Source organism: Aquarana catesbeiana, linkage group LG01 (assembly GCF_042186555.1).
Source record: "Aquarana catesbeiana isolate 2022-GZ linkage group LG01, ASM4218655v1, whole genome shotgun sequence".
NCBI classification, from domain to species: Eukaryota; Metazoa; Chordata; class Amphibia; order Anura; family Ranidae; genus Aquarana; species Aquarana catesbeiana.
Window position 1 is genome coordinate 37924423 of NC_133324.1, and position 243804 is coordinate 38168226.

Here is a 243804-nt window from a genome sequence, read left to right on the forward strand (position 1 = left end):
TATTCTATTCTGCAATGTTTTATTGTTATTATGTTTTACCATGTTTCCTTTTCAGATTTTTCATACTTTACCGTTTACTTTGTTTTGTTGGTAACCATTTTATTGTTTTCAGGTACACCATTCAGTTGCAGCGCGGATTTATTTATCTTGACAGCAACAGCGTTTGCTCCCACGATATCTAAAGCCGTGACTCCAGCGCTGTCGGAGGTGATTTCACCACCACAGTTACATACTTCAGCATATATGCCGAAGCGTGGGGGCAGCAGTGGGTGGAGGAGCAATTTGCTCCTGCCTTTTGCGGGAGGATGCCCCCATGCTTCGGCATATATATATATTTTAGGCACAGGTTGCGTTAAATGTTTTATTTTTTACTATGGTTTTTTTTTGTATTTGCTTTGCAGGTATGGTAAGTCTTACTGTTATACTGTAATGTTACTTTGTTTTATTGTTAACCATCATTTGCTTAGCAGGTACGCCATTCAGTTGCAGCGCGGATTTATTTATCTTGACAGCAACAGCGTTTGCTCCCACGATATATAAAGCCGTGACTCCAGCGCTGTCGGAGGTGATTTCACCACCACAGTTACATACTTCAGCATATATGCCGAAGCGTGGGGGCAGCAGTGGGTGGAGGAGCAATTTGCTCCTGCCTTTTGCGGGAGGATGCCCCCATGCTTCGGCATATATATATATTTTAGGCACAGGTTGCGTTAAATGTTTTATTTTTTACTATGGTTTTTTTTTGTATTTGCTTTGCAGGTATGGTAAGTCTTACTGTTATACTGTAATGTTACTTTGTTTTATTGTTAACCATCATTTGCTTAGCAGGTACGCCATTCAGTTGCAGCGCGGATTTATTTATCTTGACAGCAACAGCGTTTGCTCCCACGATATATAAAGCCGTGACTCCAGCGCTGTCGGAGGTGATTTCACCACCACAGTTACATACTTCAGCATATATGCCGAAGCGTGGGGGCAGCAGTGGGTGGAGGAGCAATTTGCTCCTGCCTTTTGCGGGAGGATGCCCCCATGCTTCGGCATATATAAATGGTGCATGTATGCCCATCATTAGAAGTGGGTGGATGAAGGGAGGTATTCTAATGGTGGGCATACCCACCGATCAATATCTTTTTTTCGTTCAGCCCACAGGCTGCATGAAAAAAAAGTTTACAATATATGCCTAACAAGGACCAGCAACGTACTGGTATGTTGCTGGACTTTGAGTGGTTATACCAGAATGATGCCTGCAGGTTTAGGTATCATCTTGGTATCATTCTTTTCAGCCAGCGGTCGGCTTTCATGTAAAAGCAATCCTAGCGGCTAATTAGCCTCTAGACTGCTTTTGCAAGCAGTGGGAGGGAATGCCCCCCCCTCCCCCACCGTCTTCCATGTTTTTCTCTGGCTTTCCTGTCCCAACAGGGAACCTGAAAATGCAGCCGGTCATTCAGCCAGCTGACCATAGAGCTGATCAGAGACCAGAATGGCTCCAAACATCTCTATGGCCTAAGAAACCGGAAGCTACGAGCATTTTATGACTTAGATTTCGCCGAATGTAAACAGCGCCATTGGGAAATTGGGAAAGCATTTTATCACACCGATCTTGGTGTGATCAGATGCTTTGAGGGCAGAGGAGAGATCTAGGGTCTAATAGAGCCCAATTTTTTAAAAAAAGAGTACCTGTCACTACCTATTGCTATCATAGGGGATATTTACATTCCCTGAGATAACAATAAAATTAATTTTAAAAAAATAAAAATGAAAGGAACAGTTTAAAAATAAGATAAAAAAGCAAAAAAATAATAAAGAAAAAAAAAAAAAAAGCACCCCTGTCCCCCCCTGCTCTCGCGCAAAGGCGAACGCAAGCGTCGGTCTGGCGTCAAATGTAAACAGCAATTGCACCATGCATGTGAGGTATCACCGCGAAGGACAGAACAAGGGCAGTAATTTTAGCAGTAGACCTCCTCTGTAAATCTAAAGTGGTAACCTGTAAAGGCTTTTAAAGGCTTTTAAAAATGTATTTATTTTGTCGCCGCTGCGCGTTTGTGCGCAATTTTAAAGCATGTCATGTTTGGTATCCATGTACTCGGCCTAAGATCATCTTTTTTATTTCATCAAACATTTGGGCAATATAGTGTGTTTTAGTGCATTAAAATTTAAAAAAGTGTGTTTTTTCCCCAAAAAATGCGTTTGAAAAATCGCTGCGCAAATACTGTGTGAAAAAAAAATATAAAACACCCACCATTTTAATCTGTAGGGCATTTGCTTTAAAAAAAATATATAATGTTTGGGGGTTCAAAGTAATTTTCTTGCAAAAAAAAATTATTGTTTCATGTAATCAAAAAGTGTCAGAAAGGGCTTTGTCTTCAAGTGGTTAGAAGAGTGGGTGATGTGTGACATAAGCTTCTAAATGTTGTGCATAAAATGCCAGGACAGTTCAAACCCCCCCCAAATGACCCCATTTTGGAAAGTAGACACCCCAAGCTATTTGCTGAGAGGCATGTCGAGTCCATGGAATATTTTATATTGTGACACAAGCTGCGGGAAAGAGACAAATATTTTTTTTTTTTTTTTTTTTTTTGCACAAAGATGTCACTAAATGATATATTGCTCAAACATGCCATGGGAATATGTGAAATTACACCCCAAAATACATTCTGTTGCTTCTCCTGAGTATGGGGATACCACATGTGTGGGACTTTTTGGGAGCCTAGCCGCGCACGGGACCCCGAAAAACAAGCCCCGCCTTCAGGCTTTCTAAGGGCGTAAATTTTTGATTTCACTCTTCACTGCCTAGCACAGTTTCGGAGGCCATGGAATGCCCAGATAGCACAACCCCCCCCAAATGACCCCATTTTGGAAAATAGACACCCCAAGCTATTTGCTGAGAGGTATAGTGAGTATTTTGCAGACCTCACTTTTTGTCACAAACTTTCGAAAATTGAAAAAAGAAAAAAAAAATACATTTTTTTTGTCTTTCTTCATTTTCAAAAACAAATGAGAGCTGCAAAATACTCACCATGCCTCTCAGCAAATAGCTTGGGGTGTCTACTTTCCAAAATGGGGTCATTTGGGGGGGTTTTGTGCCATCTTGGCATTTTATGGCCTTCAAAACTGTTATAGGAAGTGAGGAGTGAAATCAAAAATTTATGCCCTTAGAAATCCTGAAGGCGGTGCTTGGTTTTCGGGGCCCCGTACGCGGCTAGGCTCCCAAAAAGTCCTAAACATGTGGTATCCCCATACTCAGGAGAAGCAGCAGAATGTATTTTGGGGTGTAATTCCACATATGCCCATGGCATGTTTGAGCAATATATCATTTAGTGACAACTTTGTGCAAAAAAAAAAAAAAAAAAAAAAAAAAGTGTTACTTTCCCGCAACTTGTGTCAAAATATAAAATATTCCATGGACTCAACATGCCTCTCAGCAAATAGTTTGGGGTGTCTACTTTCCAAAATGGGGTCATTTGGGGGGGGTTTGTGCCATCTTGGCATTTTATGGCCTTCAAAACTGTGATAGGTAGTGAGGAGTCAAATCACAACATTACGCCCTTAGAAATCCTGAAGGCGGTGCTTGGTTTTCGGGGCCCCGTATGCGGCTAGGCTCCCAAAAAGTCCCACACATGTGGTATCCCCATACTCAGGAGAAGCAGCTAAATGTATTTTGGGGTGCAATTCCACATATGCCCATGGCCTGTGTGAGAAATATATCATTTAGTGACAACTTTGTGCAAAAAAAAAAAAAATTGTCACTTTCCCGCAACTTGTGTCAAAAAATAAAATATTCCATGGACTCAACATGCCTCTCAGCAATTACCTTGGGGTGTCTACTTTCCAAAATGGGGTCATTTGGGGGGGTTTTGTGCCATCTTGGCATTTTATGGCCTTCAAAACTGTGATAGGAAGTGAGGAGTGAAATCAAAAATTTATGCCCTTAGAAATCCTGAAGGCGGTGCTTGGTTTTCGGGGCCCCGTACGCGGATAGGCTCCCAAAAAGTCCTAAACATGTGGTATCCCCATACTCAGGAGAAGCAGCAGAATGTATTTTGGGGTGTAATTCCACATATGCCCATGGCATGTTTGAGCAATATATCATTTAGTGACAACTTTGTGCAAAAAAAAAAAAAAAAAAAAAAAAAAGTGTTACTTTCCCGCAACTTGTGTCAAAATATAAAATATTCCATGGACTCAACATGCCTCTCAGCAAATAGTTTGGGGTGTCTACTTTCCAAAATGGGGTCATTTGGGGGGGTTTTGTGCCATCTTGGCATTTTATGGCCTTCAAAACTGTGATAGGTAGTGAGGAGTCAAATCACAACATTACGCCCTTAGAAATCCTGAAGGCGGTGCTTGGTTTTCGGGGCCCCGTATGCGGCTAGGCTCCCAAAAAGTCCCACACATGTGGTATCCCCATACTCAGGAGAAGCAGCTAAATGTATTTTGGGGTGCAATTCCACATATGCCCATGTCCTGTGTGAGAAATATATCATTTAGTGACAACTTTGTGCAAAAAAAAAAAAAATTGTCACTTTCCCGCAACTTGTGTCAAAAAAGAAAGTATTCCATGGACTCAACATGCCTCTCAGCAAATAGCTTGGGGTGTCTACTTTCCAAAATGGGGTCATTTGGGGGGGTTTTGTGCCATCTGGGCATTTTATGGCCTTCAAAACTGTGATAGGTAGTGAGGAATGAAATCAAAAATTTATGCCCTTAGAAATCCTGAAGGCGGTGATTGGTTTTCGGGGCCCCGTACGCGGCTAGGCTCCCAAAAAGTCCCACACATGTGGTATCCCCATACTCAGGAGAAGCAGCTGAATGTATTTTGGGGTGCAATTCCACATAGGCCCATGGCCTGTGTGAGCAATATATCATTTAGTGACAACTTTTTGTAAATATTTTTTTTTTTTTTTTTTTTGTCATTATTCAATCACTTGGGACAAAAAAAATAAATATTCAATGGGTTCAACATGCCTCTCAGCAATTTCCTTGGGGTGTCTACTTTCCAAAATGGGGTCATTTGGGGGGGTTTTGTACTGCCCTGCCATTTTAGCACCTCATGAAATGACATAGGCAGTCATAAACTAAAAGCTGTGTAAATTCCAGAAAATGTACCCTAGTTTGTAGACGCTATAACTTTTGCGCAAACCAATGAATATACGCTTATTAACTTTTTTTTTACCAAAGACATGTGGCCGAATAAATTTTGGCCTAAATGTATGACTAAAATTGAGTTTATTGGATTTTTTTTATAACAAAAAGTAGAAAATATCATTTTTTTTCAAAATTTTCGGTCTTTTTCCGTTTATAGCGCAAAAAATAAAAACGGCAGAGGTGATCAAATGCCATCAAAAGAAAGCTCTATTTGTGGGAAGAAAAGGACGCAAATTTCGTTTGGGTACAGCATTGCATGACCGCGCAATTAAAAGTTAAAGTGATGCAGTGCCAAATTGGAAAAAGACCTCTGGTCCTTAGGCAGCATAATGGTCCGGGGCTCAAGTGGTTAAACAGTACAATTTGAAAGTATACAGGCAGGCTCTTGCACTACATGCTTTGGGGAATTCATCCACACATCTGACCACAAAAGAGATGGGTATAGTGTGTGTGGGTTTGGCAAAGTCAGCAGATAGATGATTGAGGATAGATAGAGAATTGGTATCAGCTGACTTAGCAGTTGGGGGAGGGAGGGTTCCAAATGATTTGGGGAACCCCCCAAAAAAAGCCTATGGCACTCTGCCTGAATTTAAAGCACAAATCACCTTTAAAAACATTTTAGGGGTGTTTGGGGTAAAGCACTACTATGGAGCTGATAAAATACATTGTTAAGTGACTACATGAGGTGAATATAGGGCCAGGAGAGCATGCTGGGGAGGTAAGTGAAGGCAAATATGTATGAAGTACAAAAAAATAATTACATAAAAAATCCAACATGCATGAGGACAAAGGGGACATTCACAGCATATTACAATCATGGTAATTAGGGAATGAGGAAAGAAATACAATACATTATCAAACATTAAATACAATAAAATGTGATGTTAAAGGATAAATCTTACCTTAATATACTCCTTCTGCAGGACCTGGATGATGGCAGAACAGGTCTCTGGGATAATGATCCCCAGAGCCTGGGGGGAGATGCCTGTCGAGAACTTCAAGTCCTGCAGACTTCTCCCCGTCGCCAAGTACCGCAGGGTGGCGACGAGCCTCTGCTCCGGAGTGATGGCTTGCCTCATGCAGGTATCCTGCCTGCTGATATAAGGGGTGAGCAAAGCCAACAAATGGTGAAATACGGGGTCCGTCATCCGGAGAAAGTTCCTGAAATCATCAGGATTATTCTCACGGATCTCACGGAGCAAAGGCATATGACAGAACTGGTCACGCTGAAGCAACCAATTCTTGGTCCATGAACTCCTCCCCACCCTGTTCATGGACTGGACTTGTGTCAAGGTCAGGACCCCAACACCAAGGCCCCGCACAGCACGAACTCTACGAGGAGTACGTATACGCAACATGGTTAGAAAAGGGTAGGCTGCTCAGAACGGAATGCACTGAAGAACAGCAAGGCCTGTGAAGAGTGACCTGAAAAACAGTAACGAACGAACAAGAACACAATGACTAATCAAAGTCACACATAGCTTGCTTGCACGCACTGAAGAGCAGATACAAACCCACAAGCACAAACTGAACAGCAGAAAACGATCTGAAAACCACAAGTCTGAAAAAGCGCAAATCGTCTCTCACCAAACTTTTACTAACACGAGATTAGCAAAAGGAGCCCAAAGGGTGCCACGCTTGGTTCTGAACTGGCCTTTTCTAGTCTTGTTGTACGTGGTTGACGTCACCGTGTTCTTGGCGATCGGAAATTCCGTCAACTTTGTGCGACCGTGTGTACGCAAGACAAGTTTGAGCCAACATCCGTCGGAAAAAATCCTAGGATTTTGTTGTCGGAATGTCCGATCAATGTCCGACCGTGTGTACGGGGCATTAGATGCATCACTATGAACTTCAGCTCCATGATTATCAAGATATAGTGATTTGATTAAACGCCTTGCGATAAAGATAGGAACCCATAAACAAAAAATTGTATTCCTTTGATCATCACTCAAGTTGAAACGATCACAAAAAGACATCCTGTTGACAAACACATCTGCTCTTAAATCATAATGCAGGAAATTTTCATCAACTGATCATGTATTTGCAAGTTAAGCTTAGACGCTCTATCTAATAATTTTTGCTTGAGTACGTCTGCGTCAGTCGCATCCGCTTCGTCTACTTCAATAGAAACATCTGGTATACAAGATGCCTTTGCTGTCTCTGACTGTTTTTTAATATCCCGCTTTGTAACCACCGAGATATGTTTGTTTTTTAAAATTGTAACAACCTGCATTTCTATTTCACTCTCCAAATGCTCAATCTAGTTACAAAAAATGTCACAGTTTGAACAACTATTCAAAGTTAAAAAGGAAGTTGGGACTTTAAATGAAGCAACTGGATAGTGGGGGTATATGCACACTATCAAAATGTATTTGAATAACATTTAAAATACATAGTTCATCTTGTATATGTAACATAGAGCATGCATAGGACCTGAACATGATGTATAAAAAAGATGTATAGAAAAAGTACATGCAAACAACGTATGATCAAAGTAATAGACATATAAATATTAATGGCAGAAAGCCCGATGCTGGTACATGCGTCCACATGATATATATATGCATTCATCAATGAGTATATAAGTAAGGTCATAAAGTAAAATGGTTATAAATAAGTAAGTATCAGTCCATATGGGGTGTAGTTGTGGCATCAAGTGTAGCTCGACGCGTTTCGTGGGTTAGCCCACTCGTCAGGAGCAGATGCGATAGACATACCTATGGAGTATATATATATAAAGATGGAGTAAATCATACTCTAACAGAATTTATTTGTAATATTTTTGATGTATAAGGCTGGTTAACCATCCACACTCACCCACTCAGACAGCAAATGCAATGCGAGGCAGCCAGCACAGGGTTGGCCGAGGACATAGCTCCACCACGGGAGCTGAGGTGGCATAATTCAAAGATGCAACATCAGGCAGGGTGAGGGCGTGTATGGTGTGGCTGGAATCTCCATGTAACAAACAATAGTGTATATTCCATAAAAGAGGGCCATCTGGGACAAATATTAAATGTATGTATAGTTATAAAACAAAAATATTAAAAATAATAATGGTATTTTTTAATAATAGACCCAGTGTGTGCCATAGAAAATGAATGTTAGGTTTGCTGCTAGGAGTTTAGTAAAAAGGGGGCTATATCTATGAATAATAAATAATTATATAGATGTGAAGGGATTGTTTAGGACTAAAAGAGTTGCCACGTGAAAAAGATTGAGCAAAATAATAGTGTAAAAGCTGCACCATCAAACGACAAGAAAAAGGAGAGAAAAAAGTCAGAACTGGAATGGAGACAGGTGAATACCTTACCCCAACGTTGCATCAAGACACCATCCAGCAAGCCAATGTAGCTGGTGTGTGATGACCCCAGAGGGAGACTGGTCAAAATGAGCAGCTGACTTCACTGGGGAAGTGAAAATATGCCGCCATATGCGGCATATTTTCACTTCCCCAGTGAAGTCAGCTGCTCATTTTGATGCAGTTGCTTCCCAGGAATTCCCAACTTCCTTTTTAACTTTGAATCATTATCGGGATGGAGTCACCTTTGGGTGCTTCATTTAAAGTCCCAAACTCCCCCCTCCATTTACAGTTTGAACAACTAGGTTCACTAGATACATTCTCATGTGTTTGTGTAATTTCTGAAACGTTTTTACACCCTGATTTGTTCACTACACAAATCATAAGTTTTCCTGGCACATCATAAACCATTGAATTAAAAACCAAAACCAACTTCATTACGTTTTGTAATTTTCTTTTTGTTTTAGCTAATAAGAATCTAGCCTTATCAATTTTAGCATTCGCCTGTAAACATTGCTCATACATTGATTTCCACAAAATAGTGTCAGACACATGATTGGGCATGTTGGGACTGTGACGTCATAAGGGGACGTGGTCAACATCACCCGGTGACCATGCCCCCTTATGACGTCACAGTCCCAACATGCCCCGGGACTTTGACGCCATAAGGGCGTGGGGTCACCGCCTATATAAGTCATTGAGGAGCACTCACACAGCATTACAGCGGGAGAGAGTGCTGTGTCAACATCGGAAGAAGAGAAGAGGGAAGAAGACGACGCAGATGTCCGGGCTACCGCTAGCAAAAGAGCAGCAGAAGATAGCGGAAGAGCTGGCAGAAGAACTGGACACCGGGAGAAGAGGCCGAACACCGGGAGAAGAGGCTGGAGAGCGGAAGAAGAACCCCGAAGTCAGAAGAAGTTCCCCGGAGCTGTCTAATAAATTACTTTAAAAACCTGTGTTTTTCCCTAGGCGAATGGGTAGGGGTACGATGTATCCCATACTTATTCACATAGGGTGGGGGGCCAGGATCTGGGGGCCCCCTTATTAAAGGGGTCTCCTGGATTCCGATAAGCCCCCTGCCCGCAGACCCCGACAACCAACGGCCAGGGTTGTTGGGAAGAGGCCTTTGTCCTCATCAACATGGGGACAAGGTGCTTTGGGGTGGGGGGGCCGCAGGGCCCTCCTCCCCTAAAGCACCCACCCCCCATGTTGAGGGCATGCGGCCTGGTACGGTTTAGGAGGGGGGGCGCTCGCTCGTCCCCACACCCTTTCCTGACCGGCCGGGCTGTGTGCTCGGATAGGGGTCTGGTATGGATTTTGGGGGGACCCCACGCTGTTTTTTCGGTGTAGGGGGTTCCCCTTAAAATCCATACCAGACCAAAGGGACATCGTCGCCTCCCCCTCGCGCTCGCTGGAATAAGAAAATTTGTTTTTTCTATTGTAGCGAGCGCGAGATGTAGTACCCTGCCCTTGTGTCATATCTGGTCCGTTGGACCAGCATACAGATGAAGGGGTTTCCGTTAGGAACTGAGTCCAGTGTAGTTAAAACGTAAAGATTTGAAGCAAGTATCAAATCTAAAGTCCATCAGATTTCCGACCGAAACGGTCCATCGGAAGTCCAATGCAGCCCACACACGGTCGAATTGTCTGCCGGATTCGGTCCGTCGGACCAGTCCGGTCAGAAAGTCCGCCCGTGTGTACACGGCATAAGAGCCCTTCACTTAAATAAACTTGATCCCTTTGTTCAATTTCGTACCAAACTAACCACTCCCATATTACCAGCGCCTCCCTCAGGGGGATACAGCCGTTACAACTATAAGGGGCCCCGGGGCCCAAGGGGAAGGCAGGACGGGTGAAGGGGAGCCATGCTGTACATTACAGAAACAATCTCACAGCGCATGCTCTCTGTGGCATTGAGCTCAGACATCAAGCTCCATACTGCCACCTCTGGCTACTATGTGCATGTGCACCCCTCGTGTACAGGGCTTCTCTGTGCCAGCAAAATGTCAGCTTTGTGAAAATGAGCTGGGACCAGGTAGGAAGAAATTCTTTACAAGTATGGGCTGTGAAAGGGAGGGGGGCCGTTTGTGTACAACAGGGAGTGGCCAGAGCCTTGTGTGTTTACAGATTTGTGTATGTGTGGGGCTGACATATATATATATATATATATATATATATATATATATATATATATATATATATATATATATATAGTATCTCACAAAAGTGAGTACACCCCTCACATTTTTGTAAATATATTATATCTTTTCATATGACAGCACTGAAAAAATTATATTTTGCTACAATGTAAAGTAATGAGTGTACAGCTTGTATAACAGTGTACATTTGCTTTCCCCTCAAAATAGCTCAACACACAGCCATTAATGTCTTAACCGCTGGCAACAAAAGTGAGTACACCCCTAAATGAAAATGTCCAAATTGGGCCCAATTAGCAATTTTCCCTCCCAGGTGTCATGTAACTCATTAGTGTTACAAGGTCTCAGGTGTGAATGGGGACTTGGTGTGTTAAATTTAGTGTTATCGCTCTCACTCTCGCATACTGGTCACTGGAAGTTCAACATGGCACCTCATGGCAAACAACTCTCTGAGGATCTGAAAAAGAACTGTTGCTCTACATAAAGATGGCCTAGGCTATAAGAAGATTGCCAAGACCCTGAAACTGAGCTGCAGCGAGGTGGTCAAGACCATACATCGGTTTAACAGGACAGGTTCCACTCAGAATAGGCCTCACCATGGTCGACCAAAGGAGTTGAGTGCACAGCATCATGCTCAGCGTCATATCCAGAGGTTGTCTTTGGGAAATAGACGTATGAGTGCTGTCAGCATCTCTGCAGAGGTTGAAGGGGTGGGGGGGTCAGCCTGTCAGTGCTCAGACCATACGCCGCACACTGCATCAAATTTGTCTGCATTGCTGTAATCCCAGAAGGAAGCCTCTTCTAAAGATGATGCACAAGAAAGCCCGAAAACAGTGTGCTGAAGACAAGCAGACTAACGACATGGAGTACAGGAACCATGTCCAGTGGTCTGATGAGACCAAGATAAACTTATTTGGTTCAGATGGTGTCAAGTGTGTGTCATGGCAAACAGGTGAGGAGTACAAAGACAAGTGTGTCTTGCCTACAGTCAAGCATGGTGGTGGGAGTGTCCTAGTCTGGGTCTGCATGAGTGCTGCCGGCACTGGGAAGCTACAGTTCATTGAGGGAGCCATGAATGCCAACATGAACTGTGACATACTGAAGCAGAGCATGATCCCCTCCCTTCAGAGACTGGGCCACAGGGCATTATTCCAACATGATAACGACCCCAAACACACATCCAAGACGACCACTGCCTTGTTAAAGAAGCTAAGGGTAAAGGTGATGGACTGGCCAAGCATGTCTTCAGACCTAAACCCTACTGAGCATCTGTGGGGCATCCTCAAACAGAAGGTGGAGGAGCGCAAGGTCTCTAATATCCACCACCTCAGTGTCATCATGGAGGAGTGGACGAGGACTCCAGTGGCAACCTGTGAAGCTCTGGTGAACTCCATGCCCAAGAGGGTTAAGGCAGTGCTGGAAAATAATGGTGGCCACACAAAATATTGACACTTTGGCCCAATTTGGACATTTTCACTTAGGGGTGTACTCACTTTTTTTTGCCAGCAGTTTAGACATTATTGGCTGTGTATTGAGTTATTTTGGCGGGGGGGCAGCAAATTTACACTGTTATACAAGCTGTACACTCACTACTTTACATTGTAGCAAAGTGTCATTTCTTCGGGTGTTTTCACATGAAAAGGTATAATAAAATATTTAGAAATATGTGAGGGGTGTAATCACTTTTGTGAGATACTGTGTGTGCATGTATATATATATATATATATATATATATATATATATATATATATATACAGGTGTGTGTGGGGGGCTGGCATATATACAGGCAGCCGGCGCCGCCCCCCTCTCTCCAGCCAACCCCCTCTATGTATCATGGATAGATTCATGCATTGCATTGCATGAATCTATCCATGGAAACAGTAGCCACCCCCTATGTAGGCGTCCGGCCCCTTTTTGAAAGCTGGGCACCTGAATTACAGGGCATGTATTTTTGAAGCACCTTATTAGAGCCATAGGCTCTAATAGGCTTTAAAAAAAGGTGAACTGGAATGCAGAGCATTGCGCTCGCAGTTCACCCAGGTGTGTTAGAACAGCAAATGAATATTCGCTTTTCTAACACTGAACCGCCTCTCCACCATTCAGGAAGCACAGGTGTGTTACCTGTCACCTGATTGGCTAAAATGACAGGCGCTGTGATTGAACACCTATCACACCACTGTATACAGGTGTATGTGTGTGGGGGGGGGCTGGCATTTATACAGGTGTGTGGGCGGCTGACATATATACAGGGGTGAGGGGGGCTGACATATATACATGTGCGTGGGGGGACTGACATATATACAGGTGTGTGTGTGTGTGTGGGGGGGGCTAACATATATACAGGTGTGTGTGTGGGGGGCTGACATATATACAGGTGTGTGTGGGGGGCTGACAAATATACAGGTGTGAGGGGGCTGACATATATACAGGTGTGTGTGGGGGGCTGGCATATATACAGATGTGTGTGGGGGGCTTACATATATACAGGTGTGAGAAAGGCTGACATATATACAGGATTGAGGGGGGCTGAGTGCATACAGGTGGGGTGGCCGGTGTGTGGATTCGGTAGGATGGCCCATGGGCAAGCCCTGGGGAATGTTGGTGGTCAGGCTGGGGGGGAGACAGGCCTAAAGCTGTGTAAGGGGCCCAAAAATTTCTGATGGCTGCCCTGCATATTACTCCCATTATCACCTCCCATCTACTCCCCACGAGGGTGGGGGTTAGGAGTAAGAACTCCATTTGACCTGCATGTCTAATCAATACCAGACACAGGAAATGAGGGATGATAATCTTCCTGCCACAGAATGAGTATACACATAATTTCTCAAACAGAATATCAGTTACAGAGGAATACCTTCATGGAAAAAACTTAGAATATCAATCAAAAATGATTTGACAGCTTCTTGAAATTGAGAACTCAGTTCAAATGTCACATCTGTAAGCTATTAGAAAGTCCTCTCATATACACAGAATTCCAGGGGATCTTATAACCTCAGTTATACTTATATGACCAAATGAAAATTTAGATATAAAGAATATAACAGCTGGCGAGTCTCTGCGAGCACGGCTCGTGTACAGTACGAGGAGGAGAGGGAGGGGGGATTTCCCCTACAGCTACTGACAGGCACGCTCTTCCTGCAGAGAGCCTGTTAGTGCATATGTCAATCCTGGCGGTGGCCGGCGAGAGGTGCGGGGCCGTGGGGGAGAACATCCTGATGCACTGATGGCTTATCTCATTTCTTGAGACTGTAAACTACCAGGACAGTACAAATTCCTCTCAAATTATCCCGTTTTGGAAAGTAGACAGTCTAAAGCAGGGATATGCAATTAGCGGACCTTCAGCTTTAAAATGTTAAAAATGACAAGAGACAGTTTTTGACAATTCCTTTATGTAAATGCTTCTTCTTTCTTCTATTAAGGGGGGGATGAGGCCCTTGTCCTCATCAACTACCCCCAAAGCACCCTCCCAATGTTGAGGGCATGTGGCCTGGTACGGTTCAGGAGGGGGGGCGCTCTCTCATCCCCCCCTTCTTTTCCTGCGGCCTGCCAGGTTGCGTGCTCGGATAAGGGTCTGGTATGGATTTTTGGGGGTACCTCACGCCATTTAAAAAAAAAAAATTTGGCACGGGGTTCCCCTTAAAATCCATACCAGACCTGAAGGGTCTGGTATAGATTTTGAGGGGGACCCCACGCCAATTTTTTTTTTAATTTTGGCCGGGGTTCCCCTTAATATCCATACCAGACCTGAAGGGCCTGGTATGGAATTTAGGGGGACCCCCCACGTCATTTTTTAAAATTTTGGTTCGGGGTTCCCCTGTGGGGAACTCCCGTGCCGTTTTTATCAATGAACTTTTATGTGTATTGTCGGGCCGGCAATTCAGTATAGCCGCGAGTAGTTTTAAATGACTTTTTTCCTTTGAAATGTCATTTTGCTGTCAGACTGTTCTAAACACGGGAAACATGCGCCCCTTTACAGGCATACTATAGACACCCCCCAGGTACAAAATTTAAAGGAATATTACACTTTTATTGTTTGACTTTAAGCATTATTAAAATCACTGCTCCCGAAAAAACAGCTGTTTTTAAAACTTTTTTTGCATTGATACTTGTCCCCTGGGGCAGGACCCAGGTCCCCAGACACTTTTTAGGACAATACCATGCAAATTAGCCTTTAAAATGAACACTTTTGAGTTCGAACGTTCGAGTCCCATAGACTTCAATGGGGTTCTAACGTTCGTGCAAAGTTTTGGTCTGTTCGCAAGTTCTGGTGCGAACCGAACCGGGGGGTGTTCGACTCATCCTTAGTTGTGATCTGTCATTGGCTACAACTTATCACATGGTAAAGGGTGCCAGGCACCATGTGACTGATGTGGCCCAATCACAAATCAAAACAGTAAGAAAGCTGTTCATGAATGGAATGCCATTCATGACAGGTCGTTTGCATTGCTATCATGCAATTGCTATGACCAATCATAGTGATCACATGATACCCAGTTATGGGTAACAGTAATCCACTGTGTCCAGTGGACACATCGATCATAGGAGGGGTGCTCCTAACCCAAAGCGGGATGGATGACGTACATGTGCATGATCCTTCCTGCTCAAGTCAACCCCCCGCAGTATATATTACAGTGAGAGGCCGATAAGTGGTTAAGGATGACCCACACCATGTTCTTTTTGAACAGACCATATACAATGTTTGTAAATAGCATGTACTTTTCCTTTACAATAGATAATGGACTGGTTTGGATCTTGAGGGGAACAATAAGCAGGGAAATTAGAGGTTGTTTAGAATCACTTTTTCATAAGTGCATCATACTGGTACACAATTTCACATGCAGCTTTAAGGCATCCCACAGAGATGTTTTTTTTTTTTTTTTTAAAGATTGGTGTATTTTTAATGTTGCCCTTTAACCTGCAATAAAAGACCCACTCCTCACTGAATGGTATTTTATTTTTCATTGGTACATGTCTGGATTTTACAACCAGTCAGCACCATATGATCCCCAATTCATTCTCTGGGCACTGGAGGTAGGTAGAATAGAAGCCCTTGTTCTTCAACATTAGGAAAAGGCTACTTTACAAGGAGGGGAAGACATTGCTGCCCTCCTTTAAAAGGCCACCCAATGTGGAAAGGCAGGTGGTCTGGTCTGGTCTAGGAAGAGGGGGCTGCATTCTTGATGTTCTTCCTTTCCTGACCACCCAGGATTCATGCCTGGATAAGGGTCTGGTTGGAGGATTAAGGGGAATCCCACATTATTTCCCCTTAGGGAAACTACTGTGTATAATAGGGGTGGCATACAGTATTGTGGGGTATTGCAGAGTATTGTGGGGTATTGCAGAGTATTGCGGGGTATTGCAGAGTATTGCACAGTATTGTGGGGTATTGCAGAGTATTGCAGAGCATTGCAGAGTAGTGCAGGGTATTGCAGAGCATTGAGGGATGGCTGAGCATGGATGGATGGATGGCAGTGGTCACTGAACAGCGCACAGCACTGCTGCCATCCGATCCCTCCCCCTCTCCGCTCACAGTGTACCGATCAGTACACAGAGGGGAGGAGAGGAACCAGCGTCATGAGATGACGCTGGTTTGTTTACATGTGATCGCTCCGTCATTTGACAGAGCGATCACATGGTAAACGGCCATGATTAGCGGCCATTTACCGGGATCTGTGATGTGCCGGGCCCCCAGGGGGAGCGCGAGAGCGGAATTCTGGGAGAACGTCACTGTATGCCCTCCCAGAGTTAAGCAACCGCCCTGTAGCCTTCATTTGGCTATGGGCCGGTTGTTAAGTGGTTAATGTAGTTTTAAAGCAGTGGGAGCAGCTGTCAGACAGCTAGGGGGAGGAGGACACAGGGAGACACAGGGAGAGGGAGAGCTGCAGATAGCAGCGGGTGACGGAGGCACACAAACTGACCACAGCACCAGGGCTCAGCAGCCATGATATACCGTGGTCAGTTTACAGAGGGGAGGGCATAGCCAGGCAGTATCAGCCAGGTATTTCAGGTGATACAGAGGGCCAAATTACACAGCCCAAGCACTGTGCTGTATAACATGCTTTAAGGGAACAGGATCCATTTTATTTTATTTTTTAGAGTAACAAACACTTTAAAAATAGCAAGAATGTAATATCAACATTCATCTCCCATAGACTTCACTAATGTTGGAGTTTGCCAACCTCTCGAAAACTGAACCTGGACAATATCTTTTTGCTATTGTACAAAAAATAAAATGATTTTTGTAAGACAATATTCCAAAAAGATAGCCTATTTATTAATAAAGAAGACTGTAAAAAAATAATGTGTAAAAAGCCATATGTGGAGCATATTGAACTGTTAATGCATGTACTGTATATTTATGCTATACACTGTAAGCACTCATACATTTGTTGTTTTTTTTTTCTATAACAACAAAGTGTACTGGATATTTTTTGATATGTCATTTACTGTAGCTTAGTGCATGCACAATTTACGACACAGAAAGCCACTCACATTATTTTATTTGTTAATGTATTGTTGTAATAAATTCATCTTAAGTGAAGTATTGATCAGCATTATGTGCTGCAACTTATAGGATTGGATAATTGGATGTTCGACATTATCAAACTAGGGCTGCAATGTACACATTAAACATCACTGTACAATTGTATCAATACTTTGCATAATGCTAGTTATAAAATAATAACATTGCTTTTACTATTATTTTATGTATTAATTTCTATCGTATTACTATTTATCTAAAGTAAACTAAATGGGTCAATGAATAGTTAATGTGAAGGAGACATAGTAAGACTTGTATGATGACAGTCTGTATTGGAAAGCAGATGGTGATCAGTAAATTCAGCATCTGTTTCCTGGGGGAATCCGGCAGAAACTTTCATCCAATAAAATATCAGGTTTGTTGTTCTTTTGTTCTATTGTAAATGGAGCGGTCCCACCACTGTAATCATGTGGGGGTCTTGTGGTGTCTCTATTGAGCGCTCAGCTCAGGTGTCAGTAGTCCCGGGAGAATGGGACACAGAAGGTTTACAATCACTCTATTAATGAAGAATTATGTCACCGGCTTTACTATTCTCTACAATCTGCTGCAATGTGTGAAATATTGTCATCATATGGTAACCAGCCTCTAGAATATCACCTATCAGGAGAATACAACTCAACAGTGATATTAAAAGTTTTTACTGCTTAGTTAAGACACAGAAGAAGTACAAAATGTATCTCTAAACTTTCATCCAATAAAACAAACTCCGGCTGTTCTCTGGAGAAGATGTAAAAGAATGTTTTACTGAAGAACTGATTTACAGTATCAGCAATGCCCAGAGAAATAAAAGTTAAAAGTGCAAGGTGAGGGTTCTGTTAGACCAAGGGGCTCAAATCCAAGGGAACCCCAGCCCAATAAACGGTGCATAAAAAGGAGAACATAGTCATATGTAGGGGGTGGGGCTTTTAAATGGTTGTTCCCATAGGTATTTTCCTTGTCAAAAGAAGTTTATTGAGTATACAATGTTATAAGGATACATAAAGTTAGTTTACAAGGATCTATAAAGTAAGCTCATTGTTTTACAGTAGGGTTTATATAGGTAAATATCATGAAATTTCAAATATTAAACATTGGGTTCACGTAAACCTAAATTAAAGATATATATCATTTCCTTAGTTACTTTTGTAGGTATTTAAATGATTTATACCTACTATACATATTGTTTACAAGTAGAGTGTATATAGGTCAAATAAATTCTGATAATGAGCTTTAATCGTAAGGTGGAGAAAAGGAAAGAGAAAGAAGAAAAAGGGTTGAAAGGTAGAGGTATGGTCCACAAGGTTGTCCCGCTCGTCAGTTTATTATTCTTTTTAGTTCTCTTTGAAGCCTTAGAATGGGTGTCTCTGTAAGTCATTTAATCTGTTACCATGGCAACAGGACAGAGTCATTGAAGTTTGACAGGAACTGTTGTTTTATCCAAGGATGCCAAAGTTTTTCAAATTTTGGAATTTGATTTTGATCGATGGCTACCATCTTAGCATGGGACATTGTCTTATTCATTCTGTGAATTGTTTCTGCTAGTACCAATGTAGGAGATTTCCATGCCTTGGCCACTGTTTGTTTTGCAGCCGTTATTAGTTGGATCATAAGTTTGAATTGAGAGAGTGTTAACCATTCCGGTTTTAGATTAAGTAAAGTTAAATATGGATCTGGTTGTATTATTTTTTAAATATTTTAGATGCAATCACGAAGACTTCCTTCCAGAAGGTTTGGATTACTGGGCACGTCCACCATATGTGTAAATATGTGCCTATTTCTGGGCATCCTCGAAAACAAAGAGTTGAGGTATTAGGTGAATATTTGCCACTCTAGCTGGTACAAGGTACCAGCGAGTTAGGACTTTATAATTTGTCTCCAGTGCTAAGATGTTGGGTGAAGATGACTTAGATGTGAGCCATATGTTAGACCAGTCCGTGTCTTCTAAAGTTCGTCCCAGGTCCTCCTGCCACCTCTGAACGTAAGAGGGTCTATTAAGATTTGCTACTCCATATAATTGATTATAAAGTGATGAAATTGTACCTTTAGCAAATGGATCTTTTGTACAGATTGATTCAAAAATGGATAATTGGGATAATGGTGTATCCCCCTTTAGGAATGGTGTACAGAAATTTTTGATTTGGAGATATCTAAATATCTCAGAGTTTGGTAGATCATATTTTTCTCTAAGCGATGGGAATGAAAGGAATGATTTAGATGCTATGAAGTCATTTAGTGTCTGAATGCCTGATGTTGTCCAAGCTTTAAAAGAATTTGGGTAGATCCATGCCGGATAAAAGGCCGGATTTCTGATAAAAGAAAGGAGAGGATTGTGTGGAGATTGTAACTGATATTTGGTTTTTAGTTTATCCCAGAGAGATAAGAAGTGTTTAGTTATGGGATTATGAATTTTAAAGCGGTCTTTAGGATCAAGCCATAATAAATTTGATATTAATAGAGGGTCATTTTCTGAAGCCTCTATAAATACCCATAATGGGATTTCCTGTTTTGCGTGGTATTTGGACAGACTGGCCAAATGTGCTGCTCTGTAGTAGTTAGTAAAATTAGGGTATCCCAGGCCTCCTTTATTTTTGGGAAGATGTAGTGTGTGTATAGGTATACGTGGTTTAGAAGAGCCCCATATAAACGAAGTTGCTCTTTTTTGTACTATTCTCAAAAAATAGGAAGGAATTGGAATAGGGAGGACTCTGAATAGATAAAGCAATTTGGGTAGAATAGTCATTTTGATTGCATTAATCTTCCCTATCCAGGATAAAGGAAGTTGCGACCATTGTTTTATTAGATTTGTGATCTGTCTTAATACAGGAGGATAATTGGTTGAGAATAAGTCAGAATGAGATGCTGTTAAATGAATTCCAAGATATGGGATTGATTTTTCTGCCCATGTGAATGGGAGTGCAGCCCTAGCCGGGATCAATTCCATGTTTGTGAGTGAAATATTAAGCACTAGACATTTCTTAGGATTAATCATAAGGCCGGATAGGGCTGCAAATCCATCAAGAGCTGGTATTAAGTTAGGACCAGAGACCTGTGGTGATGATAGAAAAAGTAATATATCGTCTGCAAATATACATAATTTGTGTGTAATACCTCCTACTTCAATGCCAGTTATAGTTTGGTTTGTTCTGATGTATTGGGCCATGGGTTCGAGTATAAGGGCAAATAATAAGGGAGATAATGGGCAACCCTGTCGGGTACCTCTTTCGATATTAAAGGCTTCAGATTTGTATCCAGCATATTTTATATAGGCTTTGGGTTTATTATATAATGCTTTGATCCATGTTAAAAAGTGGGGTCCAAAACCCCATTTTTGTAATGAATATTGCATATATTGCCAGGATACTGTGTCAAATGCCCTCTTAATATCGAGAGATAGAAAACATAAAGGGATTTTCCGTTTTTTAGCAATATGTGCCAATAACACTGCCCTGCATATATTATCGCCTGCCTGTCTATTTGGCATGAAGCCTACTTGATCTCTATGTATTAATTTTCCTATAATGCTATTGAGGCGTTTTGCTATTATTTTTGCTAATAATTTAATATCAAGGTTTAACAGAGAGATAGGCCGATAATTCACACAGGAAGTATCATCAGAAAGGGGTTTTGGGATCATACAAACAATTGCCATTAGTGTTTCTTGCCTAAAAGAATGTCCATCTAGAAGTTTGTTAAAAGTTTCAGTGAGAATGGGAGAGAGTATTTCTGAGAATGTTTTATAGTATAAAGCCGAGTAGCCGTCTGGGCCTGGTCTTTTGTTAAGTTTTAGGTCTTTTATGGCGTTAGCAACTTCATCTATAGTTATAGGCTCATCCAAACTGCTTTTTTGATTCTGAGATAACTCAGGTAAGGTTATTTTTGAGAAGAAGGATTCAGCTTCTGTAGGATTAAATTCATTGTTTGTCTTGTATAAAGTTGCGAGATGTGAGTGAAATTTATGGACTATTTTAACTGGATTACAAGTGTAAACATTTTTTGATAATTTCAAACGTATTGGTTTGAAAGATTTGTTAGTTGAATTTAATGCCCGAGCCAAATATGTACCTGGTTTGTTTGTATTCATGTAGAAATTGTGTTTGGAGCGTTTGAGGGATTTATCAACTGACTCAGTGAGAAATAGATCGTATTCCAATCTAGATTTTTCCAGATGAGATTTTGTACTCTGAGATGGATTATCTTGAAATGATATGTAGGCTGCATTAAAATTGAGTTCTAGTTTTTTTGCTAGATTTTTGCGTTCCCGTTTAAATAGTGCCATTTGTCTTTGTATTGTACCACGCAAGACAGGCTTATGAGCTTCCCACAGTGTTATTGGGCAGATGTCTGTTGTATTATTAATTGATATGTATTCCTTTAAAGCTTGTTCAATGGCCATCTGATGTAGTGGGTGTTTGAGCATTATGTCCGGTAAGTACCACGTTGGGTCATGCGCTTTTGGTATGGCTGAGGCTATAGTAGTGTATACTGCATTATGGTCAGACCACGGAATCGGAATTATATCTGATGCAATAATTTCTGGTATCATTCCTATTGTTAGAAAAATATGATCTATTCTGGTGAAGGTTTGATGAAGGTGCGAGAAATAAGTGCATTTCTTTTTCATTGGGTTACTTTCTCTCCACGAATCTACCAGATTGTATTTGGAAAGAAGTTGAGAAAAAGGTAATCTAGAGGTTATTTTGGATGGTGTAAAAGGTGATTTATCTAGAAATGGGAGGAGGACCTGGTTCGAATCCCCACACATTATCACTGTTCCTATTTTGTGTGTATTAATCACTTGTAATATATGTGAGAGGAATGGTGTAGGTTGTTTGTTAGGAGCGTAGTAGGAAATCACCGTGATTGCTGTATCCATTATATAACCCATGAGTATCAGGTATCTACCTTCTGGGTCTTTAATTTCTGATGATAAGGTGAATGGTGTGGATCGGTGAAATGCAATTAGAGTTCCCCTTTGCTTGGTACAGGCAGAAGCCCTGTAAATTTGTTGATAAAAAGGAGAAATATATTTTGGAGTAGAATCTTTGGTGAAGTGTGTTTCTTGGAGGCATACTATGTGAGCCTTCTTGTTATGGAAAATACGGAAGGCTTTGGTCCTTTTTTGAGGGACATTTATTCCCTGAACATTCAGGGAAAGTATATTCAGTGGTGCCATGGCAACAGATCAAATAGTTTTGACTTACTTTTTGTTATGCAGAGCTGACTGCGCAGATCAACCTGTGTGGACTGAAGAGATGAATAGATAGAAAAGAAACCAGTGAATTCTGGAGTAAAGAGTAAACAAAAAACATATGAGATTAGATGATACATTGTATAAATTATTTTTTGCAAGTAATCACAATTTACCAGTGAAAGAGAATAAATATCTCTCTCAGGGGAATAAGTGCCTTCGTCACACTCCCACATAATATGGTTGGGAGAATGAGGAGGGCTAATGGGGGTACACGGATCTTCTGCTTACAGGAGAGAAGTGCTATGTCAAAAGACATCAAAATGATGTTTCATTAATTGGAGTGCAGAATATAGTTTTTGTTGAAATTATTTATTCCAGGGTGGTTGTATATGGTTAGTCTTGCCCTAGGCTAAATAATTCAGTTAGAAAGGTACTGTTAATAACTTTGGTATTGATGAAGATAGTTTGAATTATTTTGGGATTTTAACCCTTTTAGAGTAAACAATTACATATTTTATTCATATGTAACTGTTTAGATATGTTAACTCATAAAATTGAGGTTGTATTGCTTCAGATTAGAATAAACAAAAACATAATTCTAGGAACTAGTTAGGTAATACTATATTTGTTTTAAGAAAAGAAAGAAAAAGCTTCCATTACTTCTGGATTATTGAACATATTTGTCCTAAAAAGTAATAAATCTATTGTTATTACCTGATAATATATAACTGAACAAGAATTTCCTTATTTCACTTATATATTCTAAGGCTATATGAATCAGAAGTAATAAGAAATATAACTGGAATGTAACATGATCCCATACAGTGTGTGACTATCAGAATGCAGTTACATTCAGTTATAAATATAGGTTTTTTTATAGAGAATCATCTCTTAGTATAATAAATGAAGCGATATCAGGAATTAGGATGTCAGTCCATTGAATCTTCTTGGTCCATGGATGATGTGGCATAACGGCCTCTTTTGTGAGAATGATGATTCCCATTTTGTTCTGAAATTTTCTGGGTGCTGCCTGAAGGTGAAGGTGACGCCATTCTTCTGCGTGTGGGAGTGTTGCTGCTTGTGGGTTCTGTCAGATTTAATTTTAAAAGGGTTTGTTGTAGTTCATCTGCTGATCTGCTTCTGTAAATTGTACCTTGGTAGTTAAATCTGACTGAAAAGGGGAAGCCCCATTGATACATAATGTTGTGGCGTTGCAGTTCCATTAGTTGGGGTTTCATGGATCGTCTTTTAGTAATAGTAAGTTGGGATAGGTCAGCAAAAATTTGATAATTGTGTCCTTGAAAATTAAGTTCCTTTTTTTCTCTTGCAGCAATTAGTATTTGTTCTTTCGTTCTGTAATAATGAAATTTTGTGATTATATCACGTGGGGGTCCATCTTTCTTTTTGGCTGTGAGGGCTCTGTGTACTCTGTCCAGTTCTAAACGTTCAATAGGGATATCTGGCTTTAGTTCTTGTAATAGAGCAGTAATAGTAGATTGCAGGTCTGTCACAGTTTCAGGTATTCCCCTTATGCGCAAGTTTGAACGTCTGGCTCTATTTTCGTAATCTTCGAGCTTACTTTGAAGTATTAAATTCTCTTTTTTTAATTGTTCCAATTCTGTTATATTTTCTTGGGTTGTAATTTCAACTTCATCCATTTTTATTTCTAAGGCTGCGGTGCAGTTTCCCAGCTCTCTTATTTCTTTGGTTAGGCTTTTTGTTATTTGGTCTGAGGTTTGTTTTAAAGCCTTATGAAGCATCTTTTCAAATTATAATAATATTACTGGGGATATTGAGGAGGCTTGTGGAGAAGATTGTGAGAGGATTTGTTCTGTATCTGACTCAAATGGAGAGTCTTGCTGTGACATTTTCTGTCTGTGAGGGCGCCCTGATGCTGTATCTTGTGAGGTGACTGGAGCTGCTTCAGCTGCAGTGAGTGCCTGTGAGCTCTTTGTGAGGTGATTTTTATTTCTGCCACGGTTTCCTCCCAGTACCATATTTCCTGCCCAAACTTTCACAGTTTGTTCCCTGGAGCAAAAAGGTTCAAATGGATACCTTTTGAGCCTGCAGGCTCCGCTTTGTCCTTCTCTTCTCTCCTCAGCGGTGTGGAGCTCTAACAATGCATGTCTGCTCCGCTAGGCTCCGCCTCCTGCCCCCCCCATAGGTATTTTAATATGTCACAAGAATAATCAATATCACATATGCTTAAAAATGATAACACACAAACAGTTTCAAGTGATTACACCCTGTGACAGGTGAGTCCGTATAAAACTTTTTCCTGCTGAGTGTTTCTTTGGGGATTAATCGGGTGTATATATATATATATATATATGTAAGAAAACCTTCACCACACTTCATGATACCACTCCCCTCAAAATTTGCACTCACCATATATGCAAAGTAAATACGCCTTTTGGTGATAACTTTCACATCATCATGTCAATCGAGATCAGAGTCTTCCACCAGTCTCAGTATCTCATAACAAAGGGAAACAGACATCATAGTATGATCCTGTTAAGGCTTTTAATCCCATAAAAACACCCATTTTTGCATTTCACTTACAATGAAATAATTAAAAACCAGCATTTGAATATATATAAGACGCTGTCTTTTGGCTTTGACAGCTGTTATATAGGCAAGGGCGGGGCCACCTGCTGACGTAACCGGATGACCCCTCCCCACTCTGACATCACATGAAATCATAAGGAGGTCGCTCAGTTACATCACCGGGTGGCCCTGCCCTTGCCTATATAACAGCTGTCAAAGCCAAAAGACAGTAGTTCCCAGGAGGCCTCCCATGGAGGCGGAACGTTTTAATTTATTTCTATTTTTCGGGTCCGTCAGGCAGGGACCCTTTTTTTTTAATAAAGGAATAATCAAAAACTGTCTGTTGTGGTTTTTACTTTTTGACACTTTTTTTGGTGAATTGGTAGGGGTACAATGTACCAGATACCCATTCACATAGGGGGGCAGAATCTGGGGGCCCTCTTCTTAAAGGGGGCTTACAGATTCCGATAATCTCCCTGCCCGCAGACCCCAACAACCACCAGCCAGGGATGTCGGGAAGAGGCCCTTGTCCCCATCAACATGGGGACAAGTGCTTTGGGGGCACCCCAAAGCACGCTCCCCATGTTGAAGTAAAGCGGCCTGGTATGGTTCAGGAGGGGGGGCACTCCACTCGCTCATCGCCTCCCTTTCCTGGCCTGCCAGGCTGCATATTCGGATAAGGATTTGGTATGGATACCCATACCATTTTTGTTCTTAATTCTGTCATGGTGTTCCCCTTAACCACTTCAATACACTGTATTATATACTCTGCAATGCACTATACACCCTGCACTGTATTATATATACTACACTGACTGCACTTTATATTCTCCACTGTATTATATATACTACACTGACTACGCTATATATTCCCCACTGTATTATATATACTACACTGACTGCACTATATACTCTGCAATGTATTATATATACTACACAGACTGCACTATTTACTCTGAACTGTATTATATATACAACACTGACTACACTATAATGTATACTCTGAAGTCTATTATATATACTACACAAACTGCACTATATACTCTGAAGTGTATTATATATACTACACGGACTGCACTATGTACTCTGAACTGTATTATCCATACTACACTGATTATACTATACTGTATACTCTGGACTGTAATATATATACTACACTAACTGCACTATATACACTGAATAGTATTATATATAATACACTAACTACACTATATACTCTAAACTGTATTTTATATACTACACGGACTGCACTATATACTCTGAACTGTAATATACTACACTACACTACACTGACTGACTAAACACTACACTAACTACCTGCCTAATCTCCATTATTTCACTATATCCAGCTGCCGTGTAAGCAGCAGCCTTTTATAGTGTGGGGCGTGGACTTGCGTGGGGCACCCTGCCTTTGACCAATCATGGCTCTCACAGCACATCGCGCTGTGATTGGCCAAAGCATGCAGGTCAGGTGCATGCTTTGGCCAATCAGCAGCATCAATGCACTGAAATCTCGCAGTGCATTATGGGACGCTCCATATGTTTGTTCGTTCAATGAACAAATGAACAGCTGATGTTCGAGTCAAAATTACGTTCGTCTCAAACATCAAGCCCATATCTAGTGCTGTGATTCAATCCATGCACGCAGCTCCTTACATTTTTTCCAGTGGCCCGCGATGATACCTGGGGAGCCATTCGACTGTGAGAGCTGATGGGGTTAACACCTCAAGTTGCTATAAATATACTCACCTGTGTCATGTAGCCATGCCTATTGACAAAGACGGAATGACGAAACGCATCTGGGCGTGACCACACGGCTTGTGAGACTGCCAGCAGCTATGAACTCTACCCGGCAATCACCGCAAGGATTTCTAAGGATCAGTGAGAGAGATTTTGCTGCAAAGTGTCTTATATACATTCAAATGATGTTTTTTAATTATTTTATTGTAAGTGCAATGCAAAAAAGGGAGTTCTTATGGGAATAATGAGATAATGAGACTGGTGGAAGACCCTGATCTCGAGTGACATGATGATGTGAAAGTTATCACCAAAAGTGAAAAAGTTTTATATGGACTCACCTGTCACAGGGTGTAATCACTTTGAACCGTTTGGAAGCAAGGTGTGCAATACATCGGATAACTGTGTGTTATCGTTTTTAAGCATATGTGATATTGATTGTTTTGTATATAATAGCAGCTGCTTATATAGTTACATAGTTACATAGTTACATAGTAGGTGAGGTTGAAAAAAGACACAAGTCCATCAAATCCAACCTATGTGTGATTATGTGTTAGTATTACATTGTATATCCCTGTATGTTGCTGTCATTCAGGTGCTTATCTAATAGTTTCTTGAAGCTATCGATGCTCCCCGCTGAGACCACTGCCTGTGGAAGGGAATTCCACATCCTTGCCGCTCTTACAGTAAAGAACCCTCTACGTGGTTTAAGGTTAAACCTCTTTTCTTCTAATTTTAATGAGTGGCCACGAGTCTTGTTAAACTTTCTTCTGCAAAAAAGTTTTATTTCTATTGTAGGGTCACCAGTACGGTATTTGTATATTGAAATCATATCAACTCTCAAGCGTCTCTTCTCCAGAGAGAATAGGTTTAGTGCTCGCAACCTTTCCTCATAACTAAGATCCTCCAGCCCCTTTATTAGCTGTGTTGCCCTTCTTTGTACTCGCTCCATTTCCAGTACATCCTTCCTGAGGACTGGTGCCCAGAACTGGACAGCATACTCCAGGTGCGGCCGGCCCAGAGTCTTGTAGAGTGGGAGAATTATCGTTTTATCTCTGGAGTTGATCCCCTTTTTAATGCATGCCAATATTCTGTTTGCTTTGTTAGCAGCAGCTTGGCATTGCATGCCATTGCTGAGCCTATCATCTACTAGGACCCCCAGGTCCTTTCCCATCCTAGATTCCCCCAGAGGTTTTGCCCCCAGTGTATAGATTGCATTCATATTTTTGCCACCCAAATGCATTATTTTACATTTTTCTACATTGAACCTCATTTGCCATGTAGTTGCCCACCCCATTAATTTGTTCAGATCTTTTTGCAAGGTTTCCACATTCTGCAGAGAAGTTATTGCCCTGCTTATCTTAGTATCGTCTGCAAATACAGAGATTGAACTGTTTATCCCATCCTCCAGGTCATTTATGAACAAACTAAATAGGATTGGTTCCAGCACAGAACCCTGGGGAACCCCACTACCCACCCCTGACCATTCCGAGTACTCCCCATTTATCACCACCCTCTGAACTCGCCCTTGTAGCCAGTTTTCAATCCATGTACTCACCCTATGGTCCATGCCAACGGACCTTATTTTGTACAGTAAACGTTTATGGGGAACTGTGTCAAATGCTTTTGCAAAATCCAGATACACCACGTCTACGGGCCTTCCTTTATCTAGATGGCAACTCACCTCCTCATAGAAGGTTAGTAGATTGGTTTGGCAAGAACGATTCTTCATGAATCCATGCTGATTACTGCTAATGATACCGTTCTCATTACTAAAATCTTGTATATAGTCCCTTATCATCCCCTCCAAGAGTTTACATACTATTGATGTTAGGCTAACTCGTCTGTAATTCCCAGGGATGTATTTTGGGCCCTTTTTAAATATTGGTGCTACATTGGCTTTTTTCCAATCAGCTGGTACCATTCCGGTCAGTAGACTGTCTTTAAAAATTATGGAACAACGGTCTGGCAATCACTTGACTGAGTTCCCTAAGTACCCTCGGATGCAAGCCACCCGGTCCCTGTGATTTATTAATGTTAAGTTTCTCAAGTCTAATTTTAATTTTGTCCTCTGTTACCATGGAGGTGCTTCCTGTGTTGTGTCATGAGGATAAACACTGCAGTTTTGGTTACTGAAGCCCCTCGATTCACTCGTGAAGATTGAGGAGAAGAATCAATTCAATACCTTCGCCATCTCCCCATCCTTTGTAACCAGATGTCCTCCCTCAGTCTTTATGGGGCCAATATGGTCTGTCCTCCCTTTTTAATGCCCTGTACACACGGTCGGACATTGATCGGACATTCTGACAACAAAATCCATGGATTTTTTCCGACGGATGTTGGCTAAAACTTGTCTTGCATACACACGGTCACACAAAGTTGTCGGAAAATCCGATCGTTCTGAACGTGGTGAAGTAAAACACGTACGTCGGGACTATAAATGGGCAGTAGCCAATAGCTTTCATCTCAAGCTTTCATCTCAATTTATTCTGAGCATGCATGGCACTTTGTGCGTCGGATTTGTGTACACACGATCGGAATTTCCGACAACGGATTTTGTTGTTGGAAAATTTTATAGCAAGCTCTCAAACTTTGTGTGTCGGAAATTCCTATGGAAAATGTGTGATGGAGCCTACACACGGTCGGAATTTCCGACAACAAGGTCCTATCACACATTTTCCATCGGAAAATCCTACCGTGTGTACAGGGCATTACTGTTTACATACTTTCTTTCTTGGGATTTTTTATGCTCTCCTCCGCTATGTGTCTTTCATGTTCTATCTTAGCCGTCCTAATTGCACCCTTACATTTCTTGTTGCATTCTTTATAAAGTCTTAATGCTGCGGATGATCCCTCAACCTTGTATTTTTTGAAGGCCTTCTCCTTTGCTTTTATATGCATTTTTACATTGGAGTTAAGCCATCCAGGACTTTTGTTCGCTCTTTTAAATTTATTACCCAATGGGATACATTGGCTAATGTCCTTATTTAATATGCTCTTAAAGCAAACCCATCTCTCCTCCTTATTCTTTGTTCTTAATAGGGATGAGCTTCGAGTTCGAGTCGAACTCATGTTCGACTCGAACATTGGCTGTTCGCAAGTTCGCCGAACAGCGAACAATTTGGGGTGTTCGCGGCAAATTCGAATGCCGCGGAACACCCTTTAAAAGTCTATGGGAGAAATCAAAAGTGCTAATTTTAAAGGCTAATATGCAAGTTATTGTCATAAAAAGTGTTTGGGGACCCGGGTCCTGCCCCAGGGGACATGGATCAATGCAAAAAAAAGTTTTAAAAACGGCCGTTTTTTCAGGAGCAGTGATTTTAATAATGCTTAAAGTCAAACAATAAAAGTGTAATATCCCTTTAAATTTCATACCTGGGGGGTGTCTATAGTATGCCTGTAAAGGGGCGCATGTTTCCTGTGTTTAGAACAGTCTGACAGCAAAATGACATTTTGAAGGAAAAAACTCATTTAAAACTACCCGCGGCTATTGCATTGCCGACAATACACATAGAAGTTCATTGATAAAAACGGCATGGGAATTCCCCAAAGGGGAACCCCGAACCAAAATTAAAAAAAAAAATGACGTGGGAGTCCCCCTAAATTCCATACCAGGCCCTTCAGGTCTGGTATGGATATTAAGGGGAACCCCGGCCAAAATTAAAAAAAAAAATGACGTGGGGTTCCCCCTAAATTCCATACCAGACCCTTCAGGTCTGGTATGGATTTTAAGGGGAACCCCGCGCCAAAAAAAAAAAAAAAAAACGGCGTGGGGTCCCCCCAAAAATCCATACCAGACCCTTATCCGAGCACGCAACCTGGCAGGCCGCAGGAAAAGAGGGGGGGACGAGAGTGCGGCCCCCCCCTCCTGAACCGTACCAGGCCACATGCCCTCAACATTGGGAGGGTGCTTTGGGGTAGCCCCCCAAAACACCTTGTCCCCATGTTGATGAGGACAAGGGCCTCATCCCCACAACCCTGGCCGGTGGTTGTGGGGGTCTGCGGGCGGGGGGCTTATCGGAATCTGGAAGCCCCCTTTAACAAGGGGACCCCCAGATCCCGGCCCCCCCCTGTGTGAAATGGTAAGGGGGTACAAAAGTACCCCTACCATTTCACTAAAAAACTGTCAAAAATGTTAAAAATGACAAGAGACAGTTTTTGACAATTCCTTTATTTAAATACTTCTTCTTTCTTCTATCTTCCTTCATCTTCTGGTTCTTCTGGCTCTTCTGGTTCTTCCTCCGGCGTTCTCGTCCAGCATCTCCTCCGCGGCGTCTTCTATCTTCTTCTCCTCGGGCCGCTCCGCACCCATGGCATGGGGGGAGGCTCCCGCTCTTCTCTTCATCTTCTTCATCTTCTTCTCTTCTTCTCTTCTTTTCTTCTCTTCTTCATTTTCTTCTCCGGGCCGCTCCGCAATCCATGCTGGCATGGTGGGAGGCTCCCGCTGTGTGACGGCGCTCCTCGTCTGACAGTTCTTAAATAACGGGGGGCAGGGCCACCCGGTGACCCCACCCCCCTCTGACGCACGGTGACTTGACTGGACTTCCCTGTGACGTCACGGGGAATGCCACAGGGAAGTCCCGTCATGTCCCATGCGTCAGAGGGGGGCGGGGTCACTGGGTGGCCCCGCCCCCCGTTATTTAAGAACTGTCAGACGAGGAGCGCCGTCACACAGCGGGAGCCTCCCGCCATGCTAGCATGTGTGCGGAGCGGCCCGGAGAAGAAAATGAAGAGAAGAAGAGAAGAAGAGAAGAAAAGAAGAAGAGAAGAAGATGAAGAAGATGAAGAGAAGAGCGGGAGCCTCCCCCCCATGCCATGGGTGCGGAGCGGCCCGAGGAGAAGATAGAAGACGCCGCCGAGGAGATGCTGGACGAGAACGCTGGAGGAAGAACCAGAAGAGCCAGAAGAACCAGAAGATGAAGGAAAATAGAAGAAAGAAGTATTTAAATAAAGGAATTGTCAAAAACTGTCTCTTGTCATTTTTAACATTTTTGACAGTTTTTTAGTGAAATGGTACCCCCTTACCATTTCACACAGGGGGGGGGCCGGGATCTGGGGGTCCCCTTGTTAAAGGGGGCTTCCAGATTCCGATAAGCCCCCCGCCCACAGACCCCCACAACCACCGGCCAGGGTTGTGGGGATGAGGCCCTTGTCCTCATCAACATGGGGACAAGGTGTTTTGGGGGGCTACCCCAAAGCACCCTCCCAATGTTGAGGGCATGTGGCCTGGTACGGTTCAGGAGGGAGGGGGGCCTCACTCTCGTCCCCCCCTCTTTTCCTGCGGCCTGCCAGGTTGCGTGCTCGGATAAGGGTCTGGTATGGATTTTTGGGGGGACCCCACGCCGTTTTTTTTTTTTTTTTTTTTGGCGCGGGGTTCCCCTTAAAATCCATACCAGACCTGAAGGGTCTGGTATGGAATTTAGGGGGAACCCCACGTCATTTTTTTTTTTTTAATTTTGGCCGGGGTTCCCCTTAATATCCATACCAGACCTGAAGGGCCTGGTATGGAATTTAGGGGGACTCCCACGTCATTTTTTTTTTTAATTTGGGTTCGGGGTTCCCCTTTGGGGAATTCCCATGCCGTTTTTATCAATGAACTTCTATGTGTATTGTCGGCAATGCAATAGCCGCGGGTAGTTTTAAATGAGTTTTTTCCTTCAAAATGTCATTTTGCTGTCAGACTGTTCTAAACACAGGAAACATGCGCCCCTTTACAGGCATACTATAGACACCCCCCAGGTACGAAATTTAAAGGGATATTACACTTTTATTGTTTGACTTTAAGCATTATTAAAATCACTGCTCCTGAAAAAACGGCCCTTTTTAAAACTTTTTTTTGCATTGATCCATGTCCCCTGGGGTAGGACCCGGGTCCCCAAACACTTTTTATGACAATAACTTGCATATTAGCCTTTAAAATGAGCACTTTTGATTATTCATGTTCGTGTCCCATAGACTTTAACGGTGTTCGCGTGTTCGAACGAACTTTTTTCCTGTTCGCATGTTCTGGTGCGAACCGAACAGGGGGGTGTTCGGCTCATCCCTAGTTCCAATATTTTATCCCAATTTATGCCTTTTAGCAAGGTTTGTATTATAGGGAAGTTGTTTTTTTTTAAATTCAGTGTCTTTGTATTCCTTTTATGTTTCCTATTTGTGTGATTTATACTGAAACTAATTGACCTGTGATCGCTGTTACCTAAATTGCCCCGTATTTCCACATCCGTGATCAGGTCTGTATTGTTGGTAATCAGTAGATCCAGTAATGTTTTATTTCTAGTTGGTGCGTCTACCATTTGACCCATAAAATTGTCCTGCAAGACAATAAGGAAGTGGCGAGCCTTATATGAATGTGTGGTTCCCTCCGCCCAGTCTATGTCTGGATAATTAAAATTCCCCATTATGATAACACTTCCCATCCTTGCTGCTAATCCAAATCATGATAGGAGATCTGTCTCCACTTCCTCCCTCAGGTTAGGGGGCCTATAGCATACTCCCAGTATTATTTTCCCCTTAGCTTCATCCCTTTGGAGCTCTACCCATAAGGATTCCACCTCCTCCCTAGCTGCCTCAGTGATGTCATCTCTCACATTCACTTGTACATTATTCTTGATATATAGGCATACCCCTCCCCCTTTTTTACCCTCTCTATCCTTGCGGTAAAGGGTATAACCTTGAATGTTTGCCAGCCAATCATGAGAGCTGTTGAACCAGGTCTCTGAAATTCCCACAAAATCCAAATCCTCCTCGTACAACAGTATCTCTAGTCCACCCATCTTGTCCGCCAGGCTCCTGGCATTGGTGAACATGCCACATAGTTTAGACCGGTCGCATATTGTCCTCGTATTGGGTGTTTCGAGATTGCAACTAGAACTTGCTACTATACTTACCTTGTGTTTTTGTGCTTTGGTCAACCTACCACTAATGCCCCCAATACTACCCTCTGGAATATCTTCCACACTGACTATCTCTACCTCTGGACCTTCCCCCCCATCGCCTAGTTTAAAAACCCCTCTAACTTTTTGGCCATCTTCATTCCCAGCAGATCTGCACCCTCCTCATTTAGGTGCAGTCCGTCCCTTCTATAGTACTGGTCATCGACTGAGAAGTTGGCCCAGTCCAGGAACCCAAACCCCTCCTTACTACACCAGCTCTTCAGCCACTTGTTTACTTCCCTAATTATCCTATGCCTTTCTGGTGTGGCTCGATGTACAGGTAGTATTCCTGAGAATACTACCTTGGAGATCCTTTTCCTCAAGTTTGCTCGTAAGTCCCTAAAATCATTCTTTAGGACACTCCATCTGCCTCTGACTTTGTCATTGGTGCCAATGTGCACCATGACAGCTGGGTCTTCCCCAGCCCCTCCCAGTAATCTGTCCACAAGATCCATGATGTGCCGAACCCGAGCGCCCGGTAGACAACATACTGTTTGGCGCTTCAGGTCTTGGTTACAGATTGCCCTCTCTGTCCTTCTAAGAATTGAGTCCCCTACCACCAGAATCTGTCTTTCCTTTCCCTTCGCTGCCCCCCCACTCTCACTGGAGGAGTTCTTCCCCCGGCAGCTAGGAGAGTCCCTCAGCTCCAGCAGTGCTGGTCCCTGACTGGTTTCACCAATGTCACTCAATAGAGCGTACTTATTGGGAAGCTCCAGTCCTGGATCGGCCTCCCTGGCACTTCCCCCTCTACCCTTCCAGACTGTCACCCATCTACTCTTTGCTAGTGCCTGCACCTCTTTGTCTCCACCCCCCTCTGTGCTGGCCCCTGCCGTGTATGTTCCTGGCTCTCCTTTAGTATGGAGGGACTTCTCAGTGCTGACAGTTGCTTCCCCAGATTCAGAACCTGGGTTTCCAGGTAAACAATGTGCTTACATTTTGCATAGCAGTATTCGCCCTCGATTGGATGATCAAGGAATGCATACATGCAGCAAGATGTACAAAGAGTCGCCTCTCCACACCTGCCGGGCATTGTACCTATTAAATTTAGTGAGGATTGGGGATTATACCTAACAGCTAGCTTCCTGGCACTAATACTCAAGACAATACACAGGTACACCACAAGACAATACACAGGTACTCACAGACCTACGTGCACTCGCAGAACAGTCGCAGACCTATGTGCACTCGGAGACTTACGTACACTCGCAGGCCACTCGCAGACCTACGTGCACTCGCAGACCTACGTGCACTCGCAGGCCACTCGCAGACCTACGTGCACTCGCAGACCTATGTGCACTCGCAGACTTACATGCAGTCGCAGGCCACTCGCAGACCTACATGCACTCGCAGACCTACGTGCACTCGCAGGCCACTCACAGACCTACGTGCACTCGCAGGCCACTCGCAGACCTACATGCACTATGTGAATATGTTTTTTATCTATGTCAATTTATTTTCCACAAGCGCTGGATTAATGATTTATTTTGCTTTTAGGTTTATTGTATATCACAAGAATACATATAAGTTACTTTACAAGTATAAAAAAGATTTTTATTACTACATAAAAAATAGCATATAAACACGCTAAGGGCACATATATAAAAACACTGATACTGTAATATATGTTATACAGAAACTGCCAAGAAATAAAAGCTGTACAGTTTAATAGTTTCTTTTGCTAGATATTCAGTATTTTTCTTTAGAAATGTCATTTTTTTTGCTACAGCATGCTATGGATGCGCCACTTTACAGGCAGAATAAGGGAACCCCCATGCACTATATTTAAATAAATTTTTTTTATTTTTATTGTTTCACTTAAAGTGGGGTTCTGTGGCATGTATAGAATATGCTGTATCTCATCATTTATTTATTTGATCTGCTATAGAGTGGTGCACTTTAGCACCTGGAAGATGTAAGTACCCAGATTGATGTTTTATAAATAAAATATGTTTTTTAACGATAAAACACCATTTAAACTTAATTTTTATATATGGACGGAGGAACTTACTGCTGGACATCTCAGGATCCCAAAGAGCTTCATTCACATAGAACCTAGGGGTGGTTCACAGGCGTTTTTTGATCAAACTTAGGTGTGCGGTCAAATGCCCTGAGGTGATAAGATGTGAACGGCGGGGGGGCACAAGTTTGTTGTCACCTTGTCAACTTTGGAGCACTATCACAGGATTTTGCTTTGCCAGCACAATGGACATTTTTTATTTTATTATTTAATATGTTTGATATTATGCAGGTTTTGCACTCAAGTCATTCATGCACATTATTTATACTGTATGTGTCATATCACATTGGTTACTTCAACATAGTGCGGCACTTTTCATGTGTTATTGTTTTAATTTGCCAGCACAATGGACATTTTATATATTATATGTTACTTTGTTTAACCACTTGCAGACCGCCTAATGCAGATATACTGCTGCAGAATGGCACGGGCAGGCAAAATCACGTATGTGATACGTGATTTGCCTCCCGCGGTGCCTGAGGCAGTCAGCTTCGTTCCAGGAGTGATCTGTGATGAGGGGGAGGCCATTGATTCATGGCCATACCCTCGCGATTGCTCCCGGTGAATGAGAATCTTCCTCTGCCTCTGTAATGTAAACAGAGGCAGAGGAAGTGATGCCATCTCTCCTCGTGTCGGTCTTTTCGTTCCGGCGCTGAGGAGAGAAGACATCAAGTAAGTCTGCACAACACTAAACGAAGAGTAGAACACTCAGGCACACTTTTCACCCCACAATCACCCCCCTCCCCGATCACCCCCTGATCACCCCCCTGCACCCCTTGTCACAGTGACACCAATAGCAGTTTTTTTTTTTACTGATTATTGCATTGGTGTCATTTGCGACCGTTTCAAGTGGTAGGGCAGTTAGTGGTAAGCCCCTTTAGGTCTAGGGTACCCCCCTAACCCCCTAATAAAGGCTTAACCCCTTGATCACCCCTACGTCGCCAGTGTCACTAAGCGAACCATAGGTCCCTCGTATGAAGCAGAGCAGTACTAGCACAGCTATTCCTTCTGGTGAACTGGCAAGCACCAGCGGCCTAATACACCCTGGTCGTACATCCAGCACTGCATTATCACGTGGTGATGTGGTGAGTCCCATAAGTGCAGTTCAAGCTGGTGAGGTTGCAAGCACAAGTAGTGTCCCGCTGCCACGAAGAAGACGAACACAGGCCCGTTGTGCCCATAGTGCCCTTCCTGCTGCATTCGCCAATCCTAATTGGGAACCCACCACTTCTGCGGCATCCGTACTTCCCCCATTCACTGGCCAACCCGGCATTCAGGTGGAAACAGTTGATTTTAAGTCACTTGATTTTTATTCGCTGTTTTTCACCGAAGATCTTTATAGATCTATTGTGGACCAAAGCAATTTGTATGCTGGTCAACAAATCGCCACTATTCCCCAGTCCTCCCTTGCCAGAGATTGGAGACCAATTACGGTTTCCAAGTTTAAGCTCTTTCTGGGCCTATCTCTCAACATGGGAATAACTAAAAAGAGTGAGTTGCGGTCATATTGGTCCACTGACCCAATTCACCATATGCCTTTGTTCTCTGCCTCCATGACCAGGGCACGATACGAGCAGATCTCGCGGTTCATGCATTTCAACAACAATGAACTCTGTCGTCCTCGTGGAAACCCTGGATACGATCGGCTCTACAAAATTCAACCCCTCGTAAACCACTTCAACCAACGTTTTGCAGACGTGTTTACTCCCAATCAAGTTGTCTACATTGATGAGTCCCTGATTAAGTTTTCTGGCCACTTGTCATTCAAACAATACCTTCCCAGCAAGCGTGCCAGATACGGGGGAAAGATGTATAATCTCTGTGACAGGGCCACAGGCTATACATGTAGTTTTATGGTTTACGAGGGCAAAGATAGTCACGTAGAGCCGACAAACTGCCCTGACTATATAGGAAGCACTAGCAAGATTGTGTGGGACTTTGTGTCGCCCTTATGCAGAAAGAGGTACCACTTGTACATGGACAATTATTACATGAGGGTGCCACTTTTTTGTCACTTGTTTGATCATCAGATTGGAGCATGTGGCACCGTGCGATCTAATCGCCGGGGCTTTTTCCAGTGGCTTGTAGATTCCCGTCTTAGGCTGGGGGAGAGAGCCTGCTTGAAGTGTAATAACTTGCTCACTATGAAGTGGAGGGATAATAAGAATGTTTTCGTTCTCACCTCCCTTCATGCAGACACGACTGTCCAAATTACTGCGGCGACTGGTGTTGTGGAGAAACCCCTCTGTGTCCATGAATATAACCAAAATATGGGAGGGGTGGACCTCAACGACTAGTTGTTGGCACTGTACCTAGTTGCCCGTAAGGCCAGACGCTGTTATAAAAAATTGTCTGTATACTTATTTCAATTGGCTTTGCTGAACGCTCATGTGCTATACAGAGCTTAAGGATGGACTGGATCCTTCCTTTAATTTCAGGAAGCGATCATCAGAGCCCTTCTGTTTCCAGACGGTGCTCCACCTCTCCTTCCCCAACCAAATGCAGTAAGCCGGCTGCATGAGAGGCATTTTCCTTATGTCCTCCCGAGTACCCCTACCCAACGAGCCCCCCAAAGAAAATGTTGTGTCTGTAGAAAGCGTGGATATAGGCGTGACACCCGCTATTATTGTCCCTCCTGTCCTGACAATCCTTGTCTTTGCATTGGTGAAAATTTTGAATGCTACCATACACTAGTTGAGTATTAGCGTAGGGTACAGCATTGCACAGACTAGGCACACTTTCACAGGGTCTCCCAAGATGCCATCACATTTTGAGAGACCCGAACCTGGAACCGGTTACAGTTACAAAAGATATACTTTACTGTTTACTGTGTTTTATTGTTAACCGTTTTTTTGTTTTCAGGTATGCCATTCAGCTGCAGCGCAGATTTATTTATCTTGACAGCAACAGCGAAGCATGGGGACAGCAGGGGCGGAGGAGCGATTTGCTCCTAACTTTTGGGGCGGATGCCCCCATGCTTTGGCATATATAAATGGTGCATGTACGTCCATCATTAGAAGTGGGTGGATGAAGGGAGGTATTCTAATGGTGGGCATACCCACCGATCAATATCTTTTTTTCGTTCAGCCCACAGGCTGCATGAAAAAAAAAGATTACAATATATGCCCAACAAGGACCAGCAACGTACTGTTATGTTGCTGGATTTTGAGTGGTTATACCAGAATGATGCCTGCAGGTTTAGGCATTATCTTGGTATCATTCTTTTCAGTCATCGGTTGGCTGTCATGTAAAAGCAATCCTAGCAGCTAATTAGCCTCTAGACTGCTTTTACAGGCAGGGGAATGCCTCCTCCTCCCACCGTCTTCCATGTTTTTCTCTGGCTCTCCTGTCCCAACAGGGAACCTGAGAATGCAGTCGGTGATTCGGCCAGCTGACCATAGAGCTGATCAGAGACCAGAATGGCTCCAATAATCTCTATGGCCTAAGAAACCGGAAGCTGACTTAGATTTCGCCGAATGTAAACAGGGCCATTGGGAAATTTGGAATGCATTTTATCACACAGATCTTGGTGTAGCCAGATGCTTTGAGGGCAGAGGAGAGATCCAGGGTCTAATGGACCCCAATTTTTTCAAAAAAAGAGTACCTGTCACTACCTATTGCTATCATAGGGGATATTTACATTCCCTGACATAACAAAATATGATTTAAAAAAATGAAAGGAACAGTTTAAAAATAAGATAAAAAAGCAAAAAAAATAATTAAAAAAAAAAAAGCACCCCTGTCCCCCCCTGCTCTGGCAATTGCACCATGCATGTGAGGTATGACCGCAAAGGTCAGATCAAGGGCAGTAATTTTAGCAGTAGACCTCCTCTGTAAATCTAAAGTGGTAACCTGTAAGACTTTTAAAGGCTTTTAAAAATGTATGTAGTTTGTCTCCACTGCACGTTTGTGCGCAATTTTAAAGCATGTCGTGTTTGGTATCTATGTGCTTGGCCTAAGATCATCTTTTTTATTAAATCAAACATTTTGGCAATATAGTGTGTTTTAGTGCATTAAAATGAAAAAAAGTGTGTTTTTTCCCCAAAAAATGCGTTTGAAAAATCGATACGCAAATAATGTTTGAAAAAAAAATGAAACACCCACCATTTTAATCTGTAGGGCCTTTGCTTTAAAAAAATCTATAATGTGAGGGGGCGTGGCGACCGAGCTCCAACATGGACGCATGAGCTGAGAGCTCCGCTCGGCCACCGGAGAGAATCGGCATACATTCGAGCCCATCGGCACAATCCACACACCCGCTAGCTGGCAAACTACATCCAGACTCCGCTGCATGCACGCATGCTGAGGCACCGCAAAAACCCACAGCAGCCCCAGAAGATGGACAGCTTCTTCTCGGCCCGCGGCCTACAGAAAAATGGCGGCGGAGCGCACATGAAGAAGCTGGAGTACAAGGCCGCAATGCAGCACAAGGGGCAGCTGAATCACTCCACGCTGGCCAACAAGCTCGCATCCTGCAGCGGATCCTCCTCTGGGACCTCTAGTCCCACAACCGGCCGGCCAAGCAAAAGCAGAGGATTAACTCACCAGAAAGGCTGCTGGAAGATCCTACTATGGAGGTAAGCGGGCCCTCTGATAAGGACAGCTCCACAGCACAGCCCCTGCAGGATCCTATAGTATCATTCCCCACAGCAGACAGGCCTGTTTCTGACACAGTCCTAAAAGAAATGCTTCTATCACTAAAAGCATCTCTAAAAGCTGACATGACTGCAGAAATCAGGAACTGCCAAAGAGAAGTGCAGGCCTTAGGCGGCAGGGTAAATCACATAGAGTATAAAATGGATGACTATTCAACGTTTTTCAATACACTAGTGGATGCTCACAACACACAAAATGAAGAGATAACATGGCTTAAGAACAAGGTGGCAGATTTAGAAGATAGATCCAGGAGGAACAACCTCAAAATTTGGGGAATACCTGAAGACATACCTGCCCCCCAACTTCTACAATATGCCCAAACGCTATTCTCCATTCTGATACCCACCCTGTCACCACAGGACCTCCTAGTGGACCGAATACACAGGATCCCCAAGCCTACTTTCCTCCCAGATCATATCCCCAGAGACGTACTTCTCAGGGTACATTATTACCATGTGAAAGAGCAGTTCCTCATGGCCTCCCGCAAAGAGGTAATCAAACACCCGCCATATGCGGCTATTCAGCTGCTGCCAGATTTATCCCGACACACCCTGCAACAACGCCGCAACTTGGCAACGATCACTAAAGCCCTAAGGAACAACAAGATACTCCACAAATGGAGATACCCTGCAAAGTTGTATGTCACCCACAATGGGGTCTCCACCCTTATTTCCACTCTGGAGGAGGGCATTGTGGCCCTACGCCAATGGGGTATTCTACCTGAACCAACAGTTCATAACACACCTCATCCACAACCGTCTCCACTACAGGAAGACTGGCAGGTGGTCTCAAGGAAAAGATCCAAGAAAAATACTGATGGGACTCGTATACATAATGCTTAATCAGTAATCATATCTCTCTGGATACAGGGGTTCATTGTTACAACCCTTGTCTTATCCCTCCATTTAGTACGCAGCAGTTACGCCTGCAAATTGATCAGTTTAAAGATCTTGTTCTTAAAGTTCTACTTATACCTTTTTCTTTCTTTATGTTTATTTTTTATTGTTCTTTATGCACCATGTATACCGCGCATCATCTTGAAGACATCGTACAATATTCTTTGCCTGCGAAGATGCCTTTTACCTTGGCTCCACTGAACATAAGACCGGCCCCTATGATGGACAGTCAAGGCCACAGTGAGTACACAAGTATGACAACAACCCACATTACATTCACCCTCGCCCATGGTTTTCAAATGCCTATCTATTAATGCCAGGGGCCTGAAACACCCCACAAAAAGATTTTCAATGTGGGCGGAGGCGAAAAAACACAAAGCGGACATATTATGTGTACAAGAGACCCACTTCCAAGTCTCAAAGACTCCCAAATGTACACACAAAGTATTCCCCCATGTCTTCTGAGCCTGCACACCTGGTCAGAAAAAAGTGCGGAGTGCTGCTGGCAATCAGAAATACTCTGACCTTTCAATTGAAGGAAACCACTGTGGATGACAACGGCCGTTCTATTATAGTCAAAGGAGACATCAACTCTAAACCCAATACACTCGTAACGTTATATGCTCCCAATTCCCATCAGACACGTTTCATAAACAGATTGCTCAAGAAGGTTCAATCTCAAATATATGGTAATCTCCTCATCTGTGGAGACTCACTGTAGATCCACTTTTGGACTCCTCAGTTCAAAAAGGGAACCATCACAACTGTTTGAACAACGTATTACAAAAAACTGATCTATTTGATGTATGGAGATGTCACCATGCAAATGAACGAGACTACATCTTTTTCTCATACAGGCACTGCTCCTACTCCCGCATTGACTTATTTCTAGTTGATAAATGGTTGTTACAAAAAACAGTGCTGTCTCAGATCCACGACATTACGTGGTCAGACCACGCAGCTATCACATTGTCTATTAATGATCGGGCTGTCTCCTCCTCAGCACCCATCTGGCGTAGTAACACTAGATTAATGCAAGACCCCCTAATATCAACAGAAATCTCACAACACCTCCAAAACTTCTTTCAGGAAAATGCACTTTCAGTAGAGGACCCATACAGTATATGGAACGCCCACAAGGTATACATGAGAGGCATTGTAAGGTACCTGGTAGGAGAGCCTGACTGTAGGAGAAGACCTCTCATACAACGCTGGTTCAGGGGCCACTGGAGTGGGGACAGTGGTCTCCTGAGCACAGTGGGGTAGGAGTGCCTGTGTAGTCTCTGATGTGGAGGCAGAGATCCCTCCTGGGATGGTAGAGCTGCAGGTGAGTGGAGACTGGAACAGCAGTAACTAGACTCACTGGGTTTGCAGGTGAGAGGAGACTTGAACGGCAGCAGGCTGGTCACACTGGATAGCTGAGTTGCAGGTGAGAGGAGACTGGAACAACAGCAGGCTTGACACGCTGGAGGGAGAGATCACTGAAGCTGAAGCTGAAGGTGCAACAGCAAGTGGACACAGGCACAAGCAGAGTCAGACAGTCCGGGTCGGCAGGTAGCTGGCACAGGTAATAACGGCAGGCAAGGCAGAGTCGGTGGACAGGCAGGGTTCGGCAACGGTAGCAGATATAGACAGGAGAGTAGTCAGACAAGCCGGATCGGGATTGGAGCAGGTCGGATGGTCAAACAAGCCGGGTCAGGATCAGGTAGCAGACAATCAGAATACGGGTCAACAGGTTCACAGAGCTGAGACGAAGCAGCGATGTTCTCATGGAACAGGGGAACTTTTATGTGCAAAAATGGCGCCAAACCGGCGCTAACGCTCACGCGCGCGCGCCCGTGCGCGTGCACGCGCGCACCCGTGCCGCGCACCCGCGCGCGCCCGAGCGCCGCGCTGATGCACAGTAGTTTGATGCCGTGTCCGAATGGAAGTGCGCCGGCGCATAGGCGACTGCAAGTGCCCTGGACTGGTGCTGGTAGGTCCCTGACATTGCCCCCCCCAAGGGGCAGCCTCCGGATGCCCAACAACCTCTTCTTCTCAGGATGAGTAGAAAAATAAGCGCGCACTAGACGCCTGGCATGCACATTACTGTCCGGTTCCCATGAGTTACTTTCTGGGCCGTAGCCTTTCCACTTGATTAAGAATTGGTTTTGCCCTTGCCTTTTTCTACAATCAAGGATAGCCTCGACCTCAAATTCCTCGCTGCCATTAACTACAACAGGTTCAGGGGGTCTTGTGCCCCTAGCAGGAAAGGGATCAGGTACAGCAGGTTTAAGCAGAGAAACGTGGAATACTGGATGAATTTTAAATGAATCAGGTAACGTCAACTCATAAGATACTTCATTGATTTTCCTTTTGACTGGGAAAGGTCCCATGAATCTAGGTGCCAACTTCTTGGAAGGACATGCTAATTTGATATTAACAGTAGAAAGCCATACCTGATCGCCAATTTGCAAGTCCAGCTCCCCCCTTCTTTTCCGGTCGAAGAATCTCTTACCATCAGCCTGGGCCTTGGACACCGTTTCCTGTAACAACCGGCTGTTGTGACTGAGGAACTCCACTGTACATTGTACTGCTGGAACCGAAGACTCTGAAAGGAAATCAGGTAGAAAGGTTAGGTGAAAGCCATAGTTGGCGAAAAAGGGGGATTGACCGGTGGCAGAATGTTTGGCGTTGTTATAGGCAAATTCTGCTAGGGGTAGTAGAGACACCCAATCATCTTGTGAGAATGAAGTGAAGCATCTGATGTATTGTTCCAGGGTCTGATTAGTCCTCTCTGTCTGGCCGTTTGTCTGAGGATGGTATGCCGAGGACAAGGCCAATTCAATCTTCAGGGTTTCACACAGGGATCTCCAGAACCGTGAAGTGAATTGAACCCCTCTATCAGAGACTATGTTTGCAGGTACTCCATGAAGTCTGATGATCTCCTTGATAAATATGCGAGCAGTTTCGGAGGCAGACGGGGTTCCCCTTAACGGTAGAAAATGAGCCATTTTGGTTAAACGGTCCACAACTACGAAGATAGCCGAACATCCTTCGGAACATGGAAGTTCCACAATAAAGTCCATAGAGATCATTTTCCATGGTCTGTCAGGTACAGGCAATGGTTTCAATAAGCCCCAAGCTCGATTCCTGGATGACTTATTCTGGATACAGATGGGACAGGAATTAACATACTTTTCACAAAAGTCCTTCAGATTGGGCCACCAAAAAGTACGCTGCACTAGTTCCAGGGTCTTGCGGACTCCGAAGTGGCCTGCCAATGGGTGGTCGTGGAGAAGTGTTAAAACCTTGACCCGAATGTCTTCAGGCACAAAAACTTGGCTTCCTTTCCAAAACAGACCATCTCTTCTTACTAGAGCAATCCCAGTAGGCCTGGCTGATTCAGAGGATGCTTCCTTAATCAGGGAAAGTAAATCTTTTTGTAGCAGTAAAAAACTGTTTGAGGGTAAGATGGTGTCCGGAGTGGATAAGTCCTTAGGATTGTCATGCATACGTGATAATGCGTCTGGTTTGATATTTTTAGAGCCTGGACGGTACGTGATGTGGAAGGAGAAGCGTGAGAAAAACAGAGCCCAGCGGGCTTGTCGAGGCTTCAGACGTTTGGCAGATCGTAGATACTCCAGGTTCTTATGGTCAGTATAAATTAGTACTGGATGCATAGCTCCTTCCAACAGGTACCTCCATTCTTCTAGAGCAGCTTTAATAGCGAGAAGTTCACGGTCACCAACGTCATAATTCCTCTCCGCAGGGGAGAGTTTGCGGGAGAAGAACCCTACAGGATGCATTATCTCTTTGCCACCTTTGCGCTGTGAAAGAATCGCACCTACCGCAATCTCAGAGGCATCAACCTCTAAAATAAACGGTAGGGATGGTTCAGGGTGACTGAGGATAGGTGCTGAAGTAAACAATTTCTTGAGATTTTCGAAGGCATCTTGAGCAGGTTGATTCCAGGAGAAACGGACATTTTGTTTGGTTAACTGCGTGATGGGTGCAATTATGGCTGAGAACCCCCTGATAAATTTCCTGTAGAAGTTTGCAAACCCCACAAACCGTTGAACTCCTTTCTTGTCCAAGGGTACCGGCCAGTCCAGCACAGCGGACACCTTCTGTGGGTCCATCTTGATGCCTGTTGCGGAGATGATTAACCCCAAGAATTGGATGCTCTGTTGTTCAAACTCACATTTCTCCGCTTTTGCGTACAGACTGTGTAAGCGGAGACGACCCAACACCCTGCGGACATGTTCCTGATGCAATTCACGGGATTCAGAAAAAATCAAAATATCGTCCAGGTATGCAATTACAAATACATCTAGAAAGTCCCTGAGGACGTCGTTAATCAAGTGTTGAAAAGTTGCAGGGGCATTGCAGAGTCCAAAGGGCATGACCAGGTATTCATAATGCCCGAATCGGGTTCGGAATGCTGTCTTCCACTCATGTCCAGCCCGGATGCGGACTAGATTATAAGCCCCTCTTAGGTCAAGCTTGGTGAAGATGACGGCAGTCCTTAATTTTTGAAAAAGTTCAGGTATCAAGGGTAGGGGATACCGATTTTTGACCGTGATCTTGTTTAGCTCACGATAATCGATACACGGCCGGAGCGACTTGTCCTTTTTGGTCACAAAAAATATTCCGGCACCAGCTGGAGAGGTAGAGTGACGTATAAAACCTTTGGCCAGATTCTCATCTATATATGTTTTTAGTACTTCCTGTTCTTTCTCGGATAAAGGAAAAATGCGTCCGAATGGTATCTCGGATCCAGGCAGCAAATCAATGGGGCAATCGTAGGGCCGATGAGGTGGAAGAGAGTCTGCCCCCTTTTTACTAAAAACATCGATGAATTCATGGTATTGTTTAGGTATGACCTGGCAAAGTTTCTGGTCGGTGTCTAGGCAAAGTAAAGTGGATGAAGAATCCGAATCTTCCTTAAAACAGTGCTCAAGACAGTAAGTAGATGAGAATTTCACTTCTCCAGATGTCCAATGAATGTAAGGGTTGTGGGCCTGTAGCCAAGGAATGCCCAGGATGATAGGAAACATAGGGGAGGAGATGACATCAAGGGTCAGTAGTTCCTTATGTTGGGAGGAAGTAGAAGCAGGCAGAGGCAGGGTTTCTTGGGTTACTTGTCCCGATCTGATGCGGGAACCATCAGCTAGAAACACAGCAAGTCCATGGGTCTTGGTTTGTAAAGGGATGTTGTGCTGGCTGGCGAAGTTTGAATCAACAAAGCAACTGCATGCTCCGGAATCAATGATGGCGTTGATCGTTATTATCCCTTCTTGCAGCTGTAAAGACAGAGGAATGGCAATGTGGGTAGAGTTCGCAGACAGCGCAGACAGACTGGTATACACAGAGGATGGGCACTTACTTAATTTGACTGGACAGTTCAGGACATAGTGCCCATTCCCTCCGCAGTAGAGGCACAGATTGAGTTGCCGGCGCCGGGCCCGTTCTTCAGGCGATAAGGCAGGTCGCATCAGTCCCAATTGCATAGGTTCGGCAGAGTCGGGCATATCATTAGCTGGATTTGAACTGGATGGGGGTACGTAGCGTGCTGCCGGAAGTGGTGCTCTGGCTGTCGTCCACATCGGGCGAGGTTGTAAGGTGGATCGTTCGGAACGACGTTCCCGGATTCGCCGATCAATTTGGATAGTTAGATTAATTAGTGCTTCAAGAGTGTCTGGTACACCCACTCGGGCAAGTTCGTCCTTTAAACCTTCAGACAGACCTAAGCGGAACTGATGACGCAGGGCCGCGTCATTCCACTGAGTGTCCGCACTCCAACGTCTAAAGTTCATGACATAATCTTCCGCAGGTCTGCGCCCTTGCTGGAGCGTGAGCAGTGCAGATTCAGCTGTTGCAGTCTGTTGAGGGTCCTCATAAATTTGAGCCATGGCTTCAAAGAAGGAGGATAAAGACTGGGTTACGACTGAGTCTCCTTCAAGTAGCCGATGAGCCCAGATCTGGGGTTCCCCTTGTAGGAGGGAGATCACAAACCCCACTTTGGTGGCCTCCAGTGAAAAGGTTCGAGGCTGTAACGCAAAGAAGAGCTTGCAGGCGTTACGAAAGGCCCGGAATTTGGACCGGTCTCCAGAGAATCTATCAGGAGTGGGAACCTTTGGTTCAGGTGGAAGCATGACAACAGAAGGTCCAGGAGCCGTCTGTGCTGGGGTTGTGGCAGAAGAGGAGGCCAAGGGGTTAGGCCCTGCTAGGTTCTGGACTTGTCCCTCCAATCGGTTGTAGTTATCCTGAAGGGATTGTACGGCTTGAGTGAGGGCCGCAAGGTGGGTGCATATTTCTTTCAAAGGAGAGGTATCTCCAGCAGGCTCAGTCATGGCTGCTTCGTACTGTAAGGTACCTGGTAGGAGAGCCTGACTGTAGGAGAAGACCTCTCATACAACGCTGGTTCAGGAGCCACTGGAGTGGGGACAGTGGTCTCCTGAGCACAGTGGGGTAGGAGTGCCTGTGTAGTCTCTGATGTGGAGGCAGAGATCCCTCCTGGGATGGTAGAGCTGCAGGTGAGTGGAGACTGGAACAGCAGTAACTAGACTCACTGGGTTTGCAGGTGAGAGGAGACTTGAACGGCAGCAGGCTGGTCACACTGGATAGCTGAGTTGCAGGTGAGAGGAGACTGGAACAACAGCAGGCTTGACACGCTGGAGGGAGAGATCACTGAAGCTGAAGCTGAAGGTGCAACAGCAAGTGGACACAGGCACAAGCAGAGTCAGACAGTCCGGGTCGGCAGGTAGCTGGCACAGGTAATAACGGCAGGCAAGGCAGAGTCGGTGGACAGGCAGGGTTCGGCAACGGTAGCAGATATAGACAGGAGAGTAGTCAGACAAGCCGGATCGGGATTGGAGCAGGTCGGATGGTCAAACAAGCCGGGTCAGGATCAGGTAGCAGACAATCAGAATACGGGTCAACAGGTTCACAGAGCTGAGACGAAGCAGCGATGTTCTCATGGAACAGGGGAACTTTTATGTGCAAAAATGGCGCCAAACCGGCGCTAACGCGAACGCGCGCGCGCCCGTGCGCGTGCACGCGCGCTCACGCGCGCGCACCCGCGCCGCGCACCCGCGCGCGCCCGAGCGCCGCGCTGATGCACAGTAGTTTGATGCCGTGTCCGAATGGAAGCGCGCCGGCGCATAGGCGACTGCAAGTGCCCTGGACTGGTGCTGGTAGGTCCCTGACAGGCATATTCATACAATTAGGCGCACATGAAAAAAAAACGTCATACCGCTAACCTTAATGCTATTCTAACTGAAATACACAACATAGAAACACTCAACAAAGCCTCCCCCAACCTGAACCATGCTCAGTCACTCTCGCAGTTGAGAGAAAAACTGAGAGAGTTACTGTTACAGAAATATGACACATATCTCAGGAGGTTAAACTTAAACTCATACGCTAATGCAAACAGAGCGGGAAAATACCTGGTTAACAGAATCAAAGGTATTACTTATAAAACAAGGATAGCACATCTGATCCACCCTACCCTTAAACATAAGATCACCAACCCACAAGACATCGCAAATCAGTTCGCCAACTACTACAGTGCACTTTATAACTTACATGAGGACACATCCACTACTTAACCCACAAAGGACAACATACAACAATTCCTGAACGCCTTACATTTACCGTCTCTATCGGAAACGCAACTACACTCTCTAAATTCTCCCTTTACTACACTTGAAATCCAGAAGGTTATTAATACCTTACCCAATGGCAAATCGCCAGGACCCGATGGATTCACGAACGAGTACTTTAAACTATTCAGCAACTTACTAGCACCACATATGCAACCGGTATTTACTAAGGCTGCAACCACAGCTACATTACCCCTGGAAATGTTGAAGGCATTTATAGTCACAATACCAAAACCTGTAAAAGAACCCAATACGCCTCCAAACTTCCGTCCGATATCCCTGTTAAATACTGACATTAAAATCTACGCTAAATTATTAGCCAAACGCCTAGCTGAATTCATGCCATCCCTCATCAAAAGAGATCAGATGGGCTTTGTGAGGGGAAGACAAGCCTCAGACGCCACCCGTAGAATTATTAATATTTTACACTATGTTGAAAAAACCAAAACGCCTTCTCTGCTGCTCTCTATAGATGCAGAGAAGGCGTTTGATAGAGTCCACTGGACTTATATGTCAATGACACTCTCTAAGTTTGGTCTAGGTGGACACATTCTGAATGCAGTTCTCGCCTTATACTCCAGCCCTTCGGCTCAAGTATATATGTCCAGCATGCTGTCAACCCCATTCCACATAACTAATGGCACTCGCCAGGGATGCCCTCTGTCCCCAACAATTTTCAACTTGATGATTGAACCACTGGCGGAGGCCATTAGAACGCATCCTTCAATCTCTGGTTTCAGATTCGGTGAAAGCTCCCATGTCATCAATCTATTCGCAGACAATGTCATTTTGCGTTTAACAAAACCACAGATCTCATTACCTATAGCGCATGAGATATTGCAAAAATTTGGTGAGATCTTGTACTACAAGGTAAACTTCACCAAATCCTTAGTTTTAAATCTCGGAATACCACCCACAGATACTACCTCACTACAACGCTCCCTTCTGTACAGCTGGTGTAAAAATGGGATACCTTATCTAGGCATAACTCTGACCGACTCCACAAAACTGTTGGTGGAATCTAATGTCAAACCCCTGCTGGCCAATCTGGATAGTCAAACCAAACACATAGCAAAACAGGAATTTTCCTGGTTAGGAAGGCTAGCCGCATTTAAAATGTCAATCTTGCCACAAATTTTATATATCCTAAGAGTACGTCCTATAAACATCCCCTCATACCTCCTTAAATCCCTATCTAAGCTCCTATGGAAATTCCTATGGGGGAATAAGAAGGCTAGGTGCTCACAGAACAAACTAATCCCACACAAAAGTGCAGGAGGGGCGGGTTTAGTTGACATATATGACTACATGTGGGCAACTAGACTAGATCAACTCCACTATTGGTTCGCCAAATCAGATACACCACGCTGGGTAGAAATCGAACAATATCTAGCCCCGATACCTGATCTTGCGGCACTGCTAATGGGAGACGCCTGGGTTCCATGGGAACTGAATAAACTTCCTCCAACTATACAAATATCGCTCAAGGCTTGGAGATTCCTTCTCAACCAACACCATACAGATGGTCGTATAATAAATTATACCTTTCCTCTAACTATACTAGCGGCTAAAATTCCATTTTTATCCCTGAAACACCTTCTAGAACATGGGATCACAACTGTCCAAAATCTAGCCATAAACAATGTACCCAAATCAGTCAAGAGTATAATGAAAGAATTGAATTTACCTAGCCATACCCTTTTCACCTGTCTTAGAATCACACATTTTCTATGCACATACCCCGTCCCCACCATTCAATTGCCCCCCAAAGTATGGCATCACCTCACACAGCAAAAAAACAGATGTAAAGGTATATCACTTTACTACAACATTCTGCAGGACAAACTAAACTTCAGGAAAAAAGAGGCACTTAAGAAATGGGAAGTGGACCTAGGCACCACGTTTACAGACGATCAATGGAAATCTGCAATTCAGATTGTCCACAAATCGTCACATTGTGTAGGACATTGGGAAATGACGTTCAAAATATGTATGACTAGCAAAAATGTTCCCAAACACTTCTCCTCTCTGTTGGTGCAATTGCGGACATAAAGGTCACCTTATGCATGTGTTCTGGGAATGCCCATGCCTAACTAGCTTCTGGAACCAAATATTTTGATTAATATCCTCAATCACGGGCATATATATCCAACCTAACCCAGCATTACTGTAGCAATACTGCATGTAGGAGTAGACGACTTTCCATACACACTGAGACAAGTTATAACACACATTCTCCTGGTGGCTAGATCACTGGTGCTTAGATCCTGGAAAAATGCTCCCACTGCAAACATTTCTGAGGTAATAAAGATAGTACAAAAACACTACTTACTTGAAAGAATGTTGGCAGTGAACTCTCTTAAATGCAAATCATTCGACAACAACTGGTTAATTTGGACATCCAAATATAAAAAACTTTGATATTTGATGACAATGTTTATTACTGAATAGTTTATATCGTATAAGCAACCTTGCCATTCCAAGATTGTACTCTTCACATGACAAACATGCGTGCATACCCATTTGTTTTGTTTTAATGTATTTACCTTTTTATTATTTGTAATGTCTATATTACATTTCTGTATTGATAAAAAACTTAAATAAACACTAAATGAAAAAAAACAAAAAAAAACATATATATATATATATATATATATATATATATATATATATATATATATATATATATATATATATATATATATATATATATATATATATATATATATATATAATGTTTGGGGGTTCAAAGTAATTTTCTTGCAAAATTTTTTTTTTTTTTTTTCATGTAAACAAAAAGTGTCAGAAAGGGCTTTGTCTTCAAGTGGTTAGAAGAGTGGGTGATGTGTGACATAAGCTTCTAAATGTTGTGCATAAAATGCCAGGACAGTTCAAACCCCCCCAAATGACCCCATTTTGGAAAGTAGACACCCCAAGCTATTTGCTGAGAGGTATGTCGAGTCCATGGAATATTTTATATTTTGACACAATTTGCGGGAAAAAGACAATTTTTTTTTTGCACAAAGTTGTCACTAAATCATATATTGCTCAAACATGCCATGGGCATATGTGAAATTACTCCCCAAAATACATTCTGTTGCTGCTCCTGAGTACGGGGATACCACATGTGTGAGAGCCTAGCCGTGTACAGGACCCCGAAAACCAAGCACCGCCTTGGTTTCTAAGGGTGTAAATTTTTGATTTCACTCCTCACTGCCTATCACAGTTTTGGAGGCCATGGAATGCCCAGATGGCACAACCCCCCCCCCCCCCAAATGACCCCATTTTGGAAAGTAGACACCCCAAGCTATTTTCTGAGAGGTATGGAGAGGTACCATCTTTACAGTGTTAATCATAGGGGTCCCATAGTAGATATTCAATTAAAGACACTGGCTCTTAATCCTTTTCCTGGTTTTATTGAAAGTACAAAATATGCAATAGCAGGGTAGATGGGTGGTAAGGATTCAGGTACCTTGAATATTGCGGTTAGAGGTAATTTCTATATCCAGCGAGCAGCAACTCCACAGCTGGATTTAGCAACCATTGGATAGGTCTCTCTCACCAACCTAGCAGCTGATGCAATGCTCAGACATGGTCTCTGCCACAGACCTGACAATCTTGAATAAACTGATGGTTATACTTGATCCCAGATGCATCTCCGACTGAGTTCCCAGGCTCTTCTCAAGATACCAGCCTTATGCTTGGTCCTCTCCTGAAGAGTCCTCCCTTGGTTGCTACAGTCCCTTGCTTCTTCCTGCAGGCCAGACAGCAAAGAGACCATCCTATGGACCAATAGGTTACTAAAACTTTGGGCCTTTTTCAAGTAACTGGGCCTTGGGTCCACCGACCTTAAAGCAGAATTTTAGGCAACAGCAATTCCCCCCCCCCCCCAGGCCAGGAGGGCCATGAGGTCAGGAAGCACGAACCACCCTCTCCTTCCTAAAAAACTGGTGTCTGCCCCTTAAATACCCCTAACCAGAATGCACGGCGGATAAACCACTCCCACCGAACTATCTCTGGGCAAAGAGTATTCAATATGTGCAACCAGACTGTATTTACAACATCCACCAATGGTAACAGCACCACCTATGATCGGATGGAAATTTGCACAGTCCAGCCAAACTAGTACAGAAACCCAGTAACTCTTGATAACAATAAGCTGAGACAAACTGTAGCTTCAACTAAACTTAAATTTGAAAAAAATAGTGTCTGCCCTTCAGGAGCAGGGCGCTACAGTACCAATCCATGATCTTCTTCTTTCTTGAAGAAGAATTCCAGGTATGGCATTTTTTACATAGTTTGGACCAATCTAACTCTGCGTATACCATACCGGAGGTTGTGACATAATCGCCCCACCTCTCCACCTCATCCAATCAGACAATGCTTGAAAATGCAATGCAAAGCATTCTCTCAATGAGATTCATGCTGAGCGGCAGACTGCTGTTCAGTATGCAACTGGGCAGCCATTCAGCACAGGACCCAGAAGCTAGTGTAGATCACTGTAGTAAACACTGCTAACAAAAGTGATCTGCACTAGCATTCTGGTTACGTGCTTCAGCTTCTAGAGCAGTGGTCTCCAAACTGTAGCCCAGGGGCCAGATGTGGCCCTTGCTTGCTTTTATCCAGCCTTTTGGGCATTATTTTCTCCACTGTCAGGAACGGTGGGGCATAGTTCCTGCCACTGACATGGCCAATAGGACACTATTCCTCCCACTGACACCAATGATGGGACACTATTTCTCCCACTAAATAAAGTAGATATTTGCCAGCACACCATGGATCGACACAAAGTAGCATCCAAATGGATAGTTTATTGCATGGTCACAACATAAGGAGAGTGCAACATTTCGGAGTCATGCAGGACCCCTTCATCCAGGAGCGTGTGCGATGGGAATATAAAGTATTCCTCCCACTGTCACCAACGATGAGGCACTATTCCTCCCCCTAATAGAAAAGAGGGGATACTATTTACTTACACTAACCTCAGGACATTTTCTAATTGTGCTGGCCACAGTCTGCCCCCCCCTAAATTTTGAAGAACAGTAACCTAGCCCTTTGTTTAGAAAGTGTGGGGACCCATGTTCTAGAGGGATCCCACAGGGTATGGTATATGCATAGTACATGGTCCAAGTTGCCATACCTGGAATTTATCTTTAAGGACATATATCAATCAATACTTGGGATAGTAATTGACTGTTATCCTGCTCCACAAGGGTGCATATCAGTCATTTTTGGATTACTCAAAGTTCAAGCCAGTGCTATTATTTTGCACAAAAGGCCATTGCCTGTCCTCTATCAGCATATGGAATACCATAAGGCAGCAGGAGGAAAACGGTGGAATATTATGTGGAGAAACGTTGGAGTGTTAAAGGTTAGGAGGAGAAGTGTTGGAGTGCTGAAGGTTAGCAGAAGTGTTGGGTGATGAAGGTTGGGAGGAGAAGTGTTGGGGTGCTGAAAGTTAGGAAGAGAAGTGTTGGGGTGCTGAAGGTTAGAAGTATTAGAGTGTTGGCAACAGCAGGAAATATAGTGTGAAGTTTCAAGGGAGATGTGTCACCCCTTCTTAATACAAGGGGAATGTTCTAGTACATCTACACCCACCATTGCAGAGGGAGCCCAAGTAGAAGAATGACTGTAGGAAAAGGAAAAACACAAAGCCATTACTATTTCACGAGTGTTAATACAGAAGACATGGAGAAGTAGGTATTCACACACTTGGACACATTTGAAGGCAATGGCCAACTCAAAGGTAAGTAACAATGTGCTTCTTTTACAAGTCGAGCTTAGTTTACAGAGTCACTTTAAGATAATAAAACAGTCATATAGAACAGTTATGTGCATTGTTATTGTAAGTGGAAGAATCATTATAATATTATCTGGTACTACCTGTGTATTTCAATTGTATAATTTATTTGGCATAAAAAAATATTTAGCACTGATCCTTGCTGAATAGAGTTATTTTTTAAAGAAACTCTGTGTCTTGGTTTAGAGTTGTTAAAATAATATGAATAATAGAGGACTAAACTTAACAACTCACAAATAAACTACCTGTACAAACAACTAAAAGTAGACAGAAGATGATGTCAGTATATTGAGAACAAAGAGAGATGTATGGTATTGAACTGTATAAAAGGAGGGGAGAGAAGCCATCTCATTGTATTGTCATTGTGATACCCATGCTGCAGAGGTCTGTGTCACAATGGAGAATTATAGGCTTTAATTAAAGAAGAACCCAGTGATCGGAGCTATGGTCATATCATATATCTACATCTTCCAGTTCTATGTGATCCTGCAATGTATGACACTCTGGAGATCAGGAATGCAGAGTCCGGGCTGTGCCCTTCATTTTACTGATGTATTTGATGATTTCCAATATTTTCAGGATGGAGATTTGGTCATTGGAGGAGTGTTCACTGTGAGGTCAAAAGAAGATGATGTCAAATTACCTGAAGAAAAGATATACAGGTATGTAACTTACTTGCTAGGAAGAGAAAATGTGATCAGGGTGACAAAGAACAACAAATAGGACTTTACAAAATGATTGGAAGAAATACATGTGATGGAAATATTATAAGAATGTACATAGAATGTCTTCTCATTTACATGCAAACCAAGCTGTCCAGAAAGTGACAGGGGGTAGGTGACAGGGATGGGTGACAGGGGGTGGGTGACAGTGACAGGGTTGGTTGACAGTGACAAAGAGTGGGTGATGGTGACCGGGGGTGGGGGACAGTGACAGGGGGTGGGTGATGGTGACAGGGGATGGGTGACAGTGACAGGGGGTGGGTGACAGTGACAGGGGGGGTGACAATGACAGAAAGTAGGTGACGGTGACCGGGGATGGGTGACGGTGACAGGGTAAGTGATGGTATCAGGGGTGGGTTACGGTGACAGGGGTGGGTGACGGTGACAGGGGGTGGGTGATGGTGACAGGGGGTGGGTGACAGTAACAGGGGGTGGGTGAAAGTGACAAAACTTGTAACAGTATATAACAGTGTCAGGGTGTTAGAGAAGTTGCTGGAAGAGTCTTTTCTTTAAAGCTGAAAATTGGGAGGATTCCTCCATCCGCTCTGTTTGTGTGGATGGAGCATTCATGTACTTTTTTTTGTTGTAAAAGAGATCACTTTAAATCCTCCCCATTGAAACATTGTATTCTGGCAGCGAGACTCTCCACTTTCAGAATACACAGATTTGTGTTCTACTAAGCCTCTGCTTTCAGAAAATATATTATGTTCCAGGGGGCTTTGAAATAATTTTATAACTAAAAATTAAGATTTTTTTATGTGTGCAAAAAAAATTAAAATAAAAAGATCTAGAGGGGACAAGGTTAAATTCAGGGGGGAGTTTGTGGAAAGTGTTAAGTGAGCTCACACTTTAATTCAAATTGTTCTGTCACCATTCTTTATACATACCTCAAAAACTAATTAAATTAATTGAATTAATACACCACGCTAAAGACTGTATCCTTACTAATAATAAAATATTAATAATATTAATAAATGCTGCTACTTAAAAAAACAAACAACTATCATCAATTGTGCTAATAAAATTATTGTATAAATCAATAATTAATCACACCGTAGCGTATAATACTACATGTAAATGTTAAAATCACTTAAACTTTGCATAAAAATAAATTAACAAATCAATGAAATGAGAAGAAAACTAAATTAAAATGAACAATGTGCAAAATGTAGTGCCTGTAACAGACAATTACAAGAGTTTTAAATGTGAGTGGTATAATTTTTAATAAATAACATTTTATTGAATTAATGCACTATTGGAAGCCTTCCTTCTTTTCTTGCACACATATGCAGTGTGATGAGATTCGTCCATCAGAGGGTGTTATAATCAAGTGATAACTGATTAACAATTAAGCACTTTTGTCTTTTCATGAGAATGAAAGGCAATAGGATCTGGTGAGTGCAATCCCATAGGGAGCTGGTGTCACTGAATCACATTGGTGGTGGAACATATGGTGTCATTATTCACATGGTGGAGAAATTATCAGTTTGATGGACTCATTGTGAAGTTTTGAGTTACCTTAAAGGCTGTCTGTTACACGCACAAAATTATGCACATTGTTTATTTTAATTTAGTTTTTTCTAATTTTATTGATTTGTCAATATATTTTATGTAAAGTTTAGGTGATTTTGACATTATTTACATGTAGTGTTATGTGCTATGGTGTGATTAATTATTGGTTTGTATACTAATATAAACCACTTCAGCCTGGGAAGGTTTTACGCACTTCCTGACCAGGCCATTTTTTGCGATACTATTTTTCAATTAAAAAAAAAAAACTTAAATATTCAACTAGGTGGATGCAGCATCTGTCCCTCGCTGCCTCCAAGACCAAGGAACGGGAGAAGACCACTGATCACTCAGTTCTTGGAATATTGAGGACTGAAGATGCAGTGGTCAGTCAGGGAAACGTAAAGGCTAAGTTCACCTTTTTTTTTTTTTTCTAAGTTCCAGCTCCTCTATGTACCAATATAGCATTAATGTACGTCTTTTGAAAAAATAAAATACCTTTACATTAATTCTACACACACTTACCTCACTGTCTTCGTGGCTGTTTCAAAACACTTTTTCCATGACTTCTGCCTTACTTCCTGGACAAACTACAGTTCATGACACAGGAAAGAGTTACATAGTAGGTGGGGCGAGGTTAAAAAAAGACACAAGTCCATCAAGTCCAACCTATGTGTGATTATGTGTCAGTATTAAATTGTATATCCCTGTATGTTGCGGTCATTCAGGTGCTTATCTAATAGTTTCTTGAAGCTATCGATGCTCCCCGCTGAGACCACCGCCTGTGGAAGGGAATTTCACATCCTTGCCGCTCTTACAGTAAAGAACCCTCTACTTAGTTTAAGGTTAAACCTCTTTTCTTCTAATTTTAATGAGTGGCCATGAGTCTTGTTAAACTCTCTTCTGCGAAAAAGTTTTATTTCTATTGTAGGGTCACCAGTAGGGATGAGCCGAACACCCCCCGGTTCGGTTCACACCAGAACCTGCGAACGGACCGAAAATTTGCACGAACGTTAGAACCCCATTGACGTCTATGGGACTCGAACATTCAAAATCAAAAGTGTTCATTTTAAAGGCTAATTTGCATGGTATTGTCCTAAAAAGGGTTTGGGGACTCGGGTCCTGCCCCAGGGGACATGTATCAATGCAAAAAAAACTTTTAAAAATGGACGTTTTTTCGGGAGCAGTGATTTTAATGATGCTTAAAGTTAAAAAAAAAAAAAAGTGAAATATTCCTTTAAATATCATACCTGGGGGGTGTCTATAGTATGCCTGTAAAGTGGCGCGTGTTTCCCGTGCTTAGAACAGTCCCTGCACAAAATGTCATTTTTAAAGGAAAAAAAGTCATTTAAAACTGCTTGCGGCTTTAATGTAATGTCGGGTCCTGGCAATATGGATGAAAATCAGTGAGACAAACGGCATGGGTACCCCCCAGTCCATTACCAGGCCCTTTGGGTCTTGTATGGATATTAAGGGGAACCCCGCACCTAAATTAAAAAAAGGAAAGGTGTGGGGCCCCCAGGCCCTATATACTCTGAACAGCAGTATACAGGTGGTGCAAACAAGATAGGGACTGTAGGTTTGTTGTTAAGTAGAATCTGTTTGTAATTTTGAACTGGTACATTTTTAACGTGTTTAGCTCCAGCCAAAAAATCTATTTTAAGCTTTTTGGAAAACATAGGGAAGGGTTATCACCCCTGTGACATTTGTTTTGCTGTCTGTCCTCCTCTTCAGAAGATTTCACCTCATTTTTTATCCCAATGATAAATGTTCTTTGAAAATTTGTTTTTTTTTGTGAAACAAGGATTGGTGATAAAGCATCAGTGAAAAGGAAAAATGTTTTTCCCATATTAACTCTTACAGGAGAGAATTTCCCTTCCTAGGGGTAGATTTCATCTCACTTCCTGTTGTCTCCTTCCGTTTGCAAGTAGGAGTCGTTTGTAAGTTGGATGTTTGAAAGTAGGGGCCTGCCTATTACCTTGCTGCTAGACTAACCCAGCTTTCCCAATGGTTCACCCCTACACATGAGACCCCGTGGAAAAAAATTGAAATCACCTCTATTAAACCTCTGTACCTACAGGGAATATTATGGTCTAACATTACATCTTATAGTAATCTTTCCAAATTAAATATTATAGTCACCCAATTTCTCCAACTTTGGAATAAACACAAAGACACCTTCAAACTTTCCTCTAACACACCACCCTTAGCATCCTTTTTAGGCGACCCCAGATTTCCACACGCATATAACAACGAAAGACCCTTCATAAACTGAATTAACAAAAATCTTACTACACTTAGATCTCTACAACTAAAATGGAACTTTACCCCATTCCCCTCACTACAATCTATACATGGCCTCCCTTCCTCAGAACTCCACCATTACCAAATAATTAGGAGATTCTATGCTGAGTGTTTTGCACTTTCAACAAATCCCTCCAACACAGTCTTTGAACAGATCTGTATCTCCTTTTCTAGAGACAGAGGTTTGATCTCAAAACTATATAATTTCTTAAACAGTGTTGGAGTCCCGGAAAAATCCTCACAGATGATTAAATGGGAGACAAATTTGGGTATCACATTCAGCATTGAAGATTGGATGTCTATGTCAACTAATCTACGTAAGAGTAACAAAGCCATATCATTCAGGGAAACCCCAATTAAAGTATTCTCAAGATAGTACTTAACCCCAGAGAAATTACATTCATACTACCCTTCGGTGTCTCCTAATTGTTTCAGAGGTTGTTCTGTTCCTGGCACATTCATACACATATTCTGATCCTGCTTCCACCTAGACCTAATTTGGCGTAAAGCCTTTGAGATCATTGAATCTTCCTCTAAACAAAAAATCACACCTACACCACAAATTTGTCTATTATTTGCTAATATCCCTAATGTCCCCCTTCCATGTACCAGATTAATTCACTCTTTATGCAGCTCCATTCTCTGGATGATTGCTTACAACTGGAAATCCAACAATCTCCCATGGCAACAAGTTGTTTCTAGAATGGAATCAATCAAACTTGCAGAATGGATACACCACACCCTCAATGATACTATACATATACACAAAAATAAATCGTCTTTTTGGATTACAGATTAGCACTTATAAGTTTCTATTCACTTTATTTTTTTTATGACTTTTGTACCTGCAAGCTAATGTATACATAATTTTCATAATCACATGTCTCTACCTTGAAATTATGGTCTAGAAACGCATTCCAGATTTTTACTTTTACAATAACTCTGTAACATTGTGACATACTTTGTTAAAACTCCTATTTGTTTTTGTATTTCTGTGAAACTTCCAAATAAATCTTTTGTAAACAAAAGAAAGTAGGGGCCTGCCCTATATACTCAGCAGAAATGTGGGCCTTAGGTGTTGTTGTGGCCACAAAACTGTAAGCCCTCACAGGGCCCTGCTGTGAAATATTAGATCAAGAATTGTAATTACATGCCCCTGTTGAACAGGGGCAGAAAAATTGGGCCTTTGGTGGTGGTGGTGCTAGTGCCACAACACTGTAAGTCCTCACTCGCTCTTGGTGGGCGCAGAAACGGGCCCTGCTGTGAAATATTAGATCACGAATTGTAATTACATGCCCCTGTTGAACAGGGGCTGAAAAATTGGGCCTTAGGCACTGGTGCTGGTGCCACAACACTGCAACCCCTCACAGATACTCTAGTTGGAACGCAGGAACGAACCCTGCTGCAAAGTATTGCATCAAAAATTGTAATTACACGCCCCTGTTAAACAGAGGCCTGAAAAATTGGGTCCTAGGCACTGGTGCTGGTGCCACAACACTGCAACCCCTCACAGATACTCTAGTTGGAACGCAGAAACGAGCCCTGCTGCAAAGTATTGCATCAAAAATTGTAATTACACGCCCCTGTTAAACAGAACCCAGAACCAAAAATGTTCTTACAAGCTATCAGCGTGATCATTGAGGAGGAAGAGCATAATTACTCAGGATAGTCACTCAGCATCAGCATAGGCAGTCTTTGAAGGGATCTGAGATTTCAAAAAAAATTATTCGGTTACATTAGCATCAGGTGCTTGGTAGCTGGTGGTGATCCAAAATGAATTCATTTTTATGAAGGTCAGTCGATCGACCGAGTCGGTGGACAGACACACCCTGTGATCAGTTACAAAGCCTCCAGCAGCACTGAATGTGCGTTCCGAAAGAACGCTGGATGCAGGACAGGCCAGTAGCTAAATTGCATACTGTGCAAGCTCTGGCCAGTGATCCATCCTCAAGACCCAGTAACCCAAAGGATTTTCGGTGGGAAAGGTGTCGAAGTCAGCTCTTGCCCCTAGTTATTACTGCACCATGTAAAACAGACGCTGGCGATGCTTGCTGGAACCGATCATACCTTGGGCTGCGGACCAAAAAATTGTCTGAACGCATCGGTCAGATGGCCACCTTCTCCACCACTCCTTCTTTGACTGACTGAAGCCTCAGCAACACGTTGTCCAGAAACAGGAGTTTGTAACCTCCCAGTCTCTGGGGAATGCGTTGCACAGACCTTTCTGCAAGGCCTCCCAAAGATGTTTCATCCTCTGCTCCCTCTGCGATGGCAAGATAAGGTCCGCAACCTTACCCTTGTAACCTGGATCAAGGAGGGTTGCTAGCCAGTATTGGTCCTTCTCCTTGATACCACGAATACGAGGATCCTTACGCAGGCTTTGCAGGATCAGGGAGGCCATGCAGCGTAGGTTTGCTGAGGCATTCGGTCCGGAGTCCTCTGGGTCACTAAGGATGACACGGTCCGCAGCCACCTCCTCCCAGCCACGTACAAGTCCATGTTTTTCTTGGGACTGATCCCTTAAAGACTGCTGCTGATGCTGAGTGCCAGGCTCCACCTCCATACTGACACAGTCCTCCTCCTCCTCATCCTCGTCCTCTTCCTGTGTGATCGGCGGGCACGCAGGAACACTGTCTGGATAAAGGGAGCCTTGAGAGCTAAGGAAGTCCTCCTCTTCCTTCCTTTGTTCTGCCTCAAGTGCCCTGTCCTTTATTCCACACAGCGTGTGCTCCAACAGGTGGACAAGGGGGACAGTGTCACTGATGCATGCACTGTCACTGCTCACCATCCTATGGCCTCCTCAAATGGTGACAGGACAGTGCATGCATCCCTGATCATGGCCCACTGGCGTGGGGAAAAAAAAAAAGTTCCCCTGACCCTGTCCTGGTGCCATAGTCGCACAGGTACTCATTGATGGCTCTCTGCTGCATGTGCAGCCACTGCAGCATGGCCAATGTTGAGTTCCACCTGGTGGGCATGTCACAGATTAGGCGGTTCTTGGGCAGGTTAAACTCCTTTTGGAGGTCTGCCAGCTGAGCACTGGCATTATATGACCGGCGGAAAAGCACACAGACTTTCCTGGCCTGCCTCAGGACATCCTGTAAGCCCGGGTACCTGCCCAAGAACCGCTGCACCACCAAGTTAAGGACGTGAGCCAAACAGGGCACATATGTCATTTGTCCCTGTCGGAGGGCAGAGAGGTGGTTGGTGCCATTGTCGCAAACCACCATTCCTGCCTTAAGTTGGCGTGGCGTCAACCACCTCTGAACCTGCCCCTGCAGAGCTGACAGAACCTCTGCCCCAGTGTGGCTCCTGTCCCCCAAGCACACCAGCTCAAGCACCACATGGCATCTTTTGGCCTGCATACTTGTGTAGCCCCTTGAACGGCTACGGAGCACCACTGGTTCCGAGGACAAAGCACAGGAAGAGGCCATGGAGGAAGAAGAAGAGGAGGGGGTGGAGGAGAGAGGTGTGTTGCAATCGTTAGTAGTGGCATTTTGGAGGCGTGGTGGCAGAACAACCTCCAACACTACTGCACCTTGTCCTGCATCCTTCCCAGCTGCCAGCAGAGTCACCCAATGCGCCGTGAAACTTAGGTAACGTCCCTGTCCATGCCTGCTGGACCATGAATCAGTAGTAATATGCACCTTACAGCTGACCGCCCTGTCCAGCTAGGCCAAGACATTGCCTTCCACATGCCGGTAGAGAGCCGGAATCACCTTCCGTGAGAAAAAGTGGCATTTGGGTACCTGCCACTAAGGAACCGCACATTCCACAAACTCACGGAAGGGGGCAGAGTCTACCAACTGAAAAGGCAGCAGTTAAAGTGCTAGCAATTTTGCCAAGCTAGCATTCAACCGTTGGGCATGTGGATGGCTGGGAGCGAACTTCTTTCGGCGGTGCAGCTGCTGGGGTAGGGAAATTTGCCTGGTATAATCTGACATTGGTGTACCGAAAGCAGATTGCCCACAAGTACTTGGCTGTGAAACACCTAATTCTACACCTTCATTCATCTCAGTGCAGGTCTCAGAGAGGACTGAAGGTATAGTGGGGTTGGAGATCTCAGATGATGAGGAGCAAGGAGAGGGCCTCTTTGTTCTTTGGTGTGGGCCTTTTAGATACGCTTGCCAACAAACTGCATGGCAGGTCAACAAATGTCTGGTCAAGCATGTGGTGCCCAAGCGGGAGATGTTTTGGCCACGCGAGATACGCTTGAGACATATGTTGCAAATAGCAGCGGTGCAATCTGATGCACTCGTCTCAAAAAAGGCCCACACCAAAGAACTTTTTGAATAATGCGCAGAGACTGCAGCGCCCTGCACATGTGAAGCTTTGGGGTGTGATGCCCTTAGGCTGGCCCCTGGAGGGCATTCTGCCTCATTGGTGATGTGCCACCTCCTCCTTCTCCTACTCTCTCCTATCAGGCACCCACATTGAGTAAGTGACCTCATCATCCCCTCCCTCCTCATCACTGGAGCAAACCTGGCAGTATGCTGCAGCAGGGGGAGCATGACTGCCAGATTGCTGTCCTTCTTGGGCACCCCCTCTGTCCGTGCTCACGTTACTGCCTTCATCTAGCTCAGTATCATCATCAGAGCCTTCCAAACGCTGAGCATCCTCCTGGAGCATGTACCCAACACTGTGATCAAACAGTTCGAGGGACTCCTCAGGAGGACATGGTGGGGCTAGGGAAGGAGTCACTGATGACATTGAGCCGAGGGAAAAGGCCGCTGCTTTGCCAGACAAAGTACTCTGAGCATGGGTGAGAGAGAATGAGGAGGATGAGGACGGCTTGGTCATCCACTCGACCAATTCTTCCGCATGTTGCGGCTCAACACGGCCAGCTGCCGAAAAAAAGGCCTCCACGACCAGCACTGTTGCCTCTAGACAAAGATCTTGCTTGCCCTCTTTTATTGGCTTGTGACTGTCTGCCTCTCCTTGTTGGCCTTCCAGACATACTAATGGCCTGTAGCTGCACTAAGCTGGGATATATATATATATATATATATATATATATGTACTGATACTGCAGCTAGCAATATCAACTGCCTGCCTGTAGTATGAGAACACCACCAACCTTCTACAGGTAGCTTTAGGTGAACACTGCACAGCTCGCAAAAAACTAACTTGTAGCTTATTTAGCTGCCTGCGGTAGTGATAGGATCAGGAAAACACCACCAACCTTCTACAGGTAGCTTTAGGTGAACACTGCACAGCTCGCAAAAAACTAACTTGTAGCTTATTTAGCTGCCTGCGGTAGTGATAGGATCAGGAAAACACCACCAACCTTCTACAGGTAGCTTTAGGTGAACACTGTGCAGAGCTCGCACTACACTAACTTGTAGCTTATTTAGCTGCCTGCGGTAGTGATAGGATCAGGAAAACACCACCAACCTTCTACAGGTAGCTTTAGGTGAACACTGTGCAAAGCTCGCACTACACTAACTTGTAGCTTATTTAGCTGCCTGCGGTAGTAATAGGATCAGGAAAACACCACCAACCTTCTACAGGTAGCTTTAGGTGAACACTGTGCAGAGCTCACCAAAAAATAACTTGTAGCTTATTTAGCTGCCTGCGGTAGTGATAGGATCAGGAAAGCACCACCAACCTTCTACAGGTAGCTTTAGGTGAACACTGTGCAGAGCTTGCACTACACTAACTTGTAGCTTATTTAGCTGCCAGCGGTAGTGATAGGATCAGGAAAACACCACAAACATTCTACAGGTAGCTTTAGGTGAACAGTGTGCAGAGCTCGCACTACACTAACTTGTAGCTTATTTATCTGCCTGCGGTAGTGATAGGATCAGGAAAACACCACCAACCTTCTACAGGTAGCTTTAGCTGAACACTGTGCAGAGCTCGCAAAAAAATAACTTGTAGGTTTAGCTGAACACTGTGAGGAGGATGCACTACACTAACTTGTAGCTTTAGCTGAACACTATGCAGAGGTCGCACTACACTAACTTGTAGTTTTAGCTGAACACTGTGAGGAAGATGCACTACACTAACTTGTAGCTTTAACTGAACACTGTGCAGAGGTCGCATTACACTAACTTGTAGTTTTCGCTGAACAATGTGAGGAGGACACACTACACCAACTTGTAGCTTTAGCTGAACACTGTGAGGAGGACGCACTACCCTAACTTGTAGCTTTAGCTGAACACTGTGCAGAGGTCACACTACACTAACTTGTAGTTTTAGATGAACACTGTGAGGAGGATGCACTACACTAACTTGTAGCTTTAGCTAAACACTGTGCAGAGGTCGCACTACACTAACTTGTAGTTTTCGCTGAACACTGTGAGGAGGACACACTACACCAACTTGTAGCTTTAGCTGAACACTGTGAGGAGGATGCACTACCCTAACTTGTAGCTTTAGAGGAGGACGCACTACACTAACTTGTAGCTTTAGCTGAACACTGTGAGGAGGACGCACTACCCTAACTTGTAGCTTTAGCTGAACACTGTGCAGAGGTCACACTACACTAACTTGTAGTTTTAGCTGAACACTGTGAGGAGGACGCACTACACTAACTTGTAGCTTTAGCTAAACACTGTGCAGAGGTCGCACTACACTAACTTGTAGTTTTCGCTGAACACTGTGAGGAGGACACACTAAACCAACTTGTAGCTTTAGCTGAACACTGTGAGGAGGATGCACTACCCTAACTTGTAGCTTTAGAGGAGGACGCACTACACTAACTTGTAGCTTTAGCTGAACACTGTGCAGAGGTCGCACTACACTAACTTGTAGTTTTTGCTGAACACTGTGAGGAGGACACACTACACCAACTTGTAGCTTTAGCTGAACTCTGTGCAGAGGTCACATTAAACTAACTTGTAGCTTTAGCTGAACACTGTGAGGAGGACGCACTATACTAACTTGTAACTTTAGCTAAACACTTTGCAGAGGTCTCACTACACTAACTTGTAGTTTTAGCTGAACACTGTGAGCAGGACGCACTACACTAACTTGTAGCTTTAGCTGAACACTGTGCAGAGGTCTCACTACACTAACTTGTAGCTTTAGCTGAACACTGTGCAGAGGTCGCACTACACTAACTTATAGTTTTAGCTGAACACTGTGAGCAGGACGCACTACACTAACCTGTAGCTTTAGCTGAACACTGTGCAGAGGTCACACTAAACTAACTTGTAGCTTTAACTGAACACTGTGAGGAGGACGCACTACACTAACTGTAAATAGTCTAGCTGCCTGACTGTGGTACTAATAGGATCAAAAGAACACCAGCAATTTTCTTCAGGTAGCTGTAAATACTGTAACAAGACAAGCCTACCTGTCAGTAGGAAGATAACAGGAACGGATCTAGCTAAACTGAATACAGTGTGTATATATATATATATATATATATATATATATATATATATATATATATATATATATATGCAACACCTGCGATGCATATATATACACAATACACTGTAAGTGCAGCTAACTCACTGACTGTCCTGCCTAATCTAGCTAACTCAAATGAAATGACACTGTCTCTCTCTCTATCTCTCAGCGTGCCGGAACACACTACACAGAGGCCCGCCATGCAGGTGGCCTTATATATTGTGGGACGTGTGCTAAACCCCCTGAGCCATAATTGGCCAAAGCCACCCTGGCTTTGGCCAATTACAGCTCTCTCTAGCAATGGCGCTGTGATTGACCAAGCATGCGGGTCATAGTGCATGCTTGGCCAATCATCAGCCAGCACTGCGATGCGGCAGTGAATTATGGGCCGTGACGCGCCACACAAATTTGGCGCAAACGGCCCATAACGTTCGCAATTCGGCGAACGATCGAACAGCTGATGTTCGATTTGAACATGGGTTTGACACGAACGCGAAGTTCATCCCTAGTCACCAGTACGGTATTTGTATATTGAAATCATATCCCCTCTGAAGCGTCTCTTCTCCAGAGAGAATAAGTTCAGTGCTCGCAACCTTTCCTCATAACTAAGATCCTCCAGACCCTTTATTAGCTTTGTTGCCCTTCTTTTTACTCGCTCCATTTCCAGTACATGCTTCCTGAGGACTGGTGCCCAGAACTGGACAGCATACTCCAGGTGCGGCCAGACCAGAGTCTTGTAGAGCAGGAGAATTATTGTTTTATCTCTGGAGTTGATCCCCTTTTTAATGCATGCCAATATTCTGTTTGCTTTGTTAGCAGCAGCTTGGCATTGCATGCCATTGCTGAGCCTATCATCTACTAGGACCCCCAGGTCCTTTTCCATCCTAGATTCCCCCAGAGGTATAGATTTCATTCATATTTTTGCCACCCAAATGCATTATTTTACATTTTTCTACATTGAACCTTATTTGCCATGTAGTTGCCCACTCCATTAATTTGTTCAGATCTTTTTGCAAGGTTTCCACATCCTGCAGAGAACTTATTGCCCTGCTTAACTTAGTATCATCTGCAAATACAGAGATTGAACTGTTTATCCCATCCTCCAGGTCGTTTATGAACAAATAATAGGATTGGTCCCAGCACAGAACCCTGGGGAACCCCACTACCCACCCCTGACCATTCCGAGTACTCCCCATTTATCACCACCCTCTGAACTCGCCCTTGTAGCCAGATTTCAATCCATGTACTCACCCTATGGTCCATGCCAATGGACCTTATTTTGTACAGTAAACAGTAAAATGCTTTTGCAAAATCCAGATACACCATGTCTACAGGCCTTCCTTTATCTAGATGGCAATTCACCTCCTCATAGAAGGTTAGTAGATTGGTTTGGCAAGAGCGATTCTTCATGAATCCATGCTGATTACTGCCAATGATACCGTTCTTATTACTAACATCTTGTATATAGTCCCTTATCATCCCCTCCAAGAGTTTACATACTATTGATGTTAGGCTAACTGGTCTGTAATTCCCAGGGATGTATTTTGGGCCCTTTTTAAATATTGGTACTACATTGTGCTATATTGGGCTTTTTTCCAATCAGCTGGTACCATTCCAGTCAGTAGACTGTCCGTAAAAATTAGGAACAATGGTCTGGCAATCACTTGACTGAGTTCCCTAAGTACCCTCGGATGCAAGCCATCTGGTCCCGGTGATTTATTAATGTTAAGGTTCTCAAGTCTAATTTTTTTTCTGTCCTCTGTTAACCATGGAGGTGCTTCCTGTGTTGTGTCATGAGGATAAACACTGCAGTTTTGGTTACTGAAGCCCCCCGATTCACTCGTGAAGACTGAGGAGAAGAATAAATTCAATACCTTTCGCCATCTCCCCATCCTTTGTAACCAGATGTCCTTCCTCATTCTTTATGGAGCCAATATGGTCTGTCCTTCCTTTTTTACTGTTTACATACTTAAAGAATTTCTCGTGATTTTTTTTGCTTTCCTCCGCTATGTGTCTTTCATGTTCTATCTTAGCCGTCCTAATTGCACCCTTACATTTCTTGTTCTTTCTTCTTTATAAAGTCTGAATGCTGAGGATGATCCCTCAACCTTGTATTTTTTTAAGGCATTTTCCTTTGCTTTTATATGCATTGTTACATTGGAGTTAAGCCATCCAGGACTTTTGTTCGCTCTTTTAAATGTATTACCCAATGGGATACTTTGGCTAATGCCCTTATTTAATAAGCTCTTAAAGCAAACCCATCTCTCCTCCGTATTCTTTGTTCCTAATATTTTATCCCAATTTATGCATTTTAGCAAGGTTTGTAGTTTAGGGAAGTTGGCTCTTTTGAAATTCAGTGTCTTTGTATTCCCTTTATGTTTCCTATTTGTGTGATTTATACTGAAACTAATTGACCTGTGATCGCTGTTACCTAAATTGCCCCATATTTCCACATCCGTGATCAGTTCTGTATTGTTAGTAATCAGTAGATCCAGTAATGATTTATTTCTAGTTGGTGCGTCTACCATCTGACCCATAAAATTGTCCTGCAAGACATTAACGAAATGGCGAGCCTTAAATGAATGTGCGGTTCCCTCCGCCCAGTCTATGTCTGGATAATTAAAATCCCCCATTATGATAACATTTCCCATCCTTGCTGCTAATCCAAATTGTGATAGGAGATCTGTCTCCACTTCCTCCCTCAGGTTAGGGGGCCTATAGCATACTCCCAGTATTATTTTCCCCTTAGCTTCATCCCTTTGGAGCTCTACCCATAAGGCTTCCCTCTCCTCCCTAGCTCCCTCAGTGATGTCATCTCTAACATTCACTTGTACATTATTCTTGATATATAGGCATACCCTTCCCCCTTTTTTACCCTCTCTATCCTTGCGGTAAAGGGTATACTCTTGAATGTTTGCCAGCCAATCATGAGAGCTGTTGAACCAGGTCTCTGAAAATTCCACAAAATCCAAATCCTCCTCGTACAACAGTATCTCTAGTTCACCCATTTTGTTCGCCATGCTCCTGGCATTGGTGAACATGCCACATAGTTTAGATTGGTCACATAGTGTCCTCGTATTGGGTGTTTCGAGATTGCAACTAGGACCTGCTACTATACTTACCTTGTGTTTTGTGCTTCAGTCAACCTACCACTAATGCCCCCAAAACTACCCTCTGGAATATCTTCCACGCTGACTATTTCTACCTCTGGACCCTCCCCCCCATCGCCTAGTTTAAAAACCCTTCTAACTTTTTGGCCATCTTCATTCCCAGCAGATCTGCATCCTCCTCATTTAGTTGCAGTCTGTCCCTTCTATAGTACCGGTTATTGACTGAGAAGTTGGCCCAGTCCTCCAGGAACCCAAACCCTTTCTTACTACACCAGCTCTTCAGCCACTTGTTTACTTCCCTAATCTCCCTCTGCCTTTCTGGTGTGGCTCGATGTACCGGTAGTATTCCTGAGAATACTACCTTGGAGGTCCTTTTCCTCAATTTACACCTAAGTCCCTAAAATCGTTCTTTAGGACAAAATCAGCTGACCAGCTGACCTCATTAGCACACACCCTGCCTCCTCTACCCTCCTAACCACCCTCCCACTTTCAGGTGCACGTTTTTTAAATGAAATGCAATTAATCAGTAATCACCCTTCTCACTAAATACAGAGGCAGCATTTTTTTCCTACCTTAACTTTCAACTTTCATCCTTGCCATGAAAAGGTTCACCCGTTGGTGGTGCTATCGGTCTCTTGGATCACAGTACCAGTATCCACCAGCGGGTGTTTTCCAACACCAAGGACCTGTAATAGGAGGACTTACCTGCTGGTGGCACTGTTGCATCCTTGGGCCGTAGTACGGGTTTCTACTAGCGGGTGTATTCCGGCAGTGTGGAGCAGACAGCACCCTCTGTGCTCAGGTGTAACATGAGGTCAAATCACTGCGGTCTGATAAATACCCGGCAAGGCCTCACAACCTTGCCTTGGTGTCTCTCTACCTGTGCCATGATCTTGCTGCCTGTGATCTTGAGCTTGAGCATGCATCTGTCCTGACCTGATCCGATCCCTATCCTGAGCCCATCCTGGACCTGTCCCTCCTTTTTCCTGATTTCCCTGGATCCCTGCCCTGCAGCCTATCCATCCATCCTCTCCCTGTCCTGTTGGTTCCCCGTCCTTTCCCATCTGACTGACCTCCTTGTGTATGACCTCAGCCTGGCTTTTGTTACGATTATGGTATTTCCCATCCATTTGTATATACCATTTGTTTGTGGGTCTGTGGATGGTTTGCACTGTTTATATTTCATTTATTTGTCACCCATTTAATAAACACCATTACTTTTCACTTACCTGTGTTTCTGGTTTCTTCTGTGCAGTCCACACAATCTGGTCTACTAAATTCTCTGACAATCTTTCATTAAACTTTCGTTTAGATTTACCAGAACTATGGATTAGGAATACTCACCTAGCTATCCATTCACTCTTTATCCAATCAGACGGGTCCTTGCACTACAGAGTTGATGGTAGAGCTAAAGGAGATTATACAATCAGATTGTATAGTGTATGTTGAGCTTTACAGAACCCAGGACACTCTTCTCCTGTTTTCAATACTACAGCTCTTCTCCACATAGGCTGTTATCTCATCTCTCATTTCCTGCACACTTCAAAATATCAAATGAACCATCTATGCAAGATGAAAGTTAAGGTAGGAAAAAAATTAGATGCCTGTGTATTTAGTAGAGAAGGATGATCACTGATCGATTACATTTCATTAAAAAAACATGCACCTGGAAGTGGGAGGGTAGGTAGAAGGGTAGAGATTGCAGGGTGTGTGCTAATGAGGTCAGCTGGTCAACTCCTTCCTGTGTCATGACCTGTAGTCTGTCCAGGAAGTAAGGCAGAAGTAATGGAAAAGTGTTTTGAAACAGCCATGAAGACAGCGAGGAAAACGTGTGTAGAATAAATGGAAAGTTGTTTTATTTTTGCAAAGGCAGTACATTAATGCTATATTGGTACATAGGAGAGCTGGAATTTAGAAAAAAAATAAAGAAGGTGAACAATGGTGGACGTATCCTTTAATGAAGCAGATGAAAGACACATCATGCTTACTTCTCTTTGTCATCGGAAGATGTCCCGCAGTGCCATGAGCACAGAACTGTCAGAAACTAGTGGGACCCAGGTATACCTCCGACATGGAAACAAGGCTAAGCGACTCAACTATAAAGGAAAACATTGGAACTGGGGTGCAAAAAAATGGCAGCATGTGCTCTGAGTGAAAATTTGAAATATTTGGCTGTAGCAGGAGGCAGTTTGTTCATGAAGGACTGGGGAGTGGCACAATAATGAATGTCTGCAGGCAATAATGAAGCATGGTAGAGGTTCCTTGCAGGTTTGGGGCTGCATTTCCACAAATGGAGTTGGAGTTCAGGTCAGGATCAATGGTGTCCTCAATGAGAAATACAGACAGATGCACTATATTACCAAAAGTATTTGGACACCTGCCTTTACACACACATTACCTTTAATGGCATCCCAGTCTTAGTCCATAGGGTTCATTATTGAGTTGGCCCACCCTTTGCAGCTATAAAAGTTTCAACTCTTCTGGGAAGGCTGTCTGCAAATTTTAGGTGTGTGTCTATGGAAATGTTTTACCATTCTTCCAGAAGTGCATTTGTGAGGTCAGGCACTGATGTGGACAAGAAGTCTTGGCTCACAGTTTATACCCCACTCTAATTCATCTCAAAGGTGTTCTGTTGGGTTGAGGTCAGGAATATGTGAATACTAGTCAAGTTCCTCCACCCCAAATGCACTCATCCATGTCTTTATGGACCTTGTTTGTGTATATTTGTGCATATATGTGTACCACAATGTAACTAGAGCTGTGCCAAGTGTATGGGCCCTGGGCGGTCCCAGCCAGTTACCGTGGCTGACCATATTTGATGAATTACATTGACTTTCTTTTTGCTATGGCTTATATTCTTTATTTACATGTTAAATTATGATGTTTTCCAGATAGCACTGGATGTTTCCATCCGTTATAGAATTGCATTGTTAAAAGTAACACATTTTAGAAAAATTGATTTGCTAAGGGTTTCCTACAGGTAGTGTGTAATGTACATTCTACTTGTTTCATCCCGAAACAGGTATTTCTCATTTCTATTATTTTTATTGGATTTTGACAGAGTACAAAGGAAGAATCATGTACATATAATAAGGAGCCACAGCTCCTAAAATATCGAAGTGTTGTACAACATAGGACAATAGGGGAAGAAAATAGAACTGATCCATGCTACACAACACCATGGATATTCATTAAGGATGAGCCGAACACCCCAGTTCGGTTTGCACCAGAACCTGCGAACGGACCGAAAATTCGCACGAATGTTAGAACCCCATTGACGTTTGTGGGACTCGAACATTCGAAATCAAAAGTGCTCATTTTAAAGGCTAATTTGCATGGTATTGTCCTAAAAAGGGTTTGGGGACCCGGGTCCTGCCCCAGGGGACATGTATCAATGCAAAAAAAACTTTTAAAAACGGCCGTTTTTTCGGGAGCAGTGATTTTAATGATGCTTAAAGTAAAAAAATCTCATTTAAAACTGCTTGCGGGTTTAATGTAATGTCGGGTCCTGGCAATATGGATGAAAATCAGTGAGACAAACGGCATGGGTACCCCCCAGTCCATTACCAGGCCCTTTGGGTCTTGTATGGATATTAAGGGGAACCCCGCACCCAAATTAAAATAAGGAAAGGTGTGGGGCCACCAGGCCCTATATACTCTGAACAGCAGTATACAGGCGGTGCAAACAAGACAGGGACTGTAGGTTTGTTGTTAAGTAGAATCTGTTTGTAATTTTGAACGGGTACATTTTTAACGTGTTTAGCTCCAGCCAAAAAATCTTTTTTAAGCTTTTTGGAAAACATAGGGAAGGGTTATCACCCCTGTGACATTTGTTTTGCTGTCTGTCCTCCTCTTCAGGAGATTTCACCTCACTTTTTGTCCCAATGACAAATGTTTTTTGAAAATGTGTTTTTTTTTGTGGAACAAGGATTGGAAAGCATCAGTGGAAAGGAGAAATGTTTTTCCCATATTAACTCTTACAGGAGAGAATTTCCCTTCCTAGGGGTAGATTTCATCTCACTTCCTTTTGTCTACTTCCGTTTGCAAGTAGGAGTCATTTGTAAGTTAGATGTTTGAAAGTAGGGGCCTGCCCTATATACTCAGCAGAAATTTGGGCCTTAGGTGTTGTTGTGGCCACAACACTGTAAGCCCTCACAGGGCCCTGCTGTGAAATATTAGATCAAGAATTGTAATTACATGCCCCTGTTGAACAGGGGCAGAAAAATTGGGACTTTGGTGGTGGTGGTGGTGCTGGTGCCACAACACTGTAAGTCCTCACTCGCTCTTGGTGGGTGCAGAAATGGGCCCTGCTGTGAAATATTAGATCAAGAATTGAAATTACATGCCCCTGTTAAACAAGGGCAGAAAAATTGGGCATTTGGTGGTGGTTGTGGTGCTGGTGCCACAACACTGTAAGTCCTCACTCGCTCTTGGTGGGTGCAGAAATGGGCCCTGCTGTGAAATATTAGATCAAGAATTGAAATTACATGCCCCTGTTGAACAAGAGCAGAAAAATTGGGCCTTTGGTGGTGGTGGTTGTGGTGCTGGTGCCACAACACTGTAAGTCCGCAGTCGCTCTTGGTGGGTGCAGAAATGGGCCCTGCTGTGAAATATTAGATCAAGAATTGTAATTACATGCCCCTGTTGCACAGGGGCTGAAAATTAGGCCTTAGGCACTGGTGCTGGTGCCACAACACTGCAACCCCTCACAGATACTCTAGTTGTAACGCAGAAACGAGCCCTGCTGCAAAGTATTGCATCAAAAATTGTAATTACACGCCCCTGTTAAACAGGGGCTGAAAAATTGGGCCTTAGGCACTGGTGGTGGCGCCCAGAACCAAAAATGTTCTTACAAACTATCAGCGTGATCATTGAGGAGGAAGAGGATAATTACTCAGCGATAGTCACTCAGCATCAGCATAGGCAGTCTTTAAAGGGATCTGAGATTTAAAAAAAAAATATTCGGTTACATCAGCATCAGGTGCTTGGTAGCTGGTGGTGATCCAAGACTGATTCATTTTTATGAAGGTCAGTCGATCGATTGAGTCAGTGGACAGACGCACCCTGTGATCGGTTACAAAGCCTCCCGCAGCACTGAATGTGCGTTCCGAAAGAACGCTGGATGCAGGACAGGCCAGTAGCTCAATTGCATACTGTGCAAGCTCTGGCCAGTGATCCATCCTCAAGACCCAGTAACCCAGAGGATTTTCGTTGGGAAAGGTGTCCAAGTCAGATCTTGCCCCTAGGTATTCCTGCACCATGTAAAACAGACACTGATGATGGTTGCTGGAACCGATCATACCTTGGGGCTGCGGACCAAAAAATTGTCTGAACGCATCGGTCAGATGGCCACCTTCTCCACCGCTCCTTCTTTGACTGACCGAAGCCTCAGCAACACGTTGTCCAGAAACAGGAGTTTGTAACCTCCCAGTCTCTGGGAACGCGTTGCACAGACCTTTCTGCAAGGCCTCCCGAAGATGTTTCATTCTCTGCTCCCTCTGCGATCACAAGATAAGGTCCGCAACCTTACCCTTGTAACGTGGATCAAGGAGGGTTGCCAGCCATTATTGGTCCTTCTCCTTGATACCACGAAAACGAGGATCAGGGAGGCCATGCAGCGTAGGTTTGCTCAGGCATTCGGTCCGGAGTCCTCTGGGTCACTAAGGAAGACATGGTCCGCAGCCACCTCCTCCCAGCCACGTACAAGTCCATGTTTTTCTTGGGACTGATCCCTTAAAGACTGCTGCTGATGCTGAGTGCCAGGCTCCACCTCCATACTGACACAGTCCTCCTCCACCTCATCCTCGTCCTCTTCCTGTGTGATCGGCGGGCACGCAGGAACACTGTCTGGATAAAGGGGGCCTTGAGAGCTAAGGAAGTCCTCCTCTTCCTGCCTCTGTTCTGCCTCAAGTGCCCTGTCCATTATTCCACGCAGTGTGTGCTCCAACAGGTGGACAAGGGGGACAGTGTCACTGATGCATGCACTGTCACTGCTCACCATCCTCGTGGCCTCCTCAAATGGTGACAGGACAGTGCATGCATCCCTGATCATGGCCCACTGGCGTGTGGAAAAAAAAACAAGCTCCCCTGACCCTGTCCTGGTGCCATAGTCGCACAGGTACTCATTGATGGCCCTCTGCTGCGTGTGCAGCCACTGCAGCATGGCCAACGTTGAGTTCCACCTGGTGGGCATGTCACAGATTAGGCGGTTCTTGGGCAGGTTAAACTCCTTTTGGAGGTCTGCCAGCTGAGCACTGGCATTATATGACCGGCGGAAATGCACACAGACTTTCCTGGCCTGCCTCAGGACATCCTGTAAGCCCGGGTACCTGCCCAAGAACCGCTGCACCACCAAGTTAAGGACGTGAGCCAAACAGGGCACATGGGTCATTTGTCCCTGTCGGAGGGCAGAGAGGAGGTTGGTGCCATTGTCGCAAACCACCATTCCTGCCTTAAGTTGGCGTGGCGTCAACCACCTCTGAACCTGCCCCTGCAGAGTTGACAGAACCTCTGCCCCAGTGTGGCTCCTGTCCCCCAAGCACACCAGCTCAAGCACCGCATGGCATCTTTTGGCCTGTGTACTTGCGTAGCCCCTTGAACGGCTACGGAGCACCGCTGGTTCCGGGGAAAAAGCACAGGAAGAGGCCATGGAGGAAGAAGAAGAGGAGGGGTGGAGGAGAGAGGTGTGTCACAATCATTAGTAGTGGCATTTTTAGGCGTGGTGGCGGAACAACCTCCAACACTACTGCACCTTGTCCTGCATCCTTCCCAGCTGCCAGCAGAGTGACCCAATGCGCCGTGAAACTTACGTAACGTCCCTGTCCATGCTTGCTGGACCATGAGTCAGCGATAATATGCACCTTACCGCTGACCGCCCTGTCCAGCGAGGCATGGACATTGCCTTCCACATGCCGGTAGAGAGCCGGAATCGCCTTCCGTGAGAAAAAGTGGCATTTGGGTACCTGCCACTGAGGAACCGCACATTCCACAAACTCACGGAAGGGGGCAGAGTCTACCAACTGAAAAGGCAGCAGTTGAAGTGCTAGCAATTTTGCCAAGCTAGCATTCAACCGCTGGGCATGTGGATGGCTGGGAGCAAACTTCTTTTGGTGGTGCAGCAGCTGGGGCAGGGAAATTTGCCTGGTACAATCTGACGTCGGTGTACCAAAAGCAGATTGCCCACAAGTACGTGGCTGTGACACACCTAATTCCACACCTTCATTCCTCCCAGTGCAGGTCTCAGAGAGGACTGAAGGTATAGTGGGGTTGGAGATCTCAGCTGATGAGAAGCAAGGAGAGGTCCTCTTTGTTCTTTGGTGTGGGTCTTTTAGATACGCTTGCCAACGAACTGCATGGCAGGTTAACATATGTCTGGTCAAGCATGTGGTACCCAAGCGGGAGATGTTTTGGCCACGCGAGATACGCTTGAGACATATGTTGCAAATAGCAGCGGTGCGATCTGATGCACTCGTCTCAAAAAAGGCCCACACCAAAGAACTTTTTGAATAACGCGCAGAGACTGCAGCGCCCTGCACATGTGGAGCTTTGGGGTGTGATGCAGTCAATGTGCTGCCCTTAGGCTGGCCCCTGGAGGGCATCCTGCCTCGTTGGTGATGTGCCGCCTCCTCCTCCTCCTCCTCTCTCCTATCAGGCACCCACGTTGAGTCAGTGACCTCATCATCCCCTCCCTCCTCATCACTGGAGCAAACCTGGCAGTATGCTGCAGCAGGGGGAGCATGACTGCCAGATTGCTGTCCTTGGGCACCCCCTCTGTCCGTGCTCATGTTACTGCCTTCATTGAGCTCAGTATTATCATCAGAGCCTTCCAAACGCTGGGCATCCTCCTGGAGCATGTACCCAACACTGTGGTCAAACAGTTCGAGGGACTCCTCAGGAGGACATGGTGAGGCTAGGGAAGGAGTCACTGATGACATTGAGCTGAGGGAAGAGGCCGCTGCTTTGCCAGACAAAGTACCCTGGGCATGGGTGAGAGAGGATGAGGAGGATGAGGACGGCTTGGTCATCCACTCGACCAAGTCTTCCGCATGTTGCTGCTCAACACGGCCAGCTGCCGAAAAAAAGGCCAAGCGTGTCCCACGGCCACATGCTGATGAGGATGCACTGCCTCCACGACCAACACCAGACACAGAGCCTGCTTGCCCTCTCTTATTGGCTTGTGACTGTCTGCCTCTCCTTCTTGGCCTTCCAGACATACTAATGGCCTGTAGCTGCACTAAGCTGGGATATATCTATATCTATATCTATATATAGATATATATATATAGATATAGATATAGATATATATATATATATAGATATATATATAGATATATATATATATAAGAACACCACCAACCTTCTACAGGTAGCTTTAGCTGAACACTGTGCAGAGCTCGCAAAAAAATATCTTGTAGGTTTAGCTGAACACTGTGAGGAGGACGCACCACACTAACTTGTAGTTTTAGCTAAACACCGTGAGCACGTCTCACTACACTAACTTGTAGTTTTAGCTGAACACTGTGAGCAGGACGCACTGCACTAACTTGTAGCTTTAGATGAACACTGTGCAGAGGTCTCACTACACTAACCTGTAGGTTTAGCTGAACACTGTGAGGTGGACGCACCACACTAACTTGTAGTTTTAGCTGAACACTGTGAGCAGAACGTACTGCACTAACTTGTAGCTTTAGATGAACACTGTGCAGAGGTCTCACTACACTAACTTGTAGTTTTAGCTGAACACTGTGAGCAGGATGCACCGCACTAACTTGTAGTTTTAGCTGAACACTGTGAGCAGGATGCACCCCACTAACTTGTAGTTTTAGCTGAACACTGTGAGCAGGATGCACCGCACTAACTTGTAGTTTTAGCTGAACACTGTGAGCAGGACGCACCCCACTAACTTGTAGTTTTAGCTGAACACTGTGAGCAGGACGCACCGCACTAACTTGTAGTTTTAGCTGAACACTGTGAGCAGGACGCACCGCACTAACTTGTAGTTTTAGCTGAACACTGTGAGCAGGACGCACCGCACTAACTTGTAGTTTTAGCTGAACACTGTGAGCAGGACGAACCCCACTAACTTGTAGTTTTAGCTGAACACTGTGAGCAGGACGCACTGCACTAACTTGTAGCTTTAGATGAACACTGTGCAGAGGTCTCACTACACTAACTTGTAGTTTTAGCTGAACACTGTGAGCAGGACGCACCGCACTAACTTGTAGTTTTAGCTGAACACTGTGAGCAGGATGCACTGCATTAACTTGTAGCTTTAGATGAACACTGTGAGCAGGATGCACCCCACTAACTTGTAGTTTCAGCTGAACACTGTGAGCAGGATGCACCGCACTAACTTGTAGTTTTAGCTGAACACTGTGAGCAGGACGCACCCCACTAACTTGTAGTTTTAGCTGAACACTGTGAGCAGGACGCACCGCACTAACTTGTAGTTTTAGCTGAACACTGTGAGCAGGACGCACCGCACTAACTTGTAGTTTTAGCTGAACACTGTGAGCAGGACGCACCGCACTAACTTGTAGTTTTAGCTGAACACTGTGAGCAGGACGAACCCCACTAACTTGTAGTTTTAGCTGAACACTGTGAGCAGGACGCACTGCACTAACTTGTAGCTTTAGATGAACACTGTGCAGAGGTCTCACTACACTAACTTGTAGTTTTAGCTGAACACTGTGAGCAGGACGCACCGCACTAACTTGTAGTTTTAGCTGAACACTGTGAGCAGGATGCACTGCATTAACTTGTAGCTTTAGATGAACACTGTGCAGAGGTCTCACTACACTAACTTGTAGATTTAGCTGAACGCTGTGAGCAGGACGCACCTCACTAACTTGTAGTTTTAGCTGAACGCTGTGACAGGACGCACCGCACTAACTTGTAGTTTTAGCTGAACGCTGTGAGCAGGACGCACTGCACTAACTTGTAGCTTTAGATGAACACTGTGCAGAGGTCTCACTACACTAACTTGTAGTTTTAGCTAAACACTGTGAGCACGTCTCACTACACTAACTTGTAGTTTTAGCTGAACACTGTGAGCAGGACGCACTGCACTAACTTGTAGCTTTAGATGAACACTGTGCAGAGGTTTCACTACACTAACTTGTAGTTTTAGCTGAACACTGTGAGCAGGACACATCGCACTAACTTGTAGTTTTAGCTGAACACTGTGAGCAGGACGCACCCCACTAACTTGTAGCTTTAGATAAACACTGTGCAGAGGTCTCACTACACTAACTTGTAGTTTTAGCTGAACACTGTGAGCAGGACACACTGCACTAACTTGTAGCTTTAGATGAACACTGTGCAGAGGTTTCACTACACTAACTTGTAGTTTTAGCTGAACACTGTGAGCAGGACGCACCGCACTAACTTGTAGTTTTAGCTGAACACTGTGAGCAGGACGCACTGCACTAACTTGTAGCTTTAGATGAACACTGTGCAGAGGTCTCACTACACTAACTTGTAGTTTTAGCTGAACACTGTGAGCAGGATGCACCACACTAACTTGTAGTTTTAGCTGAACACGGTGAGCAGGACGCACCCCACTAACTTGTAGTTTTAGCTGAACACTGTGAGCAGGACACACTGCACTAACTGTAAATAGTCTAGCTGCCTGACTGTGGTACTAATAGGATCAAAAGAACACCTGCAATTTTCTTCAGGTAGCTGTAAATACTGTAACAAGACAAGCCTGCCTGTCAGTAAGAAGATAACAGGAACGGATCTAGCTAAACTGAATACAGTGTATATATATATATATATATATATATATATATATATATATATATATATGCAACACCTGGGATGCATATATATACACAATACACTGTAAGTGCAGCTAACTCACTGATTGTCCTGCCTAATCTAGCTAACTCAAATGAAATGACACTGTCTCTCTGTCTATCTATCTCTCTTTCAACGCCAGAACACACACTACACAGGGCCGCCGTGCAGGCTGCCTTATATAGTGTGGGGCGTGTTCTAAACCCCCTGAGCCATGATTGGCCAAAGCCACCCTGGCTTTGGCCAATTACAGCTCTCTCTACTGACGGCGCTGTGATTGGCCAAGCTTGCGGGTCATAGTGCATGCTTGGCCAATCATCAGTCAGCAATGCACTGCGATGTCGCAGTGAATTATGGGCCGTGACGCGCCACACGAATTTGGCGCGAACAGCCCATATCGTTCGCAATTCGGCAAACGGGCGAACAGACGATGTTCGAGTCGAACATGGGTTCGACTCGAACACGAAGCTCATCCCTAATATTCACAAGACAGATTAAAGCATAACTGTCGTAAAACCAGTGAACATCAAGTAAAAGTTCATATATCAGAATTTGTGACCTGAACTCCACTCTATCCAAGGCTGCCAGATAGTTAAGAAGGTTGAGTAGGAATTATTACTAGCAGCTATAGATGTGACCCATCTATAACTCCCCGTTTGGTTTACAGCAGAACTCAAATCAAAAGTCCCCATTTTGAAGGCTTATATGCAGGTATTTGGCCATAAAAAGGGTATGGGGATCCGGGTACTATGCAAAGTGAGTGGTGTGTTAGTTAGTGTTAGTAATAAGTAAAAGAAAGTACAAATAGGTGGAAGGTGTTGTTGTAAACACCAATAGATAACAATAAATATAACACGTGGAAGAATCCAAACAGTGTATAAACAAATAGCATAATTGCTAAGGTCATATACAGGAGTGGATGGAGTGCTGGGTTCCCTCTCACACTCTGTGCAAATTAAAGGAATGAAGGTAAGTGTCTTTTTCTCTCCTGTGCAGTGACACTTCAGTCCAGGGTTGCCTCTTACCTTACAGCTGTAAGGTAACAGCATAAGAAGATAACAGAGAAGATCCTGGGCATAGGCGTGCACAGCCTATTGCATTAGGGTGTGCACCCCAAAGCTCAAACACACATGCATATATATATATATATATATATATATATATATATATATATATATATATATATATATATATATATATATATATATATATATATTTACTGTATAAACATATATAGTGTATTACCTGAAGTATGAACTTTAATGGCATCCCAGTCTTAGTCCGTAGGGTTCAATATTGGGTTGGCCCACTCTTTGCAGCTATAACAGCTTCAACTCTTCTGGGAAGACTGTACACAAGGTTTAGGAGTGTGTCTTTGTGAATGTTCGACCATTCTTCTTGGAGAGCATTTGTGAGGCCAGGCATTGATGTTGGATGAGAAGGCCTGGCTCGCAGTCTCCACTTTAATGTGAAGGCCAGTCAAGTTCCTCCACCCCAAACTCATCCATGTCTTTATGGACCTTGCTTTGTGCACTGGTCCAAATCATTTGGTAGAGGGAGGATTATGGTGTGGGGTTGTTTTTCAGGGGTTGGGCTTTGCCCCTTAGTTCCAGTGAAGGGAACTCTTAAGACATCAGCATACCAAGACATTTTGGATAATTTTATGCTCCCAAGGTTGTGGGAACAGTTTGAGGATGGCCCCTTCCTGTTCTAACATGACTGCACACCAATTCACAAAGCAAGGTCCATAAAGACATGGACTGAGCAAGGGTGGTGGAAAATTAACTTCAAGCACAAAAATTCATATTATAATAGTAACTAAAACATATAAAATTAAGTGTAACAATCTAAACAATAAAAATTCCAAAGTGCTATAATGGTGTGAACCTTCCAACTAAAAAGTTGTTGCACTTGAAGTTAATTTGTATTGCAATTATCTGTAGAGAGGTTTCCACCATCGCTGCTAAGTTAAAAAAAAAAAGTCTTAATTATCATTTTGATGTATATTACATGTGAAATCACATATCACTTGAATTATTGTACTTGTAGTTAATCTGTATGGCAAATATCCATAGGAGGGGTTTCCACCACCCCTGCTAAGTTTTATTTATTTTTATTTTTTTTCAGGTTGATGTGTATTATATGTGACATTACATATCACCGGTATTGTGGTAATATTAACATTTATTGAGATTTCCATACATTAGAGGGTTCCACAAGTATTGTTAAATTATTGATTAGTAAGTTAGCGCTGCACTTTTTTTTTTGTGATGTGGGAACACATAACAGTGCTTAGTGGCAGGCCTTTTACTGACACTTTTTTAATTTACCTCCAGTAGTTTATTGTGTGGTGATTACATATTATACTAAAGATCGGCATGTGGCATTAATAAACAGATGGATTTCAGTTGGGCCCCACCAGGCCAGCCCCCATAGACAATGTGCCTAGCTGCAGAGTTCAACTGCCCATCCCTGAACTCAGTGCACTTATGGGCACTGATTGGAAGCACTGATAGCCAGCACTGATTGGCACTGATAGGTGACACTGATTGGCAGCACTCATGGGCACTGATAGGCAGGACTGATTGGCCGCACTGATGGTTACTGATGGGCGGTACTGGTTGACAGCACTGATTGGCAGCACTGATAGGCACTGAATGGTGGCACTGATAGGTGACACTGATTGGCACTAATTGGCAGCACTGATTGGCACTGATAGGCAGCACTGATGGGCGGCACTGATTGCCACTTATATGCAGTACTGATAGGTGGCACTGATGGGCATTGATAGACAGCACTGATGGACACTGATAGGCTGCACTGATAGGCAGCACTGATGGACACTGATTGTCACTGATAGATGGCACTGCTAGGCAGCACTGATGGGCACTGATAGGCAACACTGATAGGTGGTACTGATTGGAAGCACTGATAGGCAGCACTGATTGGCACTGATATGCAGCACTGACTGGCACTGATAGGTGGCATTGGTTGGCACTAATAGGCTTCACTGATTGGCAGCACAGGTGGGCACTGATAGGCAGCACTGGTGGGCACTGATTTATGGCATTGGTTGGCACTAATAGGAGTAAAGTGATAGGCAGCACTGATGGGCACTCATTGGCAGCACTGATGGGCACTGATAGACAGCACTGATGGGCACTGATAAGTGGCACTGATTGGAAGCACTGTTGGGCACTGATTGGCACTGATAGGTGGCATTGGTTGGCACTGACTGGCAGCACTAATTGGCACTGACAAGTGGCACAGATTGTCTTTGATAGATGGCACTGATGGGCACTGATAAGCAACACTGATGGGCACTGATAGGTGGCACTGATTGGAAGCACTAATAGGCAGCACTGATTGGCACTGATAGGCAGCACTGATTGGCACTGATAGGTGGCATTGGTTGGTACTAGGCTTTACTGATTGACGACACGGGTGGGCACTGATAGGCAGCACTGATGGGCACTGATTTATGGCATTGGTTGGCACTGATAGGTGGCACTGATAGGCAGCACTGATAGGCACTCATTGGCAGCACTGACGGGCACTGATAGGCAAAACTGATGGGTACTGATAGGCAGCACTGATGGGCACTGATAGGCAGCATTGATAGGTGCCACTGATTGGAAGCACTGTTGGGCACCGATTGGTACTGATAGGTGGCATTGGTTGGCACTGATGGGCAGCACTGATTGGCACTGACAGGTGGCACGGATTGTCTCTGATAGGTGGCACTGATGGGCACTGACGGTTGGCACTGGTGGGCACTGATTGGCACTAACAGGTGGAACTGATGAGCAATGATTGGCACTGACGGGTGGCACTGGTGGGCACTGATGGTCACTGACATGTGGCACTGGTGAGCACTGATTGGCACTGACAGGTGGCACTGTTGGGCACTGATTGGCACTGACAGGTGGCACTGGTGGGCACTGACATGTGGCACTGATCGGCACTGACAGGTGGCACTGGTGGGCACTGATTGGCACTGACAGGTGGCACTGTTGGGCACTGATTGACACTGACAGGTGGCACTGGTGGGCACTGACATTTGGCACTGATGGGCACTGACAGGTGGCACTGATTGGTGACACTGATAGGTGGCATTGGTTGGCAATGATAGGTGGCATTGGTGGGCACTGATAGGCAGCACTAATTGACACTGATCTAGGAGGGAGGAAGTTTCCCATTGAGCAGTCAGCTAGGCATGTAAGAGCCGCTCAGTGCGTGAAACTGTAATGTAATGTCACTGCTTGCAGAGAGGAGCTGTCAGAACTCTGAGCTGATGTCGGGGGTGGGTGGAACAGAACAGCTTGGGCCAAGCAAAAGTTTGGCCCGAACATCGCCTGTTCGGCTTGTCACCCGAATTTGCAGGGTGTTCTAGACCCCAATTTGGCAAAAGCTTAGCCCAATCAAGGAACAGTGAATAGCTGGTTGTTAAGGAGGTGGGCCAGGAAGCCAGCCACAGTGTCCTTAACAACTAATAGCAAAGGCCTTTTCATAGTAGGAGTTAATTTTTACCAAGGAGAATACCTCTGAGGGGTTTGGGGACATCTAGAACCTCCATTTCTTTACTATTACAGTTCTGGCCACCATGGGAATATTTGTAATAACTGTGCGGAACTCTTTTGGTCATTGATCCACTCCTAGGTTGAGGAGTGCAAGTGCAGGGGTAATGGGAGTTAAGATACCTGTAATATCTGATAAAACTTGAGAGATTTTGACCTTGTAGTATGAAACCTTACTAAACTGAGTGATGATTTAATGGGCTCTAGGCAGGGAGGTTTGGGTTTGTGTTACAAGTAGGGATGGGCGAACGGTTTGGCCCGAGCATAAGTTTAGGCCGAAACTTTGGTTGTTTGGACGTTCAGCGAACAATGAACATTATGTGGTGTTTGCGGCAAATTCGAAAGCCACGGAACCCCATTAAAGTCTATGAGACACTAACATGAAAAAAACAAAAGTGCTCATTTTAAAGGCTTATATGCACGTTATTGTCATAAAACGTGTTTGGGGACCTGGGTTCTGTCCCAGAGGACATGTATCAATGCAAAAAAGAGTTTCAAAAACTGACCATTTTTCAGGAGCAGTGATTTTAATAATGCTTAAAGTGAAACGATAAAAATGAAATATTCCTTTAAATATCGTGCCTGGGGGGTGTCTATAATATGCCTGTAAAGTGGCGCAGTTTTCCTGTGTTTAGAACAATACGAAAGCAAAATGACATTTCTAAAGGAAAAAAAAGGCATTTAAAACTGATCGCAGCTGCAATAAATTGTCGGGTCTTGGCAATATAGATAGAACTCATTGAAAAAAACAGCATGGGTCCCCCCCAGTTCATTACCAGGCCCTTTGGGTCTGGTATGGATTTTAAGGGAAACCCTGCACCAAAATTTTAAAAAAACGGTGACGTAAACAGGCAACCCCGCCTTCCTCTGATGTGACGTGGTGTCAGGGGGGCGGGGTCACCCGTTTAACATCACCGGGTGGACCCATCCTCACTATATAACAGCTGTCACCGAGAAGAAGTGTCACTCTGTGGGAGCCTCCCATGGAGGCGGGGCTGTTGTGGCTTTTTTTGCCTTTTTTTGGTCCGTCGGGTGGCGTGAGATGGATTTACATTGTGGGACATTTTTATTTTTTCATTTTTTTATAAAGTGTCTCCTGTTTTTTTACTATTTTTGACACTTTTTTTTGTGAATTGGCAGAGGTACAATGTACCCATTACCAATTCACATAGGGGGGAGGCCGGGATCTGGGGGTACCCTTGTTAAAGGGGCTTTCAGATTCTTATAAGCCCCCCGCCCACAGTCCCCCACAACCACCAGGCAAGGGTTGTGGGGATGAGGCCCTTGTCCCCATCAACATTTGGGGGGCTACTCCAAAGCATCCTCCCTATGTTGAGGGCATGTGGCTTGGTATGGTTTAAGAGGGGGGGCGCTCTCTCGTTCCCCCTGTTTTCCTGTGACCTGCCAGGTTGGATAAGGGTCTAGTATGGATTTGGGGGGGACCCCTGCGCCATTTTTTTTTTTTTTAAATTGGCGCAGGGTTCTGCTTAATATCCATACCAGAAAAGTAGGAAAATGCAGCGCTGAGTGAATATTCAAAAGTAAACAAAAGTGAAATCAAGTCCATAAATCTTTAAACTTGATAGTGCATATTGTGATAGGTGAATCATAAAGTCTCAAACTGAAGAAATGTAAATGATGAAGTGTCCAATTGTGTCAGAACACTGAAGGGGCCATTCATGGATGGTGGATACCCGAAAGGAGCTGACAGAGGTGGTATAGATCCGTGGATGGAACCAACATCAATAATGCTCAACATCAGTGGATAAGAAAAGATGGGTACTCTTACCAAATCTGGTGGACTCCCCTGTCAGCGACATGGAGTCAGTCAGGCAGTGAGCCCAGCCGGGCAGATGGAAGGGTTTCAGGATGGTGGAGCTGGCTAGGTGGACTTCAACCAAACCTCAAGAGGTCATCAACCGAACCTCCAAGGATCATCAAGGCAGGTCATCGAGGTAAGAATTCCAAATACAAGACTCTGGAGGCACGATGTGCCACAAATGGCCCAATGTGGGCAATCGCTCTCATCCGGATAATATGTAAGAGAAAAATTAAAACTTCCACATGGTGCAGGTAAAAAGGGGAGATTTTTATTTCTAAAAAACTAAACAAATAAAATAGTGATCACTTAAATAGTAAAGACAGCATGGAGAGGGGGTAACCGTCTGACGCGTTTCGACCAAATGGTCATCTACTGGGGCAGTAGATGACCATAATTTTCTTCTGTTGTTTTTGTCACAACGTATGTAGCTGCTTCTTTGTTTTGTTATTTTAGTGAGCGCAGTGTTTTTGTACATTTTTATTAATATCCATACCAGACCTGTATGGATTTTGAGGGGACCCCCACAATTTTTTTTTTAATTTTTGGTTCGGGGTTTCCCTTAATATTCATACCAGACACAAAGGGCCTGGTAATGGACTTGGGGGAACCCATGCCATTTTTTTCAATGAGTTTTATCTATATTGCCGAGACCCGACAATTCATTACAGCCTCAATCAGTTTTAAATGACTTTTTTTTCCTTTAGAAACTTAATTTTGCTGTGGTACTGTTCTGAACACGGGAAAACTGCTCCACTTTACAGGCATACTATAGACCCCCCCCCCAGGCACGAAATTTAAAGGAATATTTCAATTTTATTGTTTCACTTTAAGCATTATTAAATCACTGCTCCCGAAAAAACTGCAGTTTTTAAAACTTTTTTTGCATTGATACATGTTCCCTGGGGCAGGACCCGGGTCCCCAAGCACTTTTTATGACAATAACTTGCATATAAGCCTTTAAAATGAGCACTTTTGATTTTTCATGTTCGTGTCCCATAGACTTTAATGGTGTTTGTGTGTGCATCCAAATTTTTTGCTTGTTCACAAGTTCTGGTGCGAACCGAACAGGGGTGTTTGGCTCATCCTTAGTTAGAAGTAGGGATAAGCTTCGAGTTCGACTCATGTTCGACTCGAACATCGGCTGTTCGCAAATTCGACTGCCACGGAACACCCTTTAAAAGTCTATGGGAGAAATCAAAAGTGCTAATTTTAAAGGCTTATATGCAAGTTATTGTCATAAAAAGTGTTTGGGGACCTTGGTCCTGCCCCAGGGGACATAGATCAATGCAAAAAAAGTTTTAAAAACGGACGTTTTTTCAGGAGTAGTGATTTTAATAATGCTTAAAGTCAAACAATAAAAGTGTAATATCCCTTTAAATTTCATAGCTGGGGGGTGTCTATAGTATGCCTGTAAAGGGGCGCATGTTTCCCGTGTTTAGAACAGTCTGACAGCAAAATGATATTTCAAAGGAAAAAAAGTCATTTAAAACTACTCGCGGCTATTGCATTGCCGGTCCGACAATACACATAAAAGTTCATTGATAAAAACGGCATGGGAATTCCCCACGGGGAACCCCGAACCAAAATTTAAAAAAAAAATGACGTGGGGGTCCCCCTAAATTCCATACCAGGCCCTTCAGTTCTGGTATGGATATTAAGGGGAACCCCGGCCAAAATAAAAAAAAAATGACGTGGGGGTCCCCCTAAATTCCATACCAGACCCTTATCTGAGCACGCAACCTGGCAGGCCGCAGGAAAAGAGGGGGGATGAGAGAGCACCCCCCCTCCTGAACCGTACCAGGCCACATGCCCTGAACATTGGGAGGGTGCTTTGGGGTAGCCCCCCAAAACACCTTGTCCCCATGTTGATAAGGACAAGGGCCTCATCCCCACAACCCTGGCCGGTGGTTGTGGGGGTCTGCGGGCGGGGGGCTTATCGGAATCTGGAAGCCCCCTTTAACAAGGGGACCCCCAGATCCCGACCCCCCCCTGTGTGAAATGGTAAGGGGGTACAAAAGTACCCCTACCATTTCACTAAAAAACTGTCAAAAATGTTAAAAATGACAAGAGACAGTTTTTGACAATTCCTTTATTTAAATGCTTCTTCTTTCTTCTTTCTTCTATCTTCCTTCATCTTCTTCTTCTGGCTCTTCTGATTCTTCCTCCGGTGTTCTCGTCCAGCATCTCCTTCACGGCGTCTTCATGCTCTGAGGTGAGCATACTAGCCTAAGGGGACCACTGAAGTGCACCGGAGCATGGTTTGCAACACCTAGGATATTTCAGCATGATGATTGATATCACATTTGGACATCACCTGCACGCACTGATTTGGAGTGTTATATAGAACTTTTTTATCTATTACTTTGCAATTATATATTAGGGCACTCATGATGCCTTGTATGAAGCACTAAGCACTTTTTGTATTCATTTATGCACTTTACTGTTTGGATTGATATAATTGATGTTTTTATACCAATCCAACGTTCGCACTTTGCACTTTTATATGTAAGTAATATGTACAGTAATATGCATTTCTAGATTTATACGCACATAATTGAAGTTTATTTGATTTATTATTTGTTTGTTTGGTTCACTCGAGAGCAGCGCATATTTTCCAAATGCAGGATCTTATACCTATTAGTGATGGTGAGAAGGTTGAGAAGGCAGAGATGAAGAGTGTGCTTGGAGAAGTCAGGTAGGACTGGAGTTGAAGCTTGGAGAATTGGTCGTGAATATGATCTGCTTTACGGAACGCCATCAGGAATTGCTCCTTAAGCTAATAGAAATGCACCCAGAGGATGACATCCCTAGGAACTTGGGATAGGAGTTAGCTGGGTCTAGGGAACCCTGTGAATTCGATCAACGGTCAAATCTGTTGACGTAAGAGTAGGTATAATTGCCAGGAAGAGATCTTGCGCAATTGTGGTAGTTGGGATTGCTGGACCATTTCCGGGACCCTCCGAATCTTCAAGTTATTATGATGAGACCTGTCCTCCAATCCACCACTTTACACTTCAGCCATGCAATTTCATCCTCATATGTGCTGAGTGTGCATCGACTAGCGTATTGAAAGATTCTGCATAATCACACAATTTGTCCTCTATATGATTCACCCTATCTCTCAGGACTTGTATGTCAGTTTGCATGCAGTGGAAGTATGATTTCATATAGATTTGGAGAGACTCCCTGAGGGAAGTTAGCATGTTTAAGCACAGTCTCTAAGACTGGGTGGTCTGAGGTGGTGATCACAACAAAGAGGTCTGTGTGTGGTTGTGAGGCCTCTGGTTCAGTAGGCTGTGCTCTCACCTCCATGTTCAGAGATCCTGGGGCATCATCTGAGGAGTCCCTCCAAAGCCTGGAATTCGTTGGACTTCTTGTGGAGGCCCCTGAAGGATGGGAACTAGCTTGTAAACCCATGTGGCTGAGCCCCCTGTGGAGGGCAGGGGCCTGCGCCATGTCTTGAGGAGGCTCCATTCTCCCTCTGAGAGCCGCCGCAGGCACCATTTTGATGAGCACCAGTGGGGAGTTTGCAGAAGAAGCCATATAGCTTGACAGGCCGCTGCACTTCCCTCTTTCTATGGGGTATAGCTGAGGGTTGCCTGAGGTGGAGCGAGCAAAAACCTCTGCTCTGATGTCTGCAGGGGCCCAGGAATCATTGATTGTCTCATCGCTTGAGTGTCAGGCGGCCATTCAGCAGCGCGTTCACTATGCCCCCTGACATTGACTATCACCCTTTACCTTATATAGGTAATGACAGCTCAGGGAGCAGCTATTCGGCTAGTGTTACCATTGGGATCAACTGCATGTGTCAGGTCTTCTGTTTTTTTTTCCAGCAATTAAGCAGGTGTCAGGCATCATGACTGATGATGGATTTACAATGAGGAATATTTTTTGAGGATTTATATTTTTTTTAAATAAAGGATTTGCCAAATATTTGAGTATAGTTATTTATTTTTAAAAAATTTTTTGTGAATGAGTAGGGCTACTCGTGGGAGGCAGGTATCTACAGACCCCCTTATTATAAAAGGGGGCATTCAGATTCTGCTAAGATCCTCATGTGCAAACCACCAGGCAAGATATGTGGGGAAGAGGCCCTTGATCTCATTAACAGGGGGACAGGCTGCTTTACCAGGGGGTCGCCCCCCGGCAAGGTACCCCTCCTGATCAGGGCATGTAGCCTGATATGGTTCAGGAGGGGAGGCACATGCTCAGTCTCCCTTTCCCAATCCAGCCTGGCTGCATGCTTGGATTAACGGTCTTGTATAGATTTTTAGGAGGAACTCACTGTTTTGTTATGTTTTTTACGTGGAGGCCCATTAAAATCTGTGCCAGAATCAAAGGGTCTGGTATGTATTTTCTGAGGGACCTCATGCATTTTTTTTGTGCGAAGTACCTCCTTAAAATCCATACGAGACTTAAAGGGTTTCACTTTAAGCATTTAAAAAAATCACTACTTTGGACAGAATGGTTTCTTAATGTATTTTATTTTTTTGCATTGGTACATGTTCCCTAGGTAAATGCCCACCACCTTTTGACACCCCTTTGCCTATTAGGGCAGAAAATTAGCAGGTTTAATTAAAGTGGTTTTAGTGAAGTTGACCAAATTTCCTGATGAACTGAACCCAAGGCAGTTTGGCTCATCACTACCTGCCAGACCTGTGCAGATTATACCAAAACAGTCCACAAGTAGATCAAAAGGCCACATGACTGGTTTAAACACCTAGTGGTGAGACTTTAATTTACAGACATGCTGTGAAAAACTTAGCAATAACTCAACATGGTTTTTGCTGTTTTATATATTTCCCAGGAAGCATTGCCTAAAAGTCTTTCCCTCTGTATTTAATGTTAACCTGATCACATATATGAATATTTTAAAAATATTTTTACAAATATATAGAAATTAATAACTTACTGTTTTGGAAAAAAAAAACTTTTTGTAGACCTTCTTTCGAGCATCACTTGAACCTCCTAGCTTTCCTTTCCGCAATTGATAATATTAACCAGGATCCAGACATCTTACCCAATATCACTCTCGGCTTCCATCTATATGATTCATGGTTGGAACCCAGGAAGGCTGTACAGAGTGTTCTGCAGATCTTATCTGGACCAAATGGGACAATTCCTAGTTATTCATGTAAAGGACAAGGCAAGCTGGCTGGTGTTATTGGAGATCGCTATTCATCCACTACAATCCCAATTGCCCAAATCCTCAGATTGTACAGATACACACAGGTGAGTGAAAACTACTTGTATATTTGTAATACTGTTCTATGTCAACAGAGACAATAATATACATTTTACAAAAACATGCCAGTCTATGAAAGTTAAAGTGTATGTAAACTCAGTTAAAATTAATGATTACACAGCTGGCACCATCACTAAGGATTTTGCCTTATTTTCCATAATTACAATCCAATCCAATTAAAATCCAATCAATGTGCTGCGCTTCTAAACCAACCTTAAAACATCCTTCTAAACAGATCCTATGTATCACTCTATATATACTGTATAACATCAAGTGCTTATGTAATAAATCCCTGCGTGCAAATAACAAAACAAAAAAAATAAAAATATATAAAAAAATATATATACAATATTGTCAACTTCTTATCTCACATTCAATCACAACAATCCCAATATCATAACTAAATTTTGATTTATCAAGCGAGGTCAGAGTGGTGCACTACAAGCACCCTAAATATGTGAGTAGTGATTTGTTGACATTTTAATAAAGTGTTGGTTTTAAATGATATAAGTACTATGGAAGTATTTTTTCTTGCATACGTAAATCTTATGGTAAGAGACATTACCACAGCCAAAGAGGATTGAAGGTAGACAGAACACCCTTACTCATTAGTCCGCTGGTGACTAAAAGGTGAGCACTGATCAAACTTAATTGTGGGGTCACTAGCATAGAGTTGAGAGCACACCCAGAAGGGGAGCACGAGTGGGGTGTTCCCTAGAAGTTTTTACTCCCTTAATGATCAGTCCATTTTTTGCAATACGGCACTGTGTTATTTTAACTGACAATTGCTTGGTCGTGCGACACTGTACCAAAATAAAATTATCTCCTTTTTTTCCCTCAAACAGAGCTTTCTTTTGCCAGTATTTGATCACCTCTGTGTTTTTTTATTGTTTGCGTTATAAACAAAAAAAGACCAACAATTTTGAAAAAATAACAATATTTTTTATTTTATGCTATAAAACACATCCAATAAAAAAAATTGAAAAAAGCTAATTTCTTCATAAGTTTAGGCCAATATGTATTCTGCTACATATTTTTGGTTATAGCATCTACAAACTAGGGGATATTTTTATGGAATTTTTGTTTAATTATTTTTTTTTACTAGTAATGTCGGCCATCATTAATGGTACTGCAACATTGTGGTGGACAAATCAGACACCTAACTGACTCTTTTTGGGGACAAGTGACATTATTACAGTGATAAGTGCTAAATAATATGCACTGGGAGGGGGCGTGGCTTGCCGGCGGAGTGCATGGAAGCCTGAATTCTCACCTCCGCAAACCTACCCAGCTAAGAGCGACTCCTAGCCTGCAAACCGAGGGCAAAATCATCCTGCATAACTCCCAGAGCCTCCTGCTACCTCCGGGTGCAATGTTGAAGCCTAGGAAGCATCTGAAGGGGCCGCAGAAGCTGACAAACTTCTTCCCTATAACGGACACCACCGAGGGCAAGATGGTGCCGACAGCCTCCTCAAGCACACAGCGCGGCTCCTCTCTCCACACACTGGCTTCACCTTCACACAACAGAAGCACCTCTCCTCCTCTCCAGTGGCGGACTGTGAGTCATCTCCCCCTGCTTCTCCCTCCACAGCTAGTCCAGCTAACTCAAAGCCCCACAGGGATGACACAGACCTTAACCAGCCCAGCAATTCCTCCTTCACCCTGCCAATTACTTATCCCCAGCAACCCTCAACAATAGACGCATTCCCTGCCACAAACCAACCAATCTCTGAGATGACAACGAAGAACATGCTCATCTCACTGAAACACACTCTGTATACAGATCTTTCTGCCTCAGTATCCTCCTTAGCTACTGTAGTACAAGCACAAGACCAGCATTTACTACATGTAGAAACCAAAATGACAGATCTCTACACTGCGCACAATGAGCTGATTGATGTATATACAGAACAGGAGTATGAATTACACTTGATTAAACTTAAACTGGCAGATTTAGCAGACCGTTCCCGTCGGAACAATATAAAATTCCGCAACATACCAGAGTCAATACAGCAATCTGACCTGGTTCAATACCTACAGAAGCTAATGAGGTCCATAGTACCTGACCTGACCGACCGGGATTTGGAAATAGATCGGGCACATAGACTCCCAAAAACACCTCACCTTCCTGAATCAAAACCCAGTGATGTACTCACCCGCATTCACTTTTTCACTGCAAAAGGGAAAGTGATGTATGCTGCAAAGTGCTCACCTGCCCTTCCAGAACCATTTGCCACTATCAAATTGTATGCAGATCTCTCAAAAACAACAATGGATACCCGGCGACAATTGGCCACTATCACAAAATCATTACAGAACCACCAAATCCCCTACAAGTGGGGCTTTCCTGTTAAGTTGCTAATAACCGACCAAAGCAAAACGTATACCATTAGATCACTTGCTGGGGTCCTCAAACTCCTAAGAGACTGGCGTCTCATCACTGAGGAATCCACTCTCCCTGACGACCCTTCAGCTTCACAAATGGACGTGGAATGGTCCCTTCAGGATGCTTTGGGAAACCTGAATGCCCTCCACCCACCATCTTACTATCCAGCTGGGTAGTAGCGGTTCACTCTGCAGAAGCCAAGTTCCATTCTCGCAGACCCGTCTGTGACGGCAACCGCTGAGAATCACTGTTCTCCCCCCAGTTAGCACCAGCAGTAGTTACTGCACATTGAGCTCAATAGATAAAGAGCTCCCATTTTTTTATTCCCTCTATACCCCTGGGCTCACCAGCCCCTCATTGAGACTACCAATACCCTGAATTATATAACTATCTAACCCACCTTGAGACCACAGTTGCAGCCGCTAAGGCTGGAGAACTTTTCTCTAACACTACCCACACAAATCCTAACTATCTCCTAGCACAACAAAGATTCAGAATATTATACAAACCTGAAGCACAACATGCCTATCAAGATCGTCTCTCTAAATGTCAGAGGCTTAAATAGCCCACAGAAAAGAATGACACTGCAAAAAGAAACTACAAAACAGCAAGCTGACATAATCTTTGAACAAGGGATGTACTTTGCTTCAGCAAAAACCCCGACAATCAAAATTAATTTATATAACCAACTTTTTCTTGCCTCAGGCCCAAAAAAGAAAAGCGGTATCCTAATAGCGAATAAAGACAGCCTCCAGTTCAAACTTCACCAAACTTATGAAGACCCCCAAGGTTGGTATCTAAATTTGATTTGTGATATAAGACAGTCCACCTACACTCTGGTCAATCTATATGGGCCAAATACTAAACAACTCAGCTTCCACAGACGCCTGTATAGAAAACTCGAAAACATGCGAAGAGGATGCCTTATCCTAGGGGGTGATTTCAACATAGTTGGGGACCCCTCAATGGACACTTCTACACACAAACAATGGCAGCGAGAGGCACTAAACCCCTTTCTTCGAACAACAAACCTCTTTGATGTATAGAGATGCCAGCATGGGTCCGAAAAAGACTACACATACTTCTCCCCTTCACAGAAGACCTACTCACGCATAGATATGTTAGTGGTTGACAAATGAACTCTACAAAATATCAAGAGCTCTGAGATAGATACCATTTCCTGGTTGGACCACACCCCAATATCTATAACTGTGGACGATCACCAAAGAGGTCCTCCACGAATATGGAGACTCAACCCCACCCTACTAGCGGACAAAGAAATTTGTCAGGAACTCATTCAAGAACATCATGCCTTCTTCGAACTGAACGCTCTCCCCAAAACTAATACCTGTACGCTTTGGTCAACATACAAGGCTTATATGCGTGGAATTATTATTAAGCTAAATAAGAGACTGAAGAACCAGACGAACAGACAAATTGACGAGATCATGCTACAAATTGAAAATTTAGGAAGCAAAACAAAACTCATCCTTTTCACAAACTATCCAGTGAACTTGAGCTGAGACAGACACTCAGGTCATTACACCTGTACAAATATGAAAACAACCTTAAAAACACTAAAGCCAACCATTATGCACTCAGTAACAAATCAGGAGCTCTATTGGCTTGAACAGTCAAAGTGCAACGTTTGAAAACTAAAATCTCCTCTCTCCTCCACCCCACCTCTAGACAACTCCTAACAGACCCGCAAGACATTGCAAATGCATTTAGCAAATATTACTCCTCTTTATATAATTTAAAGAGAACCTATTGATGTACCACCACCTGAATCTGCTATTCAAAATTTTTTAAATTCTACAACCCTACCCACTATCTTAGCCTCCCAACTTGAGTCTCTGTCTCAGCCCTTCGCCATAGAGGAAATAACCGAAGCCATCTAAGAACTACCCCTACATAAGTCCCCTGGAGAAGATGGGTTTTCAAATGAATTTTATAAGCAAAGACATACTAGCACCCCAATTAATGACCCTATTCAACTTTGCTGGTTCGTCTGGGTCCCTATCAATAGACTTGCTATGTTCAACTATTGTAACCATACCAAAACCAGATAAAGATCCTTCCTCAACTGCAAATTATAGGCCAATTTCTCTTTTAAACACTGGCATAAAAATACTAGCCAAGGTCCTTGCCAAAAGATTAATCACATACCTCCCATCTTTAGTGCACCCCTACCAAGTCGGGTTTATCCCCGGCCGCCAGGCACCGGATGCCACGAGAAGGGTAATGAACCTTATACACCATGCAACCCAAACACAAATGCCTTCTCTGATCCTATCTCTGGATGCAGAGAAGGCGTTTGATAGAATACAGTGGGGTTTTCTCAAAGAGGTCCTAGTCAAATTTGGAATCACAGGATGGTTCTAAAATGCAATACTTTCTCTCTACTCTAATCCCTCAGCAAGAGAACTCACAGGAGGAGCCCTATCCACCCCATTCACCATAACGAACAGCACACACCAGGGATGTTCCCTCTCTCCACTTATTTTTGCCCTGTAATGGAACCCCTAGAGACCAAAATCAGAACTGATAAACAAATCTCAGGAATTAAAAGCAATAACACAAACCATAAAATAAGTTTATTCGCAGATGATGTGATACTAATGATTACTAAACCAAAACAGTCCCTCCAGAAAATACAAGAAATTATAATTCAATTTAGCAAGGTCTCCTTTTATAAGCAAAATGTATCAAAATCTGTAATAATGCCCACACAATTAGAATCCCACCTTCGGAAAATAACTCCATTCACTTGGGTAAAATACTCTATTCCCTACCTAGGAATACAAATAGCACCATCTCTAAAACAATTTTTTACACTTAACTACCAGATTTTTCTCCAAAAACTCCTCCTCAATTGTTGCTCTCACTATGCTCAACAGGACTCTCCAAAATAGGTAGGATCACTACCCTTAAGATGATAATACTACCAAAACTCTTGTACCTATTCCGCACACTGATAATACCCTTCCCTCAATCCTTCTTAACCTCCGTCCAAAGGCAAATCTCAAAATGTATATGGGGAGAAAGACCTCCTAGATGTGCCAACTAGATCTTAACCAGACCGTATAAAAAGGGAGGAGTTGGCCTCCCTTACATTAGCAGTTACTACCATGCCTCCATCTTAGACCAAATATACTACTGGGGGCTAGGGATGAGCTTCGAGTTCGAGTCGAACTCATGTTCGACTCAAACATTGGCTGTTCACAAGTTCGCCGAACAGCGAACAATTTGGGGTGTTCGCGGCAAATTCGAATGCCGCGGAACACCCTTTAAAAGTCTATGGGAGAAATCAAAAGTGCTAATTTTAAAGGCTTATATGCAAGTTATTGTCATAAAAAGTGTTTGGGGACCTGGGTCCTGCCCCAGGGGACATGAATCAATACAAAAAAAAGTTTTAAAAATGGCTGTTTTTTCAGGAGCAGTGATTTTAATAATGCTTAAAGTCAAACAATAAAAGTGTAATATCCCTTTAAATTTCGTAGCTGGGGGGTGTCTATAGTATGCCTGTAAAGGGGCGCATGTTTCCTGTGTTTATAACAGTCTGACAGCAAAATTACATTTCGAAGGAAAAAACCCATTTAAAACTACTCGCGGCTATTGCGTTGCCGGTCCGACAATACACATAGAAGTTCATTGATAAAAACGGCATGGGAATTCCCCACGGGGAACCCCGAACCAAAATTTAAAAAAAAAATGACGTGGGGTCCCCCTAAATTCCATACCAGACCCTTCAGGTCTGGTATGGATTTTAAGGGGAACCCCGCGCCAAAAAAAAAAAAAAACGGAGTGGGGTCCCCCAAAAATCCATACCAGACCCTTATCCGAGCACGCAACCTGGCAGGCCGCAGGAAAAGAGGGGGGGACGAGAGTGCGCCCCCCCTCCTGAACTGTACCAGGCCACATGCCCTCAACATTTGGAGGGTGCTTTGGGGTAGCCCCCAAAACACCTTGTCCCCATGTTAATGAGGACAAGGGCCTCATCCCCACAACCCTGGCCAGTGGTTGTGGGGGTCTGCGGGCGGGGGGCTTATCGGAATCTGGAAGCTCCCTTTAACAAGGGGAACCCCAGATCCCGGCCCCCCCCTGTGTGAAATGGTAAGGGGGTACTTACCCCTACCATTTCACTAAAAAACTGTCAAAAATGTTAAAAATGACAAGAGACAGTTTTTGACAATTCCTTTATTTAAATACTTCTTCTTTCTTCTATCTTCCTTCATCTTCTTCTTCTGGTTCTTCTGGCCCTTGTTCTCATCAACATGGGGACAAGGTTTTTTGGGGGACTACCCCAAAGCACCCTCCCAATGTTGAGGGCATGTGGCCTGGTACAGTTCAGAAGGGGGGGCGCTCTCTCGTCCCCCCTCTTTTTCTCTGTCCTGCCATCCTGCCAGGTTGCGTGCTCGGATAAGGGTCTGGTATGGATTTTTTGGGGGACTCCACGCCGTTTTTTTTTTTTTTTTGGGGGCGGGGTTCCCCTCAAAATCCGTACCAGACCTGAAGGGTCTGGTATGGAATTTAGGGGGACCCCCACTTCATTTTTTTTTAAATTTTGGCTGGGGTTCCCCTTAATATCCATACCAGACCTGAAGGGCCTGGTATGGAATTTAGGGGGACCCCCACGTCATTTTTTTTTTAAATTTTGGTTCCGGGTTCCCCTGTGGGGAATTCACATGCTGTTTTTATCAATGAACTTCTATGTGTATTGTCGGACCGGCAATGCAATAGCCGCGAGTAGCTTTAAATGGGTTTTTTCCTTTGAAATGTCATTTTGCTGTCAGACTATTCTGAACATGGGAAACATGCGCCCCTTTACAGGCATACTATAGACACCCCCCAGCTACGAAATTTAAAGGGATACTACACTTTTATTGTTTGACTTTAAGCATTATTAAAATCACTGCTCCTGAAAAAACGTCCGTTTTAAAAACTTTTTTTTGCATTGTCCCCTGGGGCAGGACCCAGGTCCCCAAACACTTTTTATGACAATAACTTGCATATAAGCCTTTAAAATTAGCACTTTTGATTATTCATGTTCGTGTCCCATAGACTTTAACGGTGTTCGTGTGTTCGAACGAACTTTTTTCCTGTTCGCATGTTCTGGTGCGAACCGAACAGGGGGGTGTTCGGCTCATCCCTACTGGTGACTAGGGATGAGCCGAACACCCCCCTGTTCAGTTCACACCAGAACATGCGAACAGGCAAAAAATTATTTCGAACACGTGAACACCGTTAAAGTCTATGGGACTCGAACATGAATAATCAAAAGTGCTAATTTTAAAGGCTTATATGCAAGTTATTGTCATAAAAAGTGTTTGGGGACCTGGGTCCTGCCCCAGGGGACATGGATCAATGAAAAAAAAAGTTTTAAAAATGGCCGTTTTTTCGAGAGCAGTGATTTTAATAATGCTTAAAGTCAAACAACAAAAATGTAATATTACTTTAAATTTCGTACCTGGGGGGTGTCTATAGTATGCCTGTAAAGGGGTGCATGTTTCCTGTGTTTAGAACAGTCTGACAGCAAAATGACATTTCAAAGGTAAAAAAGTCATTTAAAACTACTCACAGCTATTAATGAATTGTCAGTCTGACAATACACATAAAAGTTCATTGATAAAAACGGCATGGGAATTATCCACAGGGAACCCCGAACTAAATTTTTTTTTAAAAATGGAGTGGGGGTCCCCCTAAATTCCATACCAGGCTCTTTAGGTCTGGTATGGATATTAAGGGGAACCCCACCAAATTTTTTTTTAAAATGGCATGGGGTCCCCCCAAAAATCCATACCGGACCCTTATTCGAGCACACAACCTGGCAAGCCACAGGAAAAGAGGGGGGAATGAGAGAGCTCCCCCCCTCCTGAACCGTACCAGGCCACATGCCCTCAACATTGGGATGGTGCTTTGGGGAAGCCCCCCAAAACACCTTGTCCCCATGTTGATGGGGACAAGGGCCTCATCCCCACAACCCTTGCCCGGTGGTTGTGGGGGTCTGCGGGCGGGGGGCTTATCGGAATCTGGAAGCCCCTTTTAACAAGGGGACCCCAAGATCCCGACCCCCCCCTGTGTGAAATGGTAAGGGGGTACAAAAAAACCCTACCATTTCACAAAAAAAGTGTCAAAAATGTTAAAAATGACAAGAGACAGTTTTTGACAATTCCTTTAGTTAAATGCTTCTTCTTTCTATCGTCTTTCTTCTATCTTCTTTCTTCTAACTTCCTTTGGTTTCTTCCTCCATCTTCTTCTTCCTCTGGTTCTTCCTTCGATCCTCTGTGTTCTCGTCCGACATCTTCCTCCGCGGCGTCTTCTTCCCTTCTTCGTTCTTGGGCTGCTCTGAATCCATGATCCCGCTGTGTGACGCTTCTCGTCTTCTGACACGTCTTAAATAACAGAGGGCGGGGCCACCCATTGACCCTGCCCCCCTCTGACGCATGGGGACTTGACGGGGACTTCCCTATGGGTTTCCCCATGACGTCAGAGGGGGGCAGGGTCACCCGGTTACGTAAACCCCAAAGCAACCTCCCAATGTTGAGGGCATGTGGCCTGGTACGGTTCAGGAGGGGGCTGCTCTCTCGTCCCCCTCTTTTCCTGCAGCCTGCCAGGTTGCATGCTCAGATAAGGGTCTGATATGGATTTTTGGGGAGACCCCACACCATTTTTTTTTTAATTTTTGGTGTGGGGTTTCCCTTAAAATCCATGTCAGACCTGAAGGGTCTGGTATGGATTTTGAGGGGGACGCCTATGCCATTTTTTTTTTAATTTTGGTGCAGGGTTCCCCTTAATATCCATACCAGACGTGAAGTGCCTGGTATGGAATTTAGGGGGACCCCACGCCATTTTTAAAAAAAAATTTGGTTTGGGGTTCCCCTGTGGGGAAATCCCATGCTGTTTTTATCAATGAACTTTTATGTGTATTGTCGGACCAACAATTCATTAATAGCCGTGAGTAGGTATAAGCCGAACACCCCCTGGTTCGGTTCACACCAGAACCTGCGAACGGACCGAAAATTCGCATGAACGTTAGAACCCCATTGACGTCTATGGGACTTGAACATTTGAAATCAAAAGTGCTAATTTTAAAAGGCTAATTTGCATGGTATTGTCCTAAAAAGGGTTTGGGGACCTGGGTCCTGCCCCAGGGGACATGTATCAATGCAAAAAAAAGTTTTAAAAACGGCCGTTTTTTCGGGAGCAGTGATTTTAATGATGCTTAAAGTAAAAAAAAAAAAAAGTGAAATATTCCTTTAAATATCGTACCTGGGGGGTGTCTATAGTATGCGGCATGTGTTTCCCGTGCCTAGAACAGTCCCTGCACAAAATTACATTTTTAAAGGAATAAAAGTCATTTAATACTGCTTGCGGCTTTAATGTAATGTCGGGTCCTGGCAATATGGATGAAAATCAGTGAGACAAACGGTATGGGTACCCCCCAGTCCATTACTAGGCCCTTTGGGGCTTGTATGGATAGTAAGGGGAACCCCGCACACGAATTAAAAAAAGGAAAGGTGTCGGGCCACCAGGCCCTATATACTCTGAACAGCAGTATACAGGCGGTGCAAACAAGACAGGGACTGTAGGTTTGTTGTTAAGTAGAATCTATTTGTAATTTTGAACTGGTACATTTTTAACATGTTTAGCTCCAGCCAAAAAATCTATTTTAAGCTTTTTGAAAAACATAGGGAAGGGTTATCACCCCTGTGACATTTGTTCAGGAGATTTCACCTCACTTTCTGTCCCAATGACAAATGTTTTTAGAAAATTTGGGGTTTTTAGTGAAACAAGGATTGGTGATAAAGCATCAGTGGAAAGGAGAAATGTTTTTCCCATATTAACTCTTATGCCCCATACACATGGTCGGACATTGATCGGACATTCCAACAACAAAATCCTAGGATTTTTTCCGACGGATGTTGGCTCAAACTTGTCTTGCATACACACGGTCACACAAAGTTGTCGGAAAATCCGATCATTCTGAGCGCGGTGACGTAAAAAACGTACGTCGGAATTATAAATGGGGCAGTAGCCAATAGCTTTCATCTCTTTATTTATTCTGAGCATGCGTGGCACTTTGTGCGTCAGATTTGTGTACACACGATCGGAATTTCCGACAACGGATTTTGTTGTCGGAAAATTTTATAGCCTGCTCTCAAACTTTGTGTGTCAGAAAATCCGATGGAAAATGTGTGATGGAGCCCACACACGGTCGGAATTTCCGACAACAAGGTCCTATCACGCATTTTCCATCGAAAAATCCGACCGTGTGTACAGGGCATTACAGGAGAGAATTTCCCTTCCTAGGGGTAGATTTCATCTCACTTCCTGTTGTCTCCTTCCGCTTGCAAGTAGGTGTCGTTTGTAAGTTGGATATTTTTAATTAGGGGCCTGCCCTATATACTCTGCAGAAATTGTGGCCTTAGGTGTTGGTGTAGCCATAACACTGTAAGCCCTCACAGGGCCCTGCTATGAAATATTAGATCAAGAATTGTAATTACATGCCCCTGTTGAACAGGGGCAGAAAAATTGGGCCTTTGGTGGTGGTGCTGGTGCCACAACACTGTAAGTCCCTACAGTTACTCTTGGTGGGCGCAGAAACGGGCGCTGCTGTGAAATATTAGATCAAGAATTGTAATTACATGTCCCTGTTAAACAACGGCTGAAAAATTGGGCTTTAGGCACTTGTGCTGGTGCCACAACACTGCAACCCCTCACAGATACTCAAGTTGGAGCGCAGGAACGAGCCCTGCTGCAAAGTATTGCATCAAAAATTGTAATTACACGCCCCTGTTAAACAGGGGCTGAAAAATTGGGCCTTAGGCACTGGTACCGGTGCCACAACACTGCAACCCCTCACAGATACTCTAGTTGGAGTTCAGGAACGAGCCCTGCTGCAAAGTATAGCATCGAAAATTGTAATGACACGCCCCTGTTAAACAGGGGCTGAAAAATTGGGCCCTAGCCACTGGTGGCGGTGCCCAGAACCAAAAATTTTCTTACAAGCTATTAGCATGATCATTGAGGAGGAAGAGGATAATCTTTCAGCATAACAGGATAGTCACTCAGCATCAGCATAGGCAGTCTTGAAGGGATCTGACATTTCAAAAAAAATTATTCGGTTACATCAGCATCAGGTGCTTGGTAGCTGGTAGTGATCCAAGACTGATTCATTTTTATGAAGGTCAGTCAAGTGACCGAGTCGGTGGACAGATGCACCCTGTGATCGGTTACAAAGCCTCCAGCTGCACTGAATGTGCGTTCCAAAGGAACGCTGGATGCAGTCCAGGCCAGTAGCTCAATTGCATACTGTGCAAGCTCTGGCCAGTATTCCATCCTCAAGACCCAGTAACCCAGAGGATTTTCGGTGGGAAAGGTGTCCAAGTCAGATCTTGCCCTAGGTATTCCTGCACCATGTAAAACAGACGCTGGCGATGGTTGCTGGAACCGATCATACCTTGGGGCTGCGGACTAAAAATTGTCTGAACGCATCGGTCAGACGGCCACCTTCTCCACCGCTCCTTCTTTGACTGACCGAAGCCTCAACAACACGTTGTCCAGGAACAGGAGTTTGTAACCTCCCAGTCTCTGGGAACGCGTTGCACAGACCTTTCTGCAAGGCCTCCCGAAGATGTTTCATCCTCTGCTACCTCTGCGACGGCAAGATAAGGTCTGCAACCTTACCCTTGTAATGTGGATCAAGGAGGGTTGCCAGCCAGTATTGATCCCTCTCCTTGATACCACGAATACGAGGATCCTTCCGCAGGTTTTGCAGGATCAGGGAGGCCATGCAGCATAGGTTTGCTGAAGCATTGGGTCCGGAGTCCTCTGGGTCACTAAGGACGACATGATCCACAACCACCTCCTCCAAACCACATACAAGTCCATGGGTTTCTTGGGACTATAAATGATCCCTTAGAGACTGCTGCTGATGCTGAGTGCCAGGCTCCACCTTCATGATGACACAATCCTCCTCCTCCTCCTCTTCCTGTGTGATCGGCGGGCATGCAGGAACACTGTCTGGATAAAGGGGGCCTTGAGAGCTAAGGAAGTCCTCCTCTTCCTTCCTCTGTTCTGCCTCAAGTGCCCTGTCCATTATTCCACGCAGCGTGTGCTCCAACAGGTGGACAAGGGGGACAGTGTCACTGATGCATGCACTGTCACTGCTCACCATCCCCGTGGCCTCCTCAAATGGTGACAGGACAGTGCATGCATCCCTGATCATGGCCCACTGGCGTGATGAAAGAAAAAACAAGCTCCCCTGACCCTGTCCTGGTGCCATAGTCGCACAGGTACTCATTAATGGTCCTCTGCTGCGTGTGCCAACGTTGAGTTCCACCTGGTGGGCATGTCACAGATTAGGCGGTTCTTGGGCAGGTTAAATTCATTTTGGAGGTCTGCCAGCCGAGCACTGGCATTATATGACCGGCGTAAATGCACACAGACTTTCCTGGCCTGCCTCAGGACATCCTGTAAGCCCAGGTACCTGCCCAAGAACTGCTGCACCACCAAGTTAAGGACGTGAGCCAAACAGGGCACATGGGTCAGTTGTCCCTGTTGGAGGGCGGAGAGGAGGTTGGTGCCATTGTCGCAAACCACCATGAATGCCTTAGGTTGGCATGGTGTCAACCACCTCTGAACCTGCCCCTGCAGAGCTGACGGAATCTCTGCCCCAGTGTGGCTCCTGTCCCCCAAGCACACCAGCTCAAGCACCACATGGCATCTTTTTTGGAAGAGGCCATGGAGGAAGAAGAAGAGGAGGGGGTAGAGGAGAGAGGTGTGTCAGAATCACCAGTAGTGGCTTTTGGAGGCGTGGTGGTGGAACAACCTCCAACACTACTGCACCTTGTCCTGCATCCTTCCCAGATGCCAGCAGAGTCACCCAATGCACTCTGAAACTTAGGTAACGTCCCTGTCCATGCCTGCTGGACCATGAGTCAGCGGTAATATGCACCTTACCGCTGACTGCCCTGTCCAGCGAGGCCAAGACATTGCCTTCCACATGCCGGTAGAGAGCCGGAATCACCAGTCATCAGTGACCTCATCATCCCCTCCCTCCTCATCATATATATATACCGATTATATTGCAGCTAGCAGAATCAACTGCCTGCCTGTAGCATTATTAGTATGATAACACCTGCACTTGTTTTCAGGTAGCTATACTGTAGGTGCAACTGTGCAGGGTACACAGTACAGTAACTGGAAATACGTCAAGAGCCTACACAAGCACCTGGCTGCAGGTAGCTATACTGTAGGTGAGACTGTGCGGGGTACACAGTACAGTAACTGGAAATAATTCAAAGAGCCTACACAAGCACATGGCTGCAGGTAGCTATACTGTAGGTGAGACTGTACAGGGTACACAGCACAGTAACTGGAAATACTTCAAAGAGCCTACACAAGCACCTGGCTGCAGGTAGTTATACTGTAGGTGAGACTGTGCAGGGTACACAGTACAGTAACTGGAAATACTGTAAAAAACACCTGCCTGCATGTTAGTATATTAGGAAGAGAAGAACAGGATCTAGCTAAACTGAATACAGTGTATATTTATATATATATATATATATATATATATATATATATATATATATATATATATATATATACACAACACCTGGGATGCATATATATATATATATGCAATACACTGTAACTGCAGCTAACTGACTCGACCTGCCTACTCTATGTTACTTAAATAAAATGACACTGTCTCTCTCTCTCTCTCTCTCTCTATCTCTGTTAAAATGCCGGAACACACTACACAGGGCCGACGTGCAGGCGGCCTTATATAGTGTGGGGCATGTACTAAAACCCCTGAGCCATAATTGGCCAATTATGGCTCTCTGTACACACAGCGCTGTAATTGGCCAAGCATGCGGTCACAGTGCATGCTTGGCCAATCATCAGCCAACAATGCACTGCAATGCCGCAGTGAATTATGGGCCGTGACGCACCACTCGAATTTGTTGCAAACTGACCATATCGTTCGTAATTCAGTGAATGACCGAACACACGATGTTCAAGTCAAACATGGGATCGACTCAAACATGAAGCTTATTCCTAGCCGCGAGTAGTTTTAAATGACTTTTTTCCTTTGAAATGTCATTTTGCTGTCAGACTGTTCTAAACATGGGAAGCATGCGCCCCTTTACAGGCATACTATAGACACTCACCAGGTACAAAATTGAAAGGAATATTACACTTTTATTGTTTCACTGTAAGCATTATTAAAATCACTGCTCACGAAAAACGTCCGTTTTTAAAACATTTCTTGCATTGATACATGTCCCCTGGGGCAGGACCCAGGTCCCCAAACACTGTTTATGACAATACCATGCATATAAGCCTTTAAAATTAGCACTTTTGATTTCTCCCATAGACTTTTAAAGGGTGTTCCGCGTCATTCGAATTTGCCACGAACACCCCAAATTGTTCGCTGTTCGGCGAACTTGTGAACAGCCAATGTTCGAGTCGAACATGAGTTCGACTCAAACTCGAAGCTCATCCCTAGCCCCTACTCACAAATTCCCACCTTAACCAAATGGGCCAAGGAACTGAGGGTCCATATTACCCCTGATAGGTGGCAACGAGCCTTTAGGTCCACCTCCACTCCCGTGACGTCAGAGGGGGGCAGGGTCACCCGTTATGTAACGGGTGACCCCCTCTGACGTCACAGGGAATGCCACAGGGAAGTCCCCGTCAAGTCCCCGTGAATCAGAGGGGGGCGGGGTCACCGGGTGGGCCTTCCCCTCTGTTATTTAAGAAGTGTCAGAAGACAAGAAGTGTCACACAGCGGGAGCCTCCCATCATGGAATGCGGAGTGGCCTGAGAACGAAGAAGTGGAGAAGACGCTGTGCAGGAAGATGCCAGACGAGAACACCGGAGCAAGAAGCAGAGGATCCAAGGAAGAACCAGAGGAAGAAGAAGATGGAGGAAGAAACCGAAGGAAGATAGAAGAAAGATGATAGAAGAAAGAAGATGGAAAGAAGAAGCATTTAAATAAAGGAATTGTCAAAAACTGTCTCTTGTCATTTTTACATTTTTGACAGTTTTTTTGTGAAATGGTAGGGGTACTTTTGTACCCCCTTACCATTTCACACAGGGGGGTGGGATCTGGGGGTCCCCTTGTTAAAGGGGGCTTCCAGATTCCGATAAGCCCCCCTCCTGCAGACCCCCCACAACCACCGGCCAAGGGTTGTGGGGATGAGGCCCTTGTCCTCATCAACATGGGGACAAGGTGCTTTGGGGGGCTACCCCAAAGCACCCTCCCAATGTTGAGGGCATGTGGCCTGGTACGGTTCAGGAGGGGGGTGCTCTCTCATCCCCCCTCTTTTCCTGTGGCCTGCCAGGTTGCATGCTCGGATAAGGGTCTGGTATGGATTTTTGGGGGGACCCCACGCCATTTTTTAAAAACATTTTGGTGTGGGGTTCCCCTTAAAATCCATACCAGACCTGGAGGGTCTGGTATGAATTATGAGGGGGACCCCTACGTAATTTTTTTTACATTTTGGCGTGGGGTTCCCCTTAATATCCATACCAGACCTGAAGGGCCTGGTATCGAATTTAGGGGGACCCCCACGCCAGTTTTTTTTTAATTTTGGTTCGGAGTTCCCCTGTGAGGAAATCCCATGCAGTTTTTATCAATGAACTTTTATGTGTATTGTCGGACCGGCAATTCATTAATAGCCGCGAGTAATTTTAAAAGACTTTTTTCCTTTGAAATGTCATTTTGCTGTCAGACTGTTCTAAACACGGGAAGCATGCGCCCCTTTACATGCATACTATAGACACTCCCCAGGTACAAAATTGAAAGGAATATTACACTTTTATTGTTTCACTTTAAGCATTATTAAAATCACTGCTCCCGAAAAAACGTCTGTTTTTAAAACATTTCTTGCATTGATAGATGTCCCCTGGGGCAGGACCCAGGTCCCCAAACACTGTTTATGACAATACCATGCATATAAGCCTTTAAAATTGGCACTTTTGATTTCTCCCATACACTTTTAAAGGGTGTTCCACGGCTTTTGAATTTGCCGCGAATACCCCAAATTGTTCGCCGTTTGGCGAACTGGCGAACAGCCGATGTTCGAGTCGAACATGAGTTCGACTCAAACTCGAAGCTCATCCCTAGCCCCTACTCACAAATTCCCACCTTAACCAAATGGGCCAAGGAACTGAGGGTCCATATTACCCCTGATAGGTGGCAACGAGCCTTTAGGTCCACCTCCACTCCCGTGACGTCAGAGGGGGGCGGGGTCACCCGTTACGTAATGGGTGACCCCCTCTGACGTCACGGGGAATGCCACAGGGAAGTCCCAGTCAAGTCCCCGTGCATCAGAGGGGGGCGGGGTCACCGGGTGGGCCTTCCCCTCTGTTATTTAAGAAGTGTCAGAAGACGAGAAGTGTCACACAGCGGGAGCCTCCCATCACGGAATGCGGAGTGGCCTGAGAACGAAGAAGGGGAGAAGACGCCGTGCAGGAAGATGCCGGACGAGAACACCGGAGCAAGAAGCAGAGGATCCAAGGAAGAACCAGAGGAAGAAGAAGATGGAGGAAGAAACCGAAGGAAGATAGAAGAAAGATGATAGAAGAAAGAAGATGGAAAGAAGAAGCATTTAAATAGAGGAATTGTCAAAACTGTCTCTTGTCATTTTTAACATTTTTGACAGTTTTTTGTGAAATGGTAGGAGTACTTTTGTACCCCCTTACCATTTCACACAGGGGGGGCGGGATCTGGGGGTCCCCTTGTTAAAGGGGGCTTCCAGATTCAGATAAGCCCCCCTCCTGCAGACCCCCCACAACCACCGGCCAAGGGTTGTGGGGATGAGGCCCTTGTCCTCATCAACATGGGGACAAGGTGCTTTGGGGGGCTACCCCAAAGCACCCTCCCAATGTTGAGGGCATGTGGCCTGGTACGGTTCAGGAAGGGGGCGCTCTCTCGTCCCCCCTCTTTTCCTGTGGCCTGCCAGGTTGCGTGCTCGGATAAGGGTCTGGTATGGATTTTTGGGGGTACCCCACGCCATTTTTTTTTTTAATTTTGGCGTGGGGTTCCCCTTAAAATCCATACCAGACCTGAAGGGTCTGGTTTGAATTATGAGGGGGACCCCTACGTCATTTTTTTTTACATTTTGGCGCAGGGTTCCCCTTAATATCCATACCAGACCTGAAGGGCCTGGTATCGAATTTAGGGGGACCCCCATGCCAGTTTTTTTTTAAATTTTGGTTCGGGGTTCCCCTGTGGGGAAATCCCATGCCATTTTTATCAATGAACTTTTATGTGTATTATTGGACCGACAATTCATTAATAGCCACGAGCAGTTTTAAATGACTTTTTTCCTTTGAAATGTCATTTTGCTGTCAGACTGTTCTAATCACGGGAAGCATGCACCCCTTTACAGGCATGCTATAGACACCCCCCAGGTACAAAATTTAAAGGAATATTATACTTTTATTGTTTCACTTTAAGCATTATTAAAATCACTGCTCCCAAAAAAACGGCCATTTTTAAAAAAAATTTTGCATTGATACATGTCCCCAGGGGCAGGACCCAGGTCCCCAAACACTTTTTATGACAATACCATGCATATAAGCCTTTAAAATTAGCACTTTTGATTTCTCCCATAGACTTTGAAAGGGTGTTCCGCGGCTATCGAATTTGCTGCGAACACCCCAAATTGTTCGCCGTTCGGCGAACTGGCGAACAGCCGATGTTCGAGTCGAACATGAGTTCGACTCAAACTCGAAGTTCATCCCTAGCCCCTACTCACAAATTCCCACCTTAACCAAATGGGCCAAGGAACTGAGGGTCCATATTACCCCTTGTATGTGGCAACGAGCCTTTAGGTCCACCTCCACTGCATCTCACTGTTCCAACCACTGGGAGACATACCAAAAAACCCTACAAAGGTGGTATCTAACACCCTACCAGCTATCGAAAATATACTCAGGAAGCCCACCATGTTGTTGGAGGTATTGAGGCAGCATAGGTTCCATAGCCCACATACTATGGTACTGTAAATCCCTTACTTCACTCTGGAGGCAAGTATTCACAATAATCTCTGCTATCTCCAGTCTGCCTTCTACTCCTACCCCTGCATTAGCGCTGCTCCATGTAGGACTAGAAAATACCCCTCAAACACTAGAACTGTCATAACACATCTCCTGCTAGCAGCTAAGCTAAATAACATTAGGCTATGGAAAACCACAGAGACACCATCCATAGCTAATACAATCGCAGATCTCAATCAACAATGTGAATTGGAAAAGATAATAGCTAGGAAAAATATGCAAATAAATACATTTTCTGTACAATGGTCCCAATGGCTGACACATCCAAAATGTAAAGTACACACGTGAAATGCTATGTAATAGACTGTTCAATAGCTCATGTTCTATGCTGATCTGAAAATTCCCCACTTGATGTGCTGGTGACCCTCCCCCCCACTTTGTATCCTCACTTTCCCTACTCCACAGTCCCCCCCCCTCATTTCGCGCAGGAGGGCCGCCCTGCCACAGTATATCTGTGTGGGGTGTTCCTTAAGTAGTTAATATAATTTTTCTTTTGAGGATATACCATGTAACAAGGACTGTACTCACGTGTCACTTTATTTATGAACACTGATATTGTAGCAAAGCAACATGGAGAAAAGGTGCTTTTGGGTGGGAGGGCATGTTGAAGCCATGTGGCCCTCGGGGGGGGCAAGCTCTGGGGCCCATACCAGACCCGCAGGACCTGGTATGGGCTGGGGGGAAACAGACCGCACACTGTTTTTTTTCTTTATTTTTTAGCCGACACTTTTTTTTAATTATTATACAGCTGTTAGCGGTGAAACCCATTGACAGCTGATGATTGATTGGTTTTTACGGATGCCATGGCCTGCTTCCCATCCCCGCTCCTTAACAACCAGCTTACACTGTGCCCTGATTGGACAAAGCTTTGCCCAATCAGGGAGCGGAATGCACTGTGCATTGCAGAGTGTTCATAGGGACAAACACCGGGCGAACACCCTGCAAATCCGGGTGTTCAGGAAATGGACAAACAGGCAAATGTTCGGCCTGAACTCATGCTCGGGCCAAACAATTCACCCATCCCTATTTTATTCTATAGGTACAAAAAATACCTGTTGATCCTGTGTGGGGACAAATCTAGTCATTACCTGTGCACTGGATCTCTCCCTCTTTTTGTTTCCAGGCTCTTGACTGGTGTATGCTGATATATGGTTTTCCAACCTATAAACCACCCCACTCTCGTATTACTTACTTTTACCTTCCCAATAAAACACACCACACCTTCTGGATTAAATGGCCATCTGGCCCCTTTATTAACAACCATAACAAAATTCCATAAATCAACTTCCATTTAAATATATATATATATAAAACAACTTTTAACATATATATATACTGACTGTTATGTCTGAGGTTCATGAAGGAAGGTATTCTATCGCATCGGCAGTATCACCACCACTTCCACATTTAGGCCCCTAGCCGTGATCCCACCAGCTCAGGGACGACTATGGCCACCTTCTTGCCCAACACAGCCCGATGAACGATAGCCCATGATTACCATAAAGGGAAGGTACCCATACCGAGATAGGCCCAACCCATTCCACACCATATACTGTATACCTTCCACCATTCCGACCTTCACGAACCAGAGACTAGGGATGAGCTTCGAGTTCGAGCCGAACCCATGTTCGCCTCGAACATCGCATGTTCGACAATTCGTCGAATTTTGAAAGTTATGGGCCGTTTACACCAAATTCGATTGGCGCGTCATGGCACATAATTCACTGCGGCATCGCAGTGCATTGCTGGCAGATGATTGGCCAAGCATGCACTATGACCCACATGCTTGGCCAATCACAGTGCCATCTGTACAGAGAGCCGTAATTGGCCAAAGCCAGGGTGGCGTTGGCCAGTTATGGCTCAGAGGGTTTAGTACACGCCCCACACTATATAAGGCTGCCTGCGTGGCTACCTGAGGACAATTGCTGTTGTTCTGATCCTATTAATACCACAGGCAGGCAGCTACAGTATTTACAGTTAGTGTACTGTGTCCTCTGCACAGTGTGCACCTAAAGCTACCTGAAGAAAATTGGTGGTGTTCATCTGATCCTATTAGTACCACAGGCAGGCAGCTGCAATATTTACAGTTAGTGCACTGCATCCTCTGCACAGTGTGCACCTAAAGCTACCTGAAGACAATTGCTCTTGTTCTGATCCTATTATTACCACAGACAGGCAGCTACAGTATTTACAGTTAGTGTATTGTGTCCTCTGCACAGTGTGCACCTAAAGCTACCTGAAGAAAATTGCTGTTGTTCTGATCCTATTAATACCACAGGCAGGCAGCTGCAGTATTTACAGTTAGTGTACTGTGTCCTCTGCACAGTGTGCACATAACGCTACCTGAAGACAATTGCTGTTGTTCTGATCCTATTAATACCACAGGCAGACAGCTGCAGTATTTATAGTTAGTGTACTGTGCCCTCTGCACAGTGTGCACCTAAAGCTACCTGAAGAAAATTGGTGGTGTTCTTCTGATCCTATTAGTACCACAGGCAGGCAGCTACAGTATTTACAGTTAGTGTACTGTGTCCTCTGCACAGTGTGCACCTAAAGCTACCTGAAGAAATTTGGTGGTGTTCTTCTGATCCTATTAGTACCACAGGCAGGCAGCTGCAGTATTTACAGTTAGTGTACTGCGTCCTCTGCACAGTGTGCACCTAAAGCTCCTGAAGACAATTGCTCTTGTTCTGATCCTAATATTACCACAGGCAGGCAGCTACAGTATTTACAGTTAGTGTATTGTGTCCTCTGCACAGTGTGCACCTAAAGCTACCTGAAGAAAATTGCTGTTGTTCTGATCCTATTAATACCACAGGCAGGCAGCTGCAGTATTTACAGTTAGTGTACTGTGTCCTCTGCACAGTGTGCACATAACACTACCTGAAGACAATTGCTGTTATTCTGATCCTATTAATACCACAGGCAGCAAACTGCAGTATTTACAGTTAGTGTACTGAGCCCTCTGCACAGTGTGCACCTAAAGCTACCTGAAGAAAATTGGTGGTGTTCTTCTGATCCTATTAGTACCACAGGCAGGCAGCTACAGTATTTACAGTTAGTGTACTGTGTCCTTTGAAACGTGGGCACCTAAAGCTACCTGAAGACAATTGCTGTTCTTCTTAACCTATTAGTACCACAGGCAGGCAGCTACAGTATTTACAGTTAGTGTACTGTGTCTTCTGCACAGTGTGCACCTAAAGCTACCTGAAGAAAATTGGTGGTGTTCTGATCCTATTAAAAAAAAAGGCAGGCAGCTGCAGTATTCACAGTTAGTGTACTGTGTCCTCTGCACAGTGTGCACCTAAAGTTAAATGAAGAAAATTGTTGGTGTTCTTCTGATCCTATTAGTACTGCAGGCACCTGCAGTATTTGCAGTTAATGTAGTGAGTCCTCTGCACAGTGTGCACCTAAAGCTACCTGAAGAAAATTGGTAATGTTCCTCTGATCCTATTAGTACCACAGGCAGGCAGCTACAGTATTTACAGTTAGTGTACTGTGTCCTCTGCACAGTGTGCACCTAAAGCTACCTGAAGAAAATTGGTGGTGTTCTTCTGATCCTATTAGTACCGCAGGCAGAAGCAGTATTTACAGTTAGTGTAGTGCGTCCTCTGCACAGTGTGCACCTAAAGCTACCTGAAGACAATTGCTGTTGTTCTGATCCTATTAGTACCACAGGCAAGCAGCTGCAGTATTTACAGTTAGTGTAATGCGTCCTCTGCACAGTGTGCACCTAAAGCTACCTGAAGAGATTTGCTGTTGTTCTGATCCTATTAGTACCATAGGCAGGCAGCTACAGTATTTACAGTTAGTGTACTGTGTCTTCTGCACAGTGTGCACCTAAAGCTACCTGAAGAAATTTGGTGGTGTTCTTCTGAACCTATTAGTACCACAGGCAGGCAGCTGCAATATTTACAGTTAGTGTACTGCATCTTCTGCATAGTGTGCACCTAAAGCTACCTGAAGACAATTGCTGTTGTTCTGATCCTATTAAAAAAAACAGACAGCCAGCTGCAGTATTCACAGTTAGTGTACTGTGTCCTCTGCACAGTGTGCACCTAAAGTTAAATAAAAAAAATTGTTGGTGTTCTTCTGATCCTATTAGTACTGCAGGCAGCTGCAGTATTTGCATTTAATGTAGTGAGTCCTCTGCACAGTGTGCACCTAAAGCTACCTGAAGAAAATTGGTAATGTTCTTCTGATCCTATTAGTACCGCAGGCAGCTGCAGTATTTACAGTTAGTGTAGTGCATCCTCTGCACAGTGTGCACCTAAAGCTCCTGAAGACAATTGCTGTTGTTCTGATCCTATTAAAAAAACAGGCAGACAGCTGTAGTATTCACAGTTAGTGTACTGTGTCCTCTGCACAGTGTGCACCTAAAGTTAAATGAAGAAAATTGTTGGTGTTCTTCTGATCCTATTAGTACTGCAGGCAGCTGCAGTATTTGCAGTTAATGTAGTGAGTCCTCTGCACAGTGTGCACCTAAAGCTACCTGAAGAAAATTGGTGGTGTTCTTCTGATCCTATTAGTACCGCAGGCAGCTGCAGTATTTACAGTTAGTGTACTGCGTCCTCTGCACAGTGTGCACCTAAAGCTCCTGAAGACAATTGCTCTTGTTCTGATCCTAATATTACCACATGTAGGCAGCTACAGTATTTACAGTTAGTGTATTGTGTCCTCTGCACAGTGTGCACCTAAATCTACCTGAAGAAAATTGCTGTTGTTCTGATCCTATTAATACCACAGGCAGGCAGCTGCAGTATTTACAGTTAGTGTACTGTGTCCTCTGCACAGTGTGCACATAACGCTACCTGAAGACAATTGCTGTTGTTCTGATCCTATTAATACCACAGGCAGCAAACTGCAGTATTTACAGTTAGTGTACTGAGCCCTCTGCACAGTGTGCACCTAAAGCTACCTGAAGAAAATTGGTGGTGTTCTTCTGATCCTATTAGTACCACAGGCAGGCAGCTACAGTATTTACAGTTAGTGTACTGTGTCCTTTGAAACATGTGCACCTAAAGCTACCTGAAGACAATTGCTGTTCTTCTTAACCTATTAGTACCACAGGCAGGCAGCTACAGTATTTACAGTTAGTGTACTGTGTCTTCTGCACAGTGTGCACCTAAAGCTACCTGAAGAAAATTGGTGGTGTTCTTCTGAACCTATTAGTACCACAGGCAGGCAGCTGCAATATTTAAAGTTAGTGTACTGCGTCCTCTGCATAGTGTGCACCTAAAGCTACCTGAAGACAATTGCTGTTGTTCTGATCCTATTAAAAAAACAGGCAGGGAGCTGCAGTATTCACAGTTAGTGTACTGTGTCCTCTGCACAGTGTGCACCTAAAGTTAAATGAAGAAAAATGTTGGTGTTCTTCTGATCCTATTAGTACTGCAGGCAGCTGCAGTATTTGCAGTTAATGTAGTGTGTCCTCTGCACAATGTGAACCTAAAGCTACCTGAAGAAAATTGGTGGTGTTCTTCTGATCCTATTAGTACCGCAGGCAGCTGCTGTATTTACAGTTAGTGTAGTGTGTCCTCTGCACAGTGTGCACCTAAAACTACCTGAAGACAATTGCTGTTGTTCTGATCCTATTATTACCACAGGCAAGCAGCTGCAGTATTTACAGTTAGTGTAGAGCGTACTCTGCACAGTGTGCACCTAAAGCTACATGAAGACAAATGCTGTTGTTCTGATCCTATTAATACCACAGGCAGGCAGCTGCAGTATTTACAGTTAGTTTACTGTGTCCTCTGCACAGTGTGCACCTACAGCTACCTGAAGAAAATTGGTGGTGTTCTACTGATCCTATTAGTTCCGCAGGCAGAAGCAGTATTTACAGTTAGTGTAGTGTGTCCTCTGCACAGTGTGCAGCTAAATCTACCTGAAGACAATTGCTGTTGTTCTGATCCTATTAGTATCACAGGCAAGCAGCTGCAGTATTTACAGTTAGTGTAATGCGTCCTCTGCACAGTGTGCACCTAAAGCTACCTGAAGACAATTGCTGTTGTTCTGATCCTATTAGTACCACAGGCATGCAGCTGCAGTATTTACAGTTAGTGTACTGTGTCCTCTGCACAGTATGCATCTAAAGCTACCTGAAGAAATTTGGTGGTGTTCTTCTGATCCTATTAGTACCACAGGCAGGCATCTGAAGTATTTACAGTTAGTGTACTGCGTTCTCTGCACAGTGTGCACCTAAAGCTACCTGAAGACAATTGGTCTTGTTCTGATCCTATTATTACCATAGGCAGGCAGCTACAGTATTTACAGTTAGTGTATTGTGTACTCTGCACAGTGTGCACCTAAATCTACCTGAAGAAAATTGCTGTTGTTCTGATCCTATTAATACCACAGGCAGGCAGCTGCAGTATTTACAGTTAGTGTACTGTGTCCTCTGCACAGTGTGCACATAACGCTACCTGAAGACAATTGCTGTTGTTCTGATCCTATTAATACCACAGGCAGACAGCTGCAGTATTTACAGTTAGTGTACTGTGCCCTCTGCACAGTGTGCACCTAAACTACCTGAAGAAAATTGGTGGTGTTCTTCTGATCCTATAAGTACCACAGGCAGGCAGCTACAGTATTTACAGTTAGTGTACTGTGCCCTCTGCACAGTGTGCACCTAAAGCTACCTGAAGAAATTTGGTGGTGTTCCTCTGATCCTATTAGAACCACAGGCAAGCAGCTGCAGTATTTACAGTTAGTGTACTGCGTCCTCTGCACAGTGTGCACATAACGCTACCTGAAGAAAATTTATGTTGTTCTTATCCTATTAATAACACAGGCAGAAAGCTGCAGTATTTACAGTTAGTGTACTGCGCCCTCTGCACAGTGTGAACCTAAACCTACCTGAAGAAAATTGGTGGTGTTCTTCTGATCCTATTAGTACCACAGGCAGGCAGCTGCAGTATTTACATTTAGTGTATTGTGTCCTCTGCACAGTGTGCACATAAAGCTACCTGAAGAAAATTTATGTTGTTCTTATCCTATTAATAACACAGGCAGAAAGCTACAGTATTTACAGTTAGTAAACTGTGTCCTCAGCACAGTGTGCACCTAAAGCTACCTGAAGAAAATTGGTGGTGTTCTTCTGATCCTATTAGTACCACAGGCAGGCAGCTGCAGTATTAACAGTTAGTGAACTGTGTCCTCTGCACAGTGTGCATCTAAAGCTACCTGAAAAAATTTGGTGGTGTTCTTCTGATCCTATTAGTACCACAGGCAGGCAGCTGCAGTATTTACAGTTAGTGTACTGCGTCCTCTGCACAGTGTGCACCTAAAGCTCCTGAAGACAATTGCTCTTGTTCTGATCCTAATATTACCACAGGCAGGCAGCTACAGTATTTACAGTTAGTGTATTGTGTCCTCTGCACAGTGTGCATTTAAAGCTACCTGAAGAAAATTGCTGTTGTTCTGATCCTATTAATACCACAGGCAGGCAGCTGCAGTATTTGCAGTTAATGTAGTGAGTCCTCTGCACAGTGTGCACCTAAAGCTACCTGAAGAAAATTGGTAATGTTCTTCTGATCCTATTAGTACCGCAGGCAGCTGCAGTATTTACAGTTAGTGTACTGTGTCCTCTGCACAGTGTGCACCTAAAGCTACCTGAAGAAAATTGGTGGTGTTCTTCTGATCCTATTAGTACCGCAGGCAGAAGCAATATTTACAGTTAGTGTAGTGCGTCCTCTGCACAGTGTGCACCTAAAGCTACCTGAAGACAATTGCTGTTGTTCTGATCCTATTAGTACCACAGGCAAGCAGCTGCAGTATTTACAGTTAGTGTAATGCGTCCTCTGCACAGTGTGCACCTAAAGCTACCTGAAGAGATTTGCTGTTGTTCTGATCCTATTAGTACCATAGGCAGGCAGCTACAGTATTTACAGTTAGTGTACTGTGTCTTCTGCACAGTGTGCACCTAAAGCTACCTGAAGAAATTTGGTGGTGTTCTTCTGAACCTATTAGTACCACAGGCAGGCAGCTGCAATATTTACAGTTAGTGTACTGCATCTTCTGCATAGTGTGCACCTAAAGCTACCTGAAGACAATTGCTGTTGTTCTGATCCTATTAAAAAAACAGACAGCCAGCTGCAGTATTCACAGTTAGTGTACTGTGTCCTCTGCACAGTGTGCACCTAAAGTTAAATAAAGAAAATTGTTGGTGTTCTTCTGATCCTATTAGTACTGCAGGCAGCTGCAGTATTTGCATTTAATGTAGTGAGTCCTCTGCACAGTGTGCACCTAAAGCTACCTGAAGAAAATTGGTAATGTTCTTCTGATCCTATTAGTACCGCAGGCAGCTGCAGTATTTACAGTTAGTGTAGTGCATCCTCTGCACAGTGTGCACCTAAAGCTCCTGAAGACAATTGCTGTTGTTCTGATCCTATTAAAAAAACAGGCAGACAGCTGCAGTATTCACAGTTAGTGTACTGTGTCCTCTGCACAGTGTGCACCTAAAGTTAAATGAAGAAAATTGTTGGTGTTCTTCTGATCCTATTAGTACTGCAGGCAGCTGCAGTATTTGCAGTTAATGTAGTGAGTCCTCTGCACAGTGTGCACCTAAAGCTACCTGAAGAAAATTGGTGGTGTTTTTCTGATCCTATTAGTACCGCAGGCAGCTGCAGTATTTACAGTTAGTGTACTGCGTCCTCTGCACAGTGTGCACCTAAAGCTCCTGAAGACAATTGCTCTTGTTCTGATCCTAATATTACCACATGTAGGCAGCTACAGTATTTACAGTTAGTGTATTGTGTCCTCTGCACAGTGTGCACCTAAATCTACCTGAAGAAAATTGCTGTTGTTCTGATCCTATTAATACCACAGGCAGGCAGCTGCAGTATTTACAGTTAGTGTACTGTGTCCTCTGCACAGTGTGCACATAACGCTACCTGAAGACAATTGCTGTTGTTCTGATCCTATTAATACCACAGGCAGCAAACTGCAGTATTTACAGTTAGTGTACTGAGCCCTCTGCACAGTGTGCACCTAAAGCTACCTGAAGAAAATTGGTGGTGTTCTTCTGATCCTATTAGTACCACAGGCAGGCAGCTACAGTATTTACAGTTAGTGTACTGTGTCCTTTGAAACATGTGCACCTAAAGCTACCTGAAGACAATTGCTGTTCTTCTTAACCTATTAGTACCACAGGCAGGCAGCTACAGTATTTACAGTTAGTGTACTGTGTCTTCTGCACAGTGTGCACCTAAAGCTACCTGAAGAAAATTGGTGGTGTTCTTCTGAACCTATTAGTACCACAGGCAGGCAGCTGCAATATTTAAAGTTAGTGTACTGCGTCCTCTGCATAGTGTGCACCTAAAGCTACCTGAAGACAATTGCTGTTGTTCTGATCCTATTAAAAAAACAGGCAGGGAGCTGCAGTATTCACAGTTAGTGTACTGTGTCCTCTGCACAGTGTGCACCTAAAGTTAAATGAAGAAAAATGTTGGTGTTCTTCTGATCCTATTAGTACTGCAGGCAGCTGCAGTATTTGCAGTTAATGTAGTGCGTCCTCTGCACAATGTGAACCTAAAGCTACCTGAAGAAAATTGGTGGTGTTCTTCTGATCCTATTAGTACCGCAGGCAGCTGCTGTATTTACAGTTAGTGTAGTGTGTCCTCTGCACAGTGTGCACCTAAAACTACCTGAAGACAATTGCTGTTGTTCTGATCCTATTATTACCACAGGCAAGCAGCTGCAGTATTTACAGTTAGTGTAGAGCGTACTCTGCACAGTGTGCACCTAAAGCTACATGAAGACAAATGCTGTTGTTCTGATCCTATTAATACCACAGGCAGGCAGCTGCAGTATTTACAGTTAGTTTACTGTGTCCTCTGCACAGTGTGCACCTACAGCTACCTGAAGAAAATTGGTGGTGTTCTACTGATCCTATTAGTTCCGCAGGCAGAAGCAGTATTTACAGTTAGTGTAGTGTGTCCTCTGCACAGTGTGCAGCTAAATCTACCTGAAGACAATTGCTGTTGTTCTGATCCTATTAGTATCACAGGCAAGCAGCTGCAGTATTTACAGTTAGTGTAATGCGTCCTCTGCACAGTGTGCACCTAAAGCTACCTGAAGACAATTGCTGTTGTTCTGATCCTATTAGTACCACAGGCATGCAGCTGCAGTATTTACAGTTAGTGTACTGTGTCCTCTGCACAGTATGCATCTAAAGCTACCTGAAGAAATTTGGTGGTGTTCTTCTGATCCTATTAGTACCACAGGCAGGCATCTGAAGTATTTACAGTTAGTGTACTGCGTTCTCTGCACAGTGTGCACCTAAAGCTACCTGAAGACAATTGGTCTTGTTCTGATCCTATTATTACCATAGGCAGGCAGCTACAGTATTTACAGTTAGTGTATTGTGTACTCTGCACAGTGTGCACCTAAATCTACCTGAAGAAAATTGCTGTTGTTCTGATCCTATTAATACCACAGGCAGGCAGCTGCAGTATTTACAGTTAGTGTACTGTGTCCTCTGCACAGTGTGCACATAACGCTACCTGAAGACAATTGCTGTTGTTCTGATCCTATTAATACCACAGGCAGACAGCTGCAGTATTTACAGTTAGTGTACTGTGCCCTCTGCACAGTGTGCACCTAAACTACCTGAAGAAAATTGGTGGTGTTCTTCTGATCCTATAAGTACCACAGGCAGGCAGCTACAGTATTTACAGTTAGTGTACTGTGCCCTCTGCACAGTGTGCACCTAAAGCTACCTGAAGAAATTTGGTGGTGTTCCTCTGATCCTATTAGAACCACAGGCAAGCAGCTGCAGTATTTACAGTTAGTGTACTGCGTCCTCTGCACAGTGTGCACCTAAAACTCCTGAAGACAATAGCTCTTGTTCTGATCCTATTATTACCAAAGGCAGGCAGGTACAGTATTTACATTTAGTGTATTGTGTCCTCTGCACAGTGTGCACATAACGCTACCTGAAGAAAATTTATGTTGTTCTTATCCTATTAATAACACAGGCAGAAAGCTGCAGTATTTACAGTTAGTGTACTGCGCCCTCTGCACAGTGTGAACCTAAACCTACCTGAAGAAAATTGGTGGTGTTCTTCTGATCCTATTAGTACCACAGGCAGGCAGCTGCAGTATTTACATTTAGTGTATTGTGTCCTCTGCACAGTGTGCACATAAAGCTACCTGAAGAAAATTTATGTTGTTCTTATCCTATTAATAACACAGGCAGAAAGCTACAGTATTTACAGTTAGTAAACTGTGTCCTCAGCACAGTGTGCACCTAAAGCTACCTGAAGAAAATTGGTGGTGTTCTTCTGATCCTATTAGTACCACAGGCAGGCAGCTGCAGTATTAACAGTTAGTGAACTGTGTCCTCTGCACAGTGTGCATCTAAAGCTACCTGAAAAAATTTGGTGGTGTTCTTCTGATCCTATTAGTACCACAGGCAGGCAGCTGCAGTATTTACAGTTAGTGTACTGCGTCCTCTGCACAGTGTGCACCTAAAGCTCCTGAAGACAATTGCTCTTGTTCTGATCCTAATATTACCACAGGCAGGCAGCTACAGTATTTACAGTTAGTGTATTGTGTCCTCTGCACAGTGTGCACTTAAAGCTACCTGAAGAAAATTGCTGTTGTTCTGATCCTATTAATACCACAGGCAGGCAGCTGCAGTATTTGCAGTTAATGTAGTGAGTCCTCTGCACAGTGTGCACCTAAAGCTACCTGAAGAAAATTGGTAATGTTCTTCTGATCCTATTAGTACCGCAGGCAGCTGCAGTATTTACAGTTAGTGTAGTGCGTCCTCTGCACAGTGTGCACCTAAAGCTACCTGAAGAAAATTGGTGGTGTTCTTCTGATCCTATTAGTACCGCAGGCAGCTGCAGTATTTACAGTTAGTGTACTGCGTCCTCTGCACAGTGTGCACCTAAAGCTACCTGAAGACAGTTGCTCTTGTTCTGATCCTATTAATACCACAGGCAGGCAGCTACAGTATTTACAGTTAGTGTACTGTGTCCTCTGCACAGTGTGCACCTAAAACTACCTGAAGAAAATTGGTGGTGTTCTTCTGATCCTATTAGTACCACAGGCAGGCAGCTACAGTATTTACAGTTAGTGTACTGTGTCCTTTGAAACGTGTGCACCTAAAGCTACCTGAAGACAATTGCTGTTCTTCTTAACCTATTAGTACCATAGGCAGGCAGCTACAGTATTTACAGTTAGTGTACTGTGTCTTCTGCACAGTGTGCACCTAAAGCTACCTGAAGAAATTTGGTGGTGTTCTTCTGAACCTATTAGTACCACAGGCAGGCAGCTGCAATATTTACAGTTAGTGTACTGCGTCTTCTGCATAGTGAGCACCTAAAGCTACCTGAAGACAATTGCTGTTGTTCTGATCCTATTAAACAAACAGGCAGGCAGCTGCAGTATTCACAGTTAGTGTACTGTGTCCTCTACACAGTGTGCACCTAAAGTTAAATAAAGAAAATTGTTGGTGTTCTTCTGATCCTATTAGTACTGCAGGCAGCTGCAGTATTTGCAGTTAATGTAGTGAGTCCTCTGCACAGTGTGCACCTAAAGCTACCTGAAGAAAATTGGTAATGTTCTTCTGATCCTATTAGTACCGCAGGCAGCTGCAGTATTTACAGTTAGTGTAGTGCATCCTCTGCACAGTGTGCACCTAAAGCTCCTGAAGACAATTGCTGTTGTTCTGATCCTATTAAAAAAACAGGCAGGCAGCTGCAGTATTCACAGTTAGTGTTCTGTGTCCTCTGCACAGTGTGCACATAACGCTACCTGAAGACAATTGCTGTTGTTCTGATCCTATTAATACCACAGGCAGACAGCTGCAGTATTTACAGTTAGTGTACTGTGCCCTCTGCACAGTGTGCACCTAAACTACCTGAAGAAAATTGGTGGTGTTCTTCTGATCCTATAAGTACCACAGGCAGGCAGCTACAGTATTTACAGTTAGTGTACTGTGCCCTCTGCACAGTGTGCACCTAAAGCTACCTGAAGAAATTTGGTGGTGTTCCTCTGATCCTATTAGAACCACAGGCAAGCAGCTGCAGTATTTACAGTTAGTGTACTGCGTCCTCTGCACAGTGTGCACCTAAAACTCCTGAAGACAATAGCTCTTGTTCTGATCCTATTATTACCAAAGGCAGGCAGGTACAGTATTTACATTTAGTGTATTGTGTCCTCTGCACAGTGTGCACATAACGCTACCTGAAGAAAATTTATGTTGTTCTTATCCTATTAATAACACAGGCAGAAAGCTGCAGTATTTACAGTTAGTGTACTGCGCCCTCTGCACAGTGTGAACCTAAACCTACCTGAAGAAAATTGGTGGTGTTCTTCTGATCCTATTAGTACCACAGGCAGGCAGCTGCAGTATTTACATTTAGTGTATTGTGTCCTCTGCACAGTGTGCACATAAAGCTACCTGAAGAAAATTTATGTTGTTCTTATCCTATTAATAACACAGGCAGAAAGCTACAGTATTTACAGTTAGTAAACTGTGTCCTCAGCACAGTGTGCACCTAAAGCTACCTGAAGAAAATTGGTGGTGTTCTTCTGATCCTATTAGTACCACAGGCAGGCAGCTGCAGTATTAACAGTTAGTGAACTGTGTCCTCTGCACAGTGTGCATCTAAAGCTACCTGAAAAAATTTGGTGGTGTTCTTCTGATCCTATTAGTACCACAGGCAGGCAGCTGCAGTATTTACAGTTAGTGTACTGCGTCCTCTGCACAGTGTGCACCTAAAGCTCCTGAAGACAATTGCTCTTGTTCTGATCCTAATATTACCACAGGCAGGCAGCTACAGTATTTACAGTTAGTGTATTGTGTCCTCTGCACAGTGTGCACTTAAAGCTACCTGAAGAAAATTGCTGTTGTTCTGATCCTATTAATACCACAGGCAGGCAGCTGCAGTATTTGCAGTTAATGTAGTGAGTCCTCTGCACAGTGTGCACCTAAAGCTACCTGAAGAAAATTGGTAATGTTCTTCTGATCCTATTAGTACCGCAGGCAGCTGCAGTATTTACAGTTAGTGTAGTGCGTCCTCTGCACAGTGTGCACCTAAAGCTACCTGAAGAAAATTGGTGGTGTTCTTCTGATCCTATTAGTACCGCAGGCAGCTGCAGTATTTACAGTTAGTGTACTGCGTCCTCTGCACAGTGTGCACCTAAAGCTACCTGAAGACAGTTGCTCTTGTTCTGATCCTATTAATACCACAGGCAGGCAGCTACAGTATTTACAGTTAGTGTACTGTGTCCTCTGCACAGTGTGCACCTAAAACTACCTGAAGAAAATTGGTGGTGTTCTTCTGATCCTATTAGTACCACAGGCAGGCAGCTACAGTATTTACAGTTAGTGTACTGTGTCCTTTGAAACGTGTGCACCTAAAGCTACCTGAAGACAATTGCTGTTCTTCTTAACCTATTAGTACCATAGGCAGGCAGCTACAGTATTTACAGTTAGTGTACTGTGTCTTCTGCACAGTGTGCACCTAAAGCTACCTGAAGAAATTTGGTGGTGTTCTTCTGAACCTATTAGTACCACAGGCAGGCAGCTGCAATATTTACAGTTAGTGTACTGCGTCTTCTGCATAGTGAGCACCTAAAGCTACCTGAAGACAATTGCTGTTGTTCTGATCCTATTAAACAAACAGGCAGGCAGCTGCAGTATTCACAGTTAGTGTACTGTGTCCTCTACACAGTGTGCACCTAAAGTTAAATAAAGAAAATTGTTGGTGTTCTTCTGATCCTATTAGTACTGCAGGCAGCTGCAGTATTTGCAGTTAATGTAGTGAGTCCTCTGCACAGTGTGCACCTAAAGCTACCTGAAGAAAATTGGTAATGTTCTTCTGATCCTATTAGTACCGCAGGCAGCTGCAGTATTTACAGTTAGTGTAGTGCATCCTCTGCACAGTGTGCACCTAAAGCTCCTGAAGACAATTGCTGTTGTTCTGATCCTATTAAAAAAACAGGCAGGCAGCTGCAGTATTCACAGTTAGTGTTCTGTGTCCTCTGCACAGTGTGCACCTAAAGTTAAATGAAGAACATTGTTGGTGTTCTTCTGATCCTATTAGTACTGCAGGCAGCTGCAGTATTTGCAGTTAATGTAGTAAGTCCTTTGCACAGTGTGCACCTAAAGCTACCTGAAGAAAATTGGTGGTGTTCTTCTGATCCTATTAGTACCACAGGCAGGCAGCTGAAGTATTTACAGTTAGTGTACTGCATCTTCTGCACAGTGTGCACCTAAAGCTCCTGAAGAAAATTGCTCTTGTTCTGATCCTAATATTACCACAGGCAGGCAGCTACAGTATTTACAGTTAGTGTATTGTGTCCTCTGCACAGTGTGCACCTAAAGCTACCTGAAGAAAATTGCTGTTGTTCTGATCCTATTAATACCACAGGCAGGCAGCTGCAATATTTACAGTTAGTGTACTGAGCCCTCTGCACAGTGTGCACCTAAAGCTACCTGAAGAAAATTGGTGGTGTTCTTCTGATCCTATTAGTACCACAGGCAGGCAGCTACAGTATTTACAGTTAGTGTACTGTGTCCTTTGAAACGTGTGCACCTAAAGCTACCTGAAGACAATTGCTGTTCTTCTTAACCTATTAGTACCACAGGCAGGCAGCTACAGTATTTACAGTTAGTGTACTGTGTCTTCTGCACAGTGTGCACCTAAAGCTACCTGAAGAAAATTGGTGGTGTTCTTCTGAACCTATTAGTACCACAGGCAGGCAGCTGCAATATTTACAGTTAGTGTACTGCGTCCTCTGCATAGTGTGCACCTAAAGCTACCTGAAGACAATTGCTGTTGTTCTGATCCTATTAAAAAAACAGACAGGCAGCTACAGTATTCACAGTTAGTGTACTGTGTCCTCTGCACAGTATGCACCTAAAGTTAAATGAAGAAAAATGTTGGTGTTCTTCTGATCCTATTAGTACTGCAGGCAGCTGCAGTATTTGCAGTTAATGCAGTGAGTCCTCTGCACAGTGTGCACCTAAAGCTACCTGAAGAAAATTGGTAATGTTCTTCTGATCCTATTAGTATCGCAGGCAGCTGCAGTATTTACAGTTAGTGTAGTGCGTCCTCTGCACAATGTGCACCTAAAGCTACCTGAAGAAAATTGGTGGTGTTCTTCTGATCCTATTAGTACCGCAGGCAGCTGCAGTATTTACAGTTAGTGTAGTGTGTCCTCTGCACAGTGTGCACCTAAAACTACCTGAAGACAATTGCTGTTGTTCTGATCCTATTATTACCACAGGCAAGCAGCTGCAGTATTTACAGTTAGTGTAGTGCGTACTCTGCACAGTGTGCACCTAAAGCTACCTGAAGACAAATGCTGTTGTTCTGACCCTATTAATACCACAGGCAGGCAGCTGCAGTATTTACAGTTAGTGTACTGTGTCCTCTGCACAGTGTGCACCTAAAGCTACCTGAAGAAAATTGGTGGTGTTCTTCTGATCCTATTAGTACTGCAGGCAGAAGCAGTATTTACAGTTAGTGTAATGCGTCCTCTGCACAGTGTGCACCTAAAGCTACCTGAAGACAATTGCTGTTGTTCTGATCCTATTAGTACCACATGCAAGCAGCTGCAGTATTTACAGTTAGTGTAATGCGTCCTCTGCACAGTGTGCACCTAAAGCTACCTGAAGACAATTGCTGTTGTTCTGATCCTATTAGTACCACATTCATGCAGCTGCAGTATTTACAGTTAGTGTACTGTGTCCTCTGCACAGTATGCATCTAAAGCTACCTGAAGAAATTTGGTGGTGTTCTTCTGATCCTATTAGTACCACAGGCAGGCAGCTGAAGTATTTACAGTTAGTGTACTGCGTCCTCTGCACAGTGTGCACCTAAAGCTACCTGAAGACAATTGGTCTTGTTCTGATCCTATTATTACCATAGGCAGGCAGCTACAGTATTTACAGTTAGTGTATTGTGTACTCTGCACAGTGTGCACCTAAATCTACCTGAAGAAAATTGCTGTTGTTCTGATCCTATTAATATCACAGGCAGGCAGCTGCAGTATTTACAGTTAGTGTACTGTGTCCTCTGCACAGTGTGCACATAACGCTACCTGAAGACAATTGCTGTTGTTCTGATCCTATTAATACCACAGGCAGGTAGCTGCAGTATTTACAGTTAGTGTACTGTGCCCTCTGCACAGTGTGCACCTAAACTACCTGAAGAAAATTGGTGGTGTTCTTCTGATCCTATTAGTACCACAGGCAGGCAGCTACAGTATTTACAGTTAGTGTACTGTGCCCTCTGCACAGTGTGCACCTAAAGCTACCTGAAGAAATTTGGTGGTGTTCTTCTGATCCTATTATTACCACAGGCAGGCAGCTGCAGTATTTACAGTTAATGTACTGCGTCCTCTGCACAGTGTGCACCTAAAGCTCCTGAAGACAATAGCTCTTGTTCTGATCCTATTATTACCACAGGCAGGCAGGTACAGTATTTGCATTTAGTGTATTGTGTCCTCTGCACAGTGTGCACCTAAAGCTACCTGAAAAAAATTGCTTTTGTTCTGATCCTATTAATACCACAGGCAGGCAGCTGCAGTATTTACAGTTAGTGTACTGTGTCCTCTGCACAGTGTGCACATAACGCTACCTGAAGACAATTTCTGTTTTTCTGATCCTATTAATAACACAGGCAGAAAGCTGCAGTATTTACAGTTAGTGTACTGCGCCCTCTGCACAGTGTGCACCTAAACCTACCTGAAGAAAATTGGTGGTGTTCTTCTGATCCAATTAGTACCACAGGCAGGCAGCTACAGTATTTACAGTTAGTATACTGTGTCCTCAGCACAGTGTGCACCTAAAGCTACCTGAAGAAAATTGGTAGTGTTCTTCTACTCCTATTAGTACCACAGGCAGGCAGCTGCAGTATTAACAGTTAGTGTACTGCGTCCTCTGCACAGTGTGCACCTAAAGCTACCTGTAGAAATTTGGTGGTGTTCTTCTGATCCTATTAGTACCACAGGCAGGCAGCTGAAGTATTTACAGTTAGTGTACTGCGTCCTCTGCACAGTGTGCACCTAAAGCTACCTGAAGACAATTGGTATTGTTCTGATCCTATTATTACCATAGGCAGGCAGCTACAGTATTTATAGTTAGTGTACTGCGTCTTCTACACAGTGTGCAAATAACGCTACCTGAAGACAATTGCTGTTGTTCTGATCCTATTAGTACCACAGGCAGGCAGCTGCAATAATTACAGTTAGTGTACTGTGTCCTCTGAAACGTGTGCACCTAAAGCTACCTGCAGACAATTGCTGTTCTTCTTTACCTATTAGTACCACAGGCAGGCAGCTACAGTATTTACAGTTAGTGTACTGTGTCCTCTGCACAGTGTGCACCTAAAGCTACCTGAAAACAATTGCTGGTGTTCTGATCCTATTAACACAACAGGCAGGCAGTTAATTCTGCTAGCTGCAGTATCAGTATATATATACATCCCAGCTTTGTGCAGCTACATCTCACTGCAGGCCATTAGTATGTCTGGAAGGCCAACAAGGAGAGGCAGATAGTCACGAGCCAATAAAAGAGGGCAAGCGGGCTCTGTGTCTAGAGGCAACAGTGCTGGTCGTGGAGACGGTGCATCCTCATCAGCACATGGCCGTGCGACACGCTTGTCCTTATTTTCAACAGCTGGCTATGTTGATCCGCAACATGCGGGCAAGACTTGGTAGAGTGGATGACCAAGCCGTCCTCATCATCCTCATCCTCTCTCACCCAGGCTCAGGGTACTTTTTCTGGCAAAGCAGCTGCCAACACGGCCTCTTCCCTCGGCTCAATGGCATCAGTCACTCCTTCCCTAGCCCCACCATGTCCTTCTGAGGAGTCCCCCGAACTGTTTGACTACAGTGTTGGGTACATGCTCCAAGAGGATGCCCAGCATTTTGCAGGCTCCGATGATGGTACCCAGCTAGAGGAAGGCAGTAACGTGAGCCCAGAGAGAGGGGGTGCCCAAGAAGGACAGCAATCTTGCAGTCATATTCCCCAGCTGCAGCTTACTGCCAGTTTTGCTCCAGTGATGAGGAGGGAAGGGATGATGAGGTCACTGACTCCATGTGGATGCCTGATAGGAGAGAGGAGGAGGCACATCTCTGCATCACACCGCAGAGCTCCGCATGTGCAGGGAGGTGCTGTCTCTGCGCATTATTCCAAAAGTTCTTTGGTGTGGGCCTTTTTTGAGATGAGTGCATCAGATCCCACCACTGCTATTTGCAACATATGTCTCAAGCGTATCTCGGGTGGCCAAAACATCACCCGCTTGGGCACCACATGCTTGACCAGACATATGTCAACCTGCCATGCAGTTCGCTGGCAAGCGTACCTAAAAGACCCACACTAAAGAACAAAGCAGACCCCTCCTTGCTCCTCATCAGCTGGGATCTCCAACCCCACTATACCTTCAGTCTTCTCTGAAACCTGCACTGGGAGGAGTGAAGGTGTAGAATTAGGTGTGTCACAGCCAAGTACTTGCGGGCAATCTGCTATCGGTACATTGACGTCAGATTGTAGATCTCCCTGCTCCAGCTGCTGCAGCTGGGGCAGGGAAATTTCCCTGCCCCAGCTGCTGCACCGCCAAAAGAAGTTTGCTCCCAGCCATCCACATGCCCAGCGGTTGAATGCTAGCTTGGCTAAATTGCTAGCACTTCAACTGCTGCCTTTTCAGTTGGTAGACTCTGCCCCTTTCTGTGAGTTTGTGGAATGTTCGGTTCCTTAGTGGCAGGTTCCCAAACGCCACTTTCTCTCATGGAAGGCGATTCCAGCTCTTTACTGGCATGTGGAAGGCAATGCCTTGGCCTCGCTGGACAGGGAGGTCAGCGGTAAGGTGCATATTACCGCTGACTCATGGTCAAGGAGGCATTGACAGGGACGTTACTTATCTTTCACCGGGCACTGGGTGACTCTTCTGGCTGCTGGGAAGGATGCAGGACAGGGTGCAGTAGTGTTTGAGGCTGTTCGGCCACCACGCCTCCAAAATTCTATTAGTGGTGATTCTGCCACAGCTCTCTCCTAAAACCCTCCTCTTCTTCTTCCTCCATGGCCTCTTCCTGTGCTGATTTGTCCTCAGAACCAGCGGTGGTCCGTAGGCGTTCAAGGGGCTATGCAAGCACGCAGGCAAAAAGATGCCATGCGGTGCTTGAGCTTGTGTGCTTGGGAGACAGGAGCCACACTGGGTCACAGATTCTGTCAGCTCTGCAGGGGCAGGTTCAGAGGTGGTTGATGCCACACCACCTTAAGCCAAGTATGGTGATTTGCGACAATGAAAAACAACTAGGAGAAAAAGGTTCCCCCAAAGAAGGCAAATTACCCAAACACAATCTGCAAAAACAATAAATGTATTGTACTACAAAACACCACAAAAGACAACAAAAATTGGGCAAAATAAGGAATATGTCATGGACCCAAGTTAAAACAGATAACGTTATCATTAAAAACAACGGAGCCGCGGCCAATTATACCCCATACACACACCAATCACCACAGCAAATTCCTACTAACTAGGCAATACTGTATAAGAAAATAAGTCCTTAGATAATCAAGATACTGGTGGTGTGACGGTTTGTGGGTAAGGGTGGATGAACAGGAAAATATTGGCTGGGGACTGATTCAACACATCATTTAAATTATGACAGTCCGGGAACTTAACCCAAATCACAGGTATAGCAGCAGAGATGACCGGCAGTAATTAACTAATGGTTAATCATATGGACACAGGACATGCAGGTGAAGCAGCTATGTATTGGAAGAAGTAGCGGGGGGAGCAATGACAGCCCAGGCTGTGCAATAAGCATAAATCGGAGTGATACTTATCTCACCAGATAGATGGCTCAGCAGCTCTGAGATCGTAAGGCTTTACCCCTGGATGATAGCTGTAGATGTCAGTCCAAGACAGCTTGCCGTCAGATAGGAGATGTCCTCACTGTGTCCAGCGCCTTCAAGTGTAATCATACAGTAGGAAGCAGTAAGCCGGCCGTCAGCTGTTTTTCCCGGTCAAACATTCATCCACTGTGAGTGCGCGGCTCCGAGGTGACGTGCTGATGTCACGTGCTGACGCGTTTCACCAGCCAATCACCGCTGGTTTCTTCAGAGCAATGGGGAGTCCGTGGACGGAGGTTAAATAGGCTGGATAATAGAGAATGTAATTACATCTAATGACCACCAGATGTCGTCCACGGTTATCACTCATCACAGACATTCAGCAAGTAGAAATGTCGCAATCGGCTATATATGATCAATTGTGATCTATTTGTGCAATACAATGTACTTCAAATGTACTAATCACCAGCTCAAAAACTATTTAGTGAAAATAGGAGGTAATTAGGAGAGAACAAAAGAGAAAGTCAATATAAAAGCAAACAAAAACAAAAAACAATAATCATTAAGCCAGCAGGGAACCATTATCCAAAGGACAGAAAAACAGAAAGGAAGGGGAGGAGGGGGGGAGAGAAATGCGACAACCAATTACTTCTCCAGAAAGGGCTGGAGGCTACATTCAGTATTTAACCCATTAGGGGCCATCGCCTCCAAATAGTACGTCCACATTTTTTCCTTCTGGAGGAGGATGGTATCGAAGTCGCCCCGTCTCGTGGGTAAATTTAACCTGTAAATCCCTTTTACCGTTAGGCCCCTTGGATCACGGTTATGGAATTTAGCAAAATGCTGAGAGATAGGGCGTTCATCATTTATCTTTTTGATACCAGAAATGTGTTCACTAATCCTTATTCTTAGAGCTCTTTTGGTTTTTCCCACATAGGTTTTGTTGCATGGACATATAAGCATATAAACTACCCGAGTCGTGGAGCAGTTTATAAACTGTTTAATCTTATAGTCAGTTCCTTCACGGGGATTTGGGAACACATTAGTCTGGTGGACATGCGACAATGGCATCAACCTCCTCTCTGCCCTCCGACAGGGACAACTGACCCATGTGCCCTGTCTCACGTCCTTAACTTGGTGGTGCATCGGTTCTTGGGCAGGTAACCGGGCTTACAGGATGTCCTGAGGCAGGCCAGGAAAGTCTATGTGCATTTCCGCAGGTCATATAATGCCAGTGCCCAGCTGGCTGACCTCCATAAGGAATTTAACCTGCCCAAGAACCACCTAATCTGTGACATGCCCACTGGAACTCAACATTGGCCATGCTGCAGCGGCTGCACACGCAGAATGAGTACCTATGCGACTATGGCACCAGGACAGGGTCGAGGGACCTTGTTTTTTTTCCCCACGCTAGTGGGCTATGATCAGGGATGCATGCACTGTCCTGTCATCATTTGAGGAGGCCACGAGGATGGTGATTAGTGACAGTGCATGCTTCAGTGACACTGTCCCTCTTGTCCACCAGTTGGAGCACACGCTGCATGGAATAATGGACAGGGCACTTGAGGCAGAACAGAGGGAGGAAGAGGAGGACTTCCTTACCTCTCAAGGTACCTCTCAAGGCCCCCTTTTTTCCAGACAGTGTTCCTGCATGCCCGCCGATCACACAGGAAGAGGACGAGGATGGGGAGGATTGTGTCAGAATGGAGGTATAGCCTGGCACAATTTTTTAGTCTGCATCCCCAAGGTCTGATCGGTTCCAGCAACCATCGCCAGTGTCTGATTCACAGACACTGCAGGATTACCTAGGGCCAAGATCAGACTTGGACACCTTTCCCACCGAAAATCCTCTGGGTTACTGGGTCTTGAGGATGGATCACTGGCCAGAGCTTGCACGGTATGCAATTGAGCTACTGGCCTGTCCTGCACCCAGCGTTCTTTTGGAACGCACATTCAGTGCTGCTGGAGGCTTTGTAACAGATCACAGGGTGTGCCTGTCCACCGAATCGGTCGATCGGCTGACCTACATAAAAATGAATCAGTCTTTGATCACCAGCTACCAAGCACCTGATGCTGATGTAACCAATTGATTTTTTTTTAATGTGAGATCCCTTCAAGACTGCTTATGCTGATGCTGAGTGACCATCCTGTTATGCTGAGTCACAATCCTCTTCCTTCTCAATTTTCATGCTGATAGCTTGTAAGAACATTTTTGGTTCTGGGCACAATTTTCGATGCAATACTTTGCAGCAGAGCTCATTCCTGCGCTCCAGCTTTAGTATCTGTGAGGGGTTGCAGTGTTGTGGCACCAGCACCAGTGCCCAAGGCCCAATTTTTCAGCCCTGCTTAACAGGGGCGTATAATTACAATTTTTGATGCAATACTTTGCAGCAGGGCTCATTCCTGCGCTCCAACTATAGTATCTGTGAGGGGTTGCAGTGTTGTGGCAACAGCACCAGTGCCCAAGGCCCAATTTTTCAGCCCCTGTTTAACAGGGGCATATAATTACAATTTTTGATGCAATACTTTGGAGCAGGGCTCATTCCTGCGCTCCAACTATAACATCTGTGAGGGGTTGCAGTGTTGTGGTAATTTTTCTGCCCCTGTTTAACAGGGGCGTGTAATTACAATTTTGTGGGGCTCTACCGGGGACACCTGATGTAAGGGGGCTCTGCTGGGGACACATGATGTTAGGGGGGGCTCTGCCGGGGACACCTGATGTGAGGGGGGCTCTGCCAGGGACACCTGATGTGAGGGGGGATCTGCCGGGGACACCTGATGTGAGGGGGGCTCCGCTGGGGACTCCTGATGTGAGGGGGACTCCACTGGGGACACCTGATGTGAGGGGGAGCTCCGCTGGGGACACCTGATGTGAGGGGGGGCTCCGCCGGGGACTCCTAATGTGAGGGGGAGCTCCGCTGGGGACACATGATGTAAGGGGGGCTCCACCGGGGACTCCTGATGTGAGGGGGAGCTCCGCTGGGGACTCCTAATGTGAGGGGGGCTCTACTGGGGACACCTGATGTAAGGGGGGGCTCCACCGGGGACTCCTGATGTGAGGGGGAGCTCCACTGGGGACACCTGATGTGAGGGGGGGCTCCGCTGTGGACACCTGATGTGAGGGGTGCTCTACCAGGGACACCTGCTGTGAGGGGGGCTCTGCCGGGGACACATGATGTTAGGGGGGGCTCTGCCGGGGACACCTGATGTGAGGGGGGCTGTGCTAGGGACACCTGATGTGAGGGGGGCTCTGCCGGGGACACCTGATGTGAGGGGGGCTCCGCTGGGGACTCCTGATGTGAGGGGGGCTCCACTGGGGACACCTGATGTGAGGGGGAGCTCCGCTGGGGACACCTGATGTGAGGGGGGGCTCCGCCGGGGACTCCTAATGTGAGGGGGAGCTCCGCTGGGGACACATGATGTAAGGGGGGCTCCACCGGGGACTCCTGATGTGAGGGGGAGCTCCGCTGGGGACTCCTAATGTGAGGGGGGCTCTACTGGGGACACCTGATGTGAGGGGGGGCTCCGCCGGGGACTCCTGATGTGAGGGAGAGCTCTGCCCGGGACACCTGATGTAAGGGGGGCTCCGGCGGGGACTCCTGATGTGAGGGGGAGCTCCGCTGGGGACAACTGATGTGAGGGGGGCTCTGCCAGGGACACCTGATGTGAGGGGGGCTCTGCCGGGGACACCTGATGTGAGGGGGGCTCTGCCGGGGACACCTGATGTGAGGGGGGCACCGCTGGGGACTCTTGATGTGAGGGGGGCTCCACTGGGGACACCTTATGTGAGGGGGAGCTCCGCTGGGGACACCTGATGTGAGGGGGGCTCCACCGGGGACTCCTGATGTGAGGGGGAGCTCCGCTGGGGACACCTGATGTAAGGGGGGCTCCACCAGGGACTCCTGATGTGAGGGAGAGCTCCACTGGGGGACACCTGATGTGAGGGGGGGCTCCGCTGTGGACACCTGATGTGAGGGGGGCTCTACCAGGGACACCTGCTGTGAGGGGGGCTCTGCCAGGGACACATGATGTTAGGGGGGGCTCTGCCGGGGACACCTGATGTGAGGGGGGCTCTGCCAGGGACACCTGATGTGAGGGGTGACACCTTACGTGTGGGAGGCCCGCCACAGCTGCAAGTCCTGTTGGGACCCAGGAACCACATATCTATGCCCACAGCTGACAAGTGAACCCCGTCTCCCCTAAATACAGGCCAAAGTCTCCTTCTAACTCACAATGTCAAACCACCAGCCCCCCCATTGCGGACTACATATTTTGCCACTGCCTTGTTGACCTTGATCCTAGCCCTATTTATCCTTTCCACCGACCCCCCCCCCCCCTGCCAGGCTGCGCTGCCAATGATGTCCAACCACAGTAAGTATCTGGAAAGGCCATACACAACCAAAGGAAATCCCACTTCATGTCTCTAATGAGGTCCCTGGATGCCCTGATACTAAGGTCATTGCCCCCAACATGCAGAAGCAGCACAATAGGAGGCCTATACATCCTAGCATACCGCTGTATCTCTGGCACTATTTGGGACCACAGCATGCCAGGTATACCAATCCAGAGGACCGTGGACCCTGGAAAAACCCAGCTGCCCTCCTAGCCCCCCAGTTAACATAGGAGTGACCCAGGATCCACATCAGGCACACCGGGCCTGAAAAACAGAAACACAAAAAAGAACATAGGCAACAGGACCCAAGACACCAAACACACATAAGCCCCACATTGCACTACCATCCCCAGACCAGAAAGGCCACACACAATCAACACCACACAACAACACCTAAAAGGACATAGACCCCCCTTTGACCCCCCAACCCCTTGAGTTGAGGGATCCACATCCCCCCTTTATCACCCGCTTCAAAGGAGATGAGGGCGTACATACTGTATAACCGACATGGGTGAGATTCCCAACGAACAATACGCTGAAGTATCTGATCGCTGACACACCAACGCACCGCCCCAGTGGCCGCTCCAATCCTGAATGAATGCGAAGAATAGTCCCTCAAAGAGAAACCACCCGCCTCCAAGTATTTTTGGAACACACTCACAAACGCCGACCTGTCCCTGTGGACCAAAAAGGGTCAAGGCCCAGCAGGCCGCAACCCCACATATTCCCTGATCACCACGGGGCACAACGCCAGACCCTCCACTGCCCCTAGTACCACCCTGGCTCCTTTACCCATCCAATCGGTTTTCTACTTACGAATAAGGAGCGTAGCAGTATCGCCCCAGACTGTAACATCTGAGACATCCAAACTCCCAGCCACCGATCTGAAAGAACTGACCAACTCATCCACCCTCAGTGCCCCAAAAAAAGCCACAACAAAAGCTGTCCTAAACAGTGGAACCTCAAAAGGGGTGAAAAATACACTGGGCAGAACCCCCGTCAACTCCACCAACATCCCCAAAGACACTGGTCGCCGGGTATCCGGCCTGCCGTGTCCTTTTCTGTAACCCCTCAGCGCCTTCCGAACTATGAAAGCCTTAGTAACATCCTCCACACCACCCAATTTAAACAAAAAAGCCAGGCCCGCCATCTTACCGTTAACCTGAGCAACAGACACCCGTCCTTGCAATTCTTACCCAGAAAGTACAACAACATGTATTGCCAGTCTTCATCACTGGAACAACCCTCTACCCTACTTACCAGCTTGTGCTATTCTTTCCACACCCGCTCATAAGCCCGCCAAGTAGCCTCCTCCACTGACTTACAAACCAACAACATCACAGTGTCAATATGAGATCCCACAAACGACCGGGGCACAGGACTCCAAGCTGCTCCGCCTCCGGGGCCAACTGCCGGGATCTATCCCACTGTAATCGAGAAAGTGCATCAGCCACCTCATTCTCAATCCCCGGACATGAACAGCACACACAAAAATATTCAACTGCAAACACAACAAGAAAATAATATAATCACACTACAATATTAATTAAATAATATAATCAATCAATAATACTGTCTGTTAGACATAAAAGTAAGTGACATGAAAGAGTTACCACAAGTGGATGTGGTAAAAAATAAAAAGCAAAAATAATCATTGAGAACAAAAATAAAAAAATTAAACAAATAAAATAATATAGTGTCCAAATATATATAATAAATCCAACACCAGTGATCAAATAAAAGCTATATGTTGGAAAAAGTCCATCAAATTGTGATGCATATGAAGTCTTCCATGGCGTGAACAATACTGTGTTAAATCCACCACCAGTGATAAAAATTAGCAGCTTACCAGAGCCCCATGACCCCCCACTACAGAGGATCCGGGGAAGCTTGTACAGAAATAGCCCTCCGGAGCTAAACAGGTAAACTCAGATCCAGGGTGCCCAGGTAGTCATTAGACATCCACAGATATCAAAATAGGGCTAATGGACCTCAGATCCAATTGTATCTCCCCAACTCATACGTAGCATATGTAGCATAAAAAATAAGAAAAGCTTCAATAGTGTAAAACCTTTGATTTATTGTATAAAAGATAAGGATATATTGCACTCACATGTAAATGGTAAGTATAACGCCTTAAAATGTCTGGCGCTCCGGCCGTGAACACACAAGACAAACCCGTCCTCCTGGAACATCTACGACAATGCGAGGTGACACAAGCATGTCGCTCCGCGTTATAGTTACCATTTACATGTGAGTGCAATATATCCTTATCTTTTATACAATAATTCGAAGGTTTTACACTATTGGAGCTTTTCTTGTTTTGTTCAAGCCATGGAAGACTTCATATGCATCACAATTTGATGAACTTTTTCAAACATATAGCTTTTATTTGATCACTGGTGTTGGATTTTTTATATATATTTGGACACTATATTATTTTATTCGTTTAATTTTTTAATTTTTGTTCTCAATGATTATTTTTGCTTTTTATTTTTTACCACATCCACTTGTGGTAACTCTTTCATGTCACTTACTTTTATGTCTCACAGACAGTATTATTGATTAATTATATTATTTAGTTAATATTGTAGCACAATTCTATTATTTTCTTTTTATTTACACTGTTTTTGTTTGTTTGTGCAGAAGAATTGCTGCTGGTATCATTTAGATTGTTCACATATTTGCATTTATTGTGTTTTTCACATATTACCTTACCATATTACCTAAATTTCGCATGAGCCCAGACCCCGACAACACCTCCGGCCACCTACCCACACACCACCGACCATTGAAATAAGCTGCATAACCCACCGACTCTGCTGCATCAGTAAAGAGATCCAGCTCTGCTGCTTGCACCACCGACCCTTGCCAAAAAGACCGGCCATTGAACTGCTCCAAGAACACGTCCCACACCCGCAAATCTCCTCGATGTTCCCGACTAATCTGGACAAAGTGATGCGGGGCCTTCACCCGCGCCGTGGCAGCCGCCAAGCATCTACAAAACACACGCCCCATGGGCATGATGCGACAAGCAAAGTTGAGCTTTCCTAACAATGATTGCAACTCCCTCAACTGCACTTTTGAATGGCGGATCACCTCGGCCACCGTGCACCGGAAATCCTCCAGCTTGTCGCTCGGGAAGCAGAACTTCATCAAATTGGTATTGATGACGATCCCCAAAAACTGCAAAACCATAGTGGGTCCCTCAGTCTTGTCTTTAGCCAACGGAACCCCAAAAACTTGAAAAATATGCTGTAAGGTGGCCAACAAGATGAGACATGACCGATCACCCGGTGGGCCTATCACCAAAAAAAAAAGTCATTGATGACCCATTTCAGAAAATAATTGAACATCTTGATATAAGAAATGGTGCAATCCATTGGTAGGCAACGGTCCACAAAATACTTCCTCTCCCAGCGACAACCCAACAAGTGAACACTGTCCGGGTGTACCGGCAACATATGAAAGGCAGACTCTATGTCCGTTTTGGCCATAAGAGCTCCCTTCCCGAACTTCTTCACCCACCGCACTGCTTGGTCAAATGAGGCGTAAGATACCGTACAAAGGAAAGGGTCGATAGCATTGTTCACCGACCCACCCTTAGGATGAGACGAGTGGTGAATGAGCCTAAATTGATTTGGTTCCCGCTTGGGTACGACCCCCAATGGTGAAACCACTAGGTCCCCCACCGGCAGCAATACATATGAGCCAGAAATCCTTCCAATGTCACTTCCTTCAGCAGCTTACTAGAAACTACATCAGGATGTTCATAAGCAGACTTAAGGTTAGTCGAAACAGGGGTACCCAGTCCAACGTACTTGGCATCGGGAAGCCCTCCTTAAAGCCCAACCACAGCGTCCCTGCAGCTACCCTGTTTGGATACCTACTTAGATACGGCACCATTTTTACCACCCTCACTGGCATCGTCCCTCTTTCCAGCGTCGGCGGATTTCTTTCCTTTTATGAAGCCTTTTGACAAGGGGTGAGCTCCTCCACAGTCTGAACACTTATGCCGGAAACAGAAGGAGCCTCCAAATTTGCAGGTGCCCTCATTAAACTGCCAACAGAACCCCTTGCGCTTTGTGGCCGATGGTGAAGAGACTTGGGCACCCCCAGCCCCCCCAAGAAAGGGAGTCGGCGTGACTCTAGCTTGTGTCATGAGTTTCATCCACAAGCCGATGTCTTTGTGATCCCACCTTAATGATGGTCTCACAGCCTTCCGCTGACGGAACTGCTCATCATAGCGCACACCCCTATAAACCCTCTGGGATTCACTGATGGAATCCATTTAACAAATCAACACCGAACAGTTCTCTGTCACCTTCTCCCCTATAACGCTAGCTGATATATTAAATGCCTGAAGGCAGTTGGGGAACATCCGTGGAATAAGTCTATAGCACCGTTTCTCTTCTTCCTCCTTTTTGCTCTCATAAGGCTTAACCTTGTCCAGGTTAAACCTCTCCAGCAGTAGCAACAAAAAAATCTCCACGTAGTCCCCTTTCCAAATCTTCTCCCTCACCTCCTCCTTTAAATGAGAACCCAAGGGGCCTTCGTAACAGACATACACTTTGCATCACGCAGCATCCGCCAGTTGTATGCCATCCAAAGACAACACCCCCGGGGCGCCCCCCGACTGTACTTACCTAGGAAGATTCTGAACTACCTGAGAGCACCGAAGCCAACCTGGGAGCCTTGGCAGGTGGTTGTGGCGCCGTCCGTACCACCAGTGGAACGATAGGCGGTGACACGGCCGGAGCTGGCCCATCCCCCCAGCCATCCAGGCCAGGACCGGTGACACCCTGGGTGCGAGGTGGACTGCAATGGCACCCCTGCCGACCATGTCTCTGAAGCCCCCCACCAGAGCCAACAACAGGGGCTGCAGCAATGCATCCCCTGTCCCCCCAACCCCAGATGCCATGAGCGGCGTCGGGACCAGCCCACCCCCTAATGGCACCTCAGGAGACCCACTGACATGGGGGAAGACACAGACAGCATGTTCACAGCGTTAGACACAGACACAGGGACAGATGAGGACTTACCAGGCTGCCCAGGGGAAACCGACCTACCAGCTGCTGTTCCAGATCCCTGAAGAGGTCCCTGCTGGACTGTCGTCACCGTGGGCCCCTCAGAATCTGTGCCCGAGACTTCTCCCTCGTGACGCTGGAGGCCTGGAGGGGGACGCAGAGCGCACCCTCCTTCCCAGGTTCCGCCTGTGCTGGGGATTCCTCCCAGCCCCAGTGGCCAGAGAAGGAGCTGGTCTCTTTGCCCTGGGCGCTGGAGGGTCCGTGATCGGGCTCCCTGAGCAATGGCTCACAATGGGGGACTCCTCCTGTCTGAAGCATGCAGGAGGCACAGACCTCGTTGCACATGGACCGGCAGGGGAAAGGGAAGAAGCAACCTGCCCAGACCCCCGCAGAAGCGCAGCCAGCTGCATATTGAGCCACTCCGGGCCGTTCGCCGTGGCAGCTGAGCGCAGCTGCCCCAGCAATCGATCAAAGTTTTCCATTGTGAGTGCAACACAGAAACAAAAATTTCTACGGTGTTGCCTCTTCTCCTGTTCATCCTCAACTGACTAATCCCCGGCCCCACTAACCTTGTTACCTATGTAAACCACACCCCATATCTCTCTCATTACACCAAACCCATTCTAAACCTTTTTAACCACCCACCTTCTAGGACACACCCTGTGCAACCAATAATAGCAACCCCCAGTCATGTGGGCCCTCCACCCAGGTTCCCTTTGCTCCAGGCCTGTTCTTGCTGCTAAAAGGTGATTGCTGCTAAAAGGTCTTAATTGACTGTTTTTAAAAATCCTTTGAAGCTTATTTGAAGGTCTGTGTGTGTTGGTTACTTTGATCTGTCTTTGCTGAATGAATGCAAAGAGGTATTAGAGCAAGGGCAGTCCATCTATTAAGGGCGCACGGGCGCCACCCCCCCCCGTCCATTACTACCTCTGCTATCCATGTGTCCAGCCTCTTTCAGGACACCGACGCATGGATTCCAATACGGAGGGGCTGTTTTTTTGAAGCACTGATTAGAGCCAGAGGCTCTAATAAGCTTCAATATAGGGTAGGCTCGGGTCGCAGAGAGTGCACTCTGAGCCCACCCAGGTGTGTTACAACAGCGAATCAATATTCACTGTAGTAACACTGATCCTCTTCCTGGCCACTCGGAAAGTGGGGTTTGACACCAGTAACCCAATTGGCCTAAAGGACAGGCGATCCTATTGTACACCTAGGAAGGAGGAGCCGCACGGTGGAAGCCACGGTTATTCAGAGAGGGCACAGGAGCCGCTGCCCACTGCCCATAGGAGCCCGCAACCCGCAACCCGCCACTCGCATGAGCGCGCAACCCGGCTGCTGGCTGCCACCTATAGGAGCCTACCCACCTGCAACCAATGGGGTAAGTGCCGGGGTAGGGGGGTGCCACCTTCTGATCAACCGGGAGGATGTTTTCCGCCCCCCCAAAAAAACACCAGCCGCCACTGTATTAGAGCTTGTACTGCGTTTACTGGGCTCTTCGCTTTTAAAGTTATACATATAAGGTACATATGCATACACATGTACTGAGAGAAGCATGTAGACTATCCTTTGCCGGGCTCTTCCTGAAAATGCTGGTAAACTGCCAGAATCAGTGATCCAGAGCAAGCAGATCACAAGTAAAGTCACGTTGATGTCACATCTCCTGATTTGAATTGTTTTTCTGGTTATGCATAATTATGCCTAGGAAAGCTTGTCCCCTGCCAGCCTGGTGCAGAGAAGGGTCAATGTTCTCTGTATGAGATCTAACATACCCACTGATAAGTCCAATTTTTAACATATAATACTGATTACCCTTGATGTTGATTGGAGAGCTATAAATCTGACACAACAGGGGGCATGTTGCACGTCTTCAGGTAGATCTCTGTTACAATGCAAAGAGCAAAAATCCTTGCAGTGGCCACTCATGACTACTCCGGTTTCTGTAGGACTTTGAACATCTTTGTTTTGACGCACATGGAAGGTATTTAGCTGATTGAGGCTGCTTTCACACTGAGGCGCTTTACAGGTGCTATAGTGCTAAAAATAGAGCCTGCATAGCGCCTGTAAAGAGCCTCTCCTTGCACTCCAGTGTGAAAGCCCGAGGGCTTTCACAATGGAGCGGTGCGCTGGCAGGACGGTAAAAAAAAGTCCTGCAAGCTGCATCTGTGCAGCGCTGTAGGAGCGGTGTATACACCACTCCTAAAGTGCCCCTGCTCATTGAAATCAATGGGCAGTGCCGCCGAACCGCTGGCAATGCGCCACTGCAGTGGTGCTTTGCGGTTGGGTTCAACTCTTTTTTGGCTGCTAGCGGGGGTTAAAAGTGCCCTGCTAGCGACCAAAAACCTCCGCAATAATGACGGTAAAACGTAGTTAAAAATAGCGGCGCTTTACTGCAGATGCCCCCAACGCCCCAGTGTGAAAGTAGTCTTAATCTAAAAGATCAATTGTATTTTTATATACTTGTACAGTTCAGTCTCTAATGATCATTTTAACGGCCAATTGATATGAATGTAATCTGCAAATATAGTCACATTATAATTTATAGTTAATCCTTCTCTTTTCAGATCAGCTATTGGGCCAGCGATTACTCATTAAGTGACAGACTCCTTTACCCGCATGTTTTCAGGACCATTCAGAATGATTATGTCCATTATTTAGCAATTACCAAACTAGTGAAATATTTTGGCTGGAACTGGGTTGGAATACTTTTTTCAGACAATGATACCGGAGAGAATGAAGCGCAAATTCTGAAAAAACATTTGGCTTCCCAGGAGATTTGTGTGGCTTTTGAAAAAAGAATGTCTGAAAATTCTGCTACAATAAATCAGTGGACAGACACACTTAGTAAAGTACGATGTAAAGTTTTAATACTTTGTGGTTCCTTTACAAGCAATGCTCTGGGATACCTTTCTGAATACACTCATAGCAATAGAAACAATATGCTTATCCTTCCCCCAGGCTGGAGTTTACATGGTATCAAGATGATGACTGTTTTCATAGGTTTTATAACAAGTTTGTCTTTAAGTGTTTTTGATCCAGTAATTCATATGGAAAATCGGTTTGGTGTCAATTTATCGTCAAGACATTCACAAATTGGGCTGCTGAAGGATGATCTGATCATTACATTTTACAATATAACATCAACTCAAAATGGAAAAAATATTTATTTCCAAAACGTTTCTAATTCTACCATCGATTCAGTAATACTCTATGTTTCCGTAATGGAGAACCAAACGATTTATGGAGAATCATTACGAGTGTATATTGCAGTAGAAGCTATGGCTGAAGCTATACACATTTTCAACAAGTTTAATCACCGTTTTAACATTAACAGATTTAATCAGGTAAAGTTAGTCTGAAATGTATTTGTTGGGTGAGCGCAAGTCAGTGGAGGGATTGGCAAAGAGGGTTGGTGGTTAATGAGCTGTTGGTAAGGTAGATGAGTCTAGTTGCAAAACTATAGATGGAATAACCTGTGTAGAGGTAGGCCAATGACATGGAGGTTGCTATAGTCAAAGTGAGGGATAACAAGGGAATTAGTATCTTGGTGGTGACATTGGAAAGATGAAGATCTTAGAGGAGTTAAGGCAGCAAAGTTTGGACAGTGATTGGATGTGGGGTCAAAAAGAGAGGTCAGAGTCCAGGACCACACCTAGCGTGCTGACATGAGGGGATAGACCAGCCTTTCTCAACCAGTGTGCCGCGGCACACTGGTGTGCCGTCAGAGGTTCTCAGGTGTGCCGCGGGATCAGGGGAGAGAAGGGCTGTCAGATGAGCCTGATCTCCGGATCCCCTGCCGAACTGTTCATCGGCACTGTGAGAAGCTCCGTCAATCTCAGCAAAGTGAAAGTAAAGTGCAGGGGAGTGTGCTGTGCTCTCTGCTTCCCCCTACAGTGCAGTACCTGGCTGAATGAGGAAACTGGAAAGGTAATGTGCTAGAAGCTAGATTCGTTTTAAAAGGGCTTTATACATGTGTCTGTGTGTGTGTGTGCATGTGAGTGTCTGACTGTCTGTGTGTGTGTGTGTGTGTGTGTGTGCATCTGTGTACATGTGTCTGTATGTGTGTTTGTACATGTGTGTGTGTGCATGTGTATGTATGTGTGTGTGCATGTGTCTGTATGTGTGTGTATGTGTGCATGTGTCTGTATGTGTGTTTGTACATGTGTGTGTGTGCATGTATGTGTGTGTGCATGTGTCTGTATGTGTGTGTATGTGTGCATGTGTCTGTATGTGTGTTTGTACATGTGTGTGTGTGCATGTATGTGTGCATGTGTCTGTATGTGTGTTTGTACATGTGCGTGTGTGCATGTGTCTGTATGTATGTGTGTGTGTGTATGTGTGCATGTGTCTGTATGTGTGTGTGCATGTGTCTGGTATGTGTGTGCATGTGTTTGTATGTGCATGAGCATGTGAGTGTCTGTCTGTATGTGTGTGTATGTCTGTATGTGTGTTTGTACATGTGTGTGTGTGCGCATGTGTCTGTATGTGTGTGTGTGCATGTGAGTGTCTGTCTGTATGTGTGTCTGTACGTCTGTATGTGTGTTTGTTCATGTGTGTGTGTGCGCATGTGTCTGTATGTGTGTGTGTGCATGTGAGTGTCTGCCTGTATGTGTGTCTGTGTGTGTGTGCATGTGTCTGTATGTGTGTGTGTGTGTGTGTGTGTGTGTGCATGTGTCTGTATGTGTGTGTGTCTGTATGTGTGTGTGTGCATGTGTCTGCATGTGCGTGTGCACGTGTCTGCATGTGCGTATCTACAAGTGTCTGTATGTATGTGTCTGTATGCGTGTGTGCACGTGTATGTGTCTGTATATGTGTATGTGTATGTTACTTTTAATCCTGACACCCCCCCCCCCATTCCTGTACCATCAGAACTGCTTTTGTAGGTCTTGCTTGTGATAGCAGCAAGGACTGCTTCTCCTCTGAAAAGCAACCTATGCACAGATCGCTTTTCAGAGGCATTTGACAGGCGGTAAAGAAGCATTATGTTGCCTCCTCACCACCTGTTTTAATGCAGCATCACTACACCACAACCGTGCAATGTACACAGTTGCAGGGTAGTTGCAGTTCAGCCCCATTCACCCTGGGTTTACCTCCAGCTCCAGCCACAACATGTGTACACCCCCAGCTGTTGTCTCTGCAGCTAAAGGGGAAGAATTTGGGGGTGGTAAAAACAGCTTAACCATGTGCTTTTACCACCCCTCCAACCGGACATGTGAACAAGCCCTTGGTTCACATCTGTGTTGCTGCATGCTGCGTGTAGTGCAGCCCATTCATTTCAATGGGCTTCCCTAATCACAAAAATTCAGGGAAGGAAATCCCCGACCTTTTTTTTTTTTTAAATTGCACTGCACCAAAAGCACCCCACATTTTCCAATGTGTAAGGTACCATTAAGAATTAATGGCACCCCTAAAGAGCAGAGCATTTGTCTGTGTGTCAGGAACGAGTGCGATTTTGCGCATGTTCCGCGACACACAGTAACGTGAACTAAGCCTTGGACTGGGGTGCCTCAAGACTGAAAATACTTTTTAAGGGTGCCCCGACTGGAAAAAGGTTGAGAAACACTGGGATAGACTAATGATTGTGTTATTCATCTCAAAGGAAAAGTTGGGGGAGGGGACATGGGGGAAGGAAATATACATTTTTTCATCTTTTGGCATTTGACCATATCTCAGGGCTGCAAAGGGAATTGGTTCTGAGACTTCTCTCTGGTGGACTTTGTGATCTCATGTCTGAACAGGAAAATTGTATAATTTATATCATATGTAACTAAGTGCAGGTCCCACTCTGACCAATGTCTGAATAATAGCTCCACTGAGCGACACCAACCAAACATATCTTTTTAGTAGAAGATAGCCAGAGCTGGAATAGACTGAAATTTGAGCTGTGGGTTGCCATGTCAGCACCACCCGGCTCAACAAACTTTGACTGAAAAATCGAAGGAGGCGAGTAGAATTTTGTAGGCCAAACAGTGACTGCATCCTGAAAGAAATAAATTCAAATAATGAACTAATGATACAGTATGCTGCTTGTGCAAATTCCTAAGTGTATTAGGCTTTAACCACTTAATGACTGCCGCCCCATAGCAGAATTACTGCTACAGAGAGGCCGTTCTGTGCAGAATCATCTAGATATAAATATATAGGTGATTCTCACCTTCCGACTAGTTGGAGCATGCACACCACTTCTACTGTGATTAGTCATAGTAAAAGCCGATTACCGGGTGCTGGCCAATGGATGTCTGCCGGCACCCACCAATCGTCGGGAAGACACACAGAGCACAACTCTGGCTATGTAAACAAGGCAGAGCTCCATTCTGACAGAGGGGAAGTGATGTTTTTTTTTTCTCCCTGCAAAGGGAATGAAAATCCATCACTTCCGCCCCATCACTTCCTGTAGTAAATGCACCTAACACAGTGCACAAAAACACTGGCTAGACACATTTCAGAGGTTGATTGCCCTAGATGTTTAACCCCTTCCAGTGCATATTTTTAGCACTGATCACTGTATTAGTGTCATTGGTTCCCACAAAGTGTCAGTGTTCGGTTGGCTGCCGAAATTTTGCAGTCCTGCTATAAGTCGCTCATTGCCACCATTACAAGTATAAAAAATAAAATAAACAAAAATTCCAGTATATATCCAACAGTTTGCAGACGCTATAACTTGCACAAACCAATCAATATACGCTTATTGGGAATTTGTTTACCAAAAATATGTAGCAGAATACATATTGACCTAAATTTATGAAAAAATTATATTTTTTTATTGGATATTTTTTTATAGCAGCAAGTAAAAAAGATTTTTTTTTTTTTTTTTTAAATTGTTGGTCTTTTTTGTTTATAGCGCAAAAGTAAATACCTCAAAGGTGATCAAAGAAAACTCTATTTATGGGATAAAAAACACACAAATTTTGTTTATGTAAAAAACAAACCATAGCCCTATGACTTTAAATGAGCTGTACCACACATGGCCACTAGGTAAAAAGTAAACATGATAAAATAATTTATTGAGGTAGATACAGTTGTCATCATAATACATCAATTACAATGCAATGCCATGACGATTAAAAGTAGCTACAATGTATGATACTTGATTGAAATTTTGAGATGTCAGTACTTGATTGAAAGGGTATCTTTAGAACTAGACACGTTTCGTGAGCTAATGCTCACTTCCTCAGAAGTGGATGCACATACTGTAAAACATGTAAATTGGCTGAGCCAGAATACCATGGCAGTGTCCCCTTTAGGTGGTGGCCAGGTATGTCTTCTTCACTACCTTTCTGGTCCATGTAAGAACATATCTCTGAATTGTCAACTCCTACACTGTCTATATAACCACTTTGGATGATACAGTGCCTTGAAAAAGTATTCACACCCCTTGACATTTTCCACAATTTGTCATGTTACAACCAAAAACGTAAATGTATTTTATTGGGATTTTATGTGATAGACCAACACAAAGTGGCACATAATTGTGAAGTGGAAGGAAAATGATAAATGTTTTTCAACATTTTTCACAAATAAATATGTGAAAAGTGTGGCGTGCATTTGTATTCAGCCCCCCTGAGTCAATGCTTTGTACAACCACCTTTCGCTGCAATTACAGCTACAGCTCTTTTAGGGGATGTCTCCACCAGCTTTGCACATCTAGAGAGGGAGATGTTGCCCATTCTTCTTTGCAAAATAGCTCAAGCTCTGTCAGATTGGATGGAGAGTGTCTGTGAACAGCAATTTTCAAGTCTTGCCACAGATTCTCAATTGGCTTTAGGTCTGGACTTTGACTGGGACATTCTAACACATGAATGTGCTTTAATCTAAACCATTCCATTGTATCTCTGGCTGTATGTTGAGGATTGTTGTCCTGCTGGAAGGGAAACCTCCACCCCAGTCTCAAGTTTTTGCAGACTCTAATGCCCCGTACACACGGTCGGACTTTGTTCGGACATTCCGACAACAAAATCCTAGGATTTTTTTCCGACGGATGTTGGCTCAAACTTGTCTTGCATACACACGGTCACACAAAGTTGTCGGAAAATCCGATCGTTCTAAACGTGGTGACGTAAAACACGTACGTCGGGACTATAAACGGGGCAGTGGCCAATAGCTTTCATCTCTTTATTTATTCTGAGCATGCGTGGCACTTTGTGCATCGGATTTGTGTACACACGATCAGAATTTCCGACAACAGATTTTGTTGTCGGAAAATTTTATATCCTGCTCTCAAACTTTGTGTGACGGAAAATCCGATGGAAAATGTGTGATGGAGCCCACACACGGTCAGAAATTCCGACAACAAGGTCCTATCACACATTTTCCATCGGAAAATCCGACCGTGTGTATGGGGCATAACAGGTTTTCATCTAAGATTGCCCTGTATTTGGCTCCATCCATCTTCCCATCAACTCTGACCAGCTTCCCTGTCCCTGCTGAAGAAAAGCATCCCCACAACATGATTCTGCCACCACCATGTTTCACGGTGGGGATGGTGTGTTCAGGGTGATGTGCAGTGTTAGTTTTACACCACACGTAGCATTTTGCTATCAGGCCAAAAAGTTCAATTTTGGTCTCATCTGACCAGAGCACCTTCTTCCACATGTTTGCTGTGTCCCCCACATAGCTTCTTGCAAACTGCAAATGGGACTTCTGATGGCTTTCGTTCAATAATGGCTTTCTTCTTGCCACTCTTCCATAAAGACCAGATTTGTGGAGAGCACGACTAATAGTTGTCCTGTGGACAGATTCTCACACCTAAGCTGTGGATCTCTGCAGCTCCTCCACAGTTACCATGGCATTGCTCTTGGATGCTTCTCTGATGAATGTTATCCTTGTCTGGCTTGTCAGTTTAGGTGGACAGCCATGTCTTGGTAGGTTTGCAGTTGTGCCATACTCTTTCCATTTTTTGAATAATGGATTGAACCGTGCTCCGTGAGATGTTCAAAGCTTGGGATATTTTTTAATAACCTAACCCTGCTTTAAAGTTCTCCACAGCTTTATCCCTGGCCTGTCTGGTGTGTTCCTTGGCCTTCATGATGCTGTTTGTTCACTAAGGTTTTCTAACAAACCACTGAGGGATTCACAGAACAGCTGTATTTATACTGAGATTAAATTACACATATGAATGAGCCAAACATCCCCCCAGAACATACCAAACAGGCCAAAAATTTGTCAGAACACAAACACCGTTAAAGTCTATGGGTGACGAACATGAAAAATCAAAAGTGCTCTTTTTAAAGGTTTATATGCAAGTTAGTTTTATGCTACAACCACAACACAAAATGTTGTTAAAACATATTTTTTCCACTTGAGAATCATTGCTTGGCTGCATCCTATGCATACACTGTATCTGAAAAGCTATTATACAATGTAGCTGAAAAGCTGATACATACATTTGTGTTCTCCTGACTTGACTGCTGCAATGCTCTACTCGCTGGTGTACCTTAATCTACTAATCTATTAATAGATTAATCTACTTAATCTATTAATCAACTTCAATATTGTTAGGTGCTTTGTCTTCTCCTTGTGGCCTAGGCTCTTGGAGATGGCTCAGTGGAGGTCCTCGCCGGCGGTTAATCAATTACACATACACACACTAGGTATGCTGAAATGATTACAATTCTTTATTACAGGATTCGCTGTTTTATGCTGTCTTTACAAGACTCTGCCCCAATTTGGGGGCCAATCAAAATGATACACATAAATGTTCATTAGCATATTATTCGGTAATTTCTTAATCTTGTGATTTTGGTAATGTCTTCATCTTGTGATCTTAAATATTAAAATGTTGACCCCTTTAGTTCAAATTAATAGGTCATTGATTCCTTACTTTCTGTCACTGTCTTTTGACCATGAGATGGCCAACCACAACTTCCTAAAAAAAACTATTTTTAGCTGCCGTTGGCCTTCTCATACCCAGCAACAGTGTACAGAGATAAAAACCACAGACAGATGTTTCCTAAGATGAAAGCATCAGACAGGGATAGACAGACAGGGTGAGATAATTCAGTCATTAAGTAATACTTGTCATAAGATTCAGTCTGTCATATTCACTAAAATATACCAAGATATTTCTCTAATCATATACCAAGATATTTCTCTAATCATAAAGCAAATAAGCAAAACCTGAACATATATCCTCAGGGTAAATCAATAATCAATCATAATGCAATGTATTATGGAATCTCCTTACAATCCTCCCTTTGACCATTCGATATCATCGAAATGGTCATTCTACCAAGTAGGTATAAATACTATCAGAATCAGACATGTCCAGAAGCATAATGTTTTTCCTGACACAAAGGTAGAAATCATTTTGTCAGGTACTGTGTACAAAGTTCTGTTTCTTGTTTCTTCCTGTTGGTGGGGGATTCGTCTCGTCGGTCCGAGAGATTTGTGTCATGCCTTCTTGAATGTCCTTCAAATCTGGTCGCTGTTCCTGGTCAGAGGAGTCTTGGGGTGCTGGAGGAGGGTCAGGGGTCTGGGGTTGCTGTGGACACTTCTTTAACCGGCTGGCGTGGATCCAGGTGTTTCCTAGATCGGTCAGTACAGCAGTTCTGGAAACCTTCTCTATTTTCCAAGGTCCAGAGAAAATGGGTCCAACCTTCTTTTTGTGTGCCAGTTGTTTCACCAGTACTTTGTCTCCTGGGATGAAGGGATGAGTAGGTTCTGTTGAAAGAGGAGAAAAGGTGACAGAGACTTGTTCGTTCATATCCTGTAGCATACTTACCAGATTTTTCACGTACATTTCCTGTTGAGAATAGATGTTAATGTCAGTGTTTTGATCTAAGAGGGGCAGCTCTATGTTTGCAGGAACTCCCATCAAAATCTCAAAGGGCGAGAGTTTTGTTCTAGCATGTGGTGTTGTTCTAATCTGAAATAGGACAGAAGGAAGGTAATCCAACCATCCTTTCATGGTGCCCCCCGTGGCCTTTTTTAACTTGTCCTTAATGTTCCTGTTCATTCTTTCCACTACTCCTGCACTTTGTGGGTGGTAAGGGATGTGCAGTTTCCACTGTAAGCCTAGTAGCTTAGCTAAAGTCTGTGTAACAGAGGAGCTGAAGGCAGGCCCTCTGTCTGACCATATGGCCGTTGGTATTCCGAACCTACAAACCCAATGGTTCAGTATGCATTTGGCAGCAATTTTAGCAGTCTCACCTGTACATGGAATACCTTCAACCCAACCTGACCATTTGCATACGATCACGCAAAGGTATTTCAAATTGCCTTTTTGTTTGGGCATGTGTGTGAAGTCTATTTGCAAATCTGTCAGGGGACCCAGGGGTGGGGGCAGGTGGCCATGTAATCCATGATTTTTCCCTTGGACATTGTTTTGTGCACAGGTCAGACAACTGTTGGTGAGGAGTTTTGCCTGTTTACTTAAGTTGTTTGTGCAGAAAGACTTTGTGTATATGTTTGTTAGGGCGGTGGTACCTATATGTCCTGGACCATGGAGATAGGAAAGTATGAGAACACTGCTTGATTCTGGTATGCCCAATATCTTCCCCTCTTTTGACCAAAGACCTTCTTGGTCCTTGGTCAAGCCATCCTTGACCCAAAAAGAAACATCCTCTTCTGTAGCTAATCCCTGTATTTGTGCCACAATGGTTTTGAAGTTGGGTGATGTAAAATGTTCTTTGAAGAACATTGTTGTGGGGGCTGGCTGACCAGTGTATAGGGCAGCGGCTTTTTTCGCTTCTCTGTCTGCCAGCGCGTTTCCTTTGGAAATTCTGCTGTTATCCGATGAATGTGCCTTTACCTTGATGACCGCTATCCTCTTTGGGAGAAGAATCACTTGCAGGAGTGCTTTAATTTGTGTAGAGTTAGCGATTGGCTTGTTGTCAGCGGTTTTAAATCCTCTATTCGCCCATATTACGCCATAGTCGTGCGTGACACCAAAAGCGTACCTACTATCTGTGTAGATGTTTACCTCCTCATCAGAGAAAAGTATGCAAGCTCTTGTGAGCGCCTCCAGTTCTGCTACCTGTGCCGAGGAGGGTGGTAAGGCTTTTGCTTCCAACACCACATCAGGGAGTTGGACAATGGCGTACCCTGTCAGGAATGTTGCATCAGAGGGGCGAGTACAACTGCCGTCTATGAAGACGTCCTGTACTCCTGGTAGGGGAATGTCAGTGAGATCTGGGCGAGGGCTGGTTATTGCTGCAACCTGTTCAACACAATTGTGCTTCTGATCAGGGTCTCGCGGTAACCTGAGCAAAGAGTGCAAAAGACGGACAGTGGGATTACTTGGTGGTGCGTGTTTGAGAGTGAGGTTATCAGTATTCAGAAGTGTGATCTCATACCCACTAAGCCTCTGTGCTGTCATATGCTGCGTGTTCATGTTTTGCAGGAGGTGAGTTACTGAATGAGTAGTGTAGAGAGTCAGTTCATGGCCTAATACTGATTTGTTAGCCTCCTGAACTGCCATAGCACAAGCAGCAAGGTTCTGTAGACAAGATGGCATCCCCTGTACTTGGGTAGGCAACTTTTTTGAGAGATAGGAGACTGGTCGGTACCCGGTTCCATGTTGCTGTGTCAAAACTGCAGCAAAAGAACTTCCCGATACCACACAGTATAATTGAAAGGGCTTGCCATATTCTACCAATCCCAGGGCGGGGGCCTGAGTCAGACTTTGTAACAAGGCCTGAAAAGCACAGAGCCTTTCTGTTGTCCAATCTACTGTCTTTGGGGCGGTGGACAAGGTAGCCTCCCTCAGAATGCCATCATAATATGAACAATCTGGGATCCATTGGCGGCAATATACGATTGCGCCCAAGAATGAGAGCAAAGTTGCTTTGTCTCTTGGAGGACTGAGAGCCTGCAGGGCTGCGGCACGTTTGGGGGATACCAGCCTGGTTCCCTCCTTCAGAATGCATCCCAGGTATTCTACCTGACTTTGACACCATTGTATCTTCTTCCGCGATGCTAGGTGGCCAGACCTGGCCAGGTGATGTAACAGAGATGTGGAATCGACCGCACAATCTTCAGCAGATCGACTGCACAGGAGCAAGTCGTCCACATACTGTATTAGTACCGACCCGCGCTCAGCAGTCCATGACTTAATTGTCTCATTAAGGACCATGGAGAAGGCTGCTGGACTGTCCACATACCCCTGCGGTAATCTTGACCAGGTCAACTGCTTTCCCCTCCCCCATGAGAATGAAAACATGGGCAATACCCCTTCATCGATCGGGATGCTAAAAAAATGCATTCGCCAGGTCTACTACTGTGTAGCAAAGGGAATCAGCAGGTATTTTCAAAAAGATGAAAGAAATATCTGCCACCAAAGGTGGCAGAGGTATAACCTGCTTGTTAACGGCCCTTAGGTCCTGTACAAGCCTCCACTCCCCATTTGCCTTTTTCACAGGGTAGATTGGTGTATTCCAGGGGCTTATAATGTGTTTCAGAATCCCTTTTGCTATGTAATCATTGATTAATGGTGTGATGCCTTCAATTTTTTCAAGTGGCAGGGGGTACTGCTTGTGATATTGTACTTCAGCGTCTGGACGCATTTGTGGTGTGTAGGGTGTACAGTTAATAAAACCCACACTCCCTTTGTTGTCTGCCCATATAGCATGTGCTTCTAGAGTGGGTGGCAATGATGCAAAGAGTCCCCTGAAAGTGTGTCTCTTTGGAGCATGTAAATCACAGAACGGTGAGCTGGCAGTGAGGGAGCCCCCTCTTTCAAATTTAATGGTGATATTCAGTTTTGAGAGTAGGTCCCTCCCCATTAAAGATACTGGACAATCCACAAGGACAGCAAAACTCTGGGTACACAGTTCCTGCCCTTCTGGAGTAGCCACGGGCAATGGTGGAGTAATGGGGTGGGTAATTGATGTCCCATTTATACCAATAGAGTTTCCCTCAGTGCAGTGCGGTGTGTCATATATGGCATCATTCAAACTACTGAATGTAGCCCCTGAATCCAACAATAGACATATCAGGTGATTGTCTACCCGCAATAGTACCTGCGGAAGACTTTTCCATGATGGATTGTAACACACAAGGCTGAGGGACGGGACGTACTCTTGGCATCCCTATTGTGGCGTCCGCCGAGCGGATGGCCACTGCATCGGAATGCGTGGGGGTGGTCTGTTAGGCTGAGGCTGGTATTGGGGTTGTGGTTGGGGTGGTTGGGGTTGTGGTGGGTGAGGATACCTGATATCCTGAAGGCGACGGGGGGTGGTGTTAAGATTCCTACCTCTTCCTCTTTGGGCGTTTGTTCTAATTCTGTAGGGACATTGGGACTTCCAGTGCCCCAGTTCCCCACAGTTAAAGCACCCCTGGTCTGGTGGGTAACCCTGATCTGGGGGATAAGATTGCATTGGTGGATAAGGTTGCATTGTCATTATGTGGGTGGGCGGAGTCCCACCAGTTGGCAGAGTCTGGGTTGGTGTCAGGGAGGGAAAAATGCCACCCTTCTGCTCAAATACCCCTGATGTTTCTCGCGACCTAGCATCCTTCATGAATTCATCTGGGGGTTGTTCTGCCCACTTTGGATTAGTGAATTTAAGCAACTGTGTCACCTTTGTATCGCCACCAGCCATAATGGTGGTGGTGAACAATTGGGGGTTGGCGTTATCTACTGCTTTCCACAGACCATATACCCGGGTACAAAATTCATAGAACTTTTCCTTCGGTCCCTGTTTTGCTAGGACAAGTTCCTGAAGTGCAGATGAACCCTTGTATATAGCAGACCAATGATTCCCCATACCTTTCCAAAAAGACACCCAATCTTTATCTTCTTCTATGTGGGCTGTCCATAAGGCATCTACGGGATGCCCTTCTGGGCTGTCAGGGTCAACTATACTAAGGATCCCTGCTATATCTTCTTTATCCAGGCTTGTCCCTGCACTGTATTTTGCAAGGAAAGCTCCAGCCTCCCTAGGGCTTTTCTTTGGGCTGGGGCATAACTCCTTTATTTTTGACAGTGTGCCTAGGGGTAGGGGAATATGCACTACCGTCTCCCCTATATGCATGAGTGGTGCTTTAAAGGTGGCACCTAGACTTTCCTGTTCCATGTCTATTTCTCTTTCCTCAGTAGAGGATTCACCCTGCTCCCTTTCCTCCTGTGGGGGTTTCTGGCTTATGGCCGGTTTTGTTTGGCTTCTGAGTGTGGTGGATGGCTGTGAAATTATCTTTTCCTTGGCCTCCTTAATCCTCTCTTCTTCCCCCCTACGTATACCTTCTGCCCGGACTTCCTCTTCCCTGTTTCTACTTTCGTTTTCCCATCGTGTAACTTGTGCCTGATCAGCTGCCCCATATACCATGGTAGCCAATACTGCTGGATCCAGAGATGGATACAGCTGAAGACATGGACCCAATGTTCCATCCTCCTGTTTAACCATCACATAAGGGGGGGGTGCTTCGGGTGATAGGGCGGGTGAGTTTACAGGTTTTGGTGTAAGGGCTTTAGTTACATACTTTGTTTTATACTTGGCTAAGCATTTGTTCATTTAGTGCATATATGTGTAATACAATATCTTAACAAAAAAATCCTCTAAATTAATACAGTACTTTACATTCAGTTGTCATACACATATATTATCATACACTTATCTCTAATTCTCTAATACTCTATACACTCTAAATACTTACGGTGGTACCTAAAAGAAAAACAAGCAAAATCTTATATATACAGCGGCAAAATAAAGTTACATTATATGAACATGTTATAATAAGTATAATAAGTGCACTTTTCAATATTTTCCCCAAAAATTGGGCGTCCACTTAGCCACTCCTTATACTACGGGCGTATTCTATACTTCCCGAGTTTTAAACACACATATATCTACTCAACACAGTCAGACCAACCTAGTCAGACTATAAAAAACCAAAAAACCTGCGAGCCCTTAACCCTCCAAGGGGCCAGCCTAGCCCGTTGCGAAGGCACAGTTATGTAAGTGGGTGGACATACAAGGTTATTTGAACAAGGCAAGCATCAACACCAATTACCAAAAATAGGTAAAAAGGAGCAGAATATCTTACCTGTTCAAAACACCCCACCACTTCCTGGTACCAAAACTGTTAGGTGCTTCGTCTTCTCCTTGTGGCCTAGGCTCTTGGAGATGGCTCAGTGGAGGTCCTCGCCGGCGGTTAATCAATTACACATACACACACTAGGTATGCTGAAATGATTACAATTCTTTATTACAGGATTCGCTGTTTTATGCTGTCTTTACAAGACTCTGCCCCAATTTGGGGGCCAATCAAAATGATACACATAAATGTTCATTAGCATATTATTCGGTAATTTCTTAATCTTGTGATTTTGGTAATGTCTTCATCTTGTGATCTTAAATATTAAAATGTTGACCCCTTTAGTTCAAATTAATAGGTCATTGATTCCTTACTTTCTGTCACTGTCTTTTGACCATGAGATGGCCAACCACAACTTCCTAAAAAAAACTATTTTTAGCTGCCGTTGGCCTTCTCATACCCAGCAACAGTGTACAGAGATAAAAACCACAGACAGATGTTTCCTAAGATGAAAGCATCAGACAGGGATAGACAGACAGGGTGAGATAATTCAGTCATTAAGTAATACTTGTCATAAGATTCAGTCTGTCATATTCACTAAAATATACCAAGATATTTCTCTAATCATATACCAAGATATTTCTCTAATCATAAAGCAAATAAGCAAAACCTGAACATATATCCTCAGGGTAAAATCAATAATCAATCATAATGCAATGTATTATGGAATCTCCTTACAAATATGTTCAAAATTCTGCAGCAGAAATCCTGACTAGATCTGGTACAAGTGATCATATTATCCAAATCCCGATGTCCTTGCACTGGCTTGCCATCAGTTACCAACCGGCCCATAGCTGATCGCGGTCATTTACCATGTGATCGCTCCGTCAAATGACGGAGCGATCAGATGTGAACAAACTGGCGTCATGTCATGACGCCGGTTCCTCTCTCCCCTCTCTGTACCGATCGGTACAGTTTGAGAGGAGAGGGGGAGGGATCGGATGGCACCAGCGCTGTGGGCTGGATGTGTAATGCCCACAGCCCTGCTCTGTGACAATTGCAGTCACATCCATCCATCTATGCTCAGCCATCCCTCCATGCTCAGCAATACCCTGCAATACTCTGCAATGCTCTGCTATACCCTTCAATTCTCTGCAATGCTCTGTAATGCTCTGCAATACCCTGCAATACTCTGCAATACCCTGCAATATTCTGCAATACTCTGCAATATCCTGCAATACTCTGCAATACCCCACAATACCCTGCAATGCTCTGCAATACCCCGCAAGACCCTGCAATACTCTGCAATACCCTGCACTACTCTGCAGTACTCTGCAATACCCCACAAAACCCTGCAATACCCTGCAATACCCAGCCATACTCTGTAATACCCAACCATACTCTGCCGTACCCAGCCATACTCTGCAATACCAAGCCATACTCTGCAATACCCAGCCATACTCTGCAATACTCGATGATACCCAGCCATACTCTGCCATACCCAGCCATACCCAGCTATACTCTGCAATACCAAGCCATACTCTGCAATACTCAGCCATACTCTGCAATGCTCGGTGATACCCAGCCATACCCAGCCATACTCTGCAATACCCAGCCATACTCTGCAATACTCGGTGATACCCAGCCATACTCAGCCATACTCAGCCATACCCTGCCATGCTCAGCCATGCTCAGCCATGCTCAGCCATACTCGGCCATGCTCTGCCATGCTCAGCCATACTCGGCTGTACTCGGCCTCTGTATGTGGCCAGGCTGTGAAAGTCTCACACATGTGGTATCGCCGTACCCAGGAGGAGTAGGAGAATCTATTTTGGGGTGTCATTTTTGGTATGTACATGCTAAGTGTTAGAAATATTGTATAAATGGACAACTTTGTGCTAAAAAAAAAAATGTGTTTTAACCACTTCCTGCCCGCCGGCCGTCATATGACGTCCTTGAATTTGGGTGGAGATATCTGGATAATGCCTACAGCTACAGGCATCATTCAGATATCAGCTTTTTCAGCCAGCAATTCCCTACACCATAAGAATGATCATAGTGGCTGTTCCACTGCTTGATCATTCTTACGGGAGGCGAGAGGGGACGTCCCCCCCTCCTGCAGCCCTCCAGTGCTTCTACCGACTCACCGCTACGATCGAAGCCAGGATCGTTTTTTTTTTTCATTTCAGGCTTCCCAGCCTAGAGGTGAGATGTGGGGTCTTATTGACCCCATATCTCACTGTAAAGAGGAACTGTCATGCCATATTCCTATTACAAGGGATGTTTACATTCCTTGTAATAGGAATAAAAGTGATCAAAAAATTTTATTTTTGGAAAAAAGTGTCAAACTAAAATAAATAAAGTAAAATGAACAATAATAAAAAAAAAAAATAAATAATTAAAGTGCCTCTGTCCCCATGTGCTCACATGCAGAAGCGAACGCATATGTAAGTCCCGCCCACATATGAAAACGGTGTTCAAACTACACATGTGAGGTATCGCTGCGATTGTTAGAGCGAGAGCAACAATTTTGGCCCTAGACCTCCTCCGTAACTCAAAACATGTAACCAGTAAAAAATTTGGCACCATTCCACGAGCGTGTGCAATTTTGAAGGGTGACATGTTAGGTATCTATTTACTCTGCGTAACTTCATCTTTCACATTATGCAAAACATTGGGCTAACTTTACTGCTTTTTTTTTTTTTTTTTTTAAGCACAAAGCGTTCGAAAAATACCGTGCAAGATAAAAAGTTGTAAAACGACCACCATTGTATTCTCTAGGGTATTTGCTAAAAGAAACATATATAATGTTTTGGGGTTCTATGTAATTTTCTAGCAAATAAATGATGATTTTTACATGTAGGAGAGAAATGTCAGAATTGGCCTGGGTGCTCCAGAACGCCTGAAGGTGCTCCCTGCATGTTGGGCCTCTGTATGTGGCCATGCTGTGTAAAAGTCTCACACATGTGGTATTGCCGTACTCTGGAGTAATAGCAGAATGTGTTTTGGCATGTAATTTGTGGTATGCCTATGCTGTGTGTGAGAAATAACCTGCTAATATGACAATTTTGTGAAAAAAAAAAGAAAAAAAAATCTTCATCTTGCAAATTGTGGGAAAAAACGACAACTTAAAAAAACTCACCATGCATCTTTCTAAATACCTTGAAATGTTTTCTTTCCAAAAAGGGGTCATTTGGGGGGTATTTTTACTTTTTCTGGCATGTTGCGGTCTCAAGAAATTAGATAGGCCGTCAGTACTTCAGATGTGATCAATTTTCAGATAATGGCACAATAGCTTGTGGACTCTATAACTTTCACAAAGACAAAATAATATACACCAATTTGTACTTATTTTTACCAAAGATATGTAGCAGTATAAATTTTGCCCAAAATTTATGAAGAAAATTTACTACCAGAAACAAAGAAAAATTCATTTTTTTACCAAATTTTCAGTCTTTATTCTTTTATCGCGCAAAAAAAAAAAAAAAAAAATGGTGATTAAATACCACCAAAAGAAAGCTCCATTTGTGTGAAAAAAAGGACAAAAATGTCATATGGATACAGTGTTGTATGACTGAGTAATTGTCATTCAAAATGTGAGAGCACCGAAAGCTGAAAATTGGTCTGGTTAGGAAGGGGGTTTAAGTGCCCAGTGGTCAAGTGGTTAAGATCTTCTTGCTGGCTCTTCAAGGCTTGGCACCTCATTAGGGATGAGCCGAACACTCCCCTGTTCGGTTCACACCAGAACATGCGAACAGGCAAAAAATGTGTTAGAACACGCAAACACCGTTAAAGTCTATGGGACACGAACATGAATAATCAAAAGTGCTAATTTTAAAGGCTTATATGCAAGTTATTGTCATAAAAAGTGTTTGAAAAAAAAAGTTTCAAAAAACAGAGATTTTAATAATGCTTAAAGTGAAACAATAAAAGTGTAATATTCCTTTAAATTTCGTACCTGTCTATAGTATGCCTGTCTAAATTTCATACCTGTCTATAGTATGCCTGTAAAGGGGCGCATGTTACCCGTGTTTAGAACAGTCTGACAACAAAATGACATTTCAAAGGAAAAAAAGTCATTTAAAACTACTCGCGGCTATTAATGAATTGCCGGGTCACCCGTTACGTAACGGGGGTCGCCCGTTACGTAACGGTGACCCCGCCCCCTCTGATGTCACAAGGAATGCCACAGGGAAGTCCCTGTCAAGTCCCTGTGCATCAGATGGGGCGGGGTCACAGGTGGCCCCGCCCTCCATTATTTAAGAACCGTCAGAAGATGAGAAGCTTCACACAGCGGGAGCCTCCCATCCAATCATGAATGCGGAGTGACCCAAGAAGAAGATGAAGAAGGCGCCGTGGAGGAAGATGCCGGATGAGAACACCGGAGGAAGGACCAGAAGAACCAAAAGAACCAGAAGAAGAAGAAGATGGAGGAAGAAACCAAAGGAAGATAAAAGATAGAAGAAAGACGAAAGAAGAAACATTTAAATAAAGGAATTGTCAAAAACTGTCTCTTGTCATTTTTAACATTTTTGACACTTTTTTGTAAAATGGAAGGGGTACTTTTGTACCCCCTTACAATTTCACACAGGGGGGAGGGCCAGGATCCCCATGCCGTTTTTTATCAATGAACTTTTATGTGTATTGTCGGACCGGCAATTTATTAACCGGTTCCCGACCGGCGCACGCTGATGTACGTCGGCAGAGTGGCACGGCTGGGCAAATGGGCGTACCTGTACGTCCATCTGAATTTCCCGCCGTGCCATTGCGAGCGCGCCGCCAGCGGCGCGCGCGCGCACCGGCCAGGAGCTCTGTGGGTCGGGTCGCTGGTCCCGCAGACTCGATCGCTGCGGGGATACCCGTGATCGCCTCACGGAGCGGATGAACGGGGAGATGCCGTTGTAAACAGCATGTCCCCGTTCTGCCTAGTGACAAGTGTCACTCGATCTCTGCTCCCTGTCATCGGAGCAGAGATCAGTGACGTCACCCACACAGCCCATCCCCCTACAGTTAGTAATCACTCCCTAGGACACACTTAACCCCTCCCCGCCCCCTAGTGGTTAACCCCTTCACTGCCAGTGTCATTTACACAGTAATCCGTGCATTTTTAATCGCACTGATCGCTGTATAAATGACAATGGTCCCAAAAATGTGTCAAAAATATCCGACATGTCCGCCATAACGTTGCAGTCACAATAAAAATCGCTGATCGCCGCCATTACTAGTAAAAAAAAAAATTATTAATAAAAATGCCATAAAACTATCCCCTATTTAGTAAACACTATAACGTTTGGGCAAACCAATTAATAAACGCTTATTGCGATTTTTTTTTTACCAAAAATATGTAGATAATATGATCGGCCTAAACTGAAGAAAAAAAATGTTTTTTTTATATATTTTTGAGGGATATTTATTATAGCAAATTGTAAAAAATAATGCATTTTTTTCAAAATTGTCGCTCTTATTTTGTTTATAGCGCAAAAAATAAAAATCGCAGAGGCGATCAAATACCACCAAAAGAAAGCTCTATTTATGGGAAAAAAAGGACGTCAATTTTGTTTGGGAGCCACGTCGTACGACTGCACAATTGTCAGTTAAATCGACGCAGTGCCGAATCGCAAAAAACGCTCTGGTCAGGAAGGGGTGAAGGGGTAAATCCTTCCGGGGCTGAAGTGGTTAATAGCCGCGAGTAATTTTAAATGACTTTTTTTCCTTTGAAATGTCATTTTGCTGTCAGACTGTTCTAAATACGGGAAACATGCACTCCTTTACAGGCATAATATAGACACCCCCCAGGTACGAAATTTAAAGCAATATTACACTTTTATTGTTTCACTTTAAGCATTATTAAAATCACTGCTCCCGAAAAAACAGCAGTTTTTAAAACTTTTTTTTGCATTGATCCATGTCCCCTGAGGCAGGACCCAGGTCCCCAAACACTTTTTATGACAATACCATGCATATAAGCCTTTAAAATTATCACTTTTGATTTCTCCCATAGACTTTTAAAGGGTGTTTCGTGGCTTTCGAATTTGCCGCGAACACCCCAAATTGTTTGCTGTTCGGCGAACTGGCGAACAGCCGATGTTCTAGTCGAACATGAGTTCGACTCGAACTCGAAGCTCATCCCTACACCTCATTATCTCTCTGAACTTATGAACTGAACTTATCAACTTACTCCCCCCCAGTAACGTCCGCTCCTTAAAATTCTGGTCTTCTGTGTGTCCCCTCTTCTCACCTACATTCGATGGGAGACAGAGCCTTCTCCTGCTATGGAAAATGATATTTTCTACTTTTTGTTATAAGAAAAATCCAATAAACTCAATTTTAGTCATACATTTAGGCGAAATGTATTCAGCCACATTTTCTGAAATTTCCGCAGCTTTTAGTTTATCTCATTATGCCTATCTCATTTCTTGAGGTGCTAAAATGGTAGAGCAGTTCAACCCCCCCCCCCCATATGACCCCATTTGGAAAGTAGACACCCTAAGAAAATTGCTGAGGCAAGTGATTGAATAATGACAAAAAAGTATTTTGCAGCTCTCATTTGTTTTTGAAAATGAAGAAAGAAAAGAAAAATGTATTTTTTTTTCTTTTTTTCAATTTTCAAAGCTTTATGACAAAAAGCGAGATCTGCAAAATACTCACCATACCTCTCAGCAAATAGCTTGGGGTGTCTACTTTTCAAAATGGGGTAATTTGAGGGGGTTTTGTGCCATCTGGGCATTCCATGTCCTCCAAAACTGTAATAGGCAGTGAGGAGTGAAATCAAAAATTTACACCCTTAGAAAGCCTGAAGGCGGTGCTTGGTTTTAGGGGTCCTGTACGTGGCTAGGCTCCCAAAAATTCCCACACATGTGGTATCCCCGTACTCAGGAGAAGCAACAGAATGTATTTTGGGCTTTAAATTCACATATGCCAATGGCATGTTTGAGCAATTTATCATTTAGTGACAACTTTGTGCAAAAAAAAATAATTGTCTTTTCCCCGCAACTTGTGTCAAAATATAAAATATTCCATGGACTCAACATGCCTTTCAGCAAATAGCTTGGGGTATCTACTTTTCAAAATGGGGTCATTTGGGGGGGTTTGAACTGTCCTGCCATTTTATGCACAACATTTAGAAGCTTATGTCACACATCACCCACTCTGCTAACCACTTCTAAGCCCTTTCTGACACTTTTTGTTTACATGAAAAAAAATTTTTTTTTGCAAGAAAATTACTTTGAACCCCCAAACATTATATATTTTTTTAAAGCAAAGGCCCTACAGATTAAAATTTTGTGTGTTTCATTTTTTTTCACACAGTATTTGTGATTTTTTTGGGGAAAAAACACACTTTTTTAAATTTTAATGCACTAAAACACACTATATTGCCCAAATGTTTGATGAAATAAAAAATATGATCTTATGCCGCATATAAACGGTCAGACTTTTTGACAACAAAGGTCCGACGATCTTTCCGATGGAGTTTTGACGGAGTTACGATGGACTTTCGACGGACTTTCTAATGACCGGACTTGCCTACACACCTTCACACCAAAGTTCGACGGATTCGTACGTGATGACGTACGACCGGACTTAAATAAGGAAGTTGATAGCCAGTAGCCAATAGATGTCCTAGCGTTGGTTTTTGTCCGTCGGACTAGCATACAGACCAGCGGATTTTTCGACCAGATTCGAGTACGTCAGAAAGATTTGAAGCATGTTCCAAATCTAAAGTCCATCAGATTTTCGACCGAAAAAGTCAGCTGCAGGTCCGATGAAGCCCACACACGGTCGAATTACATACCAGTACGTTGCTGGTCCTTGTTGGGCATATATTGTAATCTTTTTTTCCTGACAGGCTCCATGGCAGCATACGTATGGGTTAGCCCCGCCTCCATAACTACCCAATAGGACCCCCCTCCCATAAATCTTTGCTCTAGTTCCATGTTCCTTTTTTTGTCCTCCTCCGTAGGACCAGGTGTTGGTTCTCCTACTTGAAGATGACCTCCCTACGATCAAATCAGCCGAGTTCCAAGTTATGTTCCTCCGATAGGCCCTGACTGTTAAGCAGGGTATGGAGTGTACAGCAGAGTAGCGGAATTGGAATTGATTCATCTATGTGCGCACGGTCTGTTTGCCTAATATTACCAGGTGACCATTATCTGCTACAAAGTCCGGTGTGTGTGTGGCGGTTCCCTTGGCTCAGGTGATCGTAGGTGGAGGGGTACGTTTTTATATATACACATACTCATTGTTTTTTTTTCATCACTGGTGTCCTAAGCTGGCACTGACGCTTCCTGCGTTCCAGCAGCCACTCTCTCTATCACTTCTGGGTACCGGCGTGCGCTCTGTGCATACGAGGGCCCAATAAGAAGATAAGGCTTGGTTTGCGCATGCATGTGAGCGTCTCATGTCTGACGCCATCGATGACATTATGGGCGCCACTTTTAAAAGCTGTGGGTAGCTTATAGAGCCCCGGGAATGATCGAGGGTGATACGGCGACTTCCCGGGGCAACTATCTTGGTGGTTCAAGGTAAGACAAGCTCTATTGTCTGGGGTATGATTTATTTGTCAGCCAGCTGATGTGTAAATCTGTCTCTGCAGTTCTCTACTGTGTTGACACCATGGATTCCTCACCGCCCCCTAGTGGCCAGCCCGCTTGTAACAGGTATGTTTGAAGTTATGCTTTTCTGCCTATACAAGGGAAGGGAGTAGGATTTTAGGACACTAGCTGATTTTTGTCTCTATCTTTTCTGTTTTCTTTCCTCACAGCCCTTCTAGGTCTGATCCACAACGTAGTTCCCATAGTGGGTCATCAAAATCACACCACCGGCAACCTTCCTCCAGGTCTAGCCATCGTAGGTCTCCTTCCAGATCTGAACAGCGCAGTAAAGATCTTCCTCACCCCCCTTCATCTCACTCTAGCAAGAGACCAGAAAAGTCATGCTGGGGTGCATGATGCCTGTTCCAATAGGCAAATCTCTCTGTGATCATTGCTTCTTTAAAGCTGCAGATGAGAGGGTTGGTGCAGACCAGCGTTTAGAATCTATGGTGAGGCGGGTTGTGAAAGGATCTCTACAGGAAAGACAGGCTCAACAGCCCTGTGATTCCCCATCAGACCCATTATGCCCTCCAGTGGGAGAAGGTTTATTACACGAGAAATGGGAAACTTCCCAGCCAAGTCGCCACTCCACTCCTATCTCAGACAGCGAATTGGATCTGGAAGATCCTGGAACGAGGTTTGAATATGCTTTAGTCCCTTCCTTGGTGAAAGCAGTAAGAGAGGCTCTGAAGTGGGAAGACCCTGTTACTTCCCCCCAAAAACAGAGAAAGTTTTTCAAGCAGCTCAATAAGGAGCGACAATATTTTCCTTTTCTCTCTGAGCTGGGTGACATCATATCTGATGAATGGAGCAAGATGGACAAAAAGAGTTCCATGCAATCAAAAGTCTTGAAACTGTATCCTTTTAAGGAAGAGGAATTAAAACACCTTGAGTCAGCTCCTTTGGTGGATGCAGCACTTATGAGACTAGTAAGATATGTAACTCTTCCCTTAGAAGACACTGTATCTTTCAAAGATCCCTTGGAAAGACGGATTGATTCAGATTTAAAAAGGATTTACCTGACATCAGTAATGGCATGCAAGCCAGTACTTGCGATAGCTGCAGTATCCAAAGCTATAGAATCTTGGTCTGACAATGTGGATGGGTTCCTAAGAGGTATCTCTGTTGAAACGGCTAAAGATTCTCCTATCCAGGAGATCAGGCTGGCGTCAGCCTTTCTTGGGGAGGCCTCTATTGATGTCTATTCTATAGTCGGGAAGATACTGGAGCATTTAATAAAAGACCACATAGACAAGTTCTTGCTGGAAAAAAACATTTTAAGCAACAGACAGCATGGATTCATGAAAGACAGAAGTTGTCAGACAAACCTGATTTCTTTTTATGAAGAGGTAAGTAAAACCTTGGACATAGGGGTGGCTGTGGACGTGGTATACTTGGATTTTGCAAAAGCGTTTGACACAGTTCCCCACACGCGGCTCATGTGTAAGGTAAAGTCTACAGGCTTGGAAATATCAGTTTGTACATGGATAGAAAACTGGCTAAAAGACAGAATTCAGAGAGTAGTGGTTAATGATTCTTACTCTGAATGGTCTAAGGTTATCAGTGGTGTACCCCAAGGTTCAGTGCTGGGACCCTTACTTTTTAATATCTTTATAAATGATATTGGGTCTGGGATCGAAAGTAACATTTCTGTCTTTGCAGATGACACCAAGCTATGCAGTGGAATAACGTCCTTACAGGATGTCTCCAATTTACAAGCCGACCTCAATGCACTGTCTAATTGGGCGACTATGTGGCAGATGAGGTTTAATGTTGAGAAATGTAAAGTTATGCACTTGGGGGCTAAGATATGCATGCATCATACATGCTAGGGGGAGTACAACTGGGGGAATCCGTGGTGGAGAAGGATCTGTGAGTTTTGGTAAGTTCAATAATAGCATGCAATGCCAAGCTGCGGTTTCCAAAGCAAGCAAAGTCCTTTCTTGTATTAAGAGAGGTATGGACTCTAGAGAAAGAGATATAATTTTGCCCCTGTTCAAATCATTAGTAAGACCTCATCTGCAATATGCAGTTCAGTTTACGGTCAACCCAGAGGACACTGGGGCACTCTTTACGTCTAGAGGAAAAGAGATTTCATCTCCAAATATGCAAAGGTTTCTTCACAGTAAGAGCTGTGAAAATGTGGAATAGACTCCCGCCAGAGGTGGTTCTGGCCAGCTCAGTAGATTGCTTTAAGAAAGGCCTGGATACTTTCCTAAATGTACATAATATAACTGGGTACTAACATTTATAGGTAAAGTTGATCCAGGGAAAATCCGATTGCCTCTTGGGGGATCAGGAAGGAATTTTTCTCCCCTGCTGTAGCAAATTGGAGCATGCTCTGCTGGGGTTTTTTGCCTTCCTCTGGATCAACTAAGGGTATCAAATTGGGTATATTGGATTGTACGATATTTTTTATTTTATTTATTTATTGTTTTTAAGGTTGAACTGGATGGACTTGTGTCTTTTTTCAACCTGACTAACTATATAACTATGTAACTATGTCATCCGCCTGATGTCTCGGGTTATGTTGGCGGCTGTTTCAGCACGTCGTGTTTTATGGCTCCGTCCATGGTTGGCCGATCCGGCTTCCAAACAAGCTTGGTACTGAATTCCCTTTGAGGGAACTTCGCTTTTTTGCAACAAGCTTAATAGTGCCATAACCCAGGCCACGGGTGGTAAGTCTGGTTTCCTCCCTCAAGACCGATGCTTACAAAATCAGAAACGCTCTTTTCCTAGAAGACAAAATTTTGATCGCGCTAGGGAAGCGCGCAGCTACAGGCCTGGTCGGGAATTTTCAAGGTCCTGGAAATCCAGGCAGTCCTCTTTCAAAAAACCCACAAATGGTGGTTCCTCTGGCAACCAGGACTCCACTAAGTCCTTTTGAGATTGGGCCCACTCAGGCATGACAGGTGGGGGCTCATCTTCTCCACTTTAAGCATGTCTGGACGGCCTCAATCCGGGATTACTGGACTGTCAAGACTGTCTCCTCTGGTCACAAATGGGTCTTCAACAACACCCCAAGACTCAGATTAGTTCCTACAACTCTTCCAGGTTCAGAAGAGAAAAAGCAGGTCCTGTTAACTTACGTGAATTGTTTATTGGATCAAGGCGCAGCCATCCCTGTTCCAGAAGACGAACGAGGCAAAGGCATGTATTCTCCTCTGTTCATGATACAAAAGAAAAACGGCACAGTCATAGGCTTAACCCATCTCAATTCCTTTATCCAGAAGGAAAAATTCAGAATGGAATCCTTACTTACAATTCAACAGTCAGTATATCTGGGAGACTGGTTGATTTCAATCAATCTAAAAGATGCCTACTTCCACGTACCAGTGGCAACGGACTTTCAACAATTCCTCCGCTTTGCGGTAGGCGTCCAGCATCTGCAATTCACATGTGTACCCTTCGGTCTAACAACGTCACCTTGGGTCTTTTCCAAGGTCCTTTTATCTGTTGTGGCTCTTCTTCGTATCAAAGGGGTTCGTCTCCACCACTATCTAAACAACTTACTTCTCCTAGCTCAGAACAAAGATCAACTTTTAGAGCACAGGAGCTTAGTCATTTCCACCCTGCAAGAATTTGGGTGGCTCCTGAATTTAGAGAAGAGCCATCTAGAGCCAACACAATCCCTTGTGTTTCTAGGGGCTCACTTCAACAGAGTGGAAGGCACCAACTCCCTTCCAGAAGAGAAGATAGGAGTGATTCGAGACAGAATACACGCAGCCCTTGCGTCATCTAACCTCTCCGCTCCCCAATGCCTGAAATTAATTGGCACAATGACAGCCACCATTCCTATGGTGAAGTGGGCCAATGGCATACACGGTCCTTCCAAAAAGGGTTCCTTCAACAACGGGATTCTTCCAGCCAAACCCAGCGCATACACCTTACTCCAACCATGAGAACGTCTCTCCTTTGGTGGCTTCAAGAGAAAAATCTGCACAATCACCATTCAATCACTCCCATCTCATGGGTCACGATAACATCAGATGCCAGCAATCGGGGATGGGGCGCTCACTGCCTTTTGGAAATGGCTCAGGGCAGATGGAATTCCCCTTCTTGGGGGATTGTCTCCAACATACTGGAGCTGAGGGCCGCCTTCCAGGCACTCCTGTCATTTTGCCATCTAATAATGAATTCATCAGTAATGTTAAGGTTGGACAACCGTGGTGGCTTACATAAGGAAACAAGGTGGAACTCGCAGCTGGTCCCTGATACAGAAAGTGGAGCCAATAATGAGCTGGGCTCAGAAGAACTTGTCCAACATCTCTGCGGTTTACATTCAAGGGATTCAGAATGTACAGGTGGACTTTCTATCTCGTGTTCAAATGGACAACAACAAGTGGTCTCTCCACAGAGAGGTGTTCGAGTGGATTCTGACTCTTGGGAGTGTCTCCAGAGGTCGATCTGTTTGCTTCCCCATGCAATCACAAAATGCCCAAATATTATTTGAGGTTCACAGACCCTCAGTCATATGGGATAGATGCTCTCTCAGATCGGTGGAGGTTTCAGAAGGCCTATGCCTTCCCTCCGGTACCGGTGATTCTTCAATTTCTCCGGAGGCTCAGAACAGAGAAGGTGGAGATCATTGCAGTGATTCCTTTCTGGCCCAACAGGCCTTGGTTCCCTCTGTTATCACTCCTCAGCTATCAAGACCCAGTTCCCCTACCTCTCAGGGTGGATCTACTGTCTCAAGGCATGATGTTACACCCATGTCCATCCTGCCTACACCTCAGGGTGTGGTTCTTAAGAGGGGAAGGCTCGAAGCTCTAGGTTGTCCTGAAGAAGCTATTCCATCCCTTCTCAGTGCCAGAAGGAAAAACTAATAGGGTATATGAGCATATATGGTCCAGATTTACTGATCATTTGTCTTCCAGGTCGAATCCTTGTAACTCTCCAGCAGTACAAGACATACTGAGTTTTCTTCAATCAGGACTTGACCTGTCTCTAGCAGTCAGCTCACTAAGAGTACAAGTATCATCCATCTTCACAGGAGTCTCATGGCCAAATCATTCTCTGGTCCGTCAGTTCTTTAAAGGAGCCATCAGGCTTAGACTTCAAAGAAGACTGAAGTTCCCCAAATGGGACCTCCCTCTTGTTTTGGATTTTCTCTCCAATCTTGGATCAGATCCTGACAAACCTCTTTCCACAAGAGACCTCATGCTCAAAACTACTTTCCTGGTAGCTGTGACTTCGGCCAAAAGAGTTTTAGAAGTTAGAAATTTAGGTTCAGAGGAACCTTTTCTGACCTTTTTCCCAGACAGAGCAGTGTTGATTCCCATGTTAGGGTCAAACCCTAAAGTGACCTCAGTCTTCCATGAAAACCAAGAGATTGTGCTTCCTACTTTTAAAACAACAGACAATCAAGATGTTCATCCTCTTGACGAAGGCCACACTCTAAAACAATACCTGGAGGTTACGGCTCCTTTCAGACAAACAGAGTTTCTCTTCGTCCTCCTCCATGGTAAAAACAAGGGAATGCGAGCTTCGGTCAGATCAATTTCTTCCTGGATTGTACAGACCATTCAGAGGGCATACAGGGCAAAGGGCTTGGCTCCTCCTGAGGCAGTGGTGGCTCATTAGACCCGGAGTATCTTGACTTCTTGGGCAGCTTCAAGGCATGTCGTGACTGAAATAATTTGTAGAGCAGCCTCTTGGTCTTCTATCAACACATTTGTCTCTAACTACTGTGTTGAACCAGCTGCTCTGTCATCCATTAATTTTGGTTTACAAGTATTGTCGGTTGACAATGTTAAATAAATTTTGGTTTCTTAGTTATTTGTGGGAGTTATTTCCCACACGTATACTGCCATGGAGCCTGTTAGGAAATTTATATCAAATACTTACCATAATTTTCCTTTCCTGATAGGCTCCATGGCAGCAGGAGTCCCCTCCCAAATGTCTGGAGTAGGCTAGTTACGGAATATGGATAGCAGCCTAGAGCAAAGATTTATGGGAGAGGGGTCCTATTGGGTAGTTATGGAGGCGGGGCTAACCCACACGTATGCTGCCATGGAACCTATCAGGAAAGGAAAATTACGGTAAGTATTTGATAAATTTTCAGTTTTTCATGCAGCCTGTGGGCTGAACGAATAAAGAGATAGATCGGTGGGTGTGCCCACCATTAGAATACCTCCCTTCATCCACCCACTTCTAATGATGGGCATACATGCACCATTTTGTTTTTAACTTTGGTGGTGAAATCACCTCCGACTGCGCTGGAGTCACAGCTTTATGTATTGTGGGAGCAAACACTGTTGCTGTCAAGATAGATCCGCGCTGCAGCCGAATGGCATACCTGCTAAGCAGATGATGGTTAACAATAAAACAAAGTAACATTACAGTATAACAGTACCATACCTGCAAAACAAATACAAAAAAAACATAGTAAAAAATAAAACATTTTTTAACGCAACCTGTGCCTAAAATATATATATGCCGAAGCATGGGGGCATCCGCCCCAAAAGTTAGGAGCAAATCACTCCTCCACCCCTGCTGCCCCCATGCTTCTGCATATATGCTCTTTTATTTAACTGTGGTGGTGAAATCACCTCCGACAACGCTGGAGTCACGGCTTTATGTATTGTGGGAGCAAACGCTGTTGCTGTCAAGATAAATAAATCCGCGCTGCAGCTGAATGGTGTACCTGAAAACAAAAAATGGTTAACAATATAAACACAATAAAACACTGCAGAATAGAATACAATAAAAAAAAGAGCAGAACATTAGAGAGAGAATAGAGAGAGAGAAAACAATAAAACAACAACTATTTTTGTTTTTTTTATTTTATTTTTTTAAATTTTTTTTTTACTTATTTTTTTTTACGCTTTTATTTGTAACTAGGGATGAGCTTCGAGTTTGAGTCGAACCCATATTTGACTCAAACATCACCTGTTCAGTTGTTGATTGGCCAAGCATGCACTATGAACCGCATGCTTGGCCAATCACAGCACCGTCTGTACAGAGAGCGAAATTGGCCAAAGCCAGGGTGGCTTTGGCCAGTTATGGCTCAGGGGGTTTAGTACACGCCCCACACTATATAAGGCCGTCTGCGTGGCGGCCTTGCGTAATGTGTTGCGGTGGTGGAGAGAGATAGACAGAGAGACAGTGTCATTTCATTTAAGTTAGATAGAGTAGGCAGGCGAGTCAGTTAGCTGCACTTACAGTGTACTGTGTATATATATATGCATCCTAGGTGTTGTGTATATATATATATATATATATATATATATATATATATATATATATATATACATACATATATATATATATATATATATATATATATATATACTGTACTCAGTTTAGCTAGATCCGTTCCTGTTATTTTCTTCCTAATATACTGACAGGCAGTCAGGTGTTTTTACAGTATTTACAGTATTTGCAGTTAGTGTACTGTGTTCTCTGCAAAGTGTGCACATAAAGCTAGCTGAGGACAATTGCTGGTGTTCTTCTGATCCTATTAATACCACAGGCAGGCAGCTGCAATATTTACAGTTAGTGCACTGTGTCCTCTGCAAAGTGTGCACCTAAAGCTACCTGAAGACAATTGCTGGTGTTCTGATCCTATTATTACCACAGGCAGGCAGCTGCAGTATTTACAGTTAGTGTACTGTGTCCTCTGCACAGTGTGCACCTAAAGCTACCTGAAGACAATCGCTGGTGTTCTTCTGATCCTAAAAATTCCACAGGAAGGCAGCTGCAGTATTTACAGATAGTGTACTGTGTCCTCTGCACAGTGTGCACCTAAATCTACCTGAAGACAATTGCTGGTGTTCTGATCCTATTAATACCACAGGCAGGAAGCTGAAGTATTTACAGTTAGTGTACTGTGTTCTTTGCACAGTCTGCACCTAAAGCTACCTGAAGATAATTGCTGGTGTTCTTCTGATCCTATCAATACCACAGGCAGGCAGCTGCAGTATTTACAGTTAGTGTACTGCGTCCTCAGCACAGCGTGCACCTAAAGCTACCTGAAGACAATTGCTGGTGTTCTGATCCTATTAATACCACAGGCAGGCAGCTGCAGTATTTACAGTTAGTGTACTGTGTTCTTTGCACAGTGTGCACCTAAATTTACCTGAAGACAATTGCTGGTGTTCTTCTGATCCTATTAATACCACAAGCAGGCAGCTGCAGTATTTACAGTTAGTGTACTGTGTTCTTTGCACGGTGTGCACCTAAAGCTACCTGAAGACAATTGCTGGTATTCTTCTGATCCTATTAATACCACAGGCAGGCAGCTGCAGTATTTACCGTTAGTGTACTGCATCCTCTGCACAGTGTGCACCTAAAGCTACCTGAAGACAATTGCTGGTGTTCTGATCCTATTAATACCACAGGCAGGCAGCTGCAGTATTTACAGTTAGTTTACTGTGTCCTCTGCACAGTGTGCACCTAAAGCGACCTGAAGACAATTGCTGTTGTTTTTCTGATCCTATTAATACCACAGGCAGGCAGCTCCAGTATTTACAGTTAGTGTACTGTGTCCTCTGCACAGTGTGCACCTAAAGCTACCTGAAGTCAATTGCTGGTGTTCACATACTAATAATACTACAGGCAGGCAGTTGATTCTGCTAGCTGCAGTATAATCAGTATATATATACATCCCATCTTTGTGCAGCTACATCTCACTGCAGACCATTAGTATGTCTGGAAGGCCAACAAGGAGAGGCAGACAGTCACAAGCCAATAAAAGAGGGCAAGTAGGCTCTGTGTCTAGAGGCAAAAGTGCTGGTCGTGGACACAGTGCATCCTCATCAGCACGTGGCCGTGGGACACGCTTGTCCTTTTTTTCAGCAGCTGGCCACGTTGAGCCGTAACATGCGGAAGACTTGGTAGAGTGGATGACCAAGCCGTCCTCATCCTCCTCATCCTTTCTCACCCAGGCTCAGGGTACTTTGTCTGGCAAATCAGCTGCCAATGCGGCCTCTTCCCTCGGCTAAATGGCATTAGTCACTCCTTCCCTAGCCCCATCATGTCCTCCTGAGGAGTCCTCCGAACTGTTTGACCACAGTGTTGGGTACATGCTCCAGGAGGATGCCGAGCATTTTGAAGGCTCCGATGATGGTACCCAGCTAGAGGAAGGCAGTAACATGAGCCCAGAGAGAGGGGGTGCCCAAGAAGGACAACAATCTGGCAGTCATGTTCCCCCAGCTGCAGCATACTGCCAGGTTTGCTCCAGTGATGAGGAGGGAGGGGATGATGAGGTCACTGACTCAACGTGGGTGCCTGATAGGAGAGAGGAGGAGGAGGAGGCACTTCTCCAACGAGGCAGGATGCCCTCCAGGGACCAGCTTAAGGGCAGCACACTGACTGCATCACATTGCAGAGCTCCGCATGTGCAGGGCGCTGCTGTCTCTGCACGTTATTCCAAAAGTTCTTTGGTGTGGGCCTTTTTTGAGATGAGTGCATCAGATATCACCACTGCTATTTGCAACATATGTCTCAAGCGTATCTCGCGTGGCCAAAACATCACCCGCTTGGACACCACATGCTTGACCAGACATATGTCGACCTGCCATGCAGTTAGTTGGCAAGCGTACTTAAATGACCCACACCAAAGAGCAAAGAGGACCTCTCCTTGCTCCTCATCAGCTGGGATCTCCAACTCCCACTATACCTTCAGTCCTCTCTGAAACCTGCACTGAGAGGAATGAAAGTGTAGAATTAGGTGTGTCACAGCCAAGTACTTGCGGGCAATCTGCTATCGGTACACCAACGTCAGATTGTACCAGGCAATTTTCCCTGTCCCAGCTGCTGCACCCCTGAAAGAAGTTCGCTCACAGCCATCCACATGCCCAGCAGTTGAATGCAAGCTTGGCTTAATTGCTAGCACTTCAACTTCAACTAAGTGGCAGGGTCCCAAACACCACATTTTCTCATGGAAGGCGATTCCGGCTCTCTACCGGCATGTGGAAGGCAATGTCTTGGCCTCGCTGGACAGGGAGGTCAGCGGTAAGGTGCATATTACCACTGACTCATGGTCCAGCAGGCATGGACAGGGACGTTACTTATCTTTCATGGCGCATTGGGTGACTCTGCTGGCAGCTGGGAAGGATGCAGGACAAGGTGCAATAGTGTTGGAGGTTGTTCCACCACCACACCTCCAAAATGCTACTACTGCTGTTTCTAACACACCTCTCTCTTCCTCCCCCTCCTCTTTTTCTTCCTCAATGGCCTCTTCCTGTGCTTTGTCCTTGGAACCAGCAGTGCTCATAGGCATTCAAGGGGCTACGCAAGTACGCAGGCAAAAAGATGCCATGCGGTGCTTGAGCTGGCGTGCTTGGGGGACAGGAGCCACACTGGGGCAGAGATTCTGTCAGCTCTGCAGGGGCAGGCTCAGAAGTGGTTGACGCCACACCAGCTTAAGCCAGGAATGGTGGTTTGCGACAATGGCACCAATCTTCTCTCCGCCCTCCGACAAGGACAACTGACCCATGTGCCCTATTTGGCTCATGTCCTTAACTTGGTGGTGCAGCGGTTCTTGGGCAGGTACCCAGGCTTACAGGATGTCCTGAGGCAGGCCAGGAAAGTCTGTGTGCATTTCCGCTGGTCATATAATGCCAGTGCTCGGTTGGCTAACCTCCAAAAGGAATTTACCCTGCCCAAGGACCGCCTAATCTGTGACATGCCCACCAGGTGGAAATCAATGTTGGCCATGCTGCAGCGGCTGCACACGCAGCAGAGGGCCATCAATGAGCACCTGTGCGACTATGGCACCAGGACAGGGTCAGGGGAGCTTGTTTTTTTTCCCCACGCCAGTGGGCCATGATCATGGATGCACGCACTGTCCTGTCACCATATGAGTAGGCCACGAGGATGGTGAGCAGTGACAGTGCATGCATCAATGAGACAGTCCCTCTTGTCCACCTGTTGGAGCACACGCTGCGTGGAATAATGGACAGGCACTTGAGGCAGAACAGAGGCAGGAAGAGGAGGACTTCCTTACCTCTAAATGTCCCCTTTATCCAGACAGTGTTCCTGCGTGCCCGCCGATCACACAGGAAGAGGACGAGGAGGAGGAGGATTGTGTCAGCATGGAGGTGGAGCCTAGCACTCAGCATCAGCAGCAGTCTTCAAGGGATCATTTACAGTCCCAAGAAACCCATGGACTTGTACATGGCAGGGAGAAGGTGGCTGCAGATCATGTCATCCTTAGTAACCCAGAGGACTCCGGACCGAATGCCTCAGCAAACCTACGTTGCATGGCCTCCCTGATCCTGCAAAGCCTGCGGAAGGATCTTCGTATTCGTGGTATCAAGGAGAGGGATCGTTACTGGCTGGCAACCCTCCTTGATCCACATTACAAGGGTAAGGTTGCAGACCTTATCTTGCCATTGCAGAGGGAGCAGAGGATGAAACATCTTTGGGAGGCCTTGCAGAAAGGTCTGTGCAACGCGTTCCCAGAGACTGGGAGGTTACGAACTCCTGTTCCTGTACAACGTGTTGCTGAGGCTTCGGTCGGTCAAAGAAGGAGCGGTGGAGAAGGTGGCCTTCTGACCAATGCGTTCAGACAATTTTTTAGTCAGCAGCCCGAAGGTATGATCAGTTTCAGCAACCATCGCCAGCGTCTGTTTTACATGGTGCAGGAATACCTAGGGGCAAGATCTGACTTGGACACCTTTCCCACTGAAAATCCTTTGGGTTACTTGGTCTTGAGGATGGATCTCTGGTACGGATGAGCTTCGAGTTCAGTTGAAGGCATGTTCAACTCGAAAATTGGCTGTTCACCAATTTGCGGAACAGTGAACAATTTGGGGTGTTTGCGGCAAATTCGAAAGCCGCGGAACACCCTTTAAAAGTCTATGGGAGAAATCAAAAGTGCTCATTTTAAAGGCTTATATGCATGGTATTGTCATAAAAAGTGTTTGGGGACCTGGGTCCTGCCCCAGGGGACATGTATCAATGCAAAAAGAAGTTTTAAAAATGGCAGTTTTTTCGGGAGCAGTGATTTTAATAATGCTTAAAGTGAAACAATACCGGACACACACACCGGAGCAAGAAGCAGAGGATCAGAGGAAGGAGCAGAGGAAGAGGAAGATGGAGGAAGAAACCAAAGGAAGGAAGAAGGAAGAAAGAAGAAGACCTGAAGAAGATGGAAAGAAGAAGACTTTAAATAAAGGAATTGTCAAAAACTGTCTCTTGTCATTTTTAAAATTTTTGACACTTTTCTTGTGAAATGGTAGGCGTACTTTTGTACCCCATTACCATTTCACACAGGAGGGGCGGGATCTGGGGGTCCCCTTGTTGGGGATGAGGCCCTTGTCCTCATCAACATGAGGACAAGGTGCTTTGGGGGGCTACCTCAAAGCACCCTCCCAATGTTGAGGGCATGTGGCCTGGTACGGTCCAGGAGGGGGGAACGCTCTCTCGTCAACCCCTTTTTTCCTACGGCCTGCCAGGTTGAGTGCTGGGATAAGGGTCTGGTAAGGATTTTGAGGGGGACCCCCGCACCATTTTTTTTTTTTAATTTTGGCACGGTGTTCCCCTTAATAACCATACTAGACCTGAAGGTCCTGGTATGGAATTTAGGGAGACCCCAACGCCATTTTTTTTTAAATTTTGGTTCGAGGTTCCCCTGTGGGGAAATCCCATGCCATTTTTATCAATGAACTTTTATGTGTATTATTGGACCGACAATTCATTAATAGCCGCGAGCAGTTTTAAATGACTTTTTTCCACTGAAATGTCATTTTACTGTCAGACTGTTCTAAATATGGGAAACATGCACCCCTTTACAGGCATACTATAGACACCCCCCAGGTACGAAATTTAAAGGAATATTACACTTTTATTGTTTCACTTTAAGCATTATTAAAATCACTGCTCCCGAAAAAAAGTCTGTTTCTAAAACTTTTTTTGCATTGATACATGTTCCCCGGGGCAGGACCCAGGTCCCCAAACACTTTTTATGACAATAACTTGCATATAAGCCTTTAAAATTAGCACTTTGATTATTCATGTTTGAGTCCCATAGACTTTAATGGTGTTTGTGTGTTCGAACAAATTTTTTGCCTGTTCGCATGTTCTGGTGCGAACCGAACGGTGGGTGTTCGGCTCATCCCTAGTCACTGGCCAGAGCTTGCACAGTATGCAATTGAGCTACTGGCCTGTCCTGCATCCAGCGTTCTTTCAGAACGCACATTCAGTGCTGCTGGAGGCTTTGTAACCGATTACAGGGTGCGCCTGTCCACCAACTCGGTTGATCGACTGACCTTCATAAAAATGAATCAGTCTTGGATCACCACCAGCTACCAAGCACCTGATGCTGATGTAAAAAAATATTTTTTTGAAATGTCAGATCCCTTTAAGACTACCTATGCAGATGCTGAGTGACTATCCTGTTATGCTGAGTGACTATCCTCTTCCTCCTCAATGATCATGCTGATAGCTTGTAAGAACATTTTTGGTTCTGGGCGCCACCACCAGTGACTAAGGCCCGATTTTTCAGCCCCTGTTCAACAGGGGTGCGTAATTACAATTTTTGATGCAACACTTTGCAGCAGGGCTCATTCCTGCGCTCCAACTAGAGTATCTGTGAGGGGTTGCAGTGTTGTGGCACCAGCACCAGTGCTTCAGGCCCAATTTTTCAGCCCCTTTTTAACAGGGGAGTGTAATTACAATTTTTGATGCAATATTTTGCAGGAGGGTTCGTTGCTGAGCTCAACTACAGTATCTGTGAGGGGTTGCAGTGTTGTGGCACCAGTGCCTAAGGCCCAATTTTTCTGCCCCTGTTCAACAGGGACAAGTAATTACAATTCTTGATCTAATATTTCACAGCAGGGCCTGTTCCTGCGCCCACCAAGAGTAACTGTAAGGGTTTACAGTGTTGTGTCAACACCAACACCTAAGGCCCAAATTTCTGCAGAGTATATACTGTAGGGCAGGCCCCTACTTTCAAACATCCAACTTATAAACGACTCCTACTTCCAAACGGAAGGAGACAACAGGAAGTAAGATGAAATCTACCCCTAGGAAGGGAAATTCTCTCCTGTAAGAGTTAATATGGGAAAAATGTGTCTCCTCTCCACTGATGCTTTATCACCAATCCTTGTTTCACTAAAAAACCCAAATTTTCAAAAAACATTTGTCATTGGGACAGAAAGTGAAGTAAAATCTTCTGAAGAGTTGCACACACAGCAAAACAAATGTTACAGAGGTGACAACCCTTCCCTATGTTTTCAGAAAAGCTTAAAATTAGATTTTTTGGCTGGAGCTATACTTTAAAAATGTACCAGTTCAAAATTACAAACAGATTCTACTTAACAACAAACCTACAGTCCCTGTCTTGTTTGCACCGCCTGTATGCTGCTGTTCAGAGTATATAGGGACTGGGGGCCCCACGCCTTTCCTTTTTATAATTTGGGTGCGGGGTTCCCCTTAGTATCCATACAAGACCCAAAGGGCCTGGTAATGGACTGGGGGGGGTAACCATGCCGTTTGTCTCACTGTTTTTCTTCCATATTGCCGGGACCTGACATTACATTAAGGGCGCAAGCAGTTTTAAAAGACTTTTAGTCCTTTAAAAATGTCATTTTGTGCAGGGACTGTTCTAAGCACGGGCCACTTTACAGACATATTATAGACACCCCCCAGGTATGATATTTAAAGGAATATCTCACTTTTTTTCACTTTAAGCATCATTAAAATCACTGCTCCCGAAAAAACTGTTGTTTTTAAAACTTTTTTTGCATTGATACATGTCCCCTGGGGCAGGACCCGGGTCCCCAAACCCTTTTTAGGACAATAACTTGCATATTAGCCTTTAAAATTAGCACTTTTGATTTTGAACGTTCGAGTCCCATAGACTTTAACAGGGTTCAAAACTTTGCGCAAACTTTCGGTCCGTTCGCAGGTTCTGGTGCAAACCGAACCGGGGGGTGTTCGGCTCATCCCTATTTGTAACTGTAACTGTTAGGTTCCAGGTTCGGGTCTCTCAAAATGTGATGACATCTTGGAAGACCCTGTGAAAGAGTGCCTAGTCTGTGCAATGCTGAACCCTATGCTAATACTCAACTAGTGTATGGTAGCGTTCAAAACATTCACCAATGCAAAGACCAGTATTGTCAGGACAGGAGGGACAAAAATAGTGGGTGTCACGCCTATATTCGCGCTTTCTACAGACACAACATTTTCTTTGGGGGGGGGTTCGTTGGGTAGGGGTACTCGTGAGGACAAATGCCTCTCATGCAGCCGGCTTACTGCATTTGGATTGGGAAGGTGAGGTGGAGCACCATCTGGAAACAGAAGGGCTCTGACGATCTCTTCCTAGAATTTAAGGAAGGATCCAGTCCGTCCTGAAGCTCTGTATAGCACATGAGCGTTCAGCAAATCCAATTGAAATAAGTATACAGACACTTTCTTGTACCAGCGTCTGGCCTTGCGGGCAATTAGGTACGGCGCCAACAACTGGTCGTTGAGGTCCACCCCTCCCATATTAAGGTTGTATTCGTGGACACAGAGGGGTTTCTGCACAACACCAGTAGCCGTAGGAATTTGGACTGTCATGTCTGCATGATGGGAGGACAGAACGAAAACATTCTTATTATCCCTCCACTTCAGAGCAAGCAAGTTATTAGACTTCAAGCAGGCTCTCTCCCCCAGCCTAAGACAAGAATCTACAAGCCGCTGGGGAAAGCCTCGACGATTAGATTGCACGGTGCCACATGCTCCAATCTGATGATCAAACAAGTGACTAAAAAGAGGCACGCTCGTGTAATAATTGTCCACATACAAATGGTATCCCTTTCCAAATAAGGGTGACACCAACTCCCACACAATCTTGCCAGCACTCCTTATGTAGTCAGGGCAGTTTGTCGGCTCTACATGATTATCTCTTCCCTCGTAAACTATAAAACTACATGTATAGCCTGTGGCCCTGTCATACAGCTTATACATCTTGACCCCATATCTGACACGCATCATGGGAAGATACTGTACTGTTTGAATGACAACCGACCAGAAAACTTAATCAGGGACTCATCAATGCAGACAACTTGATGGGAAGTAAACGAGTCTGCAAAACATTGGTTGAAGTGGTTTACAAGGGGCCGAATTTTGTAGCGCCAATCGTATCCTGGGTCTCCATGAGGACGACAGAGTTCATTGTTGTTGAAGTGCATGAACCACAAAATCTGCTTGTATCGTGCCCTGGCCATGGAAGCAGAGAACACGGGCATATGGTGAATTGGGTCAGTGGCCCAATATGACCGCAACTCACTCTTTTTAGTTATGCCCATGTCGAGGGATAGGACCAGAAAGGTATTAAATTTGGAGACCGTAATTGGTTTCTTTTCTCTGGCAAGGGAGGACTGGGGATTAGCGGCGATGTATTGACCAGCATACAAATTGCTTTGGTCCACAATAGATCTATAGAAATCTTCAGTGAAAAACAGCGAATAAAAATCAAGTGACGTGAAATCAACTGTTTCCACCTGAATGCCGGGTTTGCCAGTGAATGGGGGAAGTACGGGTGCTGCAGAAGTGGTGGGCTCCCAATTAGGATTGGCAAATTCTTCAGGAAGGACACTATGGGCATGATGGGCCTGTCTTTGTCTTCTTGGTGGCAGCGGGACACTACTTGTGCTTGCCACATCGCCAGCTTGAACTGCACTTATGGGACTCGCCACGTCACCACGTGTTACTGCAGTGCTGGTTTGACTACGACCAGGGTGTACTAGGCCGTTGGTGCTAGCCAGTTCACCAGAAGGAATAGCAGCGCTAGTACTTCTCTTCTCCATACGAGAGCCCTGCGGTTCTTGCACCTGAACAGCAGAAGAAGATCGGGTTCTGGTACGCCTGACCTTGGCAGGGACCACAACTCAGTCGTCAGAGCTATCTGTCATGGAGCCACTGTCATCTACAGGATCGTATTCTGAGCCTGAATCTGATAGATGAGTGACTTCCTCTTCACTATCTGTCATGCTCAGAAATGTGTAGGCCTCTTCACTAGTGTACCTTCGATTTGCCATTTTGGGCTCTAAATTTACTGGTACACTAGTGAGACTCACAGGTAAAAAAACTCCTAGGCTGTCAGCAACTGTATCAAAACGCTACCATAAAAACTGTTAGCGATCGCAGGGATCAGGCCTGACTCTGTGAACGCTGCAGTTATGTGTTTAGTGTTTTGTAAGTGACAGTGATTGATCGATATTGCACTTGGGTGGGCTGGGCGGAGGGGCAAAACGCAGGTGCAAGCAGGTATCTGGGCTGATCCCACTAACACTGCATTTTTGGGAACCCTAAACTGCTGGGGATGCTAGTATAGATCTGATCAGATATTGATCCATTCAGACACTATACCACTAAGGGAGGTGTGTTACAGACTCACCCGGGATAGAGGCTTTTGGAGGGGACTGAATGTGAGCCTCTTGCCTACAGATTATGGGCCCTGGCATTTGGGGTACCCTTGAGGTGTTGTTACTTTGGCTTCGGATCCTTGTCCCCCAGGACACACAAACTCTGGGGACCCTGTATTTGCCATAGTAGCAATAGTGACTGAGTCATACTGTTGGGACTCATACTGTGAGAAGATGCTAATGTCATCAACTCCACTCACCTGTCTGATGTCAGCTATAATGTGTTTAATGTAAATGAGTTTAGTCTGGCTTACCACAGGTTCTAAGGGTATTCAACTCATTGTTGTTTGTTCTAATTAACCCTGTGTTGATGTTTATGGTAATGTATGTTGAATAGTCAATGAGCTAGGAGACGTAGTCACTTAGTCTGGGTAAATGATTTAGTAAACTAGCTCATGTTAATTAGGTTACAGTTGTATTGTTAGAGGAGGTTCCAACGGCATATAAAGTCTTATAATTTTGTTTCTATAAAAAAATATAGTCCATGTTAGCAACAAGCAAGTGTCGCCTTGTTTTGTGCTCAGAGAGGTTGGAATATCTGATATCTGTATCCAGACTACAAGGAAGTGGTATACTGACGGAAGCACTCAAGTGGAGTGTGGGACGTTCTGTGACATTGGTGGCAGCAGTGGGATGCTTCCGGCAGTCTGGGAAATCTAAACCTCCACCTGGATCCAAGATCAGGATAGCAGACTTTAGTCACCCCAGCGGAGATATGGACCTGGCATCAGAGTTCCCGGGGCTGCTGCGGATCATCCTTTCAACATACACCAGGACTGTGTCTGAGGATGAATACCTGGAGCTCAGGCAGCAGATTCGGGTGGAGCTCTGGATTGGAGCCCTCCAGCTTGCTGGTATAAAACAGGGCAAGTGCTTTCCGACCCAAGAGCAACGGGCCAGTGACCAACGGGCATTGCGGATGGCATTCCTGGGAGAGCAGCCCCAGGAGCAATGGGTGACTGAGTTGGACAGGCTGGTTCAGCAGGAGAGAGAGCTGGACAATCGTTATCGGGCTCTGCAATGGCACGCAGAGCAGGGATATTTAGGGGAGACAACAGAATGCTCACCGGAGGGATATGACTGGGGGACCCTGGATTGCTGTGGGAGAGCCTTAGAGATCGTTTTGTGTTTGGCGATGAAGGGGAGCCTACCCTTGAGGACCTGCGAGATCATAGAGAGGCTATGCTCAGTCTTGCAGGGGTTTCAGAGCTTAAACTTGATCTGGACCATTTGCTAAGGAAGGAACAGCATCTGGAAAGGGCATACAGAAAAACTGCTAGAACACGTTCAGCAGCATGCCAGAGAATCAGCAGTGGAAAATCTGGAGATTGCTGTCCCCAAACCTGAAGTGATGACAACAGGGTGGAGCTCTGCTAACCTCTGCCCAGCACTGATAGCATCTTTTGAGCTCCATGGACAGGAGATGGTGAACCTCTATCCCCAGACACCAGTTGCAGAGACAGGGGATTTGATAGACTTTTCTGCTGAGGAAGAACAACCTGATGAGCCTCCAGCAGAAGAGCTGGTATTGGGGCCAAACTTCACTGTGCTCTGCCCAGCACCAACAGCAGTATCGATGGAGTTACAACAAACTTCTTCAGCTAAAGATCTGGTAACCGGACAAAGGGTCCAAGACCTCTGCCCCACACCTGTGGCAGTTTCGGAGGCTCAGGGTGAGAAGGTGGCAATCACTTCCCAGCAGCAGATACAGGGGGAGAAGGGAGAGGATGTGTGTGTTGTCCCTCCCCAACAGTTGGCCAGGGTGGAGGAAGCGGTCTTTCCTCCCCAGCAAAGATCCGTGCACCTGGGAGACAGTACCATAGACATGTCGTCCCAGCAGCCAGATGAGGGAATGGAAAAGGAAGCAACCGGCTCACCTCCCCAGTGGTAGCTACACAGTTTGGGAGTGGAGGAAGCCAGCCTCCTGCCCCAACAGTTAGCCAGAGCGAAGGATGCGGAGTCCCCAGCAGAAGTGCTGGCAACAGGGCAGAGTGCTACCAACCTCTGCCCAGCACTCGCAACAACTGTGGAGTTCCAGGGAGCCGGGGCAGTCGGCCCCTCTCTCCAGCGACAAGGTGTATGCTGTGTGTGTGGGTGTTAGTGGTACTGGCACTAATCTGATGCTGCCTGGGGCAACACAGACCCTATCTGACCTTAAAACCTAACTGATATCACCTGCCGGGTGATCAGGGGGTTAAACCTTTATTGAGTAATAAACGACAGGTATAAAAAACAAACTAACTAACCAGCGTCACCCGTAACAGTTATACGGTGATCACTGGTAAAAGGGATAACTAGGGGGCAATCAGGGGGTAAAAGCCTTTATTAGGTAGTATATGGGGGTACCTGACGCTATAAAAAGCTTACAGTGAACCTAAATACTTACCTGGCTAACTAGCGTCACCTGTGACACTAATAGGGCGATCAGAAAAAAGATCGCTTAGTGACACTGGCGACAGGGGGTGATCAAGGGGTTAAACCTTTATTAGGGGGGTACCCTAGACCTAAAGGGGCCTACCACTAACTGCCCTAACACTTATAACAGTCACAAATGACACCAATGCAGAGATCAGTAAAAAAATAAAAACTGCTATTGGTGTCACAGTGACAGGGGGTGCAGGGGGGGTGATCGGGGGTGATTGGGGTGTGATTTGTGTGCCTACGTGTTCTACTGTTAGTGTAATGTTGGTGCACTTACTTGGATGTCTTCTCTCCTCGGGCGCCGGAACAAAAAGACCGCACAAGGAGAGATGACATCAATTCCTCTGCTTATGTTTACATTACAGAAGCAGAGGAAGCTTCTCATTGGTCAAGAGAGCTAAATCAGTGGCCTTCCCCTCAGCACTGATCGCTCCTGCAATCATTCTGACTGCCGCAGGCACTGGGGGGGGGGGGGCCCGATAGGGAGGCAGGGACGTACAGGTACGCCCATATGCCTGCCCGTGCCATTCTGCCGACGTACATCGGCAACTGGTTAAGCAGGTTAGTTAGTAGTATACAGGCAGTGTAATATATATATATACAGTTGTTTGAAAAATGATTTGCCCCCTTTCAGATTTTTTTTATTTTTTTGTATATTTGTCACACTTAAATGACTCAGATCATCAAAAAATTGTATTATTACACAAAGATAACCCAAGTAAATACAAAATGCAGTTTTTAAATGATGCAAAAAAGCTGTCCAAACCTGCCTGGCTTTATGTGAAAAAAGTAATTGCCCCCTAAACCTAATAACTGGTTGTGCCACCCTTGGTGGCAACAACTGCAATCAAGCATTTGTGAGCTGTGGAGCAAAATTGGCCCACTTTTCTTTTTAGAATTGTTTTAATTCAGACACATTGGAGGATTTTCCAGCATGAACGGCCTGTGTAAGGTCATGATACAGCATCTCAATTGGATTTAAATCTGGGCTTTGACTAGGCCACTCCAAAACCTAAATTTAGCTTTGTTTTAACAATTTAGAGGTGGACTTGCTGTTGTGTTTTGGATCATTGTCCTGCTGCATAACCCAAGTGCACTTGAGCTTGAGATCATGAACTGATGGCCAGACATTCTCCTTTAGGATTTTCTGGTAGAGCTCAGAATTCATGGTTCCATCAATTATGGTAAGTCGTCCAGGTCCTGAAGCTGCAAATCACGCTAACACCACCATGTCTGACTGATGGTATGATGTTCTTGTTATGAAATGCTGTATTAGTTTTATGCCAGATGTAACGGGATGCACAGCTTCCAAAAAGTTAAATTTTTGCCTCATCAGTCCACAGAATATTTGCCTAAAAGTCTTGGGTATAATCAACATGTTTTTTGGTAAATGTGAGAATTCTCCCATGGATGCCATTTTTGCCCAGTCTCTTTCTTATTGTTGAATCGTGAACACTGATCTTACCTGATGCAAGTGAGGCCTGCAGTTCTTTAGATGTTGTTCTGGGTTCTTTTATGACCTCCCGGATGAGTCGTTGTCTTGGAGTAATTTTTGAAGGTTGGTCAATCCTGGGAAGGTTCACCAATGTTGCAAGTTATATCTATTTGTGGATAATGTCTCTCCCCATGGTTCACTGGAGTTTCAAAGCCTTATAAATGCAAAGGGCAATTGCTAAGGCCTGGCTGAGCCAGTGTCAGGCCTACCCATGTGGTGCTAGCTGTGGCTGGAAGCTCATGCAAGAAGAGTACTGGAGGAGCTGAGGAGTAATAGTCTGCAGTAAGAGTTGTGCTGGAGGAAGAGAGGCTTGTATATACCTGAGAGTATATAAGTTGTTTCAATTGATTGCTCTAAAATACACCAATTGATTGTTCTAAAATTCACTGGACATCCCATACTTCCTATACCCTAACCAAGTTCAATAAAAATAAAAACAAAGCTAATGACCTGTTCATTGCCTTGGAGTGACTGAGGATTGAATGCCAGGCTGGGCAGGGTGACAGGTGGGCCAAAACACTCAGCAGCCCCTACAGGGGTATATAATATATATATATATATATATATATATATATATATATATATATATATATATATATATATATATATATATACATACATACATACATACATACATACATACATACATACATATATATATATATATATATACATACATACATATTAGGGATGAGCTTTGAGTTTGAGTCAAACTCATGTTCGACTCGAACATTTGCTGTTCGCAAGTTCGCCGAACAGCGAACAATTTGGGGTGTTCGCGGAAATTCCCTTTAAAAGTCTATGGGAAAAATCAAAAGTGCTAATTTTAAAGGCTTATATGCAAGTTATTGTCATAAAAAGTGTTTGGGGACCTGGGTCCTGCCCCAGGGGACATGGATCAATGCAAAAAAAAGTTTTAAAAACGGCCATTTTTTCAGGAGCAGTGATTTTAATAATGCTTAAAGTCAAACAATAAAAGTGTAATATCCCTTTAAATATCGTAGCTGGGGGGTGTCTATAGTATGCCTGTAAAGGGGCGCATGTTTCCTGTGTTTAGAACAGTCTGACAACAAAATGACATTTCGAAGGAAAAAACCCATTTAAAACTACTCGCGGCTATTGCATTGCCGGTCTGACAATACACATAGAAGTTCATTGATAAAAATGGCATGGGAATTCCCCACAGGGGAACCCTGAACCAAAATTTTAAAAAAAAATGACGTGGGGGTCCCCCTAAATTCCATACCAGGCCCTTCAAGTCTGGTATGGATATTAAGGGGAACCCCGGCCAAAATTTTTAAAAAAATGACGTGGGGGTCCCCCTAAATTCCATACCAGACCCTTTAGGTCTGGTATGGATTTTAAGGGGAACCCCGCGCCAAAAAAAAAAAAAAAAAACTGCGTGGGGTCCCCCCAAAAATCTATACCAGACCCTTATCCGAGCACGCAACCTGGCAGGAAAAGAGGGGGGGGCGTGAGTGCACCCCCCCTCCTGAACCGTACCAGGCCACATGCCCTCAACATTGGGAGGGTGCTTTGGGGTAGCCCCCCAAAACACCTTTTCCCCATGTTGATGAGGAAAAGGGCCTCATCCCCACAACCCTGGCCGGTGGTTGTGGGGGTCTGCGGGCGGCTTATCGGAATCTGGAAGCCCCCTTTAACAAGGGGACCCCTAGATCCCGGCCCCCCCGTGTGAAATAGTAAAGGGGTTCCTCCTCCTCCTTCTCCTCCTCCTCCTCCTATGAAATGGTAGGGGTGTACTCCCTTACCATTTCACACAGGGGGGAGGGCCTGGATCTGGGGGTCCCCTTGTTAAAGGGGGCTTCCAGATTCTGATAAGCCCGCAGACCCCCACAACCACCGGCCAGGGTTGTGGGGATGAGGCCCTTGTCCTCATCAACATGGGGACAAGGTGTTTTGGGGGCTACCGCAAAGCACCCTCCCAATGTTGAGGGCATGTGGACTGGTATGGTTCAGGAGGGGGGGCGCTCTCTCGTCCCCCCCTCTTTTCCTGCGGTCTGCCAGGTTGTGTGCTCGGATAAGGGTCTGGTATTGATTTTTGGGGGGACCCCATGCCGTTTTTTTTTTTTTTGGCGCGGGGTTCCCCTTAAAATCCTTACCAGACCTGAAGGGTCTGGTATGGAATTTAGGGGGACCCCCACATCATTTTTTTTAAATTTTGGCCGGGGTTCCCCTTAATATCCGTACCAGACCTGAAGGGCCTGGTATGGAATTTAGGGGGACCCCCACGTCATTTTTTTAAAAATTTTGGTTCGGAGTTCCCCTGTGGGGAATTCCCATGCCGTTTTTATCAATGAACTTTTATGTGTATTGTCGGACCGGCAATGCAATAGCCGTGAGTAGTTTTAAATGGCTTTTTTCCTTCGAAATGTCATTTTGCTGTCAGACTGTTCTAAGCACGGGAAACATGCGCCCCTTTACAGGCATACTATAGACACCCCCCAGCTACGAAATTTAAAGGGATATTACACATTTATTGTTTGACTTTAAGCATTATTAAAATCACTGCTCCTGAAAAAATGTCCATTTTTAAAACTTTTTTTTGCATTGATCCATGTCCCCTAGGGCAGGACCCTGGTCCCCAAACACTTTTTATGACAATAACTTGCATATAAGCCTTTAAAATTAGCATTTTTGATCACTCATGTTCGTGTCCCATAGACTTTAACGGTGTTCGCGTGTTCGAACAAACTTTTTTCCTGTTCGCATGTTCTGGTGCGAACCGAACAGGGGGGTGTTCGGCTCATCCCTAATACACACACACACACACACACACACACACACACACACACATACATATATATATAGAATATATAAAATGCAGTGTAGTATATATAATACACTGCAGAGTATATAGTACAGTCAGTGTATTATATATAATACAGTAGAGAATATATAGTGCAGTCAGTGTAGTATATATATTACAGTGGAGAATATATAGTGCAGTCAGTGTAGTATATAGAATATGGTGCAGGGTATATAGAGCAGTGCAGAGTATATAATACAGTGTATTGAAGTGGCTAAGGGGAACCCTATGACAGAATTAAGAAAAAAAACGAGTGGGGTCCCCCCAAAATCCCTTTGGGTCTGGTATAGATTTTAAGGGGAACTCCACGCCAATTTAAAAAAACAAAAAACAGCGTGGGGTCCCCCTCAAAATCCCTACCAGGCTCTTTGGGTCTGGCATAGATTTTAAGGGGAACTCCATGCCAAAATTTTTAAAATAAATGGCATGGGGTCTCCCCCCAAAATCCATACCAGACCCTTATCAGAGCAAGCAGCCTGGCAGGCCAGGAAAGGGGGGGACGAGCGAGCACCCCCCTCCCTCCAGGCCACTTGCCCTCAACATGTTGATGGGGACAATATCCTCCTCCTGACAACCCTGGCCGGTGGTTGTTGGGGTCTTCAGGTGGGGGACTTATCGGAATCTGTAAGCCCCCTTTAACAAGGGGGCCCCAAGATGCCGCCCCCCCACATTGTACCCCTACCCATTCACCAAAAAAAGTGTCAAAAAGTAAAAACCACAACAGACAGTTTTTGACAATTCCTTTATTAAAAAAAAAATAATTAAAAAAAAAATAAATAAATAAAAAGTGTCCTGCGATGTCCATCCATCTCCAATCACTCTGCCTGATGGACCCAAATAAAAGAAAAAAAAAGAAAAAACTCTGCCTCCATGGGAGGTCTCCTGGCAACTGCTGTCTCTTCACTTTGACAGCTGTTATATAGGCAAGGGCAGCGCCACCCGGTGATGTAACCAAGTGACCCCGCCCCCTTCTGATGCCATGTGACAACATGTGATGTCAGAAGGGGCGGGGCCATCCGGTTATGCCCTTGCTTATATAAGAGCTGTCAAAGGAAAAGACAGCAGTCGCTGGGAGGCCTTCCATGGAGGCAGAGTTTTTTCATTTTTTTCTATTTCAGGTCCATCGGGCGGCATAATTGATGATGGATAGAGAATGTGGGACACTTTTTTTCTTCTTTTTTAATAAAGGAATTGTCAAAAACTGTTGTGGATTTTACTTTTTAACACTTTTTTGGTGAGTGGGTAGGGGTACAATGTACCCGATACCCATTCACATAGGGGGGCTGGGATCTGGGGGCCCCCCTTGTTAAAGGGGGCTTCCAGATTCTGATAAGCCCCCCGCCCACTGACCCCGACAAGCAATGGCCAGGGTTGTCGGGAAGAGGCTCTTGCCCCCATCAACATGGGGACAAGGTTCTTTGGGGGGGACACTCCCCATGTTGAGGGCATGTTGCCTGGTATAGTTCAGAAAGGGGGGGTGCACTCACTCATCCCCCCCATCCTGACCTCCAGGCTGCATTGTCAAATAAGGGTCTGGTAAGAATTTTGGGGGGGGCCCACGCCAATTTTTTTTTTAATGTTGGCATGGAGTTGCCCTTAACCACTTGCCGACCAGCCACCTCAGTTTTACTGTGGCAGAATGGCACGGCTGGGTGAAACTACGTTATGTTACATCGCTTCGCCCTGTGGGCGTAGGGGCACGCGTGCATGCTGCATATGTGAGTGCCCGGTGGGCGAGATGTATGGACAAAATATGGACAGCGATCTGTCATCTCCCCTAGACAATCCCATCCCCCTTCAGTTAGAACACATGCTAGGGAACACATTTAACCCCTTTATCGCCCCTAGTGTTAACCCCTTCCCTGCCAGGGACATTTTTACAGTAATCAGTGCATTTTTATAGCACTGATCGCTGTATAAATGCCAATGGTCCCAAAAATGTGTCAAAAGTGTCCGATGTGTCTGCCATAATGTCACAGTCAGGATAAAAATCGCAGATCACCGTCATTACTAGTAAAAAAAAATAATAAAAATGCTATAAATCTATCCCCTATTTTGTAGATGCTATAATTTTTGCACAAACCAATCAATATACGCTTGTTGCAATTTTTCTTTACCAAAAAAATGTAGAAGAATACATATAGGCCTAAACTGAGAAAAAAAATTGTTTCTGTTTTTTTTTTAAATAGGGATATTTATTGTAGCAAAAAGTTCAAAATATTGTGTTTTTTTTTTTTCAAAATTCTCGCTCTTTTTTTTGTTTATAGCGCAAAAAATAAAAAAAATGCAGAGATGATCAAATACCACCAAAAGAAAGCTCTATTTGTGGGGAAAAAAAGGACATAAATTTTGTTTGGGTGCAATAGCGCACGACCGTGCAATTGTCAGTTAAAGCGACACAGTGCCGAATCGCAAAAAATGGCCTGGTCATTCAGCAGCCAAATCTTCCAGGGCTGAAGCAGTTAAAATCCATACCAGACCCCGGAGGGCCTGGTATGGACTGGGGGGGATCTATATTGCCGGGAGTCGGCAATACATTACAGTCATGAGCAAGTTTAAATTACATTTTTCCTTTAGAAATGTCATTATTTCTGTGGCACTGTTCTACACATTGCACAGATGTGCCACTTTACAGGATTTTTTTACTTTTCTTTTATTTCCTCTATTACAGTAGGTAACTTTATATAGCAGTAAGCTACTATTTACTAAATATTACCAAAAGGCTAGTGAAGATGGAACTGATTTTTTCCAATTTAATACAATTGCCTTTCTCGTGTAGAAAAGTAGCAAGCTTATTTGTGTTCTCTTTGCCACTGTATAAATATTTTGTTCCACTAATCCTAAAAGGCAAATCGCCACACTCTGTTCTAGAGCGACAGACGTAACTGCCACAATCACGCCTATGACTCCTGTCCAGAACATGGCAATACTTGGCAGGTCCAAAATATATGGATAAATTCTCCTGGAGCCTGCCCACATTTGCAGTAGGGATGAGTAGTCTGTTCGGGTCGAACATGAGTTCGACTCGAACATTGGCTGTTCGCCCGTTTGTCGAAAACCGAACATTATGGGCCGTTCGCACCAAATTCGAGTGGCGCGTAATAGCCCATAATGCACTGCGGGAGCACAGTGCATTGCTATATGATGATTGACTAGAGCATGCACCATGACCTGCATGCTTTGGCCAATCACAGCGCCCTCAGCTAAGAGAGCCATAATTGGCCAAAGGCAGGGTGCCTTTTGCCAATCATGGCTCAGGGGGACAAAGTCCATGCCCCACACTATATAAGGCCGCCTGCACATCGGCCCCGTGTAGTGAGTTGTTGCCGGCGTGGACGGAGAGAGAGTGTCATTTAGATTGAGCAGGCAGGCAGATTATTCAGTTAGCTGCAGTGTATTTAATATATATATATACAGTCAGTCTTGTATATACAGGTATATATATATATATATATATATATATATATATAAATATACATATATATATATATATATATATATATATATATATATATATATATATATATATATATATATATATATATATATATATATATATATGCACTGTATCCATTTTAGCTAGATCTGACTGCAGTCTGTTCCTGGTGTACTCTTTCTAATATACTTCTGGCAGGCAGGTGATTCAGTTAGCTGCAATGTATACAGATAGTCTCATATATATATATATATATATATATATATATCCACTGTATCCAATTTAGCTAGATCTGACTGCAGTCCATTTCTGGTGTACTGTTTCTAATATGCTTCAGGCAGGCAGGTGGTTCAGTTAGCTGCAGTGTATTTAATATATATACAGTTAGTCTAGTATATATATATATATATATATATATAGCCACTGCATACAGTTTAGCTATATCTCACTGCAGGCTGTTCCTGGTATACTCTTTCTATTATACTTCTGGCAGGCAGGTGATTCAGTTAGCTTCAGTGTATTATATATATATATATATATATATATATATATATATATATATATATACACACAAAGATAGTCTTGTATGTATGAAAAAAACAGGAAAGAAATAAAACTAGGCTCACTTATCTCCTTCCAACCCAGCGCAATGAGTTTCCAAACAGATTAACACATGCTGGCACTGTGATTAATCATAATAAGAGAGAAATATATAATCTGGCTGCCACTTAAACTAAAAAATAAATGAATATGAGATACAACATTCTGTCACATTAAACAAACAAATGTGAAAAGACACATAATATCAAAGCGGCGCTCCTGTCAAATTGCTGGGAATTGACACAATTGCATATAGGGTAAATGCACATAAAGTCGCTAAACATTAAATCACAGCTCTAACAAGTGCTAAGAATTGACACAATTGACACAATTGCATATAGGGTAAATGCACATAAAGTCGCTAAACATTAAATCGCAGATCTGACAAGTGGATAAACATGAAGGTAAAGTTTGTGGCTAGCTTCATAAGTGAATAAAGAAGTGGAGATGGTCAGTTAGCGCACCAATCACCGTATTCAAACCCGTGCTCCACATGCCCCTCTGGGGTTCTGGGGCACTTGTCAGATCTGCAATTTAATGTTTAGTGACTTTATGTGCATTTACCCTATATGCAATTGTGTCAATTTTCAGCATATCCACTGCATACAGTTTAACTATATCTCACTGCAGGCCGTTCCTGGTGTACTGTTTCTAATATACTTCAATCAAGCAGGTAATTCAGTTAGCTGCAGTGTATTTAATATATATATATATATAGTGCAGTTGCTACTACTTTTTTGGTGGTGTACACAATACAGTACACCCATAGTTGTTATTACACTTCTGTTGGTGTACACAGTACCGTGCACCCATAGTGCAGTTGCTATTACTTTTCTGGTGGTGTACACAGTACACAATACATACAGTGCACCCATAGTTGCTACTACTTTTCTGGTGGTGTATACAATACAGTACACCCATAGTTGTTATTACACTCCTGTTGGTGTACACAGTACCCGCACCCATAGTGCAGTTGCTACTACTATTCTGGTGGTGTACACAGTACACAATACATACCGTACACCCATAGTGCAGTTGCTACTGCTTTTCTGCTGGTGTACGCAATACAGTACACCAATAGTTTTTATTACACTTCTGTTGGTGTACACAGTACTGTGCACCCATAGTGCAGTTGCTACTACTTTTCTGGTGGTGTACACAATACAGTACACCAATAGTTTCTGCCTTGCTGATCAACCATTGTGTGTTTAGCTTCCGTGTGCATCTTGCTGTGTCTTCTACGTCTGATTTCAGTTACCGATCTTGGCTTGTTCTCGACTATGCCTGTCTGCTTGTGACTCTGACCTTTGGAGTGTTCTATGTTTATCCTTGTCTGCTAGTCGCCCCGACCTTTGGCTTATTCCCTTACTAGCTCTGTCCTCTTGTAGCCTATTGTAGGCATGAGCTGGGAGACCCAGTTGCAGCCCAGTCCATCCTCACCACTAGAGGCTCTGGTGAACACCTGCTGGCTCTTACACTCCGCGCCCTGGGGAAACTTATGCTCTAGCCCCTGTGGGATCCATGTTGGTGTTCCAGCGGACCTGCCTTAACCACCGAGGCTCCCATCTTCAGCAGTCAGCCGTAGGGTCTACTACCTTTGCGGTGCACTCCAGACCCCAACGGTGTGCATCTGTCACCTGGCCTCAGGTGACCTGACAGAGGCCTCAGCAGCACGTTGTCCAGCACCAGGAAATTGTAACCTCACAGCGTCTGGAAATGCATTGCACAAACCTTTCTTCAAGGCCTCCTGAAGATGTTTCATCCTCTGCTCCCTCTGTGAAGGCAGGATGAGTTCTGCAAACCTACCCTTGTAACGTGGATCAAGAAGGGTTGCCAGCCAGTAATGCTTTCTTCTCTTTGATACCACAAATCCTAGGGTCCTTACGCTGCATGGCCTCCCTGATTCTGAAAAGCCTGCGAAAGTTTGCAGAGGCATTCGATTCTCAGTCCTCTGGGTCACTAAGGATCACATGATCCATAACAACCTCCTCCCAGCCACGTACAACTCCTTGGGTTTCTAAGGGACTGAAAACCTTCCCTTGAAGACTGCTGCTGAGTGTTATCCTCCATGTCCATGCTGACACAATCCTCCTCCTCTTCTTCCTGTGTGTTTGGCGGGCCTGCAGGAATAATATCTGGATAAAGGGGGCCTTGAGAGGTAAGGAAGTTCTTCTCTTCCTCACACTGTTCTGCCTCAAGTGCCCTGTCCATTATTCCATGAAGCGTGTACTCCAACAGGAAGACAAGAGGGACAGTATCACTGATGCATGCATTGTCTCTGCTCACCATCCTCGTGGCCTCATCAAATGGTGACAGGACAGTGCATGCATCCTTGATCAACAGCCACTGGCGTGGCGAAAAGAAGCCAAGCTCCCCTGACCCTGTCCTGGTGCCATACTCACACAGGTACTCATTGATGGCCCTCTGCTGCGTGTACAGCCACTGCAGCATTGCCAACGTTGACTTCCACCTGGTGGACATGTCACAAATGAGGCGGTTGGTGGGCGGATTGCATTCCTTTTGAATGTCAGCCAGCTGAGCACTGGCATTGTATGACCATTGGAAATGTCCACAGACTTTTCTGGCCTGCCTCAGGAGATCTTGTAAGCCTGGGTACCTGCTCAAGAAAGGCTGCACCACCAAATTCAGGATGTGTGCCAAACATGGAACATGGGTCAAGTGTCCCTGTCAGAGGGCGGAGAGAAGGTTGGTGCCATTGTCGCAGTGGTTTAACCTTAAACTACGTAGAGGGTTCTTTACTGTATGAGTGGCAAGGATGTGGAATTCCCTTCCACAGGCTGTGGTCTCAGTGGGGGCATTGATAGTTTCAAGAAACTATTAAATAAGCACCTGAATGACCGCAACATATATACAATGTAATACTGACATATAATCACACACATAGGTTGGACTTGATGGACTTGTGTCTTTTTTCAACCTCACCTACTATGTAACTATGTAACTCATGCACCGCATGGCATCTTTTTGCTTGAGTGCTTGCATAGCCCCTTGAAAGCTTACGGAGCACCGCTGGTTCAGAGAACAAATCTGCAGAAGAGGCCATAGAGGAAGAAGAAGAGGAGGGGGTGGAGGAGAGAGCTGTGGCAGAATCACTGCTAGCATTTTGGAGGTGTGGTGGCCGAACAAGCTCCAACAATGCTGAACTCTGCCCTACATCCTTCCCAGCTGCCAGCAGAGTTACCCAGTGCGCAGTGAAGGAAAGGTAACATCCCTGCCCATGCCTGCTAGACCAGAGTCTGCGGTAATATACACCTTACTGCTGACCGCCCTGTCCAACAAGACAAAAACATTGCCTTCCACATGCCGGTAGAGAGCTGGAATGGCCTTCCATGAAAAGAAATGGCGTTTTGGAACCTGCAACTGAGGTACAGCACATTCCACAAATTCACGAAAGGGGGCAGAATCTACCAGCTGAAAAGGCAGTAGTTGCAGTGCTAGCAATTTGGCCAAGCTGGTATTCAAGCTAGCATTCAGACTGTGAGCATGTGCATGGCTGGGACCGAATTTCTTTTTACGGTTTAGCAACTGGGGTAGGGAAATTTGCCTGCTAAAATCAGATGGTGGTGTACTGCTAGCAGATTGGCTGCAAGTACTTGGGACACCTATTGCTATACCTTCACTCCTCTCAGTGCAGGTTTTCGAGAGGACTGGAGTAGGGTTGGAGATCCCAGATGAGGAGCAAGTCCGCTTTTTTTTTTTATGTGGGTCTACGGACTTGTTGCCTTATGAGTTTATGTGAAATCTACAATAATAGCTGTAAAATATTGGAAATATGAATATATTTAATTTATATTTAATTTATATTTAATTATTTATATTTATATATTTTATATTTAATTTATATTTAATTTATTTATATTTAATTAATATATTTAATTTAGCTTTTATCTATGTAGGGCGGAACATATTATCTTCACAGAAATCTCTGGTAGACCCGACAAGTCGGTGCCTAGGCTTGTGTATACAAACAATGGGATCCAAACCTCATTGTTTTACACATACTCACTTCAAAGGATCCCATTCTTGGATATGCAATGAAGGGGGGCCAACCCGTAATCAATACTTAACTTCCCTCGATAGAATAGCTAGATGGACAACAATGCTTGAATTGCCTCGATGGAAGTGCCCGCCACCTCTAACATTTTTGAAGGATTATTTTTATCTGGATTTAGTATCCTGCTGCCGTTACCAGCTGCGCTGCCAGAAAAAATTCATGGAAGTCTGGAAATGCCAAACCTCCTTGCGCTAGGGTGTGCTTAAGTGTGGTAGGTTTATATCTAGGTGACTGGTTCCTCCATAGAAATGAAGAAAAAAATACTATGTAGTTATATAAAGAAGGATTTTGGCAACCACTGTGGGGAATTTCAAAATACATATAAAAATTTTGGAAGAATCTTAATTTTTATTACATTTATCCACCCTAGTAATGACAGAGGTAAGGTCTCCCATGCTTTTAATTTCTTTTTAACCTCTTGAACTATTGGGGTTTAATTAAGCGGTACAAAATCACAAATCTGTTGTGTAATTCACTATCCCTAAATATATAAATTCCGCCACCCATTGTAATGGCAAACTCATGGATGCCGTCGCCTGGGCCCCCAGATCAATAGCGAACAGCAGAGATTTATTCCAATTCACCTTAAACCCTGTAACCACTAGGGATGGTCCTGATGTTCGAGTCGACTCAAACATCGGGTGTTCATTTGCTCACAAACGAACCGAACATATGGGGCGTTTATGGCAAATTTGAGCACCGCGGAGCACCCCATAATGCACTGCGAGATTGCAGTGCATTGATAGCTGCTGATTGGCCAAAGCATGCACCTGACCTGCATGTTTTGGCCAATCACAGTGTGATCTGCTGTGAGAGCCATGATTGGCCAAAGGCAGGGTGCCTTTGGCCAATCATGGCTCAGGGGGCTAAGTCCATGCCCCACACTATATAAGGCTGGTTACTCGCAACTGTGTATAGTGTGATAGTAACGTGGAGAGGAGAACTTGAGCTAGATTAGTGTCAGAAACCATGAATTAGACTGAGACAGAAGTACAGGTAGGCCCATTTGCACAACCATGCCATTCTGCCGACGTATATGTATATGCAGCGGTCGGCAAGTGGTTAAGTATTAATTAACATTACAAAGTGTCACTTCATAGACTATGAGAAAAAGAGAAAAAAACAAAAGCAAAAAACCAGCAGATAAAAATGTGTTCCCCATTTTCCTCATGCTATGGAACCTCCGAAAAAGGTGCATCATGCTAATCAATATTTACCGTATTATGCATAATGAAAATAAAAAAAAAAACCTTCATTTGTGAACCTATTCATATACGTTCTTGTATATTAATATTTAGATTCTAAGTATTACTCCTAATCCTCAGTGTCAGTTTGTAAAAGAAAAAAAACAAAACAAATAAACTTATACATATGTCCATGTATTTTCTATCAAGTATCCAGCCATTCTGATGCGGCTTTTGATGTTTCAAAAAAATGGGTATGATCTCCATCTGTGACACTCAATTTTAAAGGAGACTGAATTTAATTCGCTCATCACGCAGTCTTTTCCATACTTCCATATAAGCTCTGCTCTGGAAAGCTCAGGAAAAAAAGCAATGTAGCATTTTCATATTGCAAATTTGTATTCAACCGGGCTGTTGAAATATGGTCTCGATCCCTATAGTTCAGTGGTTCTCAACTCCTGTCCTCAGGGCCCACTTACAGGCCAGATTTTAAGTTTTACCTTGAGGAGATGCAGACTAGAATATTGCAATCTCTGAGCAGAAAATTATATCACCTGTGATGTATTTCAGTTATCTTGCAAACCTGGCCTGTTAGTGGGTCCTGAGGCCAAGAATTGAGAACCACTGCTATAGTTCAACAAGCAGAGAAGGAAAGGATGTGGAAAGGTCCCAGGTTTAGGGGATCAAATGGAAATTCTGTGTGCTCGCTCTACCACAAAAGCATATCTATAAGCCCCAGGACGTTTATTAGCAGCTTTTCTGAAAACTCCACTGGTTTAACCCCCTCTGCTTGTTCTGGCAAGCCCATAGTACGGATTTTATTTCTCCTCAATCTACTTTCTGTATCCACGGCTCTTTCCTGCAAAGCACAGATTTGTTCTTTTACATTTTATTATCTGTTCTCACTGTGTCTTCCGTCGTTGAGATTCGGACTTCTGCCTCTGATATCCTTGATTTAACCTTATCAAATGCATGCCTCATTATATTGATATCAATTGCCAATGAATCAATTTTTGCTGTAAGGGTCTCACTGCACGTCTTAACCGCTTCAGCCCCGGAAGAATTTACCCCCTTTCTGACCAGAGCACTTTTTGCGATTCGGCACTGTGTCGCTTTAACTGACAATTACGTGGTCATGTGACGTTGGTCCCAAACAAAATTGACGTCCTTTTTTCCCCACAAATAGAGCTTTCTTTTGGTGGTATTTGATCACCTCTGCGATTTTAATTTTTTTGAAAAAAACGCATTATTTTTTACTTTTTGCTATAATAAAGATCCCCAATAAATATTTAAAAAAACATTTTTTTCCTCAGTTTAGGCCGATACGTATTCTTCTACATATTTTTGGTAAAAAAAAAAAAAAAATCGCAATAAGCGTTTATTGATTGGTTTGCGCAAAAGTTATAGCGTTTACAAAATAGGGGATAGTTTTATGGCATTTTATTAATAATTTTTTTTACTAGTAATGGTGGCGATCAGCGATTTTTATCGTGACTGCGACAATATGGCGGACACATCGGACATGTTTAACACATTTTTGGGACCATTGTCATTTGTATAGCAATCACTGGGACAAAGTGGGGGTGGAGGACACAGGGGGACAGCGTGGGGGGTGGAGGACACAGTGGGGGTGGAGGACAGAAGGGGACAGGGTAGGGTGGTGGAGGACACACTGGGGGGTGAAGAACAGAGGGGGACAGTGTGGGGGGTGGAGGACACAGTGGGTGTGAAGGATAGAGGGGGACAGCATGGGGGTGGAGGACACAGTGGGGGTGGAGGACAGAGGGGGACAGCGTGGGAGTGGAGGACACAGGGGGACAGCGTGAGGGGTGGAGGACCCAGGGGGACAGCGTGAGGGGTGGAGGACACAGTGGGGGGTGGAGGACAGAGGGGGACAGGGTAGGGTGGTGGAGGGCGGTGTGGGGGGTGGAGGACACAGTGGGGGTGAAGGACAGAGGGGGACAGCATGGGGGTGGAGGACACAGTGGGGGTGGACAGAGGGGGACAGCATGGGAGTGGAGGACACAGGGGGACAGTGTGGGGGTGGAGGACACAGTGGGGGTGAAGGACAGAGGGGGACAGCATGGGGGTGGAGAACACAGTGGGGGTGGAGGACAGAGGGGGACAGCGTGGGAGTGGAGGACACAGGGGGACAGTGTGGGGGGTGGAGGACACAGTGGGGGGTGGAGGACAGAGGGGGACAGCGTGGGGGTGGAGGACACAGTGGGGGGGACAGGAGAGTATCATGGATCCCCCTACATCTGTACTGGCTGCCTCTGTTCCCCCCTCCTCAGTGATGGCGATAGTACATAGCCTCACCCGATGCCTGCAATAAAACCACTCATGGCGAGCTGCTCACTGCCGGGCCCTCGGATCTTCTCGTCCATCCCAAATGATGTCATGTACAAGCACCTGGGGTAGACGGGAGGGAAGGAGGGGCCGGCAGGGAACAGCACGCTGTGAGAGGTCTTATTACAGCCGCTTCCAGTGCTAGTGTTGCAGAGCCAGTCATTGGGCCCCACAGTGCCGATAGGTCAGTCCACCCCTGCAATACAGCAGTGTTCAAAGTAATGACTGTGCGGGCCCCGCATCCATTACTTTGACAGGCTGTCACTCAAACTGGCCCACTGAGCCATTGGCCCACCAGGAAACTCCCGATAGTCCCGATGGCCAGTACATGCCTGATCAGGTGTCTCTGACTTCTTTCCCTCTCCCCTTCCCCTCCCACTTAGGGAGATGTGGCAGGACTCATTTATTACTCTTATTTAGGGAGGTGAAAGGTGGTTCTGTCATCCGTTTGTACCTACAGTATAAGGTTGGAGGGCGGACTTCTGGTTTCTGAATTTATGATTCTATTTTGGTTTGTGAGTATAACTTGTATATTTTATTTTTCAATAAAGTGCTTTAGATGATGCACTAGGTGTTTGTGCTCTTTTGCTTTTTGTTTGAACAGTTCAAGATTGCCCAATCTGAGGAGGGCTGAATTGATCTTCAGTCTGAGTTGCACAGCGGACATTGCATTTGCACATCTTATGGCTAGCTTCTCTGTGAATTCTTAGTGCTGAGGTGTCAAGTTTCTATTGTTCTATGATACATTTTGGATGGTCACGCTTACTAAGATTTTTCACTATTTTAGGGCTCTGCTGATACGCTTACCAAACTCATTTTTCATAAATATTAAATGAATGTTATCTAAATTTATCTGGCAAGGCAAGAAATCTAGGTGAGGACATGACATCCTTATAAAACATAAAAGTGCAGGTGGCGTGGGCCTATTGAAGCTTACAGACTAATTCACCTATTTTAGACTAGGATAAAGGTTGGTTCCTCCTGTCTCTTTTGAAGAAATGGAGTGTGATAGAGCAATCTGTTGCTACCACAGGTACTCTAAAGAATCTTTTATTGGCTTAATCTGCAAATAATTTACTAACCATCCCACTATCTCAGCAACTCTTCAAGAGTGGGAATACTTTCCTAAATCACCCCCAAGAACATAAGCTTTGTATTTCTTTACCGTTGGAAATTTTTAAATTCCTCGCCCAACACATATCTTTTAAATACTGGCCTACTGTAGGTAAATACACCATTGATGGCATATTCTATAATAGAAAACATAAATCTTTTGAATTACTTCCAACTTACTTGTTCTTTCCAACTCAGGATTACATTGCATATGCTACATTAACCACTTTCCGTCCAGCCTATAGCAAAATGATGGCCGTGTGGTGTTTCCGTTATCCTGACTGGACATCATGTGACATCTTTCAGGATAACAGCCAGCACGTGCAGCACTGCGATCAGTGGTGCGGTGTGTCAGTCTGACACACCATAGCAACGATCTCGGTAAAGAGCCTCTGACGGAGGTTCTTTACCATGTGATCAGCCATGTCCAATCACGGCTGATCACAATGTAAACAGGAAAAGCCATGTATCAGCTTTTCCTCACTCGCGTCTGACAGGCGCGAGTAGAGGAGAGCCGTACGGCTGCTCTCCTGCCCCCCCTGAGGATTCCCCTTTTTCAGACCGCCAGGGATGCCGCCAGGACACCAGAGATTGCCCCCACTGATGACCACCAGGTATGCCACCCATGGCCACCATCCATGCCCATCAGTGCCCACCTATCAGTGCCCATCAGTGCCACCTATCAGTGCCACCCATAAGTACCCATCAGTGCAGCCTTTCAGTGCCCATCAGTGCCGCCTATCAGTGCCTATCAGTGCCACCTATGAGTGCCAATCAGTGCTGCCTATCAGTGCTGCATACTAGTGCCACCTATCAGTGCCCATCAGTGCTGCATATTAGTGGCCATCATCAGTGCCAACTCATTGGTGCCACCTCATCAGTGCCCATCAGTACCCATCAGTGCAGCCTCATCAGTGCCCATCAGTGAAGGAGAAAACAGTTATTTATAAAATGTTATAACAGAAACAAAGAAAAACTTTTTTTTTTTCCTAATTTTTTTTTTTTATTTGTTGCACAAAAAATAAAAACCCCAGCAGTGATCAAATACCACCAAAAGAAAGCTCTATTTGTGGGAACAAAATGATAAAAATTTGTTTGAGTACAGTGTAGCATGACCGCACAATTGTCATTCAAATTGTGACAGCGCTGAAAGCTGAAAATTGGCCTGCGCAGGAAGGGGGGAAAGTGTCTGGTATTGAAGTGGTTAACATCTTACTTCTAACACAACTTTATCTGTACTCTTGAACTGAATACTCTTGCATTTCTGGACCAAAGTAGCAACAACGCCCAGGGTTATCACTACTCTTTATAATACACTTCAGTCTAAATGTCTGTTTAGCAAATCAAGTCTGTTACTTACATGGGGCAAGGAAATCCATATCTCATTCACCAATACACAATGGCTGAAGGCCATAACTTGTAGTTATATATATTACAAATGCACCACTTACTGGGAAATGTCTGAAAAAATCACTTGAGATTGTACATAACCCCCTACAGTGTCCAAATTTGCTATCCTACCGGAACACAATTGTTGGAAAGGTTGTGGCTTAATTAGCACCTTGATGCATATGCTATGGTCCAGCCCTCATCTTCATAGTATTTGGAGATCAATATTAAAACTGATTTCAGCAATCACAGGGCTAACCATAAAATCTAATCCTGTACTCACTCTTCTTAATAAAGGAACAAAGAAAGTACCCTCTGACATAAAGTCTATTACTATGCATGTTTTGTTTGCAGCTAGGCTCTCCATAACTAGAAGATGGAAATCTAACGAGATTTGAAATATCATTGAAGTGAAAAGGCTAATAGCTTTAGGCTACGAATATGAAAAGCATATAGCTTATATTCTGTTTCAAGCTGACAAGTTCCATAGGCCTTGGACAATTTAGGAAGCATAATTAGGAGGACAGACTTAGATAATGGGAATGCTCAATAGTGTTTACTAACTACCGAGTTACAAACTGTACTTATTATGGAGCAGTGCAGTTTGCACTCTAATTACTGTCTTGTTGACTTGTTTTATTTTTCGAATTTACAGTGATACCTCGGTTCACAAACACTTCTGTTCACAAACAACTCGGTTTGTGAACAGAAGAGTTCACAAAAATTTGCTTTGGTACATGAACGCCGCTATAGTTCACGAACATGAGCCGCGGCCATCTTCCTTGCTCTGACACGTGGTCACGACTTCCTGTAGGTGAGATTGCGGTCACAGAGAGACACTGAAAGTGTACTGTGAAGACACTTACAGTATTGAGGAGTTTTGAGAAGCTTTTTTGTGTGCTTTTAGCACAAGCTGTACAGCATTGTACTGTACATCTCTGTGCACACTCATTGTAAAGCTTTTTTGTGTGCTTTTTATCACATACTGTACTGTACCGGACGTCCAGTATGGCTCCAAAGAAAATTCAGAGCAAGCATGTTGGTAAGAAGAAAGTGCAGAGCAGTAATGAAAGTGACAAGACACTTTAGAGCAAGCATGGTGGTAAGAAGAAAGTGCAGAGCGGTAATGAAGGTGACAAGAATGTTCAGAGCAGTAATGAAGGTGACAAAAAGTGCGGAGCGGTAATGAAGGTGACAAGAATGTTTAGAGCGGTAATGAAGGTGACAAAAAGTGCGGAGCGGTAATGAAGGTGACAAGAATGTTTAGAGCGGTAATGAAGGTGACAAGAAAGTGCAGAGCGGTAATGAAGGTGACAAAAAGTGCGGAGCGGTAATGAAGGTGACAAGAATGTTTAGAGCGGTAATGAAGGTGACAAGAAAGTGCAGAGCGGTAATGAAGGTGACAAAAAGTGCGGAGCAGTAATAAAGGTGACAAGACTCTTCATAGCAAGCATGATGGTAAGAAGAAAGTGCAGAGCGGTAATAAAGATAATGAAGGTGACAAGAATGGAATGTGCAGAGCAGTAATTAAGGTGACAAGAAAGTGCAGAGTGGTAATCAAGGGGACAAGAAAGTGCAGAGCGGTAATGAAGGTGACAAGAAAGTGCAGAGCGGTAATGCAGGTGACAAGAATGTGCAGAGCAAGCATGGTGGTAAAAAGAAATTACAGAGCGGTAATGAAAGTGACAAGACTGTTCAGAGCAGGAATTGTAAGAATAAGGTTGTGAAGAAAATAACCATTAAGCTGAAGAAGGAAATTGTAGAAAAGCATGACCGTGGTATTCGTGTGACAGATCTGGCCTCGGAGTATAAGATGACAAAGTCAACAATCTTGACTATTTTGAAGAAGAAAGCTGCCATCAAAGGAGCTGATGTGGGAAAAGGAGTAACAATGTTAACCAAGCAGAGGATACAAGTGCTGGAAGAGGTGGAAAAACTTTTTGTTAGTGTGGTTGAATAAGAAACAGCTGGTAGGTGATAGTGTTAGTGAGGCTATGATCTGTGAAAAAGCCAAGAAATTGAACAGTGATTTACTGAAAAAACAACCCTCTACAAGTGCAGCAAGTGAAGAATTTAAAGCCAGTAGAGGGTGGTTTGAAAAATTCCGCAAAAGAAGTGGCATCCACAGTGTGAAAAGACATGGTGAGCCTTCCAGTTCTGACGAGGCCGGTGCAGAATCCTGCAAGAAAGAATTTACTGAATTCATGAAAACAGAAGGATACGTCGCTCAACAAGTGTTCAACTGTGATGAAACAGGGCTCTTCTGGTAAAAGCTGCCGACAGAATCTATATCACGCAGGAGGAAGAGGCACTGCTGGGGCACAAGCCCATGAAGGACAGATTCACCCTTTTGCTGTGTGTGAATGCAAGTGCCGATCTGAAGATTAAGCCACTACTGGTGTACCATTCCCAGACTCCTTGTGCATTCAGGGAACAGAATGTGAACAAGGCCAGACTGCCTGTCATGTGGAGGGCCAATGCGAAAGCTTGGGTCACAAGCTGCACGAGGTGTTCGCACCCACCGTAAGAAAATATCTTTCTGACAACCAACTGCCTGAAAGGTGTCTTCTTCTGATGGACAATGCCCCGGCACACCCTCCCGCCTTGGTGGATGATATGGACGCTGAGTATGACTTTATAAAGGTCAAGTTCCTTCCCCCAACACGACACCTCTTCTGCAGCTCATGGACCAGCAAGTGATCTGAAACTTCAAGAAGCTGTACACAAAGGCGCTCTTCACTAGGTGTTTTATTGTCACTGAAGAGATGTCCTTGAGTCTGAAGGAATTCTGGAAGAAGCATTTCAATGTTTTCCACTGCATTAACCTCATTGACGAAGTCTGGAAAGATGTTATTCACCAAACATTAAACTCAGCTTGGAGGAAACTGTGGCCAGAATGTGTCACTGAACGTGACTTTGAAGGGACTGATGCAGAGGTAGTGGAAGAGATTGTGTCCATGGGCAACAGTATGGGTCTGGGTGTCGATGGTGCAGACATAGAGGCACTTGTTGTGGAACATTAGGAGGAGTTGACCACAGAAGAACTTTCTGAACTCCACAGTGAGTAGCAGAAGGTGCTTATTGAGTAGCAGAAGGTGCTTATTGAGGAGCATTCCACTGAGGAAGAGGAAGACAGGGAGGAGGTTAGCAGTGATGCCATAAAATCTATTATTGAAAAATGGAATGAGTGCCATGATGTTTTTGAGAAGCACCACCCCAACATAACTGTAACGAACAGAGTGTTAAATCTGATGAACGATAACATGGTCTCTCATTTCCAGAGGGTTATGCAGTCCAGGAAAAGACAAGTGACATTGAACAGATTTTTCACCAAAACTGAGCCTGCGGCTAAGAGACAAAGAAGAGAGGAAACCCCTGAAGGAGATCTCCCCAATGGCCTTATGGAGGGGGTCTCCGAACAATAACCGCCTGCCACCCGCCTTCCCCCACACCAGAAGTCGTCTCAAGCAAGGTTAGTGTTTTTTCTCTCTTCATACTGTACTGTACTTTGTTTCATATTTTTGTGGTTCAAAAACAAAAAAGTTCAGAGAGGATATTGAACCCTATGGGAAAATTTGCCTCAGTAAGCGACCAATTCAGTTCGCGACCAGAGTCGTTTCATTAATTAAGTTTGTGAACCGAGGTATCACTGTATCTATATACTGTACACTGTTCAAAAAAAATGAAAGGAACACTTTTTAATCAGAGTATAGCATCAAGTCAACTAAACTCCTGGGATATTGATCTGGTCAGTTAAGTAACGGTGGGGGGGGGTTGTTAAGCAGTTTCAGCTGCTTTGGTGTTAATGAAATTAACAACAGGTGCACTAGATGTGCAACAATGAGATAACCTTCAAAAAAGGAATGGTTTTACAGGTAGAGGCCACTGACAATATTTTTTCCCTACTCATCATTTCTGACTGTTTTTCACAAGTTTTGCACTTGGCTAGGGTCACTGTCACTACTGGTAGCATAAGACGATACCTGGACCCTATAGAGGTTGCACAGGCAGTCCAACTCCTCTAGGATGGCATATCAATACGTGACATTGCTAGAATGTTTGCTATGTCCCCCAGCACAATCTCAAGAACATGCAGGAGATTCCAGGAGACAGGCAGTTACTCTAGGAGAGCTGGATAGGGCCATAGAAGGTCCTTAACCCATCAACAGGACCGGTATCTGCTCCTTTGTGCAAGGAGGAACAGGTGAGCACTGTCAAAGCCCTACAAAATGACCTCCAGCAGGCTAGTGTGAATGTCTCTGACCAAACAATCAGAAACAGACTTCATGTGGGTGGCCTGAGGGCCCGACTTCCTCTAGTGGCACACTACCCAACACCTTGGAGCTCAATTGGCATTTGCCATTGAACACCAGAATTGGAAGGTCCCCCACTGGTACCCTGTGCTTTTCACAGATGAAAGCAGGTTTACCTTGAGCACATGTGATAGACGTAAAAGGGTCTGGAGAAGCCATGAAGAAAGTTAGGTGGTGGGTCAGTGATGGTCTGGGGAGGCATACCCTTGGAGGCATGCACAGACGTCTACAGAGTAGACAATGGCACTCTCACTCATTGTCAGACTCTACGCTGGTGCAGTGGGTCCTGGGTTCCTCCTGGTGCACGACAATGCCCGGCCTCATGTGGCAAGACTATGCAGCCAGTTCCTGGAGGATGAAGGACTTGATACCATTGAATAGACTCACACTCACCTGACCTAAATCCAAAAGAACACCTCTGGAACATTATGTTTCAGTCCACCCGTCGCCTCCAGGTTGCACCTCAGTTTGTTAAGAAAGCTCAGCGATGCCCTGGTCCAGATATGGGAAGAAATACCCCAGGACACCCTCCGTCGTCTCATTAGGAGCAGGCCCCGACATTGTCAGGCATTCATACAAGCACGTGGGGGCCATACAATCTCCTGAGCACTATTTTTAGTTTGTGCAATATAATTTCAGCAAATTGGACTAGCCTGCTGACTGATTATTTTCACTTTGATTTTTGGGGTGTCTTTGAATCAAGCCCCCTGTAGGTTGATAATTTTCATTTCCATCAAACGATGTGGCATCCTTTCATTCCTAACACATTACCCAGTCCATATCAGTATAGATATCCAGCATGATAGTTTTCCCTATTGAGATCTGATGTGTTTTCAAAGTGTTCCTTTAATTTTTTTTTTGAGAAGTGTATATAAGTTTTACTATGTGATACTAAACCCACAACAGTAAAATCAGTCTGTTTATGAATATGTATATGCATATATGTATATGCAGGCTTGCTATACTCACTGTGGAGCCTAAGGGGTTAATCATCTGCATTGTGTAAAAAAAAAAAACTGGTCGATCTGGTATGCAAAGATCCTCCTCTTCTTCCACTGACTCCAGAACAGGTCCGGATAAGACAGAGTTACTGGAGTCAGGCTGCACACGCTCAGCTTATTGTGTATTGCTAAAGAGTTTTTTTTTTTTTCTTTGGATAGTGCATGTGATCAGCACTGTCCAGGCAGAGGGTCAGAGGTCCTTGATCCTGATAGGACAGCTCAGTGCAGTATGAAAACTCCTCCTACAAGCTTTAACCAGGAACTGTAATGCCCTGTACACACGGTCGGACATTGATCGGACATTCCGACAACAAAATCCATGGATTTTTTCCAACGGATGTTGGCTCAAACTTGTCTTGCATACACACGGTCGCACAAAGTTGTCGGAAAATCCGATCGTTCTGAACGCGGTGATGTAAAACACGTACGTCGGGACTATAAACGGGACAATAGCCAATAGCTTTCGTCTTTTAATTGAATCTGAACATGCGTGGCACTTTGTCCGTCGGATTTGTGTACACACGATCGGAATTTAAAGGATCAAATTTTGTTGTCGGAAAATTTTATAGCATGCTCTCAAACTTTGTGTGTCGGAAATTCCGATGGAAAAAGTCCGATGGAGCCCACACACGGTCGGAATTTCCTTCAACAAGCTCCGATCGCACATATTCCTTCGGAAAGTCCGACCGTGTGGACAGGGCATTAGAAGTCACAAGACTGCTTTATACTGTTGATGAGAAAAGGTATTTTGCAGTTTATAATTACTAAAACAATTGAATTTCCATGTTCTGTGTACTGTGGGAGGCCAGATATAGTGAATGCAGGCTCCTGGGTTTAGTAACACTTTAACACTAACTGTGTTGGAGAAATATGCCGATTGTTGTTGAGAAGGCATATATTCTACAGTGCTGTGTTGCACTAGATAAGTTTACCTTATGTACCTATTGCAACTGTTAAACAAGCATTATCTCATATGAGTATACACTGTTTTGAGTCAAATATATGTAGGACTGACCCCCGAAGGAGCTGATGGTATTTGATCGGCCCTGTACTCTCTTCCTACACCCTCCAATAAATTGGCTCAATACCCTTGACACAGCTGTGGTGCAGTGTTGGTGTTAAGCTAATGACAAAGAATAGTCCCACAATGTAAAATACAGTTATAGTGTACCTTTACCTATGTATCTGTTGCTCCACCTGCAGGAAAAGGACAACACTGCACACAAATTGTAATTTACCAGAATGAATTATTTTACTGAAACTGGTATTAAACAGAAATTATAATGACTATACTGTCACACAAACGTAGCGCAACAGCACAGTGGATATTCACAACAATCTCAACATGTAATGATTTCTTATATAACCCCTGTGTGCGTGTCTCCAAGTGGGACCAATGTTCAGAGTGACAATGCCCTAACTCTGAACACCTTCCCACTTCCAGCACACTGTAATAAACACAGAAATACAGAAATATCAGTACCCCACAATACAATCACTAGGGAGCTCCCCCGCTTTAATAATGCAGTTCCTTCACTATTGTGACTGAATGCAAGGCCTTGCAATAATAGAGGTAGTCCTTTATCTTCTGTCTTCTGCTAGCTATTGTATTGTAATACTTATAATCCAACCAATAAAACAGTATAGAGTAATGTACAGCAGTAACTTCAATCATGTGAAGTAGTTGTGAACTCCTTCCCAAAGGTAATGAACTTCCAGCGACAGTCACTGGGTAACGAAATAAAGCTTGAGGCCTGTGCAAGTGTAACTCTTTCCAAACTGAACTGTTCTGTGGGACTAACGGTCCCAGCAACACTTTGCAATCAATCTAAGTGTGTAAAATGAGGTACAAATTCCTGGGCGCCAGCCCTCTCACCACACTAGGTCCAGACAGATGGATGCCTCCCTCCACAAATTCTCAGTCTGCATGCCGCGTCCACACCGTCACCCTGTTCCGTTCACAAGATGACAGGGAGTCCTCAGTTACCTCCGCCAAGGGCCTCTGGATCCTTGCCGATCCGACCACACTCCAGCACACTGTGGTGTGAACTTCCCCACAGGCTTCCAGTTCGCTCCACACAATGTAGGCCGCAGCTCTTCGGGACACACACAGCCACAGAGCCCTGCTGGCAGGCCAGGTGTCCCCGGAAGAAGATAAAGAAAATGGCCACGTGGGCCCTTTTATTGCCTACTAGCATGCAGTTCAGTCGCCCAGTGTTCTTGGGTAAACAAGTGAGTATTCTGGGTAAGTGAGTTCTTTCACTAAGCAAAACATTAAGTCACTTCCTGCTTAGCCTGTGTGTCAAAAATAAGGAAATCTATTCACATTTTTACCTCTTGAGGGAGCCAAATACCAGTATATAACATTGTCTATCACTTTTACAGTATATGGCATTAGAAAGCAAACATGTCAGCGTTACATATATATGTTATCTTTGTATTTTATTGAAAATTATTAAAACAATTGAATTTAAAATAAGGCATATAATATAAACAGAAAGACTGTAAAAAAAAAAAAAGTGTTGATACATGGGGATGGAGAAACAAGGGAAAGCAAGATATAAACAAATTGAACTTCAGCTTTAACATGTTCAAGTTTTTTTTTTTTTGTCCTCCAGTTGCATAAATATGTGAAACAAATAAAAAATCCATATAAGACGGCAGACAGAATGACCTTCTTTGATGAAAATGGTGAATTTCCTTTCCACTACAATATAGTTAATGGGTTGAAGTCCTTCCGCGAGCTTAGAAGTGATGCTGATGTTGGTTCATACACACCATGGGCTAAAGAAGAAGACCAACTTCACATTGACCCCAACAAAATAACATGGGATCAAGACAATAATACGGTGAGGAGGAGCACATGTGACACTCACTTTTCATGACATTGGCCGCCCATTGTACAATTTTCACAACAGATATGTAAAAATGATAGTCAATCAATGACATTTCTTAGCATCACCCATGAACTTTATTGCTTCAAATAGTATATTAGCCTTATCTGCCCTTCACATATAGGTATAAATAACAGAAATGAAACATTGTAGGGATAATTTCCTACTCGTACTCATGGACTATGGGGTTCTCTACTGGAATTGACTTCTGTCCCTCAGGGTAAAATGATTTCAAGTGTATGTAACCCATACTCTCCTATTCCTCCTGTTTGGTCTGTTAAATATACCATTGAAATTACCGTATATACTCAAGTATAAGCTGAGATTTTCAGCCCTCTCTTCACCGCCGTCTGCCTACCTGATCAGCGTGTCATGCAGACAGACGGCGGCCAGCGTGTAATAAAAACATACAGCGGCCATTTCAGTTTTCAAAAGCCGCCCCTCCTCCTCGTCTGTGATAGAACACTCAATTTCCCAGCAGTCAGTGTTCAGCCTATCACAGACATCCGCTCATCCTTGTCTGTGGTATGAGGATGAGCAGATGTCCGTGATAGGCTGAACACTGACTGCTGGGAAATTGAGTGTTCTGCCTATCACAAATGAGGAGGAGGCGCGGATTTTGAACACTGGAATGGCTGCCGTATGTTTATATGACATGCTGATCGGTGGATTTAGAGTGGCATACGGGGGCTGCAGATCGACACACCAAGGCATGCACAGGACACAGGTTGCCTGCAATGGACACAGGGAGGTATACAAAGGACACAGGTAGTCTGCAATTGACACAGGGAGGTATGAACAGGACACGGGTAGTCTGCAATGGACACAGGGAGGTATGCACAGGACACAGGTAGTCTACAATGGACACAGGGAGGTATACAAAGGACACAGGTAGTCTGCAATGGACACAGGGAGGTATGAACAGGACACGGGTAGTCTGCAATGGACACAGGGAGGTATACACAGGACACAGGTAGTCTGCAATGGACACAGGGAGGTATGCACAGGACACAGGTAGTCTGCAATGGACACAGGGAGGTATACACAGGACACAGGTAGTCTGCAATGGACACAGGGAGGTATGAACAGGACACGGGTAGTCTGCAATGGACACAGGGAGGTATACACAGGACACAGGTAGTCTGCAATGGACACAGGGAGGTATACACAGGACACAGGTAGTCTGCAATGGACACAGGGAGGTATACACAGGACACAGGTAGTCTACAATGGACACAGGGAGGTATGCACAGGACACAGGTAGTCTGCAATGGACACAGGGAGGTATACACAGGACACAGGTAGTCTACAATGGACACATGGAGGTATGCAGAGGACACAGGTAGTCTGCAATGGACACAGGGAGGTATACACAGGACACAGGTAGTCTACAATGGACACAGGGAGGTATACACAGGACACAGGTAGTCTGCAATGGACACATGGAGGTATGCAGAGGACACAGGTAGTCTGTAATGGACACAGGGAGGTATGCACAGGACACAGGTAGTCTACAATGGACACAGGGAGGTATACACAGGACACGGGTAGTCTGCAATGGACACAGGGAGGTATACACAGGACACAGGTAGTCTGCAATGGATGTAGGGAGGTATACACAGGACACAGGTAGTCTGCAATGGACACAGGGAGGTATACACAGGACACAGGTAGTCTGCAATGGACACAGGGAGGTATACACAGGACACATGTAGGCAGCAATGGACACAGGGAGGTATATACAGGACACAGGTAGTCTGCAATGGACACAGGGAGGTATATACAGGACACAGGTAGGCTGCAATGGACACAGGGAGGTATATACAGGACACAGGTAGCCTGCAATGGACACAGGGAGGTATATACAGGACACAGGTAGGCTGCAATGGACACAGGGAGGTATACACAGGACACAGGTAGTCTGCAATGGACACAGGGAGGTATATACAGGACACAGGTAGGCTGCAATGGACACAGGGAGGTATACACAGGACACAGGTAGGCTGCAATGGACACAGGGAGGTATACACAGGACACAGGTAGGCTGCAATGGACACAGGGAGGTATACACAGGACACAGTGAGGTAGGCAGATCTGCACAGGTAGGCATGCACAGGACACAAGGAGGTATGCAATAGACACAGTGAGGTATGCACAGGACACAGGGAGGTATGCAATAGACACAGGGAGGTATGCAATAGACACAGTGAGGTATGCACAGGACACAGGGAGGTATGCAATAGACACAGGGAGGCATGCACGTATGTATTGGTATTCCACGCTTAGGACGGGCTTGTAACCGAACTGCAGCCCCCCAGATAAAGAAAGCACCTAGGTGCGATCCAAATGCTATAAACCCTGATAAAATAGGGGATTGGCGCTGTTCACTGGTGAAAAAAATAAATAAATAAATAAATTAAACTATAAACAGACTCTTAACACAAGGGGAACATTACACCACAATTCTGGGTGAATGAAAAGTGAAACACAGTAAAATAGTACGTGTAAATAAATGTACTTGCTAAAAATACCAAAGAATGTGCAAACTGCCCAAAGTGAAGTTATATAAAATAATGGATAAAGCTCCAAACAATAATATAAGTGAATGATCAATCAGGTGTATAAAAAAATGAATAACATTTCACAAGATCCAAGGATAATAATCATTGAAAGGTATAAGTGAATTATGCCCTAAAAAAACACAAACACAGTGTTGCCCACTCCAGAGTGGTGTATATACTAGTAAAGTGAGATTGGATGGTGTTCAAAAAATAAAAAATAATAAAACCAAAAAAAGGACAATTTACATATGGTGTGCATAAAAGTGTGGTGTTAAGGATAAAAATTAATAAATGAAAAAAATTTAAAATTAATAAATGAAAAAATGAAAAAGTCCATGCATGCAAAAAATTCCAGAAAATGCCAAAAAATGCTGTATATATTAAAATGCTATAAATATTAAAAAAAGTCCAGTGTGCATAAAAAGTTCTTGTGCAACAAGCTAGTGTATCTTCAAATGGTTCCAGATAAGTTTGTCCCAATAGATATATACTGTCCTGTGTGGAGCCCCCTCTAGTGCCCCCACTCACCGGAACGCCCAACCCCTGCAGGGGTAATAGGCATGTAGATGTAAATCCGATGATCCAAGCGGTCGGTGTCCCCTTCACCACCTGCTCTCCACTTGTGTCACCAGGTCGCTCTCAAACGGCATCCACCCGGACAGCATACCATGTGCAGGGAGAAGAGAAGAGCCTCATAGTGTGATTCCAAATATAACTTTATTAAGCTCAGGCTTACATAAAACGAAAAAAATGTATGAACTAAAATCAAACAACTCTCTGCCGGCTGGCTCCACGCCAGAAGCCGCAGGCAGTGCAGTGTTAGCGGCGTGCGTTCCACGGCCGACTGCCGAAACCGGAAGTAAAAGACATAAACAGAAGGAAAAAAGGACGTATGCGTACCAAGAGGCCACGCCTTACTCGTTTCGTCATCAAGACGTCATCTGAGGTGCAAGTACATTTATTTTTAGCAAGTACATTTATTTACACATACTATTTTACTGTGTTTCACTTTTCATTCACCCAGAATTGTGGTGTAATGTTCCCCTTGTGTTAAGAGTCTGTTTATAGTTTAATTTATTTATTTTTTTTTTCACCAGTGAACAGCGCCAATCAGGGTTTATAGCACAGGGAGGCATGCAGCTGCAGATGGGCATTGTTGACCCTCTTTTCCACTTACAGTATCTGCTGCATTTCTCACCCTCGGCTTATACTCCAGTCAATAAGTTTTCCCAATTTTTTGTGGTAAATTAGGGCCTCAACTTATACTCGAGACGGCTTATACTCGAGTATATACGGTATTGTCTTATACTTGTGAAAATGAAAAAAAAAATAAACAGGGCAAGGCTGACACCATTCAGTTACAAAAATATTTTTTATTACACTTCAAAGTGCATGTAAACCTAAAATCCTTTGTTTCACTATGTTGGGCATCATGTCTCACTGCATTCAGTTTTCTTAGGCAATTCTTTTTTTGGGGAATCCTTTGCAGTTTCTGACCCGGAGATCACAACAGTAGCAGCTCTTCCTATAGCAGGCTGACAACACTAATCAACTTCCTCAATATTATCATTGTAAGTCTGCCATGAGTACTCCTCCAGTGTGAGGCGGTGGCTTAGTGTTGTCAGCCTGAAATAAGAAGAGTTGTTCCTGGCAGGATCTTCAGACTATACACGATATGTTGCCAGCCATACTGGAGAATAGATTTGGGGTTTGCATGCACTTTAACCACCTCAATACTGGGCACTTTTGCCTCCTTCCTTCCCAGACCAATTTTCAGCTTTCAGCGCTCTCACACTTTCAATGACAATTGCGCGGTCATGCTACGCTGTACCCAAATTAAATTTTTATCATTTTGTTCACATGAATAGAGCTTTCTTTTGGTGGTATTTATTCACGACTCAGTTTTATGTTTTTTGCGATATAAGCGAAAAAAGAGCAGAAATTTGGAGAAAAGAACAATATTTTCTTCTTTCTATTTTAAAAGAAATTCAATAAAATCGAATTTTGTTATAAATTTAAGCCAAAATGTATTCTGCTACATGTTTTTGGTAGAAAAAATCCTGTTAAGTGTATAATAATTGGTTTGTGTGATCACGGACACATGTGTGCAAATGATCATGTACAGATGTGCGCAGGTGACATATGTGTGCAGATAATCATTGGGACATGTGATTTTACTGGGACATATGTGGGGGACAGGTGTTTTTACTATGTGGGGACATGTGATTTGGGACATGTGTTTTGGGGACATTGTGTGTTTACTTTGTGTTTTTACATGTGTGTGGGGACACTAGACTGGTGATCAGTGAGTAAAAAGCTGTAAAAAACAGCTCATACTCACAGATCACCAGCCGGCTGCAGCGATCCGCTCTCCTCTCCTCACTGACAACTTCCGTGTAAGGAGAGGAGAGCCGATTGCCTAGCAACCGGCTCTGTGTTTACATCACATGACGGCTGTGATTCGACACGGCCGTCATGTGATCAGGAGGGCCAATCGCAGAGCCCTCCTGCCGATCGGAGATGCGCCGTGTCCGGGTGACACGAGCGCATCGGGATCGCGCCACTGCACGGGCACGCACGCGCGCGATCCCGCTCCTTTTGAGGGACGTACCTGAACGTCCACTCAGAAGGAGAGATAGCCCACCTGGCCGTTTATGTGCAGTCGCCGGGTGGGAAGTGGTTAAAGTGCAATGGAAACCATGGATAAGGAGATACAGTAATGTTTTGCAATGCACTAATATTGAATCTCCAATGTTATTTCACACAAGGAGACTTTTTTTTTCTTCACTTCCTTTAGATGCTGGATTCTAAGTGTGTGGCCTCTTGTTTGCCCGGTTACAGAAAAAAGCCAGGAGCTTCAATCCACTCTTGCTGCTATGATTGTGTCCCATGTTCAGAAGGGCAGATTTCCAATATGACTGGTATACCTTATTTATATACAGTTTTATTTATTAATGGTTTTTAAGTTTACACTGAAATTCACAGATGTGCACAATCAGAGTATAACATACTCTAGTGGTGCAGGGAATAACATGTGGGATGGTGTAATACTACTTGTAGCTTATACATTTTTGGACTATTGAGGGAAACCCTCATGTACTCAGAGTTCAAACTAACTATAGAAAGTTTACTGGGCTCTTATCATGTTAAGATCCTAGCACTGAGATTTAGGATTTTCAGTAAAGTCCATACACTACATGTAAGATATCGTTTAACCACTTGCCACCTGCCCCTCAAATGACGGCTGGGTGGTGCGGCTCTCGTTCTGGGTGGACGTCATATGATGGCTTCCCAGAATGACTGCTCTTGTGCGCCCCCGGTGGTGTGCAGTAATCAGGGCACTGATCATCAGTGCCCTGATTACAATTAAGTGCCCACCAGTGCCAGCAATCAGTGTCCACCAGTGCACACAAGTGCCAGCAATCAGTCCCCACAAGTGCCAGCAATCAGTGGCCATTAATGATACCAGTCAGTGCTGGCTATTAGTGCTGCCCATCAATGCCCATCACTTCTGCCCATCAATGCCCATCACTGCTGCCCATCAATGCCACCCATGAATGTCCATTCGAAAGCCGCCAGAACACAGTTAAAGTCTATGGGACATTAACATGAAAAATCAAAAGTGTTCATTTTAAAGGGATATATGCAAGTTATTGTCATAAAAAGTGTTTGGGGACCCGGATCCCTGGTCCTGCCCCAGGGGACATGTATCAATGACATTTTTTTTTTTTAAACGCCCATTTTTTCAGGAGCAGTGATTTTTTTAATGTTTAAAGCGGGGTTCCACCCAAATTTTGAACAATATCTGTATGTATTCTCTTACTTGCCTAGATGCTGACATGCCGTTTAAAAAAATTTAAATCACCGTAATTAACTTTTATTTTTCTATTCTTCTTTGCACTTCCTGGTTCTCCTCCCGTGGGAGTAGGCGTGTTTCTAGCCTCTCCCAGACTCCTGGGAGCTAGTCTCAGGCTTCCCAGGATGCCACTGAGCATGTGCGGGAACGAGCGGTGAATGCTGGGAGCACAGCATTCACCAAATCCAGGAAATAAATGCTTGTGGGCTTCAAATGCCCACAATGAAGATGGAAACCGCCTGCAGTGAATAATATAAGTTATTCTTTCTGACAAAATCTTACACAGGCGGACATATTACACACAATATGTGAGCATGTAATGCTGAGAAGAAAAGTTTGTGAATGAACTCAAAAAAAAAAAAAAACGATAGATAGGTGGACCCCTTCTTTAAAGTGAAACAATGAAAATGAAATATTCCTTTAAATATCATGCCTGGGGGGTGTCTATAGTATGCCTGTAAAGTGGCGCATTGTTTAGAACAGTACCACAGCAAAATGACATTTCTAAAAGAAAAATTGTCATCTAAAACTGATCGCGGCTGTAATGAATTGTCAGGTCTCGGCAATATAGATAATATTCATACCAGACCGGACTGAGTTTTAAGGGGAACCCCGAACCAAAATTTTTAAAAAAATTGCATGGGGGTCCCCCTAAGATCCATATCAGACCCTTATCTGAGCATGCAACCTGGCATTCCGCAGGTAAAGAGGGGGAACGGGAGAGCGCCCCCCCCCCCTGAACTTTACCAGGCCACATGCCCTCAACATGGGGAGGGTGCTTTGGGGTAGCCCCCGAAAGCACCTTGTCCCCATTCTGATGGGGACAAGAGCCTCATCCCCACAACCCTTGCCTGGTGGTTGTGGGGGTCTGCGGGCGGTGGGCTTATCGGAATCTGGAAGCCCTCTTTGACAAGGGGACCCCTAGATCCCAGCTACCCCCCCTGTGTGAAATGGTAGCGGGGTACAAGCACCCCTACCATTTCACAAAAAAATGTCAAAATGTTAAAAACAACAAGACACAGCTTGGGGACAAGTCCTTTATTATAAAAAATAAAAATTTCCCACAATGTCCATTGATCTTTTTTTATTACACCGCCCGGACCGAAAAAAAAAAAAAGCTGAGACCGATCCGCATCAATAGGAGGCTCCCACCATGTGACACTTCTTTGCTTGTGACAGTTCTTCTATAACTGAGGGCGGGGCCACCCGGTGACATACTCGGTTGACCCTGCTCCCCCTGACGCCAACATGGAGACAAGGTGCTTTGGGGGCTACCCCAAAGCACCATCCCCATGTTGAGGGCATGTGGCCTGATATGGTTCAGGAGGGGGGGCGCTCTCTCGTCCCCCCTCTTTTCCTACGGCCTGCCAGGTTGTGTGCTCAGATAAGGGTCTGGTATGGACTTTGAGGGTGACCCCATGCCATTTTTTTTTTAATCTTGGCACAAGGTTCCCCTTAAAAACCATACCAGAACTGAAGGGCCTGGTATTTTAGGGGGACCCCCATGCTTTTTTTTTTTAATTGCGCAGGGTTCCCCTTAATTTCAATATCAGACCCAAAGGGCCTGGTAATGGACTGGGGGGGGGACCCATGCTCTTTTTTTCAGTGAGTTTAACCATATTGCAGTGACCCGACAATTCAGTACAGCAGTTTTAAATGACAATTTTTCCTTTAAAAATGTAATTTTGCTGTGGTACTGTTCTAAACAGGGGAAAAATGTGCCACTTCAGGCATACTATAGACACCCCCAGGCACAATATTTAAAGGAATATTTCATTTTTATTGTTTCACTTTAAGCATTAAAAAAATCACTGCTCCCAAAAAAAACTGCCGTTTTTAAAAAATATTTTTGCATTGATATATGTCCCTTGAGGCAGGACCCGGGTTCCCAAACACTTTTTATGACAATAACTCGCATATAAGCCTTTAAAATTAGCACTTTTAATTTTTCATGTTCGTGTCCCATATACTTTAACGGTGTTCATGTGTTCTTGCTGAATTTTTTGCATGTTCTGCTCTGAACTGAACAGGCTCATCCCTAGCCATTGATCTTGACAGAGAAGTCAGGGGAAGGGGCACGTGGGGAGGAAATAATAATATATTATATGATATTATACTAAATTATATTTACTCTAATAATAACAAGATAATCTGCTGATTTACAGATGTGGTGACCAACCCAAAGATATCTACCTAAATTAAAGAAAAGAGAAAAATATGCAGTTAACATTTATGGGACCTATGCAGAGTCTCCACTTGTTGGTGAACAACAGGGTTGCACCAGGAAAATATATTCAGACTAGTGTTTCTCAACATTTTTCCAGAAGCAGCACTCTTTAAAAGTATTCAAAATCCAGAGGCACTCTGTCTAAAATATAAAAAATGTAAATGTTGCATATCAATGGAAAACCTGAACCTTTGATGATGCACTTAACTACCTTGATTACTGTATTTATTTGCATATAACACTCACTTTTTCACTATGAAAATCGGGTACAAATAGTGTTATATGCCAATACTTCAATTTTAGCTGCCTTGTAGGGGACAGGGAGGGGGGCGGGACGAGCGCCATCAGATTATATACAGTGAGAATCTCCTGTTTACTTGGCGGCCTCTGTAATAGGAAGTCCCGTCTCCTGGGCTGCTATTGGACCACTGTTCTGTCTATCATAGGAGATTCTCACTGTATGTAATCTGTCGGGGCTCCTCCCGCCCCCCTCCCTGTCCCCTCTAGGCTGCAGATGGGCATCGATCAGGCTGCACTGATGGCAATGGGGAGGCTGCTGCATAGATAGCAATGGTGAGGCTGCTGCATTGATGGCAATGGAGAGGATGCTGCATAGATGGCAATGGTGAGGCTGCATTGATGCGGACTGATGAGGCTGCATTGATGGCACTTGTGAGGCTGCAGATGGACATTGATCAGGCTGCATTGATGGGCAATGGTGAGGCTGCAGATGGGCACTGACCCTTATTTTGCTTCAAAGTTCCTTAATTAAAATTTTTTTTTCCCTGAAAATTCTCTCTTAAAATGAATGTGCGTGTTATACGCCTGTGTGTGTTATACGCCGATAAATACGGTAATTAACTTCCCATCAAAAGCCTCTCTTCACATCAAAAATCCCTCCACATATCGGAGTCCACCCTATACATCTGATTCCTCCCTGCATGTCAAATAGACATGTGCGGTTCGTTTTGTTCCGAATTAATATTCGGACAGATTTTTCATTATTCAGAGATGTCCGAATACCAAAATTACAGTATGAATTAAATTAACGAATGCTCCAAATAGTGAAACAAAATATATCCAAATTTCCAAAATACATATAGAATTTTACATTGAACTCCAGTCAAATTCTAACTCTAAACATATTCCTGAAATCAAAGACTGTGTGTGTAATTATAGCACCATTTCCAAATGATGCTGTTTTTGTTAAGCCAAAGGTGATTTAAAGAGTCATTGTAATTGTTTGATGAAGATTTTCCTTTTGTGTTTTGACTTTGCCACATTCACATAAAAAAAACAAAACAAAAAAAAAACGAAAGTTTTCGAATTGACCTATTCAAAATGTATCGATTTTAATGTTTTGAACTGAAAAAAAAACCGGTAATTTCGAAGAAAATTCGAAAAAGACATAAAACAATATCCAACTACGAATTCCGAAAATGAATATGAATTGAACGAATCAACCAAATTTAACAAACAAAATAACTAGATTAACCAAATCTTTTCGTCATGAACATGTCTAGTGTTAAAGTCCCCATTATATGTCAGAGTCCTCTCATCATCTCAGGTTATCCCCCATCACCAAGTTTTCTTATCACAAATGTGCTTGACCCTCCAAATACAATCTCCTTTTTATTGACCTGCAAGTCTTTTTCCCATGCAATAAATGAGTTCCCTGTAGGGAGAATGGTGTTAGGAAGGTAAAAAAGGAAGGTAAAAATCTCTAACTTCTAAAGATTCAGAAATATGTGGAGATATTTGCCATTTTGGCCTCCGGTGCTGGACTTCTAAGCTGTAAATGCTTTAAAATGTTTTATTATCTTATTTAACCACTTCTCGCCCGCCATATAGCAATATGACGTACATAAAGTGGTTCAGTTATCCTGACTGAACGTCATATGACGTCCAGCAGGATAAGCCGCGAGGCAAGCGGTGGTGTGGTGTGTCAGTCTGACACATTGCAACTCCGATCTAGGTAAAAAGCCTCTGACGGAGTGGATCATAGTGTAACCAGGAAACATTTTTATCAGCTTTTCCTCTATTGCGTTTGACAGACACGAGTATAGGAGAGCCAATTGGCTGCTCTCCTGACAGCAGGGTCTGCGCTGATTGATTATCGATTCAGCCCCCTCGAGAATGCCCACCCAGGACCACCAGGGATGCCACCCAGGACCACCAGGGATGTCCACCGATGATGTCCACCTATGACCACCAGGTATGCCACCCATGACCAGCAGGGATGTCGAACAGTGCCCATAAATGATGCCAATCAGTGCCCATCAGTAATGCCTGCCAGTGCCTCCTCATCAGTGATGCCTATCAGTGCCCATCAGTGAAGGAGAAAACTTACTTATTTACTAAATTTTATTACAGAAACAAAGAAACTTTTTTTTTCAAATTTGTTGGTCTTTTTTTGTTTATAGAGCAAAGAATAAAAACCGCAAAGGTGATCAAATACCACCAAAAGAAAGCTCTATTTGTGGGAACAAAATGATAAAAATTTTGTTTGGGTACAGTGTAGCATGACCGCGCAATTGTCATTTAAAAAGTGACAGCGCTGAAAGCTGAAAATTGGCTTGGGCAAGAAGGGGGGAAAATGCTTAGTATTGAAGTGCTTAAACCTGAATTGAATACACAATCTTATTTACTTGATAGCAGAAATAGACATAAGTAACATCTCTTAACCACTTGCCGACTGCCGCACGCCGATATACGTCGGTGCAATGGCAGCGGTGGGCAAATGGGCATACAGGTACGTCCCCTTTAATTTGCGGGCTAGTGAGCACGCGCGCCCATCGCGTACTGCATGATAATGCCCGTGGGTCCCGCGGACTCGATGTCCACTGTTGTCCCGCAATTGTGTCACATAGCGGCAGAACGGGGAGATGCCTATGTAAACAAGGCATTTCCCTGTTCTGCCTAGCAACATGACAGAGATCTACTGCTCCCTGTCAACAGGAGCAGTGATTTCTGTCATATTATAGTAAGCCAATCCCCCCATACAGTTAAGCCTCGCACACACAATCGGATTTTCTGCCAACAAAACCATGGACTTTTGTCTGAAGGCGTGTGTCTGGATTTTATCTTGCATACAAACAGCAAGGAATTGTCGGCCAACAAACACAAACATACTACGTGGATTTTCAGCTCTTTAGCTCCACCCTTTTGGCTCCTTCTGATAATTTCATGTTAGTAGAAGTTTGGTGAGTGTTGATTCATGCTTTTCATGTCACACTTTTCATTTAGCGCTTTTCAGTTAGCGCTTTTCATTTTGTGCTTTTTATTTCATGCTTTTCAGTTCATTTCTAAACGTCCGTTCATCAACCAGACATGTTGCGGAATCGGAGGAGATAATGTGTTATTTATTATTGGCCTTGGAGTTATTGCTTTGACCCAAGTCCAGTCCAGGAACAGGAGGAGGAGGAGTTCTTGGACCAAAAATTGGTTGCCTTTTTAGTCGTGACCAATTATGTCATATGCCTTTGCTGTGGGAGCTCCAGGAGAATAATCCAGATGATTTTCGGAATTATCCCCGGATGACGGACCCCCTGTTTTCACCAACTCTTGGCATTGTTGACCCCCTATATTAAAGTGCTTGTAAACCTAATAAAAAAAAAAACCTGCAAGACAAAGGCATAATGAGCTAGTATGCATAGCATACTAGCTCATTATTTATTACTTACCTTAGATCAAAGCCCCCGTAGCAGTCCTTGTTCACCGCTCCGGCTGGCAACATTTCTCCCGTGCATGCGCGTGGGAACCACTGGTAATGGCACAGTCTAACTGAAGCAAAAGCACGTACGTGCCATTGCTTTAGTTTGCTTCAGTGCACATGTGCTGATGACGTTGGCACATGCAAATACAGGGGATATCTCCTAAAGGCATAATATTATTCTAGATATCACAAGAAAAAAAAGCCTTTGAAAATTTGTTTGAAATAACTCCATTGGTATCACCAGCAAAGCAGCTTCATTATTATCCCATTAAAGAAGAAGAGAATTGTGCGCTGCATTTGGAGATTTCATAATTTGCCACATCACAAATGTTAATTCTCCATTACGGGGACTACTTTACAAGACCGACCGCTTCTGCTTTCGAGCATGCGTGTTTGTACTTTGGACTTTTGTCCGACGGACTTGTGTACATACACTCGGAAAATCCGACAACAGACAGTTGTCCGTGGAAAATTTTAAAACCAACATTTGTCATCCAACATTTGTCTGTGGAAAATCCAACAACAATTGTCCGATGGAGCGTACAAACGATCGGATTTTCCACCCACAGCCTGTCATCACACAATTCCCATCGGAAAATCCGAACGTGTGTATGAGGCTTTAGAATCACTCCCTAGGACATACTTAGCCCCTTGATCGCCCCCCTAGTATTTAACCCCTTCCCTGCCAGTGTCATTTACACAGTAATCAGTGCATTTTATAGCACTGATCGCTGTATAAATGACAATGGTCTCAAAATAGTGTCAAAAGTGTCCGATGTGTCTGCCGCAATGTCGCAGTCATGATAAAAATCGCAGATCGCCACCATTACTAATAATAATAATAAAAATGCCATAAATCTATCCCCTATTTTGTAGACGCTATAATTTTGGCGCAAACCAATCAATATACACTTATTGCGATTTTTTTTACCAAAAATATGTAGAAGAATACATATCAGCCTGAGGAAAAAAATATTTTTTTTATATTTTTTGGGGAATATTTATTATAGCAAAAAGTAAAAAAATATTGTTTTTTTTACAAAATTGTCGCTCTTTTTTTGTTTATAGCTCAAAAAATAAAAAACACAGAGGTGATCAAATACCACCAAAAGAAAGCTCTATTTGTGGGAAAAAAAGGACGTCAATTTTGTTTTGGTGTAACGTCACATGACCGCGCAATTGTCAGTTAAGGTGACGCAGTGCCGAATCGCAAAAAGTGCTCTGGTCAGGGAGGGGGTAAATCCTTCTGGGGCTGAAGTGTTTAAAGTTCTGTATATAAATGTTTTTCACACAAGATTCCCATCGGTTTCACCCAAGTCTTGGTGAAGGGGCTGATGTTGGACTCCTTAAAGGTGGTTTAGCCATTTAATATTTAAAATAAACCTAATTCTGAACTCAAACTATTTAGAGTGTCACTTCAATGTCCAGATTAACCACTTCAGCCCCGGAGGATTTGGCTGCTCAATGACCAGGCCATTTTTTGCGATTCGGCACTGCATCGCTTTAACTGACAATTGCGTGATCATGCAACGCTGTACCCAAACAAAATTGACGTCCTTTTTTCCCCACAAATAGAGCTTTCTTTTGGTGATATTTGATTATCTCTGAGGTTTTTATTTTTTGCGCTATAAACAAAAAAGAGAGACAATTTTGAAAAAAAATATATTTTGTACATTTTGCTATAATAAATATCCCCAATTTTTTTTAAAAAAAGCTAATTTTTTACTCAGTTTAGGCCGATATGTATGTATTCTTCTACATATTTCTGGTAATAAAAATCTCAATAAGCGTATATTGATTGGTTTGCACAAAAGTTATAGCGTCTACAAAATAGGGAAAATATTTATGGCATTTTTATTATTATTATTTTTTTTTACTAGTAATGGTGGTGATCAGCAATTTTTATCGGGACTGCAACATTATGGCGGACAGATCAGACACTTTTGATAGATTTTTGGAACCATTGACATTTATACAGCGATCAGTGCTATAAAAATGCACTGAATACTGTGTAAATGTCACTGGCAGGAAAGGGGTTAACACTAGGGGGCGATCAAGGGGTTAAATGTGTTCCCTGACTGTGTGTTCTAACTGTAGGGGGATGGGGGTGACTGGAGGAAATGACAGATCGTTGTTCCTAGCTAGTAGGAACTCACGATCTGTCACTCCTCTCCTCACAGAACAGGGATTTACACACACACGTCCCTGTTCTGGCTCTCATGCCTGCGATCACACGTGACCAGGCGTGTGCGCACGTCTGCTATCCCACTTAAAGGGATGGACGTACAGCTACGACGGTTCGCGGGATCGTCCCCACCTGCCGCAGTATAATGACGGCGGCTGGTCGGCAAGTGGTTAATGTGTCATTTAGTCCGAGAAAACTCTCATTACATGCTATATAACAGAGTGTGCATACTTACAAAGCCACTAAAGCATTTGTTTTGTGTAAAGTGAAATATACCTGATTGATCCTGCCTTCAGCTGTCCCTCCCATCTTCTCTGTGTTCCCAATGCAGGCTGAATTGTCTAAATGAGGTGGTGTCCCCTATTGAGCATGCTACAATTTCAGATCCCTTCCAAGCAATTCATTTCCTTCTTTTTCTTATCTGTGAAGCCCACATGACTATACTACCCTCTCTCCTCCTCCATGTCTCCCTTTTGCTAAAAACTATGGGGGTGGGATTTAATATGATGATTGATTACACTCACTAAGAAACTCACAAAAAGCTTTGTTTTACTACAAATCAGTATTAAATATATCACATGTAATTGCTAATACATGTAAAGTAAAAAAAGAGCCTTGGATGCAGATGTTATTTGAAAGTGAAAGCTAGAGTCAAAAATCGTTGACAACAGATTTGACATTCAATAAAGATTTTCAGGCAGCTATAAAATAGATTTTTGAGATGTATAATTTAATTTGAATTGCTGTTCTGAAACAAGTTTTTTTAATCATGTGACTGGCACAGCACCAATCAGGGTTGGCCAAACACAGACTCACACTGTAGAGAGAATACATCAGGTGAGTAACAGAAGCCCCTCCTAAGGATCTTTCCTTGCAGATACCAAAGAACAGGAAAACATTATGTGACCACAGAAAATCTTTGCAGGAATAAGGGATATAGAGGATTAAAAAATAAAAAAATAAATAAAAAAAATACAATGGCATCTTACTGTATATATGATTTACCGGTATGTAAGAAATGGCAATTAACACTTTTCAGTTTAGTATCACGTTAAGAGTTTTGAACAAAGTGTCCTTCTGTCCAAGTTCTCCTTATGAAGGCCTCTTCTTACAGCAGTTGTCTCTGCTATTGCCCAACACCAAGCTATAAATGTCTTTCTGTTAAAAAAAAAATCAGATTTCAGAATATTGATCCATTGTTCTAGTAATCAATGGGGTCAAGTCAATGTTTGCTTTTGTCTGTAGCAATTACAAAAAATCGAATAGACAGGATGGACAAATTTCCTCGAAGAAACTAAATTCTAACAGTAATTGTGGTTTCTGTTCCGATAATCAGATGTTAAAAGCAACTGATATTTTGAAGTATGTGATCTCTGATCCCTTCTTGGATCACATATCTAGTACGTGATCCAGCACAGCAGAGCCGCCTTGCCGTAATACAAGTAAGTGATACGGTCAGCAAGTTGTTACATTTATATAATATTTATATTTATATTGTATTTATTATTTATTAGAATTCCTTTCACTCACAGCTTTGATGGCAATTCAGTTGCTGGCTCTGATGCAACACAAGACAATTTGTTTTCTCAGAAGCTCTGACCCAGATACTCATTATGTTTGTATTTTTCTTCCTGCAGACAGTGAAAACTGCATGAAATGTCCTGATGATGAATGGCCAAATGAGAAGAAGGATCGGTGTGTTCCAAAATTGGTGGAATTTCTCTCCTACACTGATGATACCATTGTTGCGGTATTTTCAGCTGTCTCCATCCTCTGTTGTCTTCTGACTGGTTTAATATTGGGGATGTTTATACATTACCGGGACACCCCCATTGTTAAAGCTAATAACCAGAACCTGAGCTATCTTCTCCTGGTCTCCATCATGCTGAGCTTCCTCTGTGTCTTCCTGTTCCTTGGCCATCCAGTAGATGTAACCTGCATGCTGCGTGTAACCTCTTTTGGTGTCATCTTCTCAGTCGCTGTCTCTTCTCTCCTTGCCAAAAGTATCATGGTGTGTATTGCTTTTAAAGCCACCAAACCTGGGAGTCGCTGGAGGAAATGGATGGGAGCCACACTGCCCAATTTTATCATGGGTGTGTTCTCACTGGTTCAAGTAATAATCTGTGTCACTTGGTTGTCTATTTCTCCACCCTTCCATGATCAGGATACTCATTCTTATCAGGGGAAGATCATCATTCAGTGTAATGAGGGTTCAGTTATCGGCTTCTACTCTGTCCTGGGATATATGGGGCTTCTGGCAGCTGTGAGTTTCATTATAGCTTTTTTAGCCAGGACATTACCGGACAGTTTTAATGAGGCCAAGTACATCACCTTCAGCATGCTGGTGTTCTGCAGTGTCTGGATTGCCATGGTCCCGGCCTATCTGAGCACCAGAGGGAAATACATGGTGGCTGTGGAGGTTTTTGCAATAATAACATCAAGTACTGGACTTCTTGGCTGTATATTTTTCCCAAAATGTTACATAATTCTGTTCAGACCTGACCTCAATACAAAAATAGCTATCCACTAATATGTATGAAGCAACACTGGGTTACCAATAGTTATAGCATTATTTTTATTATTGTTATTTTTTGATATTTTGCTAGTGTATTGAGAATGAAATGTTAAATTTGGACATTTAATAATCACCTCTCCTTTGGAAGTTGAGTTAAATTTTTGCTCTGGACAACCTTGTCCCCTGCTGAGTGTAGTGGTTTCTCCTACCAGCCGATACATCACTACAGAACAATGTAGTGAGGAGGAACCACAGTGACCAGAAGGTGACAAAGTATCCAAAACATCCTAAACTATCAGAAATCAGAGCCACCCATCGCTCTTCAAGAGAGGGAAGATTTCACTCCCCACCTTCCAGAAAGATCTTTTATAAGCTGATTGTAATGTCATTATTTTAGTGTCACTTTAATTATATTTTATGTAGATGACTCTGTTTAAATTAATAAACACATTTTGTTAGTGTATTCTAAATTCATTTTTAATATTATTTAAAGTTGATGAGAGCATGTTCTCAGTAAGTTCACATTTTAAGTGGTAAGTTGACTTTATTTTAAAGGGTATTTTCTTTATAGTACCTAGCAAAAAAAAAATGTCCTTGTATAAATTTCTTTGAAAACTGCTGCTACAAGGGACTGCTTGGCTTCTCCATACAATGCTGCAGAGACAACACTCCTACTCCACATCTTGCCAGATCCTTATATGAAAACTTCCAAAGCTAAAAACAGGTTCCAGGTGCTCATTGATCAATCAGAGGTTTCATTCTGAAGAAGACATCAAATATTAGAATGATGTTAGCTTAAAGTGATTCTAAAGGTTGAAGGTTTTTTTTTTACCTTCATGCATTCTATGCATGAAGGTAAAAAACCCTTCTGTGTTCAGCAGCCCCCAGCTCCCCCTAATACTTACCTGAGCTTCTTCTCCATCCAGCAATGTGCACTAGAGAATCGGCACTCCGGGGCCTCTCTTCATTTCAGTCATTCGTTTTCAGTCACGTGGTAGATGTGATGGTGGGGTCTAGGTTGTCGGGGAGCCGCTGTCCCTGTATGTTGAGGCCTGCAAACCCATGACATTCAGAAGAAAGAGGGACTTCCCTGAAACATCAGTGTCTGATTCACCCGGGAGGCTGTTGAGCGCATACCTGATGATGGGAGTCACCATAAATACGATTTAACTATCCATACGGAGGCTGGAGATTACCCTGGGTGCCCTAACAACTACGGTGGTGAGGAGATCGTGGAGGATATACCCATACGCACATTGCCCCTTTGGGGTGATTGGATTTGGTGAGTGGGGACCCTTGAGGGGGAGCACAAAAGTCACCAAGAACGTTGAGAGCACCCCAGTCACGGTTCTGTTTGAAGAATTTGAACACGATTTTTGTAGAAATCCTATTATTTATGGACTATGAACACTACATGATCCTGTTTGATGCTATGTTTATATGTCTGAATTGATATGTAGAGGTTGCAGTTTATGGCCTTACACAGTGTAAACCCACAATGTTATATGTATAATAGTATTTTTTGATGGCACATCACTACTATCTATTGGGGACTATTAGAATTTTCTATTTTCACCTTATCCAATATTAGAAGGAACTATATGTTAATGTGCACGGTATCTATCACGATTTTCTTTATCACATAGAGAAGCCTACACTTTGGTACAATTGAATGGTGATATTATAACCTTCACTGGGTAATATTTAGTTTGTAACTATCACTTAATTTGGGCATAGGAGGGACACGCTCACCAATTCAGACAGTAGTTAGCCCCTCCCCCATACAGCTGTTTATCCCATATAACTCATTAGGTAGCGCCACACCCTATTATAGATATATTTGCAATTAGTTGGAGGATCCCTAGGGAAGCTCCTTTCAGGGGGGCTGCACACCTAATTATTGTCCTAAGCGCAGCCATCATATATATTTAATCATTGGCTACCATTGCTGTCAATCACTGCCAGGGAACCAATGAGGAGAGAAAGGAGGCGGGGCAGAGCCATGGCTCCATGTCTAAATGGACATGCAGACCAATAGTTTGGGAGTGCACCTGCTTGGGTGCCCCTATTCCCTTTAATCAGGTGCAACATGTGAAAATCAAGTCTCCCACAATACGAAGTGCAATCAATCCCCTACTCAGTGATATGGAAGAAGCTTGCCCCTTTGTGTTGTTCAAACAATCTCTTCATGAACCCCCCAATTTGGTATCCACTCACCTTATAAGTGTAGCACACCCCCTAAGGAGCCGCAAGTGTAAAGGGATCCCCCACCCTGCACAGCCAGGCACACTGCATCTTCACAGCATACTTAAGTCAAGGAACAGTCCAGTGCCATGTTTTAAGTTTTTTTGAGGGGGGAAACTTGGATAGGGATTGGGGTATTATGGGATGCCCACTTGACTTTTCAGCAAAAGGAATCTTCAGGGACACAACTATTTTCAGTCAATATGTACACGTCTACTCTGCCTCCTGCACAAACTCGCTTGCAGATACAAAACTCACTCCAGCTCCTCCAGCACTCCCTTGTTTGCGTAGCAAAGTCCTAGTGCCCAACTATCCTTCCTGTGGCTATTGATCCCAGCACCCCCTCTTCAGGCACTGCCAGCCCTCCTGGCTGTAGCTGCCCCTTTCACTGGCCCAAAAGAAAAAGGTGAAAAGAGAGCCTCACCTGCAGTAATCACTAGGGACCATGCAGCTTATAGATAAGGGAAATTTATTAGAAAACACTGGATAAAAATCCCATCACCAGCACCTCTGTAAAAAATTAAAAAATAGATAACGTTGTCTGATCAAGATGCAGCTGCGTCATAAAAATCCACACACATACATATGACAACATAAAGCACCTGACAATATAGTGAAGTGAAATCACTGTTAATACACCATAGATAAGGAATATTCCAACAGTGTGCAGGATGGTTGAGCAAAAAATGGAGGCTCTGCGAGTGCAGCCGGGGGGGAGCAAGTTTTTCCTATGACCACCATGGATAGCAAATCCAGGCACTAACGTGCCGTATGTAGTGCAAGTATGTATCCTAAATCCAAAGTTTTTCCACAGGAGGGTGAAGCTGGGAAGTAGGGATGCAGTAAGGTCATATATAATTAACACTGCAATGCTCTGTACACACGGTCGGACATTGATCGGACATTTCGACAACAAAATCCATGGATTTTTTTCCGATGGATGTTGGCTCAAACTTGTCTTGCATACACACGGTCACACAAAGTTGTCGGAAAATCCGATCGTTCTAAACGCGGTGACGTAAAACACGTACATTGGGACCATAAACGGGGGAGTAGCCATTAGCTTTCGTCTCTTAATTAATTCTGAGCATGCGTGGCACTTTGTGCATCGGATTTGTGTACACAAGATCGGAATTTCCGACAACGGATTTTGTTGTCGGAAAATTTTATAGCAAGCTCTCAAACTTTGTGTGTCGTAAATTCCGATGGAAAATGTGTGATGGAGCCTACACACTGTCGGAATTTCCGACAACAAGGTCCTATCATACATTTTCCTTCGGAAAATCCGACCGTACAGGGCATTACAGTGCTTAGGATATCAGTCCAGCGTATTGCATGGAATATTGTTTTCAGTGTGACCAGTGTTCATTGCAGTGCAAAAAGACACAGCTAAGAGTATAGGGCATGGACCAACAGGTCCGCTCACCCAGCCTGGAAGCAGTGTGGACTTGCGTGGATACTGGCTGTAGCTTTCCCGCCTGCACATCCATTGGATTTGGATCAGGGATGTGGCCGTGCTGCAGGTCGGTATTATTTTACCAACGGTATATATATGACCTGTTCATGATATGGCAGGGTACTGAGACCTCTCTAGTGGAATACTCCAAATGGTTAAACAGCAATACCAATAATATTAAACTTAAATTCAATTGGAGTCAGGAGCAGATACATTATTTGGACGTCATGGTAATGAAAGGAGAGAAACAATTGTACACTAAAGTGTTCTTTAAAAGTACAGATCGCAATAGTTATATTCCAGTCCAAAGTGGACATCATCCACAGTGGTTACGCAACATACCTAAGGGGCAATTTACACGTATACGTCGTAATTGCACATTTGACACAGATTATGTGACCCACGCGGAATATATAAAACAACGCTTTGTTGAAAAGGGATATAGAGATATTACGGAGGTGGGCTCTAACTCACAAGAGTCTTGTTTAGTCCCCAAAGTAAGGCGACAGGACTCTAAACATGAATGGGGTTTTATAAGTGGGTTTCATGAACAATATCGGGAGATTGAAACCATTATTAAAAAGCACTGGAATATCTTTTGCATGGATAAAGTGTTGAGAAAGGTTTTTTCCAGAAAACCCACTATTTACAGTGGGGACGGAAAGTATTCAGACCCCCTTAAATTTTTCACTCTTTGTGCTCTTAGGAACCTTAAGTGCAGCAGAAATTTTTTGTAACCTTGGCCAGATCTGTGCCTTGCCACAATTCTGTCTCTTCAGGCAGTTCCTTTGACCTCATGATTCTCATTTGCTCTGACATGCACTGTGAGCTGTAAGGTCTTATATAGACAGGTGTGTGGCTTTCCTAATCAAGTCAATCAGTATAATCAAACACAGCTGGACTCAAATGAAGTTGTAGAACCATCTCAAGGATGATCAGAAGAAATGGACAGCACCTTAGTTAAATACATAAGTGTCACAGCAAAGGGTACTGAATACTTAGGACCATGTGATATTTTAGTTTTTCTTTTTTAATAAATCAGCAAAAGTGTCAACAATTCTGTGTTTTTCTGTCAATATGGGGTGCTGTGTGTACATCAATGAGAAAAAAAATGAACTTAAATGATTTTAGCAAATGGCTGCAATAAAACAAAGAGTGAAAAATGTAAGGGGGTCTGAATACTTTCTGTCCCCACTGTATATACAGAAGGACCACATCGTTTTGAGACCAAGTGGTAAAAAAGGTACTAGATCCTCCAAACAAAACAAAAATGTTTTGGGACCGAGCAGGGTTCTATGCCTGCAGAAAATGTAAGGCATGCCAACATGTTGCCACTCATTTGAGAGGTTTGACAAGCTTTGTAACAGCTAATGGAAAAGAATTCCAAATCAAAGAATGTATCTCATGCGCGTCCACACATGTAGTGTACGCCCTGCAATCCCCGTGCGGCCTCATGTATATCGGCCACACAAAAAGAACATTAGGCAAAAGAGTGTCAGAACATATATATAATATTCTAATAGGGTACAAAGAGCATAGTGCATCCTTACATTTCAGGGAAAAACATAACAGAAATCCAATGGGCCTCAAATTCTGGGGTATCGACAAACTTCACCCCAGATGGAGAGGAGTGAATATGGTCAGAGAAATAGCCAAACACGAATCTCAGTGGATATTTGTGACCAACACCCTCAGCCCCAATGGATTGAACATAGAACTAGACCTGAAATGCTTTATAAGTAATTATTAAGGCTAACAAGGTCATTATTAACATGCATGGCACCTTTAAGCACTTGGATACCTTATCTTATTTAGGGTCATTTAATCTGCTTTTTCATATAAATATTTATTGTATATACATTTTCTTTTTCGCCTTTTAGACATAGTATTGATTGGTTTTATAATCATTTCATGGTAACTTTTTTTTTTTTTTTTTTAATAAGTTTTTATTATAAAACAAGATATGCTTTACAAACACATGTTAACATAGCATAAACATCGCATATGACGAAATGAAAGGAAACTAGTCACAACGCAGTGTGATATGTAACATACTGCAAAATATAGATAAACATGGTAATTTGTGTATTGTAAATCTTAAATTAACCTGACTTAGACCTTATCACGTCCCTTACTATCTGACTCAGACTCCCATGCTATTGCCATCTTGTCATTTATGGGAACATTTTTAGGGCAGGAGCAACCATATCCGCTCCGTTAATAGCCCTAAATGCTATATAAAACATAAATAAAATAACAGAAAAAATGAAAGATAGTGAGTAAGAGAAAAGAGGAGCGTATGAAAGGGGAGAGGAGGAAAAAGAGAGGGCAGAGATAGGGAGGCGGGGGGGGGAGTAGTCCGCCTCAGTCAATCCCCTATTCAAAGTATACTATTAACCTACATATTATGAGGGTTGAGACATGATTTCTGCATAGACTGATGTATATTTAAAAGCAAACCAGCAGGACCACACTTTTTTTGAGAAGTCAGCCTTATTTCTCAGGGAGTATGTGAGATCTTCCATATGGTAAATGTGGTCAACCTCCATTAGCCACTGGCGTAATGTAGGAATAGTCACTTGCTTCCAATAGCGGGGAATAAGGGCCTTTGCTGCATTAAGCAGGTGCGGTGTTACAGATTTCTTGTATGATCCTGCCGGTTTGTCTGTACAGTGTAGTAGTATGACCCATGGGTCATTAGGAATCTCAAAACCTTGGATCTCTTTAATCCAGTGAAGGATGCTTAACCAATAGGGGCGAATAAGGGGACAGAACCACCAAACATGAGCATGTGTTGCACGTTCACCGAATCCACACCAGCATAGTGGTGATGTTTGCGGAAAGGCCCTATGAAGCACTACTGGGGTATAGTACCATCTAGTCAACAACTTGTAGTTAACCTCTGCCGTTTTGGAAGACATCGAAGACGTGTGAGCCAAATGGAGTATCGTTGATTTCTGATTCTCAGAAAGATCTTTATGGAGGTCTTTCTCCCAGTTGTAGATGAAAGCAGGGTATCCTTTGGAGGAAAGTGACTGTAGGGCATGGTAAAAGTAGGAGAGGGGTTTCTCAACTGGCTGTTCTTCTGCGAAAGTGGATTCTATCAGTGTCAAGTCCAAGATGGTTTGTATGGGTTTTGGCAAAGATTGGACAAAGGCTGACAGTTGTCGGTAATGCCATTGATCCATGATTGTCGTTGACGAGGTAGTGATGAGCGTAGAGAGGGGCACAATGCCTGAGTCCATGGTAACTTGATGTAACAAGGCTGTGGCCCAAAAATTCCAAGCGTGGATCTTGGGGTCTATATTCCCAGGGGAGAAATAATTGTGACCGGTCAGAGGCAACAGGGGAGAGTTGTGCGTCCAATTATGTAGTTTACATATTGAGTCCCAAATTGCGTAAGTAGCACATGTAAGCGGTGACGTGTTAGAAGACAAAAATCTATATTTCTTTGGGATCCATATTTGTGGAAAAAGTTCCACACCACATAGGTCTGTTTCTAGAGTTACCCAGAGCTTAGAGTCTGCGTGATATTTCCAGTCCAAAATTCTATTCAACACCACTGCTAAAAAGTACCTTTTCATGTCGGGTAGTGCTAGACCTCCTTCCCTTTTTGGCCTATTAAGGAGGGTTCTAGCTAATCTGGGCCGCCTTCTGCCCCATACATATTTATAAAGCAAAGATCTTAACAGTGTGAAGTAGCCCACCGGGATTCTGTATGGGATCATTTGGAACAAGAACAGCAACCTGGGTAGTACATTCATCTTCACCACGCTGATCCTTCCCAGCCAAAAATGAGCAAGCTGTGACCACCTCTGAAGATCTGACTTGATCTTGTTTAACAGGGGTATAAAGTTAGCGCGGAATAGAGAAGCCGGGTTAGGGGTTAGAAATATACTTAAATATTTCATCGACCAAATTTGCCAATTAAAGGGAAATGATCTCTTCAGATGAATAACCGTCGTTTTTGGAGTTGATATATTTAAAATTTCCGATTTTGTCATATTGATTTTAAAATTGGAAACATCTCTAAATGCTGAAAAGGCTGACATTAGGTTTGGGAGAGTAATCAGGGGCTGCTAAATGTAAAACAAAATGTCATCTACATAGCCAGCGTACTTATGTTCTGAGTTCCCAACCGTTATCCCATGGATATTGGGGTTATGTCTAATCGTCGATAAAAATGGTTCCAAGGACAGGGCAAATAAAATGGGTGAGAGGGGGCATCCCTGACGGGTTCCATTGTATAATGTGAAAGGATCGCTTAGTGTGCCATTTATTCTCAATTGGGCCGTAGGGAAGTTATAAAGGGCTGATATTTGGGCTAGGAGGGAGGAACCAATGTCTAAATGAGATAGTGTGGCTAGCAGGTATTCCCAGTCCACCCTATCAAACGCTTTTTCTGCGTCAGTTGATAATAACAGGGTGGGCTGGGAAGTTCCTCTCACATGCGCCATCAATGACAGAGTACGTAAAAAATTATCACGTGCCTCCCTACCTGGGATGAAACCCGTTTGATCCTTAGACACCCATCTTGGGATCAAAGGAAGTAGCCTATTCGCTATGACCTTGGCATATAATTTTGCATCTAGGTTTAGTAAAGAAATGGGCTGATAGCTTCCACAGTTACTGGGGTCTTTGCCCAGCTTGGGTAAGACTGTTATATGTGCATGGAGAGTTTCAGGTCGGAGAGTACCACCCTTCGGAATCGTGTTAGCGTAGCGGGTCAGCTGAGGGAGTAAGATATCAGCAAAGGAGTGATAATACACTACCGTGAAGCCATCTGGGCATGGTGCTTTACCAGTGGCGATTGTTTTCAACGCAATTTTCAATTCCGAGAGGGTGAACTTTCCTTCAAGGGAATCTAAAATGTCTGGAGGGAGTTTGGGTAAATTGGCCTGTGCTAGGTAATCCTGAATATATTTGGTCTTGGATTCATAATTCGCTGTATTTTGGTTTACATGATATAGGTGTTGATAAAATGATCTAAACTCTTTAGCAATTGCTGAAGTTTCATACAGTAGAGTATCGTTCAGGGATTTAATTTTAGCTATAAAAGTTGCAGATTTTTTCTGTTGCAATGAACGCGCCAAAAGCCTACCTGGCTTATTGCCCCATTCATGCAAGCATTGGGCCACCAAGCGGAATCGCTGCTTCTGTTCCAAATGAAAGAGGGCTTTTAGTTCCTCTCTCTTCTGGGTAAGGGTGTGTAATATGGTCTGAGATAGACCAGCTTTGTGACTCCGTTCGAGAGCACTGATTTCATTAATTAATTTTGTTTGTAAGTGTGTCCGTTCTCTCTTTTTTCTGGAACCCAATTCTATAAGCTTCCCACGTATAAAGGCCTTGTGGGCCTCCCAAAGTGTGCCAGGGGATATTTCCGGAAGCGTATTTTCCTTAAAATAAAGAGCCAGGTCCTCTCCAATTGCTTTCTTATCTACATCTTCTAGTATCAATTGATCATTAAGCTTCCAGTTTGTTGTTCTAGGGGGAAGAGATGGGACTTTCAATGTAAGTGTAATTGGGGCATGATCCGATAGGGTAGATGTCTCAATTTCTGAGGCTATGGGAAGTGAGAGGTGGTGATGATCTATGAGAAAGTAATCAATTCTCGACTAGGTATGGTGTAAATGAGAGTAATGTGTGTAATCCCTTGCCCGCGGATGCATGACTCTCCACACATCCATTAACTGAGCTTCATGTAATCGTTTGCGTATAAACGCCAAGCGTCCCCGAGACATACAGGAACTCCCTTGTGACTTGTCCAGGAGAGGCTCAAGTGGTGTATTAAAATCACCAGCAAGGATAATGCAGCCACGGGCAAAGTCATTTAGTTTTTTAAGAGTGGTCTCTACGAAGTTTGCTTGGTCACGGTTAGGTGCATAAAGAGTTGCAAGGGTGCATGGCATACTACCCAGGTTGCCTTTTAGGAACAAAAAATGGCCCAGCGGATCACTAAGCATAGATTCGAGCATGAATGAGGTACCCCTGCGGAAACCGATGGCCACACCTTTTGCTTTACGTATATCAGATAGACTGTAATAACATGTTGGGTAATGTCGGGAGAAAAGTTTGACCAAGGTGGTATGTGTAAGGTGGGTCTCCTGCAGGAAAATAATATCCCCTCGCAGACGATCCAGCTCTCTGTATAAATTATGTCTCTTACCTGGAGCATGTAAGCCCCGAACATTGAGAGATATTAATTGCATTGTGGCCATCGGGACCGACAAGGTGGACTCACATGCGCAAATTTCCAAGGGAGTTGATCCTGAGGCGGAGCACTAAACAGGAAGGGAGGCGGGAAGATAAAAAGGGTGGAGGGGGCAAAGAAAAGAGGAAAATTTAGAGAAAAAAACAAATTAACAGTGTGTAATAGTAACACCAGAAACCATCGGAACAGATGGCCAATATGTGCATGCTTAATACCGCTGTGCATGTATGGGGTACACAGGGTATCCAATACCCCCATGCCCACCGCTCCAGTAGGAGCGGGAACCGGAGGGCACGAAGTCCTCGTGCACCCCATAGGGGGGAGACGTACAGCCCCGGGCACCAGGTTGCCGGAACCAAAACCGATGTGAGCCCTTTCCCGATGCCCCGGCGCCAGCGCCATGTCTGTCACGATTAGCACGTTTAAATGTAGCCATACGCTAAACACAATGCTATACAAGTAATGTAGCTTTGGCTACCACTCTAGCAAACATAAATGTCACATCCGTCTGATCAAACAGGATATGTAAATCCTGAGAAACCCAAAGGGAGAAAGAAACAAACTGAAATAATGAGAGAATATTAATATTGTCCAGTGGATAGTCATATACTTGCGGTCAGTAATTGCTACTGGTAGACAGCCTGTGAGAACATTGTGACCCACGCCTGTGATTTACTCCAGCTGAGGGGAAGCCCCAGAAGTGTCAGAGTGGTGCTTGCAGCCTACTTTCTGCCATCTCGGTTCAGAGAGAGTAGGTAGGTGAAGAAATATTGACGTCCAAGCAGAACTTCTCGAGATCTTCCGGAAATCGAAGAATCGCCGTTTTGCCATCTCTGTTCGCAATAAGGGCCGCAGGAAATCCCCACTGATAATTAATGGATAGAAATTAAAATAAAATTGCATTTGCGCTAGGAAAAAGTAATAAATCACACAAAAATAAATATGTAATTATATAAAGTGCATAGTTTTCAAACGAATATACCCCAAAATCTATTGTAATCCGTGCAACATTAATTGTGCGACACAACAAATAAAGTGCAACTTGTGAAAAATATTGAGAATACAGGTGTACACCCCGGCTAGAGAGTATCCACTCCTTCACCAAATTAATTTAAAAAGACATAAAAGTTCATTCAAATTATATCCTGAGTGCATAGATCCAGTGTTATTCAAAAAGTGCTTTTCATCATGCTCATCAAAACCAGTGCAAAACACATAACATGCTTCAGTGCTCCTCCATTGTTCCCCAAAAGCCTATGCGCTCACCTCAGAGCGTGTGACACAGTACCTAAACTATGCCAAACCACGCTTGGGAGCCACTCCTAGGCTCTAACGATATGCAGGTGATGAAATCCAACTTGCTCAATCAGCAGCATTCAAGATCATGGATAAAAGAGAAAAGCTCCATAGTGTGATATTGTAAGGACTTTTATTAAATAATAGATATATATAAAAATATATTAAAAAAATATATTAAAAAACCCCATATTACACAATAATCGTTTTAAAAGCCAGCAAAATTACTTATCTCAATAGCTAAAAATATTCCAATTCCGATTTAGTAGGCAGATCACTCACCAGAGCCGCTACCTCTGAGTGCCTGGACGTACTGCCCTCACCATCCGAGCCGGCTGGCGATGCTGGAGAACGGTGTCTGGATGCGGGCCTATGCTGAGAGGCGGAGCCCGCGCTGGAGCCCGTGCCATGTGAAGAGCGGCCTAGGCTGTCCATGTTCAATAGGTCTTCTGGTTCCGCGACCAGGAATCTTTTTTATTGAGCCTGACGAGGCTCCCTTTTTAGTCACTGGTTTGCTTGTTCTCTTATGCATTATTTTTGGGGTGACAGCGTATAGGAAATGTTGAAAAAGTTAGTTATAATTGCCACCAGCGCCGGAGCCCGGGAGAGATGCGTCCTCACCGCTGCATGTCTAGGCCATGCCTCGATTTCATGGTAACTGACTTCACTGCTGGAAGTTGTTTTACCAACCATGTATACAGGACTGTAAATCAGTAGCAACAGCTGAAGCAGGGCACAGGGTATTGCAGTGGAGCATTGGAATGTTGCTAATATGATCATACGAGTTTTAGTCATATACGTAAGATCGCTAAGTTTTCATAGCATGTATTGTTTGTTTAGCGATTTTAGTAATACCTGGTTTCATTATATATTCAGATGGAGTCATTTATCAGATGTTATTGGAAATGCTTTTAACATATTTGATGATGTATTATGAATTTGCATGGGTAGAATAAGCTATAGTAATATATGGCTGTCAGGGAGCGAGCCACTGAGGATGGATGGGATGCTGCGTGCCGGCTTCCTACTATCCTCAGAGGGGCGGGATTGAATCCGATAATGTTAGAGATGACGTTGTCAAGGGAGCCCGCCATCCAGGCTATTTAAACGTAGAGTCGTGTTGCGTGGCCACGCCCCTGAAGATGGAATTACGAAACGCGTCACTGCACTATATACTCTGAACTGTATTATATATACTACACTGACTGAACTATACTGTATACTCTGAACTGTATTATATATACTACACTAACTGCACTATATACTCTGAACTGTATTATATATATATTACACGGACTGCACTATATGCTCTAAACTGTATTATATATACTACATGAACTGCACTATATACTCTGAACTGTATTATATATATACTACACTGACTGACTGCACACTACACTAACTACCTGCCTAATCTCCATTATTTCACTATATCTGGCTGCCGTGTAAGCAGCAGCCTTATATAGTGTGGGGTGTGGACTTAGCCCCTGAGCCATGATTGGCCAAAGGGACCCTGCCTTTGACCAATCACGGCTCTCACAGCACACTGCGCTGTGATTGTCCAAAACATGCAGGTCAGGTGCATGCTTTGGCCAATCAGCAGCCATCAATGCACTGCAATCTGGCAATGCATTACAGTGCATTCAATATGTTTGTTTGTTCTACGGACAAATGAACAGCTGATATTCAAGTCAAAATTACATTCATCTCGAACGTCAAGCCCATCCCTAGTGCTGTGATTCAATCCATGCACGCAGCTCCTTACATTTTTCCAATGGTCCGCGGTGATACCTGGGGAGCCAGTCGGCTATGAGAGCTGATGGGGTTAACACCTCAAGTTGCTATAAATATACTAAGCCGTGTCATGTGGCCATACCTATTGACAAAGACGGAATAACGAAACGCGTCTGGGCGTGACCACACAGCTTGTGAGACTGCCAGCAGCTACGAACTCTATCCGGCAATCACCGGAATTTATAAGGATCAGTGAGAGAGATCATGCTGCAGAGCGTCTTATATATATTCAAATGCTGTTTTTTTAAATTATTTTATTGTAAGTGCAATGCAAAAAAGGGGGTTCTTACGGGAATAAAAGCCTTAACAGGATCACGCTATGAGGTCTGTTTCCCTTTGTTATGAGATACTGAGACTGGTGGAAGACCCTGATCTTGAGTGACATGTTGATGTGAAAGTTATCACCAAAAGGCGTATTTACTTTGCATATCTGGTGAGTGCAAAAATTGAGGGGAGTGGTATCACGAAGTGTGGTGAAGGTTTGCTTGTAAATGCAATGCAATTACTGTAGTAAACACTGCTACAAAAGTGATCTCCACTAGCATTCTGGTTACGTGGTTCAGCTTCTAGAGCAGTGGTCTCCAAATTGTAGCCCAGGGGCCAGATGTGGCCCTTGCTTGCTTTTATCCGGCCTGTTGGGCATTATTCTCTCCACTTTCAGCAACAGTGGGGCATAGTTCCTGCCACTGACATGACCAATAGGACACTATTCCTCCCACTGACACCAATGATGGGACACTATTTCTCCCACTAAATAAAATAGATATTTGCCAGCACACCATGGATCGACACAAAGTAGCGTCCAAATGGATAGTTTATTGCATGATCACAACACAAGGAGAGTGCAATGTTTCGGAGTCACGCAGGATCCCTTAGTCCAGGAATGTGTGTGATGGGAATATGAAGTATTCCTCCCACTGATACCAACGATGGGGCACTATTCCTCCCCTAATAGCAAAGAGGGGACACTATTTACTTCCACTAACCTCAGAACACTTTCTACACCTGCTGGCCACAGTCTGGCCCCCCTAAATTTTGAAGAACAGTAACCTGGCCCTTTGTTTAGAAAGTGTGGGGACCCACGTTCTAGAGGGATCCCACAGGGTATGGTATATGCATAGTACATTGGTCCAAGCTGCCATACCTGGAATTCATCCTTAAGGACACTAATTGACTGTTCTCCTCCACAAGGGTGCATATCAGTCATTTTTTGGATTGCTCAAAGTTAAAGATAGTGCTATTATTTTGCACAAAAGGCCATTTCCTGTCCTCTATCAGCATATGGAATGCCATAAGGCAGCAGAAGGAAAACGGTGGAATATTATGAGGAGGAATGTTTGAGTGTTAAAGGTTAGGAGGAGAACTGTTGGAGTGCTGAAGGTTAGCAGAAGTGTTGGGTGATGAAGGTTAGGAGGAGAAGTGTTGGGGTGCTGAAAGTTAGGAAGAGAAGTGTTGGGGTGCTGAAGGTTAGGAGAAGTATTAGAGTTCTGGCAACAGCAGGAAATATCTTGTGAAGTTTCAAGAGAGATGTGTCACCCCTTCTCAATACAAGGAGAATGTTTTGGTACATCTACACCCACCACTGAGGAGGGAGCCCAAGTAGAAGAATGACTGTAGGAAAAGAAAAAACACAAAGCCATTACTATTTCACGGGTGTAAATACAGAATGCATGGAGAAGTAGGTATTCACACACTTGGACACATTTGAAGGCAAGTAACAATGTGCTTCTTTTACAGGCCGAGCTTAGTTTACAGAGTCACTTTAAGATAATAAAACAGTCATATAGAACAGTTATGTGCATTGTTATTTTAAGTGGAAGAATATCATTATATCAGTGGAAGAATATCATTATAATATTATCTGGTACTACCTGTGTATTTCAAGTGTATGATTTATTTGGCATACAAAATATTTAGCACTGATCCTTGCTGAATAGTTTATTGTAAGGAAATTCTGTGTCTTGGTTTAGAGTTGTTAAAATGATATGAATAATAGAGAACTAAACTTAACCACTCACAAATAAACTA

General features: G+C 44.1%; 1 protein-coding gene across 1 annotated transcript; it reads left to right on the forward strand.

The window, feature by feature from the left end:
- The first annotated feature begins 54991 nt into the window (after positions 1-54991).
- On the forward strand, positions 54992-228790 carry LOC141101706 (vomeronasal type-2 receptor 26-like). The gene is made up of 6 exons (XM_073594171.1): positions 54992-55209; positions 91691-91982; positions 143264-144043; positions 211441-211671; positions 217075-217198; positions 227898-228790. The coding sequence occupies exons 1-6, from the start codon at positions 54992-54994 to the stop codon at positions 228788-228790; spliced, it is 2538 nt and encodes an 845-aa protein (XP_073450272.1).
- Positions 228791-243804: the final 15014 nt, after the last annotated feature.

Bases quoted from the DNA above. Each gene is read 5' to 3' on its own strand.
- LOC141101706 (XM_073594171.1), top strand. From the start codon at position 54,992: ATGGTCATATCATATATCTACATCTTCCAGTTCTATGTGATCCTGCAA. The intron at 91,983-143,263 runs GTGAGTGAAAAC...TTCTCTTTTCAG, and splicing joins GATTGTACAGATACACACAG to ATCAGCTATTGGGCCAGCGA. The intron at 217,199-227,897 runs GTATACCTTATT...TTCTTCCTGCAG, and splicing joins GCAGATTTCCAATATGACTG to ACAGTGAAAACTGCATGAAA.